The sequence below is a fragment of the Lepisosteus oculatus genome, chromosome 4, assembly GCF_040954835.1.
Source record: "Lepisosteus oculatus isolate fLepOcu1 chromosome 4, fLepOcu1.hap2, whole genome shotgun sequence".
Lineage (NCBI taxonomy): Eukaryota > Metazoa > Chordata > Actinopteri > Semionotiformes > Lepisosteidae > Lepisosteus > Lepisosteus oculatus.
The window spans coordinates 31,789,869-32,078,226 of NC_090699.1; the positions used below are offsets into that span (position 1 = coordinate 31,789,869).

The 288,358-nt window shown below is 36.5% G+C and overlaps 6 protein-coding genes across 25 annotated transcripts; 3 read left to right on the forward strand and 3 right to left on the reverse strand.

The window, feature by feature from the left end:
- Positions 1-21,024: 21,024 nt before the first annotated feature.
- On the forward strand, positions 21,025-33,023 carry macroh2a2 (macroH2A.2 histone). 2 transcript variants are annotated; one of them, XM_006630452.3, is made up of 9 exons: positions 21,025-21,200; positions 24,964-25,200; positions 25,832-25,938; positions 28,749-28,949; positions 30,370-30,480; positions 30,883-30,982; positions 31,075-31,164; positions 31,892-32,066; positions 32,410-33,023. In XM_006630452.3, exons 2-9 carry the CDS (start codon positions 25,029-25,031, stop codon positions 32,573-32,575), a joined length of 1,122 nt encoding a protein of 373 aa, XP_006630515.1. In that variant the 5' UTR covers positions 21,025-21,200; positions 24,964-25,028; the 3' UTR covers positions 32,576-33,023. The 2 variants fall into 2 exon arrangements, with proteins under 2 accessions (XP_006630515.1, XP_015202261.1); XM_015346775.2 differs by having other exon boundaries at positions 21,025-21,182.
- A 1,342-nt stretch (positions 33,024-34,365) lies between these two features.
- gbf1 (golgi brefeldin A resistant guanine nucleotide exchange factor 1) lies at positions 34,366-131,997 on the reverse strand. Of its 8 annotated transcripts, none has more exons than XM_015346777.2 (41): positions 131,724-131,997; positions 129,083-129,186; positions 127,251-127,317; positions 83,067-83,198; positions 74,918-75,036; positions 72,988-73,096; positions 72,272-72,332; positions 69,846-69,900; positions 65,934-65,969; positions 63,806-63,968; positions 63,120-63,361; positions 62,474-62,642; positions 61,587-61,798; positions 61,025-61,123; positions 60,677-60,871; positions 60,321-60,513; positions 59,740-59,877; positions 59,363-59,451; positions 58,755-58,957; positions 58,261-58,384; positions 54,312-54,437; positions 52,832-52,914; positions 52,119-52,355; positions 50,919-51,012; positions 50,561-50,737; positions 49,775-49,839; positions 49,234-49,357; positions 48,775-48,846; positions 48,190-48,284; positions 47,706-47,859; positions 46,393-46,615; positions 44,192-44,352; positions 43,707-43,953; positions 41,714-41,919; positions 40,805-40,955; positions 40,434-40,564; positions 39,287-39,388; positions 38,809-38,922; positions 38,227-38,404; positions 37,464-37,586; positions 34,366-36,990 (listed from the first exon to the last, which is right to left on the reverse strand). In XM_015346777.2, exons 2-41 carry the CDS (start codon positions 129,176-129,178, stop codon positions 36,716-36,718), a joined length of 5,640 nt encoding a protein of 1,879 aa, XP_015202263.2. In that variant the 5' UTR covers positions 129,179-129,186; positions 131,724-131,997; the 3' UTR covers positions 34,366-36,715. The 8 variants fall into 8 exon arrangements, with proteins under 8 accessions (XP_015202263.2, XP_015202262.2, XP_069045180.1 ...); XM_015346776.2 differs by having other exon boundaries at positions 59,363-59,454; XM_069189079.1 differs by lacking the exon at positions 65,934-65,969 and adding an exon at positions 68,534-68,608.
- An 8,732-nt stretch (positions 131,998-140,729) lies between these two features.
- Positions 140,730-180,576, forward strand: pitx3 (paired-like homeodomain 3). Of its 4 annotated transcripts, none has more exons than XM_015346499.2 (5): positions 140,730-140,909; positions 141,152-141,180; positions 159,393-159,519; positions 168,030-168,235; positions 178,225-180,576. In XM_015346499.2, the coding sequence occupies exons 3-5, from the start codon at positions 159,411-159,413 to the stop codon at positions 178,786-178,788; spliced, it is 879 nt and encodes a 292-aa protein (XP_015201985.1). In that variant the 5' UTR covers positions 140,730-140,909; positions 141,152-141,180; positions 159,393-159,410; the 3' UTR covers positions 178,789-180,576. The 4 variants fall into 4 exon arrangements, with proteins under 4 accessions (XP_015201985.1, XP_006630518.1, XP_015201984.1 ...); XM_006630455.3 differs by lacking the exon at positions 140,730-140,909 and having other exon boundaries at positions 140,921-141,180; positions 178,225-178,828; positions 179,370-180,576; XM_015346498.2 differs by lacking the exon at positions 140,730-140,909 and having other exon boundaries at positions 140,921-141,180.
- A 15,432-nt stretch (positions 180,577-196,008) lies between these two features.
- LOC102691397 (pancreatic lipase-related protein 2-like) lies at positions 196,009-206,489 on the forward strand. The gene is made up of 12 exons (XM_015346578.2): positions 196,009-196,053; positions 197,502-197,656; positions 197,906-198,031; positions 198,954-199,088; positions 199,948-200,056; positions 200,238-200,357; positions 201,527-201,646; positions 203,419-203,537; positions 204,413-204,542; positions 205,676-205,787; positions 206,028-206,195; positions 206,377-206,489. The coding sequence occupies exons 2-12, from the start codon at positions 197,546-197,548 to the stop codon at positions 206,447-206,449; spliced, it is 1,323 nt and encodes a 440-aa protein (XP_015202064.2). The 5' UTR covers positions 196,009-196,053; positions 197,502-197,545; the 3' UTR covers positions 206,450-206,489.
- Positions 206,490-212,596: 6,107 nt separating this feature from the next.
- LOC107077354 (sperm-associated microtubule inner protein 5) lies at positions 212,597-223,408 on the reverse strand. 8 transcript variants are annotated; one of them, XM_015347001.2, is made up of 8 exons: positions 222,933-223,408; positions 222,280-222,383; positions 219,382-219,609; positions 218,425-218,602; positions 218,171-218,265; positions 217,990-218,057; positions 213,061-213,111; positions 212,597-212,750 (listed from the first exon to the last, which is right to left on the reverse strand). In XM_015347001.2, the coding sequence occupies exons 2-7, from the start codon at positions 222,359-222,361 to the stop codon at positions 213,079-213,081; spliced, it is 684 nt and encodes a 227-aa protein (XP_015202487.1). In that variant the 5' UTR covers positions 222,362-222,383; positions 222,933-223,408; the 3' UTR covers positions 212,597-212,750; positions 213,061-213,078. The 8 variants fall into 8 exon arrangements, 3 of the variants coding, with proteins under 3 accessions (XP_015202487.1, XP_015202490.1, XP_015202489.1); XR_011189445.1 differs by lacking the exon at positions 217,990-218,057 and adding an exon at positions 214,279-214,456 and having other exon boundaries at positions 212,709-212,750; positions 213,061-213,108; positions 222,979-223,385; XR_011189441.1 differs by lacking the exon at positions 217,990-218,057 and adding an exon at positions 214,279-214,456 and having other exon boundaries at positions 212,709-212,750; positions 213,061-213,108; positions 222,933-223,383.
- Positions 223,409-223,745: 337 nt separating this feature from the next.
- On the reverse strand, positions 223,746-275,608 carry hspa12a (heat shock protein 12A). 2 transcript variants are annotated; one of them, XM_015346993.2, is made up of 12 exons: positions 274,849-275,608; positions 253,901-253,983; positions 251,532-251,659; positions 247,053-247,239; positions 245,244-245,348; positions 244,456-244,572; positions 239,063-239,234; positions 236,141-236,227; positions 234,019-234,123; positions 233,410-233,668; positions 231,250-231,353; positions 223,746-230,432 (listed from the first exon to the last, which is right to left on the reverse strand). In XM_015346993.2, exons 1-12 carry the CDS (start codon positions 274,886-274,888, stop codon positions 229,801-229,803), a joined length of 2,019 nt encoding a protein of 672 aa, XP_015202479.1. In that variant the 5' UTR covers positions 274,889-275,608; the 3' UTR covers positions 223,746-229,800. The 2 variants fall into 2 exon arrangements, with proteins under 2 accessions (XP_015202479.1, XP_015202480.1); XM_015346994.2 differs by lacking the exon at positions 236,141-236,227.
- Between the last annotated feature and the right edge of the window lie 12,750 nt (positions 275,609-288,358).

Genomic DNA, 288,358 nt, shown 5'->3' on the forward strand with positions numbered 1-288,358 from the left:
CATAGCTAACACTTACAAAACATTTTCCTTTACCTTTACAATAAAACAAGATTTGGACATTAAGATCAAATTTGTTTTGCATCATAGTTGTTCACTTGGAGAGATATATACACAACTTAATTTAACAAAACATTAAATACAGAACAGAAGAATTTCAAAAGAAGCTTCAGAATTATCTTAAAATTATTGATTGTTAATATGGCTGTGGAATTTTTTTATACACAGGCATATAAAAAACCCATTGACCATTGATTATTCTGTATTAGGGTTAGACAGTTGTGAAGGGAGCTTTGCAAATTTGCAAATTTGCTTTGCCTGTGTTGGAAGAGGCTCAGCAGGCTAGAAAGCCAGTGACCTCTGCAAGCTGTTCAGAAAAACTGCAGACGAGCACAGCAGGGTTTTTTTGTACAACATGCATGTTCTCAAGCAGGAACTGGCTTTTTATTTATTGACCACAGGGAGTAAATGACAAAAAAGATATGAGAACAACGCCAGGAAGGCCTTAGATAAGAAGTTCCTCAAAATTCCCCCAAGTATGAAATTTCCTCAAAAATAAAAAAATAGACAATTTAGAGTGACTAATCAACCTAGCCTGCAAGTTTTTGTGAAGAATCTGGAGCGCTGGGTGCAAACGCACAGAGCCAGAGGGGGAACACGCAACCTCTTCACAGACAGCCTCAGCCCCAGCCTGGAACCTGTAGCCAAACACTGAACCTGTGGGGCAGTGGCGCTAATAACCACACCACCCAAATAGACCGTTAGAACACAAAAGATGTTCAAAGAGTGTATGAAAGAAAATATAAATTCAAACTGCTGAGCTTATAACACAGATTACTCCATTAACATTGCAAGGCTCTCTGGCTTTAGTTACAAGTGAGTACGAAAGCACACTAGAAAAACAAATGAACCCCGTGGAAAAGGATTTAAAAATCACTGTCAGTACAGTCTCAGACAGACTGGGAATAAAGAAAACAAGTATGGAATGAGTTAGAATATAGCACTGAATTTATGGCATTGAAGCTGACAGCTGAGGTTTTCTGACTTAGTTCAAGGACAGGCTTCAACAGACTTTTCACAAGAAACTGGCCTTTTCTGTTTTGGGTGATAAAGACTGTATCTAAGTAAGCAGAGAGATAGTATCATCAGTGTGAGAGAACAGGGATAACTGTACAGTATCTTTGTCTTTTTAGACAGGTGCCATAATTTCAGATCTATAGCCGGATCTAAGAACCACCAATGACCTGCTTAAATGCGATATTGTGATATATTGGATATAGTACTAACATATCGTATTAACCAGCTCACTAATAATAACTTCACCTTGTCAAAAAGAGATCTTTGTGCTTTCAATGAGGGTGAATATTGCCTTGTGCTGCTTATATTATAATGAAGAGGTACAGTAAATTTAAAGTTAACAGGAGGAACACCCTTAATGTTAATAAATGTTTATAAACACTGTGGGAAAAAGCATCACTGAATCAGTTTTTAATGTCCTTGCTATGTTTTTAGTTATATCATGTTTATATGTTTTTAATATATGTGTATTTTTATATTATATATTTATATTTATATTGTTCATACTGTATTTTATATGAAATATGAAAATTTGATGTCTTTGAGTCACTTCCAAATGAAAAGTGTTGTGTAAAAATAATCAAGATAATGAATGCATTTTCCAATTATCATGCTATCCCATATTTTTTCAGTCAAGGTTTTGTAGTTCATGTGGATAAACAGAAAACTAAACTTAAAAAATCTGGAAATATGTTTCATTTTCTTTATGACTTTTCATTTATTTGTTTTATTTGAACTCAGAACAGAAAGCAAGGAAGGGCATATTTATAGTCTGTATAACTGTGTCTACAGGGTCATATTTCCTACATTATTTATTATTATTTATGATTATTTATTAGTTATTTACCAAAAGTATTCCTTCCACTAAAGTAACCACTTAGGTGACAGGAGAGGCATCTTTTCAGGTTTGTTTTTTTTGGCTTTAAAAGTTACTGCAATTCTAGACTCTGAGTTTCTTAACCATTTAATTATAAATAACTACTCTTCAAATGCAACAGTACTGAACTGAAGGAGGAAATGAAAAGAAATGGTAAATAACAGATTACTATATAACTATCACGAAGTTGCAATTGTATTTTGTTTCCTGTTTATATATTGTATACAGTAGTAGTTCAGGTGGGTAGCTGCGTCAGCATGCGTAGGCTGTAAAGGAACAAGTAATAGGTTTATTCCATGCTGAAAAAAAGGGAGAAAGAAAACACAACGTTTCAGCCGTGGAGCCTTCTTCAGGTGTGTGGATTGCAACTTTATGATAGTTATATAGTAATCTGTTATTTACCATTTCTTTTCATTTCCTCCTTCAGTTCAGTACTGTTGCATTTGAAGAGTAGTTATTTATAATTAAATGGTTAAGAAACTCAGAGTCTAGAATTGCAGTAACTTTGAAAGCTCCTGAAGAAGGCTCCACGGCCAAAACGTTGTGTTTTCTTTCTTCCTTTTTTTCAGCATTGAATAAACCTATTACTTGTTCCTTTGTATACAGTAGTTATGGTAGTTCACAGAAATGCATGTTTATACCTGCAGCAGTTTTTAAGTTTAATACCTAATCTTTGGTATTGTTTATGAAATCCTATGTTGGCTTCAAAGGGATGCATGTACAGTATGCTCGGATTGAAAGCTGCCATCCCTTTGAAATTCAAACCTGCTATGTGATGTTATTGAGGTTGTTGTCCATCAGGCAGAGTCACTAATAAACAAGACACTGTAGACTGAACTTAAAGCAAGATGGTGTTCAGAGATAATGTTATTAGCTGCAAAGGAGATATTCTGTCTGTTGTTTTCTGTTACTATGTTGTATTGGGTTAAACAAGCTAAGATAGAGGCTGTAGTTTACCAGCATGTGGTAAATTTCTAGGCATGGTCTTAATACAGCAGAGGCTAACAAGACCAAAAATCATTAGTGAGCAGAAACAGGCTGTTTTCAGAATATGTCAGTGGCTATATTAAGTATAACAGGTTAACATAAACCAGAAAAAACAGATGTAGCACGAGATTTGATTTGAAAAAAAGAGGCAAGATAAAAGAGGAAATGTCAAAACTCTAAATATGATTGAGCTTGAGGGATTTCTCAAAGTTCTGGAAATGTGCAACACACCTGCTTAATGGGTATTAGATACTTAGAAAAATATATGTATACAGTGGTAATATGTAATATGCAGTATGTAATATGAAGAAATACACAATTTCATTTTTTTTTCAAACCAGTATGGTGCCAGCATAGAATTGAAGGTAAATAAGTAGAAATAAGACATTTACTCTTCAATTGTATTCATGTTTGTACATCATTCTAGGATTTCCTTCATGCAGAAGATATAGAAGCATAAGAGTTTTTACAGAAGGTCATATTCTATCTATAGAATCAAGACATTTCTCAAAATTATCTGTATTAAAAAAGATAATTCTATATCTTCTAGTATGGTACACATTTTTTCAGTGTTCCCAGTCATATAAATACTTTGAGTTTCTCTCACAGCAGGATTTTTCCTAACTTCTTCTTTGACTTGAACAATCATGTTATAGTTAAACATCACCCTTCACATGCACACAGTATGCTACAAGCACTTTTACTGAGAAACAGCATCTTTCAGTTAGTCCCATACTGAAAAACAGTCTGTGATAAACTAACTTTTAATGTAGGTTTATTCAGTAACTGTGGTTCTGTTTTTTGTCTCAGAAGTTATGAAGGGATGTTAGGAGGTTGGGAAGTAATTACAGTAACAGGTAATCCTTATTCTGAACTTTAGAAAGTGAAATACAGTAGCAATGGCATGACCTGGAATTGATTTTGCATACTGTATATTACTGTAGAACAGCATCTTGAACATTTGAATGCATAAATGAGCTAAGATTGATTCTATCCGCGAAATATATTCAATCTGTCCTTATAATCTCCTATAAACACACTGTTGTGGATATCCCTTGCTTGGGGATTTCATATTGCAGGGTCATGCTGGACAAACACGATAGACCTCTTTATAGAAGGGTACTGTCCTGCAGTTGCGTAATCTATCCATCTATTGTCTAACTGCTTTATCAAATACAGGGCCACAGAGGACCCGGAGCCTGTCCCCAGCCGCAACGGGCACGAGGCAGGATTTACCCTGATCAAGACACCAGTCACAGACACAAACACAAACATACTCACACCAGGACCAATTTTACCAGAAGCCTATTGACCTAGCATTATGTTTTTGGACTGTGAGAGGAAACCACAACACCCAGAGAAAACTACGAATGCGCACATAAACAATCAATAGAGATAACACCCCAAGAATAGAACCCTGGGCTCCGGGCCTGCAAGGCCACAGTGCTAACCCCTGTGACACCATGCCACCCACGTAGTCTTGTAGTAAAAAAGATCATTAATACAATACACTCTTCAATTATTAACACTGTTCAACTGCATGTTAGCAGTAGGCACATTGATGTATTCATGTATTTAATGTATTAAATTACATGGCATGCAAACTAAAGGTTTCTGTGAAAATTTAGTTTGACTGCTATGGGTCTGAGGCAGCTTGTGAGATTTTTAGTCGCATAAGACCCACTGTGGTGCCATACCTTCTACAAAACAAAACAAAAAGAAAATACACATTGTTCTTCAATATGGAGAGAATTTATTGAGCCTAATTGTTTCTATATTCTCTAGAAATAAGACACTTCTTCCACTCACTCTTTCACTGCTAATTAGACCATGAAACATAAAGCACTGCTTTCCGGAACCAAGCTGTCAACATAGCATTTCTTCCTGTGAGTAAACCAGATAAAAGGGCACTCGTACTGTATAGCCGTATCATGGCATTTTATACGATTTTGAGGAATCTACAGTATGTTGTGTAACAGTACAACAGCATAACAGTAGGCTGAATAATAAAGTATACTTTCAAACATATATGTGTGAAATCCAAACTTGATCTCGATCAACGCAACACTCGCATTACTGTAATTACATTACATAACTGGAATTTGATGAATCCAGCAGAGAAGGATTTCTGTTCAAGAAACTTGGACAGTACTGTACAGTGTAATATTACAACACAGTGCAATGAATGGAGTAACACAAAAAAATCACAAAATATATAATAAAGTAAGGCTCCTTCCATGCATATGAAGAAGGGAGAATAAAAAATGACAGTTGACAACAATATATTTTTAGAATAAACCCGGGTGCTGTTAGTTTCACAGCCCCATCTTCTGATACAGGAACAGGAAATGCTGAAGATTGCCTGGAGTTGTCTTCTAGCCAAGCTTAAATGCCAACTCTAAAAATAACCAGGAGGAATGTGGACCTGGCCCGGCTTCAGTGCAATTCTGCTCCTTGTCGCCACTCTGAGAGCTTATTTTGACACAGCAACACTGTGTGAATGTAACCTAACCAACGTCACCATTCAGCTCTTCCCTTTAATGCCTTATTTTGTTCAGGGGTTTCAAATAAATTACTGAGCATCATGGTCTATTCCGAGTGGTGAGTGTCCTATTGAGGCTGAGCCTGGTTTTGAAATTTGTTCCGCACACTTGTCTAAAAATAAGGACCCCCCACTTTCAAAATATGAAAATAGAATTCTTATCGTTTTCTGTTTTGCAATTCACTTTATCATGTCATGAATCTAGTAGGACAGCCTGTTCCCAAGACCAAGCTGTCTTCCAATACCAGCAGCAGAGAGAAAAGTCCCACATTGCTGTAGGATACACTGTTCAATTCTAGGCTTCAGTTCAGATCTCAGCTTTAAAAGGTTCTGTATTTTGGGGAAGAGATCTCTCCCCTCTCAGGATGTGGTAGTCAACAGCTGTAATAAATTCTGTCCTCTACATTGATGACTTTCAGCTGCCATCGTGCTCTTACTAGTTACAGTGCATTTTGTATTTCCATCATAAGCGTTGAATCAAAAGCATTGCTATTACTATTAATAATATCATTATTTAAAATTATTTTTTTTTAATCTAAACTATGTGCATGAAAGTATTATGTATGATTACACACTGGAATCAATTTCTTCCTGCCAGACATACAATGAGTGAAACAATCAATGTCCCTCAGTCTAATGGAGAGTGCTTAATAGATATTTCTGTAGTCTAATATAACAAATGATCAGTATAAAATCCTCTGGAAGTGTTTCCTGATTAGAGGATCAGTCTGTCTCTGTAATGGATTTTTTTCTCTTTAAATTGCAATGACAAGGCATGCCCATAAGCCTTGTGTACATGTATTAAATGTCTGTAAATAGATGCAGCTTAACCTATGGACATTGTTGGGAACTAGACCATTAGTTTTAGTTTCATTTAGGAAAGGCTTACAAATTGTGTGGATGAGATCAGCCTTCCCAGACCAGGGCTAGGTTTGGAACTGAAACGTTGTAAGAAATGAGCCTAAAGGGATACATCTCTACAGATCTGACACAAGAAGTTTTGTTCACTGATTAACAAAATCTCCTTGAATTACTGTGAATTAATTCTCCTGACCAGTATAAACACATTAAACATGGAAATATCCACTTTTATAGGTAAGACAGTAATTGGTATACAGTAGGATATATGAATCGGATGAATTGATTTAGTGGTCAAGCTCAAATACAAATTACAGCACATGTTTTCATATTAAGAAAATGACCAAATGTAGCTAGATAGTTATGTAAATATACAATACTATGTATGACCTCATATTATACAGTATGTGTTAGAGTGTGTATTCACAAAATGTTTGGAAAAACTCTATAGTGCACCTTAATTTTGAAATGTAATGATCTTCCAACACTCATAACACCAGGGCCGGCGCTAATCTCCCAGCCAATCATCTAATCTGCTCATTCCCGGGACAAAACGATCGGACAGGTTGTTAATTCCACCGGCTCGTAATTAAATGGCACTTACCTCATTACCAGCAGGGTATTTATTCTGTCTTTGCAGTGCTCGGTCTTCTACAACCTACCATTGGTCTCTCCCGTGCTTGTGTGTCTTTCAGCCCCCCAGCGATTCCTATTCCTATTTCTATTCCTATTCCTATTCCAGCCTGTAGCTTCATTTTCCAGCGCTGATTCCTGGATTGCCCTCTGGCTTGTTTAGTCTCATGTGCTTGGCCTGGCCTGCCTGACTCTGATACCTTTCCCCAGAGTCTGGACCTCTCTCCTGCTCGACTGCTCTACCTGGATGTCCCTTTTGTACATCTCTGCCTTACTTCCCCGCGGCTTCTGCGTGGCGGTGCAGCGTGTGCACCTGCCTGCCTTGCGTGCTTGCCTGACTGCTCCTGCAGCCCCACGGCCTCACCTGAGCTCCGCACCACTCTCCTCCTGCAGGATCAGGATCCTTCCGGCAGCACAGACAGCCGCCCCTTCGTGAGCCTTCAGCAGGCCATCACATGAAAGAAACAAACTCCTGATGTCACAAAATCAAAAAGAAATAGTTCAACTCTAAAATGAACAGTCTGAAAAGTTCTGCAGTTTTACATGTACATATAAAAGGTGTTTAGGATGAAGTAAAGGTTATTTTCAGGCTGAAAAGAAGAAGAAAAGAACACTGTTTAGCTTTAAAGCCTTCTTCAGGTATTGGCTTAAAAATGCAAACATTGTATTTTTTTTCTTTGTGCTTTCCAGTGTTGAACCTTGACTTTTGCAGGCAGTGTATGTTGATATAGCTTCCCACTTAATTATGTGATAGTTCTTTCCCATAGTGCAAGGTCACAACACATAATTACTGTACATTTTCAGGGTACCAGAGCTAATGAAGTTCATTATACCGTATGGTTCAAGCAGAAGAACAATGAAATAAAACTTATGATACACAAACTCCCTTGATGGATTGAAGAAGATCTGGCTTCTTTAGTCGTCAGACCCTTTCCTTGACATCCTGAAACAATTTCCTAATGAGTCCTATTTCAGATGTTACACAGACAGCTTAAAAATTATTTTCAGACACAATGTGGGCCTTGTACGCATCTAGCAAAGAATCTGTGCTTTAGAGACTAAAAAAGCATAAAAAGATTCTTAATAGTGCACATGTGTACCAATGAGTCATTCTTATTTACTCCCCTGTTGATGTGTAGAGATGGTACACATTTGATCTGTAGCACATGTACATGTGTTTGTTTTTCTGTTTGTGCATCTATTTATTTTGCAACATAAACGTCTCAAATTCAGTTTCAGCTAGTATAAAATGTTATTTAATATGTTTCCTCTAATGTTCACTCTGACTTTCCCATAAAACCTGTCTTTTCATTAGGTCCTTATTAAATTTGCTCTCATAACTGAAATTTTTTTGAAATGATTGCTGTTACTTTTTATTGAACCACTTTGCACACTTTGCAAATCATATGGTTTATATAAAAATCACCGTTTGTCTTGGCAGCAGAACTGGGGAAGTTAAAGAACAGGTAGGTTCTTTGTGTCTGCAGAAGCCAGGTTACGTAAATACCAAACTAGCATACGCATGCTGACAATGGATTTATGAGCCCAGATAACATATTCTATAATAAATCACAGCTCATAAAACACTGCATAATGAAAGCAACCAAAATGAGAAAAAATTGTTGCCATTAAAGTTAAGAAAGTGATAATAATCGTTAGTTATTAGTCTGTTTTATGACTAAATTTGATTCTAATTCTTTTTGTTTTTCATAGCAATGATTGATGCAACAACTGTAAACTCCACGATCTAATATTAAACTTCACTAAATAAGTATCTTCAAAGTTTTACCTTATTTCCTCACTATTGTTGCACAAAATATAAATACACAATCAACAATTTTTTTTAATTGTCCAATCCAAAGAGTGAGCGGTAATGAATTCCAGACTAGTTGTAGAACCAGGTTTATTTTAAATGCTTCAAATCCTTAATGATTAATGATTGAATCCCATGTGAAAGAATAGTTTATATATGCCATGGTGTCTTTAAGTTTGCTTATACAACTCTGCTTTTCTTTTTTGTGTTTAATTTAGAAGAGGCACTTTGAAAAAATTATCAAATGTGGCTGGCTTCATTCAGCATGGGTTTCTTGTCATCTTGCATAACAGGAATGAAATGCAAACCTAACCACAGGGCTGTTTGCAAATACTGCGTTTGCATCTAGGTTGGAGTCAATGAAAAGCAGAATGGATTGAGTGTGTTTATAGAACAATGACTATATGCTTTACATTTCCAAACCTCTGTGGGATAGAAGAACCATTCTGAATTTAGCTCCATTCATGCCTAAGAGTTCATTCATAATTCCTGTTTTGCGATTTTCTGGTTTCTGTGAGGAATACAGTTTAGGCACTGCAGTTTAAATCCCATTTCCAAGCTGATCTGGTTTTGTTTTTTACACAAATAAAACAAACGGATTGTATCACTTTACATGTATTATGTGTTTGCAGTATACAGTATGTGTATTTTGGATATTGATTTAATGTCATTTTGATTAAGTGATCATTCATGACTGACCGATACCTTTGAGGGAATCTGACTGTTCTATAAGCATTACATCTCATTAAGCACAAGATCTGATTTAGAACAGGTAATGAGATTACTTAACCTGTTAAATTTCAAGCTAGGTGAAAATCCAAATGAAACAGAACTAATCAAAATATTCCGCTTCTCAAGAGAATAATGCTTCAAACCAGTTTTTTTTGGAGCAAAATCTCAGCTGGACTCGTTGACAGTGGATATGAATCTTCTTTAGTAATTATTCTAGGTTTTGTGTAGATCATACTGATGGATGTAAGAGATTGTGGTACAAATGATAAGAACATTATTTTTTACTCCAAGTGTGACTTCATTCCAGCAGGACATCATGATGGCACTTGCACAACAATGGCTTTCCTATGAGATGAAAATGTCCTAGTTACAGTATGCTGTTGACGGCCTGAATGCCAGACTTGGGTCCCAATGAACATCTGTAGGGGGAGCTTGGGACAATATTTGGCATTCAGGAGATCAGTTAGCTTGTCCAGGTTATATGAGAGGAACGGAACAGAATACCACCACAAAGCACCTGCACCTCGTTGCAAAACATGATTCACACATGTACGGCTTGCATTGCTTTCAACACTGTCCACACATGCTCCTAGCCAGTGACTTTAGATAGATACTTTATTGATCCCGTGAGGGAAATTGCAGTGCAACAGCAGCTTAACACAGACAACACAGTCACAGTGTAACGAATGATACAATAATAATAATAGTACAATACATACAATACAATCAGTACAGTGAGGGGTGCACTAAAAGAGTTACTCACAGTCCGGACACACAAAAAACAAACTAGAACAGAACAGTACGCAGAACAATCGTATCACACATATGAATATAAATCTAGATGTAAATATAGATAAAGATATAAATATAAATATAAATGTATTACACAGGTCCCTGGCATATATTGCACAAAAAACGGTTGTAGACGGAAAAAGAAAAAGAAAGAGACGTTCTTTTGATCAACTCTACTGATGACAAATGGAAATCAGCATAATGAATTCACCTATGACAGGTCTGTTCAATAAGATATTGGTGCCCTTGCTACTATTGTTTCCTCATTTTCTTGCTAAACACTTGCAAATTTGTTGCAGTAATGAATCATGGGCCCTAAATTATACTGTATGTCTGGCCCTTGCTTATTCACTCTACTTTGGAAAAAAAAATTAACTGACTACAATCCCAGTGAAATATGAGTAGTGAAAGACATTGTACTTAACAAATCAATATTCCTGTAGCACATATTTTATTGTGCCCTGGCCTACACTCATACAATATCTCTAGCATAACCACAGAAACACATACGTATACAGTATAAAGCAGTGCTAAGTATGCTAAAGGGGGCAACAGGATGCTAATATGTTTTATGGTCTCATTCACTCCTATCAAAGTCAACAACAGTAGATTCTTTTTTAACAATTCTTTTATGTTTATTTATTTAAACATAAATTACCCCAATGGGAAATGAAATACAACAGCAATAATAACACAAATGAGACCACATAGCAGAGCTAGATTCTTGACTCAAGCAGCTCCCTCAGGGATGTCACTGTCAAGTGGCTTTAAAATTAAAAAAGCAAAACTAGAGGAACTAGGGAGACCAAATAAAATTCAAGTAAAATTCAGAGTTTCTCCCACTCCTTCTAAAATGAGAAACTTTGCATTGAAAATGAAAGAAATCGTACCAGAAAAATAAACTGGAATTTGAGGCAGTTATTTAATCAGGGTGAACACTCTCAAAACTTCTCAGCAAGAGAAGAACATGTCTATCTTTATCATGAGAAGAAGCTTTAATGAAAAAGTGTGATAAAAGTATTTGGTAATAACTGACCTTCAGTGCCATTGGCATCCATAGAACCTGATTTTATTTGTACTCCACAGTAAACAGATGTTAAAGTTTCCATGGGTATTTATAGAGACCTCCGACAGTGTTTCTGAAGCTGGCACAGGCTGGTCTGGCGCATCATGACTTCCATCAGACACTCCAGAATGTGTTTTAGTATTTCCTTTGACAAAGAATTGTCTTACCTTGCCCTGTTTCTCAAAATGTTTGGTGCATTCTCAATGTTTTCTAGAGATTCATAGTATTTCATCAGCAGGACTGCAGGAGGTGTTGCAGCTGATGAAGTGTGCATGTGAAACTTGGTTAACACAAAACTGACACAAACATTTAGTATATATAATAATTTTATATATAATATATAATAGGCTCTACATTTAGTATATATAATAGGTTTATTCCATGCTGAAAAAAAGAAGAAAGAAAACACAATATTTCGGCCGAAACGTTGTGTTTTCTTTCTTCTTTTTTTCAGCATGGAATAAACCTATTACTTGTTCCTTTGCAGCCTACACATGCTAACGCAGCTACCCACCTGAACTATTTAGTATATATTATTTTTGTATCCCTTTGTATCTATTATTTCAGAACTTTAGAAAGTAACATTGGGCATATTGTTTTGATGTGCAAACTCATCTTCAATTGTTGACACTCTTTCTGCAGAGCAAAAATATAAAAGGTTTTTATTCTTTGTAATTTATGTTCAGCTTGATTGGCTGGCTGGATGATAGATCTGTCCTATGTCATTCTTTAAAAAAAAAAAGACAGATGTGTTGCAAGACCCTGTTCATCACTTTGCCTAGGTTACTTTAATTATTCATGCTAATCATCTCAGATTTGTAGATACCACTAATTTGGTCGAATCAATATGCACATATCAATTGATAACATTGAAAAGCTTATATTGTTCATTTACATCATTCATTCACAGAGGTTTTGCTGCTGAATTACTCTATTTACATATCCCTCACTACAGTTTTTCAAATTATTCTGATTTTACAATGACCAATCTCTTGGGACAGACAAGATATACACTATATACTTATTGTGTAGTGCTTTGTGTATTTTGAAAAAGTTTCAATTTTTATATTATATATGAGTAAGTTTGTCAAATTTTGGTGATCTAAATTTAGGACAATGACGGTGTGACGTAAACGGTGTTAAATAATTCTTTTACTGAGTAAAAGAGCTGTAATTGGAGCAGCAGTGAAATAATAAGTGACAATGAAGGCACCAGGGACTCTTCCAGGGATGCTGTGCGCATTTGATTATTCCATTCAAACTGACACATTACATGTTTTGCCAGAGTGCAACACTATGTGGAAAGAAGAGTAGATAAACAGCGTTTTAAGAGAGAAAAGCACCAACATCTCAGTTTTTGGGCTTTGAGCCCCTAAGCTAAGATTTGTTTAACTAAACAGCCAAATAGAACAGAATGTTTCTGTTAAAGACAGATATCCATCTTTTGATTAAGAAAATATTTAGACCAGGCTTAGTGGTTCATCTCAAGTTTTTGAGAGTTCTTTTCCCTGAGAATAACAGCGATTATTACATGGGTTCAGTAGTTCCTGAGGGCCTAATTAAAATGTTAAGGTACAGTATTTTTCCTCACTGCTGTCAAAATCACAGCACATTAAACACAATGAGGACATGAAAGTAACAAATATGGTCTAAGCAATTGAAATAAATCATGATATTAATCCCACTCTCAGAAAATGAGACAATGGGAATTTTAAAATATAGTTGCTTTCTTTATTATTTTTTGTTTGTTTGCTTCGTCTGTTGGTTGTTTGTTTAAAAGTAATGACATTCCCATGAATTAACTATAGTCAAAAAGCCATCTCATCCAGATGTTGAATTTTGGCAATATGAAAGCAAGATGATGCAATTCAATTTCCATTACTGGAAACGAAGAGGTACTTCTGAGAAATTCTGCAAAAGAACTTTTTCTGTCTCATACAAAAAACCTTAGATTACCTTCTTGGGTCCATATATCCTCCACACACAACACACACAACTCTCTTTTAACTCACCTTATTTTTTCCTTTCTCTCTTTTTAGTTTAATTTCACAGTTTTATTTACTTTCTGATTGCTCTTGTTGATTAAAAAGACAGTGATTAAATTGCTTAATATATGACAAATGGATTTTTCCCATTTCTACAACTTCGTCCCATTCCTTTGATCAAAATGTAAGACGTTTCTTTCATACATTTGCAGCTGCTGACTTCCAAATCACCAATTATCACTCTGAAGGACCCTTTATGACTAAATAATATGTCATTGCAGGTAACCCTGAAGGTCACGGGCCTGAAAAAAAAAAAGAACTCACAGGCAGGCCTGCCTTAATATGACCTTGTAAATGTTTCCTGAAAACCTCTGCATCACTCTTTTCCTGTGCTCTGTCACCCACAAGACACACAATACAGTATAAGTAAACAGTGCTTGCCCCTGTGCAGTATGATTGATGTCTCAATAAACACGGACAAAGGAAACTTTCAACTTCTCGGTAAACTGCTCCGGGGAAGGTGGACTGAGTGGATGCTCCACCCTTGTTTAGCTCAATTTCTCAGGGAGAGGCGGAACCCTTTGGGTGTCAATGATATCTGTTACTATGAAGTCTTGTGTTTTGTTTTCGTGCTGTTGTATAGTTCATGTGGCAATGAACTTTGGTACCTTGGCACTCTGACCAGTTCTCAATAACACACTTCCTAAAGTATAACTATCCCCCAATATAGTTTAGAATTCTAGGCGTAGGCAGTTTTCACATTTTGCTGCTTTATAGTTTGTAGACATGACAGTTTGAAGTGGCAATTAATATCTGTTATATATACAACCTACTCCACCCGTTCAAAGCAACAAATGGGAAAAATTAAAAGGTAATAAATAATCAAGAATAAATGGAAGCGACAAAGCACTTAAGTGACACAGAAACATAGGGCAAAATGTTACACGTGATGCACAGTGCATCACCTGTACCGTCATACATGGTGGTTGCAGCATTATGTGAGAGTTCTGCTTCTCATTAGCAGGCACTGGGAAGCTTGGCAAAATGAAGCAAAGTACTGGCACATCTTAGTGGACACTATCGGGAGGGGCTGAATATTTTTCCAAGAAACTGTAACTGGGTCTGTTTAACAAGACAGGTATATTTCCCTTGGTCAAGGTCATTCACAAATTTAAGTTGCTTGTCAATGCAAATCAGACATGTTAGTTACTGTACTGTATATTTAATTGATTGTATTTCATAATATTTCTTTACATTTCTCTAGATTTAATCCTGAAAGATTTCAAACCATGATACACATATAAGTGGAACCACTTCATCCACAACTGAAGTGCAGCACCGGTATGAGTGAATTTTAAGCAAAAAAAAAATCACAGACTTAAAGACAGAAAGCAATTCGTAACCCAATAGCATATACAAACCACACAGATCTTGTAGTTGATATCTAACGTCATTTCAAATAACATAACTTTCTTAAACAGATCTGTCTGTTTCAGCAATTCCAACCTATCACAGGATATCACATGTAACCTCACAGACTGTACAGTATATCTTGTCTAGATATTTAGGGGCTGCTCAGAGAATCATGTTCCTTAAGAACTGGGCAGAATGAGAGAAAACCATTTGTTGTGTCACAAGAGAGGCTGCATCTGGCATATTATTTGTTTTGCAGATGTGACCATGAACTGGACTCCTGCAAATTTTCAATTATTACACCGGATCCCACTTTTAAATTACTCAGGCCAGCATGTGTCAATTTGGTATATGTATCTTTCATATCTTTTATAGGTTCCATCTGTTCCTGCTTTTTATTTTTGGTAAATGCAAAAGATCATCTTCACGTTCCTTGGTTCCTTGTCTTCATCTAGACTTAGGAATTAAGGGTGGGCTGCTGATACTCAATTATCAGACTAAAATCAACAACCTCCACCCTCACAGTGATCCAGCATCCAGGTCACTGCTTCTTTTTCATTATTTAAACTGCCCAGCATACATCTGGCACTGTGTAGTGTAATGTGTTACATATCTATTCTGATAAATACATTTGAAATGTGAAGTTCATATATTATTTGAGGTATGAACAAAATGTTTTAATTATACTGCAATGTAAATAAGTCATTCCAAATCAAAAACCAAAATATGTTGTGACAGATCTAACCATGTAGTAATCATACACAAACTATGTATGCAGCCAGAATTTTAGATTTATTTAGAATATGGTATTTTTATTAATTAATTTTATGCCTTTCTTTTTTTAAAAACATAATAGCATACAAAGCAGTTTTGATTGATGTTTCCCTCACAGCCTGCGATCCCTCTTGTGAGACCTTTATAGTATGAAATTCAGTAGGGGGACGTGTTGGTGTTCACCAACAAATTGAAAGTTACATAATTCACCAAAAACATTGGAAGTTACTTAGGTGTCTTTTGAGGTATACTTGTGTCAAAAATGGTGTACCATCCAGAGCATAAGTACTTTAGTGTTATACATTCATAAGTGCTTCAAGTATGACCAGGTTGAAAAGAGAGGCCATTTAGTCTGTGGATCGTATTCTACCATGTCTAAACAGAAGCAAGGCAGAAGCTTCAACAACATAGCTCTGTAGCTTCTTCCAGGTTCACTCAACACTTTGTGTAAAGAATTGCCTCCCGTTCTAGGTTTTAAATGACTGCATCATGACCATCCTGTTCATCTCATCAGCTCTCGGAAGCAAGACAAGGCTGGCTCTGGAAAGTGCTGGGATCTCGAAAGAAAACCAGGTTGCTATTGCAAGTGGTTTTGCTAGAACAGAATGAGGGAGCCTGTACTGTGCAGTAGGAGGTCTTGTCCTTTGGATGAGACGGTAAACTGAGGTTCTGACTGCTTGGTTAATAAAGATGCCTGGCTCTGTTCATAATACCAGGGATGTGATCCCCTGAAACTATGGTGAAATTCAGCAGGTGTAGCAATAGATCACTTCTCCACTTGAGCTGCTGTGTAGTGCGACAATGTGCACACAGTTCTGGCACTTCAGTAGATGATGGCACACTGGCTTTTTTCGGCATGAAAACCACCAAACAAAACGTAAACAATAACTGAATGCAAAAGGCAAAGACTTTGGATATGTTTTAAAAACTGTTTTATATGGTTCATTGAAGAAGATTGATGATGTTTGTGGTAAACTATCAAAAAATAGCTGACATTAGAGGAGGGTCAAATTCACAAGGGTGTAATTTACACATAAAAATATAATTAGAAAATTAAAATTAGAAAAAAATAAAATTGCATAATCTAGTCTTCCAGGAAAGCATTCCTCTGCTTTGTAAATATATCATTTTTATGTAACAATCATCTCTGTACTCATCAAAAGAAGTGCCTCTTTTTTTCATTGTGCGGTTTTCTTACTGTACTCAGCCTGATCACAGTGAGGACATTTACTCCAATCGTATTATTAAGGATATTTTTTTACAGAATATTGTAACCTAAAGAGAACATAAATCATTCATCTTACTACTCCAATATGTAATATTTTAAACCAACCGTAAAAGATTCCTCGATCCAATCGCAACGGAGGTGGACATGAGAAAAGAAAGGCGGCCGGAATCTTCCTTTCCTCAGAAGGGGACGTAACGAGGTCATTTACTGCCCCCTGCTGGTGAGTTGTGGTTGAGGATTTCGACAAGGTGCGGTTTCCTATCATGTCATTGAAAATGTAAGATTTAGCAAAGGAGCACAAAGAGTTATGAATTATCTATAATTATTATAACTTGCTAAAGCATTCTAAACAGTTGCTAAAGTGTTTACAGTTAATATAAAGAGAGAGATTTTAAAACTAAACTTGAAAAACAAGCATTTAATACAAAATAATCTACCAGCTCTTGCAATTTTCAGAATTTGCAATGTTGTAGTATTGCCAAACATATACAAACACAACCACGAATTTTGTGAATTTCGACAATTGTCATTTTAACTATGTGTTAATAACGAGAAGGGAAATAAATCATATTCATTTATTGGTTTTGATATTGGAAGCATTGCAGACATCATAGGATGTCTAACTTAAATGTCAATCAGCAATTATTTTTATTTCACATACAGCTGTGATTTACCATATGACCCATTGTAACTCTTTGTATACGAAGCAATGACAAAATACTGTAAGATAACAAGACAGGGTGTCTTATATTGTATATTCAAGAATAAAAAAGGTAGCATGATATGGAGTCCTTTAAGTTTTGGGGAATTATGATCTCTAATACCCTTAAATGGGATACAAATATCACCAGTATCATGAAAGCACAGCAGAGAATGTAAATTCTCCGCCAACTGAAACATTCTGGTGTCTCTCAACTAGTTCTAATACACTGATGATCTGTACAATCCCAGAGAACAGAAGCAGGCAGCAAAGACTGCTGATGACCCCTCCCATCCAGGTAACCACCTGTTTCATAAATGTCCCTCGGGAAGACACTGCCTATCAAATATCTGAACAGCTTCTTTCCTGTGCACTGTCTTAAGGAGGGCTATTGTCTTGTCTGCATATGGTATATGTAGAATGTTTTTGCTGCACCAAGTACACCATTTTACATTTTTTAAGGTAAACAATTGCACTAATTCAGACCACTTGTTTGAAGCAATGACTATAGTGTCATTTGAGACCTTTATTTTATTGTCTTTTTTAATTCTTCACATTTTCAGCTTCTTCTGCTTTTGTAATGTGAAGACAGGTTTTCCTGAGGGTACCTGTAAACGATCAGATGCGCTGTACTCCCTTTCTCAGGTTTTAATATATTTGCAGCAGCTGTACCAGACTGAAGTTCATCAGCTCTCAGATGGCTTATCTAGTTACTGTATCTCACAACAAACTTTTTCATTCCTTTGTGACCTTTTGAATTTTGCCATGGCCAATCTAGACCGCTCGAATCTGCTGTATTTAAATGTTATAATACTGGAGAGCACTTGATATAATACAATGAGGTTCAGAGAGAAAACATACATAATTATCAGTAACGAATGAGAATCAACCTGGGTCTTTTCCCTTTTCATTGCTGTGTATTTAATAACTATGTTAACACATAATTTAAGCAATGTACAGTAGGTAGACTTGCATTATTATGCTACAAAATAATAAATAAAGCTAGAAAACAGTTTTCCTGTTTAGCTCTGTTTTGGTCCATTATTAAATCAGTATATGTCACAGTCCTACTTTGCATACTGTATAACCATAACAGTGATGATGATGATGATTTATGAATTGGTTGTTTTGGCTATCTATCTCCTTGATTTGTGTTTTGAAACCCCAAAGATTATTAATAATAAAGGCATGGAGCCAGTGTAGGTGACATTTATTATAGAGCTGTCTTGTCTCATACAATATATACTCTATGCACTTGGAAACTGCCTAGTTAGTTTTTCCTGAGATAATTAACCCACCCACTTTTGTGAAAGTTATGATTACGGTAGTATTTCAAAATAAAAAGCTCTATGTTGGATTCACCAGATCCCAATGTTATAGTGAAACACATTATCTGTCACATCCGTATTTCTTTACATGAATAAAACAACTGTGCAGCTAGTGAAATGCCAAATACAACCATAATTCATTGTAGTTGATAATACTTGGAAGCAATGGCTTTGTCAACAAAGTGCCACGATCTCTAGACTCTGCTTCAAAAACGAATAACTTTGCAATGTAAAGGCAAAAAAAGAGATATTGAGGGCTGTGGTACAAATCATGTTTTTTTCTGGATTTTTTGGGGGTGAGGCAATAATCCTTATGGATTTATCGAAATATCATGCAGGAATATTTCAGAATATTCCTGCTACAAAATGCCATGCTGCTTTCACAGGAAAAATATGTTGCTCCACAATTCCCCCGGTCCTACAGGATATTCCCGAACTCCGCAAAGAACTGGGTCCCCAAATCTTGTAAAATCTCTGCTTATATTGTGCAGAATGAAAAGAAAAAAAGCAGGATTTAGTTGTGAGAATCATAATCAAGGCTATGGTATGAGGACCGAAGGGTTCTTGATAGGTTTGATATAAACAAATTAGCTTTCTAAACTATTGTCAGTGGTTCTCTTCTTAACTCAAGCCATTAACCATTTGACTTAAATTAATTGGATACTTTTATTAAAAAAAAATTACATTTGTACAATCTCAGTGAAGTATCTAGCTCCAGGATAGAACAGCTGTCCACACAGGATTTGAACCCATACCCTTACACAGAGTGCTAACCACTACCACTCTACAATGCTGCCAAACTTTAGATCAAGCTTCCAATTTATGTTACCCCATCTTTTGGACTCTCTAATTCTCAAGAGCTTATGTATAGAATTAGGGGTCAGAACCTTCTGTCTTTATTTTCCTTTTATCACATATTATTACGTAATTGTATATTGGTAAACACCCTCACGTCATAACCACTGTTCTTGTAAGAAATGAAAATTAAAATCTGTTACATACTGTATACAGTACCTATACCCTTAGAAATGTGGTACTTTATGAGTAATTTGTAGCTTTCGGAATGGTGAAGTTCTTAGTTTAATACAAGCCTTTGGTTACTCAATACGATAATATCAATCTCAGAGAAAACTGGGATTTGTTTTTCATGTACTGTACAGCAGTGGACTGCAGTATACTATAGTAACCCTAATAGTAACCTTAATCAGACAGATAGATAAATACTGAACATGAGGGGACATTAAACAATTTTCTCTAAAGGCAATACAGTACAATCCATATTTTATCAGAGGACAGTTGAGCATCCACAGGTAGACCAAAGAAATCCAAAGTGGAAAAAATAAAAAGGTTCAAAACGCCATCTTCTACGGTCAAGTGGCTTGAGAAAAACTACTTTGTTAGCCAACTGTTAAATATTACTTTGGAAAAATCAGTGTGACATTTATAATTAGTTACTTCCCAAGGGATGGTCAGATCACACATAGTATACTGCAAAAAGCTTTGAAGAATATTACCATATGATTTTACATACAGTGATACAATTTAAAGAAGGTTGACAACCATGGTTATTTTTCTTGGAATGTTTCCTTTTGAAAACCAGTGGTTAGTGGTTTTAAACTTAAAGCATGTGTCCAATGAAACCATACTAATACATTTATTAATGTTCTGTAGTATCTCTCATTACAAAAAAAAGTTAAAGCGCTTCAGAAAATGTAATAAAGAGTGGAAGCGGAAAAAAGCAACACAAAACGTAAAATACAATATTACCACAAAAGCCAATTTATTTTAAATATCTAATGCTATAACCGTTAAGATAAACGGGTTTATAAATAAATATCCGGTTACACAAATGTTTAGAGGGTTAAATTAATCCCTCCGATTTAGCCCATATTATAATAACTAAAAACTAAACACTTAATTTTAAAAAGGTGAAACCCCACCATTGGAGGGAAACGTACATCTGCAACGAATTTAGTAAACTGTAGCTGAAGAAGAATAAAGCAATGCCGGAGCCGAATATGTTCTCTTTCGTTTATATAATCGATGTTTAAACTAACTTGGCTTTGTGACGAGATTCTGTATATACTATAGTCTGTTACATTTACGCTGTAAATGTAAACGCTTTTGAAAAAATAACACTTTGATCCTATCTACCTCCTTCTTTTCCGCTTGCACCCCTAATCAGGGGGCGTTTTCTTTTTTTTTTTCCCTGGACTGAATTTTTCCCCTCACCAGCATCAGTAGCACACAGCCAGCCTCGGATGAGCGTACATTGGTTGTTGCCTTAGTTTAAAAAAGAACAGGATACACAAGGACAGAAAGAAAGATAAAGAAACTCCTTGGGGATTACAAAGGGAAACCTGGGCCTGCACATGATTCGGTAGGGGAGAATAAAAAGGTACAAATCAGAAAGATTCACTAAAATAATGCGAGCTTAGTTATGTTTGGCAGCAAACTACGTCTCCGAAAGCTACTTTCAGTCTTTGGCTGATACGATTGCACATTCAATGGATTGAAAACAAAATGGGGGGTTGAGTAGCTCAGGGAGGAGCGGAGTTAAAAGAAAGGTTACGGCCCTATATCGTTAAAAGCATTTGCTTTGAGCACAAACCATACGTCTAGTTCTAATTGGAAAGACGTAGGCCTAGTGATACATTGATGTGTTCGTTTTAAGCTGGTAGCGTGGCTCCTTTAAAAAATTCAACTTATTCGCAGTGTTATGTTTGCAGTAGAGAATGCACACATATTTCAATATTTGAAGTTACTTTTGTTTTTCTTTGTGCTGAGCAAGCGTGGTCCCCCATTTAGGTTTTAATTAAACAATTTAAACTGCTACAATTAGGACAAAAATAATGATTTCATTTTTTTAATTTACCTTATTGCATCACGGTGATCAGCTTTATCACTTGGTATGCACTATTCTGTATATGTACGTAAACCAGATTTAAATGGCTGTTCAGCTCAATCTTGTACAAACAATTGAAAAACATAGGCCTTGTCAAAAATACACATCATACTCTGACCTGAGTTGATTTTAGGATTATGTGACGGAAGTTATTTTAGTTATTGTTTTACCATTGCCGCTTAAGGAAGATTTCATGCATTTTTTGTTTTGCCGATGGATCCGTATTTAGCTGAAAAATAACCGGAACACTTGTTTACAACGTAAAATTCGTGGTTTGTGTTACCTGTGTTCTGATGCTATGAAGTTTTGCTTTGCGAAATAAGGTATTTCACGTTTAAATAATGTTGTACATAATAACATCTGAGCGAAGTTTCTATATTTATCTTCGTGTCTGCCTGGTGTAAATACCATTTGAGATTAAAAGGATTGTTTCATGACCAGAAACACCTCCATTTTTCTATAGGCCCAACCTTAAAAAAACAGGCACTCTTTAATCAGTCCACAGTTGCAGTACAATCTGGGGTTGACCGTGTGCAACCAGGTAGACGCACTGTAACAGCGAAAACCTTATTGGTACGATGTATCGTGAACAATAACTTTAAATCGGACCTTGCTTTGTGGGAACTGTCTTCCTGTAACCACAAAGTCAAAATAAGTCTCGTTCAGTGAATTGTAAATGTGGATGTTTATTTTAAAATAGTATTGGAAAAGCAACAAAAAATCATAGAGGAACGAAGAACCTTTCACTAAAACTGCTGAATGGCACTTGGGGAAAAAAAGATATAACCACGAATTACCCTAGGTCTTCATTTTCAGCTGCTAAGTTTATACACTTGTATTTAAATACAGTAGTTGCTCAACCTATTTTTCTCAAACTTTTGGAGTATGACGTTCATTCACAGGCCTTCTAATGTTTTATTTTCTGTGCAGTGGAACAAAATACAAAGAATATTCTTTGATAAACGGCATTTAATTTGAAAGGTACCTAAACCTGCTAAGATAAGAACTCAAATACAGTATTGGGAGAAGTCAAACAATACACAACGGAGCAAAATTCCGTTTTTTTTAACATTCTTAGGTTTTGACATTAAGAGAAAAGGAGTTTTGTAAAATCATAACTTTTAACTGAAGACTGCGAGTTCCTTTGATTTATTACAACTGACAAACATTGGAGTAAAGCAACAGTGGATGTTGCTTTTTGGTGAATGATTTTAATAGTAAGAAGTAATTTGCTCATATACTGTCATTTAGTTTCTGTTTTTCCTTCTTGTTATTCACACTACAGGGAGGGGTGGCAGACCACGTCACTGGTGTGTTTGATTAAAAAGGTTTAAGTACACCTTTTCAAATGTATATTTCATAATTATATTATAAGAGAAGTGATTAATATTCGTACATGCAACCTCATGTAGGAATTTCCCAATTCAGCCCCTGCCTAGTTTAGCGTGGATTATTTGTCACCTTGATAGTTTCATGCTGAATGCTGAACTCCACTCTCAATAAAGATGTTTTTCCTCTCTGCTGGCCTCTTTTTGCTTATCTCTATGAAAAAAATATTTCACTCTTTTATGATGGAGCTGTATATTTTAGGGTTGTTGGTAAATTCTGTATAGTGGGATTTGAATTGAGGTGTTGCGTGTTAATTTGCTTGTGTACAGGAACTTGAATATGTTCTTCCATGAACTGCAAGTAGCTTTTGGTCTCAAAAAGAGCTTCATTTTGGCTTCCAGTGCAGCTAAAAAGTACACTTTCCATTTGTGCAGATTTTTAGAATGCTGTACCACTTCATCAGTATACAATTACATTCGAATTCTCAATAACTCATATTCTCAAGTTAACAAAAGTAACAGTGTCAGCAGTGCATGTTTGTCTTTTGTAGGTCAGTACATCAAGTTTTAAGTCTGGTATTCAGACTATGAATGAAGTCATATAAATCATAATGGTTTCACATTGAACCAGAAAGCTTCAAAATAAATCATTATAGGTCAAAAGCTTAAATCGTTGCCCTAAAATTCTTGCTACTTTTGTAAATTCACAGAAACAGAACATTGGAACCTTTGTATCTTCGTTGTTCAGTAGCCATTGAGAAAAAAAAATAACTTTGATCAAGCTAAAATTTGTAGAGGCACTACAACTAATGTATAAAAAATAGTACAAAGGAGCAAGTTGAGGTTAGTTCTACATTGGACCTAAAGTCTCTGTTGCTCTATTTCTTTGCAGCTTGCATGCTGACAGCTTGGCATTAAAAAAATATTGCTACCTAAAATCCATGTAACTTGCAAAATATCTACTGTATGATATATGTACTTATAAAGAGATTCACCTACTATACATGTAGAAAACTTGCTGTATCGGATGTCGTTGCAAGTAAACACAAGGGTAATGAAGGTAAATTACATGATAAAACTGGTATGTTTTAATATTTTCTTAAATAAGTAACAGAAGGTGAGATTCTGGGAAATTAATATTAAGATTAAATGCTCTGTTTGAGGTGTTACAAATTGCCTTTAAAAAAATCAAATTTACTCTTGAATGCGAGAAGGGTTTAGAAGTCATAGTAACTAAAAATACATTGTAGAGGTTAGTCCATTAGGTAGTAGTCCCATGTTACACAACAGAGACGACAGAAGACAGATGTCTTAAGTGTCCTATTTCAAGAACAGCAAGAGGTGAAGATGCAAGTTCCTAAGTAGGCACATTTAGACAATTTTGGAGGCGGTCCAGTCAGTGTAATGGCATTTATTACTTTAGAAGTACAACTTGGAAGTTAATTTGTTTTTCACTCGGCAGGTCACAAAACACATTATTAAAATGGTTTAGCTATTTCTAACGTAGGATCTGTTAAAAGTCCTTTATGTCCATGTTTGTAGGATGTGTAAATGTAGTAATAAAAACTTTAACAATTATTGAAAAGTTTTTTTGTAATGAGTATCTCTGCATTGGTTTCTATGTAATACACTAACCAGCATGCAGTGGTAGAAGAGGAGACTGACGTATTAACCATTACCTTAAGTTCTGTATGTTAACTGTAGTCATGTGCCAAGATAAATATACCTCATTGATGAAGAAAAAAAAGAATGTAAACCAAGTAAGATTGTTGGTTGACCATGATTTGCAGATGTCTGACGTGGGGCTTCTTCATTTTAGCCGGCAGGGAAGGAGGATTTCAAAGGATGATGGTGCATTACTGTGTTAAATGTGTACTAAAGCGAGGTGTGACTGACCTACAGCCGTCCCCTGTTCTCCTGGTTTTCAGCCGCCTCTGTGCCTGAACCCCAGCTCGAGTGTCTGTCCTCTGAGGGAGCGACGTAGTGAAGAAGGATGTCTGCTAGAGGGGGAAAGAAGAAAAGCACCAAGCAGTCCCGCTCTGCCAGGGCGGGGGTCATCTTCCCTGTGGGCAGAATGATGAGGTACCTCCGCCATGGGACACACAAGTACCGCATTGGCATGGGCGCACCGGTCTACATGGCAGCTGTCATAGAGTACCTGGCAGGTAAACAAGACACCCCCTCAGGCCTTTCGGTGCAAGTGAACGTAAGCTCTTCGCCAACTGTGTTTCAACACCGGGACCCACATAAGTGAGCGCGTACAGCTACAGCTTGTGTAGCCTGTGTACGTACAGAATAAAACTTCTTAGATTCAGGAGTTACCTGGTTTGGTTTTGTATTTTTGTATGTGCTCCTACGTGTTCTTTGTCATTCTGCCTGTCTTCTCCGTGCTGCTTAGTCCAGAAGAAAATGCTTCTGAAACTATTGGTGATAAGTGGAGGCTCTGAAATGGTTCAGTGTACTGTGCTTAACAAGTGGAACACCGTCTTTTGCACTTCCTTGCTACCCAGCTTGAAGTAACTAGAAGTACCGGGTTTGAATGGGAGAGTAAGCTATCATGGCATACAGGGCTTCATGCTGATGCTTTGAGGACCATATAACAAAAAAGAACAGAAAATGAAGGCAGTGTAATTAAAATGTGCCGGTATGGGAAAATAGGACCATACAGAAAAGCTGTTAGTAAAACTCATTTGAAGGTAGTCACTAGGCACATATAAAGAAAGCTAGAAGAATGGTATGGAATATTTAGCGTAAGTTCATGTGTGAATTTCAAAAGTGTTTTGTTTTGTTTTCCAGCTGAAATTCTGGAATTAGCTGGCAATGCTGCCAGGGACAATAAAAAAGGCAGAATAACTCCACGTCACATCAAGCTTGCAGTTGCCAATGATGAAGAACTTAATCAGGTAAGTTCTCATTGTCTGTTTTGTCTTTACTACATATTTCAAACTTAGCTTTGAGAGGTCACTTCCATTTTTGTTCCTGGATACCGGAATTAGTACTGAGTAATGTACTTTACAGAGAACATTTCTGGGTGATCAAGTGACCTCAAGTTGCTTAAGAAGTTACTGGTATTGGTTAACAGAGAACAGCCTTTCCTCAATAGCCTCCAGTTATTATCCCATCTGAGCTTTCAGATAGTTGTAATTATTTTATCAGCTACCTAACTGTTTCTAACTATGGTTCAAAGTTATTCAAATGATACTGCACCTTCTGTGTATTGAATATTCTGAGATAATGACAGCAGAAGACATTAAGAAAAATCCTATACGTGGTTAAGAAAATAATACGCTTAATTATATTATCTGTCAGTGCCGGTAAACTGCATATAAGGAGCTAGAAGCTCAGAAGAATGAAATGTGCAGACATGTTTGTTGAAAAGAAATCTCAAAGTCTGTGCTTTTTTAGTAGTTTACAAAATGTAAATGTGCAGAGTTTGTGTGGTCAGGTGAAGGTTGAGCAGATAAATGTTAAGGTGCGGAACATTGCAGCGGTGAAGGAGGTACAAGGAGTTTATAACCACATGTCTGACACCTGCCTGAGTCACATACTGCTCACAAAATGTTTGCTGTACATTGTATCACTTGTCTGGAGTATCAATGGTATTTAAAAGAATATTGGAACGAAAGAAAAAAATAGTTCTATTTGAAAGCACCTATAAGCCAAAGTCCAGAGGTTGGACAGTTTGGGATTGAACCTATAACATGCAGGTTTTATACTTATTAGCCCACTATAGTACATTGCATCTGAATTCAGAGTACACTACACCTACTGACTACTTCTGATGTGATTTGATATATAATATATAGATATACTGTATATTACCATACATCATTACCATAAATCTAAATGTATAGATATGTATTACCATTTATATGTTTCAAGTATAATACTGTTTTGGAATTGTCTCAGTCACGTGGGTCCCTTCGAATGTTTAAATCTGAATGTCTTTGCTGAGGATTAGTGGATTTTTTTTCTCTTTAGTTTCAAAATAGCAAGAGTTCAGTTAAAACCATGTGGTCTCCGGGACCAGCTGGTTCCTAACAGACGGAAACAGTCACTCTGTGGTTAACCCGAAAAGCAAGTCAGTTAAAGATGCTAGACCTTGTAATTGCAACGGTATCAGATTGTGCCAAATGCACTTCAGATTCACATATTGTGTGGCTAGAGTTCATAAGCTCCAAATCTTAAGTTTCAGTTTATCCTTATATACAGTATTAAACAGTGGTCTGCCAATACTTCAACAACTAAGAGTGAAATACTGTACAGAGCCGATATTTATACATCGTGAGGATAAACACCTTTGAATAAGAGCTACTCTCTATTGTATATTGTATGTCACTTGTATTGTAATTGAAATCTGTTAATGATAGTTCATCCCTTTATTTTTCCATTTTCATTTTTAATTTATTTTTTTACCTAGTTTTTAATCCTCTGATACCATGAGGTCATATTTCCTCTTCTAAAGCCACTTATTAAACAAGCATCCCATTATAGTACCTTAATCATCTGCTAGTGATTTCATTACAGCAATAAGTGTGCATAAATCTATCAGGTTAACTTCAACGTGTGATGAGGTGTCAAAAGTCATCTGTTTTTTTGGAAGTATCACAGTGAATATGGCAAAGTTATCATCAGGAATGTGAATACAATATGTTCATAGATTTTGAAGAGATAATTAATAAAATGAGTGCAATATCAAAACATGCAGTAACCTTTATAAAACAGTGTTTATAAATATAAGAAAGGGCTCTTCACACAAAGCATGTATATGTATTGTCTTTGCAAAAACAGCAAACAGCAAAAATAACACAGAACAAACTACAGATACACTGTCAGACTTCTTGATCAGTCCTTTAGATTTATATGCAGTCTGCAGTATTTCTTGAGAAATCCTGGGGTGGATAGGTTTTTCCGGGGAACTCTTATTGCAGACCAGTGTCTTTGTGAAATCCTAAAATGCAGCCTGCTGCTGTTCTAAGCTTTCTTGTCCCTTGTGTTGTTTTACAGAGGACTCTCTCTCACCAGTGTCAGTCCCAGTCCTCAGTTTGGTGTGTTTTTAGCAGTTTAAATGTCAGTCCAATGAAACGTTGCAGATTGTGTAGAATAATGGCATTAGTGTGCATATTGTTGCACTTGTTGCTTTTTGATGGTTTGATTTTGTGTTTTTTAAAATATGTTTTTAATTTTTAATGAGATTCTTTAATTACATCACTCTATTGATTTGCCCCAATAAATATTCTTTGGAACTAGTTTTTTTTTGTCCAATTAATCAGGTCCAATACTGCCTTATATTTACTGAATTATTAGATAAACAGGACACCTGAAGGTCATGTGGTCAATAAATACTCCAAGGCCATAATGGTAGTGATATATAATGTACTGTTAAGGAATAAGTAATAGGTTTATTCCATGCTGAAAAGAGAAAAAAGGAAACGCGTTTTGGCTGTGGAGCCTTCTTCGGGTGTGAGGGTGTTCCTGTTTACTTTTTACTTGTTCTTTTGCAGCCTACGCATGCTGACGCAGATACCCACCTGAACTATAATGTACTGTAATATTTAGTAGTGTAAAAGTTATTTTAACCTTACTGATAGTTTTATTTGGTGAATACTTGGTGTACAATGGTGTCTGTTCTGACTTTATTCCACACTCAATGTAATATTTCAGCATTGATACAGTGAGACATAGAGACGAGGTCATGTCTTTTTGCCTGTAGCTGCTGAAAGGAGTGACTATATCCAGTGGAGGGGTACTGCCCAGGATCCACCCAGAGCTACTGTCCAAGAAGAGGGGTGCACGGGTCAAAGTGGATTCCCAGGCTTCCTTGCCTGAGAAGAAAGCCAGCCCTGTGAAAAATGCCATTAAGAAGCCTGCAGGCAAAAAAACCAGCAAAGGAAAACCTGGAAGGAAATCAAGGGTTAGTAGACCAAGTGTCCAGATGGTTCAGTTGTGCTTAACTCATACATTGCAATAGACTAAGGCTGCAGTATACAGCAGAATGAGCTTTTTACACTGTGTTTTCTATTAAGGCTGAAAAAGAACTTTCAGATAAAACCAGAAAGGATTTACATGGATGACCAGAGATGGATTTCAGTTGCGTGTTAAACCTTAAGAATACAAGAAGGATTACAAATGATAGGGGGGTATTTTGCATATTTTGCTCGTTTGGTTGGTAGTTTAGTAGATAAGGAAATCTAAAATTTGACCTTGGGTCTATTCCAGAAGCCTGCAGTTCTTTGCATAAAAAGCATTTCGTATTCTTTATTTACATGTCCCAGATGGATTCTTTCAGTTTTCTAATTGGGGCCCTGTGTGAAAAAATGCATTTTAACACCCATAACGATTGTATTGATGTATTGATACTTACACTTATGTGCTGATAGTGACATTTTAGGGAGGAAAGTGCCCCAAAAAATTAAAGGTTAAAGCAAAGCATCATAGCAAACAAAATTAATTCCACTTGCTTTTGGTTAATCAGAGTGCTTGACATAATGAATATGATGTCATTTTATCCCAGACATTTTAACTAAATTATATATATTTTTTTTCATTCTTTTTAAAACGATTGTGACTGGAAAAAATCTCAGGTTTGTGTGTAGTTGGATCAAATCTTCTCCCTTTCTCCTTTATTCTGGACTGTGGAGATTTATCTATATACCCCGTCTGTAAACGGGAATTCCCAGAAACAACATTTTAGTGTGTATCATATTTTTGTGGTGTAGTGAACAAAACTTAAAGCATTCCAACTAAAATCTTACCACTGAATTGTAAAGTTTGACCATAGGTTCCCGTGATTTACGTGTTAAACCTCTGGTTATTTGTGTTGTATGTCAAGCATTGTTGGCATAATTACATCCTCTATGCTCTCAAGATAAACTATAATAATGTACAATAATTTACATAAAAGCCCAGATCCCTGCAGCTCAGAATCGCCCATCAGACGTGTGAAGTGGACACAAGCGTTGCACTTGGCAGCATTGTTACATTTGCAAAGTGTCTGACCACTCTGCGAATTATTTCAGTCTTTTCAGAATTGCTTTGACACTTTTTCTGATTGCCTTTCCCTCTACTTGTGTATTGGACACAAATGTAACTAGCTTGCTTACTATACTGGACTATAAATCACTGATACGGCTTCGGAAGGAGCAGGACCTGAAAGCTGGAATGAAAGAGCTTCACCTCAAACTGATCCAGGTGGAACATCAAGACTTGCAAATGTCCAGTTACAGGTTATGCCTCTTAAGAAGCTGCGCTGTGTCTTGTTTGTTAACCATAATCTGTAGCCTGAGTGAATGTCTTACAGTCAGCTTCATATAGTACCTCTTCCTTTTCTGCAGGAGAAACGTGCAGAGAATAGTAAAGAGGGGGCCTCAAGTTCCACTTCAGATGATGGGCCTGGCGATGGTTTTACGATACTCTCCACAAAGAGCCTTTTCCTGGGCCAGAAGGTGAGGCCGACAAGAACAACTGTATGTGATTTGTCTGCTGGTTACGGACATTGTTACAATCAGTAGTGGTGTTAAAAAAAATACATCCAGAATAATTTTGCACTTCTAAATGTGCAATGACAGTAATATTGTTAAAATGTTCAGGATAGTTTTAATAGTAACGTTTTAAACATTTGTAGTGTCAATTTAATGATTTATTACTAGTGAATGCAGTTCTAGCCACACTTCACTATTAAAACATCTTTCCACTGACATTGTAGCTATTAAGTGTCTTGCAACATTTTGGTCAGTTGCTCTTCTAATATTTAATTTAAAAGGTCCAGTTTATGCAGAGAGCTGAATGGGGCTAAACTGTAAGCAATCTAACAATTTTATGTTTCCCTTTTCTTAAATTTCTACCAGCTTTCTTTGACACAGAGTGAAATCAGTAAAATTGGATCAATTAAAGTCGAAGGAATCATCAACCCGACAAATGCAGACATTGACCTGAAAGAGGGTGTTGGTAAGGATTCTGGTTTGTCTGCCTGTCATTTATGTGTGTTGTCTATAAACACTCGGCGCCATTCCTGACATGGTGCACTACTGCTGTTGCAGGTAATGCTTTGGAGAAAGCTGGAGGGAAGGAGTTCCTCGATGCAGTAAAGGAACTGCGGAAGTCCCATGGGCCACTGGAGGTAGCAGGAGGTAAGAGGAGTACCCACGCTGCAAATGGCAATTCTTCTACTTTTCATACACCTTGAATGAGAAAAATGAGTTTCCCAGCGAGATGTATTTAGTCATATTTCTGTCATTTGAAAGATGAGATGGTCATTTGAAAAATGGACAGAAATAATCATTCATATTGAGCTTTCTTTTAAGTCTCAGAAGGTGTTGATTGGAAGTTTTATTTCAAAAACTAAATTCTTCATTTATATATACATATAGGCCGATAACAGGGTAGCACATGCTGTAAAGTCAGTTTCTGAAATCTTCATAAACTTTCTGTCTCGGTTTTATTTTTTTTCTAGTTTTAAGTGACTTTTATAAGAGAATACATACAAGTGTTTAAGTGACAGATTAGATAGAATATGGTGGTTTCCAGGCACACAGCTAAAGTCATATCATATCTGGACCTTATCAGATACCCAGTGGATCATGAACAGTATGGTTTAATTCAGTGCATTATTTGTATATCCATCTGCTTGACATTATTAAAAATATCAGGTAGCAGTTCATCAAAGTGATTCTAGGTGGCCTTATGTTTGGAAACAAAACCCGAAAGATGTCCAGTAATGTAACATTTGCTTTATCTTTCTAATACAAAATGTACCTTCATTGGTGTCTGTTAATCTTGTGATTACTTCAGCTTGGTGCATGTGTAGGTTTTATTATCATTATGCAGGTAATTTAGTTGTGTAATTTCTTTCTTTAGCGGCATTGAGCCAAGCCAACGGACTAGCAGCCAAGTTTGTGATTCATTGCAACATCCCTCAGTGGGGTTCAGACAAGTGTGAGGAGCAGCTAGAGAAGACCGTCAAGAACTGCTTGTCAGCCGCCGAGGACAAAAAGCTCAAATCTGTGGCTTTTCCTTCATTTCCCACAGGCCGGTAAGTGAGGTTTACTGTTCTTAGACAAGTTAATGCACAATTAAGGTGAATTAAATTTCAAGGGCACTTGGTAAATGCTTTATCACATCAAGCATATAGCCTTTGGTTGAATTTTATAAAATTTCCTAAAAACCAAGCCGTATTATATTAATGTGGCACTATCTAAATATGTTGTATATGCTGATATTTAAAAATAACTTTAGAAATCGGTAAGAAAAAAATATCCTTACATATCTATGCATATCGTTACCATTAGCATCTATGTAATTGTAGCCTTCATTAATTACACTGTGCAGTTTTACCAATCCAGAGCACAGCAAGTAACTGTATTTTCTTTGCTTAGAAATGGTTTCCCGAAGCAGACAGCAGCCCAGCTGATCATCAAGGCGATTTCCAGTCATTTTGTCTCTTCCACATCTTCTTCCCTGAAAAACATCTATTTTGTCTTGTTTGACAGTGAAAGCATCGGCATATATGTGCAGGAAATGGCCAAACTTGACACCAAGTAAAACAGGCTGATGTGTAATTTTACAGTTTTAATAAAATGATAAGTTGGGTTTTTAGCTGCCGATCTAGAATGGACAAGAGGAATCATGTCCTTAGAAGATAATTTTAAAAATTGGCTTTTTATAACAAAAGGTGGAACTAGTTTTTTGTGAGGAAAAATGTTTGTGTGAAGTACTGTATGCTTTTCAACTACACTGTTTTTTAGTCACCTTTTAAAAGAAAGTTAGAGTGGACTTAGAGCTAAATATAAGTTTTCAACTTTAAGATGATGGCCCATGACTTTTGTTTTCTTGATTTGTCCTTACATTCCGTGTACAAAGACAAATTTTAAAAGACTGTTATCTGTTCTTTCCCATGAATATCCCTTGTAGTTTCTGATACTGTTAGTTTACTAAAAAAATGTACGTTTGACATTCTGCTTTAAAATAAAAACAGATGTTTGACAACAAATGACAGTTGAGTGTGCAGCAGTCTTGACCTAATGATCAAAAATGATTTTTTTTTAAACAATAACCTCCTTACGAAATTAGTGGACTTCTTCAACCTATTTCACATGTATGAATTGTTTCTAATTAGTATCTCATACTATATACTAAATTTTGAAACATAAAATGGAGCCTGCTTCCTTGCGAGTTTGCACAATATAAGCAATATGTATATGTAAAGCAATTTGGTGAAACTGTTCCTTGTCAAGCTTAAAGCACTTAATGGCATTTTTAGACCTTTTCTGCTAAATATATAATTGAAGATGGGCAGCAGTGATCTATGCTCATTATGGGTGGGCTTTGCTTGTGTGTCTGACCTTTGTGAGATTGTCCGTTGTCATTGGAGGTATTATTTATAGACTTACGCTGTAATCTTTTTTGGTTTCACTAATCATGATATCTTATCCTCAAGATTATGGAGTCTAGGTCACTTCACTTCCTTTGTTCCCAGCATTATACGGGCTCAGCTGAAGTCAGGGAATTCTGCACAAACACATAATCAACGCTGGAACTCAGGTTCCAATTTAGTCTATAATATTGCCTCTAGTATTACTATAATAGGACTATTATAGAATTTCTCCTGTGTCTGCTGCTTCAAAGCGGAACTGCAATGCCTATTTCTCAAGTCAGTAACAAAATTGATGGTATTGCAAAATTTTACCAATTCTAAATTATGCACAAATCAAACTTTGTGAAAGTACCATTTTGTCACAAAACAGAGTTTGCACAAATTGCAATGTGAAGTGGCCCTTTCTGTTCAATAGTTACTATATGACTAATGTGATGTACTAGTGAATAAATACAGGTTGTGCAGCAGAGATTTCATAATAGAAATGTTTCAACATGATCTGCATGCATAGTTAACAAGTAGTATTTGTCAGCAAAACTGCCTGAAAGTTGAGAGCAATATTTGTATTGGATTAAAAGACATGTATTCACAAGCTGCTTGCAATGCAATAGGGCCACTTCACGTCACCAGAAGTTATGTCGCCTTGTTCTGAAACGCAGACAATGACAGCAATATGACGCTATGCATTCCCGGAAATCCTGTCTATATTGTGGTATAAATTGGATGGAGTTTACACATTACTGTGTATATTTTACCTTTATTGTGGCTTGAAATGCACTCATCAATGCCAAATTTTTCTAACTCAGAACTATAAAAATTGCATTGCTGTTATCCTTTAATACTTGATCTTTAATTTCAGTAATGATTACTCTAATAGTATATTACTGACCAGAAAGTGAATACAATCAAAAGCAAGAATGTCATCACTATCCCATTTCATCAATTAAAAAAAGCTTAATTTGGTTTATATATTTATTACACAATAAAAAGAACATTTTATTACCATTCATTAATATATACATTATTTTCATGTAATGTTCTTTCACTTCAGAATTCATTCCTGCAATAAACTATTCAGTAGAGAGATAACTATTGGGAGCTTTGCAGAGCTTACAAAAGTAACCAATGGCCGAATGCTACTGATTTCTTGGTGGTATGGTTGTACCCTCAGGTGATTCCAATTAGTATTCATAGATAAGGCAGTAAGGATTATCAGTTCCAGTTGGTTACAGATTAACCAGTTCAAGCCTGTGCTTAGACATCACAAAAATTACTTCATATCAGCCAGTACATCAGGTACAGTATACATACATATATGTAAGGTACAACTGGACAGTTATAGTTCCAGATTGAACTTGAAAATTAATATTAAATTGAAATGGAAAGGTGATGTGCATTTACAGTACTTCGACCAAATGTCAAATTCCACTTTCTGAAGTTCTCAAGCTTCTGGAAATGTCATTTTCTAGTGGTTCAAACACCGGGTTTTAAAGCCAGTGTATTATTATAGATAAAATGCATTTTCCTTTCTTTTTTCATTATTTGGGAATTGCATAACACTAGTCTTTGAATTATCATTGTATGTAAGAGCAAAGATGTACAACACTTGTATTGACAGCTGCAGTCTATTGGTGTCCATAAATGACTTGATTGTTAAATGCTAGAAACATTTAATGGGTTAAGTTAATCAATACAATAATTTTTGATCAATGTAATGCATTAGCCTTAAATCACCAGACTTGTGCATCTTTCTTAAACCCATGACAAATACATCCTCATACACATTCCATACTTACAAAATAAACCCAACAGTAAACTCCAAAATAATCTTAAGACACTTAAATAAAATTCGTTCGGATCAATAAAAACCAAACAACGAGTTCTGTACATAAACAAAACATGTTCTCTTTGGGGCTGTCAATACTTAGAAGAAGCCAAAGTAAAGCAATTGGAATGTTTTGAAAGGTAAACATTGTAAATAACTGCATCTAAGACGTGTTCCCTTTCAACATGAAATACATGGTGAGTCCTATTGCATTTTTTATTAAGATCCAGTAATTTTCCATCAATGAAGTAATATCTGATTACAATAAAGTGTCACAAGTGCCTTTTTCGGATACGATTAGGAGTACTTTATTAAAACTAGCGTAGTTAAGAGGAAAAAGGTTCATACACCACCAGGTGAGCATTAAGTGCAACAACCTGTTCATTCTTGTACACCTGGAGGAGGGTGAAGCATGGATGGCCAGAGAGAGCAGTTCTGAAATACTGAAGGGGTAGGTAGGATTCTGGAGAAATATTGTATTTGTACACTTCCATTCTGTGAGATGTTACAGAGATACCCAAAACAAATTGCCATCTGTTTTGCGAAAACTATTTCAAAATTCTCTTTTAACTTAACCAAGTACATAAAATCCTGATTACATCGTAAGCCAAGTCATGCTTAAGGTCTTAACGAGTTCAGAGAATCTGTACTTGAATGGCAGCTGTCATCCTGTCACAAGATTTCATTCTTTTAAAAATCTAATAATCTAAGTTTTCTATTCAAAATATATATAAATTACCAACAATTTAATATTTTACTGTACATATCTATCAAGTGTATTCAGTATATTTGTGTAACAAAGTTTCATTTACACAAATAAAAGATCTTTTTTTAAAATGAAAGACAATCCCTTGAAGCAATATTGCCCTGTTATTGTTAATCATGTAGATTAAGTTCTGTACATACTATATGGTAAACATGCATTACCTTAACCAGTAAAATTGAGTAAATACAATTAAAACCAACTTTCCTGGACTGTACACTGTGCTGTACTATGACTGACAAGTCAGTCTACATGTCGTGCACTTTGATGAAAATCAAGGTTTTTCAAATTGTATGTACCACTTGTAAAAATCAAAATCATGTTAAACCTACATAAGTTGTTCTTGTTTGGAAATTGCATGATACACCCAAGAGATGTCCTGACATAAGGCTGTAAGGCTATATAGGATGTTTTTTAAACTTCTGTATTACAATAAATTTCTAATTTCTGGGACAAAGATACAGAATGGAGAACTAGATGTTTAGATGATCTATAGCCAACTGATACACATGACAAGTTATCCCGAAAACCGCCACGCTTTTCAAAGGTTAGACTGTGTGATGGCACATTGTCCATGCACATGGGACTTATGATTAACACCTCTTTGTGGGGGGGCTGGGAGGGCCAAACGGATTGCTTTCTCCCATAACACAACAGGATGGTTTTATGGCGGATGCCCCCTCTCTCCATGTCAAGCAGGTGCTGAGGATTACAGATGATCTATTTGACTTCGGAGGTAGCTGATGGGTCAGCTGGCCGGGACGATGTGAGCAACGGGACAGGAGAGGTAGCTTCAATAAGCGCAGGGTTCAGGATGATGGGGAGAGACATGGGAGGGACGCCCACCTGCAGTGGTGAGGCCAGGGGCTGCAGGATCAATGGTGACTGGTTCACGGACGGTGACATGTCCACTGAGCTCATCTTTACTGGGGTGGTAATGGGAGTGGAAACTGGGGGTACAGTGGAGGACATCACTGGGGGTATTTTGTCAGTTCCTAGGAGAACAAAAATATTAGAAAAATACTGACTTCCATCAGTGGAATGGATCACAAGGACTGGAAATGTGATAGTCACAAATGAAGCCAGAAAATAAATATAATTTACAGGACACAAATGTTTACCACAAAAAAGAGAAAAACAGCACTGCAGGACTTTCAATAACATAACTGTTGAAACAGATTAAAACTGAAAACAAATTACGTGAAATGAGTTATTGCAAGATGTTATTTACCTTCTATATTTCAGTTGTAGTTTCTATGTGAATGTGTAATACAATAAAATTATAATAATGACAATTTTCTGTAATACATGTAACTGCCAAAAAACCTGCAAAATTGCAAAGACCAAGGAACGCATCTGCTGGACATGAATCCAGTTCTCTATAATACGGTCTTTATACTGTATAAGACATCCGTATGTGATGGAGGACTGTAGTTACGCAGTGTCCTGCAGTGGTATTATATCTTACCATTGGCACTAGGTCGAGGAGGCTCCTGGGGTGAAACTGGTCTGCTAGGGGGCTTTGGCTCAGTTGGAGCTGCTGGCGGGGGAGGAGGCTGAGCAGAGTCCACTGGCACACTGGGAACCGGTTCTTCAAGAGCAAGAGGGAAGGTGGATGCAGTCAATTACAAATTATCGGCTAACTCTTCGTGCATGTGTTTTTAATACTATAAAAAGGTTAAAAAAGCATTAGGTTATTCATTAAAAAGAAACTAAAAAGTATTGTTATATCTCACTGTGGAAATGGAACCTGCTTATTTGTTTAAACAAGATCAGCAAGATTGAGAATGCTGTCATCAGTATTGAAAAAAATTATACTGAGAAGCAACAATATTAGTTTGAAAACTGCACAAAAAATTGATTTAATAAAGTTAAACACGGAAAATATCCAACTGAGATATTAATTTGTGCATTCGCTTAAGATCTTCCAGTTTATGTCTTCTATTAATCGCACAATTGTTTAAAGCATGTTTTGACCATCTATATCTTCAATAACCAACTTTCACTTAAACCATGTGTATGATTAGCTAAACATACATCCTTTGAGCAGCTCTGCAATGATGCTTTTAAATTTACATTTTGAAATATTCAGTTAAATATAATATACTACCTCATAGAGTATAGGAACCCCCCCACCCCCCTCCTGAGGTTGAAGGAAAACTGGACGTTTAACTGTCAGGATTCTTATTCCCACGCACAGAGGGTGAGGCTAGTTAGACTGTATTCAATACCTGGCATCACTGCCTGTTTAAAAAGCTCTTCCCTCAGTCTGGGCAGGAAGCAGTCAATCCTCTCCCAGGTGATCTCCCACAGGTCAGAATACCCTGTCCGGGAATCGGTGCTGTGGAAAATTCCTGCTGTGTCCATCACCAAAAGCATATTCTTCAGAGATTCAGGAATGGCTTCCAACTAAAAGAACAAACCCACAGCTTTATACCACATTCTGATGATGTCTTCTTTTTCCAACTCTCCTTATAATTAAAAATATATTACGGAATAATTTTATAGACATTTATTATTGCTTTAATACAGAATACAAATAAATTTAATTATCATAAAATTATCATTTTTTGTATACAGAACATCCCAAAATGCTTTACAAACTCTATCTTTATATTTTGGAACTTTTAACTGAATATTCGTAAAGAGTGGTATTTGTATTCTTCTGATGGGTTTCTTATGAAACAGTTCAGTAGAAAATCAGTCAAAAAAGAAAAACAGAATATGCCTTAAGTTACAACTGATTACTGGGAAGAAAATGCAAACACTATAATCTATTCTCAAACTTAATATAAAAATATCAAATCTTTTACCAGCAGGTCACTGGAGCCTGCATGCATGTATTTGTCCATGAAATCCAAAATTGTGAGCCACAGGGCTGCAAATGTTGGTAGGGAGAGTAAAGGAGACAGGTGCTGTAGAAAAACCTGCAGAAAAAAAACATGGCTCAGAGAAGTGTCTATAAACATGCAAATACTTTGCACAAATAATTTGTGGTTACTCAGAGCATTTTCCCAGAGCTACACCAGTAACAGGTAAAACGTGGATAACTACCATAAATTATATTGCTTATAAAGTTACTTAAGAATAAACCCACAGGTCAATACCATATTCTGGTATTAATTCAAAGATCGCAAACAAAATAAGTGTAATACTATCTGCCCATCTGATGAAAAATAAAAGATATGGAGACATTCAATAATGAGAGATTGGAGAGCACATGATGTTTTATTTGTAGATGAAAATCAAGATATTGAAGAAATGCCCAAAACTCATCGGACTTAGGCACACCTTTGAGAGGAGTGTACAAGCCCTCATTCTAGTTTCTTCCATCCCTCCTACATCTGCAGGGCTGATGTTGTCCAGAAGCTTGGTGAGTAATGGGAACAGCACCTGAAGTATGGAAAATACAATTTCTTACATACATATGTGTAGTTACTGTTTTTCCTTTGGCACTGGACATTTCTGTTCTTACACTTAAAAAACTGCCATTCCAGTGCAAAGTTTGTTTTGCTTCCAATACAAGGTATGTTTTCACTTAAACTTTGCTTTTGCATTATTTTTACCAAGAATTTTCCTTCCATAAATGAAAGTTAAATGTCCCTTAGTGGTACAATAATTGAAACCTTACACTGGCAGATAGTACCAACAGTAAACTACAACACTTCTACTTCTTACAAGAAAAATACCTTGGGTGTATGCTACAGCTCAGAAAATTCTATTCTTATTTACAAAAGTTAAAACAGTGAAAAACAAAACAGTATTTCTTGCTGTTCCTTGTTTGAATGTTTTCTGATAGAAGGTGCAAATAATGATATGCACTTCAAATAATTTACTCCTTCCATCAGTTCATAGGTAGTCATACTAATATAATAATCAGTATGCCTGATGAAACCAATGCTTATTTAATGTAAGTTTCAATAATATAAAAAAAACATTAGTTGACATTTTGTAGACAGCACAGCAGGTAAAGCTCATGGACCACATCCTTCCTGCTCCCAGTTCGGATACTGCTCCTCACTTCCAGTCTGTGTTGTGCTTTAATGCCACTCGTCTTATTCAAAGACATGAAGACAAAAAGAGCTGCTGAATGAAACTGAACTGTTACAAAGTATTGTCCTGAATTATGTACAAAAAAAACAACTGGGGGCAGCAGTGAGAAAGTAGTCATTACCTTTATGGCAGGCCAGGTGAGATTTCATATAAATAATATAAACAAAAAATAAACTTAGAGGTAATTGTGGCAAATAAGGCCTGGATAAGGAATGGTATGTCATTTGAGAAGACTACTCTAGCTAGCTTAATGAGCCTTGTGTGCAATGGACAGGGTACAGTCTATGTTTCCGGGAGAGGTTCAGGGTTTTCTCAAACCTTACCTTCGACAAACTGCTTTTTTGAAGGATGGATAATATAATGGAAACGGTGTACTAATTCCTACCTTGTTAAAGCATGACTCCCATTCCACGGCATCAAGAGTTTGAAGATCATGTACTAAAAGTGCCCTCTGCAAGTAGGTGAGAGCCTGCATTCGGACCTGGCGCCGGGCATCACAGCACAGCCAGGCAATCCCTGGAAAAAGCCAACAGGTCCCGCACCATCAGAGACGAGATTAAATCCCAATGGAAAATGTAATTAAATGGATCCAAAAAGGCATACAGAGATTTTTAAACAAGAATTGGACTACGCTTATTAAAAACACACTACTTACTGAATACAGTATGCAATTAGTTATACAGTAAGATTGTGAGAAGAAGCACTGAAGTCTTCTTACTGATCCATTATATACTAAGCTCAACATATGAAACTTGCCTTGTAGTAAAGGACACCAGCAACTGGACCACAGTGTTCGGGAGTCAGCCTCAATCTTCCTGCCTGCAGCCTCAAGGTGGCGCTGTTCCTCTGCCCAAGAATTATAGATGCTTGCTGCTCGAGTATGTAGGGTGTGCATGAGGTCAAGTAACTGGAATCAAAAACAAGCAGCATAACATTAACACAAACCACACAGTTAAACTAATCATTTGGGCAGACAAAAATGATAATAATTGAACTAGAAGCAGGGCTAGTTATAAAGTTTATCTTAGTAGGTGACATCTACAGTCAGGAAAGAAAATACAGTTGACTCAACCTGCGTGAGGATTTGGTATTTTGAGTAGTGGGCAAAGCCAAATTCGTATAGTAAAATTTTAATCTATAATCCTTATAAAAACCTCTTATTGACCTCTTACGGTGATACAAGATATTACATAAGTAATAAGTATAAAACAATAAATAACATGACTATATAGGTTCACTTACTAGCTCTCATAGGCTTACATATTTTTCAATATTATAAATAATTTCTTTCAATATTTTTTATTTTCTAGAGCTGATCGCATAAGTTGAGAGTCTACTGTATTGTTCTATACCACAAGTGTCCACTGTTGCAAAAGTCTCCTATAAAAGTCCCTTATGCATTTGGTCAGAAGTGTTTTATCCTTTTAAAAACTTTTTAAAAGTGCACAATGAGGTCACTGTCTACCATTAATACAACTTTGTAAGGACACCAAAGGGAGGGGCAGATATTCGTAGCCTTTGTACTGTTTTTCAGTTGTTAAAAGAACGAGATGGTGAAAGAAGTAGGAACAACACCCGAGATGAAATGACCTGATTCCCCTACTCCCAGTGTGTTAGCATCGAAAAAGGAGGAAAAGGAGAAAGGGAAAGGGCTGCTATACTTACGTCCTGACTAACCTGTAATGACACCGTATGATAGCTGGCAGGAACCCCCTCATCCTCTTCATCATCACTGTGGGAACGAGAGGGACGCTGACTGGATACTTTTGTCCTCTTCAAGGATACCTCCTTCTCCCGTGGCTTCTTCCGGAACCGGTTTGACTTGGAATCATATTTATGGCTCTTGGATTTCTTTTCATGTGTCCTGTACCCTGTTGAAACAAAGCCAAAACACGTCAGGTACGTACATTCCTGAGTCATGAGTAAAACCAACAATCAACCTAATGGAAAAATCTGAAATTGAGAATGGCAGTGCTGCAAATTTTTAATCAATTATCCACCTTCCCTTTCCTTTTTTCACTGCTGGCCCATTTAAACACATAGAAACATATATTAGTAGGATATAGTAATTATAGAAATTTAAATAGTGGAACGTGCGTCTACATAGAGGTATGAACCTTGTGTATTAGCATTGGGGGAGATCAGGACTGTGCGTGCTTTCCTATGAAATATATAAATGCCTGTACCATATGCCACTTCTCACTCTATAAGCCTATGGCACCAACGGGAGAGCTAGCCTCAGCTGGTAACGTGTTGCACCTCTCATACCACATTACACATTCAGATATCTAGCAAGAGAGACAAACATGCAGGCAGGCAGACTCAAGTCCAACCGGTCTTGGTGGTGATTACCCAACCCAGCCACTTGGGGAATGCCAGTCACAATCGGCTAAAGACAAAGGACTACTTGTACCAGCAAGGGCAGGATTGTGGGGTTCAACCTGTACTCCTCAATGAGCGGCTTTACAGGGTTTGGCCTTCCCTGCATCTCAAATAATTTTATAGTTCAGCTCCAAAGAATCTAAACACTTTTCAACTATGAAATAAAAACTTAAATATGATTTAAATACTCCTTTGCATATCTTGATGAAACAATATATTTGATTAAAATAGATAAACTAATTCAACCAATATCCCACCAATATAAAAAAAATGTATTTGAACATTATGAAGGATGATAATGAAAGAAACTACTACAGTCATAGCTATGTAAGCTATCTCCATTGAAAGGAATGAAAAATGTATTGCAGAATGAGATCATTTGAACCTTGCCGTTGTTGGTTCTTTAACTGCTTCATTTTACTCATACTAAAAGGGCCATTTCATGAAGAACTTATCTAAAAACAAAAGAGTATTGGCAGGTTTAAATATAAAATAATGATCACAGCACTGGATTTCCTTTTAAACTTCCATTCCATAGGATTTTCTAATAAAATAAAAGTTAAAAAAACTGTTTCAGTTGTCCCGAGACCAAACAAACTGAGATGACATGGAAACAAACCTGCCGAGAACAGAACCCAAACCACACAGCAGAAACCTCGTTGTGCCCATTTCCCGTTTCCCATAAATCAATCAAGCTGCTTAAAGGCTGCTTTAACAACAAAACTGTTGAAGCATTTTTAAATTCAAAGTGCTGATGTCTGTTTTAGATAAGCCTTTTTTATTTTATGTGTACAATAATGTTATGGACTATAAGACTGTTTTTAAATGTTTTTTTAAAGATCAGACTAAAAGCAAAGCAATAATTGGAAAAGAACCCAATAAAAAGTAAGAATTAATGCAATATCCAGAACGTAGGGTCCCAAAATTAGTGTCACCCAAAAAATTTGTTAGTAAATCGATGACTAAGGTTTAGACACAAAACAAAAATGCAAGAAAAAAATAAATTTAAACCTACAATCACACCATCTATTACCTCGTAAAGACTGTGGCAACATAGACCCTACAGGGAAAATCAGGAGTACAGACGCACATACAAACGTGCAAGCACATACACAAGGACTTTTTAGACACATCTATTAACATCGTTATCAAGTCTTCGTGAGGGCAGAGAAGAAACCAGAAGAAACAAAAATAACCAACCGTAATAGTAAGAAAATGTGCAAGTCCTTGAGCAAACATTTACATTGACGCAGAGGCCCAGGCATTAAAAGCTCACCTCCATTAAGGCTGGCTTCCACAAACACTCGGATCGTCTTGACACAGAGCTCAAAATTCTCTGGTGTGACGTGTGCAGCATCACGGACAATGAAGGACAGGGACTCCACACACTTGATGAGAGACTTGGTGTCATGGAGCCCCATGTCTTGCCCCAGTGTCAGGCTGTACTGGTTAATCAGTGGAGAAGTCTGTGGTTTGTTTCCAGGGACTGTAGGCTTACCATTGTCAATGTCATCTTTCCCAACCTGTAATTAAAAACACAATGAATGGGAATAAGCAGCAAGATGATATTGGCTTAGTTGTTACACACATTAAGTGGAAGCCACATCAGTTTCACCTTATATCCTTAATAAAACCCTTAATGTTGGAAATTATAACTGATGCATATTATACTTTTGTAATATCCCCTTCCTTTTCAAATACTGGAAGTTAAGTGGAAACACCAGTAACATTAGTGAAGGCCTCCACAGATCTACTACTTACCACTAACCATCCACTATTAGCCACATCCACATCTGTGACAGAGCGATGCATTTTAGACTGCTTCCCATGCTCTGCGTAGACCTCTGAATCTGAAGTATAGCCACGGTCCAGACTGACCTCACTGGGGTGATAGGATGAAATCTCGCTGTCGGATTGGGCACCTGGTACAACCCAAGAAACCAAGTTATGAGAAGTGGCTGCTCATACTTTTCTTTTACTTGAAAGTGGCTTCACACTATCCCCAATCTACTATCATTACCACAGTTTATAGACCACCCAAACCCAGCAAGCCTCTTTAGGTTAGTTTGTTGATTTATTCTCATTTTTATGCCTTAAGTTTTATAAATTAATCCTTGAGCACTGGCGTTTTACCAACAGTCATCAAAACTGTTGCCATTACCCCAATGCCAAAAAAGCCTAACATGGCTCTGCACAATCTAAACAATTTTCACCCCATCTCAAATTTACCCTTTCTTGCATAAAGTCTAGAATGTGCTGTCACATTTCAGTTACATAACCACCTCAGGGCAAATAACCTTTTTGAAACCCTCCAGTCTGGCTTTCGTCATCTTCACAGCACAGAAACTGCCCTGGTCAAAGTCACTAACGATCTTCTAATAGCTTCTGATTTTGGTTCTCATCCTTCTTGATCTCAGTGCTGCTTTTGACACTGTTGACCATGACATCTTACTTACACTCGAGATGTGTGTTGGGGGTTTCTGACACTGCTCTCAAATTGTTCAAGTCTGACCTCACTGATCGCTGTCACTTTGTCTTTCTTAATGGGTATAGGTCTGAAATTGGTATTGTTAAGTCTGGTGTTCCTCACGGCTCAATACTGGGCCCCTTGCTTTTCAGAATTTACATGCTTCCACTTGGTCAGCTTTAAAGATCACATGGCCTCAGCTACCATTTCTATGCTGATGATACTCAAATATACATCCATACCAAACCTGACACTGATGTGGCTGTCTCTATTCTATCTAATTGCATCTCTGACATAAAACCTTGGATGACTCAAAATTTCCCTCATCTTAACTGACAAGACTGAAGTCATGCTTATTGGCACCCCTCACCAGCTTTGTAAAGCCAATCCTGTAACCCTATCTGTAGATGGTTCTGTACTTCACGTTTCAGTCTAAATTGAAAAACCTTGGGTTGATATTCGATTCTAGCTTCACATTCGACCCACATGTGCAGCATAATGTGAAAACATCTTTCTTTCACCTAAGAAACATCGCTAAACCATATGTTATCACTAACTGTGGCTGAAAAGCTGATTAACACATTTGTGTTCTCCCAAATTGACTACTGTAATGCTCTACTTGCTGGGGTATCTAAATCTACTTGAACTAACTGCAGTATGTCCAAAATACAGCAGCCAGAATCCTGACCAGGTCTAGCGCAAGTGATCACATTACTTCTATCCTGGAGACCTTGCACTGGCTTCCAGTCTAATTCCGTGTGGACTTCTAAATCCTCATGCTCACCTATAAGGCTTGGCACCTCAGAACCTGTCTGAACTATTATCACCCTACTCCCCACCTCGCAACCTTCACTCTACTAATTCTGGTCTCCTAACTGTCCCCCAAGCCCATCTACATTCTATGGGTGACAGGGCCTTCTCCTATTATGCCCCCAAACTCTAGAACTCTCTCCCCAAGGATATAAGAGATTCACTTCCTCTAAACTCCTTCAAATCCAGACTCAAAACCTTCTTCTTCAGAAGAGCATTTACTTAACTGGCTACATTCTTTACCCCTCTTCTCCTACTATACTTAGTACCACCATCCCCGGTCTTCTCTGTGTATTGTAATTGTGTTTTATCTTGTGCATTGTTTTTTATATATTGTTGTCATTATGTAATGTGCTTTGAAAAGCCACCTTTAAAGGCACTATATAAAATAAAGTTTATTATTATTAAAGTAAGATTATGCAAACAGCTAGCAAATAATAATAATGAAAAACTGAAGATACCTGGAAGAGCAATAAACCAAAATAACAAAGAAACTGAAGCAGTAATAGTTAAGCAAGATAAGAAATATTTCCATAAACATATGGCTTGCACAATGTGCAGCACTTCTATTATTTTATTGTATCACTCAGCATTTATCTACTTAAACCTGTTTTTCCTGCAGCAGTAAGACAGGCAGGGTACTGGGTCTTGTCCGTCTCAGCAGGAGTTGAATTGGTAGTCTTACCCGTGTCATTGTCTGGCCCAGCAGCAACCTGCATTGAGGCAGGAGGCTTCACCCCAGCTCCAACACACTCCAGCAAAGAGAAGAGAGTGTACCAGTCATCACTGGAGTGGATGTTAGCTGCGTTGGTTTTCAGAAGTTCATGCAGGCCATATGCCACCTCCCGGCTCACACGGGACAGTACATGAGGCTTCATCATCAACAAAAGCCTTAAGGAAAGGAGCACCTTAAGAAAAAGCAAGGACGTGAGAGTCACTACTGGTATCCACATGCTTTTTACTTGCTGCACAGGAACTTATGATATTATTTTTGGATTGGAAGTGCATTTTATTGTAGCTTTCCCACAACTGCCTTACAGCAATTCAGACAGAACTCATGTTGCTCCTGTTTACTTCCTGTTTGCCATGAATATGTATGCTGCTTTTGGTTATGGCAAAATGGTTAAAGACAAGGTGAAAAAGAATGAACAGTGACGCACAATGGCCTTTACATGACATAATGGAAAGATCATCTTGTTCTTGAAAAGACCAAAATAGGCCATGAATGAAAAGATATTAATAATTACAATTAGATGATCATGAGACGTTTACATTTTAATGTAGCCTATCTCTGCTAGTCAAAACAAGGTCTTGAAAAGATTAAGTGAACTATCTTTTGAAGTACCTTGATCTCTCTTTACAGATATTACCCATATAACGTTACTTTATTTACTAAATAAAGTTCATCTGGCTGTTCATGAAGAAACATTAATGCCTATATTTGCAACAAGGTCATTTTCAAGATATCATAGTCACCTATCACCCAGAGAATTTAATGCAAGGAAATTAGCTTTTGGATTGTTTGGACTTTCTTCTTTGGCTACTTCTACTGTCAATAGTATTTATGAATCATCATCTAGAGTCTTGCTTGAGGCACAAAGTCAAATTGTGATCTGTCTACTGGAGTAGCCTTCTTCACTTTGATTTCTGTACAATGGTTATATGTGATTTTCTTCTCCACATGCCACTGTGCTAACCTCATGCTATAAAATATGAAATTATAACTACCTATACTGATAAAGGCCTTGTGCTGCATAAGAATTATCAGGCAACCAATCACACTGTCCCATGCTAACACAGCACAGCACTGGGTGACAGGTCAAACGATACACAAAAGATACTGTGAACTTTGACAGGATATATATAGTCATATACTGTACCAACTTTGTCAAAAGTCAAAGTGACGAAGATGCTTTGTGTCCTCTGTTTCTGTTTTTTAAATGAATAGTATTGTCAGTACAACTCATATGTGTAAATGTGCAGAATATGCAATGTCACCTGTGAGCTGATGTCCTCCCGCCTCAGCAGGCGAATCGCCAGTCTCAGGAGGCCTACCACAGCCCTCTCCACCAGGAAGCAGTTCTCAGTGGCGTGAACACACAGATGGCACAGGTGTTCCCTGACTGTCTGCCATACACACGAGACACGATCCCTACACATTAAGAAACACAACCACACAGGAAGTTTTACTCAGAGCATGACAGCCAAAATCAGTCTTAGTTTCTAACTTAATATGACAGCATGTTTGATATCTAATTTTATTATGGAACTAAATTATTTTGTGCTTAATAAACCTAAGGCTGAAGGAAACTGCATCTACACAGCTACCCCAAAATGTACTCTGGGATAGGATCTGACACAATGTCTATGCATGTGTTAGAGAATGTCATTGGTTTTAGCAATACTCTCACTAGAACTACAAGTGTAGAGATGTGCCAAGAAAAAAAAATACATTAAAAGACAGCAAACAGATTTTAGTTACCTATTTTCAAGCACAATTCTTAGCAACATTTCTAAGCAGAAAGCAGCGTCCTCCTCATCATACGTCTCCTCATCTGGAGTTACAGATATAAGAGCCTGGCCAAAAGAAAGCATTCACCATTTAGTATTGCAACTGATGAGTACCCTCAGTATTTTCCAGTATCCTTAGTATTTTAAAAGTTACTTCTTAATTTGCTTCAAGGTTTTTGTATGACTAAAACTTCCTGGAGCTTTGCACCTAACTACCAGCCAGCACTGCAGCAGTTTCACATATACTATATACTGTAAAGGAACAAGTAACGGTTTATTCCCTGCTGAAAAGAGAAGAAAAGAAACACAGCATTTTCTTTTCTTCTCTTGACAGCATGGAATAAACCTTAACTTGTTCCTCTGCAGCCTACACCTGCTAACGCAGCTACCTACTTATACTAGTTTCATACTGTATATACTATACTAATTTCATACATTCTAGAATATGATTATTTCTACAACACTATCATATACCTGCATTGTATAATGTATTTTCATCTCACACAATGTAAAAAAAAATCGAATTGTCAGTATGCGTCTGCCTTCAGTCTTTTACCTTCATTAGCTCTTGAAGTGATTCAAGTTGGAGGAATTTGCTCTCCGTTATCAGCTTCTCAGGATCACATTGCTAAAGAAAAGCAACAATCTTAAGAATAAAGCATTTACAACAAACATCATTTACATTTAACAACCAAGTAACATTTTCATTTCAGCATAGCCTAGTGGGCTAGCCTCTGCACTCTTAACTGACATTTGTGGGTTCAAGACCCGGTGTAGACACTGCTGTGCTCTCCTTGAGTGATGTACCTCAGTTGCTTCAGATCAGTCAGCTGTGTAAGTGGGAAGCAGTGTGTGAACTGTGGGTAATCCCTGCAATCGACAGGCCTCCTCACTAGACCAATTGGTGCTACTGAACCCACGATGAGCTCTGTCCAGATGGGCCAGTTTGTGCTCTGGTACTGTTTTTACCATTTTACCAGTTTAATTCAGGATGCAATCAGAGAAGAGTTTGGACCTTTATGCAAAGGAGGGCAGCTTGCTTGGCCTCTTGGTTTTCTGTGGAAGGTCCTCTTAGTCCAGATTGTTCAGCACCACTCAGAGTTAGCCAGTTCACAAAACTCAGCACGGCAGACTCCCCACTAGAGAGAAAAGGAAAATGCATGAAATGTACACCACTTAATAAAATTACTGTTAGACAATCACCCGTGTCTTTGGTCAGCAATTACGTAAATCTGCAATTTCTTCAAAAGTCATCATAATACAAAATTATTTCAGCATTACCAGTAATATATTTATGGAAAATGGAATTTGGATAGAATTCATTTCCATTCTTGTGATAACACAAGAGACATATATTAAACTGCTAGCTGAATGCTAGTTTGCAGGAGGCACTGCAAAGTAAATGTTGTCAGGACTGATGCTGAGGTGATCAGAGACTACAATAATGCCCAACCTTGCAAAGGTTGCTCATGGCAATAAAGTTCAAACTACTAAGAAAAGGTACTAATTTTCTTGCGGACTGAATTCAGCAATGTTAATGAAAAAGAATATTTTACCGATTTGACGGTGTTTCTTCTCGCTGAAGTGAGATTTTTCCATTGGGTTCCACAAAGTCCTCAACCTGTAACCAAAAGACCAATTATGTAAAAAGTTACTTTAGAAAAGTCACTAGGTGGCGGTGTAATACAGAAAACAGTTGTGTAAGGTATAGCATTTCTCTTCAGAGAATGCTCCAAAGTGGTGCTTTTCTCTTCAGACAGTCATTGAGGCAACCTGACCAAATATACAAGCTTGTCAAAACAAAAGGAGTACTAAATTGTGTTACAGATGCAAAACAGTTCTACTTGTGAATTATTTAAATAAAGGGGGTTAATACTTTAATGATTTCAAATGATAATCATTTTTGCATTTTTAAACTGTAGACAATTTTTTTCTGATGTTATGTGTTAGGAAGCCAAATATACAGTACATGCTGTTTTGTATATCATTAAGTAGACTTTATAGATGGGATCTGTAAAGTTTAGGATTAAATTGTAGTTTAAAATAGGATTAAAGTTCAGAGTGTAAAAGTGATCCATACAACATATTAAAATACATGAAGGTTTTCTTGTTAATAATTGAACAAAACATTGCTTGCAAGAACTATACAAAAAAGCTCCTGTTAGTTTAAAAGTAGCAGTAACAGATAGAAAGCTCATTGCCTATTCTCCTGATTTTTTATCTGGTCTGGACCTGACCCCAATTAGATCAAATAAACATGTTTCTACTTCCGTTTAAATACTGTGTTCACATCTTCACAATACATGTTCCCGTAGCCCAACGTTGTAAATGGCTTTGCTTACCTCCACCATGACTTTAGGCAGGAGCTCTGCACGGAAAAGCTGCAGCATAGAATCCATGATATTCTTCCATCCCTCTCGCAGTATGTCACCATGACGATGGGCCAAGTTAAAGACCGTTTTGGCAGCGACTTGGGCCTTAGCATTGCTTCCAAAAACAGTCGGAAGGTTCTCCACAGACTGACACAAAAATAGAAAAGTCATCAAACCATCACATTCCGAAAAACTATTAAGTGTAAACAAAAGGAATCTCAGTCACAGCACATGAAGGGTGGGCACGATGCTACTGTATATCCACACACAAAATCTATCTTAAATTCACCTTCTAAAGCTCATCTGTAACCCATATTAAAAAAAGTACCTCACTGCTGAGTGTTGTAAACTTGCACAGGGAAATTATTAAATTGTCAAACACATCACTGAATCCGTAGTGTGCAGAAATCATCGCACATTTCCTAAAAAGAAACATGAACAAAAAAGTTTAAATTTTTAGCAGACAGACTTCATGATGTCAAATAGTGAACTGTACAACTGTTCTGAATACCATGCTAATTCATTATACTGTCAAGGGTGGTGGGCTGTTGATGATACAAAAATATCTGAAAATCCACACAGGCCTTTGTTCTGTTATAAAGTAAGTAGCAATTTATTTTGCTGTCGACTGTAATTGTAGATGCTTGCTGTACACGCAGCAAGTGCTGTATATACATTTGCTGCTGTCCAAAAGCATTCTATATTTTTTTATGAAAAAGATGAAGAAACACTCATGAACAAATAATAAGAAACAATTCTATGGAAAACTTGAAATGTTAGTTATTTTAATTATAAACCTACATTCATCCAGATAAATTAATTGAAATTAAGGTCTCACTTACAATGATTAAATCATTTATGAATTAAAATCCTGATAGATGTTTGGTAGTACAAAAAGTTGCCTTTTAAGTTCGTGGTTGTGTAATGAGAACAAATCATGTTAACGATGAGGATCACCTGAAGAGCCAGTTAGATTTGATTAGTGAAATGCAATGGCTTAGCTACTATCACACTTAATATTGGCCACTCATGCATATCTTACCTTGAAATGTTGTGATCAAGAGTTAAATATTGTTAAATAACAAGCTTGGTTTACAATTAATAATTATATATATCAAATATACCTAGGACTGGAAAAATAGAAAACAAGAGTGAAGGTTGAGTAAATTTGTTGAAGCTTATGAGGTACAAATACTGTAACTTCTGCTTGTGTCTAAGTTGTCTGAAACATGTACAGCAGTGTGTATAGCCTCCATTTGTCCTTAGGAATGAATGGTATATGTGAGCTTGGGAAAAGATTATGTAGCCACAACACAGCTGTTACAAGTCCATAAGTGCATTATGTATGACAGATGGAATGATGGTATTCCTTAAAGTGGTTCCAATTTTTATGTGCATGTGGTATGTGTATCACCAAGTTGATAGGGTGGAGTCCATTAATGGGTGGCCATAACCATGTTGCATCCTAATATAAACTAAACCCTTGAAAAAAGGAAAATAAACACAAAATGTCCACTTTAGGACCTACCTGAAGCCAGCAATGGCCTTTTGGATGATCGTGTCATCCAGGCTCTTGTCAAAGACATAGGAGAGAGCAGCGATGGTGGGGCCCCAGGTCATGGTGAAGAGGTCGTTGTCATAGCTGTCGGCTGGCACATGCAGGAAGATCCCCTCAGGAGAGGCTCCCCGATGCAGCAGCACACTCCAGATGTAGTTCTCTTTCACCAAACCTGTCTGCTCCTCCGGCATCACAATCTCCTCATTCCTGTAAAAGAAAGTATATACTGTAAATATAAGTTGCAGTCATAAATGGAGTCTGGCAGAAAAATTATTTGACAAGAAATAAAAATCGTGATCACTCATATATTTTTAAGTCATTTGTTGGTCTTTTATTCACAACCCATTTACTTATTTTTGTTGTTAAAACCAATATGGGATGGACCCATAGAAAGAAGAACAGGATCTCTAGACCAACAAAATGCTGAACTGGATTTGGAGAGACATAAATACACCACGATGAGAACCTCCTCATCAGATGGCAAGATAAGAACAGCCACAGACTGAAGTCTCCCAGCAATAGTGTCTCCCAGCTTCAGACTCACAAAGATGAAGACAATGAAGATAATGATACTCATGCAGAATCCAAATGACAATTAATAAAGTTAATATAAACAAGATACAGGCATATAAAGTTAAAAATGACAAAGCTTAATAAAATATTACAATTCTGAATTGACTTACTTAATGGCATTATAGATGTCTTCCAACATATCCTGATCAAAATCCTTTGACCCATTAACCCCTTTTAGATTCTTCTTGAATTGCTGCACAGTGATTTACAAAAAAAGGATAAGAGACAGATTTAAAATTTTTTAAGAGAATTGTATGTGACTAGATGTAGTATATAGCAGTACGTTAACACAAGTAGTGTATTGTAAATTTAGCATTGTAGAACATTTTGAAACTCTGCACTTGAAAGGATCATTCTGAACAACAGCAGTTGAAGGGAATGTGAAGGGATGGTGTGAAATTTCCTAAAAAACAAGAGCAGCTGCAGCAGCACAGTCAGCAATAGTTTCATTAAAGGTCATAACCCAACCCACCATTTATTCTAATTTATATCAAAGCTGGAAAAAGAATCACATAAAAAAATAACTAACTGGAAAATAACCTCTGTTGGGTTAATTATGTGTACTATTTATATATATTATATAGCATATATTGGGTTATTGTATATAGGTTAGTACATGTTTAGTATTTGTAAAATACAGCATTATGTATTATAGTATGATATATAGCCTCATAAAGGGTTTTTAAATTAACCATGAGTCATCATATTTGTCATTTCACAAATTGTGACCAGTAGCATAATGTAAATGCAGCATTACATTATTAAAATAGCATTACAGCATTAAAATATAAATGTTATAAGAGTGTTCTGATTATGTACTTTATGTCCTCCTATTGACCCAAAATGTTTTTAAAGAGACAGAATGCGATATAAAAAGGTGACACATTGTATTTCTGCGTGTGAAGCTGCTTTAAAGATTCTCCGCTGCCAATAACCTCTGTGAGTGAGCCCTTCCTTTCTAACAGAAATGCTTATGTAAGTACAGAATGAGAGTTTAGCAAAACAATCACTAGTTCACCAATGTGTAAATATCTAACAAGATCATGTTATTTTGTTTTTTCCCCAACCTGTATCATGTCTAATACAATGGAAAGCTTCTCCATAAAGCCATGCTGTAGAGCTGGAAGAAATGGCTGAACGTTGGCTGGCAGGCCAAGAACATGCCCACTCAATACCGCACTGACTGGCTTGTCTAAACCTCAAATCACAAAGATGTACATCAACTGGTCTACAAATTTAGGACTGTTTCCTCCATTTCTGAATTTACATTATATACGTGCCCAGGAGATTGTATTTCATACTAGTGAGGATTTTAAAATAATGAAGTACTTGCCTGAGAATGTTCTATGTGAATGACTTACATATATTTGAGCTAGACAAGAAAAATATCAAGAACACGTTCAATATCAGATTTCAAACAAGATAACTTCAACAGTACATCTTAGCATAAGTAAGCAAAGTTACAGAAAACGATTTTTCACAGGATGAATAATGTGAACTGATATAGAGATATAAAAAATGTAATTCTAGGGTTACCAATGATTTTGAAGAGAAATCGCAAGAGATCTTTAAAGAGAAAGCTCCACTCACCTCCACTGTCATTGGCACATTCTGCTTGCGGACATTGTGATTGTGTTGGTCGGTGTTGAGCATTATCACAGCATATGCCAAGGCAAAGCCAGCATCATTTGATACAAAAGGAGATCCATTCACTTTCTATACAAAAAATATGAAAACGTTTAAAAATAATCTTTCAACACATATTGACAAGCAGTTTCGCAGCAAAGTATGCATATACTGCAGTTTAGTCCCCACGCAGTTTCTGAAGAAGAGCAGTTGCATTTCCCCAAGCAAGTTAGAAATTGCAAGTGTAAAACATGTTGCTTCCACTTGTGAGGTACAAGTTGAAAGCAGGTCTTGATGAGATGAAACTTGCTCAGTATTAAATCAATCAGTGCAGTGCAAACAAATAGTGCAGAGACTGGTTTATGCAGAGACTTCATTCACTTCATATTAACTGTTGGCATTAGAATGATACCTACCATTAGAATGATAATTAATAGTAAAGATCAGCCTTAAACGGGAGCAGTCTCAGCAAAACAATGTTGTTCTGCTAAGCTGTTGATGACCCAGTTTGGGTAGAAAAATAATCACAGCAACTGGTGAGGTGCAAATCTCAAGCAGCTTTGGTTGTTTAAGAAATTTACAATGTTTCAATTTAATTTGTGTAATGATTCCAAAAATAAAAGCAGTTTGACATACTGTTGAATGCAAACGTTTGGGCACCCCTGGCCAAATTACGTTTTGTTGATTTTCTAAGTGAAAAGAAGTTAACACAACCTCTGCAGCGAACAAAAATAAACTTGTCATATTTCTGCAAATCGTAATGCACAGTTACTATTTATGTGCTAAATTTAACAGATTGAAAAAAATAAAAAAGCAAATGTGTTTGATGTGTTTGATCAACTACTGGTATTTTTTTGTATGGTCTCTGAAGCCTTTACTTGTTAAGCCTTAATCTACAGTAAGTCAGGTGATGACAATTCCAGAGCTTCATAAATTCTCTGACTCTTCGAACCTCTCAGGGTGTTGTGCTTACACTCATGGGCTCCTCTAAGCAGCTGACTGGGGATCAGAAAATAAAGATAATTGACTCTTAGAAAATAAAGATAATTGAAAGCAGGGGAAGGCTACAGTATAAAAAGATATCTAAACGCTTCCTGCTTGCAATTTCCACTGTCTGAAATTAAGAAATGGAAGTTAAGGGGAACTATTGAAATCAAGACAATTTGGAAAACCAAAAAGTCTCTGATAGAACTGCTCATAGACTGGTCAGGAATGCAAAGCAAAACCCCCATATCACTGCAAAGGACCTGCATGGAGGTTTAGCCGGCACAGGAGTAGTGGTGTACCGGTCCACTGTGCAGCACTGCTTGCACAAACAAGATCTGCATGGAAGAGTCATCAGAAGGAAACCCTACCTGCGGTCTCATCACAAAAGTCAACGTCTGAAGTATGTAACACAAGACTTAGATAAGCCAGAGGCACTTTGGAACCAAGTGTTGTGGTCTGATGAAGTAAAAATTGAACCCTTTGGCTACAGTCACCAAAAGTACGTTTGGAGAAAAAAACATGAAGCATTTGAAGAAAAGAACACCTTGCCAACTGTTAAATATGGGGGTGGATCTATTATGCTTTGGGGTTGTGTGCCAGTGGCACAAGAAATATTGTGCAGGTAGAGATAAGGATTCTACTAAGTATCAACAAATCCTGGAGTCCTGCATGTCCCTCAGGCAGTGAAGAAACTGAAGCTGAGAAGAGGTTGGATATTACAACAAGACAATGATCCAAAACATACCTCAAAATCAACCATGGACTACTTCAAGAAATGAAAGATTAAGGTTTTGGAATGGCCTTCACAGTCCCTAGACTTTTATTATTTACTATTATTGAAAATCTGTGGGTGGATCTCAAACATGCAGTGCATGCAAGATGACCAAAGAATATTTCTGAACTAGAAGCGATCTGCAAGGAAGAATGGGGAAAAAATTCCTAAAGCAAAAATAGAAAGACTGTTAGCTGGCTACAAGAAACGTTTGGAGGCTGTGATTTCTGCCAAAGGGGCTGTTACTAAATTCTGACTGATAGGGTACCCAAACTTTTGCACATGCCACAATTGCGGTTTTATTTTCTTCAAACTGTTGTATTCAGCAAATAAACCGTGCATTAAAATTTGCAGAAATATGTCAAGTTTAAGTTTCTTCGCTGAAACTTCACTTAGAAAATCAATTAAACGTAATTTGGCCAGGGGTGCCCAAACTTTTGCATACAGCTGTATGTAAACAAGATAGTGAGTGTTGGGCCAATTTGTTATATAGAGGAATTAGTATGTTAGATGTGAATGGTATCCTTACAAGAATGATAGTTACCTGGTTTGGAGTTAATTCACCAAACAGTTTTTAAAGAGCTAGAATGTTAATTTCACCTGATGTTTCACCTAACATCAGGTGAAACATTACAGGTGCAAACTGAATAAACCTGTGGTTGTGGTTGATGAAGACTACAGACAAGAGTTTGAAGGCTGTCATCTTAATTGGTGCTAGACCCTAGATTTTGTAGTGATATTAATTGGCTTATCTGTCACAGAATACTTGCCTAGTATAATGTGCCCCTTCTTTTGGAATCTTAATATTTACAAAAGGGATGTTACTTTTGATGAACTCATACATGATAAACGTATGCACATATATGAATATGTGAAATAAAAAGGTTTTAATATGATTCAGATAGCTGATGTGATAACAGATCAGTACTGGATAGCACTGAAAGCAGTTAAATTCTGAAAAACTCTATTAGGCTTGATTGGAGCTTAAACTGTATAGGTTAAAAATGAAAAAAAAATAAATAAATTAACTAGCATTACAATAAACACAAATTAAGGGCCAACATAAATAGAATGTATTGATATGAGCATGAATATGCTTAATTTAAAACAGGGTTTTATACTAATATTCAAGCTACAGTATATAAACAGATAAAGGTAACATCAGAAAACACTTGGCATTCATTCCAGAAAATGAAAGAACGCAGTATGATGGGTGTTGAACTCTACAAGCCTTTCCAACAGTCTGTCAGCCAGTGTTAGGGAGTTAAAAGTTTTTTCCATGCAAGAGACCTTTTTTCTTTTAACGAAGACAGACCCTGATGACAGATGTCTTGGAACAGCAGTTCAAGGAAAGTGCTTCAGTGCAGCTGAACTGACAGGAGGCTATCAACCATTCTTTGAAATGTTTCTTACTCCTTCCCTGACATTGTACCGCCTCAGAACCCTTTGTGAGCCATGAGAACCCTATACGACCTCATGTTCAACATTGTAGTTTTGTAACCTTTTAAAGGTTGGAATATTAATTTAATTGTGGTATACGAACAAATTAAATATACAAGATGAATGTCAAATGTCTATAAGAGTAAAAAAAGCAATATGCTATTTCATCAAAGAATTTCATACCTAACATACTACACGGTCAGATTAAGTAATGAAAGTTATTGAAAAGTAGTGAAACGGACTGACATTAAAACAGCACATTCACAGTATTCAATTTTCACTTCTTCAATAGAAAAATAAACACAGGTGCTTTGAACACTGCCTTAATTGCTTTATGTATTAAGTAGTATACTGTTCCATATTAGTTAGCGACGTTCAATTCCTTTTTCCAAAACTGGTTAACTTCAGTTTAATTTAAATATTCTCGCAAATGATGATCAGACCTTCTCTCAGTTTAAAGAAAAGAATACCAGCATTCTAAACTGAGACTTTTATTATGTAGAATATCGTGCACTCATCTCTTGCATAAATGCTTTCTCATAAATTGCATTTGACTAATGCCCCGTCCTTGATCATATCTGGGTTTCTGTTCCAGTGCTTTTAATTACATGATGATAGAGACAGCTGGTGACACAGAATGACTACATAATCCTCTCTGTGTTGTGATGGAAGATAACTGTTTGATCTTTAGGTACAGTGAAGCAGATGACTTACATGCCAGTTGTCAGTGAAGGTTTCAAGTAGCCTTTGGATGACAGGGGCTTCCCCAGGAAGTCGAAATGCTTCCAAATACAAACGCAGGGCTTCGTCGATTCTCAAACCTTGGAATGTAAAAGTACTAAAATACAAAAAGCACAACAAAATTAGGACTGATTTAAAATTACTGACTTTTAAATTAATATTTTAGGAAGGCAGAAGAAATTTTGCATATGCAGGTTAAAACTATAAAAATCAGAACACCAGCTTAACTGATTTAATTCAAAGTAATTGTATACAAAAGGTACAGATGGAATTTGAAATTTCAAAAAGAACAGTGACTGATTTTCATTTAATTTATAAAGGAAGAACTGCAAGCAGATTTTAATAACAGTTCCACATAGTGAATAAAAAATACAATAAAAAATACAATTACAAGGAAACTGGATTTAAAGTATAATGTTAATGACACATCACTGAGACTAAGATTTTTTCCATAAAGTACAACATACCCAACAAAACTGTCCAAGAGTTCCATGTTTTTGCGGTCACTGACAAACTCCCCAATCATCTTCTTGTCCAGGCGGGGGTTTTCTCTGAGCCACTGTGCTACCTCATTGTTATCCATTGGGCTGCTGAGCAAACCTTTCTCTTGTAGGAACTGAATACCTTTCTTAGGCTTTTGGTTAAACTGCTCTGTGCCTGCAATAAGGAGCTGTAAAATAAAAAGAAAAACAAAATTGTGTTTAAAAAAAGCACTTCCATTTAGTACTTTCCAAAGCATTTTACAAATCTCTCCCATTTAGCAGGACTCTCTGAACAGTATTGCTGTATGCATACACTGCTTGATCTGTGCACAAAGATGAAAGGGTGCTACCTTTAGCCACTCCACTCTACAGTTAATGCTGTGGGTGTCAAAAACTCATTGCTGATTTAGAAGTCTTGCAGAACAGGACTACATAGAAATATAAAAGGGCTGTAAATTAGAGGAGGCCATTCGACGTCTTTCTTGTTTGGCCAAACAGCCTCTCATATTACTCCCTGAACACGCTGTGCACCTATATAGTCACCATGTGAATACTGCTCCTGTATAAAATGAAAACCCTACTACACAATGTACCTTCTTTTTGTTTTTGATGTCTAAAAGTTCCTGTGCATCTGGTAAGCAGTTAGAGAAGCGATGAGGTTTTTTCGGTGCCTTCTTTTCAGCTGCTAGGACATTAAAACACAAATTGTTAACATCAAGAGGTTCACATCACCTCTCTGACTGATTACAACAATGTCATTGAATGTTAAGAAATGGCAAAAACAGTAAAAGGATGAGTGTAAACACAGAGGAAAAGATGCTGGATAAAATAAGCAAATATTAACAATCAAGATCAACATAAATATGTTTTATACACAGATAAGGAGGAACAAAGGCTAAATTTAACCTATAAACACAGACAATAAATGCTCATCCTGCAATGGCGAAGTCAGTTATATGGAAAGGGTTACCCAGGTCTATTTCTTCTTGATCCTGTCTTCCTAGCTTCATTTTTTCAGCCATTAAGTGCCCACTAGTGGGCGGGCAGGAAGCTGTTTCTGCCTCGGATCCACTCTGTACTTTGCTGTCATTTACAAGCTTTTCTGTATCTGGAGAGAATGCAGCAAAAGGGATACACTGCATTAGCATTTTTTGCATGACCTATGGTAACTAGTTTAGCAAACTTACACAAAACACACGTCTAATGAAAGAATACCAAGCCACCCTTCAGGCGGGAAAAACTGTCTACACAACCTGTAACTATTATTACTCCAGTGGTATAAATTTTAACAACTGAAGGCAAAATGAACTCAAACATTCATTCCTGCATTTACTTGGTAAGAATGGAATTAAGACAGATGGAGATTTAGTATAATAGTCTTAACAATACATAGACAATTTACAAAACTGACATATGAACTTATTATGTTACAAACAACATATTTCAGTTTTGGTTCTTTTTTGTATCATTTTTTTAATGCATTTCAGCAAACCCATAATATGAGATCATAGCTGAAATATGAGCTCCATTCCAGCTTCCACAACTGCTTACCACCAGGAATCTCGGTACTGGCAGTTATAGTGGTATCCCCATCCCCTTTGGCTGCATCTGACTTGTCCTGCTGTACAGTGCTGCTGAGGACTTTAGCCTGACAATGTGCTTCTATGCTATCAATCACTGTTAGCAAGGCCTCTAGTGAGAGAAGGTGGGTTGTGTAGAGCTGCCCAGAGACTGGAAATGCATTCTACGATAAATAAGAACAAGTAAAAGCATACCAGTTATTTAAGACACAAAATCGTCCAACAAAACTGCAACAAATGATTAAAGATGTGTTTTAAAAAATAAACTGTAGTCATCCTTTCAAAGTCAAAAGCTGAGTTCACAGTGTTCAGGAGGCAGAAACCTACCTTAGAAAGCAGTTTGGTAAGATCTTCAAATAGATTAGAGCAATAATAATCACAGTCGTAATTGATGTACAGCTCTGTTACAAAGCTGGGAATTCTCCAGATCTGAACAATCGCTTCTAGAGCCATCTCCTTCATTTCATATGGCATCTTAGGGTTTTCTGAGGTAATTATGTCCATTAACTTCTTTAAATACATCTAAAAAAAGCAGTTAGTGATTTTAATTACTGTTATAACAGCCAACAAAAGCAATGTATTATTTTTAGTTATTAAATTGCTAAAATATATTTTTTTCATAAACTTTTACATGCATGCATCTCTTAATGACCGTTTCTACAATTTTGCACTTACTTCAAGCTGAAATTTTAAGTTTCCCCTCATGCTTTCAAAAAGCAGGAAGCATACTCTTATGGAAGCAGCATATAAGTTCATTCGATCCATACTGAGCAACTGGAAAAAAAAAAGCTATTTTTATTTGTAACATGATCAAATCACCTTTTATTGAAGATAGTGTTTTTCTGACAGAAATCAATAACAATCATTCAAGATTTATATAGCACCATTTACATGAAAAGCACAGACAGTATACATTCTTCCGATAAGCTTTAAACATGCTTATGGAAAGGCGCAAATGTAGAGTATGTGGTATGGAAGAAAGAATTTAAAATATCTGCATTTTTATAAATAGGTGAAAGCATTTTTCAATGTCTGAACAACTTTTATAATCATGCTGTCTCAAAGACCAACCCATTAATACCTTTCTATACATCTTTGCTATACTGCCTAAAGCGTGTAAGTCTTAATAAAAATGTTATTTCTAGTGTTACCAAGCTGATGCTAAAAAGCTTAATGAGCATGTGCAGTTCTGCCAAGTTTTAAGAAGTGTAGATGTCCCATAGTTCCTCAGGCATACTTGGAAGAGGTGGTGGCAGAGCTCATCTTTCACAAGGCCAAGCAGGGACTGGTAGCTGGCGATATACGCAGACTCCAGGGCCACTGTCAAGAGCTGGAGACCCATGTGCATCATCACATCGGAGTTGTGGCGGTCATGGGGGTTGGTGAGGGAAATAAGGAAGCGGAACAACTCCCGAATACAGGGGAGTCCGTAAGGGATCAGGGCTGCGCCTGTATGAAGATAGGGGCCAAGGTACTGAAAATCTTGAGAGATGCACAAGTCAATGGACTGTATTATTAAACAGAAATATATCTGCCTTCAAGCAAAAAGTATGGAAACAACAAATATGCAGTACAATAGTGATCAAAAAGTAAATTAGAAAAATTAAAGTAAATTCCAGCAATATGACAAAAAATGTACTTAAAACATGTCTGTTACATATTAGATTTCTAAATTAGTGAGACGTAACAAAACTAAAACAAAATATTAAACGATGTTCTTGGAAACTGAAACAGGTCAAATCTTTCAACATTTTAAGTATTCTTTAAAAAATATATTTTTTTAAATAATCTCCCAGCAGAACTGCAACTCGGTAATGTAAATGCTGACACTACCAGTCTCCAAGTGTCTTTCTATGTTTCACAGTGCAATAAAGGATACAGGATGTTGACCTCAAGCTAGAAAATCTTTTGGCAATGATCAAAAGACTTCCACATCAGTTTTTAAGAGATCATTTTACCCTAAAAAAAGCAATTTTAATGTAAACCTATAAAGGAAATGTTCTTTTTCAATGTCTTCCCTTCAATGTCTACCATTCTGGTATCAGAGTGTGAAAGACTAAGACAAAAAGAAATGTGAAAAGCTGTCTTACAGATCCAGTGATGTTTGGAGCAGCTTTCCCTCACCTTCTTTCTGAGTGGACTGGGTAAACCTCACTCCTCGAGGATTTACATAGTCCATGTCATGCACAGAGGCAGAGTCTGACTGCTCTGCTACTGAGTCTCGATCTTCTAAGACCTCAGGAATGGACTCCACTGAGGTTGACTGGGCTCGCTCCACATGAACTCCTTCCATCTGGGAAAAGAAAGGATAAAATCAAGTCCCAGCTAGAAACAGACCAGTAGCTGGATGTATTGTGGGACTGAAATAATGGTATACATTATGCCAACAGAGTGAAAGAGTTAAACTCTCTTTACCACTGATAAAGCTGCAGTCACATCGCTTATAGCTCATATAGTAACTGTTGGTGAATTCTCCTCTCTTAGAATAGTAACTCATACAAAACTAACCAAATACAATGACTCTATTAGGAAAGCTTTCCGATTGTTATTTGCTTTTTGATCAGCTGTTAAGAGTGTCTAAAAAGAGTTTATTAAAGCCCAGGAAAATTGTAAAGTTCACAGTAAAGAACTTACTGTATGACCAAGTCTTAGATTTAGATATATTAGATATTAGATATAAAAATAAGTTTAAAGACTTATTTAGGCTTCAAGTTGCGCACTTTCCATGAAAGGTGTTTCAGAAATTTATAATGCATGAAAACGTTTGTACCAGTGAGTCCCCTTGGTCCAGTTCTGCTTTCCTACTGCCCATCTCCAAAGAAGGAGTTGTTGCTGGGGTGGTGCCAGTAGAGCTGCCTTGGTCCAAGTCAGTGAGATCTTCCTTTGAAGTGGTTTTGGAGGACGTCTCCAGACCACTGTCAGTGGTAGGACTGGATATGGATGAACCAACACTGTCAGACACTGGGAGACTGGAGGTGCCTCCAGAGGACTGTTCAATAAATGGGACCCCACCTGAAATCACAAAGTCAAAAGGGCAGAATAACAGACAATAACAGTAGGACCAGGACAAGGCCATAAAAAATCTGGCAAGGGTCAAGACTAGCACTCCTTAGAATGAGGATGAGAGGAATGCCACTTCCTCAAACTGCAACAATGAAGTTAAAATTAATGTTATGCCCAAAATTATTACTAATACATGTACTGTCACAAAGCACTTTTCAAAGAGACAATAAAACAGTGAAATAAGGTAAAGAAGAACAAAAATAATATGAAAAATTAAAAACAAAGTGCATTAGGCTATCAACCATACATATACAGTAGGTCTCCATTTAACACTTTCCATTTGAAGTATTTAACCAAAGATCAAAGTGTATAAGTAGCAGAAACATTTCTGATCAAGTCACGAGACAAACAAACAGCAGAAGTGCCCTGCTGTGTGCTAGACTGGGCTCTAACCTGAGAGGCTGTTGCTGAGGGCTGCTGGGGCGCCATTGCTGGATGCAGGCTGCTGCTCAGACAGGCCAGAGGTGCCACGAACTGCATGGCGGGGGGGTCGTGGAGATCGCTTCTGCTTCTTCCACTTGGATGACTCACTCATTCCCCCTGCTCGCATCTTCAGCTACAAGCACAACAACACCCTCTTACACTACCGTCCTTCGTTAATGTACTAAACTTTAGAACATTTAGAAACAAGCAAATGCATGTGCACAACATTTTAATTGACTGCTGGGAAGCACAATTCATTATTAAGCACTTAATGCACTGCAAATGTCAGTACACTCTAAATTAGTACAAGTCTTTGACCTTCTATATGTCTACAAACTATCTTTTCACTACCTTTGCTAAGTACAATTTTTCTTTTTAGTAGTTCTCAAATACACACAAAAGAGTGGCTTTTTGTTTTTAAATAAGTGCATGAAGAAATGAGACTAAGAATAAGAAAATAGGGGAATGTCCTCTTACACTAAATATAATTAGATATACCACAATGTTATAGCATAAACCTGTACGAAGAAATTAAAAACAGTTTTTATTAAGAACCAGTAATCATCTGCTGCCCAAATCCAACATTTTAAGATCATTTGTTATACTGCATACAGTATATCTTTACATACTTTGTTAAAAAATGAAGGTTACAGGTTTCATTGGATATTATTCTGTGACCACCTTTTCCTTTTTTAAAGGATTGCAAGAGCTACTGATAAAATCATTCCTAGACAAAAAAACATTATAGATAAACTTAGGGTGTAGATCAGAAAATGAACTGAGGGCAGGGAGCTTTTTCAATTTGAAACTCATTAAAACCTAAAAATACAGGTGACTCCATCTTTTAGAAATATTTAGTCCAATTAAGTAAAATAATTAGAGGTGCAAGGAAATCCTGAGGATGTCGGTGACATATCTCCTACTATATGAAAATGACACTGTTGCTGTAAATTACAAAATCTTCAAAACACATAACATGTAAACCAATATTAACATTTGTGTACAGGTCTTAATTTAAATGTAAATTATTATAGAGCATTTATTTCTGAATGAGTTACTGTATCCCTAAACTCAATCATTCTATGAAACATGTTCCTAGGTTTTAAGAATCCCAAATGATTAACAGCTGGGATTTAATTGTAGTATGGCCACGCTGAGCCATGTGAAAATGTGACACCAGTGGTTACTGCCTTTTTTTGTTATCCTAAACTAAGGAAAGGCCTTCAAATGAACAGCAGGAAGCTTACTGTAACAAAGCACTGTGTATTTAATTTACCAGTAGGCTAACAAGCTCTACCAACCTATCAGGACTGTTAAGGTGGGCATTGTTGCTGCAGGGCATGCAACCTTCAATCTCAAATTGAAGTGCTGGGGTTTTGTGTCCACTGAGGCAGGATTTGTTTTCAGGGGCTATATAACGAAAATTAAATATTCCCCTACCCAAGTTTGAATATGCAGTTTCAACACCAACATGCAAAATGTCAGACTATCAATGGGTTAACATTCTGCATAAATACATGTATAAATAATTAATGACATGTCTCATAAATACAAAAAGATATTATTCAAAATTTCACCTGGTGCACAATTTTAATAACCTGCAATTAATTCTCAGCTATTCACAGACTGAGTGGCATCTTCAAAATATGTTCAGGAACTGCTATGGCTCCAAGCACAATTTACAATTGGATTAAAATGCTTTACACAAGGACCCATGAAGATGAGTCTTCTGGTTCAGTTTTTCTCAGTTTGGTATTTTCATGTTTATAACTAGGTTAAAGTGTTTTATGCTAGATGTATCTCAGTGATCTATTTTTTTGTTTCATTCTTTATTAGCTGTTTTACCTTTTGCAATCTGAATTTTGAAACTTTCATTTCATTTAAAATCTGAGAAGCTCAAACCATGAAACTGTAAATACATTACAATTATATAATTACCTAAACTCATAATTACAAATAAGACTGAGATTAGGTGTAACACAAATTGAATACATACATGTATGTATACATCATTCTTTGATTTAACACTATTCCTGACCTAGGGACTGATCTTTTGTTTCATTTTGAAAAAATCTGATATTTCAGTTACTTTCCTTACCTGTACACGTTTGTTTTTCCACAAGATATTGTAAGCCTCAAGAAAAAATGGCAGGTGCCAGTGATTAGTGACTACACGTTATTTAAGCACAGTGAGAGTTCTCTCAATGAAGCATGGAAACACAGCACAGCAGATGGAGGGTCAAAACAAAATACCATGCATTTTGTTCATTTTTCAAAAGAAGTTCATACACAAAGAGGTGAACTCCCAATAGTATCACACACAAATACACAGAGAAGGCATTCAGGTGAAGAGCAAGCCTGGTTACTGCGGAGGGGAGTGCTTTTCATTTCTGCGGCTGTGACACTGGGCAGTTTTCACAGAGGATTTATTACAGCCTCAGCTTGCTGCTGTTTATTTTATAAGACTCCTGCTGGGTGTGATTTATACAAGGGAGAGTTAAACATACATTAAATTAACAGGATTACCTTCAAATTAGCCTGCTTATTTTAAATTTTAAAAGTAATGCAACCGAGGACTGTCCTAAATGCCTCTTTGAGAAACCCATTATAAATTGCAAGGACTAATGAAGACATTAAAAATATTGTATTAATGTAACACATTAAAAATATTGTATCCAAACACTAAACTGTTCTAGCAATTTGTATCAATTTCTTCTTTACTAATATTAGGGGGAAATATTAGCGTTGGGGGTATTATGGCTACCTGAAAAATATATTTTTTATGTCTCAGATTCATTCATTGTTTTCAGATCCAGTGTAGCTTGCAAAGTTTCCACCATTAATAATAGTTTAATATTGAAATTATTTTTGTCCTATCACATACAAAGATCATTATAACAGTCACAAATGAGAGAAAGTCACTTGGACCTTTAACCAGTATGAACTCTAAAAAACACAGAAAACAATTAAAATGGTGGAAAATTTTTGCCAGTAAAAATAATTCAAAACTGAAATCCTGTGTCAGCTAGGTACTAGACAATCAACACAAGATAAAAAACCACCAAGAAACCAGTGATAAGTTTTTTAGGTAGCTATAATACAATTAACCGATACAATTCCTATCAGTAAGTTAGTATCTAAAATAAACCTAGGATGCATCTGTATCAAGCTACTTTTAATATGACTACCTGTTGAAGTCTTCTACTTTAAGACATTAACTGGATTATCTTATTGAATTATAATATGTCATTTAAAGAAATACCTTCTCTCTTTGGGCCGAAGCTCTCCTTTTAAGTTAAAAGTAACTTAATCTGTAGCTGTGAGTAAACGGACTAGTGGAAAACACAAACTACTTTGTCATTGAAGAATATACAAAGGAGAAACTGAGCATTAAAAGAAACTTATCAGTATGCATGCAGGTATTTTTAAAATATTAATTTTGCATATTAATTAAATGCTTTCAGTATCATTCTCAACTGAACGCTATATTCTTGACAATGTTATACATTCAATGTATAACATGCTGCGTGGGCACAAAACCAGTCCTTCATAGATGGTGTCAGTAGGGTAAGCAATGAGGTGATTTAACCTTCTTAATATCAATCCTGGCAAAAATCAAGCATGAAAACGCAGAAATGAACCAAAATGTCCATTTATCTAAAGATCGATGCCACCATGTCATCTGCACGTTGGAGACAGGACTCGGCCACTTCAGTGACAAATCAAGAATTGATCTAGACCATCCTGAAGTGCAGTGCAAACATGCAGAATGATACTGTATATTAATTGCTGTCTACAAAAGATCAAGTGATGGGGAGTTCCAAGTGTGGTGCTGGGTAGGAGTCTCTCATAAGTAAAAACTCCATGTGAAGAGTTTGATAGCAGTCAGTAACTACACAGCACTACAGCAATCAAGCCCTGGGCCATCACTTGCTGCCTATTTTGTACACATTCTGAGGTGAACCCTTTCTAGCTGGACAAAGCATGTTCTTTCTGCTGCTTGTACAACAATAACTTTGTTACAAGGTGAAAATGTGTTATGCCACAGATGCCTTACTCTCCAGACTTGAGCCCATTTGTGGGATGAGCTTGGACAACATGTTGCATCTAGGGTTAGAGATCAGTGAAAAGAAACATGCTGATCATGGCTCTACAGGAAAAGTAGGATGAATCCCACAAGATAGCATCTGCATGTACAGCTTGCATTACTTCCAACATTGGTCACACACACTGTTCACCTGTGACTTTTACAGCTGACCTTCTGTTAAAGATAAATGTTAATCAGTATTTTATGTACCAATAGTATATCTGTGTCAAGTTTGATATTTTATTGAACTAAATCTACTACAAAAAACTGTGAATTTGTTGCAGTTCTCATTTTAAGTTTCTTTTGATGTTCAGTATATAGATAAATCTCACCTCAGACAAACGATGGAGTGTGATTACACATTTTTTTAAACCTTACCACTCCAAATGTTTCATAAATTACTACAAAACAAGGCTTAAAGCGTCCTACTAAAATCCAGAGAAGAAAGGTAGAAAAGATGTCAAAATTGCACCTGAAAACTGAAATGCAACCTCAGCTTCATGCACTTTTCCCTAAAAGCCATGCTACATGGTTTATTTAAATGCACTGGAAGAGGGCAGATTGCATCTCCATTTTCTTAAGGAACTTTCAGTCATTAAAACCAGTAATACCCTCTCTAATTGATTGATGTTTTTAGGTTGCTCCGCACAAATAAGATCCCTTTTGTCGAGGACACATGAAGGAATCTGTGGAAAACAGGCAAATGTGCAGATTTAAAACAAAACAAACGGAATGTAGACAACGGAAAAATAAGCCAACTGCAAAAGCAAAATTGTGCACCATGAAAGGGAAAACGGGATACAAAGGACTTCAAGCTGCCATCAGCTGACACACAAGCCAGGGATTTGTATTTACTATATGTGTTTTACCCTTCCTAGTATACTGAATGGTCTACAGAAGTGTTTTGCTTGACATTTGTATGTTTGGTAAACTACAGATTTCCTTAAATTGTCATCTGCAATTTACTGACAGGCAATCACTATCATCTCAAGATTTATTTTTTTTCATTTCCATGAACAGGTGGGCCAATTTAGTTCAAATAATGGTGAAATCATTGAGGTCATCTCAATATCGACCCAAGCTAAATTATAGACCCCAACATATTTCTGATAAAACACGAATAACCCCTGAAAGACAATAGTGCCCTGTAAAATGGTGCTTTTAATCAAAATGTTATGGCTTCAGAAATCTCTACAGAATTTCCTTTAACATTTACACACTGCATGGTTAACACAACCTCTTTCATTGTTTCTAAAGGTTAAAGCACACTTAAAAATACCCTGAAACCAAAGCTCTGAAACCAAAGAAAATTGTCATTTACACCACCCAATATATTATGCAATTATGTGGTCTCAGAAGAGTGAAATAAACTGGCACACAGAAGCATTGGGTCTACCACAAGGTGTAGGTGAAGAAAGCAGGTTGGAGATAAACAGAACATATATAAAGGTATCTACACAGAAACTGCTAATTAAAAAGATGACTACCTCAATGGGGAAAAGACAGTGACCCTGTATGCAGAGCTCAGTCAATATAGGGCAGCAGAAACAGTTACTTAAAAAGTAGGCAACGTAGATCCCATTTCAAAGTCTCTTTGATTACTGAGTATAGTCTAATACATGCCAAACACTGTCCTTTCTTTTACATACAGCCTATACTTTTTCCTAACGCACTATTGAGTTTACTAGCTATATGTATCAGAGGCACTTATAACTGTTTCAATTGCTGGAACCTCAGTTAGAGAACAGTGAGTCTGCAGTACAAAGTTATCACAAACTAAAGCAATCCCCACAAAGCATGATTCTCACAAGATGGAATGAGAAAGGTCAGAAAAGGTCAAATCTGGGATCTGCAAGCAAATGGACCTAGGTGAGATAAAAGGATTCCGGGATCTACCAACACAAAGACTTTACTTTAACTTACCTTCTTCATATTGGTTCCTACAAAACTCTTAGCTTCCTCCTTGAACTGCGGCAACCTGAAAACAAATTAGAGTGAAGGATGAATTTAGGATAAATTGCAAATTAACTTGTGAATAATCAAGATCACAAAAATCTACCATAACATACAGTACATAACTCAATCTTCATTTTTTACACTTTAAGTGTCTTTCAGCATTGACTTGTCCAAATGGAGTAAAAAAGTACTGATCAACACAGCAGTCCTATTAAAACAATATACTAAATACCAACTGTAATAAAAAATAATATAAATAATGAAATAATTACCTCTTATAAAAATTCTAGATTTTTATAAACAAATTAAAAATTCCCATTGGCCCTTACCAATCATGGCCTCCTAATAATCCCCATCTATGAATTGGCTACATTACTCTGCTCTCCTCCCCACTGATAGTTGATGTGTGGTGAGCGTTCTGGCGCACTATGGCTGCCATCGCATCATCCAGGTGGGGCTGCACATTGGTGGTGGTGGAGGGGAGTCCCTATTACCTGTAAAGCGCTTTGAGTGGAGTGTCCAGAAAAGCGCTATATAAGTGTAAGCAATTATTAATTATTATTATTAAATTACTACCTTTAGTTGTAAATGACATACTACAGTAAAAGTAGTTCAGGTGGGTAGCTGCGTGAGCATGCGTAGGCTGCAAAGGAACAAGTAAAGGTTTATTCCATGTTGAAAAGAGAAGAAAGAAAACGCAACGTTTAGGCTGTGGAGCCTTCTTTGGGTGTGAAGCCCCGAAGAAGGCTCCACAGCCAAAATGTTGCATTTTCTTTCTTCTCTTTTTTGACCATGGAATAAATCTATTACTTGTTCCTTTACTACTATAAAATCTTGTTTCGTTGAAATTGGTTAATGTGCAACTCCACATTAATCTCATGGTGTCAAGCAAGCTTGTTTATTAGATGATCTGTAGGCTAAACAGATTAACATTCTTAATACCTGCACAGGCAATTTAAGCCTACTTTTGACTGTTTGAGTAGATCCAGGACTTATTATATTGAGCCTGTTGCTGCCAAAAGCTTCTAAAACTCATTAGAGCGCTACACTGAGGGATAGTAGCCAGCAAACAATGACAACGTGTTAAAGCCTTAATGAGTATGTGACTGTAGTTGGTTGGGTCTCTCTTTGAAAAGGGTATAACAGCACAAAGACATAGCAATCTGGTGATTTTCTAGACAATCCTTACAAAGCTGAAATGAGTTTGAATATCACATATAATTTTGCAAAAGAAATTATATTAGTAGGGACTAAAGTAATCAATTTCTGCAACTAAGATCAATCAAAAATGTATTTTTATCAAAATATTTTACCATTTCAACAACACAAAACATTATACTGATGGAAAAACATAACTTAATAGACAGGAAAGAGAACTTGAGCAGAATGTGAGCAAAAATCTATAAGAAATGCAACAAGTAATAAACCTGGGTATAAAAAATAATTTGTTTACAATTTTTGGAGGCTTGTGTGTAGCAAAACATGAGGGCTGGAATTTCTACATACTGTATGTCCAAATAATCACTAGAAACTCTGCGGCAAGTTTAATATACACAAATCCATTGGTCTGTAAGAAAAACAGTTTTTAAATTACTTAGGCAGTGTTTCTCATTTTTGAAGCAGAGACCTCCTCATCGAGGAGCCCTTAGGCTAAAAACAAAACGATGGAAGAAAGGATCTTGAATTCACTCATTTCAATTGTCCCTCTTTGCAATTTCCCCACAGGGACTGGTCAGCAGTACTCCAGGCACGGGACCGAGGGTTGAGAAACATGGTACCAGCGCATTCTTTACTGAATTAGTCAGAGCACAACAAACCAGTTATAAGGCAACACTTAAGTTCTCCTGGTTGGCCAGGCAATTGTATTTAAACCATGATCAAAATATGAAGTTTGCAAACAATAAATCACTCATACTGTTTAAGATGACAAATGCCCCACTTACAAGAAAGTTTCAGCCAAAAGTTTTGAAAGCAATGCAGTTAATTGTTAATAGAAAGGAATATACTATCACTGTTTCATCTTTCAACGTGAATCTGATAGGTTCCCAACTTTAGCCAGCAGCAATGACATTCTATTTGTCATTTTCAATAGCTTGGCTCCCCTTTCACAGAAGCCCCTGCAAACACCAGTTTGGTGTAATTTACATTTCCATTCCCCGACCTGACCAGTGACCTAATGATTAAAAGCTGATTTTAGAATGAACACTTTCTTTTCGCTGTGATGACTACGTAGGAAGTCAACTGCAATTCTCTTAATTGAATTCCTGGCAAACAACATTCTAGGAGCTAATTAAAAATACCTAGTTTCCTGTTATTAGAGTTGCAGAATATTTCCCTTTCAACTAAGCCTCTAGTTTACACTCTGAAAACAGGTTAATGCGATCATGTCATACCTTGAAAACAGCAGCTGTACCATGTCTACCAGAGTGTGCTCGGCAGATTTCCTCAATAACTCTGAGGAGAAGAAAAACAAATAACACAGGTGCCATTAAACCACATGATATTATCAAGAGAGGGTCTTGCTGGTGGACCTCCCTCTGAGTTATGTTTACCAAGGATTAAGCAGAATTTATTAAACCTCTCAAAATTAAAGGTGGCAGTAGCAGCAACCCCCCTGAACTGAAGCAAGAGAGGGGTACTTGAGAGCAATCACTGCCAATAAGGAGCCATGGAATGGGGAAAAAGTGCAAACGTCAAGAGAATATCAATACAGGCAATGCAAGCCACTCATTTACTCTCCTTTTGTGTTTTTTCAGACGGCTACAGACATTTCTATTTTGCACAAACAACACTGACAGGATTTTTAAACAAAGGGATTCTTTAACCAGCATCACGAACAATCATGTAAATAAAAGCAGTTCTGTCACATTCCACTACAGACTTTAGTCTTTCAAAATTCAAAGTGTAATAGGAGAATGAAATTATAACTTCAGGGTATTCAAACTTGTTGCTAGTACAGGTGAATTACATGTTAATTAAATCAGAATTTATAACATTTCCATATGGAATTTATAGCTAACATATGAAATTAACATTTAATTGTTGTGTTTTTCTGGTTTTTGAACAAACCAAAAATCTTGAAGTTGACGTAGGTGTGAAGGAAGCTTACCACTAAGTCTCATTTCAAAGCAGATACGGAAACAGGACTGCATGATCTCACAGACGGATTCATTGGTGAGGTGGGCTCCAACAGGGGTGAGCAACAGTGTCCTTAGTACCTGTCACATTGAAAATAAAAGTTAGGAACTGAAATTTACAATTTAACGATACCCAACTCCTCAACATACAGATATCATTATTATGCACAGCCCAAAAAAAGATGGGCATGGAATAGATTTCCAGGCAAGTTACAAGATGTATAATTTAAAAAAAGCAGAATCCATGGTGAAGGAAACATCCCTAAAACACATGTACACAGTTCAACCATCCAGGCCTAGATATTCTATACCACAATCCCCATCCCGCAATGGAGAGGCATGGCAAACACAAGTCATGAAGGCCATGTTTACGTAACCTGCTCATAACCGTTTGCGGATGGATTCCTGGGTTGCTAAGCAATGCTCTTGCTGTTACAGCTGTCATATGAAGGCGATAATGGAGCCGACCCTGGTCTGGGCACTGCTACATGTGGAGGTGCTGAACATGCCCTACCACACTGACGCTATGACTGGCATAGTAACGTCTCTCAGACAACAGTGTTCCTGCGACATCTGAAGCGGTACACAACAGCTGTTGGCACACTGCGGCACATTCCAATGAATAATCTGAGTCTACACTGACATGTGCAATTTAGAGAATTTGTGACATCATGCTTCAACTCTTTCAATGAGAAAAAAAAGAAATAAAAGGTATTCCTAAATTTGCTGTTATTATTAGTGCATGTTTTCTTTTTTGAGGCTATATATAAATTCCTTTTGGAAACATTTCATTGTAGTTTTAAAGGTGCAGTTCTAAAAACTCAAATTATTCATTCAAAACTGTAAACTATGATAGTAAAAATGAATTAAAAAAAAAGAAAACTATATTTGAAAAGGAAAGCATATTTGATTAATATGCTACTGTATCTTTTTTAACCAGCTTAGACAATATCGTTGCCTTGGGAAACTAGTTATCTACGTCATGCGTATTAACAGTACTGTAACAAGTTTATTTGCATTGTGGTCTCATAATGCCAAACAAAATAGATACATAAAGCTGGAAACTCAAAACATTAGCCATGAGAAAAAAAATACCCAACATCCCAGGTGTATCAGGTGTATTTACTGGGAGGGCCCAACTGGCAGACCTACAGTAAGTTGGATTATCTTCTATAATGTAGTTTTGTTTAAGGGCTAAAAGAGCTAAGCATTTTAGTCTTGAACAAAGAAAACTATGAAAGCACTGATCAAAGTATTCATAATCCTAAAAGGCATTGACAAAGTTAACCAAGTCTAGTGTAAAACACAAACTAGAGGTCAAAAGTAGAAACTTTGTAGAGGTGAATTAAAATCTAAGAAGGAACTTTCACACTAACACTTCCTGTACATTAAGACAGGAGGGGTTATGAAGCAGGTCAACCAGCCATGTTATTGGAGCTAAATTATTTTCGGGCTTTCAAGGCTGAATGATGTCCTTGGATCAATTAGCAACCAAATGACCTCTCATGTGTAATCTTTCTTATGTTTTAATTCCTAAAGTGGATAAATGTTGCAGTGTTTGTACACATGTAGAATAAATTAAGCTACTGGACTTCACGTAACAGAAGTGAAATTGTTATGATAAAGGCTATATAAATCAAATCTAGCCTAAATGCTTTCATCAGAAATCCAGTTCTACATCTATTCTCTATTCTGTAAACTCATGAAGTCATAGATAAGCATCATTATGTGTGGAAAAATAGTTTTTCCTTAATTTTACACTCCACTGGCCTTTGGATTGATTAAGAAAAGACTGCACCTGAAGTTATTACTAATTAAACTAAAGGACATGGTACAGGCCTGAAATGAGCTAGCACAAAACTGAATTGCCAACTCAGTAGCAGATCCGGAAAAGCCCAGTACCTGTAAGATTTTCATAAGAACCACTTCATCACTGGCAGGGTCAGTCCCCACAAACCGAGCATGTGTCACAGCATCAGCCATGTTCTCAATTCCTTCAGCTGCCCCCTCATGACTCGAGTCTGCAGAAAGACAAAAACATGGCTTACAAGAATGTCCACACTCTATGGTACATCCCTTTTGTTCTGTGTGAACCTGAACATTAGAAACTGACAGGAAACAAACCCAAACACAATCAGATATCTTTCCCTGCTCCTCATAAACCTTTCCTCTTGCATATGACTTTTATTATGTTTACTGATATGTACTTTGGCTTCTAAGTACATCAAACAGGCATACTAAAATGGTCCTATTTCCCCTTACTGGAAACAACCAAACAATGCTTCCACTTATGGGCTATAAGATGTTTTCAATTTACTTTTTTAAAGAGAGTGAAATACATTAAAAAATACTAAGACCCTGAGAGACTACCACATTAAAATGTTGACCAACAAGCTAAAACATTTCAATACCTAGTTTTTAACAGTCAGTTATTAATGTAATATAACTATTTCTCCGATTACAGAACAAACAAGAAAAATGAATACCAACAATAGGTTTAGCATCACAGCTGAATTATGTGTTAAAGCAGTATAATAACTGAATGAAATGAACTGAATGAGGGACAAACCTATATTATCTGTACAAAGATACAAATATCTAGTTTACTGTAAACACACAAAATTGAACCTCAACCATTTTATAAAAGGTGTTTTCAAAGATGTTAAGTACAGAGTTAAGAGCCTTAACTCTCAGTAAATCAGATGTTGTATACTGCTTCCAAAATTGTGACCTATAGTCTACATTTATTCCTATTATCAAATTGCAATGATCCTTCAAAGCCTCCCTGCATGAAAACTAATCACAAAATGTGCCCTTTTGTAGGAAGTCTGGCAAATTGGCTGCCTAGGCAACTAGGCCCGTGTTTTGAAATCTGAGCCTGGGCAGATACCAGAATGGAGTCAGCTTGTTTTTCTTCCACGTTACTTAAGAACCATTTCATTAACTAAGAAGCTTGGAACGCAAGGAAAGAGGACCCAAGTTGCAGAGTGAAACGTTCAAATAGCTGCTGTTTGCTGTTTAGGCTGTGATGGTTATTCAAGTAGCCTGATTGACTAAAAAGTCTTTGGGATTTAACATCAATTCTGCATGTTGTTCACAAGAAGTGAGGATGATCAGGCTTAAAAAATATATGCTAATCATTTCATGTCAAATGACTGACCACAGATCAGAACTTCCAGGGCTTAAGAAAGAGACAAACCTGGAAAATTTTGAAAGCTGCTTGTCTCCACTGAAAATAGAGAAATTGTGTGTCCAGTAGTATATCAAAGTGACATAAAACACTAATCCCTTTTTGGGATAAAGGCTCAGGTGCATAACAGCTGTCTTAATGTAGAACATGGAGAAAAAAACTTAAACTATCCATTATTTGGATCTTTAAGCAAGTTTTATTGCGCCTTTTAAACCAGATTAATTTAGGAGACATTTTAGAAAGAAAATACCACCCCAACTGAAACTATTAATGTTTAGTAACATAGCCAATACACTGATTTCTTTTACCTGAAATTCATTTACAAAAAAATGGAAAATTATTTTAAGATGAAACTGCTACACAAAAAAAAACATAACACTATATGGCTTTTTTTAATTTCTTCAATAAACTGGTCTTGTTTCAGAGTAAAAGTTTTGATGCCTGTCAGAGTGACATCTGTGGAGGAAATCACTTTGTCAGCAGACTTCAGGCCGAAGATTTGGTGGAATTTGCCATCGCACAATTAACTGGGAAGTTTTAGCAGACCCCCCAGCACGTTAAGGGTCATGCACATTACATACAAAAATCTAACTGAAAAAAGAAAGCAAAAACCAAATACCAGAAGTAAAGACCGGGCTTTACTTCAAATAAAGGAACACACAACACAGCACCCCAGGCAACATTGCTTCCATTTAAGCCTAAAGCAGGATATTAACAGCTGTGTCAAGTAATCCTCTTTATAACTGAAACCTTCTCAAGACATCTTCCTCATTGTGTTTTGTCCATTTACTGACACCATTGTTTCAACTACAGTGCCCGAAAAAGGTTCAAAGTAAAGTAGTCTTTCAAAATGAATCAATAATAATAATATATTTTTTAATTGCTCTAAAAGTACAGAACATTTTTTTCATTTTCCTTTCATGTATTATTTGTCAAACATCCTATTATGTGTTTGAAGAAATTCTTTGGTGTTTTATCAACAGATTTGTATCAAGCATTGAGCAGAACTGAAATGGAATAAACACAACACTCCCATTCTTAAAAATTCCAAATAAGCATTGCCCTTGTTACTAAGAGCAGTCCTGTCTATGGAGAGAGGGGATACCATTTCCCCTTAAAAACCTCAACCCTGGACTGCAGCAGTGATTTCACAGGAGTCGAGCACCCCCTCCCCCCCAAACCTGGATCATCAGTGGCTTATTGGGGGACCACATCCCCCAGCCTGACTGGCCGTGTCCTCCCCTTTTTACATCTTGAGCACCAACACGATCTTTTACTGTGGTAAGTGTTAACGGTTAAGCCCCTATTCCAATTTATTTTGAATACAATATTTTTGGAAATGGATTAAGGGAATATTCGCCGACAGTATGATCACACCTCTGTAACCTGAAAATGACCAGAGAATGACTGAACAAAACTGGTTCTGAGTTTTCAAAAGAGATGATCAGCTGGTTTCACACTATATATTGAGACTAATCAAGAATATCTGACCACATCAAGACCAATAAAAATCTTTTACAATCTGTTCTTTAACACACTTTCTTTGTTTGAACTCTACAGTGAAAACTGATCAAGAGACTCACTCACACACTTCAATAATTGAACAACACAAGAGTCAGGTCAGCAGGTGTCTCCAGAATTCAGCCCCAAGCTACTAATAGCAGAGCTCATCTCTGTACGTCACCTCTGTAGCCTAACTACTCACTGTGTAATCAATTTTCTAAATAGGATTTAATTACATATATAGATTGGAACCGATCCATTTAGCTCTAAGCTTTAATTGTAAAAGTGGGACATTTACACTAAAGAAAATTCAATTGTATTTTATGCCTGGAAGATTTTCAAAAACCCATTCAATCATAACATGCCCTAAAATTAACATCTTCTAGGTATTCACCCACTGCATGAAAGTGAAGTGAGAAAGATTAACTTTTTTTAGTAGACACAATAAGACCCATCATACACCTGACAAGTAAATTGCAGGATTAATATCAATAAAGAGCTCAAAGGTTTTTGCTAGCATGTATTTTGTACACAATACTCAACTGTGTGCTGAGCACATCCTGTCAAAGTCACTGTGAGAAAAGGTATACCCTTTATCAACCTTCTTCTTGCTTTTATTGTAAGGTCCAAATATTGAAGCAATTCTAACCATTAGAAGAAAAAAATATCTATTCAAAACATTCTCTTGCTAAATTCAGACATGCTCAGACACATGACCTTGCACTTTAATGCCTTCTTTTGTTATCTGAAAGTTCAAATAGAAGTCCAATTTTTCCCTCTGATTTAAAAGAACTGAATGAGTAATCCTTGTACCTCTTGATAGCCTTCTTGATTATGCAGTGACTGTGCAATAGTAACATCAATGACAAAAAACATCAAAACAATAACCCCAAAAAAACTACACGCATTAAAAAACAATGAAAAACAATAATTAATAATAATAATTGATTACGCTCATTACACTTATACAGCGCTTTTCTGGACACTCCACTCAAAGCGCTTTACAGGACTCCTGTAATGGGGACTCCCCTCCACCCCACCTGGATGATGTGACTGCAGCCATAGTGCGCCAGAACGCTCCCCACACATCAGCTATTAGTGGGGAGGAAAGCAGAGTAATGTAGCCAATTCATAGATGGGGATTATTAGGAGGCCATGATTGGTAAGGGCCAATGGGAATTTTTAATTACATTACATGTAATTTTAATTACATTTTTACGCCCCTAAAACTATGAAAAGCCTACTGAACTCTTGTAACAAATACAAAATGGTGAACAGCACTCAAAATACATTGGTGTCTGTTATTGTCTAATTCTTACATTTGCTCAAGGACAGGAATATCCATCCATAGCACTTAAAGAGGTACAGGTGCTGGTATTTTCATTTCAAATTATTTGAAAACTACATAGCTGCAAATCAGCTGCTTAAGTGGTCAAAACAAAATTGTTCCAAGCATTTAGACATCCTCTCTCTCCAGGACAAGGGTTCCCCAGTACTGTTTGAGGAGACTGATTATTCTTTTAATTGAACTGACTAAGCAGAAGAACTGTTGCCAATTCACATAGTTTGCTTAGCTGTTAAGGAGTAACAAGTTAGTTAAGTGAATTATGTAAGCAGTTAATTAATGTGAGTTTCGCAGAAGTTTCACAGCATGCAGACATTTTGCTCTATTTAATATTTCGATCAATTCTACCGTGCACATGTAGAAATTCAAATTGTACAATATTTTACTGTTATTCAAATTGTAAGCGGGAAAAAACATCCTTTCAATCACCATAAATGCCCCCTACCTGGAAGACAAAAAGTAACATCAGAAAACTATAAAGCTGGCACTATAAAACTGAACCCATGACGCAGAGTAAGGGAAAACTGCTCACTTTTGCCATGTGATTGCTGAGAGCTACAACACATGAGCAGGCGTGCTTATCATAGAATTGGCAAGTGCTTACAGGAAAATCCATTACCCAGTGTACCCAGCCACAAAGATCCGATTCCATCACCAAATACAGGTACTTACAGTATAGATGTAGCTTTGCAGACAGTAACAGAGCTGGCTGATGAAGAGAAGAATGCTTTGCAGCTCAGCTGTTCAAGTTGAATGGAGAGCATATCACTCTAAACCTCCAATGCTGTTGCTTAGTGAAGGGATACAAACGATAGGATATGTCCAAATTGCCCTCCACACCACAGAAAAGGACAGACTTTTTCCCTGACATGCTGTTATAATAACAGATTTCAAAAGCGACCTCAAAATTGACATTTAGTGCATAAAAGAATGACATGCTATACATTATGGGGACTCAAGGCACTCAACATTAATTTCTTACAAGAAATGTCTTTCTTATTACATCCAGGTGAATCCATTTTACATTTACTGAATGCTGATTTTAACTGTTATAGTTCTTAGGCACATAAACCACTTTACTATAGTGCAAGTGATCTGTAAACTTGTTTAATGATTAATTTACAGGAAGTGTTTGTCAGCAGATGGCAGTATTTGACAGCAGCTGAGTTTACTACTCCAGTACTCTTATTTAACACCCAAAAGAAAACAAGGCCAGTTCCCCTTACCATTACTGATGAAAGTCGGTCTTTGATAAAGTTTCAAAATTCATCACATTCTGCTTGATCTGGATATCCCCTACGAAAGGACATCCTTTTTGATTTGTAACTCATAAAATGTTGTCTTCACTTTCACACTATCTTAATTCAATCCCAACTGTCAGTCCTGGTTAACGTAGCAATAGATAATACCTGATGAATAATAGATCAAACCTGATTAATAAACAGGTCTGCGTTCCAATATGAGAGAAGTGTAATGGAGACAGTACAGTCACCATGAAACACCAATGAGGGCACTGAAAACAGACCATTTGCACATAAATACCGTGCTGAGTGTTTCTTACACTGTGGGATTTCACAGACGATCTATCAGAAATCTTTTGGGCACTTTAGGTGCCTGAAATTATATCAGGTATCTTTTCCAATGGGCATCTGGGACATAAAAGATAAAAGCTTGCTTAACTTTCCATAAGAGTGAACTAAATTGTTCTGCAGTCAGCAAGACTGCCTGTGAATAAAATATTTGCGTATAATCAATGCAGGGTTATGTCCACTTGCTAGAATGTTCTTCATAACATGACTCAATAGAAGACAGTTCCACTTTCAAAAATTCCTGAGTACAACACTTTCAAGACTATTACGTTAGAAAAAATCTGGATCTATTAAAAAATGTCACCTTATTAATGGGACTGAATATTTAGCTTCCTTAAAATATCTGAACTATTAATACATTTTACATTAACAGATAATGGCACTGACAGGAACAACAAAACTGTGTGTCAGGCACTAGAAGTGGGATACTTTATATCCAATAAATACACTGTTAGTCTAATGTCTAACAATAACAATTGCAGTTACTGTAAATATTGAATTGTGAACCAAAAGTTCCAAAAAATACAAAGCCGTCTTCTCAAAAGCTAAAAAAGTGAGTGCTTGGCTTACTTATACTGTTTAAACATGCTTTTAATTAACATCTTGTTGATACATGTGTAATCTTAATCTGTCCTTTCTAAATTCAAGTAGTCAAAAAAAGTTTACATTCTGTACCAAGAAAATTAAATTCAAACAAAATCCTTACAACTTTTAACTATACTTACTGTGGACCACTCCATTACCATAAACTAAACCTTCAAGTTTACATTACATGTGTACATTATAGGAGCCATGGAAATCAATACACCTGTTTCTTTTCCTGCATCATTTCTAATCATTCATATAACAGCTTGCTGTGTGTTAGTGAAAATAAATTGTCATTTATTCTCATATAAACAGCTAATCCATGTTAACCATATGACATTTTTATCACATGATACTGCTTACATTGCAGCAGGCAGACCTGCACGAAGTGCAGTAACGTGTGGGAGAAAGAGTCCTACTCACATTGCTGTTCTTGTGCTCTATTTACCTTGCATACCACATCCAAAAAATTAAAGCCATTTATTTAACCTCAGAAAAGTGTGGCATTTGCTTATATTCAATACAAAGTATACTGTCGTGTAAAGTACAAGTTTACTGTAAAACAAACATACACTCAATTCTGTAGTGAGCTTAATTCCATGTGTAACATCTTTTCATACTTTGAGAAATTGGCAATATAATTATTTTTGCAGATACAGTATTTTACAGGGGGTTGTTGAACTTGTTTCTATGGTGACATTCCTTTTAAACCTTCTTTATATGGTGTCGTGAATTTCTGGGATTAGGAAGGTGCTATTCAGACAGAAAGCTCTATATTTTTGAACATTTGGTAAAATGTAATTTCTAAAGATGTAACATTTCTCAAAGTTACAAATTAACATACTACATAATATGCATTTATTGTGATTTAACATAAAGCACAATAAATGCTATGACTTAAATAGGTTTATTTTTAACAGTAGCACCAGCATTGACATGATATGATGTATTTTATATTGGAAGTACTGTAAAGTAAATTTCTGCCCTTCTTTTGTATGTACTATTCAGACTGATGTTTGTTCGAGTAGAATTTGCTTACAGTGGTTTAATTTGAATATCTTCTGACTGCTTCAGACATTCATACTAATTAATATTGAAATTTCAGGAGTGAAACCAGAAGGAAACTATTACCCAGCCTATACTACCTATAATAATACAGATATACTTGTGAGTTTACAACTTTGTATTATTTCTTTCATCTTTCACGATGGGTTTCGTCAAAGGTCCTTGGACCAAGCAAATCTGAGTGGCTCAGCTTGCCCATAGAGTGCACAGGCTGAGCTCTGTGATCCAGGCACAGCGGATCTCAGCTTGGGTCATGTCACTTGCTGACTGTGACCAGGAGTCAGCAAGCAGTGGTGAACAATTAACTAAATGTCACAGAGGGCAGTGTGGGATTACTTGACCAGGCCTTGCCCAGCTCCCTGCGAATACAGAAACCTCTCCAGCCACCTGGGTGCTTGCAGGTTTGCAGAGTTATCAGTGAGGGACGCACCTCTCCTCCAATCAGCGCTGACCCTCCACTGTGGGGCTACGTTGCCTGCACTGTGTTAAAATGGTTCAGCAGTGGGGAGGTGTCTGCCTACACCTCTTCATTCAAGCCTGTCGGCAGTGACAGGATTTATTGCTGTGAGCAGAAATATGAAAAACACATCATCAGCTACTCAAAACCAAAAAATATAGAACGTGGAAAAGTCAACAAGTATCTGAAATTCAGAATATGAACATCTTTAAACTACATACTTACCACCTTGTCTCGAATAACCTGTTTTTTGGAGCAATAGAAAGAATTTAAACAAAGCCGCTAATGATCAATTTCTACCTAGTCAATTTCTTTACCTATGAGGCCGTACGACAGGAACTTGTTGACCGATGTCAGTGCCAGTCCAGTGATGGGTCCTGTAGTGTCTTCTGATCGCACCACCTCCAGGAAAGGCCGTAGAAATACATTGGGCTCTATGTCAGACAGCTCTGTAATGAAACAAATTATTATTAAACCTCTCTAAGATTTCCAGTAGCCGGATATTTATATTGATTTATATATATATGGCTGAGATTTAAAAAAAAAAACTTTCTAAATTGCTACTTATCCTCACTCACCAATACAACTCCCACACTATTTACATAAAAAATCATATCTGTAACTATAGCTTTTAAGATATATGATGTCTATATGCTTCTTCTCACAGCACTTGAAACTGACACTAAGGCTTTCACTTTGGTCCAAAGGCCTGACCAGGAAGGACTCCATTCACCCTGTCCCAGATAACACTCAGCCATTTGAGTGTTGTCACATCAGAGTTCATTCACACAGTCGATGAAAATGTAACCAGGATTTAAACCAGCAGATTCTCCCTTACAAAGATCATCATGCAAACCTTTAACCCCAAACATCTATGAAACATGTTGCTGTTAAAACTGAAAACTGAGGATCTTAAGAAAGCAAGGCAAACTGTTCCAATGAAAACCAAGCTTGATTGGTTTTGAACCAAACTATCCAGGTGGATGCTGCACATTGGTGGTGGTGGAGGGGAGTCCCCATTACCTCTAAAGCGCTTTGAGTGGAGTGTTCAGAAAAGCGCTATATAAGTGTAAGCAATTATTATTATTATTATTATTATTATTATTATTAGCAGAAATGAAACAAGTGAACACTTGGCAGTCACCTCATCTCTCACACTAATGCCACAAACAATTCTTAACAATGGTGAGAAAACAATAGCCGTTACTGAAAGAGCACCAAGTGTGCTTCATGTGTTATATATTGTAGGGATGCTGTGTTGTATGCTAGGTACTTACAGTATTATATTTGCATTGCATAAACATTTAAATCAAGTTTCTCTTTGTTACCTGCCATTTTTACAAGAAATCTTCCATATGGAGACCAGTCTGTTGTAATAGGCACAGTCTGAATATTTAGTCTTTTTTATACATTTAGAGTGGTTTTATGGAAAAAAAAGAAATTCATTAAAAGAAGAATACTATAATTATGGTACGAAATGCATTGGGTAAATAGCTCCACAACTGAGACAAAAAAAGTTTAAATTGATAGTGAAATGCTATTTTACTTCATAACAATCTGGTATTCAAATGACTATCTGCACAATTTCCAAAAACACCCAAGGTTACTGGACTAGAATAAGTCAAATTTTATAGGTTTGACACCATACTTTAAACGCCAGGTAAGATAAATGTATAATCCTGAAACTATATAAAGAATATTACTTCTACAAAAAAAAACATTGTATGTATTGCTGTTATAACATTTCAAGATGCAAGTAAGGATATATTTAGTTTATTCTTATGATGTAGCTACATGCTGAAAATTAGGTTTTACAAATGATGTTCTTCTGCCTGTTAAATAGAGTTCTATTTGCTTTCAATGTATTCAGCAAATACTTTAATAATTTAAATCTTTCCTTATCATTACCAATACAGGTTGGTGGTCTACTAATTTAAACCAATAGTAAGAGTAAGCCCTCGACTTAAGTCATATGCAAACTTGCAAATAATGTAGTAAACACTGCTGTGGGAGAGGTTTTTAATATGCTTTCACTACATAACTGCTGTGTAAACAGACACAGTGCCTCTGGGCAGATCAGAGAGGGAATTAGCTTGCGGGGATTGTAACCTTTTCTAAAACATCATGGCAGGCTGGAAACCAGAGCACCAAGACAGCTTCTCATTCACCTTGGCAGTCGTGGTATCTTATTACAACTTGATTTTAAAAAGCCTTTTTAAAGCACTACGTAGGATGTCGCATTAATGAAATAACTTCAACTTACTTTGCAGCAGGGTGATTTTCAAACCAAAAGGGTCAGGAGCTTTTTTTAGGGTAACAACCGACAATAAGTAAAACCCTGCTTTCAGTCAGGCACAGGCAATTCTTTTGTTGCACAAAAACGTTTGAAAAATTAGACATGCAGCACTTTAAAAAATTGGACTGTACAAAGTTAGGTTTATTCTTAAAGCTTTGACTATGAAATCTTTTAATTCTTTCTAAACAAGATTCAGACAAGAAAGTTCAAAGGTCATATGAGATAAGGGTCCATGGATGGTTCAGGTAAGATACAGTGCCCCAGAGTAAGGGATAATACACATCCTCTTAAACTCAAGCATGTGCACTGCATGTCACAAGCTGGCAGAGACACAGCATACAGACCATAGGAAGTGCAGGAAACTGCAGTTCAGCAACATTAGTTTTGGTTGATGTACTCATTTGTCCACGCTGACCTACAGCCTGATGATTCAGTTAAAATCCACTGATCAAGCAAGCAAGTACACATGGTTTCCGATTGACATAGGAAATCTTTAGGAACCCTTAACATTTGGGTACAGCCAATCACATGTTGAAAGACTAGGGGGTGATATTATTATAGTTCTCCTGTAACAAAGGATGGAGCACAGATCTGCTATGCATTGAGGTTACCATCAACAACGTCAAAAATAAGTATTTATCACCCATATACCACTTAGGATCGAAAACACAATATGAGCTCAAGTAAGCATTAATCATCCTTACACCAAATTTGCCTCTGCTACCAAAAAAACACAGAAATCCTTTCATTTTTCCTCTCTATCCACATGTGCCATAACATCATCCAATAAGAAACTGAACCAGGACCTCCTAGAAAACAGCACAATCGTGGTTTCCAGGGTGTTGTTACCACTTTTAAAGAAAGCGCTGTAGTTGGAGGGCTCCATAGGTATTACACATGATGCTACTATTGTTTTGGCACCTGACAACTGGGTCTTTAATGATGCCAGATTACGTAGGCATCTGCTGCTGTTCAAAAGCAATCTCTCCAAAGAGCTCTCCAAATTTCTCAATCCTGTTATGTGGTCATGCAGTTTACCAGGCCATTCACAAGTGCTTACAGTCAACTGGTAGTGTTAATGGAGTCTAGTAATGGTAGCTGGACCTCAAATGCTCAAGAGACTCCAAACTGCAATGTTCTTGACAGCAACATTGCAAGGGTGCATTCTCTCTCTATTTCAATGTGCCTTGGCGCTGTTGCAATGTGATTAACATAAGCAAAGCCATGTGTTTTTCATGTGTGTAAACTCCCAAGTTCACATTTTTTATCCTACATGGGGAGTGCAAAAAGGATAAGGAACATTTTCAAACCAATCGTTAAAGAGGCATATCATAACCTCTTCTAACACACACCTCAAACACACCAGTCAGCACTGCATATTTAATTGTAAAGGGTGAAAGTACTTCACTGTGAACCAGCAGGATAATAAATCAAGTGTACAGAAGGCTTTAGTCTCAGGACATAACTTAAATTTATGGTATAAACTAATTCTTTTGTTGATGCTATAATATTACTGGTTAATGACTGTAAAAAGCAATAACATTTTGTTAGATATACTGACACTGATAATCCTCATTCTACAAACATTACCATACTATGTTCTTAAAGCATTAAGATTACATATTAATCCTACTCGAAAAAAGATGTGTAGTATCTAGGAAGTCAATATGATTACTCACAGAACTGGAACGCATACAATGCTGTTCAGTGTGGAACACTACATGGTATATTGTTATTGTTAATACCATTACCATGATTGGTGTAGTGGTTATTCTCAAAAGGTCTATTCAAAACTTAAAATGGTCTATGTGTATGCAACAACAATTAGAAATGCAAAATATAACCACAACAATGAACTTTGTGGTTAAATCTGGAGTTCTTATTACAGGCATTATATCGATAACTGCTTGTTTCATACAAAACAAAAAAATATTTTACAAGCTATTCTTCAACCTGATAAAGACCATCATAAAAGTGGAATACATTAGCCTCATTCATAATAAACTGCATAAATCAAGAGTGTAAAATCAAAAATGTAGCCTGCATTGCATTTAGAATGCATGTAAATAGGGGACCTATGGTTTCAGTGTCCATTCCAGATGTTTAAACAATTCTAAACTAGCATGTGTTTTTCACACAACAAAATACCTCAACAAAATATCTCCTGGATGCATTAATTGCACAAAACTGTTGTATTCATTGAGACTAGTGGTGAAATATTATAATGAACATAAACTGGACTGTGCCCCGAGTTTTTTTTTCTAAATGAATGAAAAACATGGAAACCCCTGTTTCACTAGTGATGCTGCATAATATAAGAACTTCTGTTCTGGAAGATTGTTCCCGACACATGATTCCGACATCACTAAGTGGAAAAGGAAATTGGGTGACAGGTTAAGTCAAATGCAACCTTACTGCATTGAAGGTGATTCCTAGTGTTGAAGTTACTCGTATTTAAGAAAATAAAAAGGGATAATCTTTTTTTTAATCATCTGTCGTAAATGTCAACTGTACTCACAGCCTTAATGAACTCCTCTAGTTGCGGAAATAAAATGAACATCATGACCAACACAGAGTTTTTCTCACCATTAAGTTGCTTTTTCAAGATTTCCGTTAAAGAGCAATATGACCGAAAAAAATTTTTACAAGAAGATTCTGTATTGAAGATGAAGTATATAACTATCACAAACAACTCACCTAACAGAAAGCACAACCAACTGACCCATTGTACTGCCTTAACATAGTAACTGCTGGGAACACAGCTATAGAAAACTATAGAAAAAAAGAACTTGGCTATTTAAGTATTATAATGTCTTGATCTTAAAATTTAATAACCACGGCCCTGGTTTCTCTTTTGATCGGCAGCCCTCAGGCCATCCACTGAACCTGGGTTAATGAGTCTTTTCAAAGCAGCAGAAGAAAAAGGAAAAATACAAACCAGGTAAAACAACAATGAACAAGTTATGGGAGTCACGAACCATTTTTAACTTTCTGTGGAAGGAGTGCTTACCACAGCAATACACTCGGATTAAACCTCTGAACGGCTACTTTAAAACAAAAACCAACCTACAACTTCAAAAGCACAGCCAGGCCTCTTCCAATTTCTAAAGTGCACATGTGACAGCCGAGTATTAACTTTTGACATCCGATAGCCTCCAGCTTGTTTTTAGTTAAAATACAAAATTATTTTGAAATTTTGCCAGTCATCTAGCAGCAAGGTTATTTTTTACACAGTTTTTAAAGAAGCACATATCTACGTCTGTGACTGCCTTTATTGAAAAAAATTACATTTATATTGTAAAAAAATGTTCTGGTCAACTTGGCCACTCCTTTTGGTACTTTAAACAGTCTTTGCTTTTCTTTAATAACACCAATAGGAACAAAACAATTTGTATTTTACTGGTATTTCTGAAGTCAACACCGCACTTCAGTAACTTAAAGAATGTTCTAGACTTGAGACACAGCCACTTGGAATTCACATTCCTACAGTCAATCGAGGAAACTTTCTATTTTTATTCCTACATTGAATTTTTACATTGCCTTACAAGCATCACATTTAATAGTTCACACTGTATGCACTGTGTAAACTAGAAGTGAAATGAAATGTATCCACAGATCTGAAGTCTATCCATTTATTGTTTGTGAGTAATGAGCAAGAGCTTTGTTTTCTGGCCCACACTACTCAGGACAGTACAACTGTCAAAATATAAAACTGTCTTTTATACCATTTCTCTGTAAGCAGGGGTTTTAATATTGCGTGGAATGGTTTCTTGAAAAACATTTCACCTCTAAACTAGTTCTTGTAATGAATGCCTTTATTTTATTCCATAAACCATATTCACATCACAGCACAATATTGTACTACAACTGAGCTCACAATTTAAAAGTACAAATAACACTGATCAATTCCATATTCTTACGTTACAGTTTCTGTGTCCTACCTAATAATTACAAATTGCTAGCATTTTGCCAAAAATGGACAAAGATGTACTTACAGTACTACCCAACATGTTGAAGTATGAATGCTGCCCTCTAAGATCAGCTAATAAACAGCACCCAATGTCTGATATGGATGGGTAAATTAAGCCCTTGTAGTTCTGAAAAAATACGCAGTACTGTACAGAGGAATGCGATATCCACTCGTATAAATGAGAGATCAAAATGGAAGGCAATGGATGTGGTGTTTGAATCCCACTCAAATACAAAAGCCAATACACCAACTGTAATAAGAGAAGGATTTCAAAAATAATATTGACCCACACACAGGGTGGTTTTCCCATGAATCAACCATTTTCATAAAAACAGATCGGTGGTTTAATAATGTGGAATTTTGAGACGGATGGCTTTTAACTATTTAAAATGTGCATTGGCTCAGGCTTTGATGTTTTCTTCAAAGACTCATCCTGGACAACATGTGCCATCTTGCTAAATTGCTCAAAGGGAAAATTATTTAATTACAATGTTCTAAAATGGAACATAAAGGTTACAGCTGTATGGTTTTTCAAGATAATTGAGAAGGAAGCAAACAGTAACAAACAGAGTACTGGCCAAAATGCTATTTTGATATTTGTATCTGTATCACATTCTATGATTGACAAAACTAAACTTTTTTTTCTTCAGGGAAAATGCCATTAATAACTTTCAACAATTAATATAAAAAATGCACATATTTCACCTGTTTGGGTGGAAAACCTTTCAGTTACTATTGCAAAGACAAAAATGTTTTTAATTTAAATGTTTTTGCAATTGTACAGATAGATCTAGAAAGACAAAGCAAAGGTTTGGTACACTGCCATGCTGTAGTACCAACAGGAAAGAAAAACATATAAAAAATAAAATCTCACAGATCTGCCAAGGATAATATTCTGCGTGGATTCTGAAAACAAGATCCTCAAAGTTCTGTCAAATCATTCTTGGAATTACTTCTCTAAACTTTAAAGGTAGACAGAGTGCCTATTACGTTATATAAAGCTGAAAAGGGGGGATAGGGGAGTCAAATGAATCTGTCAATAGCAGCTAATAAAGATCTCATCAGGTCTTATCACCCTGTAACTCACACCTCTCTTCAGGGCCCTGTACAAATTCTCACAGATATAAGCTAAATTGTGTTGTATTGATCTGCTGGCCATTGGGTGCAAAGCCCTCATCAACAGGAATACTCTCAACTGTCTCCCAATCTTCTTAAATAAAGTATAAATATGGCTCTGTAGTTCAAATCAATCTTCAATAAAAGAAATAAAAATCTACTTCAGAGAGAAAACTTGACAGATAAGGCAAAATGATCATGATATAATCAGATGACCTCTGGTTGACATTGCCAAAAATAACAGACTGATAAAATTCATCTAGACCTCCTTATCCATATCATATTGTCGATAAGTCACAAGCAACAGATTATATATAGATATAAACACACAATATTTGTAGAGCTTGGATACACAGATACAAACACAATACTGTACAGTGAACTGACAAAAGTATCAGAAACTGTTTAAAGGTAGATGTATTGCTGAAAGCAAACATGGTTAATTGTTTATTGGTGCACTTCAAAGACACAAGACACATCATTTCATCAAGACCAAATCTTGGTAAGTACCTTGCACAAGGCAGTAAGGAAAATATGATGGAATATCCAAGGAGAATTTCAGGATTCTACACATAGAGGAAAAATCACTCCTTAATTTCTGTGACCCTTTACCGTTATCATATGAGGTAGCATACATTATCTTTTTTATATTCTATCAAATATCTTTGATAAACCAAAGATACCTATGGTAATTACATATAATTCTGTATAATTAATATAGTGATTTATTTGTGTTTGGCTTGTTTGTCTGTTTTGTTTCAAAACTGTATTTCGTAAAAACCTGCAAATACAGTAAACATACACTAACAACTGTCAATGAAAAAAAAACATGTCTAGGCAACCCTGTAGAAATGATCTGTTATTTCAGATATAGCTCAGCTAGAAGAACGACAGAACCCTTGCTCATGACTGTAATCATGTTTCAGTTGCATATCAGGAAGGGAACTGATGTGAATGAAAGTCTATTCTTTACATAACAGTGTGATAGACTTTGGGATATGTCTACATATCTATATTTTTAACAGATTCCAAGCTATAGACTAATCTGAGTTCAAACATATTTAAATTCATTTATTTCTCTGTCTTTTCCATGGTTTTCTTCTGATGCTGGAATGTTACAGATTTCCCAATACAAAAAAAATCAGAAATGTAATCTGAAAGGAGAAACTGGTTAATTCCTTAGGGTTTGCTGAACTTTCAATATCTGCCTGTCAAGAAGCAGAATCAGAAGCAGGGAACTCCTGCACTACCCAACAGAATGCACAGACCTTTCTGGATAAATAGGAAATGTAAATGCAGTGAGAAAACTCTATAAACAGTCATTATTGAAACCAAACCACTGGTTTGCTTTAGAGTCCGATAGCTGCATAGAACATCAAAGACAAGATTATTTTCTTAGAAGGTGGCTAAACTAGAGTACTTCCAAGTCACTGAACTCCAGGTTAAATAAAGCAATATTGATTCGACATCAACCATAAAACCACGGGAACAAATAAGAAAGTTAACAAAAAACACATGTTACAAGAAAAACAAACTGGGAGGAGGGAAACGTAAATGGCTACATTAGTACATTACTACGTTTACGAAGCGTAACGGAAAACAAAGAAAAAGAGAACTTGTCACCCCAGATCTCAAAGGTAGCAGACACAGGAACCAGTTTCATTAATTGTGCTACATTTTCCTATTTTAAATGTAACAGAAGCAACTATAAGGTATTTGAATTCTACGAGAGCCACAGCATTACACTCGGCAAACAAAAAGCCAATTTTCCGCCCCGTTCAATGATGTGCAGAAAAAAAAGAACAAAGCTATTCAAAGGAGCACATGATTACAACACCAGAAATACAAACACTGCTTGACAGCGGGCACCAAAGCTGTCAACCTATTGTATTTGCTTAATTTAATTACAAAAGAACGAATAACTTAATTTGTCAGACTGCTGTGTCACATATTTTACACAGTCATACAGCGCACCCTGACTGTGTTAAAACAAATTCCTTTAAGAGACTAACTTTTCTAGTGATTAAAAAATTGTTTTTGATTGCACTCTGCTGGCTGCCATTACTGTATAATCCCATAACAGTTACATATACTGGCACAAAATGACCAAATGTATCTAAGAATTAGTATTAACAGGCAGATCAGTAGATCATTTTAATCCACCCCTCTATAACCAACCAAAAAGAAATCAAGCATTATAAAGGTACAGATCCATCAAATTCATTTTAATTAAAAAAGGTATACATCATGGGAGGTGTCTTGCATAAATAGAAGGGTTTGGAAAGAAATATTTTACTTTGTGTAGCTGTTATTCAAAGCAAAAATGGACTGCAGAGTTTTATCATAGATTTAATTATAATGAACTACTTAAGTTTACATAAGTAAAATATTTCCAATTGTCATACATTTTCTCTCTGCCTACTAATAAAATAAATTTGACAGAATCTGACAGTTCTGTAGCTCAGTTCTAGGTATAGAACAAAATATTAATCAATCAAAGTTTATTTAGCAAATGCACAACAAAACAGCATGCAGCAGTAGTTGCTGGCGATTAAATGTCTTTTCTACGAGCTCACCGGGGATGGGGGGGATAGAAATCACAAAATTAAGGTTACAAAATAAGGTTACATAATAATAGATAATAATGCAATAGAAAGGGAATAAAATAAACTCAGACAAAACTCAATATATAAATAGAGCTGCTGCGTGTCCAACTGTTGAAGTTACCTCCATACAATTCCGTTAACATTTAACTAATTGGGAATTCAGGGTTTATGAATAATGAATACACAATAATTTAAAAAATCTATTTTTATTTTTTTTATTCTATCCTCCACCAGTATATACTGCACTATGGGTATAGAAAAAGGTCCTGCTTGAATATTTTACCTAACCTATGTCGTTAGAAATATATCTTATTCTAGCATGCAGAGGTTAGCAGTAGCATCAATTGTATCTGCAATCTTATATTTGCATTAGTTCTCCTAATATTATGCCACTGACTTCTGAAGACAGTGAATGTCAAATGGCACAATGATGAACTTGTTGGTGCTCTAGGCTTCAGCACACTTGCCCCAGTGGTGCTGCCAATTGAGATACTCTCAGTCAGCTCCAACTGAAATTACTTAAATCAAATGACACCAAAGCAAAAAGCAGTCACCCCGTGACCAATTCAGCGGCCCAAAACCAAACACTGATGGTTATTGATCTGAACCGCACTTGGAATTAAAGTCAGGTATTTCCAGTGGTTCTCTCCTAATACCGCGAAGAGGGGACGTTTTAACAAGGCCAGCAAGGCTAAATGAAATCCAGGGAGAATTTTCATTTCACACTAGAAAGTCTTGGAGGACACTCTGATCCATCTGTCGAGAGAAGTTTGATGCATGTCAACTTTAAGAGCCCCCCCCCCCCATTTTTTCTTGAAGGAAATTGGCACTTGTCGAATCAGGCAATTAGGATGTAACAATGTTATGGAAGTCCATATGGTCGTTCTGTACAACTCGCAGCGGTATTTTATATATGCTTTGAACAATGCTCGGCACAACCTAAACAGGCAATTTAAAAGCCCATGAGAAATTAAAACTTTTCCAAGTGCTTTAAAGTAACTCTGTGTATCTTTTTGCAGCATTTGAACAGCACAAAGTGTTTTCCCAATGTGGAAAAACTATGGTTTCCATTTTTTAAAGATTGGAACTGAGTTTTTCTGCAATGCTGTTACAATTTTACAATATACTGGGCAACTCAAAGAATCTCCTCCTCACAATCTAGTACAAACAAATTACCAAAGTAAATGAGGATTCCTTTTTAAGAAACTGCACCCAGAAAATACACTATTATTAGAATGTGCGTCATTATTAATTCAAATTATAGAACAGGGATAAATTACATTTTAAAATTGAATGCATAAAGTGAAATACTGTAGAAATGTGCTTTTCTCTTCTAATTATTAATTATATAATCCTGATGAATGATTTACATAGGAAGGGGTGATATGTGCTCAAAGAAAATTTGAACTTGAGTGAGTAGGGACAAAGCTGGTGAACATGCAAACATTAAGAGCATACAAGTTTACCAGTTGTAATGCCGTTGCAATAGTTCAGTTACTGGTTATGCCGCATGCCTGTTATATGTATAGAGGTTCTCAAATGTACAATGTGAACCATACCATTTTGAACATTTATGTCAGAAAAGTAATTACTAAGGGTGTCTTGGTCAAAACCCAAAGAGTAAACATAGCTTCATTCTATCTAAAATGTTTCAGGTTTAAAAGAAGAGAATAATTTAATGTGTACCTTTCAAGTTTGAAATTATTCTGCCCTGTGGAAGTTTAATGAAGCAATTCAATCAGTAAACTACTCATATAAGCGTGTTTCATGTTTTTGAACTGAATAGACAGGTTTAATTTTAAGAAAAACAAGTCGAAACACATGATTTAGACTGAAATATAAGGACGTGTGTTCATGCTATTATAATGTCTTAAATGAAATGGCAAAAATACAAGGTTTACACTTAATGAGTAATGATATTTAACAAAAACTAGAACATAGTTTGTTTTTTAGAAGTCAAAACCATTTTGATAAAATGAAATTATCTGGACAATTCATTTTTCAGAAATAATCAGGACATGACTTAATTGATCAACAAAGGTGAATGGTATATTTTAGTATTCTTTGCTCTCTAAAACTCTTTGCAGTATACAAGCCCCATTATACCTGCAGTTAATCATCTTAGCAGTTTAATGGATCTGAAAAACCATGCTATGTTTTGTTCATAATTTTAAAACAGCTTTTTTCAATGAAATTAAGAAAGTTTTTACATATTCCTGTGAGAGGTGTTACATCAAATTCTAACTATAGAGGAAGCTACCATGTTATTATATGGGCAATAATACACTCTTTGTACTGTACTGTAGTTCAGTTGTCCAAAATACGTTTTCTTGTCTTTTCTCATGGTTTAGCAAAATGAAAAAAGCATGTCAACATTTACTCATTTTTTAGTCTACATTAGTACTCAGAGGAGTAGTGCTAGCATTCTGAGTGTGGTATTGAGGATAAACAAATATTGATAAAAAACTGATTCCACAACTCAAAAACATCCAGATATCTTTATATGAAACATAAAACTCACGATAGATGAAGCATATGAAAGATCACTTTTGAAATAGGCAATCGCTACCTCATCAAAAATGTTATGTTATACACTAATTTCAAGCTATAGAAATAACTAAAAAAATATAAAAAGCAATTTTTAATTTTAATTAAAATGCTTTGTAAAATATGAAATGCTTGTAGACTGTGTATTCTGACACAGTGTTGAATTTTAAAGCTGATCTCACCACTTGGTAAACCAGTAAATACTGTATATGACATTTTGCACCGTATAAGTGTGGTCAAAGATTTACAACTCTGAAACACTGATTACTGACAAAGGTGTGGTGTGAAAGGGCTCTAAATGTTCATATTTGTCTTGAAGGCGCATGATAAATGAAGTTTTGAGAGACAAATAACCTGTGAAGTACTTCATATGTTAGCTGAAAAATAATTGTATTTCTTGCTGAAATTATGTATCCAAACAATTTGTTTAAAAATTTGTCTGGAACTGACAGCTGTTTATGTTTTTACAGTCATTCTTAATGCATCTAAAAACTCACTACCCATTTCTGTCTGGTTTCAGTTTTAATTGGCTAAGCCTCACCTATTTACTTAGGAACCATGGTAACCTGTATGGTCAATACCAAACAAAAAGTCTTGAGAAATTACCATAAAATTATATTGATTTTCCTACTAAGCTCAAGTGTTAAAGAGATTTTCCTGTCAAAAGGAATGAAATGGGTAATATAAAAACCAATGAATGTAATTGCTTCTAATTGGAACTCAAAGGAATGCAGCAGAACCAAAAGACAAATTTGTTTCCTTATAAGGAAGACAAAAATAGGATTTTAATATAATATTAATTATCCTCATCACCTTTCAAAACCACTTCTAAACACGTAAATGCATATTTAGTTTCCACTGGAAGAAAATAAACTAGTTTTCCTCACACCTTAGGGTAGGGAAACAATTCAGTGCTCACTATTAAAACGTTCCTAATAAAAAAACAACAACAGCTCCACATCATTAAGTATTTTCAGTTATAAAAGTCTTCAAAGGACAAAGAAAAAACAGTACTACCAGAATGTTTGAAAACCTGTACATGTGACGAACAGTACCTATTGATCTGAGTGATGTGTTTGGGAAGGGCCATGGCCAATAACATCTCTTTTACCACATTCTTACGTTCTGGCTAATTCTACCCCATTCAGCCTCAGTCCGTGAGGGAGCCTTGGTTACTCGGCAGCAGCGTGACCTTGTCCCGTGTTATTGGCGCTGGACACAGAGAACAGACTCAGGCAATCAGGCTAACCCAAAAGTGACAGCACAGCACAAACTTTAATTCTCAGAGATAAACATGAGGGCTGTTTGGTCAGGCCTTCTCCTAATCCACACAGTCTTTTATGTGCTTCTCTACTTCATAATCACTCTATCAGTCTTTTACCAGGTCACTGAATGGCAGCCCGGGCTTTGTTTGCAACACCTTCACCAGATATTAAAAAAGCGCATTCAAGACCAACAAACAAACCTGCCTCACACTGGCCTCTGACCTTCTTTTTTGTTCAAATTGCCCTTTGGACTGTATTGACCATTAATTCAAATGGGAGTCTATCCTGCTTAAGGAAAACAACACTGCTATAAGAATGTTATTTAGCTCTGAAAAATGTGAATGTGAAAAATGTGAAAAAAAGCATTAACACAGAATAGCCTACTACTTGTTCTTGGAGAATACAGAAAATATCACAGACATGGACTCCATCAGTTTTCAAATGCCATCAAAATCAAAACAACCCATGCCTGTCAGAAAGGGATTTATCAAGGTGTATAAGCAATACAATCCAATTTGAGTTTAACTCTCAATGATGTTCCATGTTTTTCTTCTGAAGTCATTCTACAATTGAATTAAAATATGACAAAAATATTGCTTGATTTTACAATACCCCATTCCTCACCTAACATGGTACATCACGTAGCTTAATTTGATGAGGGACACACGTACCCAGCAGCGGTGTGGAGTAGTGGTTAGGTCTCTGGTCATAACTGGAGGTTTTGTATGTTCAAATCCCAGGTGGGATTCTGATGCTATACTCTTGAGTATAGTACTTCACTAGGACTGTTTAAAAAATACCCAGCAGTATAAAGGGGTTCAAATGTAAGTAACTTTGATTAAAACTGTCAGCTCTGTGGAATAATGAAATACATTTTCAGAAAGAACCTAATGCAGCACGGGACAGTTCTACAGCAGTCCATTCTCCTGTTAGATTCTGGAGATACAGTAAAAGCTCTCATGGGTAATAGCTTTCTGAATCACAAGGACCAGATGGTATCAGCTGACCTGTCAATAACTCACCCTGATAACATGCGATACTAATTTACATTCTAACCTTTACAGACCAAGCAGGGAATTCCAGAACATGGTCTTTATTATCGGAGATTTAGATTGATGAGCTTTCTCTACTGAGTAAAAGCAAGGGGAGACAACTGAAGAAAACAAGAAAGTAATATTACCACAATAAAAAAGAACCAGACATTGAATGCATTTGCTTGCATTTTCAACAAAGAAATGTCCAGGCTAGTAAAAACGAAAAACAGGGTCGAAAAATTGAGTCTAAAAATTGTGCTGAAATGAAGTCCAACAGAGTATAAAAACTTACGCTGCATTCATAAAACATGACTTCATTAGTAGACCTTGCCGATTCAGCCCTGCACCTGTTATCCTGTACATAAAATTTATTTTTTATGCTGCATACTTTGCACAGAAGCTGCATTATTCCAGCAGATTGCAACCCAAGCCAAGAGACATACAGTTAATGTTTTTCGCAGCCCGCACTCACCCAGTGATAGATGGCTGTTTTTTGCAATGAAATACTTTACGGTCAATCAACTTACAAATAACGGATGTTTTATCATGCTGAATTAAAACATTCTAGAACAAGAAGCGGTGAAAATTCAGTTCCTTTCCATTGCTGTGCTTAACTATTTCAATACTTCTTTAAGACAGAGCAAGCTTAACAGCAGCATTTTGCCATGCAAAAACCTTAAGCGCAAAGATCTGAAGAAAGCTGTTTTTGTAGGCTAAACCTGATACAGAAGAATCTCTCACATTAAAATACATAAGAATTAAGCTATTTTATTTCTAGATTAAATGTGTTGGTAACGTGGTAGAGCAGAACTTTAAATTCTATTTTTATTAACAGAAAATAATTCTGCTTAAAATGTTTTTTTATTATGTTAATAACACAGTATTTGGCTGGCAATTTAAGTAGTAATACATTTTATTTATAAGCATTTTCCCAAAAGACTTAAAGCCTTGTCTAATATAAAAACACTAAACATCAAAAATCTTGTTAGAATAGAAGATAGACCAAAGAAAAAAAAGAGTAAAACAAAACTGAATATTAAAAGCAGTAATAAAAAGTGAGTTTTAAAAATGTCACCATCAGCCACCTACAGGAATCCGACAACAAGACCCCCAATCTTAGGACTGCACAAAAGAAACTATCCCTCATTGTCCCGAGACATATCACAGGGAGAATGAGATCTGAATTAGCAGACCTCACATTAAGTGCTGGAGTATGCTATGATAGATAAAAGATAAATAAGCTACCTACTTGCTTTATATGAAAACAGGAGAACTATAAAATCCACTCTTATTTTCACAAGATTCCAATTCGATTTACACAGCACAGGCGTTTTGTGCTTTTATTCAAAGTGACTTACATTATTTGTATAAATACAAATTTATACTGCTGGGTATTCTACTGAAGGAATCTGAGTCAAGTCCTATACTCAAGGGTACAACAGCAGTGCCCCACCTGGGATCTGAACCCACCAACCTCTAGTAACATTTACTCAAATGCGGAGCAGTGTATTAAAGTACAATGGAAAAGAAAAGACTATTCTTGAAGTTGAAAGAAATCATTTCATATAGCTTTATAAAAACTATAAGAAAAAAATGTATATTATTCAAAAATAAGAAAATGTGAATACAAATAAGACGGCTAAATCTTCACAACGGCATATGTTCCCCGTTTCGGCATCTTCAGTAAAATTTCTGACACGTAAGGGTTAAGCCACAGATGGCGGTCAGCTCGCCAGGATAAATCGGCACACATGCTCAGGCTCTGACTAAATTTCACACTAGTTCTGATGAGTACCACTATCCACAACTGCACGGAAAGAATGAAGGGAAAAAAAAATATCTCCCGCTTATTTGTTTCACCTGCTGCGTTCCTTCAGACTGCTAATGGCGTTCCCTTGGGCCTGTGCGAATCCTCTACCATGCACTACAGACTTATAGAAAAGGCCAAGCTACTGTATTAGAGATACAACAGGAAGAAAATAACAGCAGATAAAAATCAATCACAGACATTTCCTGATGTCTTTGCTCATTGGAAATGAAAATGATTTTTTCCCAATCATACATATTGTTCGGTATCTGTGTATAAATAATTTGCACAGAAGTATGATCTAAGCCTGCAGCTTCAGACGTCTCGCAAATGAGCTAAAATCATGTTTCTGTGTTAAAAATATCTTGCTAAAAGTCAATTAAATAGCCTATCAACAATTATGCCAAAATACACTTGCCACTTAAAATACACTCTGCACCTACATTTTCAATTGTGTAATAAATACATTCTACATATCAGACACTCTTACCGAGAATGTAATATTTTCATTTTGCAATTAAAAGATTTTTCAGTAAAACAGGAAGTAAATTGCTGAAAATGCCATTTACTACAAAACACTTTGTTGCCTTAAACAGAGATTTAAAATGACAAAATATAACATTCCACTGAATAAGTATGATTTTTTTCAAGTTTCCATCAGTTATAACTGGTTACCTTCTTTACCGTATGATCTGTTTAATGTTGTTTTAAGATTTTATGCAAAGATCCACATCTTAATTACACTTCAGATGAGGATTTTGTGGATTGGTAACATAGTAAAACACATCAATTTAAAAATTTAAAATTGCTTAAGACAATTGCTGTTGCAGTAAATCAGCTGTAAATAATATTTTAATAGTCTAGGTTACTTTCTTAAGGCAAATTACTCAAAAGACTGAAAAGGTTATGTTGAATATCTTCTTAGGCAAAAAGGTTCATGGAAATGCATCTGTTGTACTTTAATACTCTCATTTTCCCTTCGGTAAATCTATTGAGAGCACATTCTCAGCCTTTCTGTAACATCACATTTGTTCACTTAAGTATTATTTAGAAAATACATCTGAGCAGAACTTCAAGTGCTGTGAGAAGTGGTACTCACTCAAGTTGAAAACGGATGTAGCAACACCAAAAAGAACAAATAACTAAAACAGTGGCTTAATGTTCTCTGAATCTATTAATTCCTCAATAAACTCCATGTTCCACCCATTCTCATACTAGGCGCAGCATTCTAAGGGTGAATCGCTCAATTTCACTTCTACCGGCTGCATTCAGTGTATCATCATTCAGTCAGCTGGGGCACTACAACAAAGTGTTTGGAGACGATTAGATGTGATGAAATAGTTTGCATGAAAGTACATGTATTGTTTTTCTCCTTCTCCCCCACACAAAGCTACTATTCAAGCCATTGTTTTCAGACACCTCACTTCTCAGATTCACACAAATGTAGATGACTTCGTATAGCAAGTGTTAGACAACGAGGTTTACAGTTCAGTAAGTGAAAAACGGTCATCTGAAGCCTTTTTTTCAATTAAGTAAATTCATTTTACCACTGGCAATGGTCAGAGGTCTTTTTTATGTATGCTTTATATGGTTTGAGTATTCTAGCACAGGATACTGTATGTGTATTAGAACACTGAGAGGATGTAATACAAAGTGGAACTACACCTTGCTCTAGTGTTCATTAAATATTTGTATTGTTGAAAATAATCTAATCGCAATGAAATGGACAATCCCTCATACTTTTAACAAATGCTCAACCTGGTCAATGAATTGCTATAGATGTTCAGAGGCAAGCAAACCAAATAATGGAGGAATCGTGAAAAATATACCATAAAACAAATTACGGCATGATCCTTTAAAGCAAACGGAAGCCCCAAAGCTGTAATTTAAATGTACAACTCAGCTTGCCATTCATCAGTATTAATAGACTGATACCACTGTATTTATATTTGATGCCTACTTATACCCTTGCTGCATTCATAGCAAATCCTCCATGTGTATTTAATAAATCACCCCAGTTAGGTGGGCAGGATTAGTTTCAAGTCACCTAATGACTATATTATGAGCTGTAGCATTAAGGGGATTAATATTAATCTTGGCTGTTTCAGTTAACTGGGATGGAACGGACACAAGCATCGGCGACGGCCGAGTGAGAAATCCTAAACAGGAGCAAAACACATTAATGAGGGTTTTCACATTCCGCCCACAAGACCTCATTTACAGATACAAGAAGCTTTCCCTGAGCTGCAGAGGAGCTTCATGAATAAACACGCTGCTCATATTTGGATTTCTGAAAAACGATGTGAAAAGACACCTGCATTCGGCAATATTTGCCCTGGCTGAAACGGAAGAAGCCTACGTCTGGAGTGGAATCCGAGCGCACTGTGCCACACGCAGGTTGTTTTTAATGGAACGACTAACAAGTCTTACTTTGCAGATTCTCCCATGTTAGCATTTCATATTCAGATTCAAAGGTTCAGGGTCAAAATCAAAACAACACAAATAAAGCCTTTTTATTCTTTACCTAGCAGCCACATACAGACTTGTTATGAGATGAAAAGTTCAAAGTAAGACCAATGTCATCACCCCCAGCCATTAGCAGTATTTCTTTTTGTCTCTTGAAAGCACAAAATAAAATTTAAAATACAGCATTACAGTCACGAGGCTGAAATGAAGCTGATCACCTAACAGTTACAGTGATCAAATAAGTAACAGGACATATAGCAAAGCTCCGGGAGAGCCTGAAAGCTGTGACCTCTCTCCATAGCAACAACAATGACTTTAGACAACAGCGACAACTCCAGTTCATGCCCTTCCGGCCACAAAACCCTGCTGGACAATATTTCTGTCTCATGATGCCGCATGGTTCCGTGGTGGTGAAACATTAAAGCCTATCAGGTTTAGACCCCAGACGCTACACTGCTCATCTGCAAGTGACTTCAAAAGCATCACACAGCTTAGTAAACCAAGGCGACAACTATCACAAATTACTCCCCCGTGGTCCACAAGGCAACCACTTATGGTAACCAACATGAAGCGATAGTTTGCACTGTTCTAACAGGGAAAATGTACTCATTTGCCATTTCTATATTTTCTGCATGACAGTATCTTTTTTTACCTTGTCCATGCAAAGAGATGTTTCTTTTTTCCCAGCAATTTTGCACAATGCCTTGAAATGACCCTTTCTATATACTTGATTTCTTAAATATATTTGAATGTTAGAAAGTATTGTAGGTTAAAGTATACATCCTCTTTCGTTAAGAATTACAAGTGATAAGCAATTTCTGCAATTACAATAGAAAATTAAACTATCTAGAACAAAGTTTGGGTAAGAGTCGAAAAACTATTTGCGCATATTCAGTAAGGTCCAGATTTAACATTTTAGTGCACTTCCCAAGAGCTTGATGTTTGTCATAAACTGTCTCTCAGCACATAATTTAACTAAACCAGAAACCAAAGAAATACAAATGTAATTTACAAAGCAGTGTTTGAGTTAGGTTAGGGATGTCTGCCAGAAGTATAGTCGTTTTAAACCACACTGTGTTAAGTGGCTCCATGATACTGAAGAGTAATATTAGACAGCTGAGTAAATGGGATTTGATCCAGGGAGTGCATTATCTTTATGAATTAATGTCAAAAATCAGAAAAGATAAAGGCTGTATGAGAAATGTTTGTAAACACTCCAGCCTACTTTCACATGAGAATGTTGAAAGTCGAAACGGTGCTGTACAGTAAACCATGACTTGAGTTGGTTGGCTGCTTCTGTTCTTTGTAACAAAATTCACCCCTATTCAATAAAGTAAATTTGCTGTAATTTACACATTGTATGTAAAAATTACGACTGTAAGGCAAAGGTGCAAAAGACTTAGATATGCATCAAGACTGGGTGATGTCTGAGCTGTTAAAAAACACTCCTTTTCTAATGCTCCCACACTTCATTTGTAGTAGCAAACTTTGTGACCACAGAAAGCCAAGATGGAGATGAGAGGTCATTAATATAACAACATCTATCCAGATTGTTTACTGAAATAATCTTCTGAGAAATAGACATTTATGCTGTCAAAGCACTAAAATCCTAAAAGATGAAAACTCACATTACAGTCAAACAGGCTGTGATGTGGGACAAGAACATCTTAGAAACCAAAAAAAAAACAAACACATTTAAAAAATAAAACTAATTTGTAAATAAAACAAAAGAATAGTACAACGCTAGCAAAGATTGAGATGTCATCTTCCACATGGTGACGGGGGGTGGGGGATTATTATGTACTCAAATTTATATGTAGTGATGAAGACTCTTATTTTGATAAATTAATAGCAAATGAAATTGGACGGTACATTTCACATTTAACAGTATCTGATGGCCCCACAGAAGAAGATAAGCTACATCTTTGACAGCACATCATTTTGTATGAATAGTAACGTGCCCACAAGGATTCTACAGTGAAAGTTACAGTTTGTGCAACTGCTCCCTCACCCCCACCCTGACCACTCCCCCTGAGAAATCAGAGTCTGTTACGGAGGCAGTTTCTTGCAGTATGTCTGCTGTACCCCATAGTCTAGGCTATTACCATTCATTTTGTTGACTAATGTTTTATGTAGCTGGAGCAATTTGGGTACAGTGTCTGGTTTCAAGGGTACAGCAGCAGTGTCCGCATCTGGAACTTGAACTTAACCACGGTTCTACACTGCCGCTCTGTAAAAGACATTTTAATGCAAGCAAGAATAGGGAAAAAAAATATGTCTGCACACAAAACATTTTCTAGTACTGTTGTGAAATTGTACAAACACACCATTTTAAAGTAAAATATTAAAAATGCCAGTAAAACAGTAAAACAATAGCCCTATTCAATACAGATACACATTTGACATTGCGGTAGGCAGGTGTGCTGTACAATAGATCTAAAACTATAATTATTTCAGAACTTATAAATATTTAAAAACTTAATAATAAAGGAAAACATTAATCCAAAATTCAGACATGCAACAATGATAAATCGAAAAATAAATTAATAAAATGAAAAATATGGATTTATGTTTATGTATTTATGTATATGGATCTGATTATAAAGAACCATCCATCTTCACACACCTACTGTTAAAAGTAGAATTTTACGTGAACCACATTTCAGTTTTAATGTAAAGAAAAACAATATACTATCAAAAAATGAAGGCATGAATACTGCTTCATTTGGTTTCATTTTCTGTATTAACTATATTAAATGAATTCTTTCATACAGTTTTATTTTCTTAAATTTATTTTAACATAAATCAGAACTTGTAAAAAAGTTATTGTAGGTAACAATGTCCCCAGCCCTGTTCTGCACACGCTAGGATGAGCCTATGTGATCCCAGTGCATCACTGCCATGGAATGCTGAACTCCACATTTTTCCCATTCAGCAAGGAAAAACTGCCTTTCAGATTCAATCAGCTAGAAATGTTGCTTTGTTTTTATTTTTGACTGAACTTCCTGGAACCTATTATGGAGCTGTCAGGGATGTATATTTAGCTGTGGCAACACAGGGCTCTCTGCCCCCTTGCGCCACTGGTCATGTCACCTCTGATAAACAGAAAAACAATCGGTAGGCCATTGTCACCTCAAAACAAAACAACCATATTTAATGGAAAGAACTACAGTCACACGAAAATAATCAATGATTAAACATCACCATTAAGAGGTCTTTCTCTTGATCCTTTTTGTCAAGTACTACGATGGAAACACATGAAACAGAAGTTGAATTGTAATCAGAATCTTAGATAAAGAAAACTGACAGAATTTTTAATAAATGCAAATGTGGAATTTCAGATTCAATATTACCTTTCTGTGGACTTCAGAGAAGCACATCTTTTAGATATGCTAAAACTGAAATTTCACAGGAAGATTGATACCTTCACTTAGAATCAGGGTATACTGTTGTTCTATTTGCCAAGAGCAACTGATGGCTACCTGTTGAGGAACACAAATTACAAAAACAGTGCCAAATTAGTTTGTTAATATTCTGCATTGTCCTGCAGTGTGCAGAAACATCAACACAGCTTTTTATATCTATATATTGGTATAGCATCTCAATACAAATCCATTTAAATGTAGTCTCTTAAAAATGGGTACACAGAGCAGAAGCAACAAAAAAAGCATATTTCAGCATCAACATTACAACATTACTGTAACCATGAAACAAATGAACAACAAGAAATAGGAATCTCAAAGGTCAAAGACTAGCTTTGTCCAAAGACAATACTTTACATACTGTATAATTACAAGCCACAAAGAGAGCTCACCACAAACGATTAGGTATCACAATAACTCTTCTAATCAAGTACAAAATGCCTACTTGGTTCAACATATAATTAATTTAGAATCTGGCCCTAAAAATCTGCTCCTAAACTTTGAACTGCAAAATTATTTTGCACGGACAATCCATAATATGCGACAATATAAAAAAGGTTTTGAGATCTGTGCTGTTGAGTAAAGAAGAATCTTCGCCTTGAGCCCTGGATTAAGTTGCCCTATACTTGACACAAGAGTACACAGAGTTCAAAAGTTCAGCTTGCCAAGTTCACAATGACCCTTAGTCTAAAATATGCACCCCATAATATGCGAGGCCATGTACTAAGTGTTGCGAGGTCATAAATACAGGGTCAAGATTTCAGCAGTTATAACAGTTAACTCCCCTCGGTTAAGCAGAGAAGTTAAAATAAGTTAAAAACTTCAGGCTTACACACCTCCCCTCCACTGAAGACTGTCGTGAGCAGGCTCTGAAGATCTAATTTCGCATCAAGATGTTGCAGTGCATCTATAAAAGGCTTGTCTCAAAAATAAAAGTGAATAAACTTTTCAAGTGTTTAAGGGATTTTTCTTTTGAAACCCATGGTTCACATCCGTCTTCATAACACAGATTTACAAAGTCATGTGTTATGTAGTTATGTGCATAAAAGATCCCGTTACAAACAAGGAAAAAGCATCAACCCATTGGACATATACAGCACACATGTAAGAGCAGACAGCAAGAAAAATGGGAAAATGTGCCAGAGTGTATTGGAGATGCTTGGAGGTTGAACTCTTAGAAATCTGAAACTGATAAAACTGTATATCATTAATCAAAAGCTTAAAACAAACTAGTCACGATGGGGGGAAAGGTGAAGGTTATTGTCAAAGGTATTATTAGAATTATGAGTAAAGTACTATATAATACATTACTTTATAGAGAATTCCTAACACATGACCATCCTATAGCATCCATATTTAAAAATATAACCTGCACTCAATAAATGCATTAACAATGACATAGGTGTCATTCCTCAGCTATACTTATCTTTTCAGATCTTCTCAGCATTTCAATAACTTAATATTTTATTAAAATAAAAAGGAAAGTGAAATGATGAAAGTCATGAACGTATAGAACACAACACTAAAAAGCGCACGAGAATAGACCCACACTGTCGTTATTGTCCGTATACAAAACCCCTGAAAAATGCATGGAAAGCTTTTCTCCGCCGGTTAAAGCTTTGAGAGTGTAAATGCCTGTGGATCAGTTTGTGCCTCCATAGTGCTGTGTCTTTTGGTAGCAGCGGTGTTCCTGTAATAAAAAGCTGGCTGCATGATGTTGGGTCTATTTTGCTTTCAGTGCCATCAACACCTCCTTGCTGTCCCAGTCGTTAGCATGTCTCCAGTCAGTCAGCTGTATGAACGCTGGGGTCTCTTGTCTCGCTCTCCTGTCAGCATGCTGGCTTTGGTCAAAATTTGTTTTGCTGTTGACCAGACTCTATTTAAAAAGAACATGTCAACAGGTTTAAATGCTCTTACACATGTCACCTCTTATATTCAATATTTATGTGGGGGAACTCTTGCGGTCGTTTAATCATCCACCAAGAAACTTCTGACCCATGACACCCCTGTATCTGTTTCTTTTATAACCAGCTGCTTCCATAAATAACCTTTCTTTTTTTAAAGTCAAGGCATCTGCTTGAAAGCTATTGGGTTTGCTAATATTATACTCCACACTTAAGCTTGGAAGGCATACACAGGAGTTGTGTTTATCTAAAGTTTTGAGCAACTTTACTGAGGTGTTATAGTGTCTTAGCTCACCTTGGCAAATATACAAATGGAGCTGTAATGGGAAAAAAATGCCATTCAACGAACTGAGGATTAGTCTTCAAGAGACAGGACAAGTACATCCAAGCCTCTATCTGCCTAAAGCATTAAATAGGGAAGTTGTGCAGCACACAATTAACACTAAACATCAAAGCAAACACAGTAAGTTAATGACATCTAAATAACACACCCTAACTCAAGGGCACTCTGCACACTGCATTGGACAATTCTTAGAATGAATTGCTGTATACTTTTATCAATCTCCTTTTTCACTTTTTCAGAAACACACAGGTCAATTGTTGAAAATGGAATGATCAATGAGTGTGCATTCTAAGAAAAACATTGTACTGTACATGTATTTGTCCAGTGCTACTTGACCTAACTACTGTATGGCCTTTAACACCAAAAGGTAGTAAAAATGTAGATCCATACCTGTAATAAACATCAACTTGAATCACTGTATAACATCATCATTATCATTGCCTACTGTTTTCAGAATGTCAAATTACTGTACTTTTTTATTCAGATTGACAGACTGAAAGATGCATTTCAAAAAACAGGACTGAGCCTGACAAGGCCAGGTTCTGTCAGGATGATGTCAACCCTGATCAGCTCAGTCTTGGGCTCAAGATTTCGTACACAAAACTCAAAACCCAGGAAATCAGCTTCCAAATTTACAAGCATACATTTTTTATAAGTAGACTTAAGACCATAATGATAATTTTAGCATGCTTTCTTAAATTACACCAGAAGGATATGCTAACTTTTTACACAATTATTTTATACACAGCTTAATTATCATAACATGTGTTCATCACAAAAATTATTGCTCTTTTAGTTCAGTTTTTATATAATGGAGTAAATTCAACACTGAACAATAACTTAGAGGAAAATAAGAAACAATAATACCCCTAACATCTTGACATTTCGGAAACCAACATTTTTTTTGTACAATTCAAACTAGAAAATAACACAAAACCTACTAATGCATTTGCTATGTATGTATAATAATTTGATTTTTAGTGTACAGTATGAAAAAATAACCTCTCTCCAAACTGAATTATTTGCCACCGACATTTTCTGTTATGCACCAATATAAAATCTTTTAGTGGATCCAAAACATTCAAGCAATATGCTCTCTTTCTTGACCACAAGAAAAGTATTTCCTTTTAATAGTTTAACAAAACCGATAAACACTTTAGTGCAGTTATGGAAACGAAACACTTTTTCTTTTAGCAAATTTAGTATAAATCATACCACACAATTTTGAAAACAGCTTATGTAGCATAATATGAAATCCATAATCATCTGCGATATTCCTAATGGAAAAATGTGTAAAATTGCTGCTCAGTTTTTGGTTTGTTTTTAATAATTAAGACCAGTACTGTAGCTGCACTAGAAAAAAATGCATGGTATTATTATCATTACCAACTGGATAATTAATGCAGTATCATAAACGTTATTAACTCTTTCACTTCTATATTCCGACTATATTTATCCGTATTTGCTTAACCAAATAATTTAAAAAAAGAAAAGTCCTTAGAGTTAACAGAAAACAAGAGCACTGAAAAATACACAAAATGCCACACTAATTGGAATGGTGGTCAGAAGACCCTGATGGCGTATGAAATAATGGGCAGCTATGTCTTTGTAGGTGTAAGAGGTTTATTAGCCGAGTCAGTCAAGGCTTTCAGGGAATTGCTGTGGGATACTCAGGCTTAAGATTCGAATGGCATACAGCAGACAGTGCTTTCTGCAATACCAATGCTAGTGTGATCATTACATTATTTTCACTCAAACTCAAGGTCTGATTTCAATGGAACTGTTACTAAAACCTATTCAGGCTTTCAGAAACTGCAATGTTGACCTAACTGGTAATAAGCAAAGAATCATTACAGTTCAGAGGTATGAATTGTATATTTCATTTAAATTGGTCCATTTTTAGCAAACGGAATCCATTTTTCTTTAGTGAGTGAAGCACATTCTTTGCAAAAGAATATTGTGTTCCTAACTGCAAATTTACTGTAACCTGTATTTCGATCTTCAACATGTGGAATTACATATTGTGTTTTTACTATGACAATGACTGATCACATTTAACCCTAGCACTCGGCAGTATGCTAGGTACTGGTGAGCTAGGTGAGATTCCTTTCCCCAAGCGGAATGTGATCTGTTTTACAGGACTGCGATGTATCTGGAAAATGATCATTTACATGCATTTGACTCACTTAAAACAAAGCAGTTGGCTTTGCAGAGCCGAAATTAGAGCATGAAAACTGCATCCATGCAAAGACTCCCTTTTCATATCTGAAATAATTTTAGCTTTGTGTCAGGTAAACTTAGCAACATATTCCATATACACACTTAAAACAAATGCCTGGCTCTTATGAAACTGTCAATACCTACTCTTTTCATCAATCTTGAAAATGTGATCCCTCCATCAAAGTGTCACCACATACCTGCCACAATTTGTTTCTAGAACAGACAACTAGCAATAAAAACTGCTCAATGATAAGGTGTTGAGGTTCCTGAAACCCTGGCAATCGCTTTTGCTTTATTAATGTTCTCAAGTCACAGCATGTAATAATTAGGCCTGCATAGATCTAAAAGCCTACACTGCAATGGGCAAATTGTTGTAGACATACTGGTATAAATATCCAAATATAGAAGTGCCTTCCCTACTATATAACATTAAGAAAACAGTCAACTAAATGTTATAAAGTAACTATATCTATATCATTTCTGGAAAGTAAAGATAAGATTAGTTTATTGGCCATATACAATTTCTAGTATCAGAAATTTGTCTTTTCGCATACCGCAGCTTGCTCTCCATGAGACACGCAGACAGGGAGAGAAGCTTGGGGTCAGAGCGCAGGGTCAGCCATTTATACGGCGCCGCTGGAGCAGTTGGGATTAAGGGCCTTGCTCAGGGGCCCAACGGAGTAGGATTCCTCTGCCGGCCGCGGGATATGAATCGGCAACCTTCCAGCCACAGGCTCAGATCCTTAGCCACAGAGCCACCAAAAATGGTTGTAAAATAATACATTATTATTGTGAAATTTAATAAACAGTTATACTAATAATAAATCGTATTCCACAGAGTTATTAGCATGGGAGCATTTATTTAGAAGACTACACAACAGTAATTTAAAGTTTGTTTTTAACAGAGTGTTAGTGGATTATCATAAAGGCAAAGTTGATGGGTAAGAATAAATGCAATGAGAAAGTGCAGTCTGGGTAATTTAATGTCTCTAGAATATTCAAAATATCGAAATGCAATTTAGAAAACAATATGTCTGTCCCACTGTTACCTGTGTTTCAATACAAGAAAGTCAGAATATAAACATCACACAGAGAGAACTGTTCCATTTTAATGGTATGTAACCAGAAAGACTTTGTAATAAATATGCTGGAGGGGTAAATCTAAACCTGAAAGTGCTATAATTTCTCTCAGGAATACCTCTATGCCAGTAATTCAGTAGTTCAGGTATTACTGTTTTTCTTCTGAAATGAGGTCATACATTCTTCCAAATTATTATTTTAGTTCTTTTAAATTCATTATAAATGGGCTTAGTGCTAAAAATAAAAGAGTTTACTAATTCACTAATTGATGCCACTAATCAACAAGTTTCCACTTAACAGATATTCTTCTGAACATTTTCCTAAAATTGAGAAGCCAGTTTTGTCAGTCCTTTTAAAGATCCTGTTGGAGATCAGGAGTTAAGACAAGTTAACGTATGGCTCTATTTCAATTCTTTTTGATCTACTTAATATTATAAACTGTCAACACTGTTGACATTTGTGAAAAGCAACAACCATAAGGCATGTGATTCCTATGGGTTATCATCAGAGATAAAAAAGTAAACTGAATGGAAAACTGTCATACAGAAAGTTAAACAGAAAAAAGACTAGTGGGGTGTCCTAAAATGAACATGGCCAGAGAATGCGCTTATAACTTAAGTTGTTTGATTTCCAAGTAAAATGGGAAAGAGGGCACTTCAACCTGTGGCACATGCTTTTGTTCATTCAAATTGTGGTTGGATCCTTTCAAGTAGTTATTTATGTTGCCAAGTTTTAGGCAATAAAAAATATAAAATAAAGATATTAAAATGTCAGATTTAGTTTCAGAAAGCAATTAATGATTTATGTTTAGCTTCACCAAGATGATGCTGAAAAGCCACATATTGTATTGAGAGAATGAACATCATTTTGTAGCCAATCACCAAATTCTAAAGATGAATTTGTGTATTTAGTCGATATTAATTCAGAAAGAAAAAGCAATTAGCAAGTAATATTTGTTCATTAAACACTGCAGAGAGGGAGGGTAAAATCACAGTTCACAACAAAAGCTCCGTTTTAAATCTGTGTGTAAATTTGCTTGTCTCAGCCCCCCCCCTGCACTTTAATCTCTGGGATTTTACAAATATCCCAAACCGTAAGATTGAACTTATTTCACTTTTTTTAAGAATAGTTCAGGCGGGAGCTTATGCTATTTATTAATGTAAAGTGGAGTGTGTACAGATGCCTGAGCACAATGTCACAATGGATAATGTAGTTTGTTAATAGTGGTGTGTAATATGTACTATATACTGAGCATAAAAAAATCACTATGCAGGTATGTTTTCAAAAAAATAATGTCTACTTGGGATATGGATTAAATGATTTAGGCATCATTTTGATTAACTGATTATTCATGACTGACTGTAATACAGTGCAGTGGCTTACTGTTCCATAAGAACTAAACTACCTCATCAGTTTGAGAGTTTACTAGGCACATTTAGTTAAATGTCAATGTTTTCAATGTCAATGTGAAAACCAAGAAAGAATTAAACATGGCATGGACAAATCTAGCCAGCTAATCATAAAAACACCAGATTCATGCCATTGGTACTTTGGACTCTGTCAAAGCATGATACGCTCCCCATGTGGGATGATCACAGCTAGGAATTTTTATCCTGGCAAGATGTTACAGCCAAACAGTACATCAATGATAGGCCATGATTTGTGATGGTCTGGGCAGAAGTGTCTAGTCACTACACTACACGTAGTGATTGATGGCAACCTGACTGCATGGTGCTACACCGATGAAGTCCTGGGATCTCACTTACTGCCCTTCCAGTGGACTCAACTTAATGTGACAACATTCCAGCAGTACAGTACATGTCACGATGCTGTTTGTTATACTGTGGATGTCCTTGTCGCCACACTTGAGCTCCACTGAACATTTGTGGGACATGATGGGATGACTTATGGCACCTAGGACTCCGAGACCGGTGAACTAGCACATCCATGTCCAGGTTCCAGAATCCCACAGGACAGAATGTGTAATCTGTTACAAAGCATGAAAGATAGATGTGTAGTTTGTAACCACGTGTTACTTGACTGGGAATTTTCACAGCAGAAACCATTAAAAAAACATTTTAAGCACTTGGAATTTCAATTTGATACAACAACTTTACATTTAAATTGTTGCTAAAGAGGAAGCTACCACTTTCTCTCTATCTTTCGCAGGTTCATTTTGTGAATATTCTTTTCACCTTAAATCAGCATGGTCCTATGGGGCACGGGGCCCCAAGTTCAATACCTGGGGTGCTAATTGTGCGGAGTTTGCATGTTCTGCTTGGGTTCGGGTGAGTTTCCTCCTACAGTACAAGGGTTTCCATTAAATTGACCCCTGTGTCTGTGTGCACTGCGATAGATTGATGTCCTATCCAGAGTGTTTCCCGCCTTGCACCCAATGCTTCCCGGGACAGGCTGCAGGCACTGTGACCCTGATTTGGATAAGTGGTTATTGAAAGTGATGTGTTGATGTCCCTTAGAAACTGTATCTCTTTTAAAATTTCTGGAACAAACCTCTCAAAAGAATATCATTTCTATAAAGGTGTTCCATCAGGAAAGAAAAGTAGCTTCTCTAGTAACTGTGTATTACAGCATAGACAGCATGACCTCAGGTAAAGAACACACAAATATCTGAAATATAAGAAGTTGTGAGGAAGTGATAAGATTAAAAGTACTGTTTTTATTATTAACATGTAAATACTGATTTTTATCATAGAAAAAAAAACTGTGACTCCGGTACAGTATAGCTTGCAAGAGAATGAGACGTCCCTATACCTTCGAGTCATCTGCAAAGAAAATCACCATGTAACACATAACAAGCTCCATAGCGCCTCACAGGAGGGAAAGAATTGATGACATGTCTCTCACTGATGTCACTGCAAGCCAACAGACACCTAGCAAGTCACAGTTATCTGCCAGAAAATAAAGCCCTGGCTGACCAGCTTTACCCCAGCTGCACACTGTTAATTGTGCACTACACCTAAAGGAGTCCTGGTCAGTCTCAGCTATTAACATGACTCAGGCCTACAGAGTGCAGCTTGTGCTTGAACTCAAGAAAACCTGGTATATATTTTATCTCCTTAGAAATAAACGCAAATGTTACAATCAAGTTCTCCAAATTCCACAATAAGTAAATTTAAACTAATTATTTTTTTTCCTGTAGTTTGTGATTTAAAACTGTTTTCTGGTTTAGATCTTTATGAAATGTCTATGTTCAAACACTATCGATAGTTATAGGCCTTTTGTAAAACTTTGTTCAGACGCAAGAACACTTTTGTGAAGAGTCACCCAATTACCTTTGTGTCTTTCAACACAAATTCTAGTGTGAACAGCAACAATTTTAAACAAGCACTTGGTTTGTTTAGATTACCACAAAGTGATACCGTTAATGTCACCATGCATGAAAGTTGAAAACTGCCACAAGTGGTTTGTTTTTAATGACTAATTTGTCTATAAAAGACATGAAAACATTTGAATGGGTTAACTATACAGGTAGTTCATGTATTAAACCCATTCCACTTAGGCTTTTTTAGAACACATCCTTGTTGAGCAGTTTTTACTCAGATGGACAGAAAGGCTTAAGAGAAGACCCTGGGTCAGATATTTTTCCCTTTGTTTAACCTTGCTGAAATTCTAATATATGTACTTCTCACAGACCCTCTGGTTTATTTTGTGAACATCTTGCCCTGTGTGCCTGTCACCACCTCTGAAACCGAGCCATGATTGACTGTGTTCTGCTGGGATTCTCCATCCACTCAGCACATTGTTGAGAGGCTCTGAAACAGGACAACAGTTGCATCCCTCTTCACACTAGGCATAAGCCCAAGCTGTCATTCCCCGGTTAAAGAACTATTAAATGGTCAGATTTACAGCTACTAACCAGAGCACAGTCGCAGCTCGGCAGAGGGACTTCATTAATCACTGTTTTGACAGATATTTTTACTATTTTATAGTGAATCCCCATTCCTTGTAACTGTAAAACTGTTTGAATGTTTTCTTCATAAAATGAGCATTCAATATGTACTGCAAACGCCAACTGAACAAAAAGGTCAATTAACAGCTCAAAACAGGTTTCTATTGAACAAGAAGAAAAGAGAATGATGAATGGAGTGGCAGAGTGCGAGCCTGCTTGTTTAACCTCTGACCAAATTAGCACATGTTTTTATCTTCTACAATTAAGCAAAGGCTCACAGTCCAAGTACAAGATTCAAACTGACATTTTCCTTTTCTCATCTTAAAAAACTGGCCCATGATAAATAAATCTCTTATGTCTACAATTGAAATGACAAAATCAAATTTTTAGACATTCCGAAAGAGGTGATCTTATGATTCGTGATCAAATTGGATAACATCTTTAATGTACATTGAAGAAGAAAAGATGGCCGCGCTTATAAAGTCAGACTAGGTCATGCTGTAATGGAAACGGTGGTGCAATGATCCTGGGGCAGCAGTTGTAAATTCCTAACAAGATCAATCACTTGCTACAGAACAGGCCTAGCTTAATGTGTCTCTCTGACCTTCATCAAAAAAGATTCCATTACACATAAAGTAGCACTTTCTGTGGGACAGAGTGCTTTTTAGTTCACAATACACTAGATTCAAGTTTAAAACTAAAATGTACATGCCATCCAGTGGGGTTTTTATCTACAATGCAATATAACACAGCAACTTAATTTATTTCAAAGGCTTATGAATGTTTTAAATTTAAACAATTTACTAATTCATTCTTAATGTCACTCTAGGTAACTAGGTGTTCTGTGTTTTTTATGACATGTGGGGTATAACTATTTCCTAATGGGAAGTTCTTTGCCTGCCTTACCAAATGATTTGAAGGGGAGAATGTACATTTCCAGAATCTAGCAATGTGTAGAACAGTGCGGTGGCATGTTGATTAGCACTGCTGCCTCAAAGACTTTAGCCCCTCGATTTAGGTTCGATTACAGACTGGGGCACCTTTCAAATGAAACTTGCATGTTTGAAAGGTTCTTCTCTGGGTGCTCCATTTTCTTCCTACCTTGCACAGACAGGCTCAATTGTCTCTGTGAACAACACTGTGTGTGCCCCGTGTCAGCAGGCTGAGGTTCCGGCTACAGAAAGAAGCAGCTGCAGATAACGGATGGCTGAATAACACATTTATCTCCCCATATACTAATAGAAGGAGCATTTCTGTATTAGGCCATTTCAAAAATCAGCATCAGTCTCATCAAGAAGATCAAAATAAAGCACAGTAATTCACCCTAGCTATTTTTGTAATTGTTATCACACTACCAACACCATGAGGCTTAAAGTTGGTATTAGATGTATAGTGAATTATTTCAGAAGGATAACTGTCCTGCATTTCAACTGTTCTGCAAATCAAACAGGACATTTCTAGATATTAAACAGCCGCAGAACATACAGAATGTAAACATTAAATAGTGACCCACACGAAGTTATTGGATAGAGGTGCTGTCTGATCTCAGCCGTGTTGAGACATTAGATTTGACCTTGAACTGTGTGAGCTCAGCATGTTTAATCACAGACAGTTTGTGCCTGCATTATCTTTGCTCATCTTATGGTAAGCATAGAATTGGTTAAAGTGAATATCAATGATTATTCAATATATATATAATTATATTCTTTCTTTCCACCTTTTAATCAGGTTCAAAGAAGGACATTTCTATCATTAAAATCGTCCACAGATCACCTGTTACCAATGACAATATTTCCACTAAATTGGGCAGTGCGGTGGCTTTGCGGCTTAGGATCTGCACCATTGGCTGGAAGGTTGCTGGTTCATATACTGCGGCTGGCAGAGGAATCCTACTCCGTTGGGCCCCTGAAAAAGGCCCTTAACCCCAACTGCTCCAGGGGTGCCATATAAATGTCTGACCCTGCGCTCTGACCCCAAGCTTCTCTCCTTGTCTGTGTGTCTCATGGAGAGCAAGTTGGGGTATGTGAAAACAAAATCCTAATACAAGAAATTGTATACGGCCAATTAAGTGATCTGATCTGATCTTAAATTCCTTGTTCCAGCAGAAAGCTATTGGATTTCTCAAGAATGATTTAATAACCTACCAGTCAAGGTTTGAACAAAATATCCCAATTTAACCCTAAAATCACTTAACTTCCCCCGATTTAGACAGTATAAAAAGACAGAGCCCACAGAATCCTAGAAGTATATTACAAGCAATCTTGACGTTCCAAACTCTTTATTCAAGTGTGTCTACTTATGGAATATTTGAGGGCCATACATTGGCATCACTAAGAAGGACTGGTTTGAGATTAAAGCCTTCGTCTATAACAATGAGGCTGCTCAGTTACAAAGCCTATTCAATATCAGAAGCAAAACACTTTAAATCAGCATACTACATATCAGCCTGTAACATAGCCAACCTACTCTGTCCGCAGAAGGAATATTAGCTTTAGTAAATTACTTTCTCAAAATGGATGTTAGCTATGTGCCATATTTTTTCATGTGTTCTGAAACAGGATCTCAGCCTTAAATAAATTCTAACTTTGAATATTTTATATAACTTTTTGTGACAATTCCCTGTATCTGACATTTATTCACTTTATACAGAATATGGAATTTACTATTATTTTACTTTTAAAATATACAAATATCTATTCATTAATATAATTATTAAAACATGGAAGAGCAAAACATGTAATTAGCAGAGTTAATCAATTTCTCAGTTAAACCACAGACTTAATTCATCTGATTTTGACCAAATGAATGTAAATATTTTTCAGAATATACACACCTTTACAATTATACAGAGCATGTGGTCAACCATTCTATGTGCTGTATGATTCACAACTCTTTTTGAACAGGTAAAATAAAAATGCAATTGGCAAAAGACAGTTTGGGAGATTATGTAATTCCATTAAATTTTCAAATGATGAACCAGTCTCACGTTTTAATGAATCACTTTGCCAATTAATGCTATTTCTTAGCTTACACGAGATTTATAAGCAATTGTTTTGATTGTAATACATTCACAAAATGAATTAAATGAACAACCCAAATTAAGTGTTAAATCGCAGAATTCCTATTCATAGCAAAAAGTGAATTCCAAAAAAACCTTACAATATTGTGATCTTATATTATGTATATGTGTAAATATATATACACACATTCACACATTTAATATGTCTGGTGTTTCCTGTCAATTAGAAGTGTGCTTGTGAATTTAGTTAGTGTTAAAAAGCTTTGAGCAGAACTGTCACTCATAGCCTGCTCGGGCTTTGAATCTTGTGGGTGTCTGAGAATCACTAAACCTGTATTTGTATGAATAAAAATGAGGGGATTTAGCAGCCCTGCTTTCAGCACAGACTTGTCAAAAATCTGACCTTCACAGGAGGGAAGAAAAAAAGATTTAAAGATTTAAAAAGCAAAGGCAGTGGCTGACTTCTGTATAACGAGCCATGAGGAAAAAACCCCCCCCCCCCCAGCTGATATCACTAGCAGTACAGTACATTCAATTTACATTCCTCCCCATCCTTCCAACAATATTGTGCTCCACTGTACACTCAATAAAATAAATCCTATGGAATTATTCAATTGGGGATTGAATCGGATTCATCTGTTTGACGTTGAACATAATACAGTTCCTTCTTGTAGGAATATTCTCTCGTCAATGAAGAAATTCAAAGCTCTACTGAAAGCAAAACGGTTATTTTCCACCATGCTTGATGTGTAAGTCATATATCTCTACTTCAAAAATCCAATAAACCTCAGTATCAACAAATATTTCTCAAAAGAAAATAAGACTGCCATTAAATAAAAGCAAAGGCTCCTGTCTTTAATGAGTGCAAACAGTGCTAGTACGGTAAACTTCTGAGCTCAAATAAAAGGTGACAAACTCTTTTTTCTCCAACTCCATGTAAGCCAAAGATCCCCTGGCCAGTGGGGAATAAGTCAAAGACAAAGCAGACTTGCTTCTTGGTCTGGAAGGACACATTTAGAATGAAATCAAAAGTCACATTTCCTTTTTGATTGCATCTGCTTTTTGCTTAATAACGTGCATCATTTTATGACTAATTGACATAATTTGCTTATAACCAGTCCTAGCAGTTATAATTTATTGTACTAACCAACAGTTGAAACACTGGACATTCAGGCTTAAAGGCATATAATATGGAAACAGCATTTTTTAAAAGTTTTTTTACTATGCTGTCTGTTCCTCCTATAAATGACCGCCCTCACTAAATTCCCATTTATAAATTCAGTGTAAATCTTAAACGTACTACGATTTAAGAACTGTCCTATATAAATAAAGGCTTTGTAAATGTGTGTACTTTAACAGTATGTACACTCAGATGCAATGCACAAATTTAGCAATAATTTAACTTATGGCTGCTGCTGTACTTGAGGTTTCTGATGAATGTGCTAAGCTAAACCATTTATTCATCTGAGATTACTGTACTGATACCCTTAATATAAGCAGATATTTTAAACCAGATTTGACTAAGTTTCAAACTAAACAAATTAAAAATCTAACTTTCATATTTCCAGAGCTTTTTCCTGGCAACTTTGCATGAAAGTGTTAATGTTTGCACGTATTGAATTTACATCAGACAGCCCAAAGAGGGAAATGCTTATTAACAAAATTACTTAAATATGACTTCAAGTAATTTGTAAGCTTCAATAATAAAGTGAATGAAGTTTCACTGAAAGTATTTTCAATCTTTGTCTTTCTGATAGATAGAAAGGAAACCAAATGCTTCACTGTACTGGCTAAACTAGATATCACAAATTATAGGCCCTGCATCTTTACTATCAGTAGCACAAAAAAAAAATCAGTAGCCTTATTTAGCTCTTTACCACAATTCACAGATTTAATTTGAAATAGAACACTTCTGTCCCCTATTTACTTGCAAAAACAAATATTTTATTAAGATGTCCCATGTGTAAACCACAGACCAGTGGAGGACCCTAGATTGCATGTTCCTGCTTTATTTCGTGGTGAGGCTATCCAGTCTGGCTTTCAAATTACCTCACAACTTCCCACTACCTAAAGCACTGGCATCTCCAGTTGGTATTTCTTCCCTATTTTATTGTGAAAAAAAAGTGACAACAAATGTTCCAATCATTACCCAACTCCCTGACTGTATGTTCTTTGTTATAAAAGCAGTGAGAGCAAAAGCCTTGTCCCAGAAGTGTAGGAAATTATTTTTCGAATGAGAGACAACACTTCCTTTCCCAGAACAATCTATCTCCCAGGCTGACAAGACTCCCTGCTATATTTACCCAACTAAATTTGCAGATGATATACTTCCAGCTGCACTCTATACACATGTTCCTGCCAATCACTGCAGAACAGGAGCAAGAGAATGGAACCTCTACAACGGAAAGCTGCTGAGAAATACTCTCTACTAATCCACATTTCCTTTGCCAGTTGCTTTTGTTGTTAAATGAGATAAAATACACAGTGTGAAGGGAATTACAGGGCTTTCATTAGCTGACAGCTGGACCACTGCATCCAAAAACTCCACTAGCCCACCAAGTGTCCTTTTAGATGGAGTTATCCAAGAGGAAAAGCTTAACTTCTGTTTACTCAGGAAAAATACTGATCTACCTTGTAGGAAATTCCTGGAGCAGTGTCCACTTTTGCATTGTAATCTGATCTCCATTTTGGTCTTTCATCTTTCACCATGACACGAACATACTGCTTAAGTACACCCTGTCTACATGTTAACGAAAGGTTTGCCATGTAATTGTGACATTAGCATTTCTCTGCGCAAGACAGCGAAACATCAACCAATCCATGGTTAAATCCGTAACTACTAACCCTAACAAAAACTGATGACTGTCAAAAATGTTTCACAGACATTTCCAATTCCTACCCAGGCAAGTTAAAATTAAGACAACATATGTTGCTGCTAAACATAAGCAAATTCTGAACATTTTATTTATAAATCTTTATATATAAAATATACCTATATATAAAAAAACATGAGCTTACAATACCTATTAGTAAACTATTCAACATTTGTTGCATCAAGGTAATGCAATCTATAAGACTGAACAAAGGGGAAAATAAAATTGCTAGATGTGACAAAGTAACCTGATGTTAGTGATAATCAGAAAATTATAACACAAAGGTAAACACTAAGTACTCATGGTTCAAGTTGAGTGTGCTAGAAAAAACAAAAAGGGCTCATTCGCAGACAGCACACATGGGGCCATTCTTCAAGTCCAGACCCAAAGCACTAACAAGAGCTTTGGTGTTTAGAAATGAAAAAATGTGCCAGATTCCTGCCAGGCTACATCCAGAAGTGCTTGTCTATCTTAAGCTGTTCCCTGGAGAGTGAGGACTGAGAGAACACAACCGCTGTGCTGCTCGTTCACCCCCAACAGAGTCTAGCATGTGTTATTAGCATTACTGCCAGTGCTTCTACTGCAAAGGAACATTACAAATGACCATATTGCACCACATTTATTACCCTATTTAACATTTTTTTAAGAAGCATTACCATGTCGGAACCTTAACTAATGTAGTCTAATTACCCTAAGAACAATATTCTCAACACTATTAAGGCCTTTACAACTTCAAATATTCAAAATTGGTAGGATTCAAAGTTCACTTCAAACCCATAGAGAACACTGAGGTCTAAAGACAAAGACACTAGAAAAGTAACCTCTTAATAGTAGTTTGAGTGCTGGGTGATGCAGAAAAAATGGAAAAACACAGAAATAAGACAAAGGCAGAACCTGAAACCAAATGAGATGAAATTATTAATCAGTACCTCACAGCAAACCTAAGTGCATCTCAAAGTATTGGCAACAGCGTGAGCAGCTTATAACTGCACTTATGGACACATGATGCCAACCAGCTCGGTACTGTTCAAAAACGTTAAAAGGCAATTATCTCTGTAAAACACTTGAAGCAGTGTTGTTTCCAGAGAGTTTAACTAAAATCCAATAAGAAACAGCGAGACAAAAATGCAGTTTTAAATAAGCAAAGTACAGATTGCATCAGCAGATCATAGTACTTTCAATATACCTGTGCACCACAGCTGACAGGCAGTATCATGCATATTCAAACAAGGAAGAAGGAACTAACCATTGCAATTCACTGAAAGGGGGACATTTGGAAGGCAATAAAAATAAATGTTTATATTTTTTAACTTTAAAGTCTTTTATGTATTGGTCATATTGTTGCAGACAAGTACACACCATCTGCTATATAGGGAAATTCCACTCAATTTGTTTTTAGAAGAATACAGCTGTTTTGCAACACACCTTACCACCCTCCGTTAAAAGCATTCTATTAACCACAGTCATGGAACCAGATCATCAATGAAAGGATATATTTGATGCAAATACTACAACATAAACCACTTTAAAAAACAATTTTAATTAAGTCTAATCTGGCTGCCCTAACTAGAGTAAACATGCAGATGGCACCTGTGATTTTACTAGAGTTCTCTGACAGGTCTCAGCAATCTTAACAATTAAACTCTGGAGGATGTTTTCTCCCAGGTGTGTTTGTTAAGAACAAACTTTGCTCTAAGAGATTTCTGTAAATGCACTTTGAACAGGCACCTGCCCCCAATCACGCAGCTACCCCCCAAAAACAGATACACATGCTGTCAACAGACCCATCACCTCTAGCTATTCCTTTTACCGAACTTGTAAAGACAAGGATCGCGATGCGTTGAGTACACTAGGGATTTTTATGTCCTTATTTCCCTTCCATGATTTGCACGGGCAATACACAATTAGCCCAAGTCACCTAAGAGGGTAAGGTCATTTCCTTGAAGAATTTCAAGAAAGACTTAAATAACACACTACAGTACATTCGGGACTGGGAAAAAAAAAAGTCACAGAGCAGAAAAAAAAAACATCCTTAAAAGACAGCTTTGCTGTAATGTGTGAAGCATCAGAAGCACAAAGAAATCAAGCATGAAACCAAATTTCATTTGACTAATTTAATACACACCTTTCATAGCCCCAGATCAAATTAAAAACAACAATCCGTTGACGCATTTTTTCAGGAACCTCCGATCTGTTGTATGATGAGTCTGGCCTATCTCAGCGTGAAACAGAATGATCACACTTGCCTGGTACAGCAACACTAGGAGCATAGATGTGCATGAAGAAGTACACAATTATGGTCTGTTCTTCCCAACAAACTATAAATACAGAAACAAAAAGTAAAAGTGGGATGTGACAGGACTAAAATTTCTCAGTAAAAAATTAAATAATTCTTAATTAAAATATTATAAAAATGCATAAGCTGTTAAGGAACCAGTTAAGTTTTATTCCATGCATCTTTTCAACATGGAATAAACCTTTACTTTTTTCTTTTTCCAATCAGTACTTTTATTGTAAATTCACATGCTCAAAAATTATTTTTAAAGATAAAATTAGTAATTTCTCATTGAGTATCTTAAAGTAAGTCAAAAACTCAAATATGCTACTTGCACAAGTATTCAGACCCCTGTATTCTGGTAGCTAAGTTTACACAGTTGAAAGAAATTGCCATAATGATGATACAATTGCCTTGTACATTGGCCTCTGTCTGTGCAGCACTGAAGTGGCCGTCGCCTTTACTGGATAAAAACTCCAGTCTGTTTAGAGATCACTGGTCAGGCATGAATCTGATGGTATGAAAATAAAGGCTAAAGAGGAAGTTAGAGATAAATATAAAAAAGCCTTGATTAGGAAAAGGCCACAAAAAATATGAACAAGTTTGGATATGCCAGTGAGCACTCTTTGCTCAATAATCAAGAAGTGGAAGCTGCATCACACCACCCAGTCTAGAAAAGGCCGCTCCTCAAAACCCAGCCAAAAGAATGAGACTTGTGAGGGAAGCCATTGAGAGGCCAATCAATCACTTTGAAAGACCTACAGAGTTCCGTGGAGTGGAGTAAAGGTGCATTATTCAACTATCAAGAGTTCTGCATAGCACTGGCCTGTATGGGAGGATGGATGAAAGAAGCCACTACTCAAAAAGAACCATCTCAAAACCCTGGAGTTTATCTTACAGCACCAGAGCGATCCAGGAAAAAGGAAAAGGTTTTGTGGTCAGATGAGAACAAGATTGGCCAAAATTCAAAGTGCTATGTGTGAAGCAAACCTAACACAAATGCCCCAGAAAACACTATCCACACAGTGAAGTATGGTGTCAGCAGCAACATGCTGTGTGGATGCTTCCTGTCCCTGCTGCTGAGGAGTCGAGTTGGAATGAAGCAAAGTACAGTGGAAAAACCACAAGGGACCTTGTTTCAGTTTGTTAAAAAACTGATGCTTGGGAGAATAATCACCTTTCAGCAGGACAAGGATGCCAAGCACACAGCCAAAGTAACATTGGAGTGGACCAAGAACAAACAAAACAATGTCCTTGACTGGCTCGATCAAAGCCCCTTCGAGAATCTGTGGCAACATTTGAAAAATGTGGTCCACAAGCGCTGTCCGAAGAAACAAGTGAATAAATAAATGAAAGCGAATGAGTTGGAGCAAAGCTGCCAAGAAAATGGGCAAACATCACTCCTAACCAGTGTGCGAGGACAGTAGACTGAATATAATTCGTTGCACTGTGGCTGTGTTGTGTGTGTTAAGCTGCTGTTGCACTGCAATTTCACTCACGGGATCAATAAAGTATCTATCTAGACACCTAACCCAAAAGACTTAAAGCTGTAATGTGGCAAAAGGTGGATCAAACAAATATTAATATGTGGGGTCTGAATACTTATGCAGGTAGCATATTTCAGTTTTTGATATGAAGATATCTGCTGGCAATTAATTTTGTCTTTAAAAGAGACCAAATATTTTTGCAAGGCACTGTACAGTAACTTTTGTATGTAACATATCAAAACAAAATTAGGTATGAATAACTGTGCCTCTCCTCTCCAGGCCACTGGATCTAGGAAGCCAAGAGGAAGAAACCAGAAATGCAAAGATTCTTACTAGCATACTGCACGGACGTGGCTTAGAAGATAAGTAGGCGATGAAGGCTTTAAACATCAGGTGCACGACAGACATTTGTTCAAGCCCCTGTTGTTTCAGAGCCTCCTTTCAAATCTTACAGACATCTTACTACAGACCCCTTCCTCACAAACATGGTATCTCTCCACTGTCTGGCTCATCTGTGTGTGTGAACTCTAGAGAATACCAGCACCACAAAGCTTAACATTTACATTACGCCACTTGTTAATTACAAAGTTTTTGGTTAAATAATGAACAAACTCTGAAACGGTTTCAATGGGAGTTAGGAAATTATAAATAAAGTACAGAAACCCCTACAGCAAGAAATGAGAAAGACAATATTGACAAATGCAAAAGGCCATCTCTTCTCAATGGAAATTTCTGCCACACCTGATTAAATATGCTGTTCAGAACAGAAAAGGCACTTTATATTTGCAGCTTGAATGGATTTACATCAGGTCTCACAAGCTTGGATGTTTCTTTTGAATATATTTGGAAAAATAAAAAATACACATTAAAATGAACATTATTTTCATTTGCAGTGTCATTTTGTAGCAGTGATAATTAGAGTTGCTGACCCTTATGCTGCTCCTTATGAGATAGTAAAGAGAATCATTACATTACAATAATTAAAACAAGTTTCCTTAATTCACCTCTATGATCAAATATTTAGGCTTCAAAGCAATGGAGCCTTTTGTGGCTGTTCAGATTGTTTTCTTCCCACTTTTAAAACTGAAGATCAGGGAGCTAAGCAGCCTAGTACTAAGAATGCGTAGAGGGATAGATAAGCAATTAGATTTGTGACAAAAACGGTGTCCTGAGTCAACTAAGATGTCAGCCTCATCCATATATTATAATAATCCTTAATACTAATCCTTAACCCTTATCCTTTCAAAATGTTATTAAGCGGATATCACTAATCAATTGAAAATTTGCTAAGGTTTTATGGCCACAACAGATTATAAACTGTGCAACATATCATGCAAACTGCACCTGATTAAAACAATTTAGCCAAATGTATAGGTACAATTATAGTACCGTCAGGCAGAATACATGTTGAAGTGCTATTCCTGTTTGAACCAAGATGAACACCTGACTAGCATTTCTTTCTCTTCATTGTCAATATGTGGCCTCTAACACTAAACACTAGTGTAAAAAAAAACATTTGGCCTTTTAACTCCAAACCTATTAAGTATTGAATTCACATCTGATGCAGAGGTGTCCCAGCACAATAATAATAATAATAATAATAATAATAATAATAATAATAATAATAATAATAATAAATAATTGCTTATGCTTATATAGCGCTTTTTTGGACAGTCCACTCATGTAATGGGGACTCTCCTCCACCACCACCAATGTGCAGCATCTAACTGGATGATGCGACAGTAGCCATAGTGCATCTTCTTAATGGACAAAAGATGGAAAGTACAGATAAAGGGTAAATGCTTTGACAGGGGTAATCTAATTAGTTGAGTATCCCAGGGATCTGCATTAAAACCCCTGCTGTTCCCAATTTATAGTGATAACAGGTTCTGACACAGTAAACTCGTCATGCTTGCAAACAATATCAAACTAACAGGATGACAATAATTGTAGTGCAGTGTTGTACATTCAGGAACCAAAGACAAACTGCAAACACAAAATGGAAAATTAAACTTGAAGAGGCTAAAAATGAAAAAGGCTAAAGTGTTTGTGTAAAAATGTCAATTATATCTTCTAGACAATGTAAACTTTAGGATATACAAGTGAAAAGTGTCTAATTTAAGGGATGTTATGATAAAATTCTACAAATTTAAATGCACTGGTAAAACCTCTTTTAGAACATATTGTTGGACACATGTTGGACATAACACAACAAAATTACATTGCTTGTCTGGAATCAGTCCAGAGAAGACTAACCAGATACATTCCCAGGCTCAAAGTAGTCCTACAGTAACAGTCAAAAAGAACTAAATCACTGTAGACTTGGACAGAGGCGACCACAAGGGGATTTGATTGAAATATTCAAATGTTTCATGAAACATCTGGATGAGATCCTCAGATCAATTAGCTCTGAACAATCCATCAGCCTAGTGAACCAGATGTTTCTTCTTGTTTTAAACATGATATGATTTTTTCTCAAAGCTCAAACTGATCTGAAGGTTATTAAAGTAATACAGAGAGATGAACAGAAAAGGCTACAAAACAATACAATAGATTGGGTAATTCAGTAATCAAACAGAACAATGAAGACTATTTGCAAAGGACAAAACATATGCACTAGTTAAGCACCAGAAGATACTTTGAGGACAAAGAAGTTCAAGGACTCCTAAGAATGTGTGGTAATAATATTGTGGTATAAAACCATTAGGTGATTCTAAGCACATTTTGTTTTCCTGTAAAAATGATTTTCACACTGGGTAAAAAAAAACTCATTTGCCTAACCTAAGACCATTTTCTTTATATTTAAGCTACTCATAGAAATGGGTCTTTACAAATCAAATGTTCATTTGAAAAGGACATACCTTTAATATTGTTGAGTATCTCCTTCAGGTGGCTGAAACTGTTCAGTAGTGGATCTTGTTCTTCATCCTAGATAGTGACCACAAAAAATGATGAAAGACACTGAAAATTACGGTACTATTCATGCCACCTTTGACCATGTTTTAGGTGTGCAGATATTGTAAAATATTTAGATTTGTTAAATCTTGGCATATAATGAGATGATTATCAATACAAATGCTAATAATAAAAACTAGAGCGGTAAACATTGAACCACAGAACACTATTCTTTTTTTTTTATTCCAGACTTTTAGCCAGTCGAAGGTTTGCCCCTTGTGCAGATAATGCTGAATTAAACGCTGAAAAGATATGTTTCTTCTCCTTTCCACACAGTCATATTATTGTAATATTTTCTAGTTTCAGATGTCGCATCTTTAAATTGTAAGGTTCATGCACTTTTACTTTTAATAGTATGGACATTATCCAATAGCTAGTTCAATGCTCAGCTGTGGACCCTACATGCCATTTCTCCACTGTCACCAGGTTATCTTTCCACTGCTTTTATGCCAGCACAGGACTGAACAAGCAAAACTGAAGCCACACATGAAAATGCAGATTGGAAAAACCCTGAAGTGCAAGTTCTCAATACATAACTCATGTACATGAAACACTGGACAAACACACACAACATAACAGCACACTTTGTTTAGATACTCAGATTTTTCTGCAGTTTTATTCAAAGCAATATAATGGAAACCATTTTTTTTCTTTTTGTGAACAGAATTTGAAGAACTACGAGTGCATAATTTTTGTCTGCCTTTTCAGCACTGATGACCATTTAGATGTAAAACCATGAAAAAAGCTAAAGGAATTGATTCACCTAAATATAACAGGGAACGTGAATGATCCAAAAAACAATGTGTCGGTGCAAAAATCAGGATGATACAATTAATGGAGTACCACAGGGATCCAAACTAGGATCAATGCTCTTGTTAATTCCTAAAACAGCAGATTATAAAGTAAAAGGATTACTGAACACTGTAGAAAAAGTAAAGAAAAAATGATCTGGACTAAATTCAAGACTTGGCAAACACCTGAGAGATTAAATTTAATGTAGACAAGTGTAGTGTTTCATGCAAGTAGGAAGAACAAATTATAAATAAAACATAGGGGCACAAGGTATTTGAAGAAGCTACTTCAGAATAAGCCTTGAGCGTTTATGTTGACACACCATTTACAACCTCTAGGCAATGTGTGGAAGCAATAAAAAAGTCAAACAATGTTCAGATTGATAAAAGTGTAGAATTTAAATCAAGGAATGTTAACACGTATGCAGTACACTGGCATGAGCTCATTTATAATATTGTGCACATTTTTAGTCACCACATTACAAAAAGTGTTGCTGCTCAAAAATCAGTTCAGATAGGCAACCAGATACCTTCCCTGGTTTAAGGAATGTACTACACTAACAAGCTGAAGAAACTAAGTGTTTTTAATCTTGAACGGAGAAAACTGTATGAGGAGACCTTATTTAAGTACTCAACATCTTCAAAGTCATAATCAATAATAAAACATGAACCAGTAGACAAGTGGTACTGTACTTAAAAAAGGAAAAAGGCAATTTGCTGCACTGTACATATATATATTTTCAGAAAATGTTGGCCATGAAGAGTGAACTATTACCCAAGGAATCTATAAGGGAGAGACACTGCACATGAAGCACAATATAGAAGCTTTTCTATATTCATCTTCTTGACTCCAACTGAGATTTTAGTAATAGCTCTGTTCAAATCTGTGATTAACAACCTGGGTGTCAAACATACTTATATGATTATAACATACAAAATGGTCTTACCAGAGGTGTATGGGTGCTCCATCTGGAATTCCGTTTGATGGCACCAACAACAGAACAGATCTCTCCTTGAACAATATATATGTTCTTGTCCACCATAATGATTTCTAAAGAAGAACATGAAATAGTTATTGCTACAAAAGAATGATTAAATTGAACTTAAATTCTGATAATGTCATTTAATACAGTCGTACCGCTCAGCAACCCCTATCATCGACCTCTTTCTCAGAAAAATTCTTACGAACATGGGGACAACAAGTGGTGTCACAGGGGCGACCAATGAGGGGACCCCATGCCCCTAAAAAAAATGGTCTGCAAAGAAGTCTTCAGAATCGAAATCAGAAGAAATCAATCTTAGCCGAATTTGTGAGTGGTTGCTGTACAAAACACAGACCAGTTAGGATTTGCAAACAGTAGTGACATCCTGAAACAATGATTATGTATGAAGTAGTCGTACTATGCTTGCCTGCCTTATGATAATAGGATTAACGTCTTAGTTGACCACTAATAGCAAATAAATCATACACACTATGATATAATACAATAAGACCTTGCCGAAACAAGTGTTAGCTCAATACTGGATAAACTTCATGCAGATAAGCAAGCTTCAGAAACTCATGAAACAAAAGGACCAAAACATGATGCAATATAAGGTTCTTTAAAAACATACCTGTCATGCCTGTTTGCTTAAAAGGTCAAGTTACATTTCCTGCCTGCAAAAAACATGCCACCTTCTCACTGCCACACAATGGTTGGAAAACAAGAGAATGTTCCTCATATAATATTAACCAACAAAAAACAATAGCCAAGTTACAGCAGAAGAAGATGTACATTATGATATTTTTCTGCACACCATCCATAAAAACCTGTATTATTACACACGTAAAATCATGAATGGATCAAAAAAATCAGAGAACAACTAAAACACTGTTAAAGGCTGCTACAGTGTATGCAATGGAGATCTTAGTAAAAACATCACCGAAGGTATTCAAATGCTTTAAAAGTATCAATAAAGTTTAGAAATTATTTGAAACTGCTTCATTCTTCCCACACGTTTAAGGGCATAAAGTGTAATGCTACCAGATTCAGAACTAAAAAGGAGATTTTTCCCTTAGAGAAAGATTACTGTAATTAAGAGTGTGTTCCAACAGAAAGACGTTACTTTTTGATTTTGACTAATGATAAGTACACTATTTCTTATGGTAGGATATTGGAATAAAATGACAGCAGTGCCCTGTGCACTGTTCTACAGGTTGGGCAATGCAAAATCATCACCCTGATAAATGGAAAAGGGTTCATTTGGGAATACAGCTACGCAATCAGAACATAGGACACTTTTACTCTTGGTAATTTCAGGTTGAAGCAAAATGTGAATGGCTGACTAGGGAAGAAAAAATATCTGTAAGTAATCTAGACCTGGATAAGTTTTTATGATGACCAAAGAGCTATTTGATTCTGAAATAAAATAGGTGGCTATATAGTTATTTCTTTTCTTCCATTATTGTTAATTAAAGGTGACAACACCACCATATTGGACACTTCAGTGACATGATTTTTTGTAACAGTTAAATCCTAACTTTTGTTATTGGTCAAAACCTTCACTTCAATATTGGAGTGCTTGCTTCTCTTAACATGTATGTTTTTAAATGAGTGTATACCAAAAGGGTTTCTGACTCTGTTTCCTTTATAAAAAGGTCTAAAAAGGCTAACTTCACTTTTATCTACATACAGGTTTAAACATTGCTACCAATAGTAAAAGAACATCATACTTTGCACAGGACACGCCTCCCTTGACCGAAAATGAGTCTTCCCTCATAACGCGCTGCCCCTAGCAGGAATTGTTCAGGTTCATATTGTATCCCATGATGCCTTGCAATTACATATGACAGGAAGTCGCTCTTTAACTATACCCAACCAACAGTGTGAAGTCTGCTTGCTTCGTTCATGTTATAAAAGCGTTTAAATACCAATGTGACTATAACAAGACATCCATATACAACAATGTTGCAATAATTATTTTTAATGCCACATTTTAAAGGAGCTATACGGACGTCCCTCATTCTTATTCCCTAACTCAATAAATGATCATTAGAATTTGCATTCCAGCATCTCCCAGACTGCCTCACTGTGTCAAAAATGATATATTTCACTTTTAACTAGCACATACAAGGCAGCTGAATCCAATCTTAGACCTGGAAAGCAAGCGCTTATTCGAGTCACTTAACACGTGAGGTTTTTCAACAGCAAAGCAAACATGTTACTCTTCAATCTACAGTTCCTCTGCTCGTCTATGACTGGGCATTGCCTTAATACTAACTGGCAACGAAAACATTGATACCCCAACAGTAACATCTGACAGATTTTAATACACTTGCCCGCTCCCTGTCGGCTTTTTGTGTTTATTGTCAACATGTATTTTGTAATTAAACATATTAATACTCTAGCTGCGAGCTGAAGCAAGTAAGATACTACAGGTGGCTGACCACTGTTGTTGCCATCGGTGTACTCCATAACACACTCCGCTGGCAAAATAAGTGAAAGACAGAGCAATGTGGCAGTCTACAAGACAAACACGAAAGGTGTCACTCGCATCGGAAAACGTGTAAAATGTATATGAATGCATATATGTATAGCATTGACCTACCTGTATGGGTCCAAATCCAAGATGGCGGCTTGCTCAATGTTCAGCTGATTTATCCAGCAATAAGACCAAAATAAACAATTTAATTACACCATACGTGCTAACAGATACTCCTGTTACATTCCAGTAACGAACAGGTTTACATTTCAAAAAGCTCAGCTCACGGTGAGATGCATAAACCTACGCTTGATTGATGAATGTTTATAGATTTGGAAAAAAAAAACACTAGCCGGCTCTCCCAAAGCACTTTGTAAACTCACTGACGTGGTAACGCAGTAGACGTGTAACTGAACATGCTGCTTGGTGAAAGTTATGACGGACGGGGACAAAGACCAATCACAGTAAAGGAATAAAATCCTAGTTATGTTACTAAATTAATTTAAAAGGAATACATAGTTCTACAAAGCAGAAAATCACCAATAAACCTAAACCAGTAGCAAGGACTAAAGAAAATCGAGGAAAAATAATTTAGTCGAAGGAGCTGTCTTTGATTGACATCAATGTTGGCCATTGGCAGACAGTAGCGGAGTTGCGATTAGAGACGCGTCGCAAGTGGGGCGGGCTAAACACATTTAGCATGGTCGGTTGAGATACAGTGATGACGGCAGCAGCGGGGTATCCTTAAGGTCCACATCAAGGCTTTCCTGTAGAACGGAAAAGTAATAACTGTTTCCTGTAGAAGACAAACTCAATTGAAAATATAAAAATAAAGTTTCATCAAAGAAGTGCAGTACATTTTCTTTATTTGTCTATGATGGCAGAATATTTAGAGACAAGGATGGATTTGGGAATTTTTACCAGAACTGAAACTGAAAGTGATTTCTACCTCTTGTACGAATACCATACTTTTTAAATATATTTTTTTTCTAATTTTGTTTCCTGTCTTTAAAGTATAAAAGTACTATTACTTTCTTATGTCAACATGGAGAAAATGTTAATTAACTGGTTTATTCAAGTTAGATTCTGACATGACCACGTTTAATCACCTTTAAGGATGTTACAGATAACTAATTTAAAGAACTAATAATAAGAAGAACTGAAATGAAACTGAACTTTACCAAAATGTTCCTGTAATGAGTGTCCATTTCACTGTCCTAAGGTCTTATATAAAATGAACATGTAAAAAAGTGAAGTCTTGTTTTGCCTTCAAAAGTTTTAATAAGAGGATGTGAACTTAGCTTGGTGCATAATGACTGCCTTGAATGGACCAAGTGACCGACATATTGTCAAATCATAGTGCTGTGTCTACTGGCAATTCTGTACCCTGTTTAAAACCTTATATTTTACTCATACTTGTGCAGTTACAAAATGGTCCTGTTACAATAAAGCAAAACAGTTTTGAAAAACTGTTTTACACCATTACAGATACAAATAAACTTCCAACACAATCTGATAAAGTGAAGCCTTGAAGGGAATCTCAGAAAATCTCTACCAGTCTGCCTTCTCCCTTGCTGAACATGCATCCTGTAAAGAAAGGTCTTGTTCGGTGTCTGGGATTTTTGTTTGCTTTCTTGCAAAGTGTTTGATCACCTGCTACTTGTGTAATTGCAACATTCGATCTTCAAACAATGGCATTCCATCAGGTAATTATTTCTTGTGTGCTTTCTACTTAGTGGGCAGCATTATATCCTGAAATTTGCCAGTAAAATCTGAGATGTGTAGATAAAACACTCATGTTGGGTTTGTGTAGTACTTTACACATATTTGTAAGAGACATCAGTTAAAGAATGATGATAAGACATAATATTCAGTTTATTTATAGTAAAAAAATATCTTCATGACTAAACACATAATATGCACATTTTAGAAATGCATGCCAACTGTGTATTCAGCAAGTACCTGCTTCTATTCTAAAATTATCTTTTAATGATATTAAAACTTTAACCCATTTGAGTCATTACTTTCTTGTTTCCCAAAGCCTCTTAAAAATGAACAACCCTAATACAATATTTATACAAAATTGAGCATGGGCTAATTTTACACAAAAATACCTAAACCGTAAATGTGAAAATGTACAATAAATACATTGCAAAATGCCCATCGCTCTAGCTAATGTGAAAAATATTTGATTTGTTGTACATTTTGCATTACATCAATATGCATTAGCACTAAAAGTAGAATAAAACAAGATGACTGTCAGAGAAGATGTACAGGTTTTAATGCCTTAGTTGTTGGGATACTAACACTACACTCTGTTACCACATTATTTCACTAGATTAGTTAAACAAATCCCAGGATCACACCAGAATTCACCTATTATTAGAACCTATTTACTGAATCTGTGCTTCTTCAACAAAATAGGCAATTGGCCCTAAACTCCTTTGAGGACTTAAAAAGAATTATACATCCTAAGTGTTTGCATTAGGAGAATTATAGTGCACAGCCATTGTATGCCCTAATGAACTTGGAATTATTGCAAGTAAAAACAAAACAGAGGTTGGTGACTCACCAAAGACAAAAAAAAACATTCCATGATCATACTCGCCCAACTTTTCATTATGCATTGTATTAAAAAACAATAAAGGTGGTGGTTTACACAGTGGCATTGCTGCCTTTGATAGATGAGGCCCTGGGTTCAATTCTGGACCTGGCGTGCTGTCTTTAGGAGTTTGTATGTTCTCCCCCATTCGCATGGGTTTCTTCAGGCGCCACAGTTTCCTTCTACAGCTCAAAAACACACTGGTAAGTTAAATGTTTTTTGGGCAGATTGGCTCTGGTGTGAGTGTGTGTGTCTGCCCTGCAATGGACTGGCATCACACCTACGGTGTACCCCGCCTTCCACCCATTGCTTGCCAAGATAGGCTCTGGTTTCCTTGTGACGCTGAACTGAAAGAAGTGGTTAGAAAATAGAGGATGGAATAATGATGGTTCTACCTATTTTCAGTACATCAACGTAAACCACTTATAAGAACAATTTAAATACTACTTTTGAGGTACAGGAGGAGGGTGCATCGACATCTCTTATTTCAGGCTAATGTACTGAATGGCGTGTCCAACCTTACACACTCCCTGCTGATTATGACCTTGACTTTCTAAACAAAAACAAGGAACTTGCACAGAGGTCATCTTCTGAGTGGTTACCTCATCTACCAAGCGTCACTGAGCTACAGTAGTAACGTCTTGCTAATTCTGATAGTATACTGTATATACCTGTACTATTATTTTGTCTCATAAACTGACTTTGATCCATCCTGCTTAGTGAGTTCTCATTTCCTGAGGTAATCTTGTGAGAGATTGTATTTACTGCATGTTCTGATAACTTAGGTTGTCTCCTTCACACATGTGTCGTAAACAGTGATTAACATACTGCATCATTCTGATGTTAGTTCTGTCATGAGTTTGACATTGCTGCTCCTCTGGTATTCTGAAGCTCATTCCAATGGAGTCCAAAGCTATCACTGCTGTTGTATCACTTCAATAATATACATGTTGTTTATCAATTTTTCAATTAAAGGCATAGATTTTTTAAATCACTTCATTAAGTGGGTATTGTAGATGACACATGTCAACATCATAGGCTGTTTTTGTGAAGAAAAAGTAATTTGTGTGTTTGATATAAATGAAACTTTAATGGAATCTGCATAACTTCATGTAGGTTTATTAGAATACTTTAAAATGTTTTTTAGAAATAAAAAAATATATTTTTGAACTGTTTTTTTTTTCAATTTAATTAATATACTTTAGTTTGTGCTTAAAACAGTGGTGCCATGAATAACTCCCCAACATTCTCTGAATGCTTGTTTTCATATTTCTTTAATTGAGGACCACATAGAACTGATGACTTTTTTTGGACTCCTTTTGAATTTATTTAAATTGAAACAAATTGAAAGAAAAACACGTCTTTGAGACCATATCCCTGTCCTGGATCAGTGGAATCCTGCTTGTGATGTGCCCACTGTGTACTGAGTTTATCCTTTTTAGTTGTGAGTTTGCAACACACATGTTCTAATTTTCTGGGCATTTATTTTACATGACTTACAAAATGCCGTCACTACAATGAATATATATATATTAAAATATGTTGGTGTGTCCAGTTGTCCAGAAAAGAGCTGCACACTGGCATTTCCTATTTTCTTCCTTGGAGCAATACATGGATCATCATCCACTGAATGATTCTGCTTTTGAAACCCCATTAGGAGAAAAACACATGGTCTTAAAGTGGAGGTTTTTTCATAAATTCCTCACAAGTATATATTCCTAGTTTGAATAGTACTGCGTAAGTCAAGACACTGTGAAATGGTTTTATTGAAACAGCCATGGATCAGCTGGAAGGAACACTTTACTTTTCATAATATGGTCTGACACATTAAAAAAAGGTTATACCAACATATTTGATTATATCCATGATATATTTTAATCATAATAAACTTTATTTTATATAGTGCCTTTAAAAGTGGCTTCTGAAAGCGCTTATATATTTAGTTTTTAAATGAAAACTATATATTTTTGTGCATGAATACAAAAACATCAAACAAACTAACATTAGAAATACAAGAAATATTAGAAATAAGAATAATACAACAATAAAAACTTAGAATCATCAAACAGAGCTGTATAAAAGTGTATAAAAGCTGTATAAAAGCTGAATTTAAAGTATCTTAATTCATTAACAACAAACTCCTATGCCATAGTTTACTTACATATTTTTCTTAAACTTACATAATGCAAGAAAACATTAACCTTACTGAAGGGAATTCCAGGATCAGGGAGCAAAAAAACGAAATGCTTTTAGTACTTTTCTCTGGATCTGTAACATTGAGTGATATCTTGATTGACAAGTATAAGTGATTAATGCAGTTTTAAGTAATATAAATGGAAGACTTCCACAGAGAACTTTATACACAAAAGTATACCTGTTCTTCAGTCTACCTGATTAAAAAGAAGTCCATCCTACTTGCGTAAACAGTTTACAGTGATTTGTGTGATTTTTTTAATTTGTTATAAATTCTAGTGATGCAAGAGTGTCCAAAATCCTCATATGTGTTAGAATCCTTGGTTATATTACCTGGCTTTGGTTTAAAGAGATGAAGAAAGAACAATACTGCTCCTGCGTATGCCTTCTTGCTTGCAAACCTTTGGCCTGTAAGGACTAAATGTGAGGTTAGAACAAGAATGCAATGCTACCATACAACATTCAAGGTTGTTTGACTGTTCATTCGCACATGGCAGAGCTATTTTGGGCTGGAGCCATATGTGAACCCATTCTTCAAATGTGATAAAGTTTTCTGTACTTCCTAATTTCAAAATGAGATTATGTTTATTGCAAGCCATTTCAATCATATGGTCAACACCATTTGTTTTCCATCCAATTGTTGGCATCTTCCAATTCAGGTAAAAGGAGCCTATCCCAGCAAGCAATGGGTGAAGACAGGATACACCCTGGGCAGACCTCTTGTCCATTGCAGGGCAGACAACCAGAAACACAGACATGTCCACATTCAAACCAGGGCCATTATTCCCAAAAGCCAATGAACCTACCAGAATGTTTGTGGACTGTGGCAGGAAACTGGAGCACCTGGAGCAAACCCACACAAACATGGGTTGAACAATCTCCAAGCAGATAGCACTCCAAGTCCAGAACTGAACCCAGAGACCCAGCACAAGGCTGCAATTCTAATCAATGGTTTTTCTACCCTCAAAATGCATGTGGTGCATAACTAAAATCATATTTAAACCTAATTAAAAAAATAGTTCTCTGTGTTCATGAAAATTTCTATTCCACTTTTTATTCTATCAAACTGCTATTCAGTTGTCTGAAGCATATGCCAATAATTAAAATGTAAATGAACTACATCATTAGATATACTTTCCAAGCTTATTAGCCACAATTATTTTATGAAACCAGGAGATCATGTTTTTTACTAAAAACTGTCAGCATCCATAGAGAAAACATCAAATATCTATATGTGTTCTGTCACCATAAATTGACAAGGATGACTTCTAACATTTTCCTTGAACAACTCCAAAACAATTAGTACATTCACAACACCCATTTCTGTCTGCTTGAGTCATTCCAGTCTGGGCTTTAATCCTACCACGATAACCTCCTGCTCAGGAGTTGCCTTCATTTTCATTGAGAAACAAGGTGTTGTATATACTAATGTCAAAATAGGCAATAACTTTGCTAAAATGCTTATGTATGGACATTTCTTAGTTAACATAAATTGAGCATCCACACAGTAGTATTTTCTTATTTACTATACTAATAATCTAAATTGTGCAAACCACTGTTTGTCAGAAACTACATTTTGTAAGTATGTTACATACCCAAAAACACATTTAAAAATTTGCTATGTACACAGTGGATGGCAGCACAGTAGAGTGGCAATTAGCACTGTTGCTTCATAGATCTTGAGTCCTGGGTTGGAGTTTGAGCTACAGAACCTTGTGTGTGAAGTTTCCATGCTCTCTCTGTGTTTGCATGGGTTTTCAAGTGATGTGCTTTCCTTCCACTTTTCAAAGACAGACTGGTTAGGTTAACTGGTACCTCAAAATTCTCTGTGTGTGTATGTGTATTACAGCTATCCAGGGTGTAGTCCAGCCTTGTGATCTTTTCCGACCCATACCAGGATTAAATGGCTTTCTGACAATGGATGTATGTAAACAGTGCTATTTCCCTGGTGCCCCTTAGTTACACACAACAACAATGAGCACGTGAAAATACTACAAGTTCCTCCGCAAGTCAGACATGTAGATGGAGGGATCTCATTAAGTCAACTAGGACATAGTAGTGACACAAGGCAGGAGGCAGCAGTAGGTAGGACCCTGTGCGTGGCTTACTCTGGTGGAGTCAGGTTGGGAGGTGGATTGAGTTCCACAGTATGGTGCCAAACGAGAGATGAAGTCGTGGTCTTAAACGAAAGCGAGGAGTCAAAGCCAGTAGGGTTCCGAATCGAAGAAGTACCAAAAACGAGAGGCGAAGTCGTGGTCCAAAGGAGTGCTGAATCGGTAGCCAAAAAGCTACAGTAGTAAGAGACGATTGGAGAGACTAGAAACTCGTTCTGGACCTCAATAGTGAGCGAGGTGGAAGAGGAGAGTGGGGGTTTAAATAGCGCGTGGTGTTAACTGTTGCCTTGATGTTTAGAGTGAACAGAGCTCGTGGGAAAGCGGGAGCGCTTGCACGCTTGAGTGCGGGTCGTGCCAAGTAGCTGATGAATTTTGGAGAAAGATGGACCGTGAAGGGACCAGCAAAAGAGAGGATGAGATAAGCAAACTCCTAGCTGAGAAGACAGACTGTTTGAAAAATAAAGCAGTAATTCCTGCACCGACTCAAACGCCTCTCTTTCACCTGCTGCTGCTTTGGCAGAGATTGCAATCCAGAGTGAGACAAATCAGTCCAAAATGATACTCTACTATGCAGAGATAACTCTACAGTAGTTTTTACCATTGTCTATTGAGATAGACTGATTGCAATGAAAATGACTACAGAAGGAAGAGTCAGTTATGTGCACTCTCAATCTCACTTTTCTGGACACTTCACTCAAAGTGCTTTACAGTTAATGTCCCCCACCACCACCACCAATGTGCAGCCCCACTTGGATGATGCAACAGCAGCCATAGTGCACCAGTATGCTCACCTCACATCAGCTATCAGTGGGGAGGAGAACAGAGTAATGAAGCCAATTCATAGATGGGGATTATTAGGAGGCCATGATTGGTAAAGGCCAATGGGAAATTCGGCCACATCCCAGGTTAACATCCCTACTCTTTTCAAGGAACACCCTGGGGTTTGTAATGACCCCCAGAGAGTCAGGACCTCTGTTTTACATCTCATCCAAAGGAAGGCACCTTTTTACAGTATAATGTCCCCTTCTTTATACTGAGGCATTAGGACCCACACAGACCGCAAGGTGAGTGCCCCCTACTGGCCCACTGACACCTCTTCCAGTAACAACCTTAGCTTTCCCATGTCTCCCATTCAGGTACTGGCCGGGCTCACACCTGCTGAGCTTCAGTAGGCTACCAGTCGCAAGTTGCAGGGTGATATGGCTGCTGGTGTGAGAAACTTGTCAAAAATGGGATACGAACCCACGTCAATCATTCAAAATGCACTTTGGAACGAGAAAATTGTGGAAGTGAAAAGTGTTACTGGAGCAAATGGGGACCAAATTAAGAGATCTGAATATTTTATTTTTGTTTCCAAGTGAAAAATAAAAAAACAATACACAATTCTCAATTAAATTCCTTTACTACACAGCTTCATGTTTTAAGTATTATGTTTCTAGCTTTTTCTACTGACCTCTGCACTCCTGCTAGATGGAAGGAGTATCGTGAACACATAATATTGTATTGTAGGTTCAGCTACTTCAGTGAGGTGTGACAAGGGCAGCTCTGCATTCCTGAGGATTCATCAAGTCTTGAAGGGACCTCTGCTTCATTGCAATGAAGTATCTTTACAGGCTGTACACTCACAAGGAGTGGAGATTACTCCTGAAAGAAAAGGCCAGACCTTTTTCTACAGATTTCAACTCTAGGTTCCAAGGAAGTGATGTCACATTTTATAATTGCATCATGATAGTTACCCCCTTTTACAAAAGAATACCTGACAAATTGATAACAAGCCCACAGTGACGCTTGTGATTACAGTGACTCTGATTTACACAATAAATGAATTATTTTTTTGTGCGCGACAGCATATCAGGCAAAGCTGTGAAAAACGATGTCACCATCCTACTCGTGGTGGAAATATATCTTTGCTAAGCTGCGACATATTTGGTTTCGTGACTAAAAATTAAAATAAGTAAGAAATTAGCGTAAAATAATAATCTATTTTTAAATTACAGTATATCTTTTGAAAACCTTTTCGTATTATTAGACTGCTGCTAATATCGCCGTGAAAAATCCATTAATTCCATTAATAATTATAAGGAGAAACGAAAACAAGAGTCATATTGTATCCCAAGAAGGATACAATATGATCTATTGCACAGGTTAAACACTGGCTTGCGCGAGTAACGGGAACGTGTGTGATATGTGTTGTGGTTTGAAAATATGTTCGAGATTCAATTAATTTACTTTGGCCTCAAAAGAAAACGCACCGGGCCAATAAAATCCAGTGAAGAAACAACACATTATTCAAGAGAATCGGTAGAGCACACGGTCTAACATTAGTAAATGTTAGCAAGAAAAGCTATGAAAGGAGAGTGAGTCGAGTGTCAGAGAGGCGGCGATATAGCACTGGGTGTGTGGGTGAGTAGAAGCGGCTAAGTGGGCAGTCCTTTTCAGCGGCTGACCTGCCGCACAAGATATTTAGCATAAAGTCAGTCCCCCGCTGCATGGGAACCTCTTGAGCTCTCCCTCTCCGACTCTCTTCATGTCAGACCAGAGTGATCCGGGGAAACTGCCGTTTTTTTCAAGCCGAAGGAACTTTCTATCTGACAGCTACATCCATCTAGGACAACATTAATCCTCTACAAACTTATCTTATCCAGGGATTAATCTCACCAAGCTGGGACTTAATGTAAGTGATTGCCAACACCAATTTAAGTTTTTTTTAAATGTTGTATCTTATTTGCTTTGTGTTAAAGTAAACTAGAGAAAATGAAAAGCATATTTATCTGACAATTTTTAAAACAGTGGCTAATAAAGTCTTTAACCAGTCAACTTAGACTTGTGTTAACGCGACGTAAATCGTGATGTATTGTAAAAATGCAAATGCTTAAAACTTATGCTAAGCAGCATTTTTTTCATCGTACTCGAAGCGTTCGTTTTACAACGCTTTTTTACGGTCAGTGTCGACGGAAGCAGAAAATGAGAGACAAGCACGTAAAGGGACAGACGTATACAAATACAAAGGTGATGCTGCAGAAACCAACAAAGCTGCGGCATTTGTGAAAGCTTATTAGCTGGATAATTTAAACACGAGACAAAGATAATTTCCCCCGTAGTGAAGCCATAACAGCAATGCACTTCGGATGTGCTCGCTTTGCCAGAAACACGCAGTCTACAGAAAGAAAATGAACATTGTTCATCTTCAGTTTAGATGACAAAAACTAAAATATACTGTTTTCTGTATGTGTTACTGTGTGATGATACTGCTCGTTTATGTCAGCAGATTAAAACGGGGCTATAATGGATTTATCAATGCGCTCTGTGATTTCGTGTACTGTATAATTAACCTAATGCTTTTAAAGAGCAGTTTAGGACAGTTCAGAACAGCAAGGGTTTGAGTTTCTTCACAATTGATATGTTTTGACGGCAAAATAAGCAGAGGTACTAACAAGAATATACATAAAACCTAATACATGTTACATTATAATAAATTATGATAAATATCATTGTTTCGCTTGTATGGTCCACGTACCAAAGTGAATAATTTGACAGTTAGGTAATGCTCACTTTGGCTTTGAGACGCCAGTTTTACTCACAGGACCTGTCATAGAGGAAATATGTCCAACATAAGCCTGTAGATCCATGCAGTGTGTCCAGAAATATACATATTATGACATAAATTCGCCTTTTTGCTTTTTCAAATACCAACCTCAGTCAGGAAACCAATAAAATATTTGTTCTTTGACTTCCTTTCAATCCAAGTTATGCGCATTCAGTATATCATTCACTGGTACTTCTTAATATCAGTCTTATCTACGAACCTTTTCATTCAGGCGTGAAGGTACAATAGAGTAGGCCTACACGTTTAGAAATATATTTTGGGTGTGTACAGTATGTAGAGCACAGTAAAAAAACGTAAATTTACGATCCTGTTTAAAAAAATAATTTGAAATATAATAAAACAAATATCTAAGGTTTTAAGAAACTTGCTTTATAATAATATAGTGTAAATATGTACTTTCAAACATTTAAATTTTCACGGTTATATAGGCTCCACGAAGGTTTCTTCTTTATAAGTAAGGGCTGGATGTTTAAAGGAGATATGATCTTTTTCGACAGAGGACATTTAAAGCAGTCACATGTGCAGTGTGATGTGCAGTGTTACTCCGTAATGTGTCATATCTTGCTCATAAATTGTGTGTTATGAGAAAGTGAATACAAACAATATTTTAGAGGTCAATCTTCAGGGAACCCGCTCTGTCTAAAATTGATAGCTGGCAGGTGGTCGCAAGAGACCACAAGAGACTTATGCATGAAAAAGAGCCCCCCCTCCCCCCGTATACACACACCTCCAAGAAAAAAGATGAAAAACTATGCGTAGGTTTCAGGCAATTAAGTTGGCCTACTAAGTTTTAAATTGTCTGACATTACTAAAAACGTATTTACTATTCCGAATCACTTAATAAGATAAATCTACTTAAAGTACTTCCGGAATTAACACTACATCAAAAGTAATCACAATTCGTGCATCATTTATTTTAATTTGTAAAATGTAGAATACAATAAACTGTCGCTGTCTGTGCTACTATTTCCTATGCTGCTATTTGAAACAAAAACGGACTGCTTATTTACATTATTGTGGCGGACAGTAGGGTGTTTATTGCTAGAATGTAAGTGAACTTTTGTTTTAAAGGGTAGCAAGATATATTAACACAAACATATTCACTAGATTGTATAATTAAGAGTATTATATGTATTTCACATTAATTCCTGTCTTATTGGTAACAAAATAAAAAAATAAAAAAGTTAAATTTGCAAACATTTCCAAAAAAATAGACATGTTTTGGAAAAGCTGCTCTTTTATAAGTGCTGACCTGCCAGTTCAAAGGTGTTAAAAACCAGGCTTGCTAGCGGACGGCTAATGATTACCCGAAGAATCTATCAAGAAGGAAATTATTCGCTTTCGTGGAACTGCTGAGTTTTTCATCGTTAATATAGGAAAGCTAGTGATGCATTGATATAATTCTTATTATTAATAGCAATATTTAGTTTTAATTTTATAGACTGTTTTTAAAGGACGAATAGCTCCTCAAAATAGTATGAGTGTTCAATAGATTGAAACAAGTTTAGTGAGTTTTGTAAAGTAACCCGTGTACCGAAATTACATTTTAGATCAAACCTAGAGAGAACAAGAACAAAACGAAGTCTAGTTAGGTTGGTGCATTGTAATATTTAATGGACGGCTTCCAAATATAGCCTCTTATGTCAAAATAGCTATATATAACTACATTTTTCAGTGTTCTGATGTCGGGGTATATTGTATTTGTAGTTAAGTTAAATCATAAAGTTAATTAAAAAAATCAATTTTATTATTTCTACATTGAAGTATTTTTTATATGAATAAACCCCCATATCATTTTTTTCAAACCACAAATCTGCGTGCCAGATTTAACGAATAAGCAATGGATAAATTTTGACAGCATGCATCTTTTCCTTAATGTCCTGTTTTAGATTTGTATTTGTGTAACAATCTAGCCTAATTTGCATTACTAAGGAATGTATTGGCTTTATGGAAAGCATTGCAAATTAGTAAATTACGATGACAAAAGAAGTAGAAAGGCTTTTTTTATTACTTTGATTACTATTATAACTAAGCTTTTATCCATATTAACCGAGGACGCCAAAACGTTTTACTGTAATAAATACGTGGGGCTGCATGTTCCTTGAGCTAACGCATACTTTATTTTAAAATTTTCAAATATTGATCCATTAGCCGGTCATCCGTGTCCTTCCTCTGAGCAAAGATCCGTGTTCTTTACTGAAGCCACAAATGTTTATCACTCAACATACAACCTCATTGGTCCGAAAAGTGTATTTTGCACGCGATGTAACCCCCCCTTCCAATTTGCGAGTTTGCGACGAGTCAAGTGTCATGACTATTATGATAACGTTCAGTTGCTCAGCTTTTCTGAGGGTCAGTGAAGTCACATGAAGAGGTCTCTTTGCAATCCCCTGTGCATTAAAAATATGACCTATTCCCAAACACATTTTACTCGTTCATATCCATGTTTCCAGGTAGAGTATAGATTAAAAACTTGTTCCTATTGTCTCAGCAATTTTCAGATTTATTTTGCACTGCCCCAATTAATATTATATCCACTCAAACAACACTACGTTAATAACCAAGCTATTTTTTTACAATTTTCTGGTGTTTGAGAATATGTTCAAGAATGAAACGATCATTGCTAGTTTAAAGGTTGGTTCAGGGTTTGCTTTTTTTTTTTGTTTCGATCAGTCATTCAAATCAGTCCAGGTATCTGTTCTAAGCCTTTTAAAATCGGATTCTGAGAAATCTCTTGTAAGATAAAAACACCCACTTTACTTGATTTTTGACCACGTTATATGTTCTTATCATTTCAGTTGTGTCTTAACCTTTATTAAAATCACATCCTAAATCTTATCCAAAACATGTATTTCATATATATTGCACAAGCGATTCACCAGGATTTGTTTTACATTCTGTGAGGTTATTCACGCTGTTTTCAATGCCACCTCACGCTGCAGCTACAAACAGCAATAAACCCTTCAATTCAAGCGCTGAATATTAATATGTTCCCAGCAGATTGGATAATAATGTGACTGGGAATTAAATGAAGCTTTTTATTACTCTCACTGCTGTTCGCTGAGAGAAGGGGTTCGTTTAAGGAGGAAGAATAAATAAAGTCATCGACTGTCAGAAAAGCAGAAAAGGAGACATTGCAGTCTCTGGGTCGATAACAGTTTAATTTATGTGGAAACCCATCGCTAGGCTAATTAGCTCCTAGCTATATTATTTAGATTTAATAAATGCATTTTAATATTTTCTGAGTAAAACAAAAAACAGGCTACGTATACCTGCCTCGTATGTGTTATGTTCCAGAATATTAGGGGTGTAGGCCTGTAACTAATCTTAATAAGATAAACATAGAACTGACATATTGATCTTATCGAGTATGCGTTTAGTAGGTTACTCGGTGTCATTGTTGCATTGAGCGAAGATAATCTATTGACAGGTAAGATATTAGCTGGATCAGCGTATTTCCAGAATACCTAATACATTTTAACAGCAAAAGTCGTTATTGTTTATCTTCAAGTTATTTGAATGGTCATGCTTGTTCATAGTCTCCAGGTAAAAATCGTTTACAGAGGTTTGTCTGCAAATCTAAAAAATATTTGGTGCGTCATTGGTAACAATTTACCAGATCACCGTTATTAGGATTCGTTGTTTTTTCGCCGATTAAATCTTTAACTTAATATGTTAGTACAAAATAGAAAGTATCTTTTTATTTACAGCAGGTGTGTAATTCGTATCTACCCTGTTCCATTGTACATTTGTTTATTGCAGTTTACGTCAGCGCTTAATGTTAAAATAGAGGGGTAAATATTACATTATAAAGATTAATTTAATAAATTAAATTACTAGGATTCATCCTAATGTCGTGGTTTCGTGCAAATGCTATATATATAGAAAAATATTTTAAGCCTTGTACACACCTTTTTAAAAAGGTTTGATCATTAATGATTTAATAACTGATAAAAAAAACAATTTTCATTTGCTATTTGCAATAGATTTTCGTTTAAAGTTTATTAAAACTTGGCAAATATTATGACGCAATTTCAACGATAAAAAGAAACCGTAATAGACCAATACTGTTACATAAAATGAAGCGATTTTATAAACTCTGAATATGTTTTTAAACTAGCAGGACAACAACACAATCCTGTATTTCAGTTAACATGAGGCTGTACATTTAAAGGTTTATAAAATATTATTCTCGTCACCACGGAAAATATCACTTCTGCTTCAAAACATGTTGCGTTGCATCCAACGGATTTTGTTCTACAGTATATAATCCCAAAATAAATAATTTAAGGACAAATTCGCATAAAGACACAACCAACAGAAACACATACTATTGTTGCACAGATAACTACAGGTTAAGCCTGACCTGGTGATTTTTTTAAATGTATCTAATTTAAAAGTATCATTCAAATGGTGAATAGTAACCATATGTGTATTCTTGTAGGTGAACGAAAGTACGTCTAATTTTTACGCATCTGTTTTAAGAGAAAAACAAATCTGCTCGTTTTTACATACTTTAGAAATACATTCTCAACGCTTTTTTACATGCTTTTATTTTTATTTTTATTTTCGTTTGCGATTTGCTGCTATCAGTTGTACAATTTCATGCAGCAAACAAAACTTAAATTGGTATCTTATGATGGGCAGGTTCGCATAGCAATAGAAACTCGGGGGAAAAAACTCCTTAAAACATGGAGATGTGGTACTACGAATAAAAAAATCGCGCTTTGACAGATGCAATCATATGCAAATTGCTGTAAGAAGAGGAGAAATTATCATCTACAAACATTGGGTAGAAATTCCATCTGCTGTCTCCTCAAGGAGGCTCTTAATAAGTTCTCAGACAGCAAAGTGACACACATCTTAATCAACTCTTAATCCAAGGAATTAATTCTCAACGCGTTTATGAATAATTCCCGGGTTAATGCTAGAACCCATGGAAATAGGAGCAGTCTGTTTCGGGAAAACTGGCAGATGGAGTCACCAGTTTTCTTCAAAATCAGAAACGATGATGATTATTATTACATTTCTGCCTTTACAATGTCTGTGTCCTTTGTTTCCTTAATTTCAACATCAGGACTTCGTTTGACTTGCAAAAAGAAGAAAAGACATTTGTTTGTAGACTACGTGCTGTTGACTGGACTTTAGTTGTCTAGTTTCCCTAAATCCTGTTCTCTCCCATGCCCATTCAAGATGCATGATTCGTTAAACAAAAAGAAAGTAAAAAGATACAGACAGATGCTACATGCAAAATACGATAACTCTCGTTTGTGTTCGAAACCTGGAACCCAACCCATACTTGCTTGTTTTTTCTTTATAAAACAAGTCTATTTTAAAAGACACGATTAGATAAACATAATTCTGTTATTCCCTTTTAACTGTTATATAGCTGTGATGTAGATATCCCACAACTGTATGTCTGATTTTATTGCGAAAGAAAAAAACACTAGAAAACAAAAAATGTAGCTTTTTGGTGATTTTAGGGGAAAGGCAGAGGTGGGTATATAAAAGGCGTCGATTTTAAAAGTACAAGTAACGGGATATTATATATTTTGTGCACGCTGTAATCAAACTGCATTGAGACTGCACTGCGTGGTAGCACAATGGAACACTACTATAACCTTTTGAGCAAACCCATTTGATTAAGTCACTTCAGAAAAACCCCGTTAGAAAATGATCACGAAAATCTAGGTGTCAAACAAAGGAATAGAAAAAACGGCTATACATCTTTTCAGACTCCCGTCAATTAAATTAGGAATTTAGTGAGTTTTTACTTGTGGTTACAAGTGGATAAATATTTTTTAATAATAATGAGACTGTCATAAAACGAGTTTCGATTTCTCTTGGAATTATTTTTATTAAATTGAATGCGTTCTTGTATTCTCATTTTTTGGAGCATAACATTTGCGTTACGAAGTGGAATGTAATGAACATTCGATACTCTTGTTGCTGCCGAAAAATACTGCCTAGTAGATTTTTTTACAATTTCCAAGAACTAGTTGAGTACTGATAACATCGTGATAATCGGAATATATCCCCATTTTACTGTTAATGTTTTAAATACTGATCTGTAATTCACCATCGTTTTCAAGGAACTCTTTTTTGGTAAATGATAAACTCACAGCTCGTTTAGCAATCCCAAGGCCTGTATAAAGAAAGCTGTCTCTCCACACACTGGGGAAGAGGCCTCATGGGATTTTAATTTCCTTTTTTTTTTTGTTGATTTTCAATAACCCGTTTCATAATTTAAACAACCCTGTGTTCTCAGTGCACGGTTGCCTTCTAGTGAAATGGAGTTTCCGCGTTTTAGTGAAATCAAAATATCGTATTTCTGCGCCGGTCTTATAAACAGAAATTCGTCTACACAGTAAAACGGAATGTTTAAGAACGAAACACAGATCTTAAGCAGAATTATACAAATACCCAGTAGCCTATTTATAGACTGGAGTACTTACTCGTCGATGTTTACTTTTATAACACATTTTGTAAATGTTTATTCTCTTGCAGCAGAAGTAAACACTAAAAGTGTTTATAATCTATTCCATAAGATTTATGCCTTAATACGTAAACATCTGATTTTACAGTTTTGCTAGCCATTCTGTGTATACTTTTGTTTCACGAAGCTTGGTTTATCCATATCACAGGAGTTGAACTCCATCTAGCTCTTTCTGATCTGACCCTCCTTTCTACTAAGTGATTCATGCAAAGGCAATGTACTTTTTTAGTCCTGTTTTATGGTTTCAGTTTATTATAATTAACATCGGCAAATTATTTTTCGACGTTTTCCTTTATTTTTTCAGAAATTGAAATATATGTGTATATGGTGTTGGCTCTTTTATTAGCCTAGTTTTTAATTGCTGTATGTTTTACGGATATTTAGTGACAGTTTTAGAGGCCGACTGAGAAAACATTTTAGAAACATATTTTCCCTTTCTCTGTTATCGTGATCTCATGTTTTAAAAGGTCGACCATTCGGAATAAATTGGCTTGTAAAATCAAAATTTAATTAATCTGTTCTTATTTTTCCATGCAGAATTGCCGGATACGCTATGACAATATGCTGTCAAGATAAAGCCGCTTAGAAACATAATATATATTCTCTATAAACGTTTAGCAAGCACTCGGCATAAGCTCGGCTTTTAAAATCTCTCTGTTGTGCTGAGAGATACTAAGATACGTTTAAATTTTTATATACTGGCTTACCTTTCCTCCCTGTTTTAAAAATATCTGCCTTTCTGTGGTTTGCAACAGTGGTTGCGGAGAGCTTCCCTTGTTATATTCCAGCCGAGCTCCTTATTAATTCAGCGAACGAAATATTGGAAATAATTAGACATGTTTAATATTATCTTCAGGTAAAATACCCATGAAACCTGATGGATACCTTCTTTCCGGTACCAGGATTTATGGCACATTTTCACAGGATACTACGTGCTGAAATTCGGCCATTCCACGACAGCGAACATTAAAGCTTATTGTATTAAATGTTAACCGAGAAAATTGGAAACATCCTAAAATATTTTATTTCGGTTTTCAAAGTATCCAGGTTTTAAGTCAAAACACTGTATCAAAGATATACAACAGAAAATACTTTCCTTCTTAGAAACAAGTAACATTGCATTTGCCTAATATACTTTTAATTAGTTTCAATCTCAGCCCTGTCAATTGCAAAAAAAAAATGTAATCAGATAGACAATGACATATTTGTAAGCAGATGCCTTTAAGGTATACATAAATCTTTTATTTGTACTTGCTGGTGAATTTCATGTTCTTGAACTTGTATTAAAAATGAGCTAATCCACAGACAAGATGATAAATCACTCATCCATCACCTAACTACTTAACTACAGGGAAATATTCTGTAACAGGATGTGGTAATCTTTAACATTTTAATTTGTTTTTAAAGGTAATGATCTCGTAATAAGCTCCTTACAAAACATTGTTTAAAAAAGTGATATGTCTTTATTACACAACATTTCAAAAGCTTGCCTAACTGGTTAGGTCATAGACAATACGCAAAACATAAATAAATGTAATGTGAGATACACTAATGCATAAGAACTACACTAAATGCGTGGACCTTTTGCAAGAACTTTCCAGAATGTTATTACTTCATAATTCTGTGAAGTTGGATTTCAGAACTTGTCAACAGCAGTGCTTTGCAGACATTGCTTAGTCTCACTCAGATGCTTATTTGAACTTCAACTGTCTGACATTACCCAGTTATAGTATGGATTTGCTGTGAACATGGATGTGTGGATTCCCGACTTTAACAAATGAATAATGGAGCGAGGGATAAATGTGACAAACAGTAGAAAACTGTAAAAAGCTTCACTGTAGCATATCGCAGACGAAAACTCATTTGTTGGTGTCTTGGGATATTGGTTTGTTTTATTTTTGGGTTTGTTTAAAATTTTTTTTCTGTGTCTATCAGTCTTTAAAAGTTTAGAAGGGAATAATAATAAAATAACTTCACAGATCACTGGCAAAAGTTTCGCAGGTTGCACTTCTATTTGCGTTTTGTTTTTCTAATCCAGGAGACCTAGCTCCCTGGACTCCTTCTTCACTCTATTATTTCTGACAGGCACTGCGTAGGGTTTGTGCTATTGACTGTTTTCTTCTGCTGGATTGGACATTAGGGACATTTACTAACATTTAGATGCCACCCGGAAAAACAGCAGGAAATCAAGAACAGCCAATAGCCTTAAAGAGAACTGGGGGATGGGCTCAGCACATCAGCCAGAAGAGAATGTAATTAATGACGTCTACTGTGTCTGAGAAGAAAACAGTCCAACTTCTTACTAAATGTTGAACGCAATTGTTTGTATACGTCCTTTCTGTAACAGCAGAGATAAGGATATCTCATCCTGGGCTGCACAAAAATAAGATCAGGATGTGTCACCCATGCATGCCTGCCTTTGGCTTCGTGAGTGTCATCTTGAGACACTAGAGCTTTTACAGATTTCCCCCCCAAAAATACATTTTCTACCATCTAAAAGAGGTCAACATTCCCAAGGCACACAAGTAAGCTAGGATGGAAGTGACAACTATTGAAAATGACATTTTGTGTTTGGTGGAAAGAAAACTTTCAACCAGCATACCTGGTCTATGCTGTGGAAGTTGCTGACTGAGCTATAGTCCAGAAGATATCTCCTCCCACTGCTGGTGTATACCATATACTGTAGGTGTTTGCAGCTTAATTACAGTGTGAATAATACATTCCTCGGGAGTGGAATTTAACTGATACAACAACAGGATTCTCCAGTTTTCTGATGCCTGCTTCCATCCACCACTGGCACTGTCCAAAGTGAGCTTCAGTAATCTCAACTGCAGATTATCCATTTGACATTCTTTTGACCAATGGGCTACACAAAGGTGGGCAATTTTTAAAATCAAGCCAACTTCTATCAATTAACCACACCTTAATCATCACCATTCCTTAACCACACCTCAATGATCACTATTTCTTAACCACACCTTAATCACTCATCTTTTGGCAGTGTTTTTTTTAAGATTTACTTTCTTTTAAAAAGATCCAAAAAAGTCTCCTTGGTGACACATTCCATTTTGTATGACACTCTGATGCCTCTTTCTATGAATGTATGCCTCCTTAATAAAGGTACTGAAAGAGTTTATGCTTTGTGGTGCTGGGTTTTGTTTGGAATAGATTTTAAAAGTGCACATACATTCCTCATTTGTGCCTTGGAAACATGACCAGTTGCTAGAAATCTGACAATAATTTATCTGACGTAGGTTGGTAACAGCTATGCCTACCTAAGCTCCAGCAGCCCATTTCAAGGCAAAATAAATATACACAATACTGGCTTTATGAGATTGGGGAGGTTATGACATGAAAAGCAGGTTACAGATGTGTTTGCACAAGGCCATGACTGCACAATCATATCACGATTCTTACCCACATCTTTCAAACTTCCTGTATAACAGATTGCAAATGTTTTCTAAAATTATTACCTTTCTAAAACATGATAGATATTTCCAGGAGCAGCAGCCTGGTGAAGAGCCAAACCTACGTAATATATATCCTTTAATGAGAGGCTTGACAGCGCTATACATATCTTTATGAAATAATTTAACATCATTAAAATTTAACATCATTAAAGGGAGATTGGTTTTTCTGTTAAATAGCATTAATATTAATATGCATAATAAGTGATGAGGTCTATTTAACTTGCCTATGGGACAATGGAATGATCTAGTGGTAACAATACTATGAGTTGTTCGAGTAGCTCTGGGCTTCCTAACAATGTGATTCAAAATAAGAATAAACGAGCCAAAAACCATCAGTGTTATGAGAACCGATTGGTCAATATAAGACAGTGTAGTTCATTTGATCCCTTGTGAATCAGAGAGGAGGTAGTAGAAGGTTGCATTGACACAAATAAGATGATCATCAGTGTAGCTGCCCCAGATGTTGAAAATGTTTCACTTTAATCTCATTTTAAGCCGCTAAGTGAATCAGAGATAAAGTCAATGCTGTCCCAGGGTCTTAGGTTATCTCATGTGGGAGGTTGGAATGGTAGTAAGAAAACTGTGGTTTTGCCATTCTGTGCGTGAAGACCATGTACACCACAGAGATGCCCTTGACAGTTTGCAACACACTAATTTTGTGTGTGCTTTTTGCTATTACTGCTTCACTTAATGTGGAACATGTTCCACAATACGATGTTTCCTTGATCTATCAATTAAACAGTCAATAATGTGAATTTAAATTGAATGTACCTGATTCACTTCAACATTTTTAAGGTTGCTTCTTGAACCCTACTTTAGGATTTAAGAAGATTTTTTAGGATGAAAGGGTCAGACTAAGGCAAAAGTGAAACATTTCTGCAACAAAAATGACTTCAATTTTTTTTTTGCTTGTACACTCTGAATATGTTGTCTGAGTATAACATTTTTACTCTTATATTTTCAAAAGGATTTTTTTTTCATTCAAGCTGCAACTGCAACTTGATTTTCGAAGATTGCCTGGTAGCACAATACACATACAAAATAAATCAAAATGTAATATATGTTCCTGTTTTTGTGACACCCAACTGGAGAATCGTGTGGAGAAGTTAACTTGCTCAATATGGTATTTTCTCTTAATTTGCCTTGTTTGCATTTTGCCTCCTTGTTGTTTGTCATTGTGTTATATCATATTCATTCTCATCTGCAATGGACTGGCTTCCCATCCAGGATGTACCCTTCCTTGCGCCTGTTGTTTGCTGGGATAGACTCCAGCTCCACCAAGACCCTCAACTGGAATAAAGCAATTGGAAAAAGGACAGATGGACAGATACTCATTCTCATAATTATTCCACAGTGTTGTTGTCCAAGGATTATGCGGCAGAAAAATAATTTTTCAAATGGCACACAGAATGCAGACCATTTTACATTTCCACACTTTTATCATCTTTGAATATTAGGTAGGTTCTAAGTGGAATTGTTAATATTTTACAGCTATGAACTGAAAAACAAACTGTGAAAGCTACAAAGATAGCCAGAAGCTGTATTGAAGTAACCATATATATTTTCCTTTCCCATCTTATGAGCAATTCTCTGAAATACCATTACTTTTTTATTACCGGTGTATACTTAATTTTTCACAATATTAGTCATAATTAACATCTAATAAATAGAGGGCAAAATGAAAACAATGAAGTGATGTTAGTTGGGATTCTATATGTATTGAAAGTACTTTATCCTTTTAAAATGAACTGGAAGGATATAATATCTAATTTTAATTTCATATTGTGCATAATTTCATTTCGTACACGTCATTAACATTAGTTACATTGTACGACAGAACCCGGTGGAGTAACACTCTTCTTCACAATTAGTGTCATTTTTTTTCTAACCGCTGTCATTTAAAATATTTCAGTATGTTTTTGTTCATTTCTAACCTATTGACCAGTTAAAAAGTAATCTTTCTCAAGTGTTGACAGATTGTATTTATTCTTACACATTCAAATACAGACGTTCTGTGAAGTACCGTACACAGCTTGCCATTCTGATCCTTAATTTTATGTTTTATGAAGCTTCTTTGCATTGTATCAAAAACTCTTAATATCAACTAATCTTTACTCATGGTTAGGGTGAGCAAATGCTTTCAAGTGCTCCTTCTCCCCCAACACAATCTCCTTTACTGACTTATACTGTATAAATACCATCTAACACTGACTGTGTAAAATACATTGCCCTTAATGGAGGAAACATTAAAAAATGATTGAGAGAAAGTTTCCATTCATTGATGTTTTGTAGCAACTGAAACGTTCTTTGCTATAAGAAGAAATAATTTTAAATAAGAATCACATAGAAGAGATTTTTTAATTCATATATTTAAATAAATAAAAGAGAATATGAGAAGAAAGGATTTTTCACTGATGCACTATTCTGTGATTACGCTATTTTGTTAGACATAAACTTGTAGCACTTTCTGAAATTAAGTCAGGTGCTTTACCAGGTCATTTGCCAAATATCATTATCAATGTATTTGACTGTCCTGTGACTGAAAGTCTCATCCTCCTTTTTCGAACATTCTTTTAAATTCTTAAATTGGTGTTGTGGATTTTGCAGTGAAACAATATGCTTCACAATGTGCCAGGTAACATTACACTGAAATTTGAACACACAGAGACTTACAGTGCTATGTTCCCCATAACTACATTACATGTTCAATTTAAGACTACTGAAAGAACTGAAACAAACAAAGTAAACAAATAATGAAAAAAAATACGAATTAGATGAAAGAGAATATTTATAATCCCATTGAGGACTAGAATGTGGGTGATACATAAGATTTAGTAAATTAGCAGCTGACTCAATTTCAGAAGCTGGTTTGCATTCATTTAGAAGAGTTACTACTGTCACTTTTATTCACCATTCACTTTTATTCACCATTTGTTCTGTCCTACCTCCAAATCACACCATAGTTCTTTGCATCATGTTAACTTTCGGGCCTGCAGTGTGCTTTTGAATGAATAAGGCCATGTGCCAAAGAATACTTTCAAATTCATGTTCAAAATGGAGGACTTGGTCCTGAATTGCCAGTACAGTCAGCAGATACCAGTATATACAAAGAGGAGATGAGAGCTTGACAATTTGGATTAAGTGTTGTTACTAGTATTTCCTTTCTTCCTATTCTATAAATATCCAAACTTGAAAAACAAAGGCAACTTTTGCTTAAATCCATATGTGTGACGATGAGTGATATGTTAACGTGAACTGGTCACCACCTTGAAATTTGGAAATTCAGATTGAATTCATAACAGGGTTTTCCAGTGAGTTTGTTTTATGTATCTATCTGTATTAAACTGATGCTAAATATAACATTTTCCCCTAAAAGGCACACTGTTTTCAGCAGGATGTATACCACACTTTATTTGTATGGGTCAAATTAAATCTCTTCACAACAAATTAAGTTTTGTTTTACAAATAAAATGATATTGTAAATGAGCACTTGTTCTCAATTGGCTTACCTAGATAAATTAAGGGATAATTATACATTAAGATATCTAGTTCCTTTTATTCTATATGCTTTAAAAACAATGACAGAAATACCTCAAACATTGTCAGAGATAAAGAAATAATTTATTTAAATAAACACAAAAATCATTTATGGCCAATTTACCTTAATGTTAATTTGCTAGAGACGACTTTCTAAAAAAAGTATGGAGAAACTTTTATTCCATAAAGCCTATATTGTACACTGTTGTCCTTAGAAACACAGTGAAGTTCTTAATTGACTATTTCCTCCTTTTATGTGTAATAAACCAAATCCCATGTCTCTGCAAAAATAACTGTGAAATCTTTATATGGACATAACATCATTGTCCGCCAAATTATCAAACCTGAACTTCTGGCTACCTTCACACTCAGTGTCTTAATTTCACAGCTGAGGCACCAGAAACCAAGCATTAATTATACAACAATTGTACTGCCATTCTGATTCAAGATTTGACTTTTATCACCTTCCAGGACTGTAATAAATACAGAAAGCACTCAAATGCTATTTTCCCCTCATATTATAAGTAAAATCTTATTTACACCAACTTATAAAAGAGACTGCCCTAAGATGAATAACATTAAAGGGAACCTTATTGGAACTGCTTTTAGAAAACGACATTCTATTATTCTCCTATCACAACTAAATGCTTTCCATCATATTTTCATTTTTAAATTTGAATACTTGTTGAATATAGATAATTGACAAAGCAGTGTAGCTTTTATTCCTTTTCGAATCATTTTGTATAGATTGATTTTAATGCTTTTTTTTATAACCAGCATATTTGCACTACATTAAAATGGCAGTATATTATATATTGGTGATCACAGAACCTTTTGTGAATTATTAAATAATTGGATTGTGTTATCTATGGTTCGTTCTTGTTGCCAACTTGTCCTCTCATTCAGAATGTGTTATCATATCACCTAGTGTGTGTATAGGACAGAGGCAGGCATGTGTTATATTTTTATATTTAATCATTACAAGCACCGTACTATTTTGGTAAGTTTATTATTCAGTTTTCTTCACACCTTCATTTCAATTAGTGTCATGTAGAATCTGTACAATATGGTACATATAATTCATTTAAATTTAATTTCTGAATAGATTCATTAAAGATTAATAATCTTAAATCAGAATATCCAAACTAGGTTTTAGAGACCTCAGTTAGACTGTACTCCTGAGCTGGAGGAAATTGTAACAAGTGATTAGGATTTACTGTATAATGTTCTTTATGAACAAACAACTGTAGCTTTCCTTTTACTGCCTGCCACAAGATTTGTGTTATACAGTATCAGGCAGTTCAGAATGGGGTAAACATATTAAGAGTGCTGGGATATCAGTTGCTTTACGTAACATAGTTGTAAATTACTTCTGGACAAGTTTTCAAATTTCACCTTTCTCACCTTATTGAAAGGAGATGTTCTGTAGTTATTCATTGTAAAATCATTTCAACTAAAAATCAAGGCTTGAATCAACTATGAATGCCTCCTGAGGGGTGTAGAGGTACTGAATTAGACATAAGGAATCTGTAACCCTGTATCCCATGAGATATAATAGGTTATTGCAACATTCCATTCAAAAATGGAGTTATATCTGGATGTTACATTTGGAAAATCGTATGTATAAATACTCAGAAATATTAGTATTATATCAACATGCCCCATTAACACCTAGCCTAGTGTCTTTTCCTGGAAACATCTCTTGGATAGCTGACTAAGTTTAGATCCAATATCTACATGGGTCACTAGATTAACCAGAAGACAAAGTAGCCGTACTGATTTAACAAGACTGAAACCTGCTCTGTCCTTAAGCTCAGAATCGCTACTGTAAATCTGGATAAATCTTGAGGGAGTTGTTCAGTTCCTATATCTGGAAGGTGTTAACTGCCGTTATATAAATAAACGAACTGTTATTTTAGGATCCGTTACGTATCAACCACATTTATGAGGCTGCTATTTCAGTCTTAAATACCACCTATAAATCCAAACGCTATTACTACGAACGCTAAATATATCACAACAAAGAAGTGCTTGGTATGAAGTGAGATGCAGCTCTTCCGTTTTATAGGTGACCATTCAAACTTTCCGTACTTTCATCGTCTAAATTTGCAATTTTCGTGGGTTCACCGGTGTTTTTTTCTTATTCGGACGCTGTTAGAAGATCAGTATTCAGTGTGCATTTTCTATTGTCAGGCTAATCATTCAAGTCAAATAGACCTTGATTCATCAATCCTCGGGTTCATTTAGATTATTGTTATATGATAATACCTGCGGAAACTCATGCCACTGACTATGCTTCAGACAACGCCCATTGGTCACAAGCCTTTAGAGATGCATTATCACCTTATCTTGGGTCGGCTTCTGAGGTTTTGTGCGAACTTTGCGTAGTTTGTCCTTAATTAAAAGTTAAAGCTCAGTTCGGTCCCCTGAAAGCACAGATCTGAAACTACCCTTATTTCTTTACATGTGTGATCTTTAATATTATTCTTTAAAAGTAAACCTACCGATTTCACACACTAGGGTACAAATATTTTTTTGCAAAGTTGAAAATGTTTTAACAGCTTAATCTATGTTTAGCAAAACAAAACTATGCATGGAAACTATTACAAAACAGAGGAAAAAAAGTGTATATGTAGATCTAAAGAGACAAGGTTTATTCTCTGAAAAAATAATCTCTCAAATGAATGCCAGATAATCATTATTGTACCGTATAAAAGCGATTTTATTGTGTTTGTTTCCATCACAACTAAGGTACCTTTTCATTTTACAGTGACGCACAACAAGTTCATTTCTGTAAAAGCTACCTGTCCTGTGTTTCGGGGTGTCGGGGTGTCAAGAATTTCGTCACTTCGGTGCGGGGTTTCTGTCTGACGGTGTAAAGGGTGCATGAGATGAAGTTTATAGTTTTAGCTGTCTTGCACCCTCATACCCTGATGGGTCTCCGCCAGCCTTTTCAACGAATAAGTTCCTTTATGATAGAGGCTGAATGAGTAATATTTAGCTTTTTTTTTGGCTCAATGAAAAGCTGTTGTTCTATGTTCAGTATTCAGTGCCAATGTTTCTCAGTCACACTTTTGTCGGAATTATTACATTCTATTAATAATTCTAACAAACATGGAGAAAATGTTTTATAAATGTCACACTACATTGATTGCTCGACAAAGAGATTAATGTAACATACATTGATTGCTCGACAAAGAGATTAATGTACAGTAACATACACGGTACATCTCAGAAGATAACACGTACCAGACATCTGTGATGAACGTCCTCCGCTATTCTTTACTATGTTATAAAGTATATGATATAAAGCAATGCATGAGATGTTTAACAGTACTGCCGTTTGTTGCTACAAAAACATAGATGCCTTAAAAATGTTTTCAGTTACAAGACGGCAGCTGAGTCCCTAGATCCCCATACAGCAGTACTCAACTACTACGCCACTCGAGGGATCATAGCTGCACAAATGTAGGGCCCTTCTGGTGTTGGATCCACGGGAGGTCTCAGGTTACTTAGCTCACCAACGCATTTGCTTAATTGGTCCAAGTTAAACAGATGATGATTTGTAGATACCTATAAAACTGACTGTAGCCTTCGGGGACTGCATTTATGTGCTGTTGTCTGAAGGCATCAGGAATTTTGATTGCCAACCATCCTTACGTTAAGATCCCCTCCAAAAAAACTTAGTTGACCTCAGGTTAAAATTCTGTTTTGTGCCAGTTCCTTCTCGCATGTGCTGGGGTCTGTACTGATGTGTCCCGCATTGCCGTTTACAGAAATTGGTGGCGCCGGTTATGGATTTTAACCTTCTGACTGACAGCGAGGCTCGCAGCCCGGCGCTGTCGCTCTCGGACTCCGGAACCCCTCAACACGATCCGGGATGCAAAGGCCAAGAAAACAGTGGTCAGTTCACGTCTTGTATTTAAACAAAACACTTGGAAAAGCACTGTACAACTGAATTGTTCCATTAGAGAAAACAGTAACAACCATACCAAAGACAACAGTAGGTTTTTTTGGTTACATTTATTTTTATCACATTTAACAAGTGTGTAGCCACTGTGCTTCAGTTTACGGTTCAATATTAGGGGAAATATAAATTATTTTGTATGTCCCTAGTATTTAAAACAATTAGTAATTAAATCCGGTCAAGTTGTAGAGAGGTTTTATGAGAAGGTTTGAGAGATATTCAGTTTCTAGGTGAGCGAAAAAAAACTTAAGAGTTCTCAGAACTAATGGGATAAGAAAGGCGGTGAGCCAAGCACAATTAACCGTCTTCAGGTGCTACGATTGATACATTCAGACAAAAATGTATACTGCAAACAAAAATAAATCTCAAGAAAAAGAAAGGCTGTCTTGTGAAAAATGATTTACCATCCAGATTGCAGACCAAAGGCTTGTAAAATTAAGAGATGCATAACTCATTCCCTCCTGTCTAACTTCATCGTGATGGTTATTTAAATGAATAAGAATCTAAAGGTAGAAGTAAAGGTTTAGTCCATGCAAGAAGGCTCCCCAGCCGAAACGTTGTTATTCTTTTCTTTTCAGCATGGAATAAACCTTTACCTGTTCCTTTGCAGGCTACACGGCTACCTACTTTCATAAGAATGTATATTAATAGATTATTCACAGTTAAGCAGTTTCTATTTAATCCATTCTTAATCTTGCTGAAATGACCTTAACCGTATTAAAAAAAACATCGATAGGCTGAATCACGGCTTTTCTGGACTGAAGCACCCCTTGTAACCACCTAATCCACATTTCTCTCAGGACAGGGGTTTTCAAACTTAGCTCTACAACCCCTTTCCAGGACATGACTCTCACTGGGGAGTTGATAGAAAGTCACAATTACGTGCATTTTCTATCAACTCTACTCTACTCTACTTTAAATCCATTAAAGCGTTGATTTTACATAGGCCGCTACAAGACGTGAAGTGAAAAATGTATGTCTTTTCCGTGAAACCCGGGGATAGAAATCTGCAGTATGCTTTTAGGAAAATATAAGGTTTGGTGCACCAGGCACAAAGCTACCTAAGGCCGCTCCCCTGGTGGTCTTTCCTCCATCGCGCCTCGATTGCTAGACTGATCCTGCTAATCATCAATTAGGCCTAAATAATTGAGATGTCCGTTGCAGTTCTGTTTTGCAATGGATTGGGCTGAAAGGCACACACACAGAGTAGATCTACACACTATCCTTCTCTTTTTCAAAACGGTTGAAAACGCTCACAGATGCTGCCCCGTTTCCTAAAATGTGTTAAATCATTCTTTCAGTGATTTCTGCTGTTTACCCATTGCTTGCAAATCCTATCCTTGCCACCTCGGTAATCCAGATGCAGCTACTGGATTTGACCTGCGTGTAGTTCGTTTTGGATGGAGGTAGGAATCAAAGAATTGGTCTACATCATTAGTCAAGAGCGTTACCTTTTCCTGTCCCATCAGATAAATCACACCTCCAGCTGTCTGAGAGACTGATGAAGCTGGATGACGGGAAAAGCAAACATTTATAGTGCGAACATGCGGACAAATTGATGACATTATCCAGAATCAGGCGATTCAAAATTAGGCCTCCGAAGCGTGATTTAATGTAAGCCGACTACAAAGGTGCAGTTATTAATGCATGCGCGTGTTTCATTAGCTGTCTGGATTTGGGATTAAATGTAAACGACGGAGAATGATAACGAGGGACGGAAACAAAATATTATGAAGCAATGAAAAGGTTTCCAAGGTAGTTAAGATATTCTCCATGTATTTTTTTGTATGCGAATATACAAGTGTGGACCTCTAATGGTAGAAGACGCTTTGAAGTTACACTTAAAGGTCTCAAATGAACAGAAATAATCCACTAAGGACCTTTAACATAGCACACATATTCTGTTGATGACACCTGAATATGTACTGTGGCTCTCCCGGATAAATCTTTGCAAAAACTAGCACTAAGAAGAAGTTGTCCAAATTAAAACTGATTCAGGAAAGAGGGGGGATTCTGTATCAATCAATGTTTACGATAGGATATATAGGGTTTTTATCTGATATTTTGGTATATAAGTGCCAAAAGTGTTCTGAAAAGTTGTAGGAAGTGCGGTTTCTACACTTTAAAGTTAATATAATCGATAGACGAACTTCAAACACACTAGTCAATGAATCTAAACCATCACAAAACTGTAACAAAAAGCCTCTATTGTCTCTCATCTGAGTCTTTGTCTCGCCTTCAGAACATGCAGCGTGAAGGTCGCTTTCTAAAATGATTACTACTAGTAGTGCAAATACTTCGATTCTTCTATTTGAATTAGAAAATAAAGAATAATTCAGAGGGAAAAATCTGAGAAAAGGTCTTTTTTTTCGTATGGAAAACAAAATTCCAAACGTGATACTATTCTCCAGTGAGTTTCTCTCCTGGGCGGCAAGGCGCACTCGCAGAAGCAAGTTGATAAATACAGATTTAATTACAACCGAGTCTGGCGACGGAGTTTGCGGTCGTAAATCGACCTCCTAACAAGCCTTCACAAATTCTAGAGCCGAGACAATCTATGCTAGGAAGTCAAATCTAGTTTTCTAGGAAATGCAGAGGTCCTTGATAGGCCATTAAGGAAGATATTAAATTGTATTTTGTTATTATTGACAAGATACCACTTGTATGTAGAGGAGAGATGAATTGGTAAGTGATGTATGTTTTGCAGCTTCTTCTCGTGTCTTTATCGTATAATATTTACTGCTAGTTGAAAATATTGTTACACTTATCGTTACGGTGTAATAATATTATTACGTTTTTTTTTCAAGACGAGTAGTAAAAATGAAGTCGTCTTAGGAAACTATTTTACAGTTGTCTATGTTGACTGCAGGTTGGTGTCAACCTGAAGGTAGGACTGCTTTATGAATTAAAATATAAGAAACAATCCTTAGGTTTCTGAAGTTAATATAACGTAGAATAAAGCATTATCTAGCTAAAGATGTGACGCCCTTGATCCAAAAAATAAAGCATTTATACCTTGCCGAATCGTACACATAATACAGTTCAATGTTTTGTAGCATGAAGGGAGGGACCTTATTTTTTTACATCTAATGAAAAGAAACAACAGTAACAACAACCACACAACAACAGCTACTACTACGTCTAATAATCTCTAATTTGCGATGTAGAACAGTCCAAATATTGCACTTAAAACAACAAAATCCAAATAGAACATATGTCGACCATGTATTTTATAATGTACCATGTAATTATAATGTATTAATAATACATTAATTCAAAACTTCGCATTTGTAGGTTTCTCCATAGAATGTATAAAAACTTATTTTCCAACGATTTATAAGCGGTATAGCCCCTAGACTCTATAACATATATTCTGTATACCATACAGCCGGGCACAATTGTTGCACCTCCCAAAAGTAGAATCATTTAACTGAAGTTAGTTGAGATACAGAAGAACATGGTGGAGCCTTCAAAGATATTAAAGCTAACCATACACCTATGAAATATTACTCTCGGAAACCTTTCTAAAGTTTTTTAAAGGTTTTAAGCTTCTCAAGTCTTTCCCATGCCCATCCTCTCTCACACACAGAAAGAAAACCGAAACACGATGAATGGTTACACTACTTGTCACATCTCCACCAAGCTGCTTCTGCATGATCGAGATGATTACCCAGCCTGCTTCTATAGCAGACCTCTCGAAATGTAATATAAATATATAGTTTTCTTCAAATAAAGGATATATTAATAAACATTGTTCATAGATAGTGATTTACTTTAGCATCTACCATAATATTTTTTTTTGTTCAAGCAACATTTAAAAATAGCAATCTCAGACCCAGAGTGTCGTAGCTTATGTATACATCCATATACAGTATGTAGGTTTTTGCTATTTTATTGTAATCGGAAGGATAATGTAAGCTTACACGCAAATATTTATTTGGATGATCCCATTTAGATGATATGATAGTAAAGTATTTTTGGATTGTTCTGAACGTAGACCACTTGGGCTAATTCATTTTACAACCTCTTCATACGCACTTCTTAACTAAAATGTACTTTGAGTGGTGTGCTTAATACAGTTTATCATACACAAGTCTATGTCTTTTCGACATAAGTAGAAAAACGTATATATATATTTAAATATTTGTGATCGGTCACATCATGTTTCATTTATACTTACTGTTTTATTTTTCTTCCAATAAAAAAACAACAACACTTCTTTAACATCAAAAGTGTTTATGCATAGCTCCATGTTTAAAATATTCCTCTTTTTAAAAAAAGAGAACCAGGCAAGCTAAAATAATATTTTGTTATTTTATTTAGGAATATATTCTTAAAACAGGTAAAGCACTTCAGAATAAGCAAGAAAATGTAAAATAACAACACACACTGATACTGATAACGATTTGACTGGGTACAGATATCCAGTGTTTATTTTGTATCCTCAATGATTCCTCTTGTGTATTCGCCAATAATCAAGATGACTCCTGTTTTTCTTAAAACATTTAATTATGGAGTTAAGATCATTGCGCAAAAACAAAACCACATAACATATGGAGATTAATGTATTTTAAAAGTTGCCTTTTTGTTTTTAATAAAAAAATCTTTATGTTGATTTCTAAGGAAACAAACCACGAATGTTTGGCGTAGTGACGTGCTGTAATTTTAAAGTGAAGAAAAAGTCATTAGATTAAAATAAGAATCTCAAATTTGCCATATTTTTATCGCACGTTATTAGAAACAAACTAATCAAAACATATGAAATGCATATTAAGCTGAAAGCCGTTATGAACGTTAAGAAAAAAATCTTGTTAAACCATGTTCCACCAATAGATACAAAATAATTACCTTACCACGCCCAACAAAATATTTTGTGTTGCATAACTGCATATATCATATTTGCAAAATAAACAGACAGTCATACTGTATTGATATAAACTAGAATTACAATCATTTAATGCTTCTTTGTTTTTACTTCTGGTTTACTTAGGAAGACGGGAATATCGAGATATGAAACTTTTAATGGCTTTTTTATTCTCGTTGATGCATAGATAGATGGTCATGTTATGTTTTAAAATGTTTATAACAATGAAATATTTACATTTAGACTAAACACACGACATTCGTATGATGTGTAAAACCCAATATTTAACTTCACATTACCTTATTTTTCATTTACATTGAGGAAGACGTCAAGTATTTTCACACGTGAAAAGAAAAATGCTTTGTTTTATAACTCAGAAACTTGATTATACTGTATTTTTTAAAAATGTCTGATAAGTGCGTTTCTATTTAGCTGTATTTTAGATACTAATTTGCAGCACTTTTTACTCATTTAATCCTTTGAAAATTGTCCAGACCTTTTCAATTATACTTACAGGTTTTAACAGGAGCACAGGAAAATCTCTCCGTTTGGCTTTATCTTGAAAACACAATTCCCGGTATTTACAGGTTATCTTTCCTTTAAGCAATTACAGTGTGTTCAAGCATATGTCACACCCTGTGCGCGCTCTTGTATGATGTAAAATACTTTTATTTTATATATGCGAAAAAAAGGGGAAAAGGCTTTAAAGAATGCCCAGGTTAAGTCAGTGTCAGTTTACAGGCTTACATCATGAAGGCTTGAATGTTATTGGCTTTAAAGGTGGCTATGAAGTCTTCTGAACCACGTTGATCATTTATAACTGCTCCCAAAGAACTAAGCCTTTGCCAAACAGTCCCAAACCTGCCCTGTCACAAAAGGCTGATCCCTGGATTAGGTGCCGAAATAATTTAGCTCTTTCTGTGGGGTCTTCAATTTGCAGAGCTAGGATCCGGAGAGACAGGAGTTTAGCAGACATAACATTTACTATTTGGCTTCGCCGTTTGCAGCAACCTTGTTTGGTTCATCTGGGATTAGAGATTATTTTCGTCCTTCTTCTTGGGGGAAAAATGTCAGTGGTTGAAGAATCATGCAGAATTCCAAGTGGACTCTGTAACTCTGTGAGTGCATCAAGAGACGTGGCTTCTGAAGGTACAAGAAGTTTCATTTGTAAATAATTTTTAATGAATGATTTTATTTCAATACAAATATTATGGTATTCGTATAATTTCTGTTAAGAAAATAAACTGCGCGTGTGTCTCCACATGAAGGTTAAGGCTTTGAAGTTAGCGACTAGTACCAGGTGTATGCAAAAATGGTTTTACCCGTGTAAATAATCCTATTACCGGCCTACATTTTTATGGTGATTAGATGTTTTTATTTTAAGAAATCAACAATTTAAAAAAGGTCTGTTGTGGCTGTTATTGTTATTATTGCTCTACAAACGTAGGCTCTTCCTACAGGAACTATTATACCATTGTGCTCGTGGAAATGTAGTTTATTTTCACAGAAGGAAAATGTAGTCGAGTACGAAGTATACAAGGTAATAAATTAGTTTGTTTATTGTAATGTTGACCTTTGAAGCTGCCTCAAAATGTGGTGTTGTCAAATTGCGCAGTATGAGCTACAACAGCATTATTATTCGAGTGCTGCAGCCTATAGAGTATTTAAGATGTTCGTTTTGTTAATTTAAATGGCAACAGTTAGTAATGTGCACATCTATACAAGAAATTATTGTTGTAAATGGACAAGTAGAATGAATACATGTTGACAAGTTTCACTGAGCACCATTGAACTTGTTTTTTAAATACAAAAAGATTTTAGAAGAACTACGCCCTTTACGGTGGTGCATCATTGAGTACTACTGTATACTGCTCTTACTATAATCACACTAAAAGTACAAAGCAAAAGTTTAATTAGAACTTCGCAATGGAGTCCTGCAGAATCAACAGCGAAGCACAATTAAAACCGAGAACAAGAAGCATTTTCTGACACTGTGGGGTGTGAGTCTGGAAGGAGATATCCAGTTAATTGTTGAAGCCGATACCCTGGCATCTGGATGGGGTTCGTGGATCATTAAGAACTACTAAGAACCAAACTGATTAGATGGGTTTAGATAGTTTAGATAGTTTCTAGCATTTTTTATGTTCTTATACCCATTCGTTTCCGGGACCGTTGGCATATGCGGGACCACACATAAAGTTGTATTTTTAAATACCATTATTTTAAAATGATAAATATGCTGCCCGGGAGCAGCAATCATTTAAAAGACATACTTTCCGAAACAGACACAAGTAAGGACACATTAAAATAAAGATAAACTATATTCAAAAGCACGAACAGTTTAGCAATCCAGCGAATTACAGAAGCAAAAAAAATGTTTGAAGTGAAGTGTTATTTTTGAGGGCAAATGAACTGAAATTAATGACGGCGAATTTGTCAGCTTATTGATGTAAATTCCTCTCAAAGTTTCTGGACGTACCTAACAATAAGATACATTTCAAACGTTGAAAACAAAAGCTTCAGACAAGCAAAGGGAATATGTCCCATATTTCATACATCGCTAAATTCCCGATTTCTGTATAATTCAGAAATAACTCCAGATGCGACACAGATGCGATAAAACTAGTTATGTATCCTAAGCCATATATTACTTTGGACTGACATACCATAAGCTATTGTGTTAAGACCTGTATCACATTTTTGAAAATAACATCTCTGTCTTGATAAATTAAATTTATCTATGCATAACTAGGTTAAGAACCCTTCATTAACACCGAAGTGTAATTAATAATTGAATATAAGCAGCCATTATTGAATGATGACTTTATGTTTGATTAAAGCACACATCCTTCATGTTAAATCTTAACCTTGCGTTGGCTCCTGAATAATTAAAGCAGTGAATTAAATGAATCTTAAGTAGAGGATGACATTTCACTTTTTATTCTTAAAAAAAGTAGTTACATCTGCTGGTGTGGTAGTTAGTTCTGCTGCTTCACAGTTCTTCAGTCCTGGGTTTGATGTTTGGACTGGGAGATCCTCAGTATGGAGTTTGCATGTTTCCCTCATGCTCACTTGGATTTTTGCTGGGTGCTCTGGTTTTTTCAAACCTTCCAAACATGTACTAGATGTCAGAGTAATCGTGGTCTGCATATTATCCATGTGTGCTTGTGTGCGTCTATGTTCATGCCCTGCAGTGAGTGGTGCTCTGTCCAGGATGTAGTTCTATCTTGAGTCCTGTGCTTACAATACAGCCGGCAGACTGCCTTAACCCTGACCAGGAACACACAGCATACTAAGCATTATAGCATACTATGCTATATCCTATTATAAGATATACTACACTATAAACTGTTATATTATATACTATATTACGTACTTTTATATTATATACTACATTATATGTGCTATATTTCCTTTTAAAAAAATATATTTTTATATTTTACAGTTTCAGTGAAATAAAGAAAAAACAACCCTTTGTTTTGTAAGCTTGAAATCGCTAACTCCGTGAGCGTGAACCATGTTTTTGTGTGTGTGTGTGGGTTTGGGAGTCCTGGTTGTGACTGATGTTTGCTTGCGTGCCAGACACGGAGAAGTCCCACCAGAATCAGACGGATGAGTCGAACGCGGAGGAGGGCTCTCTGAAGAAGAAACAGCGGAGGCAGCGGACCCACTTCACCAGCCAGCAGCTGCAGGAGCTGGAGGCCACCTTCCAGAGGAACCGCTACCCGGACATGAGCACCAGGGAGGAGATTGCCGTGTGGACGAACCTTACAGAGGCCCGGGTCAGGGTACGTCACACCAAACAGACGCCTCTAGATCAGAGCAGGCCAGTCCTTGTCCTGGAGAGACGATGTTTCTGTGGGTTTCCAAGGTCTCTATAAACCCGACGAGCTGGGAGAAGCTGTTAAACTGGGCCAGGAACCAGCTGGTTAAACTCATTAAGAGTGGAGTTGGAAGAAAAACATAACAGACACACTGGCCCTCCAGGAGCAGGACTGGACACCTCTGCTCTAGATTATTGGTCTCTGACAATGATAAAAGCAGACTCCTGTACAGTGGATAGGTGTTCCAAATTCTCCATCAGCTCTGTGAATGAATATTCACATGAATATTGTGCTAATATGTTACACTTTATTTTATCTTCTTAAACGCTGGGTCGTTTTTGTTAACTTTGCTTTGTATATGCCATAACGTTCAGATATTAGTTTTTTTTTCTGAAATATCATTGTTGATTTTCATTCTTTAATGTACTTTTCCATATTTATCTGAAAAAAAAGTTAAACATTAGTTTTCCCTTTAAAATTAAGTTTCTATATCCAATGTATTCCGTGAAGCATTAAATTCTATTGTTTTATTGTATTTGAATGGCTCTCGGTATATAGACCTAAATTAGATTGCAAGGCTAGCTGTGGTTTTTCCCAGCAGCATTTGTTTATCTATTTTTGGTTGTCTCTTGCCTTAATTGTAGGAGATTACAATGGCGTCATATTTGGTTACTCCAAAGAGTGGAGAGTCCAATTACTCGGGAAGGCTGGAGAGGAAAATTGGCAGCACAAAGCAAACTGTCAAGACTTTAAGCCTGTTCCAGAGGGCCTGCAGGCTAATTTGCATTACCCTGTTTTAAATAAATTGAAACAGATTCCTGCTTTTTTGGTCAGCTTGAAGCCTTTTAAAGACACTTAGCACGGCCTTTCTTTTTTTTTACCACAGAATTGTCACCAATAAAATCTGTTTAAAATGCACCTTTAAAATTTTTTACTGAAAAAGAAATGAAACTTATGATTCTTCCATGATAGATGAATTGATGTGTGTGCTTGCATAAGTACTACTCAAAATGGGCCTGTATAAAACAATATGCCATACTGTTCTTCTGATGAATCCTGTACTTCATGATGCCTTGTATCCCCTGGAAGTCACCATGATTTTGTATCCAAAACCCACCCACTCCTTGCAGACACTCCTGCCAAAACCCGGCACATTCATACACTGGAAAACCCCAAGGAGAGTGTGGGAATTAACAAGAAATGGATCTAATCTTTCTAAATTCATGTTAACATTTTCACCAAGATTCTGATTCTATGAAATTTCGAAACTGGCGTAAACATGGAGACAACAAAATTAATTTTTGGTTCCTTACAATTACCTGTGAGCAAGAAAAAAAAAACATTTTTTGTATTGTGTTACATGTGCTTGATACTTATTTATATGTGTATCACTGTACAAACACATATAAAGCCCAATCTTCCTTCTCAGGGTAATATGAAATGCAGTTTCTGCCATGTTTGTAACACTGCTGTTTGTGCCTGAGCATTCCTGGATGTTAGTAACACACTACACCCCCAACTCCCCACTCACACAGAACTCTGTATATACTATACTGGGGCTCACCTATATACTAATATGCATATATTACATGTATACTAGGGTTTATACTGTGACTTAACAACTACAATCTGACCACTGTGAGTGTACTGAGCATCAAAAGAAAACCATCATTCTATTTATGCATTTATGATTTTAGAAAAGTAAAGTATACAATTTAGAATATCGAATGAGTGTATTTGCAGTCATTTTGAACTAATTGATAATTCTTGACTGGCCTTTATATACTTGAATTACTTTGCCTGCTGCATAAGCACCAACTCACTCCTCAGCGATATATTCCACTTAGCAAGAGAACAGTACCTTCATGCCATCATTACATTGGAGCAATATCTCAGGTGGACTCAAGTCCTGTTGAACTGATGAACCAAGATCATGTGTAGATCACCCTTACAGACACTATATTAGCAAGTGTGGTAGAGACGTGCAGAACAATGCTAATGAAGGACCGGATGTGATGGTCTCTGCAGAAGTGTCTTAGAGCTACACAGGTAATGAGGGCAACCTGACTGCATGGTACTACAATGATCAAGTCCTGGAACCTCTTCCTGCAGGCTCATTGTGGTGTGACACTACTCCAGCAGTATATGTTTGTCATTTGTACTCTTCTAACAGATAGTGCCTTTTGATGCTCAGTATATCATATTTTGGTAGTTTGGCCCTGAAGAGGCACTAGTGGCTCTGACAGTATCCTACTCAAGGAGCAGGAATCTCATGAGCACTGGGACAGTGAGTGGCAGTTTTGTTCGAGAATTAAACCTAATCTCAGAAAGGTTCAATTTGAACTCCTGATCACTTTCCTAGTGTTCATTTCGTCGTGCTCTTCGGGTAGATTTTGTCATTCCAGTGTGACCAGAACCAATGATGACTCCACAGTACATCTAAAGACAGTATATACTACATAGTTACAATGAACCCATCCCACAGTTAATAGCTATGGATGCATGCAGTAGATTTAGGCCTTCCGTTTACCTTATTTACCTTTACCTCTCTTTTATGAGTTTATGGTGTACTCATAGTACTGAAGCAGACTCTGATGGATGATATTTGGGTAATTCGGGTAATTGGGAAGAGCAGTGGCACAGTGACTAAGGATCTGGAAGGTCGCCGGTTCAAATCTCACAGCCAGCAGAGGAATCCTACTCTGTTGGGCCCCTGAGCAAGGCCCTTAACCCCAGCTGATCCAGGGGCGCTGTATAAATGGCTGACCCCGCGCTCTGACCCCAAGCTTCTCTCTCCCCCTCTGTGTCTCATGGAGAGCAAGCTGGGGTATGGGAAAAGACAAATTCCTAATGCAAAAAATTGTATATCTTATCTTATGTCACGATGTACCTGACAACCAGTGGAAAAGATTCATGCTATCCATATGAAAGGTCATTTAGTATGAAATCTTGTTTGTTATGGATGAGAAAACCAAAACAGAAGCTCCTTAAATTCCTATTATGCCAGAGAACTTTGGAATTTTGTAATCCCAGTTGGGCATAAGATGTTGCAAAACCCTCGCCATACATCTCCACCATATACTGTAAAACAGTACAACATCTGAAGGATGTGTGTGAAGTAAAATCAACAAAGACATCAAGAACACAGAGTTGCCCATTTACTAACATTATGAAGCAACAGATAAAGAAAACTGTTTCTCAGAATTGTAGTCCATGGCACACCTGAGAAGAACTCCCTCTGCATTAAGCAAAGCATTCAACGACAAGACAAAAGACTGAATACTCACAATCGGTTGCATTCTACAGATTTCCTGTAATGTGCTGCTTTCTTGTTATCTTTGATCTTATTCTTTTTACTAATGCAGAAAAGATGGCATTTCAAAAGAATCAAAGCTGATTAAGAAGAGGATTTTTTGCCACACAATGTTTTGTGGGCCCTGGCGAAATATAGACAGGCCATTTGTAAAGTGACTGAAGCCTGTGCAATAATGAAGGATGTCCCCTTCCATAAACTGCAAGCCACTAGGTGATTGATGGGCTGTGAAATATTTTAATGGAACAGTCAGTTAGCACATCAGCTTAAGATCTCAATTATATGCACATTTTATGAATTTGAATGAAACAAAGTTCTTTATAAAAGAATAATTTATGTACCACATTGCTTCAGTTATTCTCCACGGAACTTAAAGGAGGCTGTTGATTTAAGAAGCCTCAATATTTTGTAAATACAATAAGATGTCATGTACTCTAAGTCAATTTGTTTGATTTAAAATGAAATTCAAGTTGTTTAGCTGTAATTGTTTACTTGATAAATGGTTCTGGCCTGTTTATCCTAGGACCTTCTAACAAATAAGGTGGAACATGGGTAAATTGGTTTCTTGGAAAATGGGCTTTGGCATTAGTGTATGTCTGTCTGCCCTGTGATGGACTGGCATCCTGTCCAGGGTGTATCCTGCCCTGCACGCATTTCTTGATGGGATAGGCTCCAGCAACTCCCCAAAACCCTGAACTGGATGAAGGATTTAGAAAATGGATGGATGGATCTCAAAAAGGGCTCTACTAGTGAATGAGATTCTAGTGGACCGATTTTTAGTTTTTGTCTGGTTTAATGTTTATAAATAGCCAACTGTGGGGTGGAGACAAATTAAAGAGTGTACTAATAGGTCTTGGGAAGCTAGAGGAAGTTAATTGGAATTCAGACAGAAATGGTCAAAACCTTTTTTTTAAGTCGTGAATTAATTTTTCTTACTTCAAAATAATGCTTTTTAAAAAATTGACCGTTTTTAAGTGATTTAAGTGCTACTGATCTAAAAGTATAATATTAATTATACTGTACCATTAGGTTGTAAGATGACGTTATTTTTACTAAATGTCTTCCATTTACATTTACTTTCCATTGTAGATAAACTGTCCAAGGCACTAAAATAATTTGTCTGAAGCCTTTGATTTAAACATCATATACAGTATAATTGTTTTTTGTAGGCCTTCGTATTTCTTATTACAATATTACATCTTCTTGTTGTATTGGCTCAATCTGTTGGAACTGTAAACTTGTTTTGAAAAAGCACTTTTATAGGAAATACAGATGTTGCACATTGAAAGAAAAACAAACCTAAAAAAAAACATCCAGACCCTGTAGATTACAAAGAGTGAGAAATGGAAGGGTGATCTTGCAGTTTTGTTGCACGCTGTCCAGAGTGAACACTAGACAACGCTTGTGGATATTAAGCACAAATACGTATCAAATTGCACTTGCCTGCACAGTAAAATCTTAAACCTCCAGTGACATTTAATCCTGACCACATGGTCACAGAGTTCATTCCAACTTTGTAATACATGAAGGAAATTCTATCATCGAAGCTCCCCTTCCAGGGTTTATTAAATTGTGATATTAGGAATTTGTTCTATTTAAGTGTGATTTTTACATCAACTGAGAAACAAATAAATTAGGAATGGACCAATCATACACAGGTACAATGCGATTACTTTTCAATCTAAAAATAATAAAAGTAGTCTCAGTAGACTGTGAAATAATACATTGCATACTGCATTACTTGAAGAGGAGAAAATATAATCACATTTTGAATTTGAAGAAAGATGTTGATGGTTTATGGACACTGTTGGAAAAATATTCCAATTAAAAAGATCAACTATAATACAGCTGCATTAAAAGTCACCTGATTTTTTGAAAATCTATATTAAAATAAACTAGATTACATTCTTCGTTCTTTTGATATCTGGCAAGAAAGCACTTCATATCAACGGCACCCTCAAGTGAATGTTATTCAGTGGAAAGGAAATTCAAAGGGTACACTGGAAAAAAATAGAATTCATGCAGTTGGATAGAATTAGTGGGATATGCGTGATTTTTTTCCAAGGTTTCAACTTTTGAAGATAAAAAGAAGACACTTTTTGAAGAAAAAGAAAAGGGGAATACAGTCGCAAATGTGCAAGTATCTACATACTGTTTTAGTGACAGTCAGTCTTCCAAGATGTCACCCTTTCACAAATTCCCATAGTACAGTATGCTATGCATGGCAAAAACAGATTAAAATGGTCTATGATACCTTTCTGGAAGATAAATGATCTTGCAAAACATATACAAAGCAAGACTGTTGAATTATGATCCAAGGAACAGGAGCTGGGTTTCATTTAAGTGATCACAGATATCTGTGAGGAGAGATGGCACAAGAATCTTAATGGTCTATGATACATTTTTGGAAGATAAATGATCTTGTAACTGAATGGCAACAGCACGTTCTAGAGCCTCAGCCAAAAATGGCTGGAGTCTAAGTTCTACTTTTAAAGAGGAGGATAGTAACTACAAGCTATCTAATGATTCATTGATGAAATGTATAACAATTGGACAGTGAATGGCAAATCTTATAGAAAGCAAGACTGCTGAATTATGATCCAAAGAATAGGATGTGGGTTTTATTTTAGTAATCACAGATATCTGCTGAGGCGAGATGGCATGAAAATATTAAAAGTGAGGGTCAAGAGAACCTAAATGGATTGGGAAAACAAATCTGAATTAATGGACTTGGTGCTGAGAAACCTAATATTATGCTTATGTTTGCAAGCTGATACTGGAACCCTCAATTCAAAACAAATAGCTAGATAATCTGAAATTCTCAGATTGAGATTGAGGGCATTCAGGTTGCTGATGAGCACACTGCAGGTGATAATAAGGCTCAGTATGTGTGTTGTGGACGGTTTTAACATTCTTCTGTGAATATACATTTGTGTGTTCTGACTGAAAACCAAACTAACACAATATTTTTGAGAAGCGAATAGCAAAGAAGTTACTCTCATTACGGTCTTTTGGTCTATTCTTAAGTAAGTACCATGGCTAAAACCCAGGAACCAAAAGACTGAAAATATACTGTATCTCACATTAGGTTTTAATGGAGAAGTGATCTATGGTACTATGATTTATAATGCGTAAATAAACAGGCGGCTCCACTTAGGCAGCAATATATCGAAAACATAATCTGGTTCAATAATTCAGTAAATTCACAAGATAAGTGAATTCATGAAGTGTAAAGCCAAATGTTAATACACTGAGAAAAAAATGTAAGGTTTTGGGAACCTAATGATAGAGGGGTGATATATTTTATATATTAGAGATTTGAAATTATATTTTTAAAGTATGAATGAAAACAGATTTACAGTAAAGTCTATCTATCCTTTTAAATTCAAATGGCATACTGTAATTTAATGTGTACAATTGAGCCTGTCTTTTAATATGCTACTGCCCTGCTTTGCAGTGTTTTGGATAGGCAAATTGGCTTTAAAGCAAAATGTAGCTTTTCCTTCACAAGAAACTAACAGATAAATCAGTCCATAATAGCAGAACACATTGCATGTGGCTTTCTGCAAAGGTTTTCTGTTTCGTGCAATAACACATTTCCTGACACCTCACTTGTAAAAATAGAAGAGTTATGTTTAGTTTGGAAACATAAACCCTAACTGCTGGACTTGATTTAAAAGGAAAATGGATCAATCATCTGTACAAATTAATGTTTTATCAGTAGAAGTTTGGTTTGCAAACCTTTGACATTAACTTGAAAGTTGCAGATGAAGTAAGTGAGGCTATGAAGAGGGTTCAAATTGGTTTGAATTGTTTCTTAGTAGTATGCATTGGACAGCAGTTTGCCCTGTAATCTCTTTAAATGTGTCTTATAGGTCAAAAGAGCTATAATGATTTGGAATACATTTTTAAGTGCAGCTGATATTCATTATACTGTTTTTTCAATAGAAAACACGTATTTCTGAATCTGGAACAAAATGTACATTTATATAATTTATATGAGTCATATATTGCAGGAATCAGCCGATTCGCTCCACACTTGCACGTATACAGAAGATGCACTAACTCAAATGTCAGTTGAAGAAAATGGTTCATATATTTTATAAATCTTTCTCTGAGCAAAGAATTAAATATTTCTTCAATTGAAATTTACTTTTATAAATTTAATCTCTCTGTGCTCTCTAAAAATAGGGTCTTAGAGTCGACAAAATGAGAAGAAAACAGTTTCTGCTTGACATTTTTTCATTAAAAACTCTGAAGTTAACTCTGAATTTAATAATTTTAATAAATTACATTCGACATGACTATTTAATAATACAGTTTTACTTAATGGATTTATTATTATTTTTGACAGAGTCCCAAGGGAAGTGTTTTAGAAATGATTTCAAATTTAAAGTCATGTGCTTTTTCAATATCTTGCATATTTATGCAAATGTGATATTACTCTGATTAAACTTAGAACAGTAACCTGTAAGTGTGCGCATGTTCACTATTAACTGCCAGGAATACCACGCATTTTATACAGAATTAATAGTCTATACAGTATATTATACATTGTGGAATAATGAGTTTTCAATATTTTTTTACTTAATATTTTTAATTAAATGCAATCTTTCAATAGCCATGTAAAGCAACATTTTAGAAAATGTCTGTCGTAATTACATGAATTAGAATCAGAAATTAACAATTGTTTTAACTATCAGCTGAATTAAAAAAAATACATTTTGGCTTACAGTGATAGCAATCTACTAGCACTCACAAGGTTTATTGGTAGTACGGACAAATTTATCACCTGTGTTTTTTTTCCTCTTACAAAGGTGCACTTGTGACTCATTCTTTCTTTTGTGTTCATTATAATGCTGTTGCCAGAACTGTGATGACTCTTATCTCATGCACGTTTTTACAGAGAGAGTTTCTTCACATGCAGCTTGTGTGGCTGTACGGCACAGGTTCTAACAGGGCTCCACTCCTGACTTTGGTTTTGTTTCACCCAGTCCAGAGGTTTGAGTTACACGAATGGCAGAGAGGACTCTTAATAAACAAAGAAAGTTCACACATCCCTCTGTTTATTTATTCAGGCACTCCAGTGAGCAGGTACAGCTCTCAGGAATGGAAGACCTTCTCAGTGATTTTAATAAAAATCAATATGCAGTCCTCATCAGTCAAAGTGGATTTATTTCTGTGTATAAATGAAAGTATAAAACGAAGACTTTGTAGAATGGTTACTAGTTGCATTGTATCATTCATGAGGCAACTGTTGTCTGGTAACAAAGAATGCAACAGCTGAAGACACTCCTACTTTAAACACCATTCTTTACAATATGGGTTCACTCCATATAATACTGTCATGTATTCTGTAAGGTTCCCCCTTCATTTTAGTAGTCTTACAGTGCATGTATATATATTTACATATTTGATTAATGGTTTGAGCTCAACCCAGGTTGTTTTCTGGGGTTTATGCTGCATTTGTGGTGGATTGTTCATTGATCATTTTATCCCACTTTTGGCTTGCAAAAAACATAGCTACAGAAATATCTGGTAACCTTGAACGTTTTTTCATTTCTTTCAGCACATTTTTCAAGACTTTGTGCAAAAATCACAATATCTTTGTTGATGACACATGACACTTACATAGCACCTACCACCCCAATGAATATTCTAGGAGTGCTCTCCCAAACGGAGAGTTCATCGATCTCAAAAACTTCCCCAAATCATGGTCATTTGCTGGTTTGGAATGTTTGGTCCAGAGGAAAGAATGCCATCTACTGGTCCTCCAACACCAGTTCAACAGCAGATGTATTCTGTTTTTATTTTTGCCATTCATGCATTAGTTCTTTTGAAGTGACACCCTCTTGCAGACATCATTTAATTTATGTGCCGTATATATATAGTGCAACTAGATGTCAATTCCTGTCTATGTGTTTGTCATTTCAAATTCCCTGTCGCCCTTATCACCTCCCCTGCTGCTGCCCCTTTCAGCATATTTAAAATAATTCCAACAATCTCATCTTCACGGCCTGCCTGCTATCCTTCAGTCTGAGCCATGAGGGTCTGGGCCAGAGAATAGGCAAAATCTGAACGTTGCGGATTTTATATAGGTTTATAACAACTGTTGAGTCCTGTGAAGAGGCACATATTTGTTATGGGTTTTCCAAAGGAGTGAGGTAGAATCCCGCATGACAGAATCTGCAACCTTGTACAAATGAGAGGCAGGTTTCCATCAGTGGTCAACACACTGAACTAGCCTGTGGCTTTCATAATAGATCCCTTGTTGATCTATGGTTGACAAATGTAAACTTGAAAATGCATAGGTATTCAATAAACTATCAGTGTATGGGCTACAAAATATTTTGTCCTTTTCCTGATTGCTAGTTGAGTTTATTACAATTATGAAATAAGTTTCTTTTTATGCTCAGTATGTTTATTGTTTCATCACCGTAAGTGAGATACTTCAGTGACTTTGTATGTACAACTGCATTGATTCAGTTTCTGCCATGTTCAGCTTCACAGGTTCCAACTTCTGTTGAGTTCACAGGTTCCAATCGAACAAGTGTTCGTTTGGAAAAGTTAAAACAGGAACTTTCACTTTCTGTGAGAGGGCTGACATTGGGTGTGTTGTGCTTTCTTCCTGTCTGTGCAGGTGTGGTTTAAGAACCGCCGGGCCAAGTGGAGGAAGAGAGAACGGAACCAGCAGGCAGAGCTGTGCAAGAATGGCTTTGGGGCCCAGTTCAATGGACTCATGCAGCCATATGATGACATGTACTCAGGCTACTCCTACAACAACTGGGCCACAAAGAGTCTAGCCACTAGCCCACTTTCTGCCAAAAGCTTCCCCTTTTTCAACTCCATGAATGTCAGCCCTCTCTCCTCTCAACCCATGTTCTCACCACCCAGCTCCATCTCTTCCATGAACATGGCGTCCTCCATGGTGCCCTCGGCCGTGACCGGCGTGCCCGGCTCGGGCCTCAACAACCTCGGCAATCTCAACAACCTGAACAGCCCCACCCTGAACTCGGCCGTCTCTGCCAGCGCCTGCCCCTACGCCACCACCGCCAGTCCCTACATGTACAGAGACACATGCAATTCCAGCTTGGCCAGCCTCAGGCTGAAGGCCAAGCAGCACGCCAACTTCGCCTACCCAGCGGTGCAGAACCCTGTCTCCAACCTGAGCCCCTGCCAATACGCGGTGGACAGGCCCGTATGAAGACACTCCCTGTGACTGACTGTGAGCAAACGCACGAGAGGTGACTGCTTCGTGACCCTTTTTTAAAGAATCAAAACAATAATGTATGCCTTGGAATGAAAACCCTACAGGAATATGCTTTTTGAAAACCCCAGTTTATGGTGGACCACTCATACCCTTAAATAATCAATTAATGGACAGCTTTTTTTTGTTGTTGTTGTTTTTTACCTGAGTTGACCTGACCAACGTTTAAGGAATTTTGAAAATGTCCAGAATGTCCACTCCTATAATTTTGACCGCATGAGCGTACAAAATATGGTTTTAAGATGCGATGACTGCTTTTTGATATCACTGTTGGCATACATATAAACATGCATGGCCCTCACAACCATAAAATATGGGGACCTGTGGTTGTAGTGTGGGCTAAAGGATGTAAATAATGGACTTTTCTTTGTTTTGTATGTGATATAATTATCTATGAAACAAGTAGGACTTTGAAGAGGAAAAAAGCATGTTCTTCAAGAGCAGAACCTAGATCGACGTACTATGAGTACATCCTTTAGGAATTTTAATCTTTGTTTTGAATTCCATTGCCTCAGCAGGTCAAAGGGCACTGTCTACTAAAAGAAGAATATCAGCAGTGGTCATTCTCAACAACAGTATCACATCCAGCAGAGAAAGAAATTTAGACATTTGAAAAAAAAAGCCATTAAATATACTGAGTTGTTTGATGTTACAAAAAAGGAGTCCATTCTGTAAAAAAAAACAATATGTAAGAGTGATGTTGTCATAAAATAACATTTTACAGTGTAGCCTGCTTTGTCTCATTTAAAACTGATGCTGTTTATCAATAGCTCATGTATAAGAAAATACTTTTTATGAAGATACCAGTTCTCCCAATGTCTTTATTTTTGACTGATGACCTCGAGTGGTAAGATATAGAGCATTTTCTTGTAACAGATACATTTGACCTATACTTTGGCAGACAACCTTAGTGTGCAAAGGGTATCCAATAACAGTCAGACATTTTTGGTCCTCTGCCTTACTTTATGAAGGACTGTGCCAGCATTATGTAAGTTGTGCAGTATGCTTTGGACTGCCGGGGGAGATATAATGAGGGAAACCGCTAAGATCATGGAAGATCAAGCATGTGAGATTAAATTAAGACTACAAAGAAACAACTTATAGGAAGAAAGAACCAACAGCCTCTTGGCAGTTTTGCTATACAACCAAATCACATTACTAAACAAAAATTTTCAATTGGAAGGTTTTAGCTTTTAAATTATTTTTTTCATGTAGAACTTTGCAAAGGTCATGACCGAGTAGCTTTACAATGCACAATAAATTACAATGGTTCCAAGTTATTTTAAAATTATATTCCACTGTTCTTTGTCTAAGTTCTCTGTGATCTCTCTGACAGCTGAAACCATCAAAAAGGACACTTTTTTGAATAATTTCGATAAGAATACATACAAACTCACTTCATGTATGTTTTAGACATCGTTAAACAACTGGCCCTTGATTAATACTCGGATGACAATAAAACTATCACTTTCTCTGCTTTCTGATGGTTTATGTGTGTTCGTACAACATTCTGGTTGCTTAGAAAGACAGACGGCAAACAAATGGAAATATTCAGCAATGGCAAGTGTTAATCTAGCATTGTGGTGTAACTGAATTTATAAAGACCAAAATCTCATATGTATGATAACACAACGACCAAAGGGATATTCCACATTAAGGAGCAAATCAAATTCTCATACAGTGTCGCTATTTCTGTCATTCTAATAAACTTCAGTTTTGTTTTAATGTTTATGTCCCCGAGCTTGTTTCAGTTGTGGACACAATATTGAAGATAATACCCTAAAACAATTGAATAAAGGACAATGAAATGGTGGAAATTTAATGACCAGTCTTTACTAGTCATCTAGGAATATGGTATAATACCTGACTAAGACAGGTATTGAAGTTAAAGGACATATTACCACCCCGAAAAAAATAGATGACAGTTTTGTTTCGTGGCCAGGTATCAGTTCATGTTTTCTCAAATATGTTTTCCCTTGCAGGTGTTCAGTTTTAAAGGATTTAATAATATGTACTGAAGCTTGTCTTTGGAAATAAGAAGAATCTCATTTGTTGAAAGGGTATTCGGATCTTAACTTTTGAATAGAGGAAAAACTGCAGGGAAAACAGGATAATAAAACAAGGAAAATTAATACGAAGAATGGCAATGATTTTGGTTTACTGGTGACCATACATTTTATCATTTATTTTTTGGTTTAAAGACCTTACATTAAGTACAAGGGTCTTCTATAAATACAGATAATGATTGTTTAATCATTATCTTTCTATCCTATACATGAGAATGAAATCATGGTCATCAGGGCTAATGCCCTAATGATATAAATAGGAATTTATATTCATATTGCAACCTAAGCTTTGATAATTAACTAGTCTGTTATCAACACAGCATAGTCTGTGTGAATTAAACATCAGTGTCTATTTGCACACAATCCTGTCATATCAGATAAAGAAATAACCAATGAACTGCCACATTCCCACACCTAAATAAGTGTATAGTATGTCCTTTCTTCATGATTAACACATAATTTGTGATCTTTTTGAGAACTGCAAGCTAAGGATCTAACACACGTCAGACTCCTATAGACAATTCTTTAAAAACTATTCCTCTGGAGTTGAAAAACAATTCATTAATCATAGACAGGTTAAAATAATATAAAATATGTTGGGATAGTATTTTAAAGGAAGTCACAAAACTAGAAAAATGCGATTTCACTATTTGGTATTTTTCAATCTAGTCATTTAATTTACTCTGTGGTTTTTTTTTAAATAGGAAAATAGGACCTTTTGATTTCTGATGTATGGAGAAGCAGCTGCACATTAAAAATAAACCAGTGAAACAGCTGAATCAAAAGTGAGATCACTGGCTTTAACTTCTGAAGTGGTTAACGCATCCCCTTTGATAATGCCAACATTTTTCCTGTTGGAAAACATTAGAAATTACTAACGAACATGTTGTGCTGTTGAGGAGCTGACATATTCAACCTCATATGCATACAATATGATTAATGGATACCAGACTGTGAATGTATTATTACATTGGTGGATAAACTGTGGGTTCTTTTCTACAGTGCATTTGCTCCGTAGATTGGTAGCACATGTAAATATATAACTCTCTTTCTCTACCTCTACAAGGGAGTGTCTTTTAAAATGGCAAGTATAAGAACAAAAAACAGACACTGCAGATGAGTAAGGCATAATAAAAACTAAAACAGGTCATAGAGAAGTCATTTACCATGCATCAGGCTGTTATTTTTAAAAACTGCAAATCCAGTGTCAAGGACAATTGAAAATAGAATTGGCACAAATTGCACTTATCCAGCCTGTACATAGACCTTTTATTCTCATGGATAACTTAATTGACAAAAAAGAAGTAGTCTAAAAAAACCACACCCACATTATCTTTTATGAAAGGCTTGGCCCCATAGAGTGGCAAATTGCTTCCCAATAACACAAAAACAACAATCCAGGTGGTTAATGCAAACCAAAATTCCTATGGACTTAAATATAATATGCTTTTAGTTCGAAATAATTTACATTAATAAGCCAGCCATCACCATATTGGAAAAATTCTAGTTCTTTACATCGTTCTTGAGTCAATATAAAAATCCATCAGGATGCAAGAGTTTGACTGGGACAAACGTTTAGTCGGTATTTTCGTGTTATTTTGAAACATCACAGTAACACAAAAAGCCAAAGAATAGTTCATGACAGAAAAAGTTGGGAATACTTGACTGGCTGATCTAGTAAAATGCAAGATGTTCCCTATAGCAAACACAGTAGGTCAGCAGTTGAAATCTAAATCAGTGCCATTGCCTAACAGTGGCTGCCAGCACCTTGGGTGATGCATCATCATTAGAGGACCAACGGGGATGGAGAAAGGGACCTGGCTAGGTTATCCTCAGATAACTGAGTGCCAGCAGCCTCTGCCATTTTGGTGGCACCAGTGTGCATCACTTCTATACTCAATATGAAAACGATGCTGTTTGCATATCAGGCTTGCAGACTGAAAAGAAGCAGACCATGCACGTTTCAAAGGACACGTCATCTTCTCCTGGGTTGGGGCAGAAATTGTAGCCTCGCCTAACTCTATTACACGTGTGATCTGGGTTAAATGGTGATTTATTGAAAACAGACGGAAAGAAAAATAATTATTCCCCTTCATATAGACACAGGTTAAAATAATGGTCACATTGGAAAGAGATATTTATAAGCTGACGCAAACTGCAACTGCTATATCGTTCCAATAAAAGAAAATGGATAATACCCTACAATTGTTTTGTAAAAATAACTAATTGTTAGTGAATATGAAAATGTTTAGAATGAAAGTCACTGCAACAGCATGCTTCAAATAAAAAAAACAATTTATTCATAGTCCATAACAACTCTCTTTTGATTTAATTAATTGGATTGTTTTACATCTTCATCAGACTTTTATCCATCTATTGCTACACAGATCTTCACCCAACTTTCTCCTGCAAAGAACTGATTTCATCTTCACCAAAATAAAATAGGTCATGCAGATAATACAAAATAGGTCAACAGCCTCTGGCTTTTTTATCTAACAATATAGATGTGTGGAGGCACAATATGCATAAAACATCCTATTATAGAGTTATGAGCACTGTGCATGAAACTGCTAAATATATCCACACATTGGACACTGTCGTACATAAGTCCATCTGTAATTTGTGAAACCTTCCATGATCCTGTAGGTGGCAGTTGGACACACTATGCAAGTGCTTCCCAGCACTTCTACTGCATGTGATCTCCTATTTATATAGGGATGTAAGTTCTCATTCTGTTTTACATGGTTGTAAAAAAGAAAACAGAACTAACATGTTTTCATATGAAATGTTGCTCTGGTGTTAACTGTGTAAAAAATGTGAGTAAACATGGGTTTATTGTTCTGAAACTACATGGTTTAATTTGCTTACTAATAACAGTAACATTATACCTTGCAAACAAGTCTCTTTGAATGACACATGACAATTAACATGTTAGATTTTGAATCTTACATAACCTTACCACTCTTAAGAGGATAAACATGGATTTTGCTTCTTGCTATTTTAGGTCCCTGTGCCACGCAAATATGCCACAGTTGACCAAACACAGCTATACAATGTGATGTACAGACGGGCATCACCGTGAAACACACTTCTTCACTTCACCTCAGCTTAGGCATACACTGCAGTCATTCAAAAGAGCATAAAAGCTGTAAACAAGAGGAGGTCACTGACATATCTAGCACAATAGGCATTGAGTAGGTACTGTAAGTGATTCAAGAAACATCTAGCCTTTTGTGAAAGAAACAAAGGCATCAGTTTAGACAACAAGGTTTGCAAAGCAGTGCCTTCATTTTAAATGCACTTAACTGTAGTCCATTCCTGTACTCTGTGTTTCGCTGTTGATTTTGAAGAAGTCAAATAGGTTGACTTTCATAATGTCCTTAGAGATACTAAATACTGTACTTATGACTGGTACCCTGTTAGTTTTCTTTGTTCAAAATTAACAATATTCGTTTTTTAGTCCATTAGAGTAGGACATTCATCTGAGCTTGGGAATGTACCTGGTCTCTATTCTCCAGGCAGATTTCAGAGGAACATTTTATATTTTGTATTATGTGGACCAGAACTGAACAGAATATTATAAGTGAGAAATTGCATTTTACAATTTTAACATATTTTTCCTTTATTTATATTTTATGCTTTTGACTACATACAGTATACCAACATCCTGCTGACATTCTCTATTGCTCCACTACATTGTCTAGAAGACGAAACCAATAACAACACAAACACATTAGTCTTCATCATAGGTGGCTTCGTCAAAGTTCAGTGTTTCCCATTATGTTTATGGTTGACATTTGTACTACCAGCATGTAACACACTGCACTTCTATGCATCCATTTTCTAACAGCTTAATGCAATTCAGGGTCGTGGGGGAGCTAAAGCTTATCCTGGCAGTCAACGGGTACAAAGTGGGATATCCCCTAGACGGGATCCTAATCCGTTGCAGGCCAGACACAGACAAAAACACAGACAGGCACACACTCACATCAGGGCTAATTTTCCCAGAAGCCAATTAACCTACCAGCATGTCTTTGGACTGTGGAAGGAAACCGGAACACCCAGAGGAAACCCACGTGAACACGGGGAGAACATAAAACTCCACACAGAACTTCTCTACGTTAAATGTCATCTGCCAGGTGTTTGCATGGTCATTTGGCTAAATCCTACAGTGGCTGTTTCTGTTTTTCTACCATTTGTAGACTGGATTACTAACTGAGCCACAAGCTAGAGAGCATTAATATAAATCAAAAGAGCAGTGGACCCATTATAAAACCTTGTGGTACTCCACTAATTGCATCATTCTAATTTGAGCATTTTGTTCTTTTCTGTACTTTATGGTTTATGCACATTATTAACCATTTTATAACCAAAGTACAAACATTTCCCAGGACAGCCACATCCTGCAATTTGAGACTTAATCTTTATGAAAACCCTTCTGAAAACCTTAATACACATGTTGTATATACAGTATCATTGCATAGAAAATCTCACAATGCATTAAAAGGATTATTTTATTTTATAGAGCTTGGGTCTGCTGTATTTCCCAACACGTATGGTTGACTAGCAACACCACCTCGAGCTTCCAATATCCTACAGTGCTCTCTTGCCAAATATGAGCTAACCAGCTATATAGAGGAACTCCGTTAAAGCTCTCCCTGACAAGGTGACTTCTGTAAAATGCTGGGCTGAGAACATGATGGTCCACTTTTCAAATTTCACATGATGATCTGAGGATCCGTCTGTAGTAACTTACAAACAGCAACAAGCTTAAAAATAAACTTTCTTAAAAAGCCTAATGTTAAACTTAACAAGAATTAAACAAAACTATAATAATTTCTAGTCAAACGTTTTCTCATTTTTGCAATTTAATTATTGAATGTTAAATATATTAATATTACTATGTGATAAACTATTATTAACTACTAATGGTACAAATACTGTTTTACCAGGTGTATCAAAATATAACTACATTTACTTCTAATATGTGTTCCTCTAAAAATACTTAAAAGTTTTTTATGTGTTTTAGTGTAGCCTTTTACTGTTTTACTGTTCGAATATTTTTAAAGAAAAAAATCAGATTATTTTGTATTTGTGTCTTGATCGTGAAGAACTACTCTTTCTTCAGCCCTTGTTTCGAAACGTACTTATGTTCTACTTGTTAATGAAGAAATGATGCAATTTTTTAATGACTGTTTAATGTTACTTGATTTTTTGCTCAGGTGTAACTGTCTTCATCATTAAATTCAAATGCCATAATTATAGGGTATTTGGTTTTGAAAAACATCACTAAAGGCTTTGCGATAGAGAATCTTTTAATATACATCCTTAAATCTAATTAAGAGGTCCCTGCAGTAAAATCCTTGTTTTCTCCCTATCTGCAATTATGCCACTAATCCGTGCTTCATTAAAACACTTTATTGAGTCCCTGGTACACAGTGAGTTCCCCTGCATTCATCACAATAAACGGTCTACACTTGGATTTGTACCTAACAAAATGTTGGTGGAGACGAAATGGGGACAGCTCCAAACAGAGGGGCAGTGACAGTGATAGCAGTGATCATGTTTGTGTGAGAATGTGAGAATTTGGGTCTATTGACAATCCAATACACCGGTTAAGCAGTGAGCATAGTGTCTTTGCTGACCCCACCCAAAAACCTTTTGCCTGTAAATTTCTTCACTTTAGGTTATACATTGTTTCTTTTTTCAGGGAGGCCTTAGCTAGAAGTATTTATCTTTGCTGTGAAAATGCTACAGACATTGAAACCAAATAAATGAAGTAAAAAAGCCAATCATTTTAATGCTTAAATAAGACAGTGTTCAAGAGCGTATAATATTAAAGGGCATATTCGAATTGTCCTATTCCTTCTTAAATTCAATTAAATACTTGTTAAAAGACTTAAAATCAGTCTGACCAAGATCACACAGACCAAAGAAGTGAAAAATCTGCAGTTGATGGCTAGTTTGAAAATGCTTTCATGCTATCACCTGCTGTACCCAACTACACTCTGACTACACAATGCCTTTCATTATGTAGAAGAAAAATTACAGTAATCTAGTTCTTCTATTTTATCTGTGCCCATAAAGGAGAAGAAATTATCTCTTAAATGTTTCTACAATTCTACAAGTTAAAATTACTTATGTCAACAGAAATGTATTATGATGTATTGCATTAAGTAGAGGTTTCAGTGTTGAAACATTTGGACACATACATATGGTAGTGTACTGCTCCTTGAAATACTGTTAAAACTTTTATTTTCAACTGTGTTCATGAGTGCACATGGAAATTTTAATTTCAGTATAGCTGAAAAATGAGAGCCAAAAATCCTTTTAATTTGGTATACAGGGCGAAAGAAAACGCTGCCTACTTTGTAACCTTGGCTAGCCTGCTAAAACATGTTTGTTATACCTCCAAATATTTTATTCTTTCTTTTGAAAGAATAAAAGAATAACAAATGTGGGAGCCACTGATAGACATGGCCAAATTATGAAGAGAAAAATATAATACCTGACTTGTTTAACTTGTGTTGGTCATCTCAGATTGTTTTGAGGCATCTCCGTAGGAAATCATTCCCAAGGTAATTCCCTGGTCACTTATTTTACTCTATTACTAATTGTAACATGTTTTAAATAGATCAATGGCAGCTTTCTGTTTCTTCAGAGCTGGACTTGATTTTTTTATAATATGCTCATGGTTTCTGCTGTACTGTACTTGTAATCTTGAAACACTAATAGATTTACCACCTTATCTGAGACTAATGTTTTTAACTCTCTTTTCTGAGAATAACATACATAAAAGACGGCTAGAACTGTTTCTCTTTAAGTCCCCATTTCAGTCTTTTGCTCTCTCTCACTGTCAATATTTACTTTGTTGTCATTTCTTATTTGACATCAACCTGTGAAAAGGCTCAACCCAACATGTACCTTAAGAAGATCAATGAACATTTCTTATCGTATTTGACAGATACTAGCTCCCAATCTTACTTGTGGCACTGGTGGGTTAACATTTTACCCACCTTCTTTAAACACTTGGATCCACTTTAATCCACAAATCTGTCTAAAAGGTTTTGTTTCTGTTTATCAGAAGAAATGTTGTTAGTGTTTACTGAAACATTTTTTTATGTGTATGTGACACAAATCCGCTCTCTTACACACACACAAATACATATTCTTATAGGGTTTGGACCTTATAATAATAATAATAATAATAATAATAATAATAATAATAATAATAATAATAATAATAATAATAATATACATTATGATTAATCTATTATAGTGTGCTGGTATTGGCTACACATATCTATGAATCACTCCAAAAAAGTGTCAGAAGAAATGTCAGCAATTAGGAATCTGACTAAGTTCAAAGAAATTAAAGAGTGAAGGGAAGGCTTTATGAACTTATTAACTATACAAATTAATCAGAAGAAAGAGTTTTAATATATTGGTTTTGTCATGAACTAATGCCTAACGTTGAATAAATTTAATAAGGAATTTAACTTTATCTATTTCTTTTCAAGGCATGCTAGATTGGGAAAATATTACATATTGAAATTGTGCATAGTGAACTGAATCATTTCCCAAATGTCTGAACATGCTTCATTTGCCCTGCTATTATGTGCTATTCTTTTATGAAATAGAAAAAGTAGAAACCTTCATTTATAATACTGTTATTCAACAATACTGTACTGGTTTCCTGCTTAATTGATGTGTCTGGGTAAAAATGCCCCCCAAAAGTTTTTGTTAACAAATTTATCAGGAAACTGAACAATTAGAGAATCTTAAATTCATTTTTAGTTTTTGGAAACACCTAGAGAACAGTAAATATGTTGAATTAGAAAAAATAAAAACAACTATTTTTAATTTCCAGATGAATCATGTGAAACATACATGATAAATAATCTTTTGTGACTTTATCAGAGGCTTCAATGAGACCCATGGTTGTGAAACAAGCTGTCATTTAAATAAGGAACAAGTAATAGGTTTATTCCATGCTGAAAAAAAGAGGAAAGAAAACACAACGTTTCGGCCGTGGAGCCTTCTTCAGGTGTCATTTAAATAATATTTTTTCTAAAGCGGGTTCATAGTATCTCAGTTACAGAAGCACTCTTAACAACATACCTTTTTCAATAATAAAAGTGTTTTTTTGTTCTAAACAAAGCTTGTGCTATCCAAATTTGGTGAGACATGAGAGTTAGAAACAGGATACATAGGACTGTACTGCCACCTAGCAACTGTAAAAGCCTATACACTGAGAAAACGTACTGAATACAAATTACTGTAGAACATTTTGCCCAGCTAAAATTAAAGAAATTAAATATTATCTAAGAAAAGTTTTGCAAAAGTAAGACTTCATAATGTGAAATACATTGTTCAGCAGTCTGAGACATACTTCATAAGTAGGTCTGACATGACTGATGAGAACACTCACAAACGAGAGGAGGCCATTTGAGCAGTCAGTAGCTAATTGATATCAGCCAAGTGTTTCAAGAAAGAAGCCAGGGTATCAGCGTCAACAACGTGGCTGGGTAACTTGTTCTGTTCCCCCACTCTGATTGGCATACATTCATAAGAAAACGAAAATTGCAATCAATTAGTTTGAAGTCCATATTAAGAAAAATCATACCATTGTCAATAACACCACTAGCACAAATTGCGGGATTTGGCATTACCATCAGCTTCTTCAAAGAATGATTTACAATACAGGGATATCTGCTAAATTAGATCAATTTCAGTTACCTAACACATTGTGAATGCATTATATAGTACATCCCTCAGTGTAAACTGCTCATTGCTGTTTGCGATACATTCCTTAAACAGTTGGGGACCAGATTCCAAGTGTGTGCTGGCGATGAACTAGGGTGTGCAGGTGATTTGTACAGTATTTCTCTGTAATGGCTCTTTGACACTGACAGATGCTTTACAAAAGATGTATCAAATCTACGGCAGCCAGTGCTTTCTTGTACTGCATAATAAAATGACCATGGTAGCCATAATAAATGCAGAAAGATGTTTTAAAATCTGTCCCCGGCTAAGCTAACTTGACTTAATATTCACAATGTGATCTCATATATTTGGTCAAGAGTTCCGCAGAGGCTGTGATTTGTCTGAAGATAAAATCGCCCAGCGAGGTTCACATCCATCCTCTTTTTCTTGATTGGAATTCCCATGGCTGCACTTTGGCACTTTAGGTCTAATCCAGATAATGAACCCCATTTCCTCCTGCGGGAGAAGGGAAGCTCCATTTTGTTACCAAAATACTTTTATTACTTATTTTTTTTAGAAGGGAAGGAGAGAAGCAATACAGGAAGACTTCTATTTTACCTCCTGTAAATGAGCTTGCAATCCTCTGATAACTCCTTGGTTCAGTTTACGATCTGTGGTTTGTAAAAGTAATAATAATCTCATTTATTTTATGTAACACCTTTCACATTTAGTTCAGATGGGCACATGATCCCACTAATCACAAAGTTAAAAATGGACAATTCTGCTGAAAGCCCTTATTTCTGAATGCTCAGTTTACCAGTGTCATGTTAAGATTAACCCAAATAATCATTAACATTCCAAGATCTGGGACTTCACACGAGCAAGTGCATCCAAAAGATATGTGACACCTTAAAAGACACCAATTATGATATTAGTAATATTTCTGTGAATTCTTAGACAATGAGACAAAAAATAATTAATATTGATTAACAATTAATATTTGAAACAGTAATTTATTCAATATGACTGCAATGTCACTGTGGTGTGCATCCCATTAGTAATCCTTGGTAATCCCATTATAATCCTTACATAAAATATTTGAATGCTCTAGAAAACTGCGTTGTATTATTCAAATGAACAATATTTCATATTGGTGTTGAATACCTCGGACAGTTTTTTTCCCTCACAAATGTTTTCTTTTCCAGTTCTAGGCAAAAAAAAAAGTCTAACTCTTACCAAACTGATTCTGCCATACATTTCACATGTTAAAATCTATCACTGAATCACTATAAGCAAAACAAAGATATTTTAGTTAACCAATTTCCTGATTTTCCTTGCTGCCTGGAGGATTCATTGGCTTTTAATGGTACAATTAAGTTTGATGAACAGTGTTTAAGCTGAATAACCTGCCCCCTTGTGGCCAAATGCTGCATGTTCTTCTACTGTCACAATGGCTTGATGTTTCACCCATGCCACAATTTCTGCTTCACCTGAAGACTGAGGACCCGGTCGAACAATAACATGTAAATTCTGGCATACTCTGTGCCCTTTTCTCTTATGATGCAACAGCAGTTTTAATGTTTTGGTATCCCTGTGTCCAAAATGCATTCACTTCAGCATTCACGTGAAGAACTACACAACATTTTGCAGGTGTTCATTAGTTTAAAAGACTATTTGAGAAGCTGTGATTTGATTTTTTTTCCCTTCCATTCAAAATTCGGAATCTTGTGGTTTACTGAAATGTGGCTTTAACTAAACGTGAGAAATAACATAAGGAGCAATATCATCTAAGACGTACACATGCAGTAAAAAATAATAGAATCATTTCCAATTAAGAATTAACAATTGCTAAGAAATAAAAGTGCTTATAATGATTAATTGAAAGCCCCCTTTGACCAATCCACAGACTCAACAATCTGAGACCTTGACAAGTATGAGATAAATTCAGTGAGGAAAGAGGACACTGTGATAACTAGCGCTTAGTATCAACAGATAATTCATAGTGAATCCATTATTTCACATATTACGAATACATTATTTTATGTGAGGTACCAATTACCACTCAGAAGGAAATACTACCAACAGACAAGGTAATACAAGCTAAAAGAAGACTATTTTGGGAGAGATGGAGGCATTTTAACTTTAAAAACTGCTTTGTCTGTCCAGTAGTAACCAAATGCAGTGTATTTAAATATACTCAGAGTTCCTGCTCATTATTCTTTGCAGCCAAAAAATGTATATTTTAGCGTCACTCTTGTCTTTGCAATGCTGTTGTAGGGCTTTGTGGTGATCTGCTGCTACTGTGATACATTAGCAGGATTAACATTCCAACAGTAAGCCTGCAGACGAAGAACAAGCTGCCTGTCATCTTAGCCCAGCCCTCTGCCTGCTGTGTCTTGCACGCAATTCCAATTACAATCACAACATCAGGGAAAACCACCACCTCACACACCAAAGAGTCAAGCAGGAAAGACCAGTCAGCTGACACTCGTAAACTTGCAAGCCAAGCACATGTACAGGTAGGTGGCAGAAGATGTGAAGATTTGCACAAACCTTGTCAAAAAAATCTGAAAAACACTGACCGGTTGAGTTTATGCCAAACTAAACTGCACAACGTATACCTGCAATTCATTAAGGGAACTTTGTGGTGGGGAGGTGGAGCACCAAATCTCCCATCTCCTCCCCCCTCCTCGCTATTTTTAATTTATCTGTGTTTGCTTAAGTGCTCCAAATGGACTAGGAAGCCCTTGGAGGTATTTTCAAATAGGATTATCATACCACTAAACACATCTGACTCCAATAGATATATCAAAATGCTCTGAACATGTGAAACTGTCTGTTACAGGCAGATTTTTCATTATTTTGTCAGTATTCTGACTTTTAAGTTGTACAGTTAGCGTGGGGGCATTTGAAGAATTACTCTTCTAGAGTGTATAATGCCTCTTTTATTTGGTCACAAATCATGGCTGGACAAAAAACAAATGGTGGTGGGCACTGTAAAAAATCTCTCTTCTTACCTCTCAATTTTCTAATTATAATTATCTAACAATAAATCTTACTAGGCGTCAGTAAGATTTAAACTGTTCCTCTTCATGGTTGATAAAGAGAAACTATTAGGTCAAGGATTACTATAAAGGTTTTTATGTCAGGTCCCTTTTAGCTTCATCCCAGAAATGTATTACTTAAACAGTGTTTTCATGCTTAAAGGAAAACACACTGCCTCATGTTGTACTCCACACAACTGAGTTCAGTTTTCTTACCAGAGTACACATTAAATGATTAAACATTTCTCTTCTTCAGCGGTGAAGGTTTATTATAATTATAACCAGTATATTTGCAAGATAGAAAAAACATGGTTGAATCAAGAATCCACCAAAAGATTTGTTATCAGTGGAAAGGACTAGCTTTGGATAACTGGTCAGTCGAGTAAGAAGATACAAAAAAGTTAGACTATCATGGTTCTTATATCATCTGCTAACCCAAAATAGCAACTGTAGTACTACGAATGAAAAGGGAGGAGCCAGAATGTATAACAACATTTTGTTCTCCCCCGACAAACTCGAAGAAGGCTCCACAGCCAAAACATTGTGTTTCTTTTCAGCATGGAATAAACCTTTACTTGTTACGTTGCAAAAATGAAAGTTGTTGACTTAGTAGGGCAGACTTTTTATTCCTAATTTTCTGAGGTAGCTTCAGAACTGCTGATTTGTAGAAGTCGCCAAATGTCTGAGTCTTGCTCTTTTACTACAGATTAACAGCACTGCTTAGGAAATTCATTTGAAATGGTTAATTATTCAGCACTTTTATGGTGAAGCTTCAGGTGTATTTTTTTCAGTGTTCAGTAGCTTACATAACCTGCATAAATATAGGAGGTGGACTGTTGAGCTGCAATACATTTCCATCCCAAGGCTGTGGATGTTTGCTTAATATCTGTGTCAATATGCTGAAAAGCCAGTGGTGTTTTTCCCACAACATTCATTCTACATGAGGAGGCATGTTTTTGAAAACCAGCGGCAACTAATAAGAAAAGATACTGATTACATAAACCATTGTACAAAGACACCACACACATTTTATAGTCTTTACTTAGGTGTTGCTTATCTGTACAGTAGCTCTTTTTGTTGCCATATATTTTCAATTTCATTCTACCAACTGACTGAGATGCTTGACCTACAATAAGTGTATTAAGTGAATATCACAGAAAGCTCTTGCAGCGCTAATCTATATGTTTAAAGAATTTCTTAAAAATATAGTTTAAAAAGCCCATTGTGTTGTAGGAGTGTGGTGAGTGCTTGGCTTACTTTGATGAGGCAGACTGTGTAATTCTTAAAATATCAATGTAAGGCGTAATAAGTGCGGCTCATCTAACAGTTCGCAGGACACACCACAGGTATACAGTGCAGTCCATAAGTATTTGGACAGTGACACAATTTTTGCTCTTTTGGCTCTGTACTCCAGCACATTGAATTTGAAATACAACAATGACTATGAGGTTAAAGTGCAGAACGTCAGCTTTAATCCGAGGGTATTTATGTCCATATTGTGTGAACCATGTAGGAATCACAGCCCTTTTTATACATAGTCCCCCCATTTCATGGGATTAAAAGTAATTGGACAAGTGGCTGCTCAGTTGTTTCTTGGCCAGCTGTGTGTTGTTGCATCATTAGTTCATGTACAAGAGGGCTAACAAAAGATCTAGAGTTGATTCTAGATGTGTCTTTTGCATTTGGAGTTTTTCTCTATATCGTATTTCACTTTGTTTGTGTAGTCTGACTAGTCTACCAAATATAGCAGAGGTCTTCATTGCAAGTTTTTTTTGTACCTCCCTCAGACATTTGCCCTTAATGTTCTGGTCATTTTGGTTTTATTTACAGTGATTATGGTTCTGTCCTTTCTATTGTGGGAATCTTATTTTAGCTTTCCTCTGTCACTGGCCAAACTGCTCTCCCTGTTTGCTCTTTAATATAAACTGCTGTAGAGCAGGGAACTCAGGGCAGCGTCTCCAGGTGAGAGGAGAGCTTCCTTTTCGGATTCAGAAGCTGATAATAATAATAATAAAAAACAATTTTATATAGCGCCTTTAAAGGTAGCTTCTCAAAGCGCTTTACAGGATGACAACAATAAATAAGAAGAATACACAAGATAAAACACAATTACAATATATAGAGGAGACCGTGGATGGTGGTACTAAGAAAAGCAGAGGGGTGAAGAATGGAACCAGTTAAGTAAAGGCTTTTCTGAAGAAGAGGGTTTAGAGTCTGGATTTGAAAGAGTTTAAAGAAGGTGACTCTCTGATATCCTTGGGGAGAGAGTTCCAGAGCTTGGGGGCATAACAGGAGAAGGCCCTGTCACCCATACAATGTAGACGGGCTTGGGGGACAGTAAGGAGAGCAGAATTAGAAGAGCGAAGGTTGCGGGGTGGGGAGTAGGGCGATAATAGTTCAGACAGGTACTGAGGTGCCAAGCCATGCAGAGCCTTAAGGGTGAGCATGAGGATTTCAAAGTCTACACGGAATTTGACCGGAAGCCAGTGCAAGGACTCGAGGATAGGAGTAATGTGAAGACTTGCACTAGAACTGGTCAGGATTCTGGCTGCTGAATTTTGGACATGCTGCAGTTTGTTCACAGTAGAATTAGATACCCCAGCGAGTAGAACACTACAGTAGTCAATTCGAGAGAACCCAAATGTGTTGATCAGCTTTTCAGATACAGTTAGTGATAGCAAAGGGTGTAGTCTAGCGATGAGGTGAAGAAAAAAAAAGTTTTGATAGTATGCTGCACATGTGGGTCAAATGTTAAGCCAGAATCGAATATAACCCCAAGGTTTTTCAATATTGATTGAAGCACAAGTACAGAACCATCTACAGATAGGGTTACAGGACTGGCTTTACAAAGTTGACGGGGGGTGCCAATAAGCATGTTCAGATTATCTCAGCTTGCGAACATGTCTTAGAAAATAGTTCTCGCTGTGTTAAAGACCTTTGCCTTGACTATAAAAGTTCTTCCTGAGCCCAACCTCACGGCGTTTCCTTAAGCAGGCAAAAGCAATGTGAAAGTGATCATACAAAAAGGATTCCTTCTTTAGGCTTTCCATCTCAGTGGAACTCTTTGACAACCTCTGAGAAACCTCCCGATGCTTTGCTTGTCTTAGACATTATCATGGATTAGCTGCACCTACTGTTCATCACCTGCTTCCTTCCCAGCTATAATCATGTACAGTACATGTGACTTATAACAGGATCTTATATAAAGGAAAGGGAATATTATTTTATTCTAACAGCAGAATTCAAGGTAAGCGATGACTGATTTATACTTTGTACAGGAATGTCTTTGATAGCCCTAGAAATTACGAATATGAGAACAATGATGTTTGTTTTTTAGATGTTGCTATCCTGTGTTGCTGTCCTGTTTTTCCTTGGCACTGTACACAGTAAGTCTAGTTTTTGGATGCAGTTATTGTAAGTAATAATGGTGTCTGCATTATTTAACAGCAACAAATTAGTGTCACATGCAAAAATGTATCCCTTAGCCTCACAATGTTGGGAGAGCGATTCTTGATAATTCTGATATTTTTAAACAAATGCTCAAAACATGGAATTGGGCTGCATCAAAGAAATATTTCTCAAATTATTTATATTATAATTAAATTATATACATCTTAGTAGTGTAAGCATACACTGGCTGAAATATTATTTTTTGTACATTATAGAAAGTAGAAGTAACCTTTGTGTCAAGGCTAAGTAGATTTTACTTTTGTGGATCATAGTATACTAAGCATCAAAGAAACATACCTATTTTTTTAGAATAATAAAGTCTTTGAATTTTGTACTGGTTAAATGTACTGGTTAAATGCTATCGGTGTTATTAGGTTCATTCCTACCTGACATACAATTGATGACAGCAAAGGAACAGGTAAAGGTTTATTCCATGCTGAAAAGAAAAGGAATTAAAAAAAAGAAAAGGTTTATTTCAGCATGGTACAGTTAAACCTTAAGCTGTTCCTTTGCAGCCTACGCATGCTGACGCAGCTCCCTACTTGAACTCCTTCAATTAAGTAAGTGTTGGATGAGCATTAAAGAAATTAAATTAATGTGAATTGAGTGGGTACATGTGATTGTAATGTGATGATTGTGAAGTCTGGCAAGAGTGAGAAAAAAACAGAATATGGTGCTACTCAAGGGAATGCTGCCTCCATACCATTATTAGAGCAATTCTTCAGGTAGACTCGCCAGCAGTGAAGGCAAGATCTCTTGAGCATTGCTTTGTGGAGACCACCCCGAAGGACATCAGCAAACACAATGCAGACGTGTTGAAAAATACGTTAATTGTTGTCTACGTCAGATAAATTGATGAGGAGGTCCAACTGTGATGATCAGAGCAAAAATGTCTATTTTCAACTGACCTCCTGACTGCAACACACTAAATTGATCAAGACCTTGGACTTCACCCACTGTAGGCTCTTCCTGATGTAGCAATGTGAACATGTCCTCATTTGTCCTTCTCACTTACCCTGAGATATGAGAATGCAATAGTCCATGGTTGACCTGCTTTCCAGAACTGAGCCCTTTAGAACTGTGATATGAGCCGGGACAACGGGACATCTTCCTGCAGTGTGCTTATTGACAGGCACACGCTTGTCCAGGTGTCCCTGAGTGGTGTCACATTGGCAAATACATTGAACATGAGCAACAAACAGAGAGCAGAGATTTTAGAACATTTGAAAGTCTGAATGTCTGAGAAATTTATGATTGATTTACTTACTTAAAGGCTTTAGTGAAAACTAGCTCTTAAACACCAATGAAGAGAATTGCAAATCTAATGTTCCGCACAAGGTTATATTTTGCTCAAGGCTGCTTGCTGTGTCTTCCATTACGACAGCGGCTGAAGTCTGCTATGGCAGGCTAGGCTGCTTCACAGATGACATGCCCTGGGCTGGCACAGCAGAGAGGCCCATCGCTAAGTTACCCTGGAGTCCAGAGAAGATTAGCGCCCGCTTCCTCCTTTACACCAGGCAGAACCCAAACAATCACCAGGTAAGCAGACAAGGCAAAGGGTCGACAGGGCCGGGTCCAGAGAACATACTACTCTACTGTATTACATGCAAGTGAATACACTCTTAACACAAACCTTAAAACTTTCCCCAGGCAAGACAATGAACAACGGGCCTTAATCGTCATTATAATAGATAGAGATGAAAAAGCAAGAGCCATGCTTTTTTGTTTCTAAAATATTACTGCTATGTCATTAAACCTATGGCAATTTGTTCATCTTCATTTCTGCAGGAAATTACAGCTGACAAAGTAGAGACTATTCTGGCATCAAACTACAGGGGAAACAGGACGACACGCATCATCACCCATGGATACATTGATAAAGGAGATGAAAACTGGCTGATTGACATGTGTAAAGTATGTTGGAGTCACCCTTTCTTATTGGTGCACATATACCTACACCACACACATCACACAACTAATTAGTAAAATGAATTGGAATCCTGGCAAGTCAATTCATTCAATTCAATGCTAATTCCTTTGGCTGCTCTATACAAATTATTTAAAGCTACCTTAAACCATGTGTATTCCATTCCCTTGGCATTGCCTCTCTAAATCCTGCCTTTAGTCCAACACATTCTACAGTTTTCAATTAAAAGCGATGCATGCACAGCACAATAGATAATGTCATACAGGTCCAAAATCACAGGGGAAAGAATGTAGTGATTTTCCTGTAGTATTTATTAGCTCAAATTATGTAACATATACAGCAGAGATAATTTAATTCTCTTTTTACGAATCATCGGCTTTACAAGGTTTGCACCATACAGTCCTGCAGACATTGCCTGCCACACTAAAGTCATTAAGCCATTCTATACAGTATGTGCATTCTATAGGTGGCTGAAACACCCATTCTCTTTTCTAATTAGCCAGAGGATTAAACCCATGACAAGCTTGGGTGAGGTAGTATGAAAATTCTATGGTAGCGATACTGCTGAAAAGGACTGAGAAAGAAAAGTCCTGCGGAGAGAGAGCTCAGCCACTGAAACAGCAAAAGGTTCCAATCCTACAGCGTGAAGGAACTCAATGCACATTCTTAAGAGGAGTCAAGAAAAATAAAAGCTGTCCGACTCATGAACCTGAACCTGAACCTGAACCTTGGAGGCAGTCAAATGGAAAAAGTTTTAGCATCAATATGAAAGTATCCTGAACCCAGCCATCTACTTTGGTTTTAGAAATATAAGACACACCAGTATATTAGGCCATTCCAAAACCCTCCCCATTAGCAATGACAAGTTTCTCTCCAGTTCGCTCATTTATTGAATCTGCATGGTTATAGCTGATGCTGCAAATAGAAGATATAAACTGCATCTGTGTAGACTGGAAGAAAGGAGGGAGAACCCTGTACACGCAAAGTGCTCAGAACATCCGAGTGATTGGAGCGCAGATGGCTGACATGGTTACAACATTTCAGGTAAATAGAAAATCCACACGATTTGATATACGGAACATTAGTCCAAATAATCTTGCAGGACTTGGATTTAGTTGAAATTCTAGCAGCTGAATTCTGAACATTCTGCTGATAACATGCTTTGAAAAATGCACTACTGTAACCCAATCTAAGAAAACAAATGCATGAAGTAATTTCTCGGTATCTGAAAGGGACAACACAAGTCATTAACGGGGAATATTATGCAGGTGAAAAAAGCACCTAAGTAATATTTCTGACATTCGTTTCTAATGTTAAACTGGGGTTGAAATAAGGTTTTCCATAGGTAGGCAGTAATACATCATTTTGTAAATGGGGAATTTCATTAAACCATTGACAAAAAATCTTGATAAAGTAATAAAATAATGTTCTTAACATTTAGATAAGATAGCAGATCTTGACACAGTCAAGTGGGCTAAACAGCTCACTCCAAGCTATTTAGAGGGTATTGGAACTAAGACTTTCACCCTTGTAAAACAATTTCAACATTATCTCTGGGTTGCACTAGAGTTTTTTTTAATAAAAAAACATGAAAGAACACTTTTCTAAGAAGTTCAAAATATTTGGATTTAAAAAGGACTCAGAAAGCCAAAACCCATGTTACTAGAGAGAGAAATGCCTTGCTAGCATTCTTCTGAAGATCACCGAAAAACCTCACAAGCATTTTGGATAGTTTAAATACATTTTAGAGGAGAAGAAATTGTTTCAAAACCTTAATACTATCTTTAAACAGGTGCAACCAGAGTTCGGTGTGGAACATTTCCACAAGTATCCCATTAGGTGATCATTTTGGAGGACACTAGTACAACCTGTTAAATAATGATATGCTTATGTTTATAAACAGACCAACTTTAAGCAGAAGCCAGCTGACTTTCATATAATCGGACACAGTCTAGGGGCACATGCTGCTGGTGAAGCAGGCCGAAGACTCAAAGGTCTTGGTAGAATCACTGGTAGGTACTCAGCAAGCAACTGTATTTTAAATGGCATATTTAAGAATATATTTGTTTTCCTACTTAAAGTCATGCTCAAAACAAATTTTATAACCAACATCAATACGAGCTATTCGTTATAATATAGTCCAAGCCCTTCAAAGACAAGGGAACACTAAACTATTGTTTTATTGACTTCCAGGTCTTGATCCTGCAGAGCCATACTTTCAGGGAACTCCCATCTTGGTCCGACTGGACCCTAGTGATGCAGTTTTTGTTGATGTGATTCACACAGATTCACTTCCCATGCTTCCTTATGTTGGTAAGGTTGAAATTTAGGTCAACACTTGGCAGAGACCAGAAACTCCAACTGTAGCTCAAATTGTATGAACTTGAGTCATGTTTTCTAGAGTTCCAACAATCAAAATGAAAAAAGCCCACAATAATAATGCAGGATTGTCTGCAATATATATCTTTCTTTTTGTTTATTCAGTCATATTCCCTGAATGCTGAACCTTATTTTTAACAAGAGTTTAGAATACTTAGAACAGGTACAAACAACACAAAAAGGTTTCTGAAGTACTTAACTGGTATATACTTGTACACACTGGATTTTGAAAGTCAGTGCGTTGAGAATGAAACCTGTCTGAGTGGTAAAAGTGTTTTTCATGACTGCCAGCAAGCAGAGAGAATGTAAGTAAAAAGCTTTTTTCAAACTTTTGATTCTTACCAGAAGAGGATAGAATGTTAGAACGAGGAGAATGAGTTTCCTCCTCTAAAGCAACTGTTATTATTATGTTGACTATGTTGGCCTAAATCCTGGTACAATAAGGCTGAGGAGTAGGAAAAAAGTGAAATAATAAGAACAAATGAGAATACAGTAGACAAGGATTTTGAATTTTGTTCACTATTCTTTGTTGCTGAAGGCTTGTTATCGGGATATACTGTAGGGTCACAGTAAACAGTGTGGAGAACATGGAATTCTGTGGAGACTCAGATGAAACATTCATATTTGATCTCAAAGGAATACTGAATCATCTCCACACTGTGCTATACTGTACCTCATTCAGCCTAAAGGAGTATTTTTACAAGATAATTCTGTTGGAAAGGTGACTTTTACGAAATACCATCATGAATAGGGATGTCACCTGAGGATCCTGTCTAAATTCCAGTCTGGGTTTGCACAAGACAAGACTTGCCCACCTGAACTTTTATGCTTTATTCACCTGCTGAAGTAATCTGTCCCATTTCCACCTGATTGGTTGTGCAGGGGGCTGCTGGCACACAATGGCTGCCAAATATCATCTATGCAGGTGCTGCACCACAGTGGTAAATATAATCCTCCTATATGTAAAGCATATAGCGATCCTTTATGATACCACCATACAAATGCAAAGAATTATTCTCATATAAAACATGGTACAAGGGAGAAACATACAACATTGTTATACATATTCTCGCCAAAATGACTTGCTGTTGACTCTCTGGCAGGAATGGGAATGTCGCAGGCTGTGGGTCATCTTGACTTCTACCCCAACGGAGGGGAACACATGCCAGGCTGTGACAAGAATGTCATTTCTCAGATAATTGACATAGATGGGATTTGGGAAGGTTGGTATTTCATTTCAACTGGTTTGAGTAGCTGTTTAAGCCTTTAGTTTGTCTCAATATTACTTATGTAAGAGGTCTACATAACATAAGAGTGTTCCAATGTTATCACTCACCAAGACGCTCAACAGTGTAGATGCAATGGCTGGTCTTTTTGTGTAATAGATTTGCCTGCTTCTTGCATTTGGGTGCATGGGAAGAGACTGAGAGATTGTGGATTGAATCTCTGGTCCAACTACACATTCTACTGGATATAACAGTTTTACTATCTACTTTGTTCAGCAATTTCTATAAAATGCAGTCATAACTAAGGAAATATGAGTTATTAACAGACCCCTAGCTTGAATATTTCAGAGGACATAAGGAGAAAACTACATGGAAGTGCATTTAAGATAGAGAACAGGAGGGCACCCTTTACACAGGGGGTTGTGGTGGTATGAAAGAAGCTACAAAGACAAAGTTCAAGTTGATACCGTCTCTTCTTTCAAGATTAGTTAATAACTACCAAACAGGCAACTAGCTCTTACTCAAAAATGGGAGCATAACCCACAGAAGGGAGAATTTCAGAAGTAATATCATTTGTTATATGTAAAACTTTGGAAATTATAGTTATTACAACTTAGGAAATTACAGCTTAATCAGAAGAATATTTTAGCTTTTAATAAGGGAAGGTGCTGTCTCACTAGCTTGCTATCATTCTTCAAACAAGCAAGAACAATAGGCAAAGCTAAAGCATTCATATGACAGACTTACATTAATGAAGTCACCACGAAAGATGTATTCTCTACATAAAAAACAAGGGAACCGATGCTCTGTATGCATACTGTATGGATCAAGAAATGGTTAACAAACAGTTCACCATTTTAAATGTAATTTTAAAATACACAACAAGATAAAAGCAGTGGTGTGATGCAGGGATCTAATTCAGACCCATTATTCATCCTGATCTATATCAAAGATTCTGATGTGCAGTTCTTAGCAAGCTACTTAAATTTGCAGATGATATATGGAGTATGACAAAATAGAAATTCAGGATAAAGCAATTACAAAAAGACTTAAAGTCGAGGACTGGGCAGACACATGACAAAATAAATTTAGCATGTGTAAATGCAAAGTAATCCATGTCAAAAGTAGCAACATACACTATAGATATTACATGGGTGGTCCTGATTTGCAGGAAAACACGTTAATGAGCTCTGTGTGTTGATGGAGATTCTTCTGTCCTTATCAAGACTTAGACTTGTGCAGAAGCAATGTGAATTTAAATACAGGGAAGTTGTGCCTAAGATTTACAATGCAATAGTGAGATAGTAGAATATTGTGTTCAGTTTTAGTCACCACACCGCAACAAGTATATTATAGCCTTAGAAAGAGTTTAAAGAAGAGCAATAAAAATGATAGGGGCTATCTTAGGGGACTGCAGTATACAGACAGGTTAAGGGAGAGTAATCCTTTCACTCTAGAACAAAGCTGATTGACAAGACCTTTGATTCAAGTATATAATATCCTAAGGGGTATATATAACATTAATCTAAGGAACTATTTTACCTTTAGTTGGAAAAAAAAGAGAGAAGAAACCTCTTCTTTCACACATGTAGTTTGTATGTGGAGCATGCTTGCTTGCCATGTGGTGGAAATCCAAACTTTGAGCATTTGGAAAGTATGCTAGGGAGTTCTAGACTAAAACAACATGTTAGGCTGATCTCACCCTTTCTTAATTTTATCATCATCTGAGGTCTTACAAGTACTATATATTTTTTTCTGTCTCTTGCCAGGAACCCGGGACTTTGTGGCCTGCAATCATCTGAGGTCTTACAAGTACTATTCGGACAGCATCTTAAACCCAGAGGGCTTCCTCGGATACCCTTGTAATGACGATGAGGCATTTAAATCTGTAAGTGATTTGTCTTCACCTGACAATCTAATAGATTTTGTCCTTTGTCTTTAAGAACGAAAGCTTTAGAATTTGCACTGCATGGATTCACTGTAGTAGATACATTAGAAATTGACCTCCTGCAGTGCAAGCATCTACAACTAACCTGTACCTATGTCAGACTTGTAAAACCAGTGGAGCTGTTCTGCATTCAACATTTCAATCGTTTTAACTACATAACTGAAAGGGATGGCTTTTCTACAGCATGCAGTCAAGCTGGGCTTGTGTTTACCAGAATCAGCTCATTATTGACATTAGGACCAGTTTTACAATATCAGATGCTGCTGCTTTAAAAAGACCTACAAAACCTACACATACACTGGCCCTCCAGAACCGGGATTGCCCACCTGTGAATTGTGTCTTGGAAAACATACAAATGTTGATAGTTTTTCTATAGTTGTCACTGAATATTAGCAACTACAGATGCTCATTTGGTTGATGTTGGAACCTGTTTTTTTGCCACTCCATATCTGAATATTTGAATCCTTTCAAATTTAACTCTGTAATGTAACCATAGTGCGATTCCAAAACAAATGTTAAAACTCTTTAGCATCTATGTTGGAAGTGACAAATATCTTTAATATGAAATCACACCCTTTGAATTGTTGAACTGCCAGCACAATTCCTTATTGTATCAGTAACTGTCCATACGACTGCTCAAAATGTATATGAAACACTAAAAGGAAGAAAGGCTGAGTATACTGTATACCAATAATTCCCTGGATACACTGCTTTCAAAAGATAAACCAGAAATGTGAACCAAGGAAAAGTGGAGAGAATAACCAGGATAAGAAACAGACACAGTTACTGTTTATGATCTCTTCCTCCCCATTCAGGGTTCCTGCTTTCCCTGCCCCCAGAATGGGTGCCCTTTCATGGGTCATCATGCAAATGAGTTCCATGTACCAAAAGGTGCAGAAAAGTTGAAGTTCTATTTAAACACTGGAGATGCCCGGCCTTTTGGACGTATGTACTCCTACACAGAGGAACTACAAACATCTACTTTTAAGGACTTTTCACCCTGAAGCAATAATGTACAACTCTAACATTTTTCTAATTAGTTTAATCATCAACTGTTTTACATCTGTAAACATAAACAGTGAGAAGTTTAATCTTATACTTTAATCTAGAAATTAGTACAGCTGTGTATGGGTATCAATCGCTTATTGTCAAATGTCAAATTACAAAATACCTGGCCTCTTTCAGGCTAATGTGAATAACATGTGTCTATACTGCATTTTCACAGGTGAAGGCTAGGTGTGAGTATGCAAGTATAACAAAGATTAGAATCATTCCTTAAATTCATCATTCAGTTCTGTGTAATGGTTCCCCATATCAACGACAACAATTTGGCTTTCAACTGGTCATCTTGGTTTACACGGGGAAAAGAGTGCACCAGATGCTAACTGTATGTCAAATGCAATGATATTTATTATGTTTGGAGTACCAAACCAGTTGGTCTTTCCTGGTGCAATTTTGAAACAGTTTTGGCTCTTGAAGAAATTGGACAAGTTTCAATTCAATCAGTGCCAGGTGTTCTTAAGAAAAGATTTTGAAAGGGATTTCAAAAACAGAAGTTAGGCTAACATGTATGTAGATTGATGCAGGACCCCAGTTCTTGTCATAAGATAAATGCTTTATCTGTTCCAGTGTCCCTTGACTGGTATGATGTGGCTAGGCATTCTCATGTCTCACACGAGCAGTTTGAAAAATAGGAAGAAATGAAAATCCTCATCACTGTAGGCTTGTGCTATGTAAAGTCCAAATAGTCTTCATCAAGATAACAGTAGATCCCCCACCATCCCCGTGGTTCTCCTCATAGGTCAAACCTTTCACAGACTGAACTCTTCTTTGAATGACATGTTTAACAACTGTCCAAGCATCTGTTTTATTTACAATTTAAAGCATGGGTTGCAGAAATGAGGTTTGGGCATACTAGTGATGCAGTATATAAACTTATTTTAATTAAAATCTAAGTAAGAAATAGCCTTGGATGTAAATCGCAAACCGCAAGAGGATACTGTCAAGTCAGGCTCCAACAGCCATGGGTTGTCTGTCTCTTTTATTTGACTTAAAATTCCTTCCTTCCTTCAATACAGGGTGGCAGTATAAAGTGACAGTCACAGTCACAGGTGACAGAGCCGTTGCAGGCTACATTATGGTATCTGTATTTGGGACAAATGGGAATACAAAACAATATCAGATTATGAAGTAAGTACAGTTATTATGAAATATTCCACTCATATTAACTTGATTAATGATATGTTTGAGTAATTCTATGTATTAGAAACATGCCAAGATGTCAGCTCTGGTAAGCCTTTCCTTGCTCCACTGAGTTTAAATATGGACAAGAGCCACCATTAAGCACCCTAACATCAGTGGCTGGTACAAACATACCAGTTTCACATGGTACTGTACACAGAAACGTGTTAATCTGGAATCTCTCCGCAGGGGAACTCTTCGTCCAGGAAGAACATACATTGGTTTTATTGATACAGAGTTGGACGTGGGTGACGTTACTAAAGTAAAGTTCCTCTGGAGTAACAGTCAAATCAATCCTCTGCTGCCTACATTTGGAGGTGAAACAGTGGTTGTGCAGAGAGGAGAAGACGGGAAAATGTACGTACAGTGCTAATACTAAAACACAAAAGATATACAGTATATTGCCTTTCGTGGACAATAAGTTCTTTTTAATTTTAAACTGTATTTTTAAAACTGCTAAACACAAGAGGGCAGTGTTGCAACACATAATAATACTTTTTATATGACCACTTGACACTCTGTCTCTGTTGCACTGCAGGTTCCAGTTTTGTGGGAGAGGACAAGTGCGAAAAGATATCCTTCAAACCCTGGATGCCTGCACATTTCTGTAAGAGCTAACGCCATTCAAAACACTCAAAATAAAGTCTTATTCAAGCACTTGAGTTTGTCATTTACTTTTGCTCTGAACCAGTGGTGGAAGTGGGTCTGAATGACCCAAAAAAGAAAAGTGGAGGTGAAAATAAAAACACAGGACAGGTTCTAAATGAAAGGAGCAGACAGCTACTACAGCAGATAAATATACACCGACAAATTCAGTATTATAGGGGGTCTCTCTCACAAACACTTAAAAGTGGATTTCATATTCTTCCATGGTTGTGTTAACATTATTAAATGCATTTGTATATCACCCAGTCAGCTTTAACCTTCCATTTAATACAAATAAGAAAAAACAGGATCTTGCCATATGCGAGTAAATTTCACACAAGAAGAACATCCCACACATTTGTTTTGAAAATGAAACAAAATCAGGAAACTACAAACACCTTCTGAGCAAAACAATTACCAACAACACTAATATACTGCAGGTTACTGTCCAACCAGCAAGAGGCTCTGAAACAACAATCATTTTCATCTCCACTAATTTGTCCTGACTGTGTACCTGTGTACTGTGTACAAATTCCACACATTCTTAAGGACGGAACAGCTGCTTTGCATATCCTGACAACAATATCAGGATATATAAGATAACTATGACACAACAGCAATCTAATTTTTTTTGTGATTAACAACTCAGCATTGAAGACAGGAGCCTTCAGTCCTGGACCCTGTCTCATGCATTGAGAAACCACCTGCTTTGTAAAGAACAGGACCACTTTTGAGTTATTAAAAATGTTTTTGTTCAGTTGGGGGAATTCTGGTCCTAGAGTGCTTTTACTGATTGCAGCTGAATATTTCTAGGCCTTTATGAATCCTGCTGGGCAGGAGCAGTGTTGGGACCCCAGATTTAATAAATAGCAATGGAAAAAACACGTCAGGTTCCATGCTTCCGATTCTAATCTGTAAGTTAACTTTCACTAACACAACTATTTATAAATGGATTATCTATTTTGTTAGAATAGGTTAACATGAAATTTGTATTTGTATCCTCTCTTATGTTATATGTTGTGTCCAGAAGAGCCATGCTAGAACAAAGTCATCTGCAGTTCAGTCCCATCATCCCCAAGTGTCAATGTTATCAAAACATGACTGAAAAGTTGACCAAGTGTTCACAGCAAAACGTGTAATAAAGTCATTTGTGAGTGCATTAGAACTAGCATTTCAACATTTCGCACTTTCAGCAAAAGTGTGACAAAATAACCATGACAAATAATGAATGTATTTTATAGATAGACATCTAAAACTGGTCTGAAGGCCAGATCTGAAAGTTTGAGTCACATAAAGAAAACACACCCACAGAAAATACAGGAGCACAGGCACCTGAAAATGTTCATATTCAAACAAAAGTGAAAGAATATAATGTTGCTACTATTATAAGTGGTGGAGTTTCTATTCTCCTTTCACAGATACTTCATGGCCATATAGTGTTTCTTTATGTTGTTGACTACTGAAGACAGAAATAAATGCATGCATGTTGGCAATCTACGTTAGAGTTTCACATTCTGAAAGTCTATACATTTTACCCTTTGTTCTAACTCCATTTCATTTTTATAGTCTAAATAGTTATGGGAAACACTGTTTTCAACTGTGAGTGATCTAAAGTCATTGAAAATTCAGATTTCAAACGTATATGTTTGGCATTCCATACCCTTTAGGTTCATTAAATCCTTTCCTATTTTCTTGACTAAATTGGTGAACTGTAAAAAAAAGTCTAAACAGCAGCTTGATAAACATTACTTTTAATAATGTTGAAAGACTGACTGTCGCTTTTGCGAAAACAGACATTTGCACTAAATTACATGTTAAGATTGTTTCTTTTTTTCCCATTTAGGCGTAGTGCACATCAGCAAAATTCAGCTTAATGTGTCACTTATGTATCTAATTTGAATAGGCCACATTTGTATTCAGTATTCATTTATGTGTCCCAGGCATTTCACTTGCTTATAAAGGCTTGATTGCACAGCATTGTTGTGGACTCATTTATTTAGATCCCCACCCTATAATCAATGTTGTAAAATAGGGCATTAAAAAAAGCCTGCCATTTCCATCATAATGCTGACAAAGTAAATTCATATTCATGTTGACTTTCGCAGCCAGCCATCATCACTGCACAATACCAATCAGAACAATCTCCTTGTTGCTCTGCTGTACAGCTTGAGGCAGAACTACATTATAGTATTATATGTTGATTTAAATGTCTGAGGGAACTTGCCCATTTCTTCAACATTCATTTAGACAGCAGTCACTTTTTTTATTCCAGCCTTCAATAAGAAGACTAACGACAAAATAGCCTGTTAATTCCAGTAATTACAGTCATCTGCCTTGTAGAATTTAAGGATGACAAACTTATATTCTGTTATGTGAGACATTACTTTCAGTAAAAGTTTAGAAACAAAGTGGAGGGAGGCCTGGCCAAGGAATAATATACTGAAACACTTTGAAAACACAACCCCAGCTTCAAGATAAACATTAAATAGGATATAGTTCTATTAATTCCATAGATCTGGGGTGTGACGTCATTTACAATTGGTTAAACGTTTCTGACAAATGTCCTGATAAACGCGGTGTGAATCACATGGGACAGAGAGGTTAGAGTTAAGGTTTTTTGTTTTTTCCTAGCCAATAAGAATTGGATGGCAAAAAGAGGTCTTTAACACCCAGATACAGTACTTGACAGGAGGACAAATACAACAGGTGACTACTCAGGTGAAACTCGGGGAATGGAATCAGGAACATATTTTGCATTTAGATCTTGTAGATGTATTCATACAGATAGTGTTTCAGCTTCATAAGTCCAGATTAAACCGTAATTAAACATAGAATTCATACTCACTTGCAGCAACAAAGTCATATAGGTCAGCGCAGAAGTGTTCTGGTACCTTGGTTTCCACAATCCAGAAAGTCAGCCAAGTGCAGTTCTCCTTTTTATCATTAATGAAAAATTGCTATGGTCTTCTCATAACTCAAAAGTGACTTGAGCTATTATTTCACCCAGTGCCCTCCCGCTGCAAAGAGAATTTACTTTCTTATTGCATCTTTAAGGGTTAACTTTGAATAAAAATTATTTCAAAATGTTTGATCTGGTAAGAAACTTCTACAGTTATTGTTTCTCCTAGAAAACCCTGTAGAAGCAGTAAAGAAGGTTAAACTTAAAAGACAAAATTCAAGTCTGGTTAAACATCTCACAGGTGATTTAATGAAAAGAATAGTAGCATGCTGCCTGCAGATAGCAAAAATAAACTATATATATATACTGATGGAAAAAAGAAACTCAGCACCTCCTCCTCCACACTCTGGCCCTCCCGTCTGCGTGGAACAGGCTGAAGAGTGACTCATCCGTGAAGAGGACCTGATGCCACTGCTGATGAGTCCATCGCAGCCTCTGTCTGGCCCAGGCCAGTCGGGTGTGACGTCTAGGAGGTGTGAGCAGAGGCCCTCTGACAGGTCGCCTTGCTCCAAGGCCAGCAGCCTGGAGCCTCACTGTCCTGTCACTGATGTGTCTGCTGGCAATTTCAACAGCAGTACGGGTGGCAGATCTGAAACGATCTCTCAGATGGACCAGTCTGATGTGTCGGTCCTGCTCTGGTGTGGTCACCCGAGAGCGAATGGATCTTGGACGGTCATCTATCTTGCCGGTCTGCTGAAACCTTCTCTGCAGTCGGGACACAGTGGAGCAGCCTACTCCATAGTGTCTGGCAATGCTGGCACATGACATGCCTTCCTGCAGCATGCCAATGGTCCTCTCCCTTGCTTCTGGTGACGTTTGTGGCAATCAGGAATGCACAGAAAACTGACTGACCTGATCAGGCATTGCTCCACCTGAACCTCGGTGGGTAAAAGTGCACCTAACGAGCTTTTGTGTGATTGGCAAGTTGCAATGCCTCACTGCACAAGCTGTATGGTTGGTCAGTGGGCTTAAAACAAATCGACAACTTTTTGTGAAAGTACATAAGCTATAACTATTGTATTCTCATTCCAGAAAATGTTGCGTTTCTTTTTTCCATTAGTATACTGTATATACAAGACAGGAAATAATGAGCATGAAGATCCACCTATGAAAAAGATGTTATATGTTCCCTCCTCAGGGCAATGGCAAGCAATACAAAAGGCAATCAGTTTTAAGTATATAAGTTAAAAGTTAAAAGTGTAGAATTTAAGAGGTTGTGCAATGCTGCATAACTTTAGAAAACCCCTGCTGTTGATAGTGGGGCTTTACACATCCAGTGCTCAATAGCGATGTAAATATAAAGGTCACGATTCCTCACTTCATTAACTACATAATAATCTTTGGGACTGTGATTATACGGTAAGACAAACTAAGTAATGTCTTGAGCTGACAACAGTAGTGCTCCCCATTTCTGGTGATTTGTTTATCACGTGATGTTCCTTTAACCAGGTCTTGGAAAGAATGTTTACATTTTTAAGTTTAAAATTAAAAAAAAAAACACTCAATGCCTCTTAATTCCTAGAGCCGGTATGTTCTCACTTGACTATCTTTCGCTTAAATATCTTCTATCTGAGCCGCTGGGAGTCCTACCGTTTGCGTTTCCACAGATAATGCCAACGTAAACTATCTCTTCCGATACTTTCTAAACAGATGCGCATTTATTTTCACTAGTTGTCGAGCTAGACGATCTAACAAAACTTTTCAATGGAATGGATTATGGTACCTAATGATTAAAAATGCAATAATTCAAATGGCTAGTTATGATAAAATCATTCTATACTCAGAGAACAATGAATAAGGACGGGAAAACTAGTAGTAATAGTGAAGACTCAGTAATCGAGGATTCCTTCAAAAGGAAGGAGCGTTCGATGTAAAACAGCGAAAACGTGGAATATTACTTTACATCAACATATAACCTGTAAAGAAACAGCGGCAACTATCACAAAAAGATTCCTCGTTGCTTTTTGGTATCTTCTCCGAAACCTTTTTTTTTTTGTGTGTGAGCCGGTCTACTAAATAGAGTACAAACACACCCTTTATGCAAGTACAACTCCACGTGAAAAATCCAGCATTCTATTAACAATCCCCGTCAATTGGTCACCAGTAATATTTTTTTACTATTACTTAAAGGCACGAAGGCAGGCCAGTGGACATCTACAGAACTCGATTTTGTTTTTTTTTAATTAATGACTGGATAGTAATTTATAATCAATTAGCCGATCAACCATCAATATTTGATTTACTATAAAAAAGAGCACAAACGGCCTCCTGTCATTTGTAGTTTTTTATTGTATTTATTGTACTTATGTACTTGTACTTTACTCCCCCTTTGAACTGTCACATTTTGCAGGAATCAAAGCAGGGCATCTTGAATAGCATTACTGTATATTTCACAGTCTTTACAATCAGAACTGACTTGGCCTGGTTGGCTGAGGGCCATCCCATAGCCATTAGACAAGATGGCAGAGTGAGGAGTTCACCAAGGGGAAGCTGCACAGGTCAAGAAGGGCTAGAGGAGGGCTGCATGAGATGAAAAGTGTTGCTTATGTTACGCTTAGGAGAAATTACGTCAGGAACGATTATGCTTCCAAACAGCTGCAGCGTGTAGTGATTTGGTTGTCGTCATCCTTCTCGGACTTCAGGTGAGCACTCCATTTCTCATGAACAAGTTCCCTAAAATGTTCTTCGTAAAATGAGAATATATTTTCTGTAATTAAGGTTTCAAAAACACCGAAACAAATACAGTAATACGGAAAACATCCCACATAAATATGATTTCAAAAGGCTTCAACAACCTCACATCTAAACACAATTGCTGGAAAACAGTTACTTAAAGAATGTCTTTATTCCTTCTTCCAAGTGAAATACTGTAAGCTGCTTAGCTGAGGGTCATTTCTCCACTAGACGAGCAATGTATTGGGGCTGCTGGTGCCTAATGACTTCTGTGTGTCTCTCTGCTGAGTGCTGCACTTCAGTAGTGGATGGTATAGGTGAAACAATTTAGGATCCTTTGGTCTATAAAGTGCTATACAAATGTAAGTAATTAGAATTAATTTTATTATTATACCAATTCTAATTAATTGAGATGATGTGGGGAAGCAATAAAAATGCAACCAATGTTTGAGTATATAACAAAAATTAAAGTCCAGAGAAGTTCAAGCTTTACAAGCACCGGTGAGACTTTATTTAGAACATGGGTTTGATTTTTGGTTAACATACCACACAAGTCTGAGAAGAAAAACAAGAATGATCCCTGGACCCAGGAGATTGTGTTCAAGTCTGGATGCTCCTGGTGTCACAATTGGAAACTAAAAGGGAATTAATTTAACATGGCAATTAAGAAATGTTTTTTTACACAGATTGCTGAGTATCTGGAACATGCTTCCCAGTCACATGATTGAGATCCAAACTCTAGGCTATTTCTAGAAAACACTGAAAACAAATTAACTACTGAACAACCAACCAAGTAAGTTGGACAAAAGGGTCTCCTCTCATTTAAAATCTTTCTTAAGTTTTATGTTCTCATTAATTAATTTTAACGCTAGATTCTATGCCACACACATACACAATTATTTTCACACAAGTATTTGACTGAAAAAAAATAATTCTTCTACTCACACCTCAGCAAACCATTCTTCATTTCTCCCACATACTCTGGCTCTGCAGCTGCTGAATGAGACACATCCGAAGGTTATTCAGACACCACCTTCCTTTTCCATTGTGCAAGGCATTGGTATCCATGTTCATGCACATGGCATAGTAGTTTCTGTGCAGAAATAATCCTCAGTTTGTCTGTCGAAATCAGATGATTCCTGCCATTGAGTCTGGGTCAATTATGGTTGCTCACTGTCACTTGATATAGCTACTTGGGTCTAGTGAGGGTGGACCATAAACCTTAGTTAATGGACCCTAAATCCCAGTGACTTGACATTGCAAATATTTCTTTCAGCAGCTTTCATGGAAATGCAGTTCCCCTCATGGAAACATGGAAGTTGCTGACAGAGTTTATTGTGATACTCAAGACACTCTCATCATTGCATGAAAATGACCATGCCTGTTTGCCTTTAATATGTTCACATTTGCATGTTCCAATTCACAAGAACACATGTTCTTACCATGTGTGTGTGCTGTCACACTTTGTGTCACTTCATACTCATGAGGTACTGTACTTGCTTTGAAGAAATAGAAAGTTGGGATGAAAACAGATATCTAAAGAACTGTTATGTCTAGTTAAAAAGTATGGACAGATGTGTTTACAATAATTGTTTTGCACAAGATTTTATCTGAATTGGAGAATGAAGTTGCTGGCTGCCGGTATGTGTTTAGGCATTTAGGCCGTTTGATATTCCAGAGTGAAAAAGAAGAATACCCCCACAGTGAGATGCACTGTGTCTGCAGAAAGAGAAAATGAAAAGGACAATCAGAATGTCAGACAGTTACATGTATCTAACTTGCCCATAGTCATAGCAAACAGGTAAAAATAAGCTAGCTTGAAACTGCCCAAAAGAAGGACACGTTGTGCTCCTAGGTGTTGTAACTATTGTATGGCTTATATCACCCAATGAAGAATGTCAGGGTTAGGTGTGGAAGAAATATTAACTGTAATAAATATCTTCAGGAATATTTATGTGAACCCAGAGGTCCATATTATCCATAAACTAATAAAAAAAATCATCACTGTTCTCCATGGTGGCTGATAAAGGACATTCTGACTCCATTCTGACATGATCTGCAGAACATGTTTTACAAGCTTCTTAATGGCATTTTTATGTGACAAAAGACCTAAAAACTGATATTTAGAAACACAATATATTTCATTTGCTCAGTGTTATATACCCCAAACTTCAGGATCTTCCTCATTTTGATTCCTCTTTCTCCATGTCATGCTATTGAGACACTGACTGGAAAGCTTGCTTTTTGGCAGAATGCATTCCGTAGGAATTTTCAAGGTGATTGCAAACCGAATTCCTCCGACACATGTTTCCATAGGTCAGTCCATTGATAAATCGCTTATCTGCAATACAAGCAGTACACGTTTTGATATTAGGTCATGCTGCAGTTTTATTTTAAATTATGTGACAGAATAATGTTCCATGTCATTCCTGCTTCCTTAACTGAATTCCTTGTTTGCATTGTTTCAAAAGAGATTATTAACTGGTAATTGCTGAGCTAATTGCGTCAGCAAAACTAGAAATTATTTTGTGTACAACTGTGGTCAGCATGTTATAGACATTGAGTTGGTCCATAGAAGAGTAATCAAATACTTTCTGGGGATGAAGGGAGTGTCCTACACTTACAGGCTGAAGAAACTGAAGCTTTATTAGTCTTGAAGAGAGAAAACTATAAGGGCACCTGACACAAATATTCAGAATCCACAAAAGCACTGATAAAGACAACCAGTTTCTTCAGAATGAAAAGTGAAACATGAATCAACAAGCACAAGTGAAAACTAAGTCGACGTGCAATAAAAACTGTGAGCAGGGGGTACTTCTTTACCAAAAGGGTTGTGGAAGTATGGAACAAGCTACCTCACCCTGTTGTAGAAGTTCATACCCTGGATTTTTTCAAGAAATGGCTGGATGAAATGCTTGGATACAAAAAACGTACTACCAAATAAACTAAATGACCAAATTGGCCAAACAGCCACCTTTCATTTGCAACTTTTCTCATGTTCTTATAAAATCAAAGTCAACACTGGAAATGACACTGGAAATGTATATATGTAAAAGTCTCAGGTGTTTTTAAGGTAAAGATTACTAAACAAATAGCTTGCTTTCTTTTCACTCAAATTGAGCTGTATTAATAACAAGCAGAGGTGTTATAATAAAAATTAAACATTCAGCAGGACATTGATCCAAAGCACAAGCAGATTAAGAATAAGAAAATAAATGTCTTTGAGTGGCAAGGTCAAAGACTTCAATCCTGAATCTGTGGAAAGACTTTAACCATAAGCAATACCTAAGTAACTTCTGATTGCTTGAACAAATCTGCTAAGAAAACCAGGCAAAATGGCACCAAGCCAGTATGTAAAGTCGGTGGAGACTTACTCAAAAAGCTTTGTGATTGTAATTACTGCCAAAGATGCTGCCACCACATATTGAGTCTGAATACTTACTGTCTGCAATCACCATATTCAGTTTTTTCTCTTTAGTTTTTCCTGGCATGTATTGGAATTTACTTTATCTTAGCCTTAGACGTTTTCAGTTTGAGCATAATAATTGTGTTAGTAATAATAATAAAGTAGTTATTTTAATTGTATTTTAATAAGAGTGCATGCAGATTTTTTCTAATTTCACAAAACAGGACCCCAAATCCTTTTGCAAGGTTTGTTTATCATGATTTCAAGTTTTGTCTTGGATTTCTAAGGCTTTTGCACAGCTGTGTACATTTATTTGGACACATAGATACACATGCAGAGAACATAATAAATGCGGAGTACAATCTTCTTTGCTTGCACAAGTGATTGCTGTGTAGGTTTTATTTGTGTTAACCTACAGTCATTAATATGATTACCTGACAAAGGGAACTGAGATGATAAGCGTTAATGCTGAGGGCTCCAAATAACTGAAAATGTGTCAAGCTCCCACTTATAGGTACACGATTATATTTGTAAAGTGACTACTGTGGCTCCATATTACAATATTATCCTGAGTGGAAATGTGGGAGGCAACATGCAGTGGTACTGGAGAGCTTCTTTGGGAATATCATCCTCGAGATTGCCTTAGCAACAGCATTTGTTCCATAGATGTTTTTCAATATGTATGTTTGTACACCTCCCCCAAAAATGCCCTAACCTTGATGGGGTTAAGAGGCCCTATTTAGTAGTAGTTAGATCTAAAACATGTTTTCCAACTAAATGTAGCCAGATGTTGAGGTAGGTTTCGTAAAGACACATTGTTCTGCAAGCCATACTTGGTTTAATTTTCAGAGCATTTGGATAACTTTTCACTTGACATGTCATGGGGAAGGATGGAATACACTGTAGGTCCATCACAAAATAATAACTGTATAAAAATATAAGGGAATTCCAAAGAACCAAGGCTGCCAAATCTCTGACTTCTTTTTTACTCGGTTCACTTTTTTTGATATGGCATATTCTGTTACAGAGACAGCAAGAACATACTGTAGCTTATCAGTTACATTCCAAGAATAAAAATTACATTCCCACATTCTTTGTTCTTTGATTAAAGTTCTATTTTAAGTCAGTATAATTGATTTGACCAATTCAAGCAACACTAGGCATGGTCAGCAATCATAAGAAGAGGCCTCCATTCTTTGAAGTGTGCATTAGGTCACAGCAAAGAAAATATTTTGTGAAACTGTCCACTAGATTTGGCATCTGGTCATCTGGTTTCAGATGATTTTAAGACAGTGTAGGTTCTTTTGACTTTGCCATGGGACGAAGTAAAAACAATATACTTTCCAAAATGCACTCTGGCTGTTAAAGGCTGCGAGATGTCAGCTGTGAGATGTAAATACCCACCTTTTGATACAAGGTTAGTCCATTATTATTTGTTTAAATTTGATAAAATCACAGCATGGATCTCTTGTTTCTTTTCTTGTAGTTTAACTCTTTAAAGCTAATATCCTGAAGAAAATGTAAATGCTTTTTGCTTGGTTTTGAAATTTCTTTAAGTTAGTTTATAAATTATGCCAAATGCATTTATTTCACAGAGCCATTATATCACTCTTAATCACAAAGTTTTCCTTTTTCCATAAAAACATGAAATCTCAAAAATAGTATTTTTACTGGTCAAAGCTTTATATATGCTACACAAGATATAAATAAAAGTACATTCATTGTAAATAAGTACTTAAATCATTCATAGCACTGTAAAATGGTTATAGTACACACATCTGGGTCTCAATAAATTTCATATATCATTTAGTTGATAAATAGCTTTGGAAAGAATCAGTTTAAAGTTGAAAAGTATAGCCCAAAATCTTAAAAGAAGTATGGTCTTTTGTTCTGTTTTTTGTAATTGTGTCTACTTTTGTCCATGTTCAAAATGAGCTGCCCTTCACTTCTCATATTTGTGCTTCAGCTACATAGTCTTCAAAGTATTCACAAGGGGGCAGTGCTGATATTTCATAATGTAATAAAAAGTCCAACTCATACTGTATGCTTCTCAATTTTTAAATGTGTGACATAAATGTTAACATACAGGACTAACCTATATCCACAATATTAATCAGAATTACTTTTAAAGATATGGCTTTCATATTGCCAGAAGAGGATATGTGCAAAACAATTAAAAGCTTATTACAAGGAGACAATTCAGGACACTCTTTTTACTGATCTCCTCACATTTCCCAAGATATATTAAGATGGGTAGAGAGAGGTTCTATGCAAAGGATAGACATCTAAGGAGCAATGCAATATTTAAAAAAAAAAATATTTTCTCATGTAGCCTTCCAATTTGGAATCATCAGCTGTGAACATTTTCAAGTCTTTGTCCAGAGAGGAGAGGCACGTGTCTTACTGAGGCATGCAGGCACCCAGTACGTTGCAGGGATAAACCATATGCTAATAAGTAAGCTACCTACTGTGGAAGCCCAGTCACTTCTAGCATGTATTATGCTCATCTGCACCTCACACATTTGGAAAACAGGTCCTGAAATTCACATCATAATTCCTTCACTCACCAAACAGTATTACTATTCTGAGTTAGTTGCATGCATGACTGCCACAAAATTCTTTAAAGTTATTCAAAAACTATTGTCTTACGTGGTATGTATCCAGTGTACTTTGGCACCATCCCTTCTGGCCTGTACAATCGTGATCCTGAAATGTCTGCAGAAGGGATACCATGAGAGTCATCTCTGAAACGCAAAGGACCAGAAAGATCCAAGAATGAAAAAAAAACATTTAGCATGTGTGACCTACTGACAACCTCCTCTTGAGATCTCATAAAACAACTTCCTTGATCTCCCCATGCAGGCTGTTTTCCAGAAATGGGTCTCTACTCAGAGGGAACTTACTTGTGTGTCTGCCTTGAGGAAGGCTGTGGCTCCTTCGTGATGGAGTTTTTGAATGCTTCAAAGCAGTGTCCACTCATCACATGGTACCGCACTCCCAAACCCAAGTCAGTGACCTTGGCTTTTGGCACGTACCCAGTCCAACCAATCTTGGGAGGTTCCAGCAAGCTTCTCTTGGATCCTACACAAACATGGGGGAAATATGAAGCCTTTTGTGAGCTACCAGTTTAATGTTTTATTCTCTATACTGCCTGAAAGAATAGTTTCACTTCTTTTAAGTGATGTATGATCACACTTTTTATGAATTGTTTTGCAATGGCCTTCATTGTAATGATTGTAGAGGCTCAAACCTGTTGAAAAGAATCTGCAATTCACCTAATACTTTTAGACACCTCAGTAAACTCCATCTAATATAGAAAATGGACATGCAAGTTTGAGGTTACCCAGAGTACTACATGCCTCATTACAACATATATTGAGTATCCAGTAACTTGTTGATTACTTTCAACACAACAGTAATACTCAACTAGAAAACAGCAAGAACATTTGCAGGTTTCCAATCAAGACCAATTTTGTGCTTCAGTTTGACTCCTGCTCCCTGGACTCCATGTGCTGTTCTGACTTCACGTGACAGGGGGACTGTCTGCATACTGCTTCACTCCCCAGTCTACTTGAACAGGTCTTGCCATTGTTCAGGCAAGCAAATAATCGATGAGTTACTTGGAAGGGTCCTTCAAAAGGCACGGACAAAAGCCAATAATATTCTGTAATATAAGTCATATTCTAAAAGGTTGGCTGACCCCTGAATGGAATGGCTTTCAAGGTGTTAATACTGTTGAATTATTTTCTTAAAGTGATGAAATATGTATCCATTTCAGCCAATGATGTCTCTACTTTCAGAAAAGCATGTCATCAATGTTCCAAGCTGTTAGCTCAAACATTAGAAACAAAGTTCTATACCTATCTGATGTGAAGCGGCTGCCTGCCTTTGGCAATATTCTTCCAATGCTAGTGTAACTTCTTGGTCGGACCGAATGGGCTTTAGCCTGGGAGCAGACACGATCATCAGTTCAAAGTTTGCCTTGTCCTTTAGTGCTTTCTGAGTTGTATCACAAAAGGTCTCCATGCATTCTGAAGTCTCCTTTGCATAAGTACACCCAGTCTGGTAAATTCGCTGTGGAATGTAGCCTACAAGATAGACACAAATGAAGAAAACCTTTTAATTCACTCTGAACAAATAAGAGAGTGCAGGAAATGTAATGGTCATCATCACTATTGCTTAAAAAATACTGTATCTGCTATTGACCACAAATGCTTTTTTGGTACAGTGTTTGTATGGTACAAAAAATTGAAATTGATATTTGTGACCAAAAAGTTCTTTTCAAAATGTGTGTAAAGAGACATTGAGATAAACTAACCACAGTAGCATCCTAAACCAACAGAACACATCCATATCCCCTGATAGTGATAAAATCCCTGCACTAATTCTGTTCATGTTTGGTTAATCATTTCTGAGGAACATATTTGACGTGAAAGATAAATGAAGAGTTTTTGTTGATATACAGACCTCCATTCAAGTAAGTAATAATACTAAAAGCACTCCTGAGATATGGAGCAATTTAATTGTCAGAAATAAATATGAAGTACAACATACAGTCATACCAGGCTTAATTTTAATCCTTGGAAAAGACTCCATTCAAGTAGTCCATTATAAATCAATCACAGAGGTATTTTACATAGGTGTTGATGAACAGATTATATTGATATACAGTGCCAAGAAAAAGTTTGTGAGCCCCAAAAATAAATATTAACATTTCCTAGTTTTACCATAATAGCCTTCTTGAAAACTATCCATCCATTTTCTAACTGCTTAATCCAAAACAGGTTCATGGGAAAGCCAGAGCCTATCATGTCAAGCAACAGGGGCAAGGCAGGATAACCCAAGACAGGAGACGCCAGTGCAGCACAGAGCAGACACAGATACAATCATAAATATGCACACACTACAACCAGCAGCCTATTCACCTATCTGTACCTATCAGTCTTTGGACTGTGGGAGTAAACCTACATGAACACAGAGAGAACCAACAAACTCAACACAGATAGCACCCTGGGAATTGGAACCAGGACCCCAGTGCTGCAAGGCAGCACTGCTAACAGCTGTGCCACTGTGTCATCCACATCAAAACCAGTATCTATGTGAATGTCTCTAAGGATTTAAAGTAACCGATTTGATCTCTCTTGGAACAAAATGTTGCATTAATTAAATACACAGTGATTAATTAAGGAACAGGGGATGTGAATAACTGAGTAAACCACTAGTTGAATTAATTCAGTTAAGTGAATTATTAGAATCAGGTGTTTAAATAATCAGGTAGATCTTGGGAGCTGGGTTTGGAAGGCCCCACTCTACATAACGATTAGGAGCATTGTGAGTTTGTTTTTTATCATACAGCTTTGTGGAAACAAGTAAAGCCATGATCTAAGTTAATCTCTGAGGACCTCAGAAATTGAAGAGTTGTTGATGCTCATCAGTCCAGAAAGGATTACAAAACCATTTCTAAGGATTTGGGGCTCCACCAATCCACTGTCAGACAGATGGAGAAAGTTCAGGACCACGTTCACTTTACCCAGGAGTGGTTTTCCTACCAAAATGTCCGACTTGTCGTTATTGACAAAACCACGAATTCCATGTAGTATCAGAAGATTTTAGAGGAGAATGTCAAGCCTTTCATCTGTGACTTGAAGCTGAACAGAAAGTGGTTCTTGCAGGAAGACAATGAGCCTAAACATACAAGCAGATCTACAAAAGAATGACTGCAGAAGAACAAATTCTGCATTTTATAGTGGTCTAGTCAAAATCCAGACCTAAACCCTATGCAAATGTTGTGGTAGGACCCAAAGGGAGCTGTCCTTACAAGGCAACATGTCACAGAGTTGAAGGTTTCCTATAAGGAGGAATGGCCTAAAATTCCTCTAAACCACTATGAGAGACTGATCAATACTTACAGAAAATGTTTAGCTGTAGTCATTGCTGCACAGGGGGTTGTCGCCAGTTACTGAAGGTTCACATACTGTATGTCACACATGGATATCGAATGTTGCATCGTTTGAAAATAAATACATGTTGAAAGAGCACCATATATTGTGTGATCTGTTTCATCAGGTTTATTGTTTTAGTAGGACTCAGATTAAGATTTAAGAAGATTTTAGATTCTAAATATAGGAAATATGTGTAAAATCCTAAGGGAAAGTCAAACTTTTTTCTCAGCACTGTAGCACGGTAATAATGATAAATAATAAATTGGATTATGTACAGGATTGGTTTATGATCAAATTATATAACATAAACAATTTACTAACAACTAAGCAAAATTAGCAAAGATTGCAAACAATATAAAACACAGAACACTGCAATGGCTCTGCCTTCATACTAGATGCAGCCCTGCTACTGCCCTGCAGGGGCCCCTCTAATCTAACTTTTCTCCCTACCAAACCTGCTATAGCAGAATGGAAAGGAGAGCCTGTTGCAGTACAACTGGAGATCTTGGCCTAATGGGCAATACTGCGCCAAAGAACAGTAGCCTCACTAACTGCTGTGTTTGAACTTAATTTGCTATAACAAATGTGGTATATCCATCGATTCTAGGTGCTGTTTTAAATTCTGTTGTGAATGTCAGGTACCAAAAGGGCTAAGATTCCACAGTGGGAGATGACAAGATGAATGAAAGCTACAAAGGAAAGCTACTCATTCTCAGTTGCACAAAGATAGAAAATAAAGACGTTTTGGTTGACAGTTTTTAGCATCACACAGAAGTGATGATGCCTGCTCTGTTGAAAATTGAGTTCATACAGTACCTGTATAACTAGAATGCAGTGTATTGAACCTGCAGTCCTCTCTGAATCCAAAAGTCTCACGTGCAGATCGTTGGACAGCCATGCATAATATATGGATATGGGGTCTAGTAAGAAAGATAACTACATTATTGGACTTTAAATGGTTCTATAGTCAGATATTACAATTTTATGCAATGGAATATGAAATGAGTCTTTCCTGAGCTGTCTTTCTACAGTGGTTTTCTGACTCAGGGTGTTTTTTTTGCTAGAATTAGAAACAGTCTAGCAATTGGCTCTCGGTTGTATTACTGCAGCAGTATTCACTGCAAAAGGGAAATTCAATCCTTTCTTCATTAACACCCTCCCCCACAAAGAGGTTTACCTTCTGTATCTCTGACAGGCACGACTATAATTTCTATTTTAACCTTTTTATTTCGCCTTGAAAGAAGCTTCACATATAGTACAAACACAAGGTTAAAGCAATAGCACATTGCACAATTTAACATTTCAATCAATGCAACTGTTATTATTTACAATTTACGTACTAACGAAGCAACTGTCTAAATGTTATTGAAATCCCAAATTCGTTTCTATTTGATTAATACATGGAAATGTTATATTAATGCTTTTAATAATAACTTCACAATGGCTACAATTCACAAAACATGACTGACCTTTTGTCATACAGTACATGGAAAGAAAAACACCTTAGGATGTTACCTTTATTTTAGGGTGGTAAAGTCTGCCGGATCTTCAGCATCTAAAGCATATTCATTGTTCGTCGGGCGGACGTCACAATCATTCATAATTTGTACTGTATTTCGCAGCAGATGAACAATAGACGTTGTGACGTGTTTGCAGTGACGGTTTTCCTCCTTCTTTGCTTAATCTAGCAGTTGTTTCAAACCTAATTAAGTATTAATACACGTGTTCTACATTTTCTTCCTGGTGTTTCAGCCTGTTGACGACAATAGGTTCTAGGGTTACGCCGAACTGCTTTTTTTCTTTATAGAATCTTAAAGTGGAACAAGTCATCAAATGATAAAACTATATTAACAATCTTTAAATAAGTTGTATTTGTGGAGAATATACTATTGCCCACAATATGCCTATTTTAGGTATTTCTGTTTAGTATTCAAAAATATTCAAATATAATGATATTCGAAACATGTTTAAAACAACTTTGTATAACTTTAGGATATGTGATGTAAATGTTCTGTTTCCGTCCTTAAGTAAAATCTTTAAAATAGTCGTATCATAACGATCAACACATCAACAACAGCATTACTACTGCAAATATCTGGGCAGTAATTGTAATAATAATTCAATCCGGTTTTAAAGTTGACACTTGCACATAAATGAGGCATCAATAGCACTTAATCAAGGGCTCCTGTACGCATTCCCAAACAAGGTTATAACCAAGCGAAGTTCGCTCGTTAAGAGCCCAAAACAAGACAAGAACAAAGTAATTGGAGAACACTCAGTAGTGATTGTATTTCCGTTTATTGTTACATTTGGAAGACTCCAGGCAAGTAAGTATAGTGTCAAAATCGGGCTTAATCTGCAAAGCACTTCGCAGTTTAAACTATGTAGCGTTATCAACCTCTACTGCTCCGTATATGCGTTCACCTTTTAAAGCTTGCATGTTGTATGCAAAAGCACCATTTTCTAGGGCTAAAGCATATTCTGTCTATAACTCCGAAAGCTCCAATTAAAGAGCCTTTTTAATCGTTTTATTATTAACACAAGACACTACATACTGATCAACTTTCTCTGTATTGCTTACATTTTTTTAGAGATGTCACGCACCATTTTCATTGACTTGTCACAGTTCTCCTGTCAAATTCCTCAGGGGTTGTAATTCAAAAGGAGCGAAGCGAATTAAAAGAAGATCTCGAGGAATTGCTAAACATTAAAGAATATGATACTGTAGAAATGCACCTAGGTAAAAGAAAGAAATTGCATGCTTTTTTACTAGTCGCATACTAGAATAAAATCGAATACTATCCGACTCAGGAAGCAGGAATGAAGAAATGTGCCGTTGAGCACGTTTTGACTTTAATTACGTAGCAATGCAACTGTACCCAAAGCTAAATATGTGGTTTCTTTGGATTCAATGACTTGACCAGTTTTAATTTATTTTCCTGTTATCATGGTCATGGTTTATATCTAACTTATATGTATTATCGTACATTGTAATAGTATGTCTAACTATTCCATATTACAGTGTCATATTTCTAGCAGATTAGTGGTATGGGTCCTTTTAAATGTGTTTTAACAAAAGGCGTTGAATGCATTAAAGACAAACATGGCACACTGGACAAGAAAATGGAAATTATGCACCACAACTCCATTCAGTGCGTAAACCTTTTCCTTTCGACACAGCATAGCATTTCACAAAGGGCAGCACAGAGAAAAAAAACATTTAGTACCAACAGCAAAACCAGTGACTATAGAGCAGCTTTAGAATGCAGATTGGAGTCCCCTTTTCACACACAATTACAGTACACCGCTGTATGTCACTCACTTCTAGTGATTAAAAAAATCTAAATGATTGTCATGATTATCATGCGTGGCAGTTTGGACTAAAACCACACTTTTCCTCGGCTTCTGGCTGAGGCTGGGGTCTACAACCCTTTAGTACTGACTTGCCTACTGCATCATGATATATGTACTTTGGTGTTCCAAAGTAACATTTGCAAAGGGATGTGTAACATCGTTTTAGCCTATGACAGGAATTCCTTTTTATAAACTTGTTTTTCATTTCAGGGACTTGGTTGACAAGCTTGATTTTTTTTTTTACTGCTCTAAGTCACAAAGCTCTTGTATAGTATTCTCATGTATTTTGCATAATTACGAGCTGAAACAGTTTTCTTTGCTTCACATTACTAAGGGAATGAAGGCCACACACCTCATGCTCCAGCATTACATAATCCTGATGAAACGAAAAACAAAAACAATAGATAAATGAGGAAATATGAATTGAGGTTCAACCATTACACAGAGGTAAGAACAAAAGCTTTGAATTATAGTGATCAGTGCCTACACAAACACTGGGAAGAGATGTTCTGTTTCCTTCTGAATCCTCCAGCTATATACTGTATACTGATAATCACAATACAGAAGCTGCTATATACTGCTTAGATTTACTTACAAGAAAGCACAGGAGCATCTGTGGGGTTTACCATTTATTAAATGCTCTCCACCAGATAACCTCACCATTTGGCAATTACTGTATGCATGAGAAACACCCAATAAGTCAGGCAAAAGAGAAATGTGAGGCAGTTACTGCTTTTTAAAGCTTTGGAAAAAAATCCTTCTTCCTGTACTCTTACATTTTCCATCCAACAGTTCTATGAATAACATAAATACCTTAAACAGACTGTATATATTTATATTCTGCAACACCCCTAGAATCTCCTGCCATTAAAAGGGACAGGTTCAGATGTAAAATGACATTTTGAGGCACACACACGGACTAAATTAATTTTGAACTAGACAGAAAGTGGAATTAGATATTGAACGTGCAAGGAAGTGTGATGCATTTATAGTTTGATTTTCTTGCTTCATTACTATCTGGTAAACAAAAGTGTCGTCCCTGAAAAAATTATGGTACAGGTAAGGCAGCATTTCCATTTCAAATTCTAACGATATAACTTTCAAAATAATTACAATAGACTTATTTTGCTTTGCTATCAAAATCCATACATCATTACATTACATGTACAGTACCTTGTGTATTTTGGAACAGAATTAAAAAAATTAACTCAGGGACCTCTGCTCTTTTAATATGGCATTAATGTCCACCTCTTAATTACATATTTACTATATATAGAGAGTTCTAATGCTGAACTAAAAACTACAGCATTGTAAACCATTGATGATATTTTAAAAGGTAATTTCTAGACAAAACACAATTATAGATGATTTTTATATTATTTGTATGAGTGAATAAAAATTAAAAAAACATTCTGTATTGACATCTTCAAACAATATCCCATTAGGTTTTAATTAGGTTTTAATCCAATAAAACTGAAGGTAATAGAATGCAGTGTCTCAATTAAAAAACATTTCTGCAAATTCAAGACTTCCTAATTATTTTGTTTACAATCCTTTCAAAGCCTAGAGCTTCATTTCTAAAGACATTTTCGTTATTTTTAATTGTTAATTGATCTTAATAATAGCTAAGCAGTTTTTAAGAAGAGACTATTCTTAAAAACCATAATGTTATGACTAGACATATGCACAACCTATTGTAAAAATACTGAGAAAATGTACTTAGCAGAACAAAACAAAATATTCAGATTTCACAAAAAGTACCAGTGGAAAGACTGTAATAAATTGTAAAATGTATATAAAAGCATATGCACACTGAATTTAAAATAAATCTTTAAAGAATAACAATCTTAAAGCCCAAGAACCATCTAAAATTGTGTAAAAAAAAAACCAATTTTGTGGGGGGGAGGGGAGAAAAGGTTATACTCTTTTTAAAACAATGGAAAAATAAGCAATATGCAATGCTTAAACTTGTATTCATCTACTAAATGTACAGTAACATTTTAACGGGTTTTAATTGAAAAATCTGATATCAACTTATACAGTAAATAATTTAGACAAAGTGACTAAAGATGTGAGGTGCATTAATAACTGATGCTTTGGAGTCATTAGACTTTAATTCTCATGAAACTAAAGTGTACACCTTTGTGATATATTTTAGTCCTACAAATAGTCGTTACACATGGGTAGATAATTAATCACACAAACTAATCCAGACTGTCAACTCATCAAAGTTGATTTCCAAAAGGAAAAAAAAACACTCTGTAATCTGCTGTCTTCACAGACTGAATGCTTAGTAACATCATATGGAGATAAAAAGACAAACAATTTTAGTTGTTTACATATACTTTCAAACATGCTATAACGCTATTGTGGCGTGGGCCTACCTGAGCTGCTTAGGAACAGGAAACCCAGAAGTGAAGGTGCTTTTCCTTAGGTATGTGATACGATACCTAGTAGTTGCAGGCTCAGTGACTATAGCTTCACCCCAGAGGCGAGCCAATAACTGAATTTCTACAGATGAAAAAGTCAAGACTGAAAACCCTGATCCTAGACTGGCCCGAAGCATACAGAAACTAGGCAAAGTAGATAATGGCTATAACTGCCAGCAATCCCAATCTGAAAAGACTCAAGGCTGTTTGCATCTATGAGTAAGGACAACATTCTCAGAAATGGAATCTTTACTCTATATGTAATATTAGGTTATTTTTCAATTATTGAAAGGTTATTTTCTGTATCAATACAAGGTCTTGACTTTGACATTTTGTTACACTGCATAGTCTTCGTTTTTTAGTTTGTAAAGAGTGTATATTTTTTTATCAATACGAAGTTTATCAGTTGCAGATGGTCCATGAGGAACATATGTAAAGAAATAAGAAAAGAAAAGTGTAAATAAATAAGAAAGTTTAAAGACAGCACATACTGTACTGGCACTTACTCCTATGTTTTTGGAAACAGAACCACATTTAAGTGTCCAAATTAAGACAAGAAATTCATTTAAATGTTTGCATTTTTAAAAGTTCTTATTGGAGTAAATATAAATACTGCTTGTTACTATATTTCTCACAACTTACAAAGAGAATGTCCAGTTTTGTCTCAGAGCCAAATGTACCTCAAGTTCACAGGTTTGCAACAGCACCACTAATTAGCACATGATCTGTAAATCTAGTTGGTGCTGTATAAATCACAGAGGCTGTAACCATTAATTTTCAAGCCAGATCTGCAAACAAAATCTTCTCTTCTCTCTACTTTTCCATTATTTAGTACAAGTGCACACATGGTACCTGAAAATGTGTATAACAAGACCTGTCAGAGTTCATTTGAACGCAACTGGACAAATGCTGTTGCCAAGTTGTGGTACCTGTGCCAAACACTACCACATAAGTCTAATATCTAATGAAGGACCCATTGATTCATAAATGATAAGTTGACCGCAATCTTTAAAAAAAAAAATTTTTTTTAGGTAAACTAAACAATTTAGTAAAAAAAATAATGATTTCATCTTTTGTATACCTTCAAAAGTAATCCAGTGCAAATACCAGTTTGTGTTCAAACTATAAAAAAGAATGAAAAAAATGTGTTTTACCTACCAAAGCTGTATTATTAACATTTTATGTTACATTCATTATACATTATATTTAGAAGACATTTATCAATCTGCTTGGACAGTTGTCCTGTGAGTGGTGATGCATTTTTTCTTGATGTTATTTTCTCTTTCAAGAACAAAGCTGTGAGATCCTATATTACAATGATCTCTTGTATTGCAATAATCATTTTATTCCACATCAAGCTCTGAATTCATTTTGGCATAAGAGATTAACATAAATACCCCCAAAATGTGTGGACTCCCAGGCGAAAAAGGTGTGGTAAATTACAAATGTAATTCCCTAAAAATCAACCTCAAGTTCAGCAGGATTTCTTTTTGGAAAAAAAGACCGTAAAAAATTTAAGGGCACAGGTATTCAAGCTCCAAACATATATTCTTAAAGTAATGCCCATGTCACTCATGCTTTCATTTCATCAATCAATACATTTCAGCTTCAAGGTTCATACTAGGCTGGTGAGATTAATATAACAGTATCCACAGAAGCGAGCGCACTATCAAATTCTAAAGCTGCTAAAATACTAATTAAAAAAATATTACAATATTTTAAACATTGTATATACACTAATAAACAAAAATAAGTATTTTTTAATCATAGATTCCAAGGTCGTCACTACAACAGGCTCTGGAATTCCAAATAAAAAGGCAGTAATTGCTTAGCAAATAGTGTCTTTTTTTCCCTCACGTGGCAGGCATAAAGAAACAAAGACTGCAAGCATATTGCTATGGCTATGTTGAAAACAAGTACAGCTAGCAGCATTCTCTAATTAGCTTTCAGTTTTCGTATTGTCTTAAACAACATTTCACATTCTAGGATTCATGAAGGCGTGTGTTTTCTGAACAATATGCATACCAGTGATGTTGAGAATATTACAGGAGGATTGTGAGAATTGAAATAAAGGGCTATCAAACAAACCCATCCTCACAATCAGTGCAGTAATCAATGCAGTAGTCCAACACGTAATCTGATGTGCTGCACACAGTAAATCACATTTAGCAGCCTACAACTATCCCAAACAGGTGTTTCAGGGGGCTTGTGTCAGCATGACCTTTAACAAAACATCAAGGCTCATAATTAACAGTGTTGGATAATTGAATGTGTTTAAGTATGAGCAAAAGTTTGGTCCAAGAGTAGGGGACAGTGAGTCTCAGACATTCCCATGTAAATGCTTCAATTTAAAATGGCTGTTGTGAAAACTCGAGGTACAATTAAACCTATTGGATTGCAATGTCTAAAGGGAGTGTAATGTCTTAACCGTTTGACTACTGACAAATAATATAGCTTTCTAATGGGTGACCCCACCCTGCCGCCCCATAATGGCTGGAACCTTACAAGTCTTGCAAGCTTTGCAACGAGCTGGAGGCTGCGGAGTTGGCAGATGTTAATTGTTGAGAAAGTCGATGTTGGCCTTGACACTCTTTTGGGTGGCCACATCAACGGCCAAGGCCCTGATCTCAGTGTCCCCAAACTGCATAATTGTTTGGATTTCACGGCGCGCGGCCGGGCTCTCGGTGCCGGTGAGGTCCAGGCGCAGGGTGCCGCACTTTCTCACCCCGGGGTCGGTGATGAAGACGACCTCGTCTTGCTCGGCACAGTAGATGTTGATGATGATGACGAGCTGGGAGGGCTTGGCTGGCGTGTAGCTGCGCTTGACCGTTTCGCCCAGCGCCACGGACTGGTCGGCGGAGATGAAGGTGTCGAAGACGTCGGTGCACCAGCGCGTGCCGTCCTTCAGCAGCAGCTTCTCCGCGGGGTGCTTGCCCTCCACGAAGCGGTTCAGGACCCCCACGCCGTACGTGAGCGGAGAGCGGCGCACCTTGATGACGCTGGGGTCCAGGCCGAACAGCACGGCGCCCTTCAGGATGGTGAGCCCCACGTCGTGCGGGATGATGATGCGGCAGCGCCCCTGGAGCATGTTCTGAACGGCCTGCTGCAGCAGGGGAGACTCGGCAAAGCCACCGACAAGGAACAAGAATTTGATGTTGGAAACTTCCGCTCTCTGGAAGAGTTCACCTGGGGTAGAAAACACAAACACCTGGAGCTGAGACGACACAGGACAACAAAGATCTTTGAGCTTTCAAGTTTTGCTTGAAATAAGGACGTGTATGAAAACAGCCAACCTTGTCTTGGGAGAGGGAACAAAAGGACTGACATGATACCATAAGTGACCCAGAGAACATTTTGCTTAATACAATTCAGTCCAGCATGGTTTACTTTTCTTAGAAGTTGTTAGTTCAGATATCCTCTAATGGATAAAGTACATTTAATTTAGACTGACTTGTGTAAACAGAAAAAAAAACCTATTTGCTCAAATTTGTGAAAACAAACTTGGGCCATATAATCATCTCTCAAATTCTAAATTCACATATTATTTAGAACTGGATTTAAAAACTGGATGTACATCACACTTCATTAATGTGTTAGACTATTAATACATCAGAAGGGTTTATATTTGGTAGGGAAAGAGGGAAACCATCTACAGATTACATTGTTTGAATTTCTACCCAGACTTGCCATTTTCAATTTTAAGGTAGAGTACTGCAGAAAATCTCTTTGCATCCCTTGGCCAAGATGCAATCTGAAAACTAAGACAGATATACTTTCATGTACAAAAAATATAGAATAAGTAGAAAATATTTTTTTTTTGGGGGGGGGGGGTGTTAAGAAAATTAAAATTATTATATAAAAATATAAAATTAGCATATTTGCAATGTTACATTTTCTATAACAATATATATGTGACAATTTCTTTATTCTAAGAGGATAAATGCAGACCAGTTAGGAGTACGATTTTTTAGTCTTGCATTCAGAGATTACACTGAGTACTTACTGAGATGTTGTATAATGTGGTCAATGGTGGGCTTAAAAAGGGCGTTCATTGCATCTGGGTTCATTCTCAACATTCCTTGAGATGACCATTTCACAAAGTCCACACTATAAAAGAAATTAAATTAAAAAGACAATGTTTCGGGAAGAAACAAGTGGCACTTTGCTGATAAACATATACAATACAAGAATCCTACATTGTTTAGGTTTTTAATTATCGGAAATTCTGAATAACACCTTCTCTCGGAAAGGCTACATATTGTCGATTTTATAAAAAGAACTATTTATCAATAAGTTAATCTTCAACAGCATGTTTAAAGATTCCGATAATACCACATATATGTTAACACAGTGCTCACAAGGAAACAATATCTAAAAAAAATAAAATATGAATAAAATGGACAAATACATTGTAAATATTACCTGGAATTAAAACTAAAGCAGGATTAATGAACTTGATAAACACGCAATGAATTAATAAGAACAACTCCATATCCGAATGCTATATCACATGACATGGAGTCTGGCTAATGTTTTATAGGCTTTCTTCATCTCCCAAGCTACTTCAAAGTGCTATTATCAGATCGCACATTTCCAGTTATTGTGCAAAATGTCTGGAAATGATACCCTTCTACTAACATAGGATCAATAATCGGCAAAAGTATAATGATTTACAGAAGTCAGCAAACACAAGACATGGATATCAGATAGGCTTAACTCAGTGTAGTAAATGTTCATTAATATTTCAATAAGGAATATCAGAAAATAAATGAACAGAAGAGGTGAAGGTAACAGAAAGATATTAAAATATCCAGCTGCATACACTTCATATAGTGCTGGCCAAAAGACTGATAATATCACACACTGACATCTCTTGAATATCACAGCTGAAACATCTGTCTTTGCTTTAATGTAAGTCCTAGTTTTCCACAAGTTTAGCATAATATATTATATTATTGGCTAGAGAAGAGTTATAATTATGGCTCTATGTATACTTTCAGACAGGAGCAAAGCAGATAATTGGTCTTCACCTGTCATTACAATCCTTGTTGCAAGCTCATGAAATAGAATTTTGGAATATTTTGTGTAAAAAAAGTCAAAATACTGAAGCAAGCAAAAGCTTCCGTGCATAGTGCTTCAACAATTCATAGACCCACAAGCCATTAATTTGCTTTTTTTAGAAGCTTTTGTGTCAGAAACGCTTCATGTCTACTAACAGTAGATATTGAGAGCTACACACAAACAATAACATACTTAACAAGTCAGATATTAAATAACAAAAGTACAGATTCTACAAAGTTGTATTTAAAGGGGTGGCTGAGAAGAGGAAATCTAATCCACGGTACCATAACAATAGCAAAAGGTTAATATGCCATAGTGCCAAAATAAGAAGAAACGCTTTTTGTTTGAAAAGCTAAGCATCTGTGAATGCTCTGATGGAATCACTGGCAACATCCATGAAATCTGACACAGCCAGAAAGCTCTGTATTAGTGCTGACAGGGTACTGAGCTCTCATTACAGCTTCCATTCGATATTTTTGTAAACATAAAACTAGGAGGTGGAGGGTGTCTTCACAGCTCTGGGGAAGAACTTAAAAGCTAGGCTTTTAGGGATTGATTCTCTATTCAAAGATTCTAAACTAACAAATCTAACAATCTAACTAACACCATGTAGAAGGAGCTATTATTTGCTATTTTTATTATTCCTACAGATAAGGTCTCATAAAGCCAATGTGTAATCACAGACTGGCTAATGACAGACAGTTCGCTTTTAAGACATTAGCTATACAAGACAGGTTTGATTAATATATAAGTGTATTTTTGTATTTACCTCCCCCGCCATCTTTACAGGCACAATCTGAATAGTTATAAAAAAAACTACAACTGTAAACTAAAAGTAAGGACGGAAGATAACAAGCTAATCATTTTGTGTGTTCTACTCTTGAAGCATTTCACCAATGAACAAGTCAAAAAATTTAGCAAAAAGTGAAAGCTAGGCAGGAACCCCAAAATGTCATGCTAAGGATTAAGGAAGCTGGTCTTTGGAGAGCAGGACACATCCTAAAGTCCTCCCTGAGGTGTTTTATGAAAGTAATTTGCATATGCGGTCGGTGATTCTTTCTGAGCTCTTCCCGAGACGAGCAGCGAAGCCCAGGACACTCACTTGCTCTTGCGCAGCGCGTGCTCCACACTGTGACCCCGGTACTTCTTGTAGTAGTCAATGAAGGAGAAGGGCAAGTTGATGTTCAGGGGGTTGGTTCTGTCTGGTGCTGCTGCTCTCTTCCGAGACTCGAACGCAATCATTAGATCCACCCAGGCTGCCGGTCGCTTGATCTTAAACTGTTCTATGAAATCTGCCCCAAAGATCTTGCACAGTAGCTTTTCAAATTCGTAGTCTATACCAATAGAGCCATAAGGACCCCCTGCAAATAAAAACAGAAAAACAAACTGGAATTAGAAATGGGGTGCTGAGGATGATGCCTCTACACCCCTCCACCCAGCACATGGTTGGGTCTTTTCTGACACTGTTGCAGGGTTTGGGGGTTTAGAATGCAGTACCAAGGGACTCTGGAAAATCCAGAGCAGAGCCCATGAAAGCTTTTTTGATGCAAATATTGTAGTCAATGCTTATTCAAGGCAGCTGAAATTTATAGTGTGAAAAGCCAGGAAACACTGTAGAACACTGTATTAGAAAAAACAAGAGCTGTAATTGTGATGACGCACAAATCTTGTTAGCATGTTGAAAAATGGTAGAACCCAAGGCATTCTTTACCTGAAGCCTTATAAAGTTCCTTCAGATGACCTTCAGGCATCCTGATCTGGTGAACTGTCAGATCCACTGTGCCTCCTCCACAGTCCACAACTACATAGCGATCGCCTATAGAAAAGCAAACAGACATACAGTCAGACAAAGAAAAGTCTTGCTTGATCTGGTATAAAATGATTGCCGAGTGGCAGCTTTCTATCTGAAAGCATCCCAAAGATGAATATGTCTTCAAACTAGATCCTGCTAATGGATTTCAGTTCTACTTGGCACAAATAGGTCTATACATTGGTATTTATTTGTATTATAAAAGTGCAACAAACATATAAAATTATACCAATAAATTGATGTAACTCCAGAATAATCTTCTTCAGATTAATGCTGTAGGACTAGGTATTGGTACTGCTTTAGAGACCTAGCAAGCCTTCAGACGAACTGGCGCACCAGGACTAGAGTTGGACTGCCCAAGCACACTTGTAGAACTTCCTCCAAGTTATTACCTCTTGCCTGGAGTTCTAAAAAAGAATTGTTTGGGGTTTCTCCTGTCAGTACATTAAGCTTTCTATACTGTGTTCTCTTCTAGATGGACATTAAGTAACACACTATGCATGAAAGAATAAAGTAATAAGTGTATGGAGATCAAGCCGTTTTATAACATGATCAGAACTAGACTCCTAGTATCAAATAATCCTAAATACATACAAGAATGGAATCATTTGGGATTATCCAGGTCAAATTGACACACTAGTGTGTATCATGCAGTCCAAGACTGGAGTTTCCTGTTTAAATGGAGATGAGTCCCCGCAACAGGTCCATACCATGATTCCTCTGACACCCTTCCTCTAATTTTAAGTATGTTTCCTCTTACTACATTTCAGAATACTGAGAGACAAAGTAGAATACAACTGCTGATGATACAAACCTAAAAATAGCACACTAAAAGTCACACCAGATTTTAATTTTTAATTTGCAGAATATTTTATAATACTGGTTTAAAAACAGAACCTATCACCAATTACAGTATATAGCTCAAAGCAAAACATATCCATGGATCTTTCATTTCATACCATTGATAAATGCACAATTTTATTTTATAAAAAAAAAATACAGCTCCAGGAATTGCATAAAACCAACAAAGAAAATATACCGTTTCTTGTACTGCTACATCTGTATACACAAGGAGAACAAAGTCATTTATTAAACCCATTTTCTACCTATTTTGGAGTATAAAAATTGAATATCACAACAGCTGTGCCATGCACTGACCCATTGAAAACATGTCAATTTGTACAAAAGACCCATGCTCTACCATACAGAGTCTTTCTTCATAATTAAATCAAGTGAACTGTATTCACATATGTACAAATTTATACCAGAGTAGAATTTTAGAAAGATGGGGAGTTTAAACAATACTTTATAATTTTTCATTCTATCACACTTCAGAGAAAACCTGCTTCCATCCCATCAACATTCCATCTGATATTTTGTTTTGATTGTTTTTTATTTCATTTGATTGTTTTCACGCAGTTAAATCTAGTTGTAGATTATTTTACAAAGTATCGGGAACATTTTTCCCAGTAAAATCTGTAATGATATTTCCTGGCAGTGCACTCAGTTTAGTTTGGTGTGGTAGACATTTTTCCCCAGACATTTTTTCTTCTAAAAATCTGAGGGCTAATATATTAGTGCTTTCTTATGTGTCCTCACCACCTGTCTTGAAACATTATGTAATGGAATTGCATCTCAGCCATCTCCTCATCATAAGAATCACTTCATCCAATTACAGTACAAATGTACATTATAATTTTACCAGTACAACAAGGAACATTTTTATTTAATGAGAAGCCATCCTTTCTCCACAACATGCTGGACACTATAGTCTAATAAAGAACATCCACCGACCACGTATGGTCCCTTGACCATATTGGACTGCAGTTACACAAAGTCACACAAGACCAGAAATGTGAGAGAAACAAAGAATGTGGTTTTGTCAGATTGTTAATCTGCAAGTGTTATTAAGCAGGGTGACTGGTGGTCATTTATGAAAAGACCACAGTGTCATTGCCAGCAAGCTAAGAACCAGCAAGAGCAAACGATGAGTGATGTAAAAAGCAATAAAGGAACACTCTACCTTCTTCCAGCTCCGACCAAAGCTCTCCTATGACATTTTCCACCAAAAAGGTGCGGCTCTGCCGATTGCGCCGGACATGCTCCTTAGCTGGTTATTGATAGAAAGAACATGACTCAATGCAAGATGGCAAGTGCTGAAAAGCTGCGTTTTAAAAAAGCAGGCAAGAGAGTGAAATGTAACAGATGGATATTAATTTACTCCAGTTGACATTTTCATCCAAAGCACTTTACATCTCTACTCATTTATATGGCTGGGCTTCGCACTAAAGCAATCTGAGTGAAATGCCATGCTCACGGGTACACCAGCACGGTCACACTCATGGTTGAAACCCATTAGCTTGTACTGTGGTTCTATGTCTACAGTCCAAACTGCGACTCCACACTTCTGCCTCCTGCTACCAGAGCAATTGGAAATGTGGCCAAAAATATCAAATTTAATACAGATCAATTTCTCAATGTACTGGAATTGGAATTAAATAACAGTGCTGTGTAAGCTCAAGTCCTCGATGTAGAGCGCAGTGTGAGAATGCCATCACTGCCATGTCAAGGTTGCTCAGCTCTCCCATGCAGGGAACAACAGTCGGCGGCTCAGGCAGCATTAAGTCTGCATCAACTCTCCTCACACGTAGGTCTGCGCTGTACCTTAAGGCAGAACCTCTTGTTTTTAGTCTTGAGGAGTTCTGAACATGCCACTCTATAATCAATTCTCTACCAAAAGCACACCTTCTTAAACCACAACATTCAGACAGTGGCTGTTGTCTTATCAAATCATCTCTGTCGTTACTTTTACTTTGAGGCTGGTAACTATCTTTTCTAAGAACAAAGGCCCTATTAACTTGCACTTCTTGGTATTCTTTGATTAGACACTAATCTTTGACATATTCTTACTGATGAACAATGAATTTAGATAAACCAATAAGAGAATGAATCTAAAGAATAATAAAAGCATCAGAATTCTACCGGCTATATAATCTTTAACTACTCAGATTGTCAGTTTAGGCAACCTTTCTACCACAGACTGTAAGTACACTTTGGAGCAGTTTGATGATGTTATGGTTATTTCATTAAAATGTGATGTACAGAAGTGAACCTTCAAGGGCTAAACTGCACCAACTCAGTTTAGCCCTGGAGTTTGGAGTTCAGTTCAAATTTTCACCTCATGTGCAAGATATTATTTATGAAGACACTGTGCTTCATTCCATAAACAATTTAGTTCTGTTTCACCATATTAAACACGAACATACATTCCACAGTATAACTAATAAATTAATAAAAAGACAAAAGCAACATTTATTTTGCATGATATTCTTTATATATCTAGCTCCAAACCCTGGAAATAATACCAAAATAAAGGTTATTCTTAATCTCAATCTATTGTTTTTTTCCTATATAATATTAATAAATGCAATCTAGAAGCATTTCATACAGTTATTTAAATGTAGCAATCATCAAAATAAAGACCACTGTGATTAAAATAAACTAAGCATGCAAAAATATTTGCAGGCAAATAAAAAAAGCATTATTACTTGCAAGCATGGCAGAACTATTGGGTATTGGGATAGCTTGCAAATTTCTGAACTAACAACAGAAGTAACAAATAAAACACATGCGACTAATTGCAAATAAAAGTGCAATTCAGTCACTAACTAGGCCAGATTTCAGAGCAAACTGACACAAGTGCATTATGTTTTTAACCTCAAATGCAAAAAACTGCCCATTATTTTGTCCGGTCATAGAAAATGTCCTATGACCACAACATCCTAAAAACTAAATTGCAATTTAGTGACAACTATTAGAAAAAGTCTTCCCATATGGATTTGCTGTTGCTGCTTTCACTGCTGGCAAAAACATTAATTGAATTTCAGTGTTGAAGGGAGCTTTGCAACTCGGATGAACCTCAATTGACCTCCTATTCTCATTAAACTCTTAATGAACAACACCGAAAGAAAATGTTAGGAGGCACATGGAGCTTCACTTAAGAACTTTTGGAATATAGCAACTGGTGCACTTATTTGGTAAGTACGTTAGAGGTTTGCAGCTGTTGACACAGCAGAAAGCATGCATCATTCAATAAAACTGGGAGTGTTAATGAAGTAAGAATCATGCAAGTTTAAAGTAAAATAATAGGTACAACTATTTTATAAAACATGATGCAAATGTTAATAATAATTATTTTTCTAGGGGGGCTATAATATTTTACAAGTCTCAATGTACAATGGTTGCTTCCCATTTCTTCTGCAAACACAAGGTTTGCATACAACATGATTCATTTGTACTTCTATACCCACCTTGTAAAACAAACACCTGCAATGCACTAATACGCATATGCACTGTTTAGCAACTGATTCATAAGCTAGTATTCACAAAAACATACACATTCTAGAGGCAACTAAACAGACATGGAAGTCTGACAGTTGATATTGTATACAGGAAGGTATTAGGATCCTGTTAATTACTGTATCCAGTGACTGCTAAGCTGTAATACTGAGAATGATGTGTTATTTAGTCAGAGAGGACTATGGAAACAAACAAAAAAATTTGATTGTATTAAGATGTTGCAAATTCAAACCTCATAGAAAGCATCAATGATGCCTTTATGGATCATCATTGGGTATATTACTATATAAATCCCTACAATCAAATTACAAAAAATATTTTCTGAAAAGCCCCACTTTATGAAAAGTGACTGACCCATTCTAAAATCATTCTGAAAATGGTTTCCATCACAGGTACTTCTCACTGTAAGATGCAAGCTCTCATGCAAATCTCATCTCAGCATAAACTGGAATATGGATATTGTTCTTTGCTCCACAATGGTATTTATCTAGTGGGCGCCCCAGGTGCTGACTGTGATTTGGACTGTGAAGTCTACAAAGACATCTCATCATCTAGTCATTATTCAATGCCCCACACACTAGTTTACCCTGTGTCATCCCAGCTCCCACATTCTCTGTTGGACTGCAGCCATTCACAGCCGTCTTGCAGCTCAAGTCAATCATTTGGTGGAGGCGGAGCTTCCTGCAGTAGATGGAAGCAGCTTCCGGTTCCAGGGCTATGATTAGCTGCTCAGGGTTGTCAGGGGTAACCAGGCCAGACTGAACAGGAGGAAAACAGGAAAACAAGAGGTTGGATCCATGTGGAAAACAGCACTTTTTATTTTGTGTAGAAGCTCAAAAGAAATCCTCTGTGTACACTCTGGTTCAGTTGCTTTAAGTGTAATTTTAAACAAAACAGGTTCAACATTTAAAGCTTGTTTTCATCAACAAAATCTTAATCCTCTCGATATGGAAACTGCAACACAATAAAGTCCAGTTTAACAAAAACAGAAGTATTTGAAGAATTTAACAATTTAATTCTCATGACACATAATTCATTACATATCAATTGTTTACAAAGTAATGAGCCCCTCAGAACAAATTATTTTTGAAAAGTTATTTAGTTAACACACTTATAAATAATCATATTTTGCCATTTCTATATCATATACATATGACTAATTCTCAATGCCTACCAACTGTATTGATGAATCTGTTGTAAAAAGCAAGATATGATATTTTGAAATTCTCTTAATTAGTTCTATTTTTTGTAAATTTTACAGTTAATACCCTACTGAAATATAATTTAGATTGCAATACTTCCAAGAATGTCCAGACGTAATAAGGAATCTTAACAAAGCATGAAACTTTACAGTAATTTAACAAAAGTTTTTTTTTCATCCAAGGACATTCAGGACTGTGCTCGTTCCCATTTTCATTTTCAGTCCAACTGAGCACGCATTAAGTTGAACATGACATAATTCCGTATTCATACCCACTTACCAAAGCAGAATGGTAAATTGTTTGTCTGTCAGAATAACTGATGAAACTAATAGGAATCTAAAGCTACACTTCACTTTGAATGTCATAAATATGGGTTTAATACTTATTCAATCAACTTCTCAACTGATGTTCTAGAACACAAAAATTAAGTCAATATCTAATAAATATCTGATGGCTATGAGGTACAGCTGTGAGAGATAGTGAAGAGTCTGATGACATAGTTTTATTTTGAGGAAACAAATGAACCCCTATTGTCTATCTTCTGACTACCGAAATAATCATTCATGACAATCTCATTCTGTAATCCTGTCAACATCAATCGGTTGGCATAGAAAAGGGAACACAAAGGAAAAAACCTGCTGCTGTCCATCTTGAAAAACTGCTTTTATCATTCACACAGTAGTAACTACAAAGAATAAATAATTACTATAATTAAACATTTAAATTCAAATTGTTTCTTTCAGTTCTTTTCATTTTTCCCCCCGAAGACGTAATTGCATTGAACATGGCTATGATTTATTGAGATTGGAAATTGATTGAAAATGAGATTCCATGAGTGTCACTGGGATTTTTTTGAACACGTGAATTGTCTGTGTATAGGATATGCTGTGAAGCAGAGTTGCAGAACATGTTCCAAAGGGCATACCTGAAGCCCCAAGGCACTTAAACACACATCATAACTATTGTTTCTCGCACGCAACCTGTCACCTCAGACCTTCAGTGTGCAGAGTGGTTGTCATTATCAGAGTTCAGTATACAGTATGTCTACGTCATGTCCTCCATACTTACACAATGAGAGTGGAATTAAAAAAATAATGTGCCCTCTCTGTAACACCTTTGATAGGTAAATCAACTTCTCATTGTACACAGTATAACAAACCAAATTAATATGATACTGTTACAGCTATAGGTGACTAGGAAGTGTCTCTAAGAGTTGAGATAGTGTGTAACACCTGGCAGTATAAACACTTCTAGTTTCAAAGCAGAGGGGATGTTTGCTGAGATGTGGGGGGCTCCCCGATCCCAAAAAAAAAGTAAAGTTTACCTTGGTATACCTAGGTAATTAAGTTGTGGGTTAATGACTGTCAATGAGCAGTCCGGAAACACACCATATAAGATCACATAAAGACCACAGAGAGGAGAAGAGACAACAAGAAGAGAAAGAAGAGAGGAGAGAAAGAAGGTCAAACCACAACAGAGGAATTGGAACTTGAAGTTTGCACCAGGCGAGAGCACCTACTTCATGATCATCCAGACCAAACCTGACTGGAGTTAAGTATCTGAACCTTGCTAGAGAGAGCGTGCTATTTTCTGTTTTTTAGGGAACTTTGGTTTCCTGGGTAAAAGAAAACTTGGTTAGAGACCTCTTTCCTGCCTGTGGGTGCATTTTTAGAATAGGGAAATAGGCTCCCATTTATTTTGTGGCATCCGGGGTGCAGAGAAAGAGATTTAACTGCAGGTTGTATTGCATGTATTTAGAAAGCAGCTTTTTTGCCCTCTGTAGGCATTATTTAAGAGTTTAATACTTGGTAAGTCTGGGTTTTTTTCACGGTGATTAGAATGTTAGGATTCTAAAACACCTTGTTTGTAAACACTGTATGTATAGTAACTTGTGTGGACGTTTTGTTGTCTGTAGCATAGTGTTTGTCTTGTCATTATTAATACACATAACATTTCTGTCATAGATATATTTACTCTCTGGCAAGCAATACAATTACTGTTTGGGGGAAAAATTGTTTTTTTTTCTCATTTTTATTCTAGAGCTTTCTAAACTTTTGCCTGTGAGTATAAAAATGAATCATGCCTTAATGTGCTGCCTGTGTTCATGGAGGTAAGAAGAGGATTGCGATTCTCCCCTGTGGAGTAGAAGCATGACAGCAAAGACGCTGAGTCACTGCAGAAACACACTGCAGTGACCACAGGGCTCCCACTGCAGATCCCATAATGAAGAGCAGTAGCACTTAATTAGTGTGCGAAGGATGAAGTAATGTTTCGGAAAGATAAATGTATAAAATGTGCTTTGTGCAGAATAAACTGCATTATAACTGAGTACAGGGTAATGTGAGTGATGATCATTTTTGCAGAAGACTTTGTAAGGATTTATAATTGATGCTGAACCCAGGAAAGCTTTGTGAATTCTAGGAGTAGTCCACAAAATAATGACAGATTATGGCTTTCATTTTGTTCTGTAGTGTCCACAACAACATGTGACGCAGTTCTTGTCCTAGAATGACATCATGCAGAATACTCCATGAGTGTTTTATTTTAAAAGCGCATGTGTAATCTGCTTCAGGTTAGGGGCTTTTATATTCATAAAAAGTCTTGCCCTATTTTCAAACACCGTATGTAAAAAGGCAACGAATGGGTGCCTTTATTTCAAAGTGAGTATTTTAAGACAAATGTATGCAATGCCAATGATATGAAATCACCATATAAAAGAAAAACCCTATCATGTCAAAAGAGAAGGGAGTGTTTTACACAGCTTATCAAAAAGAAAAGACAGCTTTAGCTGGAAATCTCTTTTGCAAATGTTCTTTCTGAGCATCTCTTCTCTCGTTTCTACATCTGCTGCTGCCTTTATCTTTTTTAGTGCATGCCACCCGAACAGATTAAAACTGAGTCAGCACCTTCTGGAAAATGTCAGTTCAGCTTACAGTATGTGACAACTGGCACAGCTGTGTCTGGATGGACTGGGCTACAGTCACTGACCTTATTCCAGGAGCCCTGACAAGCCAAGGACTGTCTGACAAGCTTCAAACCACCTAATAACAGTGGCATTTGCCCAGCTGTGCACAAGTGTAGATCACAGGATCCATTCGGCTCTCAAGCACAGGACTGCAATGAATGAGCCCTTGAGCAGTTCCACTAGTCTTAACCAATGTCCAAACGATTATGGGAAAGTTAGTCTGAATTTCAATTAAGCTAAACAACCAAGCCAACAAAAACAGATTTTCTAGCTCACTCTTCTCTTGGATTCTGCACAGCTCAGAAATGTATCTGAAAAACGCTAAAGAAAAAGAACATGTAAGTTCAAAAATAATAATAGTAAGTTCTTCTTACATGTTTTGATAGACCACTCTTTCTACAGTATGCAACAGCTGTTGATTCACACAATATTTACAGCAGTTGTATGCTGTCTGAAGGGCATTGTTGTGAGAGCAATCCTAAGAGAGTTCTGGAAGCTCATACTGTTGTGATGACTCAGAGCATCAGGCACTGCTCAGGCTCTTGCTCAGTTTTTGGCTGAGGAGAAGGGGGTGTGGCACAATGATGCAAAAACATGATGAGCTCATTCTGCAGGAAAACTGCCTTCCCCACCTTCCCAGACGAACATTTCAGGCACATCCTCTCGAGTCCTCCATTATAGAAGGGTCCCACATTTAGTGTGATATGTACTGTACATTGCTTTATGCCGACATAGACACGTGAGTCCTGCAGTATTTTGGGGGGCAACATTTTTTTATTGGCCTGTTGGTGGTAGTATACCTTACAGCAAAATTAGATTTGTAAAACTAAAACGTTATGAATGAGCAATTGCTGAGAGATTAGTTTTATGAAAAGCTCACAGAATCAAAGATATTAAAGAAAAGATAAATGAGCCAAAGATGCTGTCCCTTTTTAGCACAATAGATAATTAACTTATAAACACTAGTCACACAGGACAATTTCAGTGTATAGTATTTGCATTTTAATGAAAATATGTCTACAACACAATCATAATAGTAGATTTTTGACCTTAGAACATTTTGTCATCTTTACATAAAGCTTTACTATTTTGTGACCTACTTTGTCCTTAACTTTCAGGTAAGAAAGAAGAATCTCAAAAAAGAACCAACTAGCATAGAATGTCCACAGATAATTCATCTGACCTGATCCAACTAAAGCATTTAAATACACTAAAATAACTTTTCAGTAGTTTTGCTTTCCAATTTGTCATACCCGTAAAATTATTAAATGGGTTACATGTTAATTTTATTTTTTCTCTTATAATGTTTGTACTATTTATAAAAACACCTTTCAAACCATTTAAATTGGGAAATTTTTGAATCCAAAGAACCAAAGGAGACTGGACTTGACCTGTCAGAAGCCTTTTTTGAGCAGCTTGGAATCATGAAAGGTTAAGAGACCTGCTTGAGCAAGAATTCATTTCTTCTTTACCCGTCACTAGGCAATTTATTTCCCAGAGACTAAGTAATCAATGTAGAATAATCAATGTTAATAATTAATTAATGTTCTTATGTTCTGTGGTGAGGCTGAGGGCATCATCAGTATTCCCGAATTCCAGTACATTTTCTATGCAATTCTTTTGGAAGCCAGTGCAAAAAAAAGTGCAGTGGGCCGATCTCAGCGGGTTCTGATTTCTTTGCAGTCACAAAAGTCACACTTTCCAGGAATATTTACTGTGCATTTATAAATGCTTAATGAGCCAAAACACAGAGTCAAAAGCTTTCTTAGCAAGCCAACCTGTCCTTTGTTTCTCTACTGTTTAAGGTTTTACCTTATAAGCTGCCTGTCTCATAAACTGCTTTGCCGGCTGCTTCCAAATGGCCGGCACAGTGATCACCCATCTCACATCCGCGTTGTCAAACTCGGAGCCCGTTTGGTCGCTGAGCTCCTGAAGTAGACAACACAACATGTGACAAAAGCCATTCAGATAGCATGTCATGGTCTTTTTAGTAATACACGTGCATCCCTGAAAACCCCTATTATGTAGCTATTACAGTAAGGGTCATAAACCCAATACCTAGTCTTCGTTTCAGACGCTTTTAAAATAATTGTATATTTTTTATAATTGGAAACGGAACCTTCCAATGTGTAGCACCACGTCTTTAGAACTTACTGCCCAAATCCCAGAAAACACTGCAACACAGAGACATTCTTAAAACCAATCTTTTCACTGTAGCTTTTAATGTGCAACTGTGGCTTTATTGTGGCAATTTACTTTGTGCCTTTTCTCCTATTTGTATTTGTTCTCTAATACATATTGCACATGCACTGCTGGGAAGCGTATAGTTTTTTTTTTAAGCACCTGTAAACAAAATGTCTGACTGTTTTTTTTCCAGAAAGTTGAGCTAGAGTCTTTGAAAAACAGATGCATTTTCTAAAAATTAATTCACTATAATTCAGAATTTTTTTCTTATCAGCAAATATCTTCTTACACTCAATGTTGCTCTATGAGTAAAACTAAATATAATTACACAATGGTAAACATTTGCAAAACACTAGAGCTAGAAAGTTAGCAATTATATTTTTTCACAGTATAACATTATCTCACTGGCTAGATACCTTCAGTGCCTGCTCCTTGAAAAACTGCAGAGCATACGCAAAGATGTCCAGGGCTTTTACTCTCTTTCCATTGGCTGCCTGCAGCTCGGTCTCTACTGACAGGTTCTGTAGAGACAAGGCAAGAGGCCTGTTATCAAAAGGGGTTTGATAATAAGACAAGGGATATCATTGAGTTTGCACCACAACCTAGTCTCCATCACTATTAGCAAGTGAAAATACCATCTTTCTATTTGTTCAAGGCAAACAATGATAACTTATGGATTCCTGTGAAATGTGTAATTCATTTTTTTAGCTGTGTCCCTTTGAAACAGGCATGCACAACATGTAAACTGCTCTAGAGATGTTTTGTGTATGTGTAAAAAATGTATCTCATAAATATTACAATCCAGAGTAGAGTCCAAAGCATAGATCACAATTCTAGCAGAATTGAACAAGGATCACTAGAGGACAATTACTGTACAGTACATTCACTGTAGCTAAACTCACTGTGTACAGGATTTTGTTTATTCACTGCACTGTGTGCACTGCAATGTCTGTCCTTCTGTGTCAGCAACATACATACTGTATATGAAAAGATCAATCAATTTGTTTATTTGAACATCCCAACCAACAACCTGATTCTCCTTTTTATTGTACTGCCAGCTAATATAATTAAGCATACCTGTATAAATATGTATATCCTCCTGTCACCTCATGGGGCTCAGAAATGGCATGCTCTTGATCACTCAATAAACCTGGACTCACAGATGAACTACCTGTATACCAAATTCAGGTGCTCATCAATTAAATGTGAGTCACAGTTTCCTGCCCTGTCTGACTGTTAGGTCAATATTTTCATTGAGTTCTCATTCATGTTGCTCCTTGATTTATATCTAAGAGGTCCTCATGAACTCCATGCTGCCAAACTCTCAGTTCTGTTAAGACTCAAACCTGTCTAGTTAATGGGGACAGATGTCCTGTATTTGGTAGCCTTCTACAGTTTAAACAAAACTCTCCAAAGAATAAACTAACACCTGTTTAACCTATTCTATAAACACACCAGGGATTACATTTCACTTAATCAAATTGTTGCTATTGTTAATATTTTTGTATTGCTTTTAAACATTCTTTGCTATGTTAAGTGTCACAAAGTATATACAGTATATGTGCCCAAAGTAACAATAACTTTAAAAGTACTAAAAGTTAAGAAAATTTCAGAATGTCAGGGTTGTTAAAATGACATGATAGATTATGCAGAGATTCACAAACACCACTTGTGGCTAAAAAGCTTTCTCAATTCTTATTGCCCACAAGCTACATTGCCATACACTAATCTGTTACATAGAGGTTCAGGTGTGGAGATGCTTCAGTGTGTGTCGGGCTGCAAAGGAACAGTAAAGCTTAAGTCTATGCTGAAGTAAAGCGAATAAACAAAACGATGCCATTCACACACTGGAAGAAAAGTGTTTTTCTTTTAACTTTACAACACAAGTTTACGTGTTAATTTGCTACATATCCTCTCGAATTACAGTAAAAAAGACTGCATTTTACGTTTCTTTCTCAAATGCCACATAATTGTTACCTTAAAATTTGATCGCAGCAGTAAAAAAAATGCAAAAAATCTTTCATCCAAAAAGAAATGATCAGAAACTCAAAAGCTTAAGGGGATAAGGAAAGAAATCATACATGCTTGGAGTGTTAAATATATTTTAAGTGAGTGGTGCAATATTTAAATATGAGTGCTAGAGTTATATACATTCAAGATATTTTTTAAAATTGTTATTGAATTCTCATGCTATGATAGTGGATGCCAAGGTTCCGTGTCCTTACAGCGGTTGTATGTAGCGTCATCTTGAACTTCTCAAGATACAGCCAGTGCTTGGACTCGCTAGGGTCCAGGTCATGGTAGAAGTCCCGGGCTGCGTAGCCAAAACTGTGGAACTTCCCTTCTGGAGTCAACAGGATGGTAGTGGGGGTCTTCTGATTGGACACTCCAGGATCTCCACCCTCCCAACGCCTGGTGCACACAGTACAAAGATTTAGCAACAAGTACAGGAAAGGCTTTCATTTCCAATATCAGTGAAAATGTTGGTTCCAACTAATCCAACTATACATTAAAATGAGCTTCAGAAACTGGAAGAACCAGGGCACAAAAAAATTGATTAAACGATTAAATAAAATAAATGGTAGACCACAGCAACAGCTTAAAGAGCTGTTCAAATATATCTCTACATTTATTTTTAGATATATAAATTATACAGTATATATAAGATGTTTAGAGTATTATATTGCAGTTAAAAAAAACTCTCAGCTTATCACTGATGACCACTCTCATCCTCTTCATTCCCATTTCCATCTGCTGCCTTCAGTTTTAGAATGCCTATGGCCAAGGAAAGTATACAAGAAATCATTTGGTATATTAAACGCAGCTACAGTAAGTGACTGTTTCCTGTATTGAACTATCAAATTAGTTGTAATGGTAATGTAGTTTGGGCAGAGAGATTTGTGTATATATGTATTCCAAAACTATTGTTTTTTTTTATATGTATTTATTTTATGTTAAGTCTTACTTTTTTGCATTTTTAATATAGTGATGCCAAAGACAAATTTCCATCCTTTATTTATATCCTTATATAATTTTGGATTGACAAAGTTATATTTGATACAACACAGCACATCTCAAAGTTATTTGACATCCAGTGAGGACATAATCACGGGATGGATCCATGCAAATCCTCAATGTAGTACTTTATAATGGGCAAATGATGCATTTGTAATTCTGGTGTCTAGAGACAAAATTATTGTCGGTAAATCAGATCATGTTAACCTGTGCATTCCATCTTGGAATCATATAAGAGAAAAAAGTGATGATGCTAGCTTTACAAAAAATAAAAGATTAAAAGAAAAGGATTTAAAACCTTAATATTCACGCATGCTTTGTAATGGGTGTATGACTTAAAAGAAGAATTGTGAGGACGGTGCTGTTCAAAAATGACATCTGGCAGGTACTCCTGAGTGACAGTTGCAATCACATTAGGTGGTACAAGAGTGAAATACTACTCTATTGGAAAAGCATGCTTTTCTGCAGAGATAGGCCAGGGCTTATAAATAGCTCTATTCCCACAGTGATATAGTATGCCATATGTTCTTCAAGCACGAATGACACTGATGAATTTATGACACAGGGCTCATATAGGGAAGAGCATATTGTGGGGCAGTAAATGAAATATAAATGGAAGTCAAACCACATTATACTATGGAACAAGTAATACGTTTATTCCACGTTGAAAAGAGAAGAAAGAAAACACAAAAAATTATACTATTTTCTCATTAAGTTCACCTGAGCTACCTCCAACATAATTGGATGCCTTGTGAATCTCTTATACTATAGTAGGTAAAAGCAGCAGATTAACAATCTTCTTAGTCCTACAGTATAAGAAAGACTGCTAGTTCAAATGTATTCTGTAACACAGTCTCTCTTCTGGTTTGTGTAAGATGTCTAGCTAAGAGATTCTAAACGGAGAATTCTCCGATGTCCACTGCTGCTAACAGAGCTTGTCCTTTGCACTGCAGCTCATCATCACTATTTTATGACAGCAGGCAGTGAGAAATGACATGAGTGGCCTGACAGTACAAGTACAGCGTCATTCAGGAGATGCTGGATGTCACTGTTAGTTTAATCACAACCAGCTCAGGAGAACAGCAGCTGTTACACTTTCCAGGTGGGAAAACAGTTATTTGGATATATTGACGAGACCTTGCTATTGTATTTCTACAGTTGGAGAGATGTTAAATTGCATTCCCTGAAATAAGACACAAACTGTAATGCAATCTTAAGAAATTTAGTGATCTGATTGAGGTAAAGAACTGATTTTATTAATTAAATTATTCATGTATATTCAGAAAATGTATTATCTGGAATGATGTACCATGTGATGAAGTGCCATTTCTATTGATGCTTACACTATCCAGGAAATATGTTAGGCAACCCAAAGTTTGCCATTTCATCAATCCATGACATTAATGCAAATTGAAAAGCTGTTGTATACATGCAGCTGTGTTTGTCATGTTCCTTTAAAATGGGGGGAAGCAACCAATTGCTATTTGTACACTCTGTTGGCTTGTGCTCCAGCTATAGTAACTTAAACAGGTTTTGCATTTAAGTTGCAGTGTGAAGGAAAGAAATATGTGAAACAGTATCAAGCTCATGAGACAGATGTTGTGCCTGACCAGCTAAAATGACCACCCTTTTTCATATCAAATGCATTATTTTCTATACAAATGTACAGGGCAACATACAGTAGCCCTATACTTATGTTTGCTCAACATAAGATTCATAGAATAGGATTCATACTTTTACATTTGGGTTATTCCATTTCTGGGTAAAAGTCAAACCCCAGATCTTAACCCCATAGAAATGCTGTATAGGGACTTGAAGCGGGCAGTACTTGCAAGAAAGCCCTCAAATATCACACAAATGAAGGAGTTCTGTAAGGGTGAGTGAGCAAAAAGTTGAAGATAGACAATTACAAGAAACGCCTACAAGAAGTGATTTCTGCCAAAGCAGACAATTGCATTTCTGACTTCTCTGGTGGGCATAACAATACATTTCCATGTTCTACAGTCTTGGATTAATTTTCTTATGCTTGTGTTTTTTCCGCTTCCTGTATTTGGGTACCACCCCCCCACCAATTGGTCCATCACTACACCATCATTGCAGTTGTGACATCATCATCAATCAACTCCCAACCAATCAGCAACTAAATCCACAGTTTAAATACCGAAGAAGTTCCGACCTCGGGAGTTTTCAGTTTCGGTCAGCTTTCGGCTCAACTTCGGGTTAGCTTCGGCTCGTTTTCACATTTTGCTCGCTAGTGTTCGTGTTTGTTCATTGTAGCTTCGGCTTCGTTCGTTTGTTTTGATGTCCTGTGTTTTGTTATTACCTTGCCTGCACTTGTTACTTTCCTTTTTACCTTGCTTGTGCTCATTTGTTACCCTGTTCCTTGCTTGTTTTCTTCGGTATTACCTGTTCCCATCAATTGGTTCACCCGTGTTGTGTTATTGTGAACTGTGAACTTGTACACCAGGGGAAAACATATAGGTAAGGTTATCGGGTTACATTCTGCACAAGTAGGTTTGTTTTCTGTCTAGACACACCAGGTGAGGGGCGTGTGCCACTCGTGTATTTTGGTTCTGATTAGTTCAGTGTAGGGAAGTTAGGGCACATGAAGACGCCGAAGACCTTCTGATTTTTGTTTGTTTGGGTTACTTAGGTTAGACCACACTGTATTAGCTAGATCCGTTTGGTTTTGTTATTTTCTTTCCTTTGGCACCGCTTATGTCCTGTATACTGTACGTACCAGTCACTTATTCACTTTTTAAAAATAATCACTTTTGCACCAAACTTTTGTTTTCATTCTTCCTAAGTCCCTCACAAGAAACCCACCTGCATTCAAACCCATCCTAAGTGTTACACCCCTTTACCCCTAGACAGCTGGAGTCGTATCAAAAGGATTTTTTCAAATGATGCAAGGGGTAATGAAAAAAGTAGGGTAATAAAAATACACATTGCATAGCATTGGTTAACAGCAACTAAAACCACCATTTCTTTCACCTGCCAGGATGTTTAAACAATCAGGGCTCCATTCATTATATTGTTATGACAATAGAGTACAAATCTTACAAACAATTCAGGCTGGAAAATGTCATTTCTGTCACATCGTGGTGAGATGTCAAAAAAGTTCAAATATGTCCATAGCAGGTAGAATGTATAGTGTTTTCTCTCAGGGAAACCATAGCTTTTATTGTAATAACATTTGACAAATGTTTTCCCTATCTGAAATGAACTAATATACCATCAAAATACAAAACATAATATATTAAGCATTTAAACAATTGCTTTTATGCATACATTTTATAAAATCTGAACACTTAATGCCATATACTGTAAATATATACCATTTCCTACTTTGTTTTTGAACAAATTGAAAATACTGTTCAACAAATGTACAGTATAAAGATTACAGAGATGATTTAAGGGGTTTCTGTATTTTAAACGTGCTTATTTTAGCTGTGAACACAAGACTCACTGCACCATTATTATGAGTCAGCCATAAAACAACTAACCTCAAAATGCTTGAAAAACAAGAGATTCTGCTCTACCCTAACCTCCCTCCATTCAGTCTCGTCTCAGACATGCTTTTAAGGAGACTCCTCTAGCGCAGCCCATCTCTGCAGCTCCTCAGACATCCTGACAGATTGCTCAGGCTCTGTGCCAGAGCCCCACTGCTGCTGCATTGCAGTGCTCACCTCATGGTGTGGACGCACTCCGGCTCCTTTGTGAAGGCATAGGCATAACCACTGGAGGTGGTCCCAAAATCAATGGCCACCACCACCATGTACAGTGGGCCCGCTGCAACATTCTGGTCTGGGTCTTTCTGCAAGATAAGAGTGGTGGTCTTTACAATATGGCCATGAATAATTACTAATGACCAAGGCTGTTAAGTTACAGTACATAGGCAGTAAAAACTTTAGTGTAACCTTCTGTCCTAATAATGACAGGCAATATTAATGAAAAGAGGTGCGGCAATTTAATATTTGCATGTACATTTTGCCGTTTTGTCGCTGTTAAGGTTAGTAAGCAAATATGTGATAAAACTCCAAATACCGGTTTTGTATGTTTCAAATGTTCAGTTCTTCACAAAAAAAACTTTAATCCTATAGCTTGTTTTGTGCTTCCACCAGTGTTCTTGTTCGCACTTACTGTATATGCTAGTCCTTACAATTAGTATTCTACTTAGCATTCATATTTTTAAGTTAAAAAAATATATGTGGAAAAACAAATTCCTAATGCAAGAAATTGTATATGGCTAATAAAGTGATCTTAAAAAATTATATTCACAATCATTTAAGGCTCATATTCTCTGTTTCAGTATTTTATGATAATTTATGATTGTATAAGAGTTTCCAATTTAAAGTTATAATGTAGAAAAAAGAAGCTAATGGTAGATTATATGCTTAAAGGGTGCTAGTTTAAAAATGTACAGTACATACTGTATAAAACCTTTATTAACATTTTATGCACCTGATTAAGTGAGTGTAGAAATCATAAATGTAAAGTAACAAAAACATTTGTAGAGTAAAATCTTGATCTTTAGTCACCTGAATCTTATTTTGGAGCCAAAATGAAGAAATGTCAGACATGGGATACTTAAAAATATTATATAACTGGGTCCGAAAAAGAAGCCAAGTGAGATGTAATACTATACAGAAGAAATGAACATACTGTTAATGACGAAACAGCATAACACTGTGCAATCCAAATCCCTTGCTACCATGAACAAAAGTGAAACATGTACGACCTAATGACACAGCTCAGAAAAGCTGAAGTGGAACATAAAAGGCCAGCTTCAACACTTTGTACAGGAGAGCAGCCTGTTGGTACAGCGGGTTTGTCAACAGGGGCTCTGTCTAGGCAATCCGAGTTCAATCCGCTTCGGGCAGAAGTTTTGAGCAGTGCAGTGGCTCTGTGGCTAAGGATCTGCGCCTTTGGCTGGAAGGTGGCCGGTTTGTATCCCGTGGCCAGCAGATGAATCCTACTCCTTTGGGTCCCTGAGCAAGGCCCTTAACCCCAACTGCTCCAGGGGTGCCGTATAAATGGCTGACCCTGTGCTCTGACCCCAAGCTTCTCTCCCTGTCTGTGTCTCATGGAGAGCAAGTTGGGGTATGTGAAAAAAGACAAATTCCTAATACAAGAAATTGGATATGGCCAATAAAGTGATCTTATTTCATCTAATCAAACAGCTCAGAGGACTCAAAATGCTTTGAGACCTGATAGAGAAAAACAACAATAACTTAAATTACACATTAAATCTTGCGAGTTGATAAAACAGATGCTTGAAAGAGAGTTTTAAAGAAAAAAAGTGGCTGAAGTTTCAAGCAGGTCTGTATCATAACTTAACCCATGGACAGCAGTAATCTCAGAGAAAGCCGGTACTATAAGTGATTCTAGCAAACACAGGAACCTGTAAAAAATAATGGTTATCCACTGAGCTCGAAATATCTTGAAGCAGGAAAGGGAGGAGATTGCTTAAAGTTATGTTTTAAAGAACATAAAACCTAATTTAGAGTTGGTAACAAACCACAAAGATTTGATGCAACTTAAGTTTGAAAGTACCGTTTATAACACAAACAGATTCGTTATTTGGTCTCAGTACTTTAATTTTTTTGAAGTCCTGGGCTTTCAACTATACAAGTGTTTTCCACTTTCATAATCAGATTCCTTCTAGGTCAGGCACCAAAACATATGCTTTACACATAGTGTACTTTCACTGATAGAAACAAAAAAAAAATGTGTTCAGATTTGACTTGAGAAGGAAGACTTAAATAAAGGTTACAATTGTAGCAAATATCAAAAGATGTGTCTAGTTAGGAGAAATGGTGGTGCTTTTATCCAGTCCCATCAAAAATATAATAGATGTAGAAAAGAAACTAACACCGATGAGGAGTAAAAAACTAAACCTCTAAAGGGGACAGGTCACCAAAGCTGATAATACCCTGAAAATTACTAGTTTAAAAAATGTGAAAATTAACAAACATTAAAATGTAAAGATTAGTTTGAGAAAATGTGTCATTTTTATCAGTGGTTTATTGTTACTGATCCCCAGCCAAGCTCTTACCAAAGAATGCGAGGGCGAAAGAGGTGTGATTCCAGGATCTCCCACACTTTTCGCAGGAGACGAATACACAGAAGATACTGACTCTGAAAGGAAAAAAGAAAAAAGTGTCAGAGCTACATCTGACCCATTTTAGTACTTCTTTTTACACAAAGGGTTGCAGGTTTCTCTGGGAAAAGACAGCCTTCTTCTACCTTCTTTCATGAGCCGAATGACATCTTGGATGAGAGATTTTTATGGTTCATAAATTAACAAAATTATATTTTTGTGCAGGACAACAAAATAATGTAAAAAGAGGTACTCTTCCTCTCCTTCTATATGATGAATTGACCGTACTTAGGGTAGAAGAGGTATTACTGTAATGTATTGATACGTAATTTGCACAATGCACACTTTTTTACACATGCATGTAGTCATTCTTTTCAGGAATAGCCTTCTTTGTAAAACATTATTTCCTGACAGTGAACAAAGAATAACTATGAATAATAATAAATGCTTACACTTATATAGAGCTTTGCTGGACACTCTACTCAAAGAGCTTTACAGGTAATGGGGACTCCCCTCCTCCACCACCCATGTGCAGCCCCACCTGGATGATGCAACAGCAGCTATAACGCACCAGAACGCCCTCCACACATCAGCCATTAGTGGAGAAGAGAAAAGAATAATGAAGCCAGTTCATAGACGGGGATTATTAGGAGGCCATGATTGTTAAGGGCCAATGAGAAATTTGGCCAGGACGCCGGAGTTACACCCCTACTCTTTTCGAGAAATGCCCTGGGGTTTTAATGAACACAGGTCACTGTCACTATACTGGGGCATTAGGACCCACACAGACCACAGAGTGAGAGTCCCCTGCTGGCCCCACTAACACCTCTTCCAGCAGCAACCTTAGTCTTCTATCCAGGTACTGACCAGGCTCACACCTGCTGAGCTTCAGTGGTTTAGCCAGTTGTGAGTTACAGGGTGATATGACTGCTGGCAAGCAGCCATATCATATGAAGCCTTGATATTAATACCAACTTGACTCATTTTTCAAAGCAAATTAAGATGTCCAGTTATGATTATCTGAGTGTGCCAAATGCATTTTCCCTATTTTATAGATTGTTTTTGATCATTCTCAAAATATCCTCTGGACTTTGGATTTGGACTTACTTTGCCTCTCTTTCATACCAATTTGATTTCCAGAACCCACAACCACAACTCCCCTTACCAACGGCTTAAACATCAGACTTGAGCATTAATTTGCATTCTGACTTGTATGCTGACTTGGTTGAATGGCACTTGCAAGTAGTTTTCTATCTCTCACACCTGAAGAAGGCTCCACGGCCGAAAGTTTGTATGTTTTCTTTCTTCTTTTTTTCAGCATGGAATAAACCTATTACTTGTTCATTTTCTATCTCTGTCAACACAACACAACGTGACTGTCGTGGCATTTATTCTAACAATGGCTTTATGAATGAGATGAAAAGAGCACTGTGCAAAGTTGGAAGAACTAGTTGAATGAGAAATAAGCTAACATCATATCATTGCTCCACAAAGCAAAGCATCAAGGCTATAATTCAGCCTTCCTTTATAGTGCTTTTCTGAAAGCAAGATGTCACAATGCTCTCTACTTGCATCGCTCATGAGCTTCAAAACATATAAAGGTAATAAATCAAACAACATGATGTCCTGTGCTGCCTTCTAAATACTTTTTTTGTATCAACACTATACACAGTACAACTCCACAACCTTCACAGAAGGAATTGTACCATTCACAAATAATATACCAAATAAAATAAAACGTTGACAAAATTCTAAACAGGTGCTTATTTGAGAAGGAAGATAATTTGGCCAAGTAAAAAGATAAATATGAAAAAAATACAGGACTGAATTTACATAAATATGTAATGTTTCCGTATCAGTAGAAAACTTCAAACAGTACAAATTAATGCTATTTTACAGAGCAGAAATACAAGGGGCAATAAAAGAACATACAGCATCCCTAAACCATTATTATACATTATTTTTAGGCAGAAAGCAATTGCAAGGGTGCTGTAGGTTTACATCAGCTCACAAAACTAATTTAGAAAATCCTTTTTGGAGCAGAAAACAGTCAGAGATTACTGCACATTTTTTTTTCTTTCATGCTTTGAGCCCTAATTTGTGCTATTTCAAAAACTATTTCTAACATTCCAGAATGCTCAAATGGTTAATGCATTTTTTTAAATGACATTTGAGGAAAATTAGGATTGAATTTTGCAGTGCCACAATCATTGGTTTATTCGCCTTACTTAATAGCACCTGAAGAAAGGTCTTAACAATACAGACTGTGGCCCGAGGCCCATATATTAACCATGGCTGAAGATTGCCTCTCAGCGGGGTTGCATATTATTTCTCTGTCTTCCAGATTGCTTGCCTTTCATCTACGGGAAAACTGAACATTCACAACCAACACAATGCACTTACTGTTCCATTACAGCTCTGAATTAGAGACCACCTGTAGATCAATTCTGTCCTTTTTGTTGAATTCGCTTATGCCTTGAAAAGCCTCTTTGCAAAAAAAAAAACATTTTTCTAAGACAAATAATCAATACTTAGAGTGTAAAGGGATTGGTGCTAATATGAGTTTACCTCAACAGTTGTGTTATTTTCCACAGCTTACTCACTATTCTACCATATGCTGTTATATAAAGACATGAATCTCTCTTTGCAGGAAAAAAAAGTCAACAGGGATTGAGGGGGGGACTAGATTGAGCTATTCTGAAAGTGATTTGCAAAGACTCCCCAAAAGTCTCCTGCAAACAAAGCCCTCATACTCAGAACTGGAATGTAAACAATATTGTAAGAGTAAGAAGCACATTCACATACAAATAAATCTTCATTTACATTGCAGTTTATCTGGACATTTCATGTTTTACTTCCCAATTTGTTGCTAAGGTATTTTTATAGCAAAACACATTAAATATCAGGGTGCAGCTTTGCAAGGTTTATAGCGAACAATAATGATAAATGCCTGCTATGCAAGTTCAGGAGTCCAGGGTCGGCACAAAAACAAGACATCTACAGTAAGTGAAGAAAATGAAAGACAACTTTCCACTTAATCTTTTCTTCCCCAATCCTTTTTTGCTTAGCTGTTGCTGCTCTTAAATAAAGGACCTATTGTAAATAAGGGGATGGGCTTCTGACAATAATTAGAATCCACGATTTACTTCATAGCATCTTAACCGAGACAACTTTCTGAGTAGAGGTATTTTATATAGAAAAAGAGAAGAGAGTTTTGTTAAAAACAGCTTATGACACGACATCCATTTTCCCTCAACATCCTCCAAGACGAAATCTTGCGTCTTACTTGAAATGTTACACAGGAAGCTGGGTAGGTCAACAGGGCGCAATTCCTCTGAGAATTTCTCAGGGAGTGCACTTCAACTTCAGTGCCAGCAGAAGGTTCATTGACTACAGAAGGAATCTAGAGCATGGCAGTAAGACATACTTAAGAATCAAAATACACTGAAAACCATTACAGAGAAAAAGGGATACAGACTACAGACATGAAACATGACTTAACTTCCATGAAGCTCAATTTACTGACCGTTCAGTCAATTCAATATAGTCTAATTCTTCTCTGTATAAAAACACTGAAATGAATATGAGTAAGATGACAGTACAGAACCTTGTAGTTCTCAAAATGTATTACCAGGAATATACAGTAATGACTCAGCTTTGATGCATTATTTTAAGGAGCTGTCTGAACTCACATTATTGTACCCATTCTGAATTACACTTAACAGACACACAGCCATAATAACTGCAGAAACAATGTCATGCTTGGACTACATTAAACATTATTTTTGCCTGTATAACAATACTTTGTTACAATCAGATTCTGGCTCTGAACTGTAAAGACTCCAGTAGCTCTCCTACTTTATAGGCTGAAGATATTTAATCTGTACAATTTTTGCAGATTTTGCTTATCTTTCCACTTTCTTCTAGACTCATCTTCCCTAAATGCAGAGAGGACTGTCAGGAAGTCACCCCTAGATCATAAACAATGGAGACATGTTCCCAAATGAATGAGATCATTAACAAATGAAAACATATTGATGGGTAGGAGTAAATTAATACTAAAAACAAATGAAAATGTCTAAAATAACTGTGTACTTGTGGGTTACAAAATAAAAACAGGAAAGGCAACTCTTATATTCCATAAAGATCAGGTAGTATAGCAGGTTTGGGATCTGCATATTAAAATAAAGCATAAAACATACATACTGTACTGGCAATCTGTCAATAGATAGTGGATTACTGAAATGGGACATTTTAACTGCCAAACCACAATATTACACAACCTATTGAACAATGATCTTCTACATCATCAAAACAGCTTTTTTAAAACATGATGCCCTTAACAATCAAGCTGTTAGGCAAATCCTCGGACTCAAGCTCAATCTCTGCTCATAAAAGGGTGCTCTGAATTGAGTCTTTAAGGAGACAAAACCGCAAGAACATCAGCTGTCAAAAGGCCTGAAGTCAAATCCACATGCTAGAGCTTTCAGACTGTTGTTTAATGTTAATTAATGTTTTCAAAAGAGGATGGGGCAGTTTCTGTAGCACCTCTCAGTAATGAATAAAGTGTTGCCAGATTAATGTATACAGTACTTGTATGAAGTCAATGAAGAGGCCAGAAAAACAGATTGTATGCAGTGGAAGTTACCTTCTCTACAAACAATAGTTAATATAAATAACTTCCATGGGCAACATACTGGCCGTCTATACTCTAAATGATGTCTTCTACTGCAAAAGGCCATCATGCACAAACTAGCACCTGGATTCTCAGAATCCCTGTGGAGATGACATTCAATACTGATCAATTTTGTGCCAGTAATTTTGCTATTGGGTTTCCTTTAATTGCTTGTTATTAGTCAATAAGATACATTACTGCTTCATGACATACACAAATGTAGGAACTTATTGCTGTTTAGTACATCTTTTTTTAAAAAGACCAATTTGTTCCTTAAACTTATAATTCAACAAAAATCCACAGAACTTGATTGCTTGAAACTGATTTAATACCTAAACAACCTATTGTAACTCACTGAGCTGCAAAATCCTTTAATGGAAATGAACCTCGCTGGGTGTTTACAGTGTTTCTTTATGAATGTTCAGAAACATCCCTTTCTGTCTGTTACAAAACTTATCACTGGAAAACGATTATCAAAATATTTTTTAAGATATAACACTGACTATTTTTTACACTTTTTCAGTAGTACAAAACATTAATAGGTTTCTATGGAAATTACACATTTGTAACTTATTCAAAATTTTAGAATATATAGTGCAATTTCTTTCTTGCAGAAAATTAAAACTTATACTTTAAATAAAGCATTCTAATTAGGGTGACATGGACTGTAAAGTTTCCATATTTCAAGTCACTGAATTCCCCTTGTTTTCCAAGAAACTGAGTGTGCTCAATGCATTTGAAATCTTAATTTCACTAGATATCCAGTTTTGTAGTGCCTGTATGGCTTATATCACACTGTTTTCCCTAAGGTAACTCCTCCCAAAAAACATCTGCAAAATTTTAACCTTTTAAAAGGCAACAAATTAAGAAACTCTTAATATCAATATCTTAAATATTATTCAGACATTATTGCTTTCCAGCATAAATATAAGCTGACACACTGTATAGTGTTGGTATATTCCATAAATGTTGCTTTGCCATTGTTAAGACCTAGACAAGCTCAACTGCTCATCTCAAGACAGAGTCACTGTAAACGTTGCCTAAGAAAGTACTATGCAACATTTTATGAATCCCCAACTACCCTGTACTGGATGAATAAATTAGAAAATGGATGGATGGATTTTACAGATCCCCATTTAATCTGAAAAAGAATATAGGATAAACACGTTCAGAGATTAAAATAAACCTGTTTTGCAGTCATATATCTAACTCTGTGAGAGGAAGCAGTAAGCCAAAGAAAACAAGTTTCAAAAAGGCATTCTAAAATCCTATGATTGCGACTGAGAAGAACAAAAGTGCAAAAAGATTTGTCACAAGTGTTGCTGACAATTCAAGATGACAACACCTGAGCACATGTAATAAAATGTTTGCTAAAAAGAGGTGCTGCACACTAACCAGTACACCATGTGACAGAAAATAAGGATTAATTAAAAGCAGAAGCACAGGCCAGGGTGACAAGGGTGGCTCTTCGTGTGCCTAATGGTAAACCAGCCCGAGCAGTAAGATTTACTGTATAATGGGAAAGAAGGTGGCAAAATAAAGGAAAAATCAAGAAACAAAAGTCGGCACAGGAAGTCACGTGCCCCTTTTTATCAAAAGCTTACTAGATTTCCATTATTAAGAATAATTAGATTTTCAAAACTATTTTGGTAAGATTGTACTTTAAACTAAATACAAATTCAAAGCATACTGAGAAACCAGGCCTAATTTGTCGGATAAGAAGGATACAATTACTGAATATTGGAATGCTGTTCTTCATACAATATATTAAGGCCTTACAATAGAAACATCAATACTTGCCTTTCCTGCAATTTAACTCTGGAACTAAAAGTGCCAAATATAGTTCATTTGTATATCTTAGCAGTATCACAAAACAGGAAATCTAACATTTTGGAAGTTAAATATAGGTTGACCAGCCCATCCAGTTTTACAGGAAGTGTTAGACCTGATGGACTAAAACAAAGGAACAAGTAATAGGTTTATTCCATGCTGAAAAAAAGAACCCTTCCACACCTGAAGAAGGCTCCACGGCCGAAACGTTGTGTTCTCTTTCTTCTTTTTTTCAGCATGGAATAAACCTATTACTTGTTCCTTTGCAGCCTACGCATGCTGACGCAGCTACCCACCTGGACTAAAACAAATCTACTTTAGGCATAAGTTAATAACATAAGATCTTCAATCTTGCAAAACTGATTAAAACTACAATTTTCAAGCACAACTGTATATCCTAAAGGCAAAAAATGTGGTTATCAACATAAGAAAGCGCTTCAATAATTTCATGCTAATGTTGTTTTTTAGTTAATTGTTTTCTACTGCAAAGCTTTTTCATTGCAACACAATATCTCATTTTTCTCATCATTTATCATTGTCTACCTGCAAAGGACATAACATACAGAATTCAGAAACCTTTGCAACCGGACGGAGTGCACTGTGGTCAGTAGACCATAAAGCTGTGAACTCTGCCATTTCCTTCGCCTTTAGTCTAAAAGTCCCAGAAGTCTTGAAACCATATCTACATGTTCTAAAGGGCTGAAATCTCTATAATATTTTAGCGTTATTATTACTACTATGACATAGAAAGATCTAGCTGCTCTGTCATTATTTTATGGGTTAGAAAGTACTGTTGTTTTGTGCTACATCTTCGTACCGGTCAAACTCAGATGCAATACATTCATTTAGGACCCGTTTCCAGCAGTTAAGGTGATTGACAAGCACATTTGAAGCTTTTTGTTGTGGTGGTAGTAGCAGAAGTTGAGAGGCATAAAGAAATCATAGGCAAGATGTAATCCACGAAGAAAATGTATGAAAATAAGATTTGCATAATTTCTAAAAACTGGTCTACTACAGTTGTTATGTGAGAAAAAAATAAAAGATCATTGACAAAAACTGTAGAGTCTTGGTCACCTTTTTTCTTAAAAACCATGTTCCTTGTCTTACAGCAGTATGTATGAACATCCATTCATGCTACTATGTAGTAAACTGTGAGCACAGTAAAAACCAAGAGGTCATTTTTCAACTGCCTCCAGCTGGCCAAATTCCCAGACAAAAAGAGCACGAAACATGTGTTACAACAGCTGGAGACTGGAAAAAACTGTACATCCGAATCCCCTTAGCTCGAGCATACAATAAAATGACAACCAATGCATGGCTTCAAAGCTACAATGCAGGCCTATACCATGACCTAAAACTAGAACTTCGACAAAAGTAATCCCTGTTTCTCCAGAACCCACACACGATATGGAATATGTACCCAGATAATAAAAATAAAATCACATTTTAAGCATTAAATATAGACTTTTCATATATGAAGATACATGAAATACGGCCCATGTTCAATAATGCAATGCTTTAAAAACATATTCCCCAGATTTTGCTATACAATTCTTGAGTATCTAAGGAGTTTTAGGTCAATAAGCAAGCTGTTTGTCTGCTTTCTGAGGCTCATTAGTGAGTCTGTAAATAAAAGGCTCTAACTGCATATTTAAATTTTACATCTCCAAAAGCAGTGTTTTTAAGCAACATTATTCCAAGAATAAATCAGTTTTTTTTTACTGAAGAACAGTTACAGTATTTATTAGAGAATAATGCATGTGAATACAGCTGAACGAATTGTGCAAATTATCCTTTCCATGCACAGCATTATGCTGTGCAATCTAGTTTCATTCAGGAACATTTACTTTGTCTTTAACTTATTTTACAAAAATAGCTTTTCGAAGACCTTTCTGTTATTTTGTATTTAACACTGTACAAAAAAAACATTTTTTAACACGTGAAGCATTTCATGATGTGGGAAACAAATTGGAAAAAAGTGCTAAGGAGTGCTGTTATAAGAAAGGTACCAAAATAAGAACCAAGGACTTATTGATCAAAATTAGCCTTATTCTATATGAAATAATAGGCTTAATTTTCTTAACTTTGGCTCAAAAGGAACAAGACACAGGAATCCAGGATCAATTTATTGATTGTGTCTGCAAGCCTAGGTAACACTGACCTGCCACGGGTCTGGTTGTCTGAGACAAAAAGACATCTGGTGCATTAAACTGAATGTAGCTTAAATAGATTATTATTGAAGTTGAATAAAAGCACAAACCAAGGTCGATTCAAATAATCTAATGGCTATATTTTGTTTTCCTCCTGAAACCCACACATGTTGGTAAGGTAAAATACCTCCCCCACTTCGTCACAGAATATTTCACACATTTAGATCTTTTCAATGATGATTTCTTGAGAATCTCCAATTAGCTGTCGGATTGCTAAACCTGGCAGAAAACAACACTGTCCGCTGACTCCTCAGTGTGTTCATGACAATAGAACAATTCAGCCTTATGCAGAGAAAAAGCCAGACTCATTGAAGGTGTTGGCAGGGCAGTGTTCTCTTTGTTCAGGGAAACAGGAATCAAGTGCTTAGCCCCCGCCAGGAGGGGCTCAAGGGGATCCTGCCTTGAACTAATGAGATCATTCAAGCAGAGCTTCCGCCCACCTGTAGGCCACTCATCTCCACCACCCACATGTGCCCAACTTGAAAGCAAAGGGTCAGAATTTCTCTAGACCAGGGGTCGGCAGCCTACAGCATGCATACCATTATTGGCAAGAATCGTCATCTCTAATGGCACATGCAATACCAAGCCACAAGGAAATTAAGTCAGAGAAATGATAGAAAACCATGCTTGCCTGTTCTGTAATCCTCTACAATATGCTATCCAATCAAAAAGGTATTTGGTGGAGAAAGACTTCACTTGGTTTATTTACTGTATTATATTAAGAAGGGCTACCCTATTGTTTTCACCGGAAAGCTCACAATCTGTGCAGCTGATAACATTTTTCACACACACAGCAAAGCCAGATGTTCATCCATTTCAACCATTTTAGAGAGACGAACGGGGAGTTTTTCCAACATGAAACATTTCACTGCCCCCAGCATTTGGATCAACATACCTCAGTGAACAGGTACAGTATTTTCACATATGAAGTCAGTTCTTTTTTCCTTCAGTTGCTGGTAAACAACTGAACACTCAGAGGCTTGTGTGCTGCTCAGTGTCAAGCTACTGTATGGGACTAGAGAACTCAGCAAAGGGAAAGCAAAGCAAGTATCACACTACATGGTAAGATGTACATATTAATTCATGAATTTTAGATATTATATTTTAATATTACATGGTTATTAATGAAAATATAAGTAAGACTATTATTAACATTAGAAAAGTCTCAATAGCACACAGATTCGTAAAAACAGGTGCATGTGCTAACTCTTTGCACGCTCCTTCTGAAAGGCTGCTGACCCCTGATCTAGATATTGTACAGTACTTAATTGTGCTCACCTGCATGCCATAATACCTGCAGGCAAAAAGAAAGATTGTGTTTAAAACAATGCTTAAATGTTTTTTTTTCTTTCTGACACTGAATATAGGGTCAGTCCTGAGAGGCAGTAAAATATTATTGCCTATCTTTTGCAGAAATCTCATGTGCGTGCTAGACAAGGTTACTTGTAAGGAACAAGTAAAGGTTTATTCCACACTATATCCAATTTAGCCTTTAAGCCTTCTTCCTTCTGCATCTTCTGCTGGAGTTAACCTTTGCTTGCTCCTTTACAGCTGACACATGCTGATGCAGCTCCCCAATCAAACCTCCTGAGATTACTTATATTACACAGTGGCTGGCTGAGTTGGTCTGGAGAGCAGAAATCCAACATCCATCATCCACATCTCCTTTACAGCAGCCCTTCCCCTGAGAGCAGTGACGGCAGAATTCAGTATATAACAGTGGTTTAAATGATTTGAGAGGCATGTATTTAATATTATAATGAATCCACTACAGAACATATCCATGATGGTACTTGCAAGTGAAAGTACCATCTTATCAGTATCCAACTTTGTAAATAACATCTGCCTTCTTTTGAGCCAATGTGCTTGAAGCAAGAAATGTATTAAATCAATTACAACTCTTAGTATTATCCTTCACATGGTACAGGGATGATGAAAGAGTATGATCTAGTTCACATCCTGGGTTATAATAATACATGACAAGTTCTATTTCTTAGGAAATCCCTACAAAAATCATTCTAGCAACTTCTGCACTTTTTTTTTATCTACACTCATTTTCTGCAACAGTTAAGAATGTCCAAATGCTTAAAAGAAATAAAGCTTATTCCATATTTGAAAGGATTTTTTTTCTATTTTACCAGCCTAAGGAGTACCAACTCAAAAGAAAGAATATCTCAACAGCTGACAGCTGAGACTTGAAATTCTCAGTCCTGAGCAGTGCAGACTAGACAGGGAAAAGATGTAATATGAAGGAAGCTGGATTCGCAGAAGCTGGAAAAGGTTTAGATTTGTATTTAAAAACAATAAAAATTAATAATTGACTACAAACCACATTTTAACACATTTAAAAACTACTTTGAAGCATAGCCATCTGCATTCTACCATGACACAGGCCAGAAGAAAAAAGACCAGAGAAAATATTAGCACATTCTAAATTCTAACACTGACAAGAAGCAAAGCTAGATAAAACAGGCAAATTCAAAGCTCATTTTATAAAATAAATCATATTGGAAAGATGTTTCAGAAGACCGCAAGGCATGTCTGACTTTTTTTCTTTTTTTATCTCTTCTTTTCACAATTGAAAAAGTATTCAGATTTTGGCTGCACTTAAAATGTTTTTGATTGCTCAATAACATTAATAGAATTAAGTTCTACTTGTTTAATTTTTTAAGTTTGCATTTCAATTCCAGTTTCTAAAGACCTGAATAAGAAACAGCGCAATCTGTTTTAAACCAATAAAATAGTCTTACCATAGGGACACCTTACATTTGACCTCTGTTCAGGAGTTTTTTGTTCCCTCCGGTTTACAAAAATAAAACCGAAAAATCACAAACCCTGCTTAACACAAGTTTTTGATTTTAGGTTTTGGTAATGCGTTGAATCAATGTTGTCTATTTTACTGCAACAGTTTTCAGTATGAAAGAGCGATTGAATCAAGGTAAAAAGAAGGGATCTAAAAGATGAAACAGCATCAATAAGAATTATTTTATATTTCAAAGACACCTCTGAACATACCCCCGTGGACAGAAATCCTAATGTTACTGCATATCCATTTTGCAATTAAATATAGACTACACATTATGGTAAAACTGAATTATTACCGATTTATGGGATATTTTGACTTCCTGGAGGACGTCACTTGATTTAGTAATGCTCTAATGCAGGGTTTTTGTTCCCATTATTACAACGTGTTGTATTACAAGTATATTTTTGATTGATTAATCAACTTAATTGCATTCACTACCATCACAAATGCCGCACCCAAACAGATGATACATGGCAGGCCTGCTACTTATTAGCACAGGTGGAGATGTCTGACGCTGTAGATTTAGGAGGGAGAAGGTCAGACTGTGAAAGCCCAGCGTGGACTTTGGTCAGCGCACTAGAGTTAACTCATTCAGGAAGCACGATGTAATTCTCAAGATTTGTTACGGCTTGTCTCTCTCAAGGCACTGCAGACACGGACAATTCAATTTAGTCTTCAATTTTACACAATACCAGACTGTGTGAATTCAATAAACACAGCACTAGGAGCAGCAATGTGCTTTGTTGTTAGCCCAACAAAATGTACTAGAGCCCAACCTTTTTATGTGCATTCCCAGAATAATTTATTTTAATATTTCGCCAACTAATTGCGCACAAAATACACAACTGATTAGACGCAATCAGAACCTGGAATTCTGGTGGAAAAGGACTTGATTTCCTTTGAGTCTTCCACGAAGCACACTTCATTTCAGCTTCCAGATTAAAAATCAGACAGAGAAAGAAAACACAACTATCACTTCACTTCAACGCCAAACATCTTACAGGAGAGAGAAAGTTGATACTCTGCATGTCTTTTGATCACTCAGACCTATTTTAACATACAAGCAAGAGAGATGTCTCCTCCAGTGAAGTGACTGTGTCTGCACAGCTGGATTTGGTTGTGCTTCTGCTGTCTGCTCTCTCATGGGAACCTGAACTCCTCTCCTCACAGATGCACGCTGATGCTCTCTGGAGAGGAAGCTCAGTGGTCCAGCCCTTAAGGAGCACTCTCTCCAGGAACTGACCGCATTCCACTGAGGGGCCTCAAGTTTAAGGAGACAGAAAATGTAAAGCAAGTCTTGCTTAACTTATAATTCCTTTTCCTCGGCCTCTCCATCACTTCCTCATTTGTACGTAGAACAGATATATCCTAATTACACATCCTTTCATTAAATATATATTTTATCTCCTACCCAAACCCAATATTCAATGTTCAGCTTTGCCAAGTTTAACAGCTCTGGGAGGCCTTTGTGGAAGGAGCTGTGGGGGAGTTAAAGAAATATGATACTTATTTCCTAGCTCTCAGAAAATACATCTTCAGGACTATTTATCACGTGTGTTAAATTTACCTTAAATTCACCAAAACAATGTCATCAGAACTGCACTGACCTAAAGACCCTTCCCACAGAACCGATTACATTCATGCAAAGATCAGCGCTGTTTGCAATGTAATGCAGGGAATGGAAGAAATGTCTGTAATGCTTGGCCCCTCCTTCTGCATTTGGAGTAGATTCCTGCATCTGTTCTTTTTTTCTGCTCTTGCTGGTCTTTACTCTGCCTGACCACATGTGTGAACAGTCATATCACATACTTCAGAGGAATGTGAAGATTGGACCACTATGGTGTGCCAAAACTCCAGACGTTAACTCTTAACGATCTGAGTAAGCATAAGAATAACAGGTGGGAAAAATGTATACATTAAAAATTAATCTCTGTAAATAGGTAGGTCCCTTTTCAGGCCATAAAGGCCCATGGGGGAATGGGGGGCAAAGTCCACCATTTTTTTGACCATCCAACACTGGAGGTGGAGGTGATGTGGTCAGCATCACACTCCGGCCGGTCTATCACCCCTGGAAGGATTAACCCCCGGTACTCATTTGGAAAGCAGGCTGAGTGGACCTGGGAGCCGTCTGGAAGGAATTAGAGCTACATCGCTTGCCTATACCTGGGATTGAGCCTGGGACCTTCCAGTCTGGAGTTAAATGCCTTGCTGTCTGAGCTACCACGGCTCTAATCTCTGTAAATGGTACTCATAATTACTTTTAGTATACCTGCTTTTCTCGAGTTTTCAAAAATATCTAGGAGGAATACATTTAATTGTACTCAGATTTATACATCCTAGTCATTTGAAAAGTCGGATTTCCAGTGTTCAGGAAAGGATCGAGATTCAAATAAAAACAAATCATGCTTTCATCATCCTGTGTCAAGGATTACACTAGCATCTGATTGTCTTATAGTTAGAACAATGTCTAGGTCTAAATATGATTCCTTCCTGAATAAAAACTTGACCCTGATTAAGTTCCACATAATCCTTGCACATACAGTATTAGAACAGTCGCATCACAGCACTGGGTACTTCCTGTAAAAGAGCACACATGAGTCCATTCTAAAAAAGGGGTGTAAACAACACTAGGCAACACTGTTTACATGTCATAATCAAGAACAGAATCAATTCTGCATTTCATAATGTTATACTGAAAAATAAAATAGCACATTGCTACAAAAAAGTAAAAGAAAACATTTGTATTTGGAAAAGGGGGAGAGAGATATTTAACAAATACACAATAAACAAATGAGTCTTTGGGTGCCATAATGCTAGCTTTAACTGTTTCTCCTTATGGTATCCTACTGATCCATCTCTCAGTTTTATGGAACACCAAATAGGCCAAATATTATTATGCAACTATTATATCCTTCACCATTTTTTAACACACAGATAATCTGTTGCCAGGTACATTACTGTAATATCATGGTCAAGGTTAAAGATTTACGTATCTATTTAAAAGGCCCTGCCTTTAGTAATAAAATAGGTAAATGTACTTATTCCCCTCTCTCTAAATGGGGACCTGCAATCACAAATATTGATCTGGAAAAAAATAGCCATAACAGTTTGAAATGTTGGCCGGGTACAAGTTGTTTTATTTCTCTACCACACAACTATGAACTGCTCCAATAATTTATTGATAAAGATGGAGAGGACTATTTAGCAAATCCTTTCAAGATATGTGAAGATCTAGGGCTTCAAGACATGTTTCAATAGACATCCTGCACTTCTAACTCATAACCAGGAAAGCAAAACACTCTAAAAGCTCTCTACCATAAACTGGGTCACACATTTTCACATATAGTTTCATGTATAGTTGCAACACCTTTTATTTGCTCTGACTCGAAATGTACAGAAGGCTCCAAATTCTACACAACTGCAGAAACAAACATTGTGCAGAGAAACCTGATTTGGTTTGATTGTAATATAGCATGTCTGCTTAAGCTGTGTGGAACGCTCTTTTCAGACTCTTTAGACAGTGGAAGAGCTGCTCTCTGCTCCCTGTGGACCATCCAAGTAAGATAAAAAGCACAGAACAAACATGATGAGAAAGCAGGACACTGCTGACTACATCTGACTCATCCTGCACACTGATGGGACACATAACTTCCAACACACAAATGTCTGCACTACACTCTTCTATTGTGCATGCAGCACTGGTAAAAATGCAGCTCCCGTTGCAAAAAGTCTAACAGGATCCTAAAAGTGTGTTTTATGTTATAATTGAGTGAGCTTAAATATAGACTTTCCAAATAAACACTGTTGGAAGAAAAATGGAAAATAGAGTTCCTGCCCATCCTGCATCACCCGCCTGAAACAACATTTTTACTATTCATGTAAAGAATAAGCCGACAAGCCCTATGCCGTTTAAACCCTTTGAAGCCACTTGAGCGAAGGCTTAACCTTTGCGTTGCCAGAGTGTCAAATTAGTTCCCCTGGTTCTTGAAAGGGAATAACGCCACTGTCCTGCAGAAAGGAGAGCTGGAGCAATGTGTTTCCCCTGCCTGAACAATACGTTCTTTGTGGCAAATTCCCAAACAGACACCATGGGGATGTGCATGACAAGTACACCCAACAACAGAGATCCTGCTCAAGGGTTTCACACCCACCACGGTCTCCATTTCTCAGGAAGACCAACACTAGCTACCAACAAGTTGTTCTCAATTGGACGTTCAAAGGAACAGTTCAGAAAGATTTCTGGTGCTCCTAGTTGTTCACTAAGATCTTCACATGACTTAAGCATAAGGTGCCACCTCTGAATCTTGCTCTTTTTATATTACATGTTACCTGAGTTCCAGACTGTAGGCAGCTTATTGTTTTAAAACAGACTGGCAATACAATAAATTATTCTTGATAAGAAGAGCTTGCTGATTGTCAGCACAGTAGTGCATGAGCAGGGCCTCAATCAACTGTGGTCAACCCAGCTCCTCAAGAAGCAGAGTCTCTTCTGATTGTCACTGGGTGGGAGCTATCACGTCTTTACACTTACTAATCTTCTGCTTGACTGCTTGAAATCAACCTTCACCCACATCCACACATCTATGAAGAACAGGAGCAGAATAAATGTAACAGAAACACAGTTATAATGGCACAAAGCCAAAATATTTTAACTTTTACCATTAAAATATAAGAATATTACAGGCTTGGTTTTGAAGTGTGGACTATTTGCACTGTACAATTTGCTATGATGTTTATTAAATGATAAAGAGCAACTAAATATATCATGATAGGCAAGGAGAGGTGTTAAGGTTTTATACAGTTTTCAATGTTACTCTGAAAAAACATCTTCTTTTCTCTAAAAAAGTGAAAGACATTTGACCACTGACATTTTTTAGACTTTTGACCTTCTGCTTATTTTAAGTCAACTCACTTTGTAGTACCACATCATTCATGACCTTAACTATTAATCACGTATCCATAATAATTTACACATACTGGAAAATCCCAATTATATGCTCAAAGTCTGCAACTTTCTAAATGTCGAAATACCAAACTGTTAAAAGTTCTCAACCAGTCATCTTGTACTGTAAAGTCAAGAGATTAGACTACCTACAAACAACACATGAAGTATGACAGCACATTTTACTATAGCTATAATAATTCTTCTTCTTATTATTATTATTGCTTACACTTATATAGCGCTTTTCTGGACACTCCACTCAAAGCGCTTTACAGGTAATGGGGACTCCCCTCCACCACCACCAATGTGCAGCACCCACCTGGACATCCATCTGACATACAGTTGCTTTTTCCTGGTTTGTAATGGTGTTTACAAACAAAAGCCTGTTGCGCTGAACAAACTACGATTAAAGGTTCTAACTTGGGCTTCAGTACAGATTAAAACCTAGCAACCACCCAATCGACCCTAAGAAAATTCACAAAAGTACACTGTATTCTGGCTTGCACCCATTTCTTGCTGGGATAGGCTCCTGTGAACCTGAGATGGAAGAAGTGGTTAGCATATCCACCACATTAGACCATAATAAAGTTTACAAAGAAGAGAACGCCATTCAGGTCCATCTAGCCCATCTGGTAGGCAATACCAACACACACTTTATCATCACACACAGATGTTAATTAACATGCTTCTTTTAAAATGTTTTTTCTAATTCATATTTCATACATTTGCTGTTTTTGTTAGAGGGTGTGTTCCTGTATGTTTCTGCACTTTGCAAGTCACTAGGAGATTTTGATTACTGCTGTAAAAGACATACAGCTTCTTTTTCCTTGGCGAGCCTGATGAAGAAAAGAGATTTAAAGTAATGTCAGCAATAGGCCAGAAAATGCTCATAATGGCATGAGTGGGTTTAAATGTCAGAAAAACAACCCATGCCTTGTAATTTACAGGAAAGCTTTGCAGCTAAACTAATGACCTATGCAGTGTATAATGAAAACTCATTTAGTTAGACCATAAAAATGTAATAATATTAATAAAGTCTAATCTACTGTATGTAGCAAAGCAATACATTATCTGTCCTTGTTGCATTGTTACATTGGTACAGAAAGACTCCTACATTGATCTTAGAAATGGAGAAAAAACAACCGAGGGGTTGTGATACTCTGTGAATTAAATCCAGATTTCATGGATATATACATTGTCCTCAAAACTGCAGCCATTAACCTGTGCCATAAAAGTCAAACATGACTCTGGAAAACCTAAACAATTTTCGCCTCATCTCCAAATTACCCTATCTTCCACAAATTCTTGAATGTGCTGTCACATTTCAGTTAAACAACCACCTCATTGCGAACCTCTCCAATCTGGTTTCCAAAAACTTCACAGCACAGAATCTGCCCTGGTCAAAGTCACTAACGATCTTCTAATAGCTCAAAGATTTTGGTTCTCTTTTGATCCTCATTCGTCTTGATCTCAGTGCTGCTTTTGACACTGTTAATCATGATTTCTTATTTTCTCATCTTTGGATTGGGTTTGGAATTATTGACACTGTTCTTAAAATGGTTCAAGTCTTACCTCACAGACCAGTGTCATGTTGTCTCTCTTGGTGGATTTAGGTCTGAAACTGGACTCGTTAAGTCTGGTGTTCCTCAGGGCTCAATACTGGGCACCCTACTTTTCAGCATTTACATGTTTCCATATGGCCTCAACTATCACTTATATGCTGACGATACTCAGATCTACATTCATACCAATTCATTCATCTACACTCTATGGGTGACAGGGCCTTCTCCTGTTATGCCCCAAAGTTCTGGAACTCTATCCCTAAGGATATCAGAGAGTCAACTTCCCTAAACTCTTTCAAATCTAGACTCAGAAGCTTCTCCTTTAGAATGGCTTTTACTTAACTGGTTCTGTTACTTACCCCCTTTACTCCTACTGTATTCAGTAACTCTATCTACTGTTCCTCACATCGTGTATTTTCATTGTGCTTGTCTTGTGTATATTTTATTATTGTTGTTGTTCTGTAAAGTGCTTTGAGAAGCCACCTAAAGGCACTATATAAAGTTTATTATTATTATACTTTGTAGTGCACAGTCTAATTTCTCCCATCCATCATAAACCCTCTTGTAACTGGTAACTGGCTACACAGAGTCTATCCCAAGAAAATGGGGCACATAGAAGGACTACATCCTGGGCAGGTTAATAGTGTCTTGCATGACACTATTATAAATTGGGCACAGTTCACACACACCCATTGACCAACTGGTTAATGAAAACCACAGCAATACAGAAATCCCTCAAGCATACAGGGAGAACGCCAGACATAAGACACACCATGTTATAATCAAACACAGGATCCAAGATTTGTGAGGCAAACTTGATTTTCAAATCAATAAAAACTCCTTTAAACTTTTCAATTTTTTGGTCAATCTCCACGAATAAGCATATCAATTAGACATCTTGCCCATTTTAATTTCAATATTAATTAGTTTTACGCAGTAAAGCAACATTTAGTACACAGGTAACACCAATAACAGAGATCCTCAAGAACACTGCAGACACAGAAATAAAGGCCTAAAACAAAACTGCTGGCAACACGGCTTCTTCACTCATCTCATGTTTGGCTTATACAAACATTTATATAAATTGGAAATACATTTAGAATAGCAGATTATTTACTATTTCCTTAGGCCCTGCCTCATACATGTGTGTTGCATTACCCCACAGGCAAATAAAATAGATTGGTGATATACAGAGAGAAAAGGCCTGTATCAGCAGTCAAATGGACTTGCCCATGATGGAACACACACTTCTTCAATCACAGTTATAACAAATAAATGTGTTAATCCACCCATACTTGACAGACTATTTATTCTACCCCATCATCCATCATTCATCCCAGGCAACTGCAGCAGTAATGGATTGGTGAGAACGCATTACAGCATACTACTTGATCTGTTTCTGTAGCTTCACTGCAGGGGGATAACAAGTGACAGCTTAGAAATCTGACAACTAGTGAGGCAATTCTTTCTTTGAGAACCTGAAAGCATGAAGATATTTTCAACAGATATGGAAAACACCAAATTGAAAATTCTGGCAATGTGGAAACTGTTTCAAAGGCATGAATTGCACAAAAATACTGCAGGCTTGTATTACTTTTACCATGTAGCAATGCCTGTCCATGCAAAAGCTTAGTCTGGGTTTGTGTGCTGCACTATTATAATTCAGTTTAGTTTATCAGTAAAAGAGATTTGAATGGGATGTAAGGACCACTCCCAAGTGTCATGCATGCTGATGTCAGACAGTCTATTGCTCTGTCCTTTTGAAGGGCAGACAGTGCCTTTTCTTTCCTAAAACTCCTGCAGGAACACTCCCTTGTAAGCTATTGCAAATCTCATCTACAACACTGCCAATGCAAAAACATGTTCATCTAAGCATCTCATAACTTTTCTCTCTCCTTAACAGGGGAGGGCATCAGCTACAGTACTGTATGCCACAGAAACCATCCTTAGAGCAACAGGAATAACCACAGCAGAGTGAAAGGAATCCTGTCATTGCGGTACAACAAAAACACTATTAAATGTAGAAACTGTGTCAAAACATCCCTGCCGAGTTGGTGGTAGAAGTAATCACAGAAGAAAAAGACAAATGGGTGAAACATCCAAGCCGCAGTATTGTTTTACCTGGCAGGGAGCAGCGCATGCAGTTTTGCTGCATTGAATCTGAATCCCCTAGGGACCGGCCATGTGACTCCATTCCGCACCGCCATGGATGTTGGAAGTCAAAACTCAAATGTGATTTTTCTTAACCTTTAGATTTTATCCCTGTTTATGGAAAGGGACCACGTTTTTTTCTCGTTTTTACCTTAAATATCCATTGTCCAGATTTAGCCACTCACGTAGTTCTAATAACAATAATTCACTTTAATCCGTATTACTTGGTAAAAATTGTGTTTTCAGGTTTTTGGAACAGAATCACGGAATTATGGAAAGTACCCACCGCCAAGTTCGCCAATTAAATTTTCCCAGCATTGAGTAATAGGTTTTGAGCAGTGCATGTGTGGCCATATTAGCATTCCGTCAATAAAAGGCTCATCAAAACCCTTAAAGGAGCACATAAAATGCATAATCGGGTTTGAACGTTTCCAACTTCAAGCCTTCAAAGTGGTCTGTCAAAGCTTGAAATCACAACATACTGCACAAGCTTGTAGTTAGTACATCGTTCCTCTCGGTTAACATGGGATTCGCAATACATTACCTAACCTACTTTCAGAATCTAGGGAAGGAGGAAAGAAAAAATGGGGATAAAACACAAAAATGCAGTCTTGAAGACCATTTGGGCTATTGCAGATGTGCACGCCTATCCATCTCATCACTGGCCCTCCTCGCAGTACTACAGCATAGCTTTACAGGTCTGAATCATAAATAGAATAGTTTTTACCTGCAGTTCCGGTGTCTGTCGCCGATTCTCTCTCAGTCATTGTACCCGCTGTTTGATCTTTCTTTGAAGACACCCCAAAAGAATTAAACCATTTAGTCTTAGAGGGGAAGAAAAACGTTCTTGCTCACTTTGCAGCCTGTAGCGTTGGGTGATAAAAGCCTACTTTTATGCTTCGCTGCAGGGGCTCTTTCCCCTCCGTTCTCTCTTCTCCCCCCTTGCTCCTAAGTGCCTTCCCACGGATGGCGAGGCAAATTTCACATTAAAAGAAGCCCAGACTGACCCGTGAAACAGCGAAATGCCTCTTGTTGAATGTGGAAGATACCGCAAAAAGAAGACCGAAGCGATTGCTGGTTTCTGATTGCCAGTTCTTCCGTGGAGCCCCTCCCCTCACTCTTCACTACGGCTCCCAGGCAAGGAAATACTTCCCATTCCGCAGTACTGCAACCTGAAAGCTGAAGGGATGCATTTGTGATTTGTGGAGTAGCACTATTTCGTACTCCCTTCTCCCATTGCCAAAACATAAGCTAGTCAACCGCTGCGAAAACAAGTTTATTAGCCATTCATGCTGTAATTAGAACAGAGTGTTCGATAAGCACGGACGAAGAACTGTAATTGATGCTATGAGCTTTTGAGCAATGCCGTTGCAGTGTAGTGTATTCAAGGGGACTGCGGATGTGCGTGCACCAGATAGCCTACATTTACAGTATGTGCACTTGTTTTGCCTTTTGCTCCGTATAGGTAGAACGCTAACTGCTAGAACGATTCCAGCCTTTCTTTTTCATTTTGGGTGTTTTGGTTTTTTCTCTCACTGTCTGAATGTGTGTGAGTGGTGGGTGGGATTCTTGCATTCTAATCATCCTTTCCTTCCCGCAGAGTGTCGCATGAACACTTGGGAAGTTTTAAGCAACCAGTCTGGAAGTGACTGTCAGTTGTATTTGTCAATGTCAATTTTCTGTGGTTCAGAGCTAAAGTATGAAAGAGTAAGGAGGTTGGCTAAAATGGGACTTAACAAATGCCTCAAATATTTGAGCTGAGTTACACTGAACTTTATCACTATAATGCATGATCATGAGGATGTAAGTATATGCTGTCGTTATGTCTTAAGTCTGACCAATACATGGATTGGGCTTTTTATAGCTGGGCACATGGTTGAATGAAATACACAGAACATAGGACCATAGGCAGTGACCACCTTTTGTGGCGGTAGTTTACATTATCCATAACATAGAGTATAACATAGGAACAAGTAATATGTTTATTCCATGCTGAAAAGAGAAGAAAGCATGGAATAAATCTATTACTTGTTCCTTGCAGCCTACACATGCTGACGCAGCTACCCACCTGAACTATAGTACAATATATACTAGCACTGCTAGTACTGTTAGTCCTCCATTCTTGTTGATTTGAAAACATATTCCTGCTTTGTAAATGAATATAAAGTGAATACTATTTAATTCTAGAATTATATAGTTATGCATAAACGTCAGTGGTATAACTGGGTTCCTACTTTCACTTAATATAATAAAAGTGAACTTAACACAATAATGACTAATTTATTCAATAATATTTGTCGATGGTTGTACACTGTACTGTTAAACTGTCACTAATACTTGACTTGATAACAATGTCCTTGATACTCTATTTATCAGGTAAAAGCCTTTGGCCGGAATAGAAGAAGAGTTTTGCAACCTGGATCATACTGGTTTGAATCTAGACTGCATCTTTCAGTCAGTCAGTGTTATATCGAATAGCACCCCTCACGGACACAAACTTGTCATTCCTTCCTTAAGGCACAAAACTCTTCAGTGGCCATGCTAAACTAAATCAACTCTGGCCAAATTGCTTGACATGTATAGTACTGTATGTAACTAGAGGTTTGCCACTTTGTTGCACAACAGCTCTTGTTCACAACCATTACTGGGAGGCATTGCTGAGGTCCGTATCACAATTATTTCAGTTGTCAAAGCTTTTTTACAACCATTCTATATATACAGTTCATGTCAAATAGGAAATCAGCCTGACAGCATGTACTATATATCAGATGAGAAGATTTTGTGTCTTTGATTCTCTTAATGTAGGTAGCTGAAAAATACTGTGTCCAGATGGGATGATTACAAATATTGATGATTTGGTGCACTATGAAGAAGAGCACAAATGAATGAGAATCAGGGAGTTTGCAGGTTCTTCCTATGTTTGCGTGGATTTCCCACAGTCCAAAGAGATGCTGGAGGGTTAATTGACCTCCAGGAAAACTGGCCCTGGTGTGAGTGCGTGTTTTTGTCGATGAGTGTCCTGCACTAGACAAGTGTCCCATCTAGGGTGTACCCTGCCTGGCACCCATTGCTTGCTGGGATAGGCTCTGGCTCAGCTGCAGCTCTGAATTGGATAAAACAGTTAGAAAATGTATGGATAATATGGATAATAATATATCTGAAAACTGCCCGCACACATTCATTTGAATATCATACAGAAGGATAGGAGACAGACTGGACATTGCAATGGCTTAAGGGGTCAGCTGTCATGAGCTAGAAATAGAAATTTGATGCTGACCATCCCTGGACACATGCGGTGTGCTAACACTCCTTCCTTGGAGGGGTGCACCTCCAAGTGCCCACCCAAGGAACAATTAGGTGGACACCTCAGTGGAAAATGCCCAATTAAGGTAACAAAATAGCAGGCTAAACATATAGCAGTCCAAGAGGACCATCTAATATATCAGGAGTAGGACTCAGTCACATCCCTATCACTTGTCCTCCATAGCAGAAGATGAGAACAGCATCATTACTTTTCAGTTTCTTTTGAAAGTTAAAGTTGTTGTTTTCAAAAACTAATGAAAAAGGAAACAGTATTTCATTTTGTGAATTTTAACCGGAATGTAAAACTTTTCAATTTTATTTTTCTTATTTTCACTAAACAAAATGAATCAACAACAAAAGCTGACTAAAAACAGCTGCCAGTTCAGTTCCAATTTTCTCAAACTAATGTATTGTGGGCTGCCACTTCTAAATGACCCAGCTCCACAATTGCCTGACAGTTTGGTGTGGGATTTTGAAGTGTATGTTGTATGGGAATGGGTTTACTTATGACATCCAGCTGTTCTCTAGGTTACCCAATGACTTGATCTACAGTTTACAGTTTACTTTGGAGTTCGGATATGGTGTAACCTGGCACTAGACACAATTTGTTGTTCCCAGTCTTTAGAAATTGGTGATCTGTGTATGACCTACTTGAGAATGCTGTCTCCCACGCCACAACAAGTAACCTAGAGTCTGCATATCACCAGGTTAGAAGTGTGTACTAGGGTGTCTGTCACTGTTCTTGGCATGCTGAACCCTGGGTGTGTTAGGGGCATCCTGAAATGTAGAGAGTTTAGGTAGCACAGAAGCTGATATTTTACATCTGTGTAGAACTATGGAGACGCCAGGGTTAAATAGGGAAAAGGGTATAAGACACAGCTAGGACAAATACAACTGGGAACACAACAAGAAAGGTAGGAGCACCCGCTAGAGGAGGGATGACGACCTTGAAAAATTGTCTAACCTCTCCCAAAGACATGCCTTATATTCTTGCATGTCATACATAGTTCTATAATTAGTTTTCAAAGTCTGTGACAGCAATAACACCTTTAAGTTCTCTTTGAAGTTTCTAAACACTAAAAAGTATATATCTTTCTATCTAGAATGACAAAATGCATCTGGTCAAACCAGTTTCCTACCCAGCTGTCTTGCTCCAATTCCTGCTTGACCACTCTTTTACAAATTCTGGTCCTGAAATAAGACTAAAAACATTTACATAATAGCAGTCATTTTTTTTATTTAAATGCTGAGCAGCTTCACACGTGGAACGAATAAGCATGGAAATAAGCTTCTAGAAGGACAAAAGCAATCTTTTTTTCAATAACAACAATCAAATGTCTATTTGTGATATATATTTGTTATATTTGGTAAACAAGAGAAGTATGTTTTATGGAATGCTGCTTTATATCTTTTTTAACTTAACATACAACGTGCTCCAAAGCAATGTTGTGTTTTGGAGGAAAAAAAAGTTTTGAGTGTATGTGGCAATTAAAATGGATGTCAAATTTGACATTTGAAGTTCAAAAGCTGTGTGATCCATATAAACACTTTGGCAAATTAAGTCTTTGTAGCAATATCTTAGTAGTATTTATAGCAAATTAAATGAAACAAGAGAGTCATCTTTTTTGAAACACTTAATGGATTTGTAACAAGCAAGGAATGAAATACAGTAACTTTAATTATAATTTAGAGACTCCTACCACCATCATAGTTCATTTACTAGTCACTATTTCAGAGAATGCCAGTGCTGCCAAAAATGCAAACTAAGAGGTGGTGGTTTGTGGTGATGCTGTTCTCAGGAACACTTTAACTAATATATCATAAAGGATCTTGAGTCAACCACAGAGTGTGTTTCCCTGCAACTGAAGTGGCTAACATTGTCCAGAGGACACTGGACAAATACAAGGGAATAGCAACAGTAGCAAATACAAGTGAATACACAATTGATGCTGTTTGTGTTGGGACAAGGGATTTGAACATAAACAGCACTCTTTACATATGCAAAACATTCAAAGAAATTAGAAATCACCGAAGAGCTGCTCTAAGTCTGTATTTTTCCCAGAAAGGTGAAGAATGGGCGTGAATACTGTACATCACATTGCTGAGGACATGGTGAAGAAGGAAAGCTTTCAATGGCAGAGGTCATCTGTACAGACATGACATGGTTTCAAAAACATTAGTGAAGAAGAGAAGCGTTATCCTAAGAAAATATGGAAAAGAGATAAACACAGAGCACAGTCAAAAACAAAACCCAAGCATAAAATAAATGGCCAGGTAATTTAATGCTTATAGCTAAATGCCAGGAGTAGTATGAAAACAATACAGGAAACAGAAGATGCTGGATTCACAGTGTGCTGTAACTGGAGTCTATGAAACATGGCTAATAGCAAGTGGTGACAAATCATTAGTGTTATGATAAAAGAAATGTTGATGTAGACTATACTTAAAAATGAGCATTCAGGCACATTAAGTTAACACAGATGAATCCAGAGAATCAGAATCTATACAGGTTCACAAAGAAAACCTTTCAAAAAGAATAATGTGAGGAGTATGCTACAAACCACACAAGCCAGACATTAATGTTAAGTCTAATTGGACATTTTTACTTACAATCAACACTAAATAAAGAAAACAAAACAGAGAGAACCATTTAGGAACTGCATTCATAAGATTTTGAAATACATTTTAGATACAAGAAAAGCAGACTATGCTGGTAAAAAAAAACTAAAATGAGATAGGATATACATGAAATCAGTAACTGTTTAAATATATTAAAGAAAAATATCCAGAAAGAGAAATCACCATATAAAATGAGTACAAAATATCAGGATCAAGTTAAAGAAGAGCCAAATTCCAAAGCTAAAAGATATAAAAAATAATTATATTATAATTATAAATTATATATTATATTATAAAATAATATTTTTTCAGCATTACAAGAGCTAATGAAAAGTAAGGATCAAGTAAGGTGCTTAGATTTGAAAATGATAATCTTCAAAAGATTAAAAGGAAATTACTAATTGAATATTTCGCTTATGTGTTCATCAAGGAAGAAATCAATAACATTCCTTAGGCTGAGGAAAGACAGAGTTCTATAAGAAATAATATGAGCATAGAAGAGGCTGATGTTATCCTGCAAATTGTACATAAAGAAACCAAGAGATGTTGTTCACAGGTCATTAGTGTCACGCCCTCTGCAGCTAGTGGGCGCTCCTACTCTGTCCTGTGCCTAGTTTCCTGTGCTTTGCTGTCCTTACGGTGTCTCTCTCTGGGGCTATATATTTCCGAGTCTCTCATTCACCTTCACTCAGCATTGACGTTCAGATGTCCTGAGACCCGCCTAGCATCCAGGTCGCCCCACTTCCGCTGCCTGAGGGCATTGGTTTCTATTTTGCTCATTCTCAAAAGTAGCTTCTCAATGCCTTTTCCATCTGTCCAATGGAATTTGTACATTTTTTCCATGTACAGTAGGCCTAAAGTCTGCTGCTATCACACCTGTATAAAATATTTAAAAACAACAGACTTATATCCAATTTTCCTTTACTCATACAGAATGGCTACTCAATTACAATCTCCTGTCACATGTACTTCACTTGTATGTACTCTTTCATCCTCTTTTAGGATTAGATAGAGAAAAAGCACTGAAAAATCCTTGTTAAGTGTCCACTGTCAGATAGTCTAAGAATGTAAAATACGAAAGACCATGATAACTCTACCCAGAACCGATTGTCCTGCTAACAACCTAGAAAATCATCCAGGAATTCACTGAAAAAAAACTAGAATAAAATCTGAGGATTTTAGGCCTCTTTCTCTCTGTAAATGATGTCAATGTTCATGAGTCCACCATCAGGCCATCAGGAAAAGATTGAATGAGAGTGATTTTCATGGTAGGTTAGTAAATAAGAAACCATTGCTGTCTAAAAAATCTCTGCTTCTGCTGATCTCAAGATCTCCAAAGAGCACTTGGACAATCCACAAGACTACTGGAAGAATATTCTCTGGACAGATTGTCATTGTCAACATCCCCTCCTCCAGAGGGCACTCTTATCCTCTTTAGATAGTCCTTTTAATTATTACTTCCTGGTGTGTCTAGTTAAGCCGCTTATTTAAGTTTTCTTCCCCCAGCCTTCAATGCTCAGCTTTGGAAAATGGTTGTTTCATGGCCCACCTATCACCAGGCTTCACGGGGAAGTCTGAGGGCATAGGCGAGTAGTAGTCACCCTGACCTTCTGAGCCCGGGGCCTGGGATGAAGCCCCGTATTCCTGGTTCTTGTTTTTTCCTGTTCTCTTGATAATGGACATATGGACTGTTTCCTGATTCTCCTGTGGACCTCCCTGGATTTGTTGCAATGGATACCTACCCTTCACTTCTGCACAGACTTCCTTATCATCATTGTGAGCACCAATAAACCTTCCCTCATCTCCATGAGGGAAGTTATGATTCCAGTGGAACTCCCAATTAAGAAAAGAAGTCCATCCATCAATTTTCTCACAGCTTTTTCCTATACAGGGTCCTGAGGAAACTGGAGTCTCATCCAGCACTAATAATATTTAACACAGGGAATACTGTCTGGACTTTTTTCTTCTCACTTCTTTGAGTCCCAGACAAAAACATGTTTTAGACTAAATTGATTTGAATTGTGTTATGTGCAGGGGTAGGTTACTGAATTTTATTTATGATCAAAAAGAAAGGAGACCAATTTCAGTTATTATTTTAAACATACAAAGTGCCAAAAAATATTCTCTAGTATTGCATTGACAACATGATTCCAAATTCGTTCAGCAAGAATTTTAAACATTGGCATTTCAAATATTGCTGCCTCATGGCTTGTGCTGTAAACATTTGTGGGGGGTGGACGGACAGCTTGAGGAATTAATGACAGAATGTGTATGGACACTTGCCAGGGTGACAGTTACAGATAGGAAAAATATGGGTCTGAATCTCAGTACTGCAGTCTCTGAAACCAGGCCTCTTTCTGCTAACAATTTGACATGTTTTCTAAAGCAGAACCATCCCCACACAATAGTTCCATTCTCTTTCATTGCAGGATGTTGGCACCACTAGTTCTCTGCTTTTTTATTAAAGATAAAAAATGTATGCATTTCGTTAAGGAGCTGGACCAAATGTCTGCACTACAATTTATTTTAGAAATGCAATATGTGACTCTCTGTCCTCTGTAGGTCTTTTTAAACTTTAGTTTAGTCTGACTTTAGTGTAATCTAGGAGTTTAACAGCCTTCTCCAAAAGCAGGGTATTTAGTACAGGCCACTGAAAAATTCTACACATTATTTATTCACAACATGGCAATATTTCTACAAAACAGGAGACAATTCACTCTACCTATCTCATTTGGTTTCAGTACCTACAGTGCAAAGAAAGGATTTGCGAACCCCCTTGGCTAGTCTGTATTCTTATATATTAGACCTTAAACATAATTTTCAGGAAAATCTTTGTAAAAGATAAAGATAACCTGATACAATGCATAATATAAAGACATAAGATATACACTGTTGAGAAAAATTTTGTGAACCCCTTGGGATTTTCATATATTTCAGATTTGAAACCTAAAATTAGATCTTAATCTAAATCTTAATAATAGATTGTGTTAAAGTGATTAAATAAATAATGATACTTTCACCATTTGTTTATCCTCAAATGATGCAACATTCAATATCCATGTATGTGAACCTTTAGATTCAGTAACTGGTGACAAAGCCCTGAGCAGCAATGGCTACAGAATAACTTTTCCCATAACCATTGATCAGACTCTCACAGCTGTTTAGAGGAATTTTGTCCCATTCCACCTTACAGGAAACGTTCAACTCTGTCATAGGAGTGCTACCTTGTACGGACAGCTGTTTTTGGGTCCTGCCACAACATTTTCATGGGGTTTAGATCTGGACTTTGACTACACCACTGTAAAATGCAGAATTTGTTCTTCTGTAGTCATTCTTTTATAGATCTGCTTGTACGTTTAGGCTCATTCTCTTCCTGCAAGAACCACTTTCTGTCCAACTTAAAGTCACAGAGGAAAGGCCTTACATTCTCCTCTAGAATCTTCTGATACAATCCAGAATTCATGGCTGTGTTAATGATGAAAAGCCATTAAGGTCCTGAGACAGCAAAGCAGCCCCAAACCATCACATTTCCACCACCATCCTTGACTTCACTGAGTTTGTGTTTGAAAGAGGTAATGTGTTTGAAAGCAGTTTTTGCTTTTTGTTATCAAAGTTTCTGATTGAGGCCAATGTATTCTACATTTGACTTGTCTGTCCAAAGAAAATTGTTACAAAAGCTCAATGAATCACCTATGTGCTCTTTAGTGAACTTCAGATAGGCAACAATGTTCTTTTTGGAGATCAGTGTTTTTTTCTTGGCTATCCTTCCATGAACACCATTGGTTTTTTTCTCTGATAGTTGGGCCTTAAATAGTCACATTAGCCATTGTGAGAGTTACCTGCGTTCCTTGAACATGTTACTCTGCGATTCTTCATACTTTCCCTAATAATTTTCCAGTTTGTTCTTAGAGAGATTTTGGTAGGACAACCACTCTTGGGTAGAGTCACTGTGGTCTCACGGTCTACATTTGTACACTATCTTACAGTGGATTGGTGCAGCCCAAAGCCTTGAAATGTTTAATATTTCTTTCTGGACTGATGCGCAATAATAACTATTTTTCTGAGGTCCTCAGAGATTGTAACATGACTTGTTTCCACACACTTGATTAAGAACAAACTCACAACCTTTCTGATCTGTGTTGGGCCTTCCAAACTCATCCGCCAAGATCTGCCTAATTATTTAAACACCCGATTCTAATTATTCCCTCAATTGAGCTAATAAAAAATGTTTTCACATCTCCTGTTCCTGAATTACTCATTGTTCAATTATGTTTAATTCACACATTATTTTGTTTCAAAGCACTATTGGATATTCCCGCAAAGACTGGTTTTGATTCAAGAAGGCCATCATGGTGAAACTATGATATTTGCATATTTATCTTTAAGATTCACAAACGTTTTCTCAGTACTGCACATTTTTTTGTAGATGTTGTCATTGAAAATGACTCCCAGTCCATAAAACCCTGGAAACATCAGGTTATACAAACGAGCTCTGTAACAGAGAACCGCTCCAGTAGATGTTGGAATTCTTTCAGAAGACTTCATTTCCTGACAGGAAAGGTGGTGTATATTCACGGGTGTGGGGGTGGGGAATCCTACTCTTCATTTCATACTAAAAGGGCCTTAATGTATTTTTTGTGGCCAAGAACCTCATCTTAATTCTGCTCCTTCTGACCTTGAATTCTATCACTTACCATTGACTCTACAAGTAAGTCCACCACGTGACACTATAAACACAGCTTTCCTCAGACTCCAGCTCCAGCAGTGCTGTCTCCTTCCTTGTTCCTGCTGGTCGGCACAATCAAAGAAATAAAATGTTCAGACTTTTGTTATTTCCATTTCAGCAGGAAATGGAAAACAAATATCTAACAATATGCAGTTTGAGAAAAAGCAGTAGAAGGTTCAGTAATAGTTTTGTTATACGGGAGTGCTTATTTAAATTAACACACAGTAGTATTTCTGAAGAGGCATTATATCTTACTTGTACAGTATGTATAAACAAACACAATCTTGTCTTAAGGGTTGTTAAGATGTTGTTGTTATGGTGTTCTAAAATTACAAAAATTACACTACAAGTGACACTTTGCTGAAGGCTGTTTGATCTCAGATGACTAGAAATCAATAACCCAAATAATCCTATGAAAGGTATGGTTAATGCCTAGAGGTGTTCAATTTGTTCAGTTAAGTATAATAGGAAAGGTTAGGCAACAGAGACCTTTTACAGTATTGAAACCGAAGGTTTGGAGTTGTGCACTATTGCTATTTGATTTTACTGTCCCAAGAGAAAAAGGCACATACAGTCCAGGCCAAGTCTAAAAGAAAAAAATATAAATGAGAAAAACACACACACACTAAAGAGTATACCCTGGCAGTGAGGAAAACAAGCAAAACCACAGTGTCCTGCAAAATGCAATCTGACCACTTAAGTGCCTGGGTCTGTCTCATCTATCATGATCTTGTGGATTAGACTCAATAGGAAAGCATACGAGGAAAAGAATGAAACAGTTGTGGCAATGCTTTAACAGTGTCTGTATTTTCTTAAATTAAAAGTTGAAAAAGAATGAAGAAAAGTTAAAAAACCACTCGTCTTTAAATTACAATTTTTCACTTCTGCCTTCAGATTTGGCCTATAGTGTATACATTATTAGTTTTCTATTTGAATTAGGAAAATATATGCAAACATATATACTTTTTATCAATATCACTTTCACATTTTAGTTCTCTGGTACTGTAATCATGACTATCATTAACCTGGTTTTCTCAAAGCTCGTCTCTTTACTCCACCTAGTGGTTAAATCGGAATTCTATGCTAAAGGCTATTTTTTTAGACAGTTTAGACAAAGTACTCGGGTTTCATCCATGAAATAGCAGATTGAAAGAAAATGTTATCCATGTACATTTTATTTTTCTAAAACCAAATTTATTTATATTTGCGCATATTAATGATTGTATCAGTCTCCAAAGAGACTTTTCAGAAGATCTGTGCATGCCACTTCCGATAGTAAAATTTATTTTAGGACAATTTTGACAGTCTGTTGACAATCTTCTGTTGATGTATACAATTTGTTAAAAGTTGGTGAAATGAATGAAAAAGATCAGAAACATTAATGAACCCATACCGATATCAGCAGCTATATCACCCTGTATCTCACATCTGACACTGAAGCTCAGCATCTGTGAGGCTGGCCAGTACCTGGATGTGAGACCTCCTGGGAAAGCTAAGGTTGCTGCTGGAAGAAGTGTTAGTGGGGCCAGTAGGGGGTGCTCACCCCATGGCCTGTGTTGTCCTAGTGTCCTGGTATAGTGACGGGAATACTACACTGTAAAAGGGCGTGTCCCTCAGATGAGAGGTAAAACTGAGGTCCTGGCTCTCTGTGGTCATAATGCCAGGGTGTTTCTTGAAAAGTGTAGGGGATGTTACCTTAGCATCCTGGCCAAATATCCCTCTGGACTTTACTAATTATGGCCTCCTAATAATTCCCCATCCATGAATTGGCTTCATCACTCTGTTCTCCTCCCCACTGACACCAGGTGTGTGGTGAGTGTAATGGTGTACTTTGGCTGCCGTAGCATCATCTGGGTGGGGCTGTAAATTGGTAGTGGTGGAGGAGAGTCCCCATTACCTGAGTGGAGTGTCCAGAAAAGCACTATATAAATGGAAGGAATAATAATAATAACACTACAGAAAACTTCAATTCCTAAACTTATTAGCCGGTCAGTGTGGAACGTCAAAATGTTGCAGTTCTCTGAACCATAAGTGCATCTTTGTTCAATTTCTTCTCATCTTCTGTCTCATGTTTGCTTTATTCTATTTCAAACAAATAATCACACTACTACGATGTAATTATCAAGGCTTGAGAATGCCCTTTAAATTCTAGAAAACAGTACCAGTGATATCTGCTGATGGTTTAAGGTTGAGCATTTTAGTGGTGGATATCCCTGGTGATTTCAGTGCATGAAGTTTCATTTGTTCCTAGAGGTAGATCTATCCTTGGTTCACATTAGATGGGCTTTCAATGAACTTCTCTGGGAGTTCACTACTATTGGTGCCAATTCCTGCCATTGGGGACAAACAAAAGTAGAGCATGAAAGTTTCAGGGTCCCCGTTTATACAGAGACACCTTGACATGCCAAGATAATGCAGAAAATTTCCATCGAGCATGCCTGCCTCTTGCTTGTTTTTTCAGCAGTTCTGATAAAGGAAAACGCCATAATTAAGGCTTCAAACTGGATGATCATATAATGTATGAATCCATCATTCATTCCAGAATTTCAGGAAGCATTTGACCAGGAACTTGACAATGCAATGCTGAATTATAAAGAGACTCCTCTGTTTAGAGGGAGAAAGAATTCACAAATAATTATTGAAAGTAATCCCAAGTAATCCATGAGTTAAATTAGAGGCAATACAGTATGTGACCAACCCCCATTACATGACTACCCCCCCCCCCCCATCACTCCCTGTTTTTAGCTGGAAAATTTGCAAGGGAGACTCCAGTCCCATTCCCCAGACATAAAAATTTACATTTACATAAAAATGTACAAAGGCCACCTTATTTTGTTCTGTTTTTGGCTGTAAATCCTGTATTTATCTTGGACTTACTCATGTCAACACAGGTCACAGATCCTGTTTTGGATTCATGGAATAATACCTTTCCTAATAAGCAATATAAGACTTGTGCAAGACTGAAATACATTTACTGGTTTAGCCTGTTATAATTACAGGAACTAAGAAAGTCCTCTACCAGGGGATATGTTTCAGAGAAATATATGCATTCAAATCCTATATTCGCCTCAGCTTAGTAATTATACAATGAAAAGGCAGCTTTCTAGATTGAACGGGGTTGTCAGTTTATGGTAAAAGTTAAATAAATAAAAGCCAGAGAGCAAGTCTCATGAACACAATACCCTAAAGAGCAGGATCGACATGTAAATCCAATGACCAGGCTATGAACCATACTATTACATCACACCAATTAAGTTATAAAGAGAAATCTTCTCTTCTTTCGGATTCTGTATTCCATGATCCCACCACGCTGTCACTTAATGTTAAACCAGCCAAGCATGCAAACCATTGCATTTACATTATTTTAAAGAGCTTGGCTTCCCTTAAAGACCAGCTGTTCTTAATGCTTGAGCACGGTGCCATCCAAGTAAAAAATGTATGAGTTAATCTTCTTCTCAAAAGCCCTGAGTTGTGGGGGCACCAGTGACCATTTTGTGTGTTAAGAGTACTCAAGGAGCTGCTAAAAATGGGACAAATTTATGAAAATCCAACACAGTTCAGCCTACCAAACCCAGATGACAAAAGAAAA

Excerpts from the sequence above, each read along its gene's own strand:
- macroh2a2 (XM_006630452.3), top strand. The coding sequence starts at position 25,029 with ATGTCTGCTAGAGGGGGAAAGAAGAAAAGCACCAAGCAGTCCCGCTCT. Across the intron at positions 28,950-30,369 it reads AACCTGGAAGGAAATCAAGG|GAGAAACGTGCAGAGAATAG; the intron begins GTTAGTAGACCA and ends CCTTTTCTGCAG. Across the intron at positions 31,165-31,891 it reads GCCACTGGAGGTAGCAGGAG|CGGCATTGAGCCAAGCCAAC; the intron begins GTAAGAGGAGTA and ends TTCTTTCTTTAG.
- gbf1 (XM_069189078.1), bottom strand. The coding sequence starts at position 129,178 with ATGGTGGACAAGAACATATATATTGTTCAAGGAGAGATCTGTTCTGTT. Across the intron at positions 48,285-48,774 it reads CACTTCAAGAGCTAATGAAG|GCTCTTATATCTGTAACTCC; the intron begins GTAAAAGACTGA and ends TCTTTTGGCCAG. Across the intron at positions 43,954-44,191 it reads CTAATAGTGGATGGTTAGTG|GTTGGGAAAGATGACATTGA; the intron begins GTAAGTAGTAGA and ends TTTTAATTACAG.
- pitx3 (XM_015346499.2), top strand. The coding sequence starts at position 159,411 with ATGGATTTTAACCTTCTGACTGACAGCGAGGCTCGCAGCCCGGCGCTG. Across the intron at positions 159,520-168,029 it reads CAAAGGCCAAGAAAACAGTG|ACACGGAGAAGTCCCACCAG; the intron begins GTCAGTTCACGT and ends CTTGCGTGCCAG. Across the intron at positions 168,236-178,224 it reads TTACAGAGGCCCGGGTCAGG|GTGTGGTTTAAGAACCGCCG; the intron begins GTACGTCACACC and ends CTGTCTGTGCAG.
- LOC102691397 (XM_015346578.2), top strand. The coding sequence starts at position 197,546 with ATGCCCTGGGCTGGCACAGCAGAGAGGCCCATCGCTAAGTTACCCTGG. Across the intron at positions 197,657-197,905 it reads AGAACCCAAACAATCACCAG|GAAATTACAGCTGACAAAGT; the intron begins GTAAGCAGACAA and ends TCATTTCTGCAG. Across the intron at positions 200,057-200,237 it reads AGGTCTTGGTAGAATCACTG|GTCTTGATCCTGCAGAGCCA; the intron begins GTAGGTACTCAG and ends ATTGACTTCCAG.
- LOC107077354 (XM_015347001.2), bottom strand. The coding sequence starts at position 222,361 with ATGGCTGTCCAACGATCTGCACGTGAGACTTTTGGATTCAGAGAGGAC. Across the intron at positions 218,058-218,170 it reads GTACACTGGATACATACCAC|GACCTGTTTTCCAAATGTGT; the intron begins GTAAGACAATAG and ends TGTGAATTTCAG. Across the intron at positions 213,112-217,989 it reads GAAGTGACTGGGCTTCCACA|CAGCTGCAGAGCCAGAGTAT; the intron begins GTAGGTAGCTTA and ends TGTCTCATTCAG.
- hspa12a (XM_015346993.2), bottom strand. The coding sequence starts at position 274,888 with ATGACTGAGAGAGAATCGGCGACAGACACCGGAACTGCAG. Across the intron at positions 247,240-251,531 it reads GAGTGCGTCCACACCATGAG|GCGTTGGGAGGGTGGAGATC; the intron begins GTGAGCACTGCA and ends TGTGTGCACCAG. Across the intron at positions 239,235-244,455 it reads TGAGACAGGCAGCTTATAAG|TCTGGCCTGGTTACCCCTGA; the intron begins GTAAAACCTTAA and ends CCTCCTGTTCAG.